A 288,358-nucleotide genomic window follows, 5' to 3' on the forward strand; every position below is an offset into this window, starting at 1 on the left:
TTGAAGGTCCCTCTCAAAGATTCAGCTAAATGCTACTCAGTGCATGCTTAATGAGGAGATTCCTCAAAGCCAGTGGAAGAGCCATCCAAAAAGACCAGAAGGAACACGTGCAAAGCTCACACAGGGTCTGTTCACCAATTAGAGAAGAGGAACACCTATCATATCATATCATGTGCATCATGAATGAACTAGTATAGAAAGACTGTCTTAGAACTGCAGGGAAAATTAGCCCTAGACTAAATACCTTCCTGATCCCACCAAACAATGCTTTAAAAGGGTAAAACTGTTTCCAAGTAACTTACTCACATTCCAGGACAATACTTATAGAAACACAAAAATATCCAGCATGCAACAAGGTAAAATTTAAACTGTCTGGAATCCAGGGCGCCTGGGTGGCTCAGTCGGTTGAGCGTCCGACTTTGGCTCAGGTCATGATCTCATGGTCTGTGAGTTGGAGCCCTGTGTTGGGCTCTGTGCTGACAGCTCAGAACCTGGACCCTGCTTTGGATTCTGTGTCTCCCTCTTTCTCTTGCTCATGCTCTGTCTCTCTGTCTGTCAAAAATAAATAAATATTAAAAATACATACATACATACATACATACATACATACATACACACATAGTCTGGAATCCAGTAAAAAATTCCCAGACATGCAAAGGGACAGCAAAATGCTACACATAATAAATAACAAGAGCAATTAATGAAAACAGACCTAAAATTGGCAGAGATGACAATATTAAAAGACGGAGATGTTAGAACAGCTTTTACACCAGGATAATGTACACAAAAGTAGAAGGTTAAGTATGTTAAGGAAATAAATGAAAGATATAAAATGACAACATTGAACTTCAAGAAATAAAAATTATAATGTCTGAGATGAATAATACACTAAATAGGACTAACATTAGTTGATGAGACAATGCAGAAAAAAAGATTAGAAAAGTTTAAAATATAGCAAAGAAACTCTACAAAATGAAATACAGAAAGGAAAAGATTGAAAACAGAAGAGAATGAAGCATCAATAAATTGTGGGACAAATTCAAGGAGCCCCCCTAAAAAAGCGCATAGAAATATTTGAAGATAATGGCTAAAAATTTTTCCAGATGTGGAAAAAAGAAGCCAATAAAGTCACAGATCCAAGAGTATCAAAAACACACAAACAATCAATCAAAAGAAACATGAAGAAAACGATATCAAGTCATATCATGATCAAATTTCTTAAAACAAATGAGAAGGGGGAGAAAAATCCCAAAGAAAAAAGATCTACATTTCACCTTTAATAAACTAGAAAAGAAGAGAAATTATACCCAAAGTAAGCAGAAGAAGGGGAATAATTAAGATTAAAGCAAAGTAGGGGTGCCTGGGTGGCTCATCAGTTAGGCATCTGACTTCAGCTCAGGTCATGATCTCCCTGCTCCTGAGTTCGAGCCCTGCACCAGGCTCTGTGCTGACAACTCAGAATCTGGAGCCTGCTTCAGATTCTGTGTCTTCCTCTCTTTTACTGCCCCTACCCATCTTGCGTGCACACGTGTGGTATTCTCTCTCCCCCCCGCCTCAGATAAATAAACATCAAGAAAAATTTTTTTGAAAAATTAAAAAAAAAAAAGATTAGAGCAAAAGTCAATGCAATAGAAAACAGAAAATAGTAAAGAAAACCAGTAAAAACCTCTCTGGGCCTCAGTTTCTTCATGTGTACAATGGGAATAAAAATGTCACTCTAATAAATCTTACTGATTCTATTTCCCAACACTAAGGATGAATTGTGGGCGTCATTTATCATCACAATTGCATTACTGTTTTTCTAGTGACAAAGAAAAAGAGGAATGATACTCAGATATAATTTCCAGTGTCAAAGATTTTTATACCCCGAAACATCGTTATTCATTCCTATTACATGCTTGATTCCTGAGCCCTAGAAGTTGGCAGTGCTTGGCTTGCACCTTAACATGGCATTAAAATATTTTCCCAAGTTTACCTTAACATGCTGGTCCTTCTACATCTGTCATCCCCCATTTCTTGTATGTCTGTTACAGCCAGATTAACCATCTCACTGCCCCTGCTGTATATACCATGGTCATTCTTGGTGTTGAACTTTGGACATGCCCTACCTCCAAGGTGGAATGAGGAATCCTTCCACCTCGCTGAATTCTACTAACCCAGTCCTTTTGAAAGCCAATGTTTTCTGTCAAATGTTGTGATACCTCTTAACCAACTCTCCTTACATAATCTAGATCTCCAAGAAATATATAATCGAGCGGGGAAGAATAACACATGGGCAAACAAGTGGAATAAAATCCAATGGGTACTATGTATGTAGCACAGGCATGTACAAAAACCTAGGAAATCAGAAAGGGGGAATTAATTTCATCCGGCAGATATGAAGAGGATACACAAAGTTCACATTTCACATAGGTCTCTAAGAATGAATGGAAGTTCAATCACAGAGTGAAGCGGGGGCAGAGAAAGCAGCCTGTGCAAAGCCAAGGAAATAGAGAGCTGCATGTTTAGGGAACAGTGAGTAGTATGGAGTGTCTGGGCAGAGAAGAGGACCCAAATCCTTATCCTCCCCCAATTCTTTCAGTTGGCTGTTAGAACGTAGGCTCCCGAGAAAGCAGACTGAATAAGATATTAACATGTGGGCCACTTATTAGGGAGTACTCTTGGGATTGATAGCTGTAGAAGAGAGGAAAAGGAAACAGGATTGAAAAGAAGTTGAATTTACACACGATCCCAGTGACTGGATCAGATCACCCCACAGTTAGCTCCAGAACTGGAATGACCTCTCATACTTTCAGGCCCCTGACTCTATCAGCCCACTAGATGTGGGCTGTCCTTGGAAAGAGATATGACATTGAAGAAGGGAATTTTCTTCAACCTGTGACAATCCTCAAGCAGGGCTGACAGATGTGGGTCATCTTCCAGTAACACTCCCAATAGGTGAATTAACAAGTGCTTCATTCCTGGGGGGCAATGATCTGTGTGTCACATCAGTGTCCAGTCTGCTATTTTGGCCATCACATTTCATCATTTTCCCTCTCCCCCTCCAAAACACGATACTGGACTTGAAATATAGCGACATTGACCTGCAAAGTTGCAAAGCAAACCTGAGAAATTTGCAACTCAAGATGGGATGGATTTTATTGTTTCAGGTATCTGACAAAACACTAAGCATCAATACGAGTAAATCTTCAAAAAACAACTCAGGAAGTAGAACTGTCTTTCACCAAGCAATTTGGCTAGACCAATCTTAGTCATATTTGTTCTTTCAAGGACTAATTACCCTATTGATATGAAAATTAATTATCTTAATTTTAACTACCTAGAGATATCATGGAAATTGCAGTGGGCATGAATAGCCAAAATGTAGTAAAATAACATAGCTGGAACTATGCTCAGAACTCAAGGGGAATGCTCTGTATGCAACTTCAGTAGTGAATTCATTTATTTGCTACCAGCTAAGACTTCCCTGTATTAAAGTCAAACCTGTCCATCTCCTATACAGCAGGGAGAATTCTGAGATGGTCTTCAGTGATCCACACCTTTGTGTAATCCCCTCTCTTTGAGTGTGGGTGAAACCTGTGACTTACTTCTACCCAGTAGAATGTAGCAAAGATGATGGGATTTCACTCCCATGACTGTGTTTTGCAGTATGATAAAGATGAAGGGATTTTGCAGATGTAATTAAGGTCCCTAATCAATTGATTTGAAATTAATCTAAAGGGAGATTATCAGGAATGGGCCTTTACTAATCACTAATCACATGGGCCCTTTAAAAGAAGGTCTGGAGATTAGAAATGGAAAAAGTATGGGAGGGGCGCCTGGGTGGCTCAGTGGGTTGTGTCTGGCTCTTGGTTTCAGCTCAGATCATGATCTCATGGTTCATGAGTTCAAGCCCTGCATCAGGCTCTGCGCTGACAGCATGGAGCCTGCTTGGGATTCTCTCTCTCTCTCTCTCTCTCTCTCTCTCTCTCTCAAAATAAAGAAATAAACTTAAAAAAAAGAAGTAAGAGAGATTTTTCCTTATGGCCTTAAAAAACAAACTACCAGATTCTAGGGAAGATGGCGGCATAGGAGGACGCTGGGCTCACCCCACGTCCTGCTGATCACTTAGATTCCACCTACACCTGCCTAAATAACCCAGAAAACCACCAGAAGGCTAGCAGAATGGAGTCTCCAGAGCCAAGCGCAGACAAGAGGTCCACGGAAGAGGGTAGGAAGGGCGGGGAAGCGGTGTGCGCTCCACGGACTGGCGGGAGGGAGCCGGGGCGGAGGGGCAGCCCGCCGGCCAAGCAGAGTCCCCAAGTCTGGCAAAAGCAGAGGGGCCGGATGGAGTGTGTTCTGACAGCAAGTGGGACTTAGCATCTGGGAGGTCATAAGTTAACAGCTCTGCCTGGAAAGTGGGAAGGCTGGAGGACAACGGGAGGGAGAGTTGTTGAGCCCCGGAACAGAGCTCAGCTTGGCGGGGAACAAAGGCGCTCGCCAGCGGCATCTCCCTTGCCCATCCCCCAGCCAAAAACCCAAAGGGAACCAGTTCCTGACAGGGAACTTGCTCACTCCTCGCAAACAACCAACGCTGTGCTTCTGTGGATCTATCCCTCCGGCGGGTCTGACTCCCTCCCGCTGCCACAGGGCCCCTCCTGAAGTGGATCACCGAAGGAGAAGCGAGCTAAGCCTGCCCCTCCTGCCCCCGTGCACCTTGCCTACCCACCCCAGTTAATACGCCAGATCCCCAGCACCACAAGCCTGGCGGTGTGCAAGTAGCCCAGATGGGCCACGCCACCCCACAGTGAATCCCGCCCCTAGGAGAGGGGAAGAGAAGGCACACGCCAGTCTGACTGTGGCCCCAGCGGTGGGCTGGGGGCAGACATCAGGTCGGACTGCGGCCCCACCCACCAACTCCAGTTATACACCACAGCACAGGGGAAGTGCCCTGCAGGTCCGCACCACACCAGGGACTATCCAAAATGACCAAACGGAAGAATTCCCCTCAAAAGAATCTCCAGGAAATAACAACAGCTAATGAACTGATCAAAAAGGATTTAAATGATATGACAGAAAGTGTATTTAGAATAATAGTCATAAAATTAATCTCTGGGCTTGAAAACAGTATAGAGGACAGCAGAGAATCTCTTGCTACAGAGATCAAGGGACTGAGGAATAGTCAGGAGGAGCTGAAAAACACTATAAATGAGATGCAAAATAAAATGGAAATGACCACGGCTCGGATTGAAGAGGCAGAGGAGAGAATAGGTGAACTAGAAGATAAAATTATGGAAAAAGAGGAAGCTGAGAAAAAGAGAGATAAAAAAATCCAGGAGTATGAGGGGAAAATTAGAGAACTAAGTGATACACTAAAAAGAAATAATATACACATAATTGGTATCCCAGAGGAGGAAGAGAGAGGGAAAGGTGCTGAAGGGGTACTTGAAGAAATTATAGCTGAGAACTTCCCTGAACTGGGGAAGGAAAAAGGCATTGAAATCCAAGAGGCACAGAGAACTCCCTTCAGACGTAACTTGAATCGATCTTCTGCACGACATATCATAGTGAGACTGGCAAAATACAAGGATAAAGAGAAAATTCTGAAAGCAGCAAGGGATAAACGTGCCCTAACATATAAAGGGAGACCTATAAGACTCGTGACTGATCTCTCTTCTGAAACTTGGCAGGCCAGAAAGGATTGGCAGGAGATCTTCAATGTGATGAACAGAAAAAATATGCAGCCGAGAATCCTTTATCCAGCAAGTCTGTCATTTAGAATAGAAGGAGAGATAAAGGTCTTCCCAAACAAACAAAAACTGAAGGAATTCGTCACCACTAAACCAGCCTTACAAGAGATCCTAAGGGGGATTCTGTGAGACAAAGTACCAGAGACATTGCCACAAGCATAAAACATACAGACATCACAATGACTCTAAACCCATATCTTTCTATAATAACACTGAATGTAAATGGACTAAATGTGCCAACCAAAAGACATAGGGTATCAGAATGGATAAAAAAACAACCCATCTATTTGCTGTCTACAAGAGACTCATTTTAGACCTGAGGACACCTTCAGATTGAGAGTGAGGGGATGGAGAACTATTTATCATGCTACTGGAAGCCAAAAGAAAGCTGGAGTAGCCATACTTATATCAGACAAACTAGACTTTAAATTAAAGGCTGTAACAAGAGATGAAGAAGGGCATTATATAATAATTACAGGGTCTATCCATCAGGAAGAGCTAATAATTATAAATGTCTATGCGCCGAATACGGGAGCCCCCAAATATATAAAACAATTACTCATAAACATAAGCAACCTTATTGATAAGAATGTGGTCATTGCAGGGGACTTTAACACTCCACTTACAGAAATGGATAGATCATCTAGACACACGGTCAATAAAGAAACAAGGGCCCTGAATGATACATTGGATCCGATGGACTTGACAGATATATTTAGAACTCTGCATCCCAAAGAAACAGAATATACTTTCTTCTCGAGTGCACATGGAACATTTTCCAAGATAGATCATATACTGGGTCACAAAACAGCCCTTCATAAGTATACAAGAATTGAAATCATACCATGCATACTTTCAGACCACAATGCTATGAAGCTTGAAATCAACCACAGGAAAAAGTCTGGAAAACCTCCAAAAGCATGGAGGTTAAAGAACACCCTACTAAAGAATGAGTGGGTCAACCAGACAATTAGAGAAGAAATTAAAAAATATATGGAAACAAACAAAAATGAAAATACAACAATCCAAACGCTTTGGGATGCAGCGAAGGCAGTCCTGAGAGGGAAATACATTGCAATCTAGGCCTATCTCAAGAAACAAGAAAAATCCCAAATACAAAATCTAACAGCACACCTAAAGGAAATAGAAGTAGAACAGCAAAGGCAGCCTAAACCCAGCAGAAGAAGAGAAATAATAAAGATCAGAGCAGAAATAAACAATATAGAATCTAAAAAAACTGTAGAGCAGATCAACGAAACCAAGAGTTGGTTTTTTGAAAAAATAAACAAAATTGACAAACCTCTAGCCAGGCTTCTCAAAAAGAAAAGGGAGAGGACCCAAATAGATAAAATCATGAATGAAAATGGAATTATTACAACCAATCCCTCAGAGATACAAACAATTATCAGGGAATACTATGAAAAATTATATGCCAACAAATTGGACAACCTGGAAAAAATGGACAAATTCCTAAACACCCACACTCTTCCAAAACTCAATCAGGAGGAAATAGAAAGCTTGAACAGACCCATAACCAGCGAAGAAATTGAATCGGTTATCAAAAATCTCCCAACAAATAAGAGTCCAGGACCAGATGGCTTCCCAGGGGAGTTCTACCAGATGTTTAAAGCAGAGATAATACCTATCCTTCTCAAGCTATTCCAAGAAATAGAAAGGGAAGGAAAACTTCCAGACTCACTCTATGAAGCCAGTATTACTTTGATTCCTAAACCAGACAGAGACCCAGTAAAAAAAGAGAACTACAGGCCAATATCCCTGATGAATATGGATGCAAAAATTCTCAATAAGATACTAGCAAATCGAATTCAACAACATATAAAAAGAATTATTCACCCTGATCAAGTGGGATTCATTCCTGGGATGCAGGGCTGGTTCAACATTCGCAAATCAATCAACGTGATACATCACATTAATAAAAGAAAAGATAAGAACCATATGATCTTGTCAATCGATGCAGAAAAGGCCTTTGACAAAATTCAGCACCCTTTCTTAATAAAAACCCTTGAGAAAGTCGGGATAGAAGGAACATACTTAAACATCATAAAAGCCATTTATGAAAAGCCCACAGCTAACATCATCCTCAATGGGGAAAAACTGAGAGCTTTTTCCCTGAGATCAGGAACATGACAGGGATGCCCACTCTCACCGCTGTTGTTTTACATAGTGCTGGAAGTTCTAGCATCAGCAATCAGACAACAAAAGGAAATCAAAGGCATCAAAATTGGCAAAGATGAAGTCAAGCTTTCGATTTTTGCAGATGACATGATATTATACATGGAAAATCCGATAGACTCCACCAAAAGTCTGCTAGAACTGATACATGAATTCAGCAAAGTTGCAGGATACAAAATCAATGTACAGAAATCAGTTGCATTCTTATACACTAACAATGAAGCAACAGAAAGACAAATAAAGAAACTGATCCCATTCACAATTGCACCAAGAAGCATAAAATACCTAGGAATAAATCTAACCACAGATGTAAAAGATCTGTATGCTGAAAACTATAGAAAGCTTATGAAGGTCATTGAAGAAGATATAAAGAAATGAAAAGACATTCCCTGCTCATGGATTGGAAGAATAAATATTGTCAAAATGTCAATACTACCCAAAGCTATCTACACATTCAATGCAATCCCAATCAAAATTGCACCAGCATTCTTCTCGAAACTAGAACAAGCAATCCTAAAATTCATATGAAACTACAAAAGGCCCCGAATAGCCAAAGTAATTTTGAAGAAGAAGACCAAAGCAGGAGGCATCACAATCCCAGACTTTAGCCTCTACTACAAAGCTGTAATCATCAAGACAGCTTGGTATCGGCACAAAAACAGACACATAGACCAATGGAATAGAATAGAAACCCCAGAGCTAAACCCACAAACGTATGGCCAACTAATCTTTGACAAAGCAGGAAAGAACACCCAATGGAAAAAAGACAGTCTCTTTAACAAATGGTGCTGGGAGAACTGGACAGCAACATGCAGAAGGTTGAAACTAGACCACTTTCTCACACCATTCACAAAAATAAACTCAAAATGGATAAAGGACCTGAATGTGAGACAGGAAACCATCAAAACCCTAGAGGAGAAAGCAGGAAAAGACCTCTCTGACCTCAGCCGTAGCAATCTCTTACTCGACACATCCCCAAAGGCAAGGGAATTAAAAGCAAAAATGAATTACTGGGACCTTATGAAGATAAAAAGCTTCTGCACAGCAAAGGAAACAACCAACAAAACTAAAAGGCAACCAACGGAATGGAATAAGATATTTGCAAATGACATATCAGACAAACGGCTAGTATCCAAAATCTATAAAGAGCTCACCAAACTCCACACCTGAAAAACAAATAACCCAGTGAAGAAATGGGCAGAAAACATGAATAGACACTTCTCTAAAGAAGACATCTGGATGGCCAACAGGCACATGAAAACATGCTCAACATCGTTCCTTATCAGGGAAATACAAATCAAAACCACACTCAGATATTACCTCACGCCAGTCAGAGTGGCCAAAATGAACAAATCAGGAGACTATAGATGCTGGAGAGGATGTGGAGAAACGGGAACCCTCTTGCACTGTTGGTGGGAATGCAAATTGGTGCAGCCACTCTGGAAAACAGTGTGGAGGTTCCTCAGAAAATTAAAAATAGACCTACCCTATGACCCAGCAATAGCACTGCTAGGAATTTACCCAAGGGATACAGGAGTACTGATGCAGAGGGGCACTTGTACCCCAATGTTTATAGCAGCACTCTCAACAATAGCCAAATTATGGAAAGAGCCTAAATGTCCATCAACTGATGAATGGATAAAGAAATTGTGGTTTATATACACAATGGAGTACTACGTGGCAATGAGAAAGAACGAAATATGGCCCTTTGTAGCAACGTGGATGGAACTGGAGAGTGTTATGCTAAGTGAAATAAGCCATACAGAGAAAGACAGATACCATATGTTTTTACTCTTATGTGGATCCTGAGAAACTTAACAGAAACCCATGGGGGAGGGGAAGGAAAAAAAAAAAAAAAAGAGGTTAGAGTGGGAGAGAGCCAAAGCATAGGAGACTCTTAAAAACTGAGAAGAAACTGAGGGTTGATGGGGGGGTGGGAGGGAGGGGAGGGTGGGTGATGGGTATTGAGGAGGGCACCTTTTGGGATGAGCACTGGGTGTTGTATGGAAACCAATTTGACAATAAATTTCATATATTGAAAAAAAAAGAAAAAGAAAAAAAAACTACCATGAGTTCCACAGGTTCAGTATAAGGACATGTCATATGTGAATATGTGTCTCCATCTATACATCTATCTACATGTATTCAGCTGACCTCTAAACAACTGGGGGCTTAGCGGCAGTGAGTGACCTCCTGCACAGTCAAAAATCCAGTGTAACTTTTGATTCCCCAAAGACTACTAATAGCCCGCTGTTGACTAGAAGCCTTGCTGATAATGTGTCAGTTAATACATGTATTATATGTTATATGTATTATATACTGTATTCTTACAATAAAGTAAGCTAAAGAAAGGAAAATGTTGAGAAAACCATAAGAGAAAATGCATTTGTAGTACTGTACTGTATTTACCAAACTTCTCCTGTAAGTGGACCCACACAGTTGAAAACTGTGCTGTCCCAAGGGTCAGCTGTGTATGTACAAATTTTCTGTGTTCCAATATGTGTACTCTTCTACACATCCACCGCTACATACATATTTATACATTCACACCTGTGCAAGTGTGCACATGCATGTGGTCTACGAAAAAGCATGGTTAGGTTCAGTGCAGCTCAGTGTATATTTTGATATGTACAAATGCATATTTATACATATGTTCTGCTCATCATTTCCTAACTTTTGTACATTTAACTATATGGTATGGTGTGCATGTGAGATGCAGCCTATGAGCCACTAATACCTGTGGCCTCACTTTTGCCTAAGTATCAAGAAAGAGCCATGATATTTAAGTGACTTTGGTTTCCCTTGGACATCCTGCAGTTCTCCATTTGATGTTAATGTAAATGAACTGAAATGGAGCATGAGATCAGGGCAGGATGACTGCCGATTCCCATCTCCGCTCCCAGCTGGGCCACAAATGGAGCCTGGTAATTCATCCGTCCTGCTCCCCAGGCCAGGAGTTTGGGTCTCTTCCCATTACCCTTTACTAGGACTCTGCCTGTTTTCTGGGCCCCAGCTTTTTTTCCTGACAAAGAATTCAGTAAAACCATTTGGCAAGTGCAATCTTTCGGTCTCCTGGTATAATACTCAACGTCCAGAGAAGCACGTTCCTCTCTCTTCTCTCCCTAAGAGGTCTTCTTTATTTCCTTCTAATGGACCCTCTTAAGTGACAAATTTCCAGCTGTTGTCAAGATTTCTCCATTAATGTGGTCTGAAACTCTTGGGAAGCCTTCAGGCGAGGCTGTGTTATCCTAAAGTCCAGACATACCTGTACTGGCCTTAACTCCATGGTCAATACCTGTGTTGACAACACTCTTAAAGCACACAGCCACTGGGGACCCTCTCAGGATGCAGTAAATATGCATTAAAACCAGAGTCTCAGGGGCACCTGGGTGGCTAAGTCGGTTAAGCGTCCAACTTCAGCTCAAGTGATGATCTCGAAGTTCATGAGTTCAAGCCCCATGTTGGGCTCTGTGCTGACAGCTCAGAGCCTTGGAGCCTGCTTTGGATTCTGTGTCTGTCTCCCTCTCTCTCTCTGCCCCCCTGCCACTCACACTCTGTCTCTCTCTCTCAAAAATAAATAAACATTTTTTTTAAAAAATGTTTAAAAACCCACAGTTTCAGATTTGAGAACTTTTTCTCTCTTTTGCTTGCAGGATTTGGGCTTAGATTTTCTTGCTGAATCTACTACTACTACTACCAGAGAAAAGTGAGTCAGAGAGTTGAAAAATCACACCACCTTCCTTCTAGACTCCTTTTCTCTTTCTCCAATAGAAAGGGTTAGGGCTTGTTATCGCTATGACTGTATTAAATGACTCAGCCATTTTATGAAACATGTCATGCTCTGACGTTTATAGCCACTGAGGGTCATTAAAGGAGCAAGTTTCCAGGGTGCGTCACAAGTACAATTTCTGGTTCCCCACACACTGTAGCCAGAGTGGTCTTTTACAATGCAAATCAGACCCTGTCACGCTGTTTAAAATTATCCAAAGCGTTCCCATTACTTAGAATAAAGCCCCCAAATTTTCATGGCTTAAAAGGCCCTGTGTACTGTTCTCCCTCATCTCCCCAGCCTCATCTCAGGATCCACTCCTCCTTGACTTTCTTATATAGAATAGAGCTCTTTCAGTTTCCCTAATTCCCGGTGCTCCTTTCTGTGAATGCTCCTCTAGCTCGTATGTTTTCTCTCTCCGATATTTTCTTTCCCTCCTGTCCCTTCACCGGCCAAATTTGTTCACGATTGGACCTCAGGTCCAGTGTCACCTTCTTTCGTACTCCTCCCCCCACACATACACCAAGTCAATCTCCTAGTCAGACCCCTTGACAGTACCTTCATTGGACCCGTCAGAGTCTATAATTGAATGGGTCCTTCATTGGACCCATTACAATTAGTAAGCATACATCTGCTTGCATGATTCTCTGCTAAGTGTCTGTCTCCTACTAGACACAGGATAAGAATCACGTAAGTTTGGCTCAGCAGTATATTCTTCATACCAATTACCGCCAGTTGGTACCCAGCAGGGTGCTCAACCAATATCCCTGAGTAAATGAGTATGTAGGTTAGGCTTTACCCTGATTATAGCAAAGCCTGAACTCTGGTGGGCAAGCCGTCTCCTACATCTCTCAGCGTCCAGTTCCAATACCGTGCACCAGAATAACTTCCTTCTAAAAATATATTTATGATATTTGGTGGAGCTGTTTTGCTGGTGAGTGTGAAAATTTTACTTCACAGCATTCAAACTGTCTTTCTGAAATAAGAGAACATTGCTTGTGAATCCTTTGCACAGTTTGGCAATTTTCAATTTAAATATTTACCGTGGGTTCACTTGTCGTATTTACCATGAATACATAATGCAAGGCAGATGGTAATAAATATTATAATAGACCTCGAAGGTGCTATGAGAACCAAACAGAAGGAATTAATCTCCACTGGGGAGATCTGGGAAGGCCCCAAGTATAAGTTAACATATGAATAAGGCCTTGAAGTCTGGGTAGGTTGGTAAAGACACTTTCAACCCTGTTTACCCGGCAAACCCTTAGCTAACCCTAACTATCTTTATAGTTCAGCTTAATAATCACTTCCTCCTGGAAGTTTTCTCTGATCCCATCCTCCAACCAGGTTACATGCTCCCATTGTCCTTTCTCCATTATCACATCACTTATTTGTCTATCTTGCTAAATTCTAAGCTCACAGGAAAAGGAACTGAAGGTGACTTATCCACCATTGCATCTGCCATGGTTTAGTACAGTGCCTGGCAAAAGGCAGACATTCAATAAATACCCACTGCATGAATGAATGAGTGACAGAAAAATAAGAAGTAAAAGTGGGAATAGCAATTCAGGTATGGAGAAACACCATCAAGACATAAAAGGAAAGAAAGCCTGGTGTGGTCAACACAGATACATTGTTCCATAAGAGAAAGAAAACATCTAGGCAGTTAAGTGCATATTGTATATGGGAAACATAGGAAAAGGAAGGTTTGAAAGCTGGAGTCAGATTTTCAAAGGACTTGAATCATAATGAAGAATTTGTAGTTTCTACCACCAAGAAGAGCTACATGTTACTTAAATAGGAGGGTAGTGATATTAGATGTGTACTTTACAAAAACCACTTCGGTGGACCAGAAGACTGGAGAAAGAAAAGAGAATAAAGGTACAGAGAACGTTTAAGAAGCTACTATAATTATCTAGTTCATGATTTCTCAACCTCGGCACCATTAGCATTTGGGGCTGGTAATTCTTTATTGCGGGTGGCTATTTAGTGCATTGTGGGATGTGTAGCAGCACTCTTGGGCTCTACCCACTAGATTCCAGTAGCATCTATCTCCTAAGGTGTGACAGTCAAGAATTTCTCTAGACATTGCCTACTATCTCCTGCAGGACAAAATCACCCTCAGTTATTTTGAGTGTGACGGATCCAGGTGATAGATAATATGATATAATCGTAGGTGATGGTTTTTAGGATGAATGGATCAGATACCAAGGACACTAACAAAAGTGATTTACCACAGGGAACAACCATTTGTTATTGTGCAGCATGACTGGTACACAATATGGAAGTAGGTCTCCTCAAAAGAAGACAGGTAGATTCTTCTTAAAATGATCACATTTCTCCTAGAAAACATACAGATAGCCGAGTTCTAGACATTTCCATCTATTCTGTTGGATTTAGTAGTCAAGAGGCCATCATTCTTCCTTGATAGTGAAACTCTGATTCTCTCTTGGGCATCAGTCCATGGACTTTAAGCCCCTACCTCTGACTCCAAGGATGAAACAGCTAACACAGAGCCCTGAGCTAAGGAGACACAGGGGATGCCATCATGACACCTCAAAAGAACAGTATATCTGAAGAAGTCAAAGGGAGAAAAGAAGCCAAGAGAAGAAGGGAAAGAAACCAGAGCCATGATGAGGTTATCTGTGCTCTGGAATCTTACCATGCCTGAGGGTAGGTCATCCTTGGATTCCTCAATTTAGTGAGTCAACAAATTTATATTTTTGGTTTGGGTTATCTGAAGAACTGAGGGTGAGCCATATTGTTCAAGGAGAGTAACAGTCATCTAACAGTATCCAAGTATCATTATAGAGTGTAGAGTGAGCACTGGACATAGAATCAAACCTCAGAGTTGAATCTAAGCCCAATCATGCACTCATCTATTAGTCATGCATCAAACTTTTATTGAGTACTTGTGTCCTGTGCAGTGAACTACACTGAGGCCATAACGCCAGAGAAAAAGACGGTCTTACCTGCCAAGAACTTATATTCTAATGCTCAGTTGATGGGTGTCAACCCTGACTACATATTTGAATCAGTTCAGGATGTTTTATTTTTATTTTTTTAAGGTTTATTTATTTTTTAGAGACAGGGAGACAGAGCACGAGCAGGGGAGGAGGGGCAGAGAGGGAGACACAGAATCCAAAGCAGGCTCCAGACTCTGAGCTGACAGCACAGAGCCCAACAAGGGGCTCGAACTCACAAACTGAACTGTGAGATCATGACCTGAGTTGAAGTTGGACACTCAACTGACTGACTGAGCCACCCAGGCCACCCCCAGGATGTTTTTAAATATGGCAATGCCTGGGTTCCATGCCAGAGGAGTCAAATAAGAATTTCTTAGACATGAGGTAGGCAATGTTTATTGAGGTAATAATAATGATGGTTAGGGTTCTATTCCCATCTTGTGAAAAGGAAGGTGGGGTTAAATAACATGTTCAATGGGGCGCCTGGGTGGCTCAGTGGGTTAAGTGTCCGACTTCAGCTCAGGTCATAATCTCACAGTTCGTTGGTTCAAGCCCCGCATCAGGCTCTGTGCTGACAGCTCAGAGCCCGCAGCCTGCTTCAAATTCTGTGTCTCCCTCTCTTTCTGCCCCTCCCCTGCTCATGCTCTGTCTCTCTCTCTCAAAAAATAAATAAACATTAAAAAATTAAAAAAAAAATAACATGTTCAAGAATACACCGCTGATGAGAGGCAAAGCTAGGATTTGAACCCAGACAAAGTCCCACGGGGTTTCAGAGCCTCCTCTTAATCACTAAGTTATGCTGTCATTTGAAAGGCATAGAAACACCATGGTATATTCAATCCAATATTATTATATACAAGCCAAGTTCATTTTCAGAATTCTCAGCTCTTCCTTTGCCTTCCCTTGTTCTTGCACTCACCAGCCCCAGCCTCATACGTACCTTTCACATGTACAGGGATAACAACTTTTCTTCTCTGTCCTATTCAATATATTTTTTCCAGTGGTGCCTGGGTGGCTCAGATGGTTGAACGTCTGACTTCGGCTCAGGTCATGATCTCACAGTTCATGAGTTCTAGCCCTGTGTCAGGCCCTGTGCTGACAGCTCAGAGCCTGGAGCCTGCCTCACATTCTGTGTTTCCCTTTCTCTCTGCCCCTTCCCCACTCATGCTGTATCTCTCTCAAAAATAAATAAACATTAATTTTTTTTTAATTACAAATAAAATAAAATATTTTTTTCCAGAAGTTATCTGCTACTCTTCACTTACAATAGAGTATGTGTAAGCCATGGTGCTTCCTTATCCAGAGTCACACTTACATCTTTTTTTAAAGTTTATTTATGTATTTTGAGAGAGAGAGAGAGAGAGAGAGAGAGCAAGCAGGAGAAGGGCAGAGAGAAAGGGAGAAAGAGAGTCCCGAGGGGGCTCTACACAGAGCCCGACTTGGGGCTCCAACCCATGAACCATGAGATCAAGAACTGAACTGAAATCAAGAGTCAGAGGCTTAACCGACTAAGCCACCCAGACGCCCCCACACTATGTCTTGATATAGCACTTTCTGCCATGGTATAAAGAACACTGGCTCTGGAATTAGAAATCTCAACTATATCACTTTAACTTACCCAGCCCCATAGCTTCAGATAAATTACATAACTACTCTGAGCCCCAGTTTCCTTTCATGTAAAGTGGGAATAACACCTCTCTTGTTGTGTGGTGGTAAAGATTAAATTGAAATATATTTACAGTGTTTAACGGGGTCAAACACGGCAGACACTAAATTAAAGGCAACTACTAGTCATATCGATTTTCCTATGGCTGAGGCCGTCAAAAATATGTAAAAGTAATTAAAACACCCAATATTGTCAATGATTTACTGTGTTCCTGACAGCTATCATTTCTTTACATGTATTTTCTCAGCTATTTCCAAAAATAATTGCATAAAATAGGTGTTTCCACTTTCCACGTTTTGTAGATAATGAAACAAAAACAGAAGGATACCACATAGCTTTCCTAGGAAAGTGTTAAGGATTTATGTCATCTTAGTGCAGATTCTCTTAGGGTTTCCAGACTCAATTTCCAAAGGTGAAGGCAAGGGTGGTTCCCAAACACCACACCGAGCAATTCTCTCAAACACCAGCAGGCTGAGGATTCGACTCAATTCTGACACCACCTACTTCAAGAAAGCATCAGATTCCACAAGTTAAGGGTTCAATCCTATAAGACAGTCTCCAACCCCTGACTTCGGAGGCCAGTTGCAAGCCCCGGCATGTTACTACCTATACTTCCGACTGACGGCCTACAGAGTGGAGGTTCCAACAACCTCCTCCTTACATTCAATTGATTTGCTAGAGCGGCTCACAGACTCAAGGAAACAGTTATTTACCTTGACCAGTTTATTAAAGGAAACAAATCAACAGCCAGATGAAGAGATACATAGGGTGAGGTATTGTTGCAGGATTTTTTACCTCAACACCCAGGGTTCATTGCCTCGCCGCTTTGAAGAATCAAGAGGTGGACACGGAACAAAATGAGCAGCAGGCCAAAGTTTGTCAGGGTGTAAGATCAGAAAATGAGAATAGTATGAAAGCTGTCTTTACAGAGAGGGGGCGTTCGAAAGTGAATACCTGTGGACTATAGGCAAGGGGCTTTGCTTTATAGGGTTTGGGGTGACCCCTTCCCTTCCCCCATGTTCCTTCTCACCTTCTACCCTTATTGGCTTGACAACTCTAGTCATCCCCTTTGGATCGGGTCGGTTCCACTGTATGATGGGTGGTCTGTAGCCATACTGTTCCTTGTGGGTCATAGTTTTATGGTCTGCTTATTTTTACTCAGGTCTTTGGTCAAATTCCTGAGGGAAACCTGAGGGAAAGCAAGTGGTGTCTATTACATTCTTAAGAGGAACCTTATGCCTGAGGGAGTTTGCTTAGGGTCAGATGCTCCCAGCATCGTTTTCAAATCTGTGTTTTCCCCACCCAGGGACCTTGAGTCCTGGCCTTTCCCTCTCTATTTTATTCCTGTATTTCCCTATCATAGTACAGGGAAAGAGTGTGGAGAAGATGTGCCATTTTCTCCACATCTCCACTTGCTGATCACCCCAGAAACACTCTGAACTTAGTAGTTTCGGTTTTTATGGGGGCTTCATTGCATAGTCATGATTGACTAAGATATTGGCCTTGGCCGGTTCAATCTCCAGTCCCTCTCTCTTCCCCAGAAATGGGGTAGGGGGTGGGACTCCAACCACCAAGGCACTTCAGGCAACCAGCCCCTATCCTTGGGTGGAGTCCAAAAACCACTGTCATTAACATAACAAAAGACGTCTTTATTGCTCTGATTACAGGAAATTCCAAGGGTTTTAGGAGCCAGGAACCCTGGAGGAAGACCAAATACGTAAGAGGACTATAGTTTGGTAGTCTAAATAACAAAATATGTATTTCTTGTAAATTATAATACCACACAGATCATAGAAGTTTCCTGTTTGGGAACAAATATCAGCATTGTTATGACCATGTACGAGGCATTTGTCGTGACAGATGTTTGTGTACATGATCTCATTTAAGCTTTACAACAACCCCAGTTTACAAACAAGCAAACAGAGGCTCAGTGAAATTATGTTAGTTGCCTGGATGCGGGTAGAACCCTGGTCTGTGTCACTCAAAACTTGTGTGTGCCTTTTTCCCTCTTAGATATAAATAAAAGCCTAATTAAAAGTTTTGATTAATTAATATTATGTGTACACAGAAAAAAAAAAAAAAAAGGGCTTCATTTGTAGATCAACAAACCCCAACCCACCAGAGAAGGGATCTAATGAATTTTAATTTCCTTCTACTGCATTTACTGACCTCTCAACACTCTTCTCATCTTTGGTTGTCCAGACATCGATACCTCTTCAGTCCAGAGTTCCATCCAGAAAAACTCCCCCTCTTGGGAGGACTCACACAGCATCTCCTTTATGAATCTAATCCCCTTCGCAAGCACAAACTTCCCTGGTCTAGTTTGAATTGGAAAGAGGTCCTCTATTTCAGAATACAGAACTCTCCCGGCATTAAAAAAGAAATTCCGGCAATATGTTCAAATAGGGTGATCAGCCCAAGTCTATCACATTGAAATAGAGGCAAAGATAGCTCCTATGACTTAATTAATTCTTCTATTATCAGCATTCATGCTCTTCAACTGAATCTCATTTGCATATTCCCGTAGAGCATCATTATTTAAGTTTAAAGGCACTTAAAATCAAGTCACACAACGGTTATATGTACTCAAATCAATGCAGGCTATTCAAAGAAAAGCACTGAATGGATATAAAGACTGGCTGATAGATGTGCCATTTTCACGCTTGCTCTCTTTATGCCCACATCCCAATAATGCCACTGAGTACCTACTATATGCAAGATATTAAGCAATGAGTTTCACTTCTTATGGGTGTGGTGCAGAGGAAACTATGCATTTAAGACAATGCTATCCTATCAGGTTATTGATCTACATTGTATATATTTCCTGGTCATAGGCAGCTTCCACACAGAAACATCTGGATGCAAATTGAAGAATTCAATTACTCAGATCCAAGTGGGTATATCTGTTTCCTGGTAGGTGGATAATTGACTTATAGCTGGCTTCGTACAGATATAGCCCAAAGCTATTTTGACAAAGACAGAATGAAGTAATGTTTTTTTTAATGCTGCTGAGAAGAAGATCTTTGCAGACATGCTTGACATTATGCAGGTAGCCACCAAAACAACCAAATTAGGATTACTATTGGGTCACCTCGAGATGCTACGTGAACCCTCTGATTAATACAACAGTGTAAAAAATATGTCAAGATATTGCCATAATATTGTCTGATATATTGCCTCTGGTAAATTTTCTGAGGCATTTCCTTGCCCATGTATAAAACAATGATGGAAAAGTAGTAATTTCAGGAATGAGGGGAAGCCAAGAAAAGGTTTAGATGTTAAATAATGTTTTGAACGTTAAAATGTTAAAATGTTAAAACAATGCTTTGAAATCATTGTTACTCTAAAAATGCAACGTTAGAACTTTTATTGTGGTAGCCAGCCTAGTCTAGTCTAGTCTCTGAAACGAGAGCACAAAGTTATACATTTGAAGTTAAATGAAATGACAATTCAATCTGGATTCCTTTTTCTTTTAATATACTTTCATTAATTTCATCTGAGCCTTGGCCTCTCCAGATCCCTGGAATGCCAGGAGTCATCTCCATGCATTTGATGAGGAAAGAAGGAGGACTGGGCCAGGGGGTGGGGGAAGGGGGGAGGATGGGGGGTGGGGAGGACAACATAGAAGAGGGAGGACTTCATGAGAATAGACACACCTCTCCCTACACTCAAAAGACACTCTGCTGTGCTGCTCCATTCCCTTCTGTCAAACAGCTTCCCACACAAAAGCCATCTGTAAAGGGAGGTGACAAAGCAAGTTGTTGACAGTATGCAGTCAAGTTCATCTCTGGCCTTATTAGGAAGAGAAATGGAAAGCAGATCTTAGGGCTGTCAGGAATTTCAAAGGTGCTGTTTGCCCAGATGATGGAGAAGACCTTGTTTACTCTGTCTCAGCTCATCCCGCTTCCAAAATCTGCAGGGACTCCCTAGTGCATCTCAAAAGTTAATGTGATTTGGCAGATTGGAGCCACCTGGGAATCTTGTTACAAGGCAGATTCTGTTTGGGTGGGTCTGAATTCTGCATTTCTCACAAACTCCTAGGTGATGCTCTTTCCTAACCCCTTGCTCTTTCCTACCAGATGTTGTGCTCTGCTTCTTCCGACCCCCACCCCTAAAAGGTCCCTATGATTCCCAATGTGTAGCAGTAAAAAGAAAAAAATGTTTTCTATTCTGCCATGCTGCCAACCTCATTTCAAGGGTATGTCTGCAATTCCTTCTTCCCCTAATGGTACTTGCTGATACTTTTGCAGGCTCTTGGAACACTTTAAGTCTGTCTCCTTCTTCTCCTTCTCCTTCTCCTTCTCCTTCTCCTTCTCCTCCTCCTTCTCCTTCTTCTCCTTCTTCTTCTCCTTCACTCTTTCTTTCTTTTGAATATTTAGTGAAGCATACTAAATGCCTGTGCTGAAGGCGAGGATTCTGGGATGAACACAGCTCCTGCCTTCCTGACTTTCACAGGCTGGCTGGGAGCATTTGGAGAGAGTAGGGTGCAACACAGCCAGTCAGTACAATATGGAGGTGCTCCTACAGAGAAAGCATGCGCTGCTGCGGAAAGGCTGGGAAGCTGAGTTTTAAAGGAGGATTTTACGTGGCCGAGAAGGGAATGAATATTCTTCAGACAGGAGAAAAAAAAAATCACCAGCAGCAACACAGCAAGTAAGGAAGAAATAGCACTGCAGGTGATACAAAGGGCAAGGCGAAGAGTGTCAGAGTGGAAGCTGAAGTTGCTTTGACTTTCACTGTTGAGATTCTCTGACATCTATCAAGGGCTCCAAGCCAGGACACACTCCTTCAATCCCTTCACTTGACAGAGCCTCCTTTGGAATTCTGGACAATCTCGTCTTGCCTCCTGGGGCAAACCCTGAGCTCATGAAGTACATGAGGTTACCTGTTGGTCCCTGAGCATCGCCTAACCTATAACTCGCATACTCACGTCTTCAGTAGCGGCCATTTCCATCTTCAATCTTTGCGTTTCTCCAAGAGCAGACCCTGGAGCAAGGGCTTGAGAGCAAGTATTTATCTGGGATGTGAAGACCAGCAGGGGAGTGGAGAAGTGAGAAGGGGAAGGGAGGACAGACAACACAGGGAGGATTATCAAGCCAGTTGCTGCTATGGGTGCCTGGAACTTCACCCCACGGAGGAAACCTGGGGAGCCAGTGTGAAATATATGTCCCTACGGTACTACACAGAGGGCAAGGAAGCTGGCGGTGCTCCGATGTCCATTTCCCTCATCACTGGTGAGGGCTGCGGGTGGCACAGGAGTTATCCCTCTGGCATGGGATGCTTCTGCTCTGCCATGCATGGAAGTGAGTCTCCTGCAGCGAAAGAAAGAAAGCCCTCAGGCAAAGACACGCAGGACCTGGCAGCTGGATGCACACTGAGCTGGTGAGGTAGGGGGGGCTGTGAGGTGTCTGCCACATGCCCCACGGAACCCAGGGCCAAACCTCCTTCCTCTTTGCCGGCTCCCAATGCCACCCTCAGCCCGATCTTCCTAGCATCCGACCTTGCTGATTCAGTCTCCTGTTTTGGGTTCTCCTGCAACTGAAGCTTCCCTCCCCACCTGCCACTGGGTAGAGCTCACACCGGAGTACTCGTGGAACGTTTGTGGCATTTCTACCTGATGACTCAAATCCAATGGGCCACCTGGTGAATTTATTTTTAACATGATCCTGAGATGAAACTGAGATGACTTTACATCAGATGCATATTTTATCTGTAGGTCAACATTTATATTACATCCTAGCTCTCTGGTGACTGATGAAACGTGACAGCAATTTATTTTTGTCTCGAAGTCTGATTCAATTACATCACCATGCCACTGTTAGGAGGTTACATTACATTGCCTCTTCTGTGCCCCAACTGTGCACAAGCCTGCAATATTAGGGAGATTTTGCTACAAGTCTTAAGCCTCAAGCACAGTTCCCCAGTGGTCTGTTTTTGTGTGCTCTTTTTGGATGGCATTAATGGCATCAGGTTTAGGAGGCTGAAGTGTCAGTGGCAGGTTTTTCTTTTTAGTCATTCACTCATCTTCTGTTAGCAGAAGGAAGAAACAAGCCCCTCCATCGTCAGATCATGAGCCTCAGGTGGTATATTACCACCCGCGGCTCTAGCAGCAGGCAGAGACTGTTTGCCTTCTTTCTTCTGAACTTGAACTTGAGAGGATGTTGGCCAGGAACTGCTGTCAGCCTCTTATTGTCAAACCTGAGCCTGAGAACAAAGGTGACAGGGAAGAGAGAACTGGGAGAGGGAGGGGGGCTGAGACTAGATGACCAACGTAGCCGACCTTGAAGCCATGGATCTTTCTGGCCTCAATGGCAATGTAAGATAACAAATCTCTTTTGGTTTACGATAGCTTGGTTGGATTTTCTGTCACGTGCACCCAAAAGATCTCGAGAGGATGCAGTCCCTGAGAAACCTGGATTCAAATCCCAATTCTGCTTTTTGTTAGCTCTGTTCTTAAAGTTCAGTTTCTTCAACTTTCAAAGATGAAATATCCCCCTGACAGGCATATTGTAAAGATGAAATGAGATGATGGACTCAAGCTTCTCTGCCCAGTGTCTGCCCCCAAGGCAGGGATCGATGTATGGCCCCACTGTCCTTCGCTAAGGAAGCATGTCCCAGCCCAACCAGGGTAAAGTTCTGCACACTGGCTGCTTTCCCAGAATTGATAAAATCAGGAAAAAATGCACCCATGAAAAGCCTGATGTTGAAGTATCCCATGACCACTATCAGACTCCATGCTGAGGAAGGCAGGAGCTCCCAGCTAGCCCAAGAAGACTTGTGTCATCTTTGTGACTTGAATAATTTATGTGTCTGTGCTGGGTCTCAGTTGTTGTCATTTTCCAACGAGAAAAATAGCATAGAGATGGTATCTAAGGTTTCTTTCAGCTCAGAAATACTCTATGCCTCATTTCCGGAAATGCCCCCTCTTGGTACTTGGTAAAGTCTAAAGTCCCTGCAATTGTATTCAAAGCAGAGTCAAGACCCGGATGAGGCAAGTGGAAAGCCTAAGACAGAGTGCACAAGGAGTCAGTGGCTCCTTGTGCCAAGCCACACAGCACAACTCCAAGAGCAAGTTCCTCCTTAAATTTTGCTCCCTAAGCACCAACCTTGATCACTGTAGTCTCAACCCTAATATGTTCCTTGTATAGCAGACCTTGTCTAGAATAGATGGAAACCAAATGCTGTGTTCACCACAGCTGGCACTAACCAGCTAGCGCTGCTAAATAATTTTGAATTTTGAATTAGAATCAGGAAACCAAACCCTTCCTGGACCCAAATGAAGACATTTCCTGACCTATGAATTATAAGACTCATTTCGAGCAACCATGGAGAGACTTATGAATCATACTGTCCTATCTAGAGTTTAAGTTTTCAGTTTTGAATTAGCACAAACACCATGAACCTCCCCCAACCCTCACTCTGGCTTTTCTAGCACATCACAAGTGCCACCATCACCTTCACTCATTGAAGAACTATTTGGGGAGCTTCGTCATTGATGTCAGTCTTTATCTGGCAAGTATATTGACTGAGCTCCTTAAAACAAATGAAAACAAACAAAACCGCCTCTGGTTTTGTTTTATTCTTTGGCAATATATGTACGATGTAGCTTTGGGAGAAAGAGTTGATCCCACTTCATTTATAATGAGGTGCATATGACTGAGAAAAGAGGCGTGTAGGGAAGGAATATTCAAACACTGAGAACAGTGTAGAAATAATTAGACACAGGAAGGAGAGGCAAGGATTGGATAGAAAGGGAGTCATTGTCAGACTCCATCTTTGATGTAGATATTCACATGTAAATGAGTACACAAATGTACTTTGAGCATTTGCCAAATACTGGGCACTTTACACGTGATGTCTTATTGAATGCTCACAATAAATGAGAAGACATTGCTATCTCCATTTTACAAATAAGTAAACAAAGACTGAGCCCAGGTCGGTTTCTCAAGGTCACAAGACCCAAGTGTGGTTGAAGTCTTTACTGAAAATGAGGTTTCTCTGACTTTAAAGACAGTTTGACACCATTTACAATTCTGTAAAAACTCAGTGTGATTTTAATTGACTATTTGCCTTTTATACCCATCAAAGTTTTAGTGTTCTTGGTCATCAGCTTAGTTGTTTTTTTAAATGTTTCTGTTAATGTTTATTTATTTTTGAGAGAGAGAGACAGACAGACAGAACATGAATGGGGAGGGGCAAAGAGAGAGGGAGACACAGAATCCCAAGCAGGCTCCAGGCTCTGAGCTGTCAGCACAGAACGTGATGAGGGGCTTGAACTCACGAACTGCAAGATCATGACCTGAGCTGAAGTCAGACGCTTGACCAACTGAGCCACCTGGGGAACCCCAGTCATCAGCTAAGTTATAAGAGGAAGAAGTCTCTGGCCACTGAAGGAGCTAGTTTTAATAGCCTGCTTCAGTGAATGGAGTTACACTAGAACTCTTTTTGGAGAATTAGGTATCTGACTTCATGCCTGCTTTTCCAGCAAAGTCTCACAGCTTTTGGCTGTGGCCATGTTTGTAACAGATCTCTCAGCATTAGAGGGTCCACAGCAGCACCTGTAAGATCCCAGAGGAGCAGCAAGGCTCCCTCTCTCTCTCTCTCTCTCTCTCTCTCCCCCATCTCCCACACCTAATGTGCCAGTAACATATACCTTACTGATAAGCCCGAATTTTGACAGCTCTAGAAGAGAACGTTTTCCCAGTTATTGTCTCTTTAAGGAGCAGTTTCAAGAGTGGATTCTGATGCAATTTGCCTGGTTGCATTACTAATCCAAACTCAGAACTGATCCAAACTCAGAACTGATCCAAACTCAGAATGGCCATCTGAAGGAATCGCTCCAATGATGCTGCACCTGCTGTTTTATGGTCCTCTGAAAAGGCATTTGTTTGTGAGAAACACAATTAATGTCATTTAGTTCTTTTCAAACACCCCATAGTGGATGAAGAATCATCAGAGGAGAAAATGAACAGTTCTTGGAAGAGGTAATGGTAGGAAACAATTACAGCAAAGTGACTGGACCAGTACTGGCTCCTTCAGAGGGACAGAGGGATGACTCTGGCATCTGCCCAGGGCAGACACTGATGTTTCCTAGCCTTTAGTTAAAGCCATATTTGCAGAGTGAAATAGAATATCTAAAGTAATATGGACCATTCTGGAGTTAAATTTGCTTAATGTTTAAATATAGAGAATGTTCTTCATTTCAGACTCCTTGTGTAGTGCAGATATTCGCATGCAAATGAGTCCCTGGTAGGTAATGTAATAAAGAAAATATCTATAGAATATCTTTTGAAATTGATGCGATCAGTTAGGTATTATCAGTGGTCTTTTATAGCTTGAAAAATCTCAACAGTCAGTTCTGATTACTGCTGTTAGCCTATTTGTTTCATCCATTAAGTATATTTTCTAATTTCACTCTCTCTCCTCAAGTCCACCCCAAACTATGAGCCCCTTGAATACTCCATCACATCGTCAGCTCAGTGAACCCCTGTGAAGTTTTAGTCCTATTTGGCACATAACAGATCCTCAATAAATGCTTGTTGGATGCATTGATTTCCCAAACTGATCTCCAGCAATCTTCGTGTATGATTTCTAATAATTTTGTAATAATTTCTCTTACAAAAACTGGGGAACTCAGTCAATAAACAGAATAAATATATATACATACTCATACATATACATACATACATATATATATACACACAATATGAAATATATAATCTGTGTATATGCATGTGTATATAATGTATATATGTATATAATATGTATACATTTATACATATATATAATCTGTATACATATACATATATATTTATATGTACACACACACAATTCCAGGATGGCCAACTCATAAACTAGGAATAAGAAAAGTCAGTCAGTTAACCTTTTCATTGTTTTTTTTTACCTAGCTTTTTATTTTTTTTCCATTTCTATGTTAACTCTGCCATTGGCAAGTTATTTATCCATTAGTGTATAGCTTTCCCTTTCTGCCATAAGTTTGCTTGTGGTCTATATTTGTTTCTAGGGATTCTTTCTACTCTGAATTTTCACCTAATGGGAGACAGACACAGAACAGCCAAGTTTTCAGGGGAAAGGTAGAGAAAGAGGGTAAAATATCCACTAAAACATAAGAGACAGGTTAGTGGATCTCTGCTAAGCTGATTTAGCACTGGTGTGTGAGCCTCTGTAGAAAACAGAATTCAGAGTTGGGTGTGGGATGGTAAGACAGAAGTGGAGAAGTGACCTCTTTATAGGCTGTTTCAAAAGGGGTTACTAGGGGTGAAGCAAAGTCATGTGTCAATCTGAACCTCATAGTATTGACCAGTGTCTGGGAGTTTCTCTTCTCTCTAATAAAAACTGGCCTTGGCTGAGTTCTTTGCTAACAATATCCCCCAACACTTGCCTTGGTTTCTGCCCATATGCTAAGCCTGGTTGTGCAGCCTTCCAATTGATTAAGAGAGCCAAGCAATAGCTTTCCAATAAAGTCTTTGTATGCCTAAACTGGCTAGAGTCTTGCAACCAAGAACATTCACAGATGAAAAAAACTAAGAGATAGAGATGTTTGAAAAACTTGGCAAAAGTCACAGTTGCAGGCAGCACTGTTGTGATCCAAGCAAATCTATAGGGCTCCCAGAGTCCATGCTCTTAACCAGTACTCAACACTGCTAGTTTTGCAATAAGGTATATAGCCCCTTTTGGAAAAAGTTTCTGAAAAATCTAGTAAAGTTGAACATATGTATATTCTACAACCCAGAAATTGCAGTCTTTTATTTTTATTTTTTTTAAATAAGCTCCACCCCCAATATGGGGCTTGAACTCACAATCCCAAGATCAAGAGTCACATGCTCTACCGATTAGCTGGCCAGGAACCCCCAGAAATTGTACTCTTAGGTGTGATAGATTACAAAAATCAGTGCAATATTTTTCATATCCTCTATCAAGAAGTAGAGTTTATTCTCCCACTCTGTGATTCTAGCCTGGTCTTGAGATTTGTTTTGTCCAAGAAAGTAAGTTAAAAGTGATGTTGGGCCAGTTCTGAGCCTGGGCTTCAAGAGACCTTACAATTTTTGTTCTTGCTACTCTTAAAACTTTGACAGCCTAGGCTGAACCAGACTGCTGGAGGAGGAGAGAAAGACCATGTAGAGCAGAGACGAACAATCCCAGCTTAACCATTTGAGACCACCAGCCAATAGACATCTTACAAGCTGATCATAAAAACATAAAAAGCCCACCTCAAAACAAGAGCCTGAGCACAACGTAAAATGCCAGCCCACAGAATTGTGAGCTAAATAAATGACTGTTGTGTTGTCACTAACTTCTGAAGTGATTTCGTGCAGCAAAAGCCAATTCATTAAGTGTCTTAGGGGTATCTACCTATCTATCTTTACTAGCTGTGTGTATGTACACACACACACACACACACACACACACACACACACGCACACATATAAAGAAGTAGGTATAAGAATGTTCATAGCAAAATTGTTTATAACAGCAAGAAATATGAGGCACCTGGGTGGCTCAGTTGGTTAAGCATCCAACTTCAGCTCAGGTCGTGATCTCAGGGTCCATGGAGTTCAAGAACCACGTTGGGCTCTGTGCTGACAGTTCAGAGTCTGGAGGCTACTTCACATAATGTGTCTCCCTCTCTCTCTGCTCCTCCCCCACTCACACTTTGTCTCTCTCTCTCTCTCTCTCTCAAAAATAAATACACATTAAAAAATATTTATAATAGCAAGAAATATGAGACTATTTAAATAGCCAGCAATAGGGATATAGACACACAAATGATGCAATGGAGAAATTTACAGCAGTGAAAATAAACTGAGAGAACAGTACCTTACCTGTAGCATGGGAGGATCTCACAAGCAATGGTGAGTAAAAAAACAAGATGCTGAAGAAACACACGCGATTTAGTTCCATTTTTGTAAGTTGGAAAACATGCAAATTATGTGCTGATTGGGGATTCCTCTTCAGGGGGTAAAAGTTTATATAACTTCATGGAAATGACTAGTCTATTGGTGAGAGGAGGCTAACTCAAAACAAGTCCACTCTTCATTCATGTTTCAGTCCAGTGAGGTTGGTAGTGAAAAACTGCTTCATGCAGTCACTCAGAGACCCAGTTCTGTTCCTTGTTGTCCCCCATCTCCCTTTGGGAACTTCGGAAACTTCTCTATGCAGCCAGTTAAGGAAAGAGCTTGGAGAATACTCAGGATTACGAGCTAGATTTGGAAGTGGTGTACTTCCATTCCATTCACATTCTTTTGGCCAGAATTCTATCACATGCTCTGACCTACAGCAAGGGAAGTTGGCACATATAGTAATACCTACATGTCAAAGAAGAAAAAAAAGGGGGAGCGGAATTTTTGAGTAGGTTTCATTGTGATCGCCACTGGATTGAATATGAAGTGTATTCAGGAGAGAAGAAATGAAAGGCTTCATCTACACTGTTGTGTTTTATTTCTTAAGCTGGGATGCATATATAAATTTTTATTATATTTTATAACATTTTTCTTCAAAAATTTATGGGCTTTTTTTTTTCTGAAGTATGTCATAAGACAGTAAGAAGCTTAGGAAAGTAATTAGACAGAATGCAGGGGCTCTCTGATCAAGGGGACTGGGATAAAAACAGTTCTTCTGTATTGAATATTCAAGAGCAATGAATCAGAATTCTAGTCTGTGATCCTGGAAAAGGAGAAGGGATTTTGCAATTTAGAACTATGTAAGTGCACAGGGCAGATCCCTATTTACGCTGGGTTGATCTTTGAATCAAGATTGATTCTGGAAAGGAGTGAAGATAAGCACTAATATTTCTACTGGAGAGAGGCAGGATAGTCCAAACACCTAATTCTTTCATGCTTCTCTTTGGCTAACCAGAGTTCCCCACTACTATGGGTCCTAACATACACCTTATTATAAAAGAACCATGAAATTTCTGAATGGGAAGCATCTGCAAGGTCATGCACTCTTACCAGCTTTTTACCAAGGACAGAAATCTGCCCCAGTATCTTTGACAGGTGATCATCCAGCCCCTGTTAGAATATTTTCAGTGAAGAGTATTCTGGGCCTTCTCTATGGCCTGACTGTCCATCATGTACTCCCTCAGACCCTACTTTCTGCCAGGACAGGGCTGAACAATCCAAGGTAATCTGTACTATGTTGTCAGCTGGACTGCTTTTCTGGGAATAGGTAATGGCCTTTCAAAGTCTTAACCCAATGGATGGTCATGCCACAAGCCTGATAGGGAATGTCTTGGAACATATGGAACTTTCATCAAAACTTGCGGGTGCTCACTTATTATCTGTTTATTTTCAAACAAATTTCTTTGCTATTGTGGGACACATATCTGAGATCAAGATTTTTAAAAAAAATGATCATCTAAAGGTGATATTCAGTTTATGGGAGGCCAATCCCATAGTCATAAAGGTGATATTCCCTTAGTCTGTGCTCCTGGGGAACTTTGTTTATACGTCTTTTTTGAAACTTCATATAATCTGCCATCAGTGAGAGAGTGCTACTTGAATATATTCTCTCTAGTATTTGAAAAATTCCTCATAGATCTTTTTTTTTAATTTTTTAAATGTTTATTCATTTTTGAGAGAGACGGAGAAACAGAGCATGAGCAGAGGAAGGGCAGAGAGAGAGGGAGACACAGAATCTGAAGCAGGCTCAAGGTTCCAAGCTGTCAGCACAGAGCCCGATGTGAGGCTTGAACTCACGAACCGTGAGATCGTGACCTGAGCCAAAGATGGACGCTTAACCGACTGAGCCGCCCTCATAGATCTTATTAATCAGCTAAAGTCTTTGGTCTATAGAAGATGGCCAATAAGAAGAAAAAAAATATGGACATAAACATTAGAAAATTAATGAGGAAAACAATTTTAAGGTATTGATGAAATGTGAAACTACTCCTATTTAATATGAGTTATTAATGACTATCCAGCTACATAATAAAAAATTATAGTGGGGATCATTCCAAGATTTCAATAAGAAGCTAGTTGAGTGAACCCTTAAATTACATGTAAATTGGGAGGCTTTCAGAATACATGTATAATGACCATGCTAAAAGCTGTGGCCAGCAGGAGTATGACATTTACCCCTTTTCTTAGACACCCAAGAGTCAGCTATGTTCATATGCTGAAATTCAAGAAGATGCACATTTTTATAAAACAAGAGAGATAAGATCAAAAGTGTTTTCTTCTCCACCCCTAGGCGGGAGTGCTCAGTTCCAAAAATGTCAACCTCTTCCTTCCCACTTGAGTATAGATCCAGTTGAAAGATAAGCACAAAAGTCAGATAAAAATGATGACTTAAGTGCTGGGACAAATTGGCTTGCTACTACTTTCCTGAATTGAAAATTTCCCCCAGAGTGCAGTTCATCTCCACAAGGACCGAACCAGCTCTGTTGTGCCTGTGGCATGGTGAAGGCATGATGAGAAGGAGCTGAAACACGATCAAGGAGCATCCTCCGAAATTACCAATCAGAAAAGACCCTCTTCGCAAGGGAGCAGCGACAGGGTGAGAAAGACCAAGAGAGCTACGCCAATGGAAACTTCTCACCCAGAAACGGGAGAAATAGTGCATAAGCATTGCCCACCAACAAAGCGGGATTCCCCCATTCTGTTTGCAGTCTGATACCCCATTCCCCATAAAACAATGCAAAGTGTGCTCGCCCCCTGAATCTTTTTCATGACCCAGTACAAGGCTCGGTTTGACAAGTTCCATGGAAGCCACACACTCCAACACCGTGTTCCCCCGCTCCTGGTGGCCCCGGTGAATGCTGATAGAAATGCAAAGACAGTCGTCGTTAATAAATACATAAGTAGGTCTGAGCTTGCTTAGCAAGGCACAAAAAGAATCCGGGAGCATGAAATAAAGCTGCTTAGGATTCTGCTGACTGGTCTGAGGGAGAAGTGGTGCAGGCGGGTTGTACACTCTTTCTGTCAGAGCCTGAGCGGCTCAAAGGGATTGTTCTGGAAAGTCCCGAAGCAGTTATAAATTTATAGTTGCAAGTATTCTGTTGTTAATGTGCAATTCTAGCAGGGGTTTTAGAATTGAGTATTTCAATTCAATTTGAAAAAAAAGACTATGAAGCCAAAAGCACATCAATCCTTTATAGTATAATTATATAGTCTTCCGTGGCTTTGTTCTAGGACTCTAAAGTGGATACATACACACATATATATTTGTTCTGTGAATTTATATATTTATATAAGCATATCACACAACGTCAGCTACCAGAGGTTTCTGACTCATAAATCGTCCTATGTAAAGTGTCCCTCTTTAAATATCAAAACGTCTTAAATATCAAAGCTTTTACATTTAAAAAACTTTCTAAGCAGATTCTCTGAATTATTAAAAGAAGATTCTGAAGAAAAAATTAACCATTCCTGAATTTTATCATCATAAACATAGATGACTCTGGGATGAATGTGGGTTATTGAAATATTTATAGACACCTGCCCTTACATGTAATGGCATGTCCATGCTTATAATCTCTTTGTCACTGTCAGCTATGTGATGCTTTAAAGATAAAATTTACAGGGCACCTGGGTGGCTCAGTTGGTTGAGCGACTGACTCTTGATTTTGGCTTGGGTCATGATTCTAGGGTCATGGGATCAAGTTCCATGTCCATGCTGAATGTGGAGCCTGCTTGAGATTCTCCCTCTCTTTTTCCCTCTGCCCCCTCACACTCTCTTTCTCTCTCTCTCTGTCTCTAAAAAAAATTGGAAAAAGGTAAAATTTACACACAATGAAATACACAGACCTTAAGTGCGAAATTCAATGAGTTCGGATAAGTGTTACACCTGTGTTAGCACCCCAATCAAGACATAGGATGTTTCTATCTGCACAGAGTCCCCGCATGTTCACTTCTAGTGAAGCCTCACTTCCTCCATCGGCAACCACTGTGCTGATTTTCAATCCACACATTAACTTTGCCTACTCTTGAATTTCATATAAATAGAATCAACAGTATGTAGCCCTTTATGTCTGGCTTCTTTCACTCAATATAACATTTTCAGGATCATCCATGCTGTTGCATATATCTATAGTAACTTTCTGTATTGCTGATTAGTATGCCATTGTTAGAATAATTGCAATATGTTCTTCCATTTCTCTTATTGATGGATATTTGGATTATTTCCCTTTTTCCCTATTATGAACAAGGCTGTACTAGACATTTTTTATAAAATCTGGATATACATATGGAAAACAAACTTGGGACCTTACATCAAATCACATGTGAAAATTAGTCTGTGATTGATTATAAAATTAAATGTAAAAGCTAAAACCATAAAGATTCTAGGGTTTAAAAAAAGAAACATAGAATATCTTCATGACCTTGAAGCAGGGAAAAATTTCTTAGGTATAACTTAAAAAGCACTCAACATAAAATAAAAGTTGATAAATTATACCTCATGAAAATAAAAGCTCATCAAAACAAGCCATTTAAAAACTGGGAAATTATTGTCAATGTATTAGAGGCATTGAAATGTATTGGCAATATATTTGACAGAGGAATTGTGTCCAGAATAAATAAAGAGGTCTACATATCAAGAATAAGAAGACACACTAGTAAAAACTCGGCAGATGATTGGAAAAGACACCTGACAATAGAAGGCATGTGAATGACCAATAAATACAGGAAAAATCCTCAACATCATTAGTCACGAGGGAAGACAAATCAAAGAACAATGATATACCATTTTATACTCACATGAATGCTAAAATTAAAAATACTGGCAATATTAAATGCTGGAGAATGTGGAAGGGATGGAGGTGTGAAACGATACTGTCACTTTGGCAAATTGTGCGACAATTTCTTGAAAACCAATCATGTATAACTACTGAGAAATTCCATCCCTAGGTATTTACACAAGAAAAAGGAAAACCCAAGTTCCACTATTGTTTTTAGATGACTTTATACAGGATGCCTTGAAGAACTTTCCTTTAGGGTAGAACAGAAGCAACATAGTCAAGGGGCAGCCGGGTGGCTCAGCTGAGCCATGATTTCTGGGATCAAGCCTGTGCATTGGGCTCTGCAATGACAGCTCTGAGCCTGCTTAGTATTCTCTCTGACCCTCCCCCAATGTGCTCCCTCTCTCTCTCAAAATAAATTTAAAAACTTAAAAAAAAAAAAAAAAGCAAGCACAGTCAAGAGAAGCTGACATTATCTGAGCACTTGCTATATGCCAGCCGTTGTGCAAAGCAAGTTATGCATATTACAGGAAATATATGATTTTCCCAAAGGCAAGACAGGTTAATAGATAACAGATGAGGCTTTTAAAACTCATTGTGGGCTCCTGGGTGGCTCAGTTGTTAAGTATCCAACCTCAGCTCAGGTCATGATCTCAGGGTTCACGAGTTAAAGCCTTGCATCTGGCTCTGTGGTGACAGCTCAGAGCCTGGAGCCTGCTTCAGATTCTGTGTCTCCCTCTCTCTCTGCCCCTCCCCCACTCTCTCTCTCTCTCTTTCAGAAATAAATAAAAGACATTAAAAAATCATTGTATGGATTCATCAAATATTTAGGAAGTTTGTGTTGATGCTGGGCACTGCTCTGAGTGCTGAATATACTGCCTGAAAAAAAAAAAATTAAAGGCTTAGAGTTTTGTCCTAATGGTACCTCAGTTTTAGCGGGGATTGAAGAACCATCGACTATCAAATCGTTAACATATTAACATAACATTAATATTAGCATATTAATAAAAAGCTAATTCCCCATAGAGAGGACATTGAAACAAGGTAACAGAACAGAGTGACAGCAGGGTGGAGGCACATTAGACAGGGTAGCCACGGAAGGTGGATCTGAGGAGATGATGTGTGTGGGATGATATCCTGATGATGAGAAAGAATCAGGCACATGAAGATCTGGAGATGAATAATCTACGTGGAAGGAACAGTAAGAGCAAAGGTCCTGAGGTGAGAACTAGCCTGATGGGTCAGAATAAATAGAGCCTATGTGACTGAAAAGGGAGGATGCCAAGAAATCTTGCTGAAAAAGAAGGAAGGGGCCAGATCATCCAGCACCTTAGATGCTACGGTAAAAAGTTCAGATTTTTACTCAACTCAATAGGACTCCATTAGGAGGTTTTAAGAGCCACTCCAGAAACATTGTTAGGACCCGCTTGATGGTAACTATAATTATTACAGCAGGATCTGACTTGAGGGTTGATTCTATCACTTCTTTAATAAAGTCAAGTACACATTCATTTATCAATTTATCTGCTCAATAAATATTACTTGAGCCCTACTGTCAGCTGGATACTTTTGTCCACACAAACAATGCAATCACAAATTGCACGATCAAAATTCCTGCCCTTCCGGAGTTTATAATCTATTTCTGTGCTTCTCTAACGTGGTTGCACAAGGAGAATCACCTGGGGAGGAAAGAAGCAAGAAACACGCAAGCAAGAAACTAACAGAGCCTGGTAATTTTTCATCTCTCCAGACTATTTTAATGTGCAAACTGGGGTCAGCACTCTGCTCTTTCCATAGACACATGGGGGCAGCATGAGGTCGTCTTATAGGTTTACAAAAAAAATTTTTTAGCCTTGTTTTCGAACAAATACTGTGATGAAGCCGAAGCACAAATCAACTTAAAAGTGCAGACCCTGCATTGTCCAGCAAGTAGCACAGCTGAGATTTGAACCCATATCCTTCTGATTGCATAGCAATTCTTTTTCCACACAGCAACTACAAAATGTTTTTTTTTTAAATAAATAGTATTTTTGTAATGACTCCTTAAGTTTTCTATTTAGTATCTCAATTCTTTTGGCTCTTACAAAAAGTTACAAGAAAAGATAATATATAATTAGGAGTAGAATTTTAGTCTTCTATTTCAACTCTGGAGTTGATTATAGCACTGTCATGATTTAAAGAAACAGGTGATGAAACCTTGAATAACATTCATAGCTGCATAGAGTCTGAACATTGAATTTGCTTGAGATTTGGCCCCCTCCTTCAACTAGCGTCATAGCGGGAGTAAGATAGGATGTTGCTTCTGTGGACAGAAGTCTGTTCCTGACATGATCTATGACTTTGTGGGGGCATATTTCCATTTGCAAGATGAAGTTGGCCTTATTTTAAATAAAGAACAGAATTTAAAAAGAAGAGATATTCATGATCACTAAATCTTCCTTTTTGCTTGACGTCAATTTGCATAACACAGGTAACTTATGTCTAACATGCTTTCAGAAACAAATAGAGAAAATAGAAGTTTTCTTTCAACTCCAATAGTAATTTTATATTTTGCCAAATACCAGCTAATGTGGAACTTCAAGGAATAAGGAACAGCTAGGATTTAACCAGAGACTCCGGTGACCATTTATCAAAATTCAGTGTTAATATAAAATGTGACCTCTAGTAGATCTAGTTTGTCAGTGCCTATAAATAATTCACTTGCATTGGCACAAGTGTTTTGCACGTGTATGAAAAGGTTGATAAACCTTCACTAGCCACCAACACCCCTTACCATCAAGAGATTTACAGTACGTTACAGAAGTTAGATCAACATAAGGGCTGCCTATTGTTGTGTCCTTGAATGAACATTCATTTTGCTGAATGAAATAGATCCGAAAAATATCCAATATCTGGTCATTGTGTTTCTAGATAGTCTTGCCGCCCACTCCAGCCAAGTGGGCAACCTCTCATCTTGGCTCAAGTGCACTTAGCATTAAGACTCAATACTTCATTGCATCCGTGTACCCTGGTCCCCTCATCCAAATTCATAACTATTAATAGGTAGCATTTACATCATTTACCATGTGAAAAATTAGTAATAATGAAAAGCAAAAAAAATGACACCTGATTCTTCACCCACAATGGCCCTTTCTGGTGACTAGCTGTCTCAAGAGGCTTCTTCACTTTCCCTTCTCCATCACAGGAAGGATGCCATTGTTCTCAGCACCCACGCCCTGACTCCAAGCTGCTAGCACCAGTGCAAATTAGACAAGATACCACCTCTAGAGGACATAGATCCTGATCTAGCAGGAAAGCAGCTGGGCTAGGATGGATTTCAGGACCTATTTGCACCCAGTGACTAGGCACCCAGTGGCTCTGTGCATATCTCCTGGGATTAACCAAACCTACCCTCCTTAGGATGAGGTCTAGTAACCTATCCTTAGTGAGTATGTTTTTTAGGGTTCTCTACCATACGTTTCTAATTAAAGAAGTCACAAAACAAAACCAATTTTTCGGTGGGGAAGGAGGGGAGGTTTCTCTAATGTTAAAACAGCAGTAGCAGCAGCAACGACAAAAACATTTTCTCCATATCTCAACTATTAAAATATGCCCATATCCAAGGAAGATCCACATAGGAAGGGTTGAATCTCACCAGGCTGTCACCTGAAGAAGCCAGAAGAAGGCTTTATCCAACCTTAAAGGGAGACGATGAGTTTAGTGTTCAAAGTGGAAGGGAGGATGCCAACTGTTAAACCTCCTGGCTTTTTTCTGAAGACTTTGAAACACAGCCCTGACATTAGTTGGCTAGTTTCTTTCTAAGTCAATTTTATCGTTAGAAACAACATGCCAGTAGTGATTAGGAAAATTGTGACTATACCCGTCAACAATATTATTAAAAGCTATAAGGAGTAAAACAGGTTGTGTGGACTAGCCAGAGGATCGTACCATTTCTCTAAAAAAGCGTCTCAAATTTGGATGTATTCTATACATCGCATTAAGGAAAGAAGGGATAGAAGAATGACAGATGGAATTGCCATTTCTTGAGTCCTAGAAATGTGGAGTTACTTTACACACATTCTTTCTACGTTGCCGAGGCAAATATTACCAAGGGCTCCCTTGGTTCTGTCTGGTTTGGGGACCAAAGAATCGGCCTCTGCCTTCAAAGGGGCAAAGGTATTTGGAAATGGAAAACAGATGGCATAGCCAGTGATTTATTACCTATTGAGTTGCCTGACGTCCTTTTCTTTAGTGTTGATCTAATCCACTAATTTAACCAAAATTACCAAGTGGACATTGGGAATCCATCTTGAAATATCTAACTATATGTGCCCATAACAGGAAGTAAAACCAGGTATATATAGGCCTCTATTTGTTTTTGGATAAAGTGAAAGAGTAGGTCTAACTTACAACCCACCCAAAGTCACAAGTCCCTGTATTAGTCAGAGTTCTCCAGGGAAACAGAACCAACAAGAGATATTTATATCTCTATATCTGTATCTGTGTTTGTATCTGTATCTATCCATATCAATTTATTTTTTATTTAGTTTTTAAAGTTTATTTATTTATTTATTTAGAGAGATAACAAGAGAGAGTGCAAGCAGGGAAGGGACAGAGAGAGAGAGGGAGAAAGAGGATCCCAAGCAGGTTCCACGCTGCCAGCACAGAGCCCGATGTGGGGCTCAAACTGCGAGACCATGACCTGAGCCAAAACCAAGAATCAAAAGCTTGACCAATGGAGCCACCCAAGCATCCCAATCTATATCAATTTATGATGAAGAACTGGCTTATGCCATTATGGATGCTGAGAAGTCCCACAATCTGCCATCTACAGGCTAGAGACCCAGAAAAGCCAGAGGTATTATTCAGCCTTGAGTCTAAAAGGTCTAAGAACCAAGAGAGCTGATGGGATAAATCCCAGTCCGAGGGCACAAGAAAATTAAATGATATGAGATGATGTGTCCCAGCTCATACAGTGAAGCAGGAAAAAATGGCAACTGGCCAAGGCAGAGGCCTTTTGCTATTCAGGCCCTCAACAGACTGCCCACCCACATGGGGGAGGGTAATCTACGGAGTCTACTGATTCAAATGCTAACCTCATCCAGAAACACCCTCACCGTCACACCCAGAAATAATCTTTAATCTGGGCACCCCCAAGCCCACTCACGTTGACACCCAAAATTAAACACTGAATTTCCCCCTTGGGTGTCAAAGGAGGCTGAGTGGAGAATCTGGACTTCTAGCCCCAGCTGGCAGTCACAGGACAATGCCCCTGCCTTTCCTTTGCCAGCGTGGTATCAGAGGGCCTAGCCAAAACAGATGGTTTAAATAAGGCCCGGAGTCTCGTAGCGCAATATAAAAGTGTCCAGGTTTCAACTGCACATCACACAACATCCCGAGAACTAGGAAAATCTCCAGCTGAACGAAAAAGACAATTAACAGATGCCAATCCCAAGGTGACAGAAATACTGAAATAACCTGACAAAGATTTAAAGCACTCCTCCTAGAGATACAATGAGAGCTACAAACAAACAAGACAAATCAAGAAATAGAGTCTCCACAAAGAAACAGAAAGTCTCAGCAAACAAATTGGTATTTTAGAACTGAACAAAAACACAATAGCTACAATTTAAAAACCTCACTGGATGGGTCCCAGAGCGAAGTGCAGAGGCAGGGAGACAGAGGAAAGAACCAGTGGATTTGAAGACAGAAAAATAGAAATCACTAAAGCTGAACAGAGAGAGAACAAAACAGAACAAAAAAAGGAACAGAACCTCAGGGACCTGTGGACTGTCATAACAGACCCAATACTTCTGTCATCAACATCACCGAGGAGAAAAGGAAGAGAGTACGGCTGAGAAACTTCCCAAACTTCCCCAAAGACAGAAGCCTATGGATTTAAGAAGCTGAGTGAACCCTGTACTGAATAACCTGCTCCCCAAATCCACAAGCCACATTACGGTGTAACTTCGAAATCTAAAGACAAAGAAAAAAATCTTGAAAGCAATGAGACAGAAATGGTATTTCATCTCCAGGGAAAAACCCAATTCAAATGACGCCAGGACTCTCATCATAAACTATGGAGCCAGAGAAAGTGGTACAATTGAGCGCCCCAGACAGCGTATGGAAAATAAGCATCTTAATACTCTGAAAAGTGGAAGGAACAAGGCAGGCCGGCTAGAAACTATAAAACTTACAGAAAACAAAATAGAGGAAATCTTCAGGATCCAGAGCCAGACAAAGAGTTCACAGTTTTGAGCGTAAGTTTGATTCATACAAGGAAAATTGGTCAATAAAACTTGATCAAAATTAGAAGTGTTTTTCTCTATGAAGGACTCTGTCAAGAAGAGGGACAGACAAGCTACAGAGTGATAGAAATTTTTTGCAAGCCACGCATCTGACAAAAGACTAGTATCTAGACTCTATAAAGAGCTTTCAAAATTCAATAGCCAAGAAATAATAAAATAAGATAAAAGACCTGAAGAAATATTTCACCAAAGACATACAGATGACAAAAAAGCACCTAAGAGATATTTAACATCATTAGCCCTTAGGGAACTGCAAATTAAAACCATGATGAAATATGACCACACACCTATCAGAATGTCTAAAATAAAATGTGTGACAACATCAAATATTGGTGAGGATGCCAGACTGAATCATTAATACATTCCTGGTCCAAATGCAAAATGGTACGATCCCTCTGGAAAACAGTTGGGAACTTTCCTTAGAAACGAAACACACGGGGCGCCTGGGTGGCTCAGTCGGTTGAGCCTCCGACTTCAGCTCAGGTCATGATCTCACAGTTTGTGGGTTCAAGCCCCGCATCAGGCTCTGTGCTGACTGCTTGCTCAGAGCCTGGAGCCTGCTTCAGATTCTGTCTCCTTCTCTCTCTGCCCCTCCCCCGCTCATGCTTTGTCTCACTCTGTTTCTCAAAAATAAATAAAATGTAAAAAAAAAAATAAATAAAAAAAAAAAAAAAAAAAAAAAAAAGAAAGAAACAAAACACACAACTACCATAAATCCAACAATTACATTGTTGGCCCTTTATCCCAGAGACATGATGACTCTTGTTCAAACACAAACCCCTACATACATGTAGAGCAGCTTTATTTGTAATAGCCCAAACCTGGAAATGACCCAGATGTCCTTGAATGGCTGAATGGTTTAACAAGCTGGGGTACATCCACACCACAAAATCTTATTCCGCAATAAAAATGAACACACTCGTTTTATACTCAACAACCTGGGTCAATCTCCAGAGAAATATGCTCACTGGGAAAAACTAACCCCATAAAGTTGCACACCATCTAACCCACTTATATATTATTAAAGTGATACTTGATAGGGTGGAAAACCTAAATGGAGAAAACTATGGGTAGTACACTGTCAACTATCTAAGAAAGGAGGAGGGGAGGCATACATATATATTTTTTCCTTTTTTTGTTTTTAAGAAAAAAGAAAAAGCAGAACAAAAACTTGAAAAGAAACAGTTGCAGGGCGTGTGGGTGACTCAGTTGAGTGTCTGACTCTTGATTTCAGCTCCAGTCATGATCTTGAGGTTTGTGGGTTCGAGCCCTGCATCTGGCTCTCTGCTGTCATCACGGAGCCTGCTTCAGATCCTCTGTGTCCCTCTCTCTCCTCCCCTTCTCATGATCTGTCTCTCTCTCAAAATAAATAAATAGACTTAAAAAAAAAAAAAGAAACAGTTCCTCAAAGAACCCAAATAAGTGGTTCAAATGGAGGAAACAGGAGAGGGGAATGAGGTTAGAAGTTAAATTTCTCTGAATATACTCTATCATGTGATATGATTTTGGAATACGCTAATATTTTGCATAATTATATAAATACATAAGTAATCTCTGTAAATAAAAAATAAAGTAAAATGACTTAATAGAATACTGAGTTGGTGTCATAACCACATGAGAGAAAATATTTCAGATGACTTTATGACATAATAATTTACTAAACATCTTTAGTGGGATGCATTTTAAGGCCAAAAATATAAAAAAAGTACAAAAAATCTTAAATTGATTTTAATAATCCTATCGCTAATGGTAGCATTTATATTGTTTTTCTGAGTCTGTCGTGTGTGAACTATGTGAGAAAGAAAATGAGTAATTACATCAGTGTTGAGAAATGCAATGCTTGGCATAACAGAAAAGGATATGTACACTTAAACATTTTAGGTAAAAACTATGTAGTCCTAATTTGATTGATAAGTATCCACATCAACTCATGACAATTTGTCTTTATTTCCCGGCTCTGTCCATTGAAAGGGCTTAGAAATAATAGCCAAGGAGTACCTTTAGTACCCAGACCACGGTCTTCCACTTTTAGAAGAACTCAGGAGACTCTGAAATATTTATGGATGAGATGATATGATGATATGATGCCAGAAAACAAAGAAGCTATAATGTCTACAAACGTCATATTGAAAGGTTTTAGGACCTCGGGAGTCCATTAAAAGACTCCTACCGGTCAAAAACAGGATAATTTGGGCATCACAAGAATAGTCACAATGGATTAAAACATTGCAGACATGGTTGTATCCATGAACTCGGTTACTAAAAGAAAAATGTCCTCATTCTTCTCTGGAGCTTGTGATAAAATAATCTCATATAGTTTGAAAAATAATAGAGGAAAAGCATCAAACATTTATTCTTTCTTTCCTATAAGAACTTATCTCAGGGAAATCAAGTAGTTGACAATGAAAAGTTTGTCTCTAGAAGCATTTTAGCTAACAAATGAAGGAATGTTGCCATCTCCAACCCATGAAGATAGGCTGTCGTGACAGATGCCGACATCTCAGATCATCTGCTGACGGAAGCACGAAACACGACCTATGGGGACTTCGCGCCAAAAATAACACTAAATCCGGAACAAAGCTCTATGGCCAACCACCAATTTAAAGAAAACAAAGGTGACAGAGAACATGTTAAATAACAGAAAATTCCTAACTGTGAGGAACTCTAGAGATGAATAATCTGGTTTCTTTAAGAAATAAATAAACTGTGGGGTGCCTGGGTGGCTCAGTCGGTTAAGCGGCCGACTTCAGCTCAGGTCATGATCTCGCGGTCCGTGAGTTCGAGCCCCGCGTCGGGCTCTGTGCTGACCGCTCAGAGCCTGGAGCCTGTTTCAGATTCTGTGTCTCCCTCTCTCTGACCCTCCCCCGTTCATGCTCTGTCTCTCTCTGTCTCAAAAATAAATAAACGTTTAAAAAAAAATTTTTTTTTAAAAAAAGAAATAAATAAACTGTAAGGATAAGGAGAGATCAAAATCATGAAATAGTGATTGAGAGAGAGGGAGAGGGAGAGAGAGAAAGAGGGAGGTAACCTGTACAAATGACCAAGCAGAATGAGGGCTCTATAGTTTGAAGCATTTTAAGAGAAATACAAACTATTGTGTTGTAATTTATAAATCTTATTTTAATTCTGACCCAAAAAATATTAAAAATTTTTTAAATAATAAAATTTGAACATCAGCTTGTTTTTTATATTAAGAAAATTCCACTGGTCTTAAAGTATGTATGTATGATAATGATATAGGATTATATTTTTAAAAAAAAAGAGTCTTTAACTTTTGCGGAAAAAATTGAAGTATTTACGAGGAAAATAATATGATAATTGGGATTCATCTCAAAATAAGGGGAGGGAACTACATGGGGATACAGGTACCACAGGTTGGGTTGTAAATGAATGGTTGGTGGAATTAGATGCTAGGTATAAGGGGGCTGATTAAACTGCTCTCCCAAATTTGTGTATGTTTGAAAGTTTTCATAATAAAAGAGTTTGTAGGGGGGAGGAGCCAAGATGGTGGAACAGCATGGAAGTTTTTTGTGTCTCACGTCCATGAAATACAGCCAGATCAACACTAAACCATCCTGCACACCTAGAAAACTGATCTGAGGATTAACACAACAATCTGCACAACCTGAACCACAGAATTCAGCAGGTACATGGCACGGAGAGGTGAACTTGGGGAGCGAGAAGGGAGGAGCTTTTGCGGGTGGAGAGAGGACAGAGACAGGTGGGGGTGAGGGTGGAGAACGGGAAAAGCACCTCCCCCCCCCACCAAAGCAGCTGGAGAGAAAGTGGAAAAGTGGAAACAGCCGCAGGGACTGAACTAAAAAAGGAGAAAGGACAGGGTTTAAATCCCATTAAGACTCTCTACAGGGGGAGCACAGAGTTTGAAACTCAGCAGCTGATACCTGGCGGTGCTCTGGTTGGAAGGGCGAATCCCCAGGAGCAGAGGGAAGTCCAGGGGTCTTGGGGCCACACGGGAGAGGCGGTTCCTCTGCTGGGAGGCCATCTGGTAGAGGCTGTGTGGCCCCCCACACAGGCAAAGGCCCCAATGGAGCCGGGAGAACAACCACGTTCGCTGGTGCTGGAACAAGGTCGTTGGGGGTGAAGCCCGGTGCCAGATGCGTGTTGTGATTTTCCATAATCCCTGAAACGCTGCCGCTACACGATTGCATGAACGTTTTCTGGGGTGGGCTGGCACCCGGCCGCAGTCTCTGGGCATCGGCAGCAGCACAGTCCCGTGAATGCTCCTGGGTGCTGCAGGCACCCAGCAGGTGCTGGTGAGACCCTCCTGCAGAGCGGCGGAGCGGGTCAAAGCCTCAGTCTCTCGGAAGTCAGGGGTCAGGAAACACAGCCGCACCCGAGATAAAACTCAGGAGGGAGGTGCTGCCTGGGACTTGATCACAGACAGTGTAAAAGCGGGGAGTGGACGGAAGCTGAAGACAAAGGACGGGTGCGCGATTGCTGATCGGGAAGAACAGAATTCTGACACTAGAGGCCGGGTAGCCGGGTGATGCCATTTTTTACCGCTCCCACGCATGCGCATACGCACCCACGAGTGCCCCGGCACTCCACCCCAGTAGGCTAGCAGCGCCATCTAGCGGAGAATGGAGCCATTACACTAAGCCCCGCCCAAATAGGCTAACCTTGCTCTTCAGGAACACACATCTCTCCGCCCGCTTAGTTTACGGACTATAAAGCGGTTCATAGTTTGACTTCTAGGGGAAAACGGAGTAATTTCCATCGTATTTCAGTCTGCTCGCTGTTCCATCTATTTAATTTTCTTTTTTTCCCCTTTTTCATTTCCTTTCTTTTTCTTGATACAGAAAGAGAACAAAATGATTTTTATTTTCAATTTTTATTAAAACTATTTTTCTTTAATTTTTTTCTACTATATTTTTTAATTTTGTGTGAATTTTTTCAAATTCTATTTTACTTCCATTTATTTCATTTTATTCTATTTCAATGTATTCATTTTTTCAAATTTTCAAATGATTTCTTTTTTTTCCTCTTTCTTTCCCCTTTTTTCTCTATCTATCAAGCCCCTTTCAACACCCAGACCAAAACACACCTAGGATCTAGCATCGTTTATTTGACTTCTGTGTGGGTGTGTGTTGTTTTAAATTTTTTAATTTTAATTTTTTAATTTTTTAATTTTAATTTTTTTAACTTTAATTTCTTTTTACCTCATTAACTCCTTTTCTCCCTTCAAAATGATGAAAGAAAGGAATTCACCCCAAAAGAAAGGGCAGGAAGAAATGGCAGCCAGGAACTTAAGCAACACAAATACAAGCAAGATGTCTGAACCAGAATTTAGAATCATTATAATAAGAATACTTATTATCGAAAATACTTATTATGGAGTCAAAAATAGATTAGAATCCCTTTCTGCAGAGATAAAGGAAGTAAAAACTAGTGAGGATGAGATAAAAAATGCTATAACTGAGCTGCAATCTCAAATGGATGCCATGGCATCACGGATGGATGAGGCAGTGCAGGAAGAGCAATACAGAGGACAAACTTCTGGAGAATAATGAAGCAGAAAAGAAGAGAGAGACTAAGGCAAAAGAGCACTATTTAAGAATTCAAGAAATCAGTGATTCATTAAAAAGGAACAACATCAGAATCAAGGGTCCCAGAAGATGAAGGGAGACACAAAGGGATGGAAGATTATGTGAGCAAATCATAGCAGAAAACTTTCCTAACCTGGGGAGAGACTCAGACATCAAAATCCAGGAAGCATGGAGGACTCCCATTAGATTCAACAAAAACTGACCATCGACAAGGCACATCATAGTCAAATTCACAAAACACCCAAGCAAGGAAAGAATCATGAAAGGAACAAGGGGAAAAAAAGTCCTTAACCTACAAGGGAAGACAGATCAGGTTTGCAGCAGACCTATCCACAGAAACTTGGCAGGCCAGAAAGGAGTGGCAGAATATATTCAGTGGGCTGAATCAGAAAAATATGCAGCCAAGAATTCTTTATCCAGCAAGGCTATCATTCAGAATAGAAGGAGAGATTAAAAGTTTCCCAGACAAACAAAAATTAAAGGAGTTCATGATCATTAAACCAGTCCTGCAAGAAACTTTAAGGGGGACTCTCTGAGGGGAGAAAAGATGAAAATACATGCATACATACATACATACATACCAAAAGCAACAAAGACTAGAAAGGACCAGAGAACACCACCAGAAACTCCAACTCTACAAGCAACATAATGGCAATAAATTCATATCTTTCAATACTCATTCTAAATGTCAATGGACTAAATGCTCCAATCAAAAGACATAGGGTAACAGATTGGATAAGAAAACAAGATCCATCTATATCCTGTTTACAAAAGACCCACTTTAGACCTAAAGACACCTTCAGATTGAAAGTAAGGGGATGGAGAACCATCTATCATGCTAATGGTCACCAAAAGAAAGACAGAGTAGCCATACTTATATCAGACAATCTAGACTTTAAAATAAAGACTGTAACAAGAGATGAAGAAAGGCATTATATCATAATTAGGGGGTCTATCCACCAAGAAGACCTAACAGTTGTAAATATTTATGCTCCATATGTGGAAGAACCCAAATATATAAATCAATTAATCACAAACATAAAAGAAACTCATTGATAATAATACCGTAATAGTAAGGGACTTCAACACCCCACTTACAACAATAAACAGATCATCTAATCAGAAAATCAATAAGGAAACAATGACTTTGAGTGACACACTGGACCAGATGAACTTAACAGATATATTCAGAACATTTCAATAAAGCAGTGAAATATACATTCTTCTTCATTGCACATGGAACATTCTCCAGAATAGACCACATCCTGGGACACAAATCAGCCTTCAACAAGTATAAAAAGATCGAGATCATACTGTGCATATTTTCAGACCACAATGCTATGAAACTCTAAAGAAACCACAAGAAAAAATTTGGAAAAGTACCAAATACTTGGAGACTAAAGAACATCCTACTGAAGAATGAATGGGCTAACCAAGAAGTTAAAGAGTAAATTTAAAAGTACATGGAAGCCAATGAAAATGATAACACCACAGCCCAATCCTCGAAGAAAAAGCAGGCAAAACCCTTTTTGTCTTGGCCACAGCAACTTCTTACTCAACACGTCTCCAGAGGCAAGGGAAACAAAAGCAAAAATGAACTATGGGACCTCATCAAAACAAAACAAAACAAAACTTCTGCACAGCGAAGGAAACAAGCAGCAAAACTAAAAGGCAACCAACAGAATGGGAGAAGATATTTGCAAATAACATATCAGATAAAGGGTTAGTATCCAAAATCTATAAAGAACTTATCAAACTCAACACCCAAAAAACAAAGAATCCAGTGAAGAAATGGGCAAAAGACATGAATAGACACTTCTCCAAAGAAGACATCCAGATTTCCAACCGACACATGAAAAAATGTCAACATCTCTCATCATCAGGGAAATACAAATCAAAACCACAATGAGATACCACCTCACACCTGTCAGAATGGCTAACATTAACAACTCAGGCAACAACGGATGTTGGCAAGGGTGCCGAGAAAAAGGATCTCTTTTGCACTGCTGGTGGGAATGCAAACTGGTGCAGCCACTCTGGAAAACAGTATGGAAGTTCCTCAAAAATTAAAAATAGAACTACCTTATGACCCAGAAGTTGCACTACTAGGTATTTACCCAAAGGGATACAGGGATGCTCTTTTGATGGGGCATATGCACCCCAATGTTTATAGCAGCACTAGCAACAATAGCCAAAGTATGGAAAGAGCCCAAATGCCCATCAATGGATGAATGGATAAAGAAGATGTGGTACATATATACAATGGAGTCTTGCATGGCAATCAAAAAGAATGAAATCTTGCCATTTGCAATTATGTGGATGGAACTAGAGGGTGTTATGCTAAGTGAAATTAGTTAGAGAAAGACAAATATCATATGACTTTACTCATATGAGGACTTTAAGACACAGAATAGATGAACACAAGGGAAGGGAAGCAAAAATAATATAAAAACAGGGAGGGGGGACAAAACATAGAGACTCTTAAATATGGAGAACAAACAGAGGGTTACTGTGGAGGGGTTGTGGGAGAGAGGATGGGCTAAATGGGTAAGGGACATTAAGGAATCTACTCCTGGGATCATTGTTACACTATATGCTAACTAATTTGGATGTAAAATAAATAAATAAATAAATAAATAAATAAATAAATAAATAAATATAAATAAATAAAAATTAAAACAAATAAAAAATAGGGACACCTGGGTGGCTCAGTTGGTTAAGTGTCTGACTTGGGCTCAGGTCAAGATCTCGTGGTCTGTGAGTTCAAGCCCCACGTCAAGGCTCTGTGCTGACAGCTCAAAGCCTAGAGCCTGCTTCAGATTCCGTGTTTCCCTCTCTCTGCCTTTCCCCTACCCACACACTGTCTCTCTCTCTCTCTCTCAAAAATAAATAAACATTAAAAATTTTTTTAAATAATTTAAAAAATAAAAAATAAAAGAGTTTTTAAAGTATCATCCAGGATGAGGGTAGTGTCTGTACTATGTTTGAGGACTATGAGACAAGCTACTCAAAATCATTGGGCTCAAAGCAGGAGGGTAGATTTTCAAAACAGTTGAAAAGTAATGGTGATTCAACACAGTAATACAAATGAATAACAGTGAATGAAAAAATAAAAATTAATTCATTAATCACAATGAATCAAAAAATAAAAAGTAACTAATCACTGAATCAATGAATCAAAATAAAAATGAGCAAACTATAGAAACAGGTAACAGCATAAATGACCCTCCCATACAGGATATTGAGCCAGACACCAAATGAGACATACAATGTGATTTCATTTATGTAGAGCTCAAAAAAGGCAGAATTAGTCTATATTCTTTTGGAATGCATATAAAAATGGTAAAATGATTTTTTTGATTTATTTAGTTTTGATAAAATGAGTTGTTTTTTTTTAAGCAAGGGATAGGAGTATACCAAATGTCAGAATCCTAGGTTCTCTCCATAAGGGGGGGTGGGGTCCATGAGCGTGAGCGGTTGGAGGGACAGAGGTCTTCTTGGGTTCTGGCAACCATCTCATTCTTGGCCTATGTGGTATTTCCTGTGTATTCACTGTATAGTAATTATTTAAACTGTATGTCTATCTTCTGCACCTTTTAAACCATAGCATATATAAAAAGAGGTTTAAGGGAGAAAAAGCACAATGATCTGTGAGCAGCATCGTGGAAGGAGGAAGACTCAGTCTCCCCTGGGATTAGGCTCAAGCTAGTCATCAGATTCTGGGCAGACAGAGGCAAAGGAGGAGGGCAGCCTCTCTTGCAGAGGGCCACAGAGTGATGGTGTTAGCAGCATCCCACAGAAGAGCAGGTGGGGACATTCTGTGAAATAAGGCACGTGAATCCAGAGGAAGTGACCCTAGTCCAGAAGGACCGAAGGTGTTTTCGTCTAGGGCATTAGGAAGGATGGGACAGAGGGAGTTGAGTCTAAGCAACAGACCTCAAACTTCTGAATGGAACTCAGGAACAGTTATTCAATGTCCAAACTGACACAGCACACAGGTTCTGCTGGGTCCCATTTCTACCAGCAACTCCATCCTGGTCAGGGGGGGTGAGCTACCAGCCCACGCGGAAGCCACAGTATCTGTGGGACCTGACAGGCACCAGTCCCGCCCCCCATCCATTTTCATCTTTTTCTTCTGTTTGCTGTAAGACCGTATCTGCCGTGAGCACTGTATCTCCAGAGCCCAGCACGGTGCCTGGGAGACTGATGCTGGTTCAGCCCTTGTGGAATGAACTAAAGAATGAATGAAGAATTCCTATTTCATATTTGTAGAAGCTAACTAAACCTAGAAGAGCTGCAGACGGGAATGGAGCCAGCAGAGGGACAGATCGCTTAATACGCACCATTTAATCCTCAAAACCGTTTTCCGTGACCAGCCTGATCTCTGGTTCCACAAGCTCCCCTACATTTTTTGCAGAGCCCAGACTTGGGCAGCTGGGGATAAGATACACCGAGGAAAGGAGCGAAAAGCAGGCTCTTGTTCCTTTAGTAAATGGACTTGCTACACTTTTTTTTTTAAGTACAGAGCTGTTTTGAGATCATTCCTAAGTGAGAGCTCTGTGGGGAAGAAGAGTGAATGGTTGTTTAAGGCAGTTGCAAGGCTGCAGAGACGGCTGGAGGAATGGCCACAGATCGAACCAGGTCGGAAGGAGGCAGAAACAGATCAATGAAGGAGACTGGGCTGCCTCACATCTCAGACACCTGGGGTGGGACAGAAAGACGAAGCAAGCTTGCAGGCAGGGAAGATTAGAAAGGGAGCGGGGGAGGGGAGGCATGAGAGGGCCAGCAGGCACAGTAACAGGAGTTTGTTCTCCTGACTAGCGGGGAGCATCGCAGCCCCCACAGGGGGGTGGGCATGCCTGCTGCAGGGGCCTCCTAACCAGTGTCCGTGCCTCTGGCTTCTCGTGGATCCAGCCAGCACTCCCCACGCTGCTCTGGGTTAGCATGAATGGCAAGAGGCCTGTGTTCTACTCCAAGCTTTAGAAGAATGCCGTCGGGTAAAAACATAATGCAAGCCACGTCTGTTATGTTATAGTTTCTAACAGCCACGAGAACAAGGCAAAAGAAGACACAGGTGATCTTATTTTTGATAATACATTTAATTTAGCCAAAAGTTTCCAAAATGTCATCATTTCAACATATAATCAATGTAAAAAATATCAATGAGATACTTACGTTCCTACGGAATCAATGAAATCCTGTGTGTATTTACACTGAAAGCACACTCCGGTCAGACTGGCCCCATTTCAAGGGCTTCGTGGGCACAGGAGGGGAGTGGCTACTGCATAGGACAAGGCAGGGCTGCTGGGTGACCCTGAGCGTGACACTCCACGTCTCTGAGCCTCAGTTATTTTCCTCCATAAAATGAAGTTTGGGCTCACAGCATTTCTAAGTTACCTTCAATACACTACGGACACACGTTACCAGCAAAGTAAAGCTCTGTTTCATAGCAAGGGACTCCACCTCCCACTCCAGCCAGCTGGTTGCAAGATGTGCAACAGAGGCTGATATTTCCAAACAGCAATACAGATCCACTCAGATGACCAGGGAGTAGGCACAGGGGACAGTCCCTGCAGCACAGCCATTGCCTGTGCAGATCTGGAGCTAGAAATGTCAAGTTTGTGGCTGTACGCCCCGCAGCGTTCTTTTGTGGTGTCCTCAATCTGCAGAGATGAGAAAAGGGACATTAACTTCCACAAACCATGCAGCCGCTACCAGCAATGAGGGCATCAAAGACAGAACCTTTATAAGCAGGAAACCCAAAGACCTTAAGGGTCCGATTGGTTGCCTAAGTTCCTTAAGAGAATTTAACTAGTACTTTCTTCTGGAAGGTACACTGCTGGAGGTCACACGTTTGCTGTACTGGTGGCAAAGAAGGTGGGGGGAAGGGAGGGGTCTCCCTTCCAGGAGAACTATTCCCCAGAAGATTTTTCTCCACTGCCAAACTCTGCAAAGACAAGTGCACATTCCGGCCATGCAGCTGGCTTATTATAGAATTCTCTGGAAGCTGTCCAAGTTGGATAGAATCGTGCCTCACCTATACTCTGACTCTAACTTGCCTGAGCACATCATCCCCCATCCTCTTACCTGCCTGACTTAGAACCTGTTCCCTGTGTGCTGCTGCATAGTCTCGCTTCTTCCTACCCATGCTCTGCCTTTTGCAAATGCAGCGCTGACTTGAATGCCCCCCGGCCCTTCTCCACATTGCAGAACGCATCTCAATATTCAGCTCACAAAACTTGCAGTATTTCCTCTGTGAAGGCTGTCGTCATTCTACCAGGCTGAATAAGCGGTGACTTCTGTGTTTCCATGGCTCTTTGCACGGTATCAGTGCCACAGTGCTTCTCAATGACGTGCACCAAACTCCCCGCGGTGTGGAAATGGACAGACCAGAGTTCAGATCCCGACTCTGCCATTAACAAGCTTTGTGCCTCTTGAGCAAGTTACTTAACTTCTTGCAGATTCCTCCTAAATAAAATGGGGACCAAAATAACTACCCGCTGACGCTGCCAGGTTGTTTTAGCTAATCTTCACAAGATGCCACTCAATGGTGTTTATTAAAGCCGATAGCATTGAAAGCACCAGATGCTTGTGCCTTAGTCCATTCAAAAGACATTTACTGAGCAGCTCTTAAGGGCTGGCACTATTGTCAAGGAAAAGGAGAAAGTCTGGTAAATAAGTGAGTCAGTCCCTGCCTGGGAGCAGCTCGTTACCTCAATGCACAAGCCTCAGTCTTTGATGCTGGAACACGAGCTCCTCTGGAAGGCGCACAAGCAGTCGGTGACTGCCTTTGGTAACTGGGCTCTGTCGGGACACCTGTCGCCAGGCTGGAGAAAAGGAGACTGCTGGAAAGGAAACAAGACAAGGCTGTGTTCAGTAAGACGGGCCTCCCTAGGAGTCCACGTGGAACCGACAACAGCTTAACGCCATCTAGAACATGCCCTGCCCCTACCTCCCTTATATTGACTTCCCATTTCAGAGAAGGCTCTGCCCCGCCTGAGAACTGGGAGCCACAGCTGAAAGTCAGCAGGGCCAGCACATGGTTTCAGGAGGATCGTGACAAAACACATCTCCCCCACCCCCGATAGGCCCAGTTTTCATGTAACGAACGGAGAGAGGGTGCATGAGTTCATGCTGACTTAGCCATGCCTCCCTCAGGTAGACTAAGATTTGGGAAGACAAAAGGAATGTGTTTCTTCTCTAAGAAAGGAGGTATCCTGGAGGGGAGAGTGGCTATCACTCTTGTGAGGGGTCGGCCGGTGGGGGGGGGTTTCCAGAGACACCCAGGGGGCTGTGATGGAGGAGGGGTCAGCAGGGGCAGGGGCAAGGGGCGGGGGGGGGGGGTGCGGTGTGAGCAGAGAAGTCAGAGAGGAGCCGGTCTGGCAGTGAGGTAGAACACATAACCCCAGGCAGACTCCTCTGGAAATAGTAAGTTCCTCCCAGACGTTAGACTCAGGTAAGCAGAAGTCTTCCAGACCCCCTCTTGCTGTAGAGAGGGGACTCAACGGCTGCCCAATCCTGACACCTTCGGTTGACAGGACTAGATGGCATGGACAGCCCGGAGAGCAGGTGGCTAATACCACAAAGTAGGCCTCAAGCTTGCAAAGCAGAGCCCTGGGTGGTGGGACAGAGGAGGTGCTTTCCAACCTCCACCCCAGGAATTGGGATCCCCTAGGGCTCTCTCCTCCCAGGAGACTCCATCTGCCCCCAGGGAACTGGGTGGCAGCTGCTTCTGGTACTCAGCAAGCTGCAAATTTGCACTCACAGTGCAATACGGTGGGCTTGCTTCCTAAGCATGTTACAGATGGAGAGAGCTCAGTGGTCCTCGCTACCTTCCTTACTGCTAACCATTTTTCCCTTAGTAGGAAAGATACCCGGGTGTACACATGGGCATTAAAGTCAGAGAAGATGGGAGAGACAGAGAGAAGATATCTCTGGAAGCTCTGATTCAAAACAAAACAATAGCATGGAATATTACTCAGCCATCAAAAAGAATGAAATCTTGCCATTTGCAATGACGTGGATGGAGCTAGAGTGTATCATGCTAAGCAAAATAAGTCAATCAGAGAAAAACAAGTACCATATGATTTCACTCTATGTGGACTTTAAGAAACAAAACAGATGAACATATGGGAAGGGGTGGAGGAGGAAAGAGAAGAAAGAGAAACAAACCATGAGAGGCTTTTAAAGACAGAAAACACGCCGAGGGTTGATGGAGGGAGGTGGGTGGGGAATGGTCCAGATGGGTGATGGGTACTAAGGAGGACTCCTGTTGTGATGAGCACTGGGTGTTGTACATAAGTGATGAATCACTGAATTCTACCTCTGAAACCAATATTACACTGTATGTTAGCTAACTGGAATAAAAAAAAAAAAAAAAAAAAGAAGACAAAAACCAACCAAACAAACAAACAAACACAAAATAGGAAATGAGAAGGAGGATGGGTGAATGAGAGTGGCCTATCACACCTCCAGTTCCCTCTACCAGGGTCACCCTGAGAACTCAGGGAGCTGCCACTCAAATGCACCTCTGGAGAGAAAGGAAAGAGAAGTGACCGTGAATCAGAAGTTTAGTGGGCAAGTCTCGGACCTGCCCCTCGGGAGTGGTCTCAGAAAGTCTCCCAACACCTTGTTTGCCAGATTGTGAAGCATCCTCTCTCTTCGGGGCCTGGGTAATATGGCTCCACCTTCACATTCTGCTTTGTATATACGATTCCTTCTTCCAAACCCTGAGATTCTCCTTAGGTAAGAACTTTGTTTTACTCAGTCTCAATTTCTTACCCCCAGAGCCTACTTGGTATAGATTGGATGGAAGAAAGGAAGGGAGGGGAGAAGGGAGGGAAAAAGGAAGAGGGAAGGAAAAGTCTGCTGCACGAGGCAGCATGGGATACTGCACACATCTCTTTCTTTAAGTCAAATCTGGTGGGATCAGGTATTCTGGGTTCTCGATTCAGACCGCACAGTGTCAATTCCTGGCCAAGCTAGCTAGCTGTATGACCTTTGGCAAGTTTCTCATACTCTCTGTGCCTCGGTCTTCTTGGGGATAAATGAGGAATTGTGATAGCATCCCTTTCTTAGGGCCATCACGAGCACTGAATGACACAGTGTATAGAAATAGCTAATTACAGTGGCTGGCACTTACAGGTACACGCGAAATATTAGCAATCGTTGCTACGTAAAAAGAAGAAGTAATTAAAATAAGGCCGGTGTGGTTGCATCAAGTTGGGGGATACACAGCCCCATCTGTTCTACCTCCCCGCCTCGTCCCATGGTGCTGGAGAGAGCCCCTGTGCTCCCTTTGGGTATTAGAAATCTGCGGAAAGCAGTGAGAATCACCGTAGAAAGGACTCAAGTGTGGAAATCAGACCTGGGTTCCAATCGCAGATTCATGACTTAGAAAAAAGCAAAGTTCCTGAACTTCTCTGAGTTTCAGTCCTCATCTGCAATTTAGGGATGAACGAATCCTTCCTGACAGACGTGAGGAAGAAATAAGGGAAAGTATGCAGAGCATTTAGAACAGTTCACTTGGGGGCTCGATGAATTCACTTCCCTCCCTGCTAAACACCCCCCCTTACACGTGCACGGTAGTTCATTATGATTTTCCAAGCGCGTAAAGAAAGCGTCTTACTTACACAGCCGCGAGGAATTTGACAACATCCAGCCCCGTTTGGACATGTGAGGTGGTCCTTTCCCTTGCTTGATGGACAGCAGTGAGTACTCAGGGTCTCCTGCAGCCAGACCTGTCAGGCTTCTGCCAACATCGGGGACAGACTGCCGTCTGACAGAACTGCCCCTTCCAGAGGCCACATCTTTAGCAGACAGCAAAAAAAAAAAAAAAAAAATGCAAATCAGGAAATGTGTGGCTTTTGAAATCACTTTATCAATTGTCAGGTTAGGGTTGCTCCAAGACAGCTAGTAACTGAGCAAATATGAAAAAAGGAAAAACTCACAAATTCCCAAGAAAAGTTTCATAAATGACTCAAGAACGACAGCTACCTCATTTCAAGTAAGATAGCAACCTGTTGCCTAAAAAAAGAAAATTCCCAAACGTGTGTGGCAGTCCAAGTGGCTCCAAGACAGAGGGAAGGAAAGAACATTCCCTACACGGAAAAGAGAAGATTCCTGACTACTCTTTCCCTCCGCTTTCCTCCTCCCTTCTAAAATCAGAGCTTGAAGCTAGATTTTAAAAAGGAAGGACAGAAGTAGAGGAATCAAAACAACAGAGAGTATTATCTTTAATTCCCTAATTCCTTCAACAGACTGTTTTCCTCCTTTTTGCTAATTAATTTTGTAATCTGGAACATTGCTAACGTGTGTAAAAATAGGATAACCCAATGAGGGGCCCCTAATTGGCTCAGTTGGTTGAGCTACCGACTCTTGATTTTGGCTCAGGTCATGGTCTTACGGTTCACGGGATGGAGCCCCCGTGTCAGACTCTGTGCTGACAGTGTGGAGACTGCTTGGGATTCTCTCTCCCTCTCTCTCTTCCCCTCCCCTGCTCTCTGTGTCTCTTTCTCTCTCTGTGTCTTTCAAAATAAATAAATACACATTAAAAAAAAAAAAAAAAGGAATAACCCAGTGAGTCTATCAACCATTTTCAACAATTATTCAATCTTGTTCTGCCTCTACCTACACTCACTTTCCCTCCTCCTGTACTATTTTTGAGGAAGATCTCAGACATCATATCATTTACTCCATAATATTTCATCCCAGCTGTACACTGAGCACCTTCTAGATAGGCTTACCCTGGCCAGGCAAAAACAGATGGGGAAGACTCTGGCCCTCACAAAGCTTGGAGAGAAACATGGGTCTGCTGAAACATGCAAAGTTGAGGCATTTATTTATGCAACAAATGTTGTAGCGTGTGATTAATGCCAGGCACAGTTCTCAGGGCTTTACAATATTAATTTATTTACACGTAGTCCTCCAAAGTCCCCAGGGAGGTAGGTAAGATGATCTTCCCCATTTTACGAATGAGAATGCTGAGGCACAGAGAGGCTAAGTGTTTTTGCCCAAGGTGACACAGCTAGTAAATGGTGGAGCTGAGGTGCACAAATTGCTACGAAGACACAGCAAAGGAAGCGGATCATTCTATCTGGGGCCACTGAGGAGTGAGTGGAAGTTCCCCATGTAGACAAGCAAAGTTCCCCGTGTAGACAAGGGCGTGAACAACGGTCCAGAAAAAGAAAGAGCTCAACACGCAGGAAGCAAGAGTTTTGGAACGGCTGGACCTGGAACTGGAAAGGCAGGTGAGACAGGACTATGAAGGGCTTTCATGTGCCGAGTGGAGCAGTGTGGACGTGCCATGGCCTCGGGACAGCCCGCGGAGCCTCAGCAGGTGAATGACAAGATCACATCATATTAGAAAGACAACTCTGAAAACTGCATGGAAGACAGACTGCAAGTGGGAGAAATAGAAGGGCTGTGCGTGTCCGGGTAAAGCTGGGAGGTGATCACGTCTGGACAAGAACCATGGAAGTAGGAATAGAATGAAAGATACAGAAATAGGAATCAAGGGACATGACGATGATCGGAACTTCCATTTCTCAGAGTGTTGGCAGAAGCCCAAAGCTCTGAACAATAAAAAGCAAGTACTACGAGTTCTGAGACCCGTGCTGGACACGCTGATAAAGAAGCTGAGAAGTGACCGGACCCCGTTCTGAACCCTTCAGCCCACCCCCCACCACCTCCACTCCCCAGATAAGAGCTGCCTAGAGATTTCCCCGGGAGACATTTCTTCGCAGAACATTGTTGGCAATATAAGGGAGGAATGCTCTCCCCTCTCAAGCCAAGAGAGGGAACTCAGTGGCCCCCAGGATCAACGGGACACCAGAGTAGTGGGGAAATTCTTGGGAGCACATGACAGTCTTCTCAAGAGTTGGGTGGGACAGAATGAGGTGACTGACTGTTACTCTGGGGGAGGGCTGGTGGGACCCGCCAGCAGAGCCAGAATACCGCAGCAGGAGACACGAGGAGCTTCTGAGTTCATAGCAAAGGCATCAGATGGTTAAGAGACGGCCTGCCTGGGTTGCTGCTTCCCCGCAGGAAGAGGCTGCATTGTGCTGCTGGCAGCTGCTGAGAGGCGGTTGGAGAGGGCTGCTTAGAGGTGCAGGATGAGAGCGCTTTGGAAGGGGTGATGAGTCACCATGGCAGGCCTGACCGCTCTCTGATGAAAGCCTTGCTTACAAGGGTGGCCCTTAACTGGTGTCGACTGGTGACTGGGAAATCAGACCCTTCCCAGCATCCCCAGGACTGACCGCCGTTATGGCTGTCTAGGCATAAACTGATCGCACAAACGGCATGGTTTATGCCAAACACGTGCTTCCCTTCCAGGAGTCTGGAATTGGGGGCTGTGCCGGGAAGAGGGACGTCCGTACTGGCCTCCAGTGAAGACTCTGGTGAATGGTCTCTAATGAGCTTGTTGTCACAACTCACCGCTGGAGAGTTAAGCGTTTCCCGGGTGACCCCACCAGGGAGGACCTTTGGAAGCTTGCATCCGGTTTCCCCGACTGAGGCCCCACGTGTCTTTTCCCTTTGCTGGTCTTGGTCCTCATCCTTGCCCTGTAATGAATTATAGCTGTGAGGGCTACTCTGTGCTGAGTCTCTGCGTCTTCCTCGTGATTCCCCAAATCTGACGGTGTTGCCAAAGAACTCACATAGCCCCCAAGAGAAGCAATGCCAGCATTTGGGTGTCGGCCAGATACAGGGGCACAGATGTCAGATGCGATAACATCGATCATGGAAAACCATTTTTAGATTTTAATTGCTCGGTTTTCTCCTTGAGCAGATCCTGGGGAGAGCAGAGGCCACGGGGGGCGTGTGGGAGGAGGGGAGAAAGAGCAAATGAAAAAAAAAAAAAAAAAAAACAACCAGACGCAGACGAGGGAGCCAGATGAAAAGTGCACACCCCCTCCGTCTGACCTGAGCTGGGGCGGGAAGGAGAGTTGGCAGGAGGCTGGCGGGGGACGGGGGCAGGCAAGGGGGAGTTTGGGAGGAAAAACTGAACTAGAAATTAAGTTTTGCTATTTCTAATATCAAAAATAACCGTAAATAACTAGGAAGAGGTTAGAAAAGCCATGTGATCTTGAAATGTTGTCAAGGATGGGAATGAAGGTCCAGAGTGTATATCTGAGGACAATATGGGAGCAGAATAAACCTATTTCCCGGTTGGATTTTACCAAGTCCAGACGATCCAATAGTACCAAAACCCACTTTCTAAACGCGAGCCAAGTGCTCCCTAAAACCACACAAGGCCTACAGGTAAGCACGTTCATCTGTAGTTCGAAGACCAGTGGCTTTGAATTCCAGCTCTGCTTTTTTAGCCATGCAGTTTTGGCAGAGGGTTCTTAATCTCTGAGCCTTGATTTCTGTTGTCCTAAAATGTGGTCTTGAATGTCAAACCTCACACACGGCTCATTGTGGGAAAGAATGAGAGAAGACACATTAAAGGGCCTACTCGCTTTGGAGAGCTCAGCAATAGAACCCTTCTCCTATTGGTCACCCACCCTCTTTCACCCTCTTTGGAGTTTTGTGAAATATTTGGAGGAGGAGGGAGTCTGTGGGGTTGCGTGTTTTTATGGTCTTTCCTCTGTTGGTGGGAGTGAACGTTTGTGCAAGTTTGCCGAACGTGTAGTTGGGGAAGCTGCGATTTGGGCCCAGGAGACCTGGTTCCTCAACTGCCTCTCACAGGTGAGTCCAGCGGCCACCAGCACTGGCTCTGGGATGCTGTGTCCATTCCCAGTATGAACCTTGCTCGCTGTCTCTCCCATCACGCATCCCTGGGCTATCGTGTTGCTCAAAGGGAATTTGGCTGTGTTTCCTTCCCTATTAACGTCACTCTGATGACAGATTGAAGTGTATGTTTTTCCATGAGGATAGACATATCCACATCCTTTCAAAGTACATCTCCATCCACGCCTTGGACAATACAGGTATGCCTGAAATTCAACGCGTGGAAAATACTGGATTTAAATAAAGCAAGTAGATGAAGGTATTCCTCAAGTGAAGGTAGCATTGCAAGCCACCCTTCAAGTCCATAGGATGTTTCTGGGAACCGGAGGACCCATAGGCTACCCACCCAGCTGTGAAACTCAAGAGAGCCTGTTTCCATCAGGAACTGCCAGCTGGTCCTTCTGCCAACAAGAGCTTAAAACACTCCTAACGCACAGTTCTTGGGTTTCCTTCTTATCTTTACCACTGCATATTTAGACCTGATGGGAGCGAGAATGCAAAACAGTAGAAACATGCATATTTAGCAAATATATTTTAAGCAAACTTTATGCCTCTCTGACCTTCATTTTCCTCTTCTGAGAATGAGGAAGACAGACTAGATCAGTGGTGTCTTAACCTTGCTGCATCTAGGATCATCTGGGAGCTTTTAAAAAATACAGATGCCCAGGCCCTCTGCTCACCAATTAAACTGGAATGTCTGAAGTGTGGGGGGGCGGGCAGGGTATGGGTGTTTTCCACAAGCTACCAAGGTCATTCTGATAGGAAGCTCCCACTGGGCTACATGACGCTTGTTATTTCCACCTCTAATATTCCTTTTATGATCTTTTGTTTCAAGGGTGGCCATAAAACAGTGGGATGGCTTCCCATACCTCTCATGAAAAGCCACCTGAATACCAATCTTTCTCTTTGTATAGTTGAAGGAATCCAGGCCAGCCTGTGGATTTGGGACTGACCAAATCATAGCATGGTTTTAGGAACTTTTCTACTGCTACACATCTGACAGGTAATGATGAAATCTAAGACCCAAGGAGTGAAGAAATCAAATGGGGGGCTTTTCGGGTCAGGCAAGGAACATAAATGTGTGGCTGAGACCAGGCATAACAATAGACAGGGGTGGGGTTTGGGGAACTAAAAAACATGTGCCTTGCCTATAGGCATTTAAACAAACTCCTTTTCTCCTTCCCACTCTCCCCTCCTTCCCTCTTTCCCTTCCTTCCCTCTGTCCCTTCCCTCCTTTCTTCCTACCTTCCTTCCTTCTTTCCTTCTTTCCTTCCTTCCTTCCCTACTTTTCTACTTTCTTCCCTTCCTTCCTTTCTTTCTTAAATATCACGTTGGCAGAATGAGAGACTAATCTGTGTGCTCACCTCATCTATGGGTCACCTGTTTAAGACCCCTGTTCAAGACATTCTGATACATTAGGGAAAAAAATAATGAAAATATTACAAAGGCATCTGCCTCATTATTAGGCCTCCCCAAAGACATCAAGTCTTCTACATTCCACACTGCAGCAGACAATAAAATTGAGACATAGACAATAGGACCTACTGCCAAATGCTGCCCCAAACCTACTCAACCTCCTTTTCCTTCGTGCATTTCCATGGTTCTACAGATCTGGTTCCATAATCTTCAGTCCAATATCTGCTTACTGTTCTCTGGGTTCTGTACCATTCTGGTTTCCCTCCTGGGCTTACCATACTGCCTTCCCACATGGAATTTTGAGCAGAAGCTCACAATTTCATTCTCTCTCATGAAAGCATACAGCTTCAGGGAGGAGAGCCTTTCCAATCCCCCAACCCTGGAGAGTCTCCCAACCAGCCATCTCCTAACTCAGGGTTTCTCAGCCTCAGCATTAGTGACATTTGGGGCCAGATCATTCTTTTGTGGGGGAGCTGTCCTAGGCATGGTAGGATGGTTAGCAGCATTTCTGACTCCTACCCGCTAGATGCCAGCAGCAATCCCTCCCACATTTCCCAGCATCCCGTGTGGAATGGAGACCCACTGCTTTAAGTACACACAGCATCCCAGTGCCTGTGAGGAAAATGGTACAGTAAAGCTCCATCAGTTTGGGACATAGCCAGCATAATATCCAAGCTTCCAAAAGAGAGGCCCCAGCTGAAAAGGAAACAAGCTTCGGTATGATCAGCTGTGTCAGTTCTATTTAATTGTAAATTTGGACAGGCTCTGCTGAGTGAAGTACAGAATGTTTTTCGCCTTGGGCACTGATATTATATTAGAATAAAAGCAACCTGAGAGGCATTTGTTTTTGTGGAAAGTGCGTGCATGGGCAAATCTCTGCTCATCAGATTGTTTTGAATTAATGTGGAAACTATAAATAAAGTGCTCTCTCTTTTGGGGGCTGGCTTTGACCTATTGTTATCCCTCCCTTTTTCGAATTCTTTAAAGGCAATTTTCATTCAGATCCTTCATCAGTGAAGCAAGCGGACTTCAGTAATTCTGCTGAAAAGCCTCTGCCGCTTTCTGCACACAAGCTCCATGTCAATCAGCCAGCTAGCCTGCTCCCCTCCATGGCTGTCCCCCTAATGCCCTGGAGAATGGAGGGTGGATAGGCAGCTAGGCTGAGGTAACTCGGACAGGCGTGTAATGGTGAAGAGAACAAGTCTGACTGACATTTTCTTCTTGTGTTAAGGTTATTGAATAATTATGGTAGAATTACTGTAGTCAGAATCCTCACGTGCCCTGGAGAAAGGGGCACAAAAGAGTTGACTGGGCGAGGGGCATGATTCAGAATCCTTGGGACCAGTTGAGTCATTAACGACTGAATCCTCTGAAGCAGCCCACATTTCCGCAATTGTTGGAACCCGCGTGTGAGAGGTGACATGAGCTTCCGTTGCCGCAGGCACTTACAAGTCCAGAGTAATGGACCATTAGTGTGCCAAATGGGTATGGGAGGAGTGTGGAAGAAGGAAGAGAGTGACCCCCTCCTCTGAAGTAGTCCCAGCCCTGCCTCTTACTTGCGTTGTAATGTGACCTCCTCTGAGACTCAGTTTCTTTGCATGTAAAATGAGGGCCATCATATTTTTTTCATAAAGACATCAAAAACTTTAGAAATTTCTGTGGTAAGTGCTTGGCATAATGCCTGGTTCATGGGAAGTCCTGCCTATCATCATCATCATTCTCTTCCTCTTCGTCCTCATCACTGTCATCACCATCACCATCATGACTGCCACCGTCATTCTTCGTAGGGCGATGAACGGCTTTGGTGGATATGTGCTAAACTCGTCTTCGTTTGTGGCAAAGAGGATTCTAGGTTATTCTTTCCGTGGGATGCTTTGGCAGGAGGAGAGAACTTTTCTCAGTCTCTTATTTCTAGAGAAAAGTGAGAAGTTCCCCAGAGGTTTGGGTCCTCATAGACTTTCCAAGACTGAGTGGATAATAGCAGCATTCACAAAGACTTAGTTCAAAGATCTAGAAGCCTATGGAGGGGGTTGTGCAAATCGAAAATATGCTTCCCTGCCTGTCTTTCCCTTAAAGAGCATGGGCTGTGATTTTATAGAAATCGAAGACTCACGTGTCAACAAATATCCTCTCCACTCCAACTGGCCTGCCAGAGTGAGTTAGGAAAACCACGTGGATTAAGGCATAGGCCAGGGACAGAGAAGGCAAGTGCACGTGGAATCAAATGCTGACTCCTCCCTGTAGCAGATGGGGGACCCTTACCATCTCTAAGCCTCATTGTTTTATTCTAAAAAGATGCGTAGAGTAATTCTTACTTCACAGGGGATTCGTTTCTGGTGCAGTTTCGCTAGGATGTACGACGAACTAGGGAGGAGGATTGTATTCAGTGCAAGCAGTTCACTAAGTAAAAGCGTTCTTATAACGAAGGGCTGTAAGATGCTGAGGCCGAGGCAACTGTTTTGCTCCAAGTCAGAGTTGAATACCAATGAGAGAGGAGACTTTCCTCCTCCTCGCAAGGTGGTGGCCACACTGTGTGAGGCTGGAGGGAGGGGAGAGGGGGAACTCTTTCATAGATAGGATCTGAGATGCAGCTGCTCCCAGACACAAAGGATCAGAGAGTCACAAGGCAAAATGACGGAAGCATCGGAAAGGCTTCCTCAGCAGGGTCAAAGCCATCTGCGGGTCCACAAAAGACAACCCAAGAGATCCATGGACCGTAACGGGAAGATTAGGAAGGAGCGAGGGCCCATAAATTTCGTTATTTAGGATGAAGTCAGAAACCGCGGCTTGTTAGTCGTGACCCTTTGATGCTTCCAGCTGGTGTGCCGCGGGAAACAGCGGCTACACATGGATTGACAAACTGCTCATCCTTGCAGCAAACAAGAAAGTATGCAAGGTTCGATCTGTGGGAAGGGCAGAATTCTGTCACGGAGTGCCTTGCTGGGAATCAGGAGTCCAGTTCCTAGACCCAGCTCTGCCCTCCATGTGATGCCGTGGATCTCAAACCAGGCTTTGCCGGTTGGACGTTCATCTATAAAATCAGTGGTGGACTTCGTTGGAGAATCCGCATCCAGGAGGCCAAGTAGTTGAATTTGGTAGTAACTTTGGTTGTCCTATCCGAGGCATTGGGAATCTGAGTCCAAGGTTCTTGGGATGTACCTGAGTGTCCAGGGGAAAGCTGCACCCCCTCCCACCCCCAGTCATCTTATATCTAGAACAGAGGAAAATCTCCCTACACCAAACCTAGCAATTAGCCCAAAGCACTCAAGGAATCAATTTTTTTTCTGTCACACAATTTGGCACTCTGTCTTCTCAGCAAAATGTGGCTAAACACATAGGTCTTCCCTAAGGGAAAAAAATACCCTGGAGAGAAATCCAGTTTTAACCGAAAGATGACCTACACACCTCAGAGTGGCATCCTCCCCCTGCAACGAGGTGGTTTACCTGCCCTGTCATACAGACCTGAATTGCTCACCAAAGGCTCTCGATGGTCCACTGGGAAATAAAAGCAAAGACAACCTCACTTTTCAGAGACTTTAGGGACTTATCCTCATTTGGAGTGTGTGTGGAAATGAATTTTAAGCACAAATCTGTACTTACTGAGCTTGAAGCAAATTGGAATCTTGACCGCAAGGAATGAAGGTGGCTAATCTAATTTGAAGACCTGCATGCAGGCAAATGAGTGACTGTGAGCTTCTTGGGACCCAGGTCCTTCTATTGCCAAATACTCGAGAGAGAGAGGAATAATGCATTCATCTTCAGGGCAGGATAGGTCTTCAAGAAATCCGAGAGCTTGCTTCCAGCTCTAAAATGGTGTGACTATGGGTCTATGACCCTGTGATCCCTAAAAATTACCGCATGAAAGTAGAAATTCGCCCCAATAGGTTCACAAACACTAGTAATGGAAGTTACTCAAGCTATTTGTTATAAGCACCTACCATATGCCAAGAAATATTAAACAGAGCTCTCTTTTTCTGTCTCTGTTCTCCCTACCTCTCTCGACATAGATAGATATAGATCTAATTTCACACCAAGAGCCCTGGGGTTAGCATTATTATAACCATTTTAAGATGAAGTGATTGAAGTTCAAAGAGATTACATAACTTGACCTTGATAACCAGCTGAAAAATGGAAGAGTCAGCGCTTAAACTCTGATCAGCCTGACTCTAAAGAATTTTCCAGCGTTTCATCCTTCTTGGGCATGTATTGGATATGGGCATATTTGCAGAAACATAAAGTGATAAACAGTCGTGGTCATAGTGGTTTAATATCCCCCAAACAAAATAAAAGTGGTGGCCGTTTCCTGTGATGATTCAATATAAGCGAATAGCACTATACCTCAGAGTATGAGGTATGAAGTTTGGCAGGGCATTTCCTTCCAGGGGTCATTTAGGGTCTTGCTACTCAAAGTAGGGCCCATAGACCCCTGGCATTGACATTCACCTGAGAGCTTCTAAGAGTTTCAAGCTTTGCCCTAGGGCTACTGGATCAGACTCTTCATTTGCATTAAAAGTCTGAGAAGTGTTGGTTCAGGGCACCAAGGCATAATATGGATTGTTCCCAAAGCCATGGACACCCACAAATCGAGGCTTCTGGAGTGTTGTGATTTATAAAGATTTTAAAGTCTTTTACAAGGAACACGGTACATAATAACATAACATGTATTGAACACCAACTCTATCCCAGGCACAGTATTCAGCACTTTGCATTTATTATTTTATTTAATTCTTCTAACAGTTCTAACAGGCGCCCAGTCATTATCCTCATTTCGGAGAGTAGGAACTGACGTTCGTAGGGCTCAATGAACATGTTCAAAGTCACTTAGCTGGTAAGGGGTGGTTCTGGGATTGGAACACAGACAAGACAGTGTGATACTAACGCTTCCAACTTTGAATTGATTAGTGCACTACGCTGCCTGTCCGGCCCCAACAAGGAAACACTCAGAAAAGTTTGATGGAGCATTGTGCTTCATGGAGGTTAGCTAGCATTATAGTTTTCAACAAGGGCCTCACTCTGCCCAAGTGCAACCTCCCATCAGTTACCAGTTCTGCAGAAGGCGATTATTACTAATTAAACAGTAATTAAACTAAATGTATTACTGAGTAATTAAATGTCTCTGGATTAATGAAGAAGTAAATTAAGCACAGTGATCTGGCTGTGTCAATAAGAATAGTCCCAATGGACATCGCTTGGCCTCCTGCTATGACACACGGACATAGTACATGCTTGCCAAACAGGGTTTAACGTGGATCACATCAGATGAGTGACAAACCCAGAGAAATTGTTACGGATTACAGGAGACTAAGCAGACGTGCCAGCCCAATAGCCTGTGTAACCCCTGACTGAATCTTGAAAGGGGTGAATGGTGATGGAGATATCTATGAAAGTGGTTGTGGACACAGCTGAGGATCTCTGAGTAGGGACTGTCTGTATCGTTAAGTAATAGAACTGTATTGATGTTCAATTAATTGAGTGCGACCATTGTATTGTAACTGTGTAGAATAAGTCCTTGTTCTTAGGATACGCATGCTGAAGGGTTTTGGGTTTGAGAATCATTTATATATGCTCCTTCTTTTTACACGGTCCAAAAATAGAGGCGCAAGATAAATCAGATGTGGCACAATGTTAATTTGTGACTCTCGATGAAATAAAGACGGGTGCAGGTTGTACTGTTCTTTCAACTTCCTATAGGTTTAAAACTTCAAATTTACTATTTGGGGAAAAGCGAATTGGTGCCGATTCAATGTTAGTTCAGTAAAATGACGCCCACTCAAGTAAGAGACACGGGAGAGTGTATGGTGGAGGAGAGATGTAGGGATGAGGGGCTGGGGAGAGAATTTATTGGAAGACCAGAAATTACCAAGAACCTAGGTGAGCCAAAGGTAGGTGGCCTGCTCGTGAATGTCACCTGCATGCATTTTGAAGTGTAAAATTGAATTTACACCTTGTTGACTTTGGTGTGGTTTTTCAGCCCTGCCCCGCTAGATCCAGTCCCAGGCTTCCCCCAACACTCATCATTTTGAACCAATCCCCCCAAGCAACCTTTGCCTCAGTCCAGATATATTCTGGGGAATTCTTACGGGGCCCCCACCCCACTTTCTTTGCTGAAGAGTTGGTCCTGGGCAGTCACTTTTGTCCTACCTTACTCTCTCTCCTAGCCACGGGGACAGTATGATTAGACACCTAAACTGAGCTGGTCAGTCAGATTTCTCCCCCAGGAATCTCAAAAACCGAGAAAATGAATCTGCTCTGGGAATCTGGGATGAAAAACCATAGTTGTTAAAGTTAGCTGAGCCAACTATAGCCAAAAGCATGCTGAAGTTATAAAGAAGCAGAAACCATAAATGCACAGAGGAAGGTAGTCATCCACAGAGAGGAGAATGAGAAGGTGTGTGGAGAAATATAGATGAGAGACCTAAGTCCCCAGAGAGTGAGAAACAACTAAGAGCTGATTCATCCCAAGGATTAACTCCTAGCTCTGCTGCCTCTTAAGCCTGATTTCCTCCCCACCCTACCCCCAGGGAATCCTCTCTTCCTCCTTTCTCTGAACTAATAATTAAGTAAGTTTCAATTCCTCCAGCAGGCAACATCCCCAAGCTATTCATTCCACCCTCCCCTCCTTTCATCCAACGCCTGTCTCTGAGCCAGCCCTGCACCTGAGCTCACTTGAATGGTGACATGATTTATTTTACTGTTTCTTTTGTTAATGTACGGATTGGTGGGATATTTGTTCTATTTCTAGTATACTGATTGCCTTAGGGATTCCAGAGGGCCAGGGACAGGAACTGCACTACTTATGTTTTTATTATAAAAGTAATACATGTTGATCATAGAATTCTTGGGGAAAAATAGAAAAGGTAAAAGAAGAAAAAGAAAAATCATTTGTAATTCTATCATCCAGAGATGGGTCCTGTTAATAATGTTTGGGCTTGTTTCCTTCAAGTCCTTTCAGATTTAGCAATATAATTCAGATTACGTGGCACATACAACTTTGAATCCTCATTTCCATTACATGGAAAGCATTTACCTATATTTTTAAAGTTCTGTTAAAGTACTCTAATATCAGCATGATGTTCTATTTTATATAAAATATATAAAACATATAAATATACAAATATATGAGACATAAGCATAAATAATATATAACATATATGAATAATAACATACAAATATATGAAATAATCTGTACACACTCTTATTATTGTATATGTTGGTGGTTTTCATTGCTTGCTAATATAAATAACCCTGGGATAAACATCTGTGTGTTTTAGATTCTTAATGCAAATGGACAAGTCAGTTTCACAAAAGGTCACAGTTTGCTCTTTCTCCTCTGCTATCAAACTTTTCTTGCACAGCCTCCCTCCTCGTATTGCTGCAAGATTTTTTACCTCAATACCTCAAGGTTCTTTGTCTCGCCACTGGTCGGAGGCTCCTACCCCCAGTCCCTCACCCCTCACCCCATTCCTTCCCCCTTGCTCTTCTCAGGTTTTACCCTTATTAGCTGGGTAACTCTACATGCTTAGTCATTCCTTTGTAATTGGCTTGTTTTCCATTGTATGAGGTGTGGTCTATGGCCATACTGTTCCTTCTGGGTCATACATTTTATGGTCCACTACTTATTTTTAGTCAGGTCTTTTGTCAAATTCCCAAGGAAAACCTGAGGGGGGAGTGGATGGTGTCTGTTACATTCTTGGGAGAAACCTCATGCCTTGAGGGCCTTTGCTTAGATGCTCCCAGCATTGTTTTCAAATCCGCGTTATCCCCACCCAGGACCTCAAGCGCTCACCTTTGCCTCTGTGCTTATTTCACCCTGTCTTTCCCCACCATGGCATGGCTGTCACTGTTTCAATGTTTACCAATCTAATCATTAAAAAAAAAAAAAAATAGTAGTTCATATTTGTTTGCATTTTTTAAAGTTTTTACTTAAACTCCAGGTAGCATACAGTGTAATATTAGTTTCAGGTATACGGTGTAGTGATTCAACTTCCATACAACACTCGGTGTTCATCACCACACGTGCCCTCCTTAATCCCCATCACCTATTAAAACCGCCTCCCCGCACCTCCACTCTGGTAACCATCAGTCTGTTTTCTATAGTTAAGAGTGTATTTCTTGGTTGCCTCTCTTTTTCCTTTGCTCATTTTTGTTTCATAAATTCCACATATGAATGAAATCATACGGTATTTGTTTTTCTCGGATGTATTTTGCTTAGCAGAATACTCTCTAGGTCCACCACATCATTGCAAATGGCAAGATTTTTCTTTTTTATGGCTGTGTAATATTCCATTATATATGTGTATATGTGTAATATTTGTTTATGTATGTATAAATTATACACATATAATAATAAACTGTTTATATAAAATGTTTAAATATGTCTGCATAAATATATATGTATAAATATATATATATTACATATGTATGTATATGTATAATGGAAAGATATAAAATATCTTCTTTATCCATTCACCAATGAACGGATACTTGGACTTTTCCCATACTTTGGCTATTGTAGATAATACTGCTATAAACATTGGTGTGCGTGTATCCCTTTGAATTAGTATTTTCATATTCTTTCCATAAAGACCAGTAGTAAAATTGCTGGATCGTAAAGTAGTCCTATTTTTAACTTTTTTGAGGAACCTTCATAGTGTTTTCCAGAGCAACTACACCAGTTTGCATTCCCTCCAACAGTGCAAGTGGGTTCCCCTTTCTCCACATCCTGGCCAATACCTATTGTTTCTTGTCTTGCCAATCAATGGTTGATTTTAGCCATTCTGACAGATATGAGATGATATCTCATTGTAGTTTTGATTTGTGTTTCCCTGAGGATCAGTGATGTTTGCATTTTTGAAAGCTAGTAAGGTTGAACTTCTTTCATTTGTCATTTGACTAAAATCAGAGTGACTTACGTTTTGTTTCACTTGATGAAAGTCATGGGTATTTTTTAACATAAAGTAATGTTTCCTGCTATCTACTGTCTTGGAATTTCCAAAACAAAACAAACAAACAAACAAAACTCACCATGTAAGTAAGTCAGTGATTAGTGCTCTGGAGATAGTATCACAACGTTTTGACAATTCCCCCCAAACTGAGACCCAAACTTTAGTGGTTACATATCTAAATGGAGAAAAATAAAGGAATGATACTTAAGTGAAAATTACATCTGAAGAAAAAAATATTGCAGTATTTTATTGTAAATGATTTCTCATTTCCTTGTTAATGCCTGGTTTCAATTAGGCACTATTATAATATGGTGAATTTGAGGCGTTTACGGGTAAAAAGGTTTGGTAATGTGGTTTGAAAAGATGGAAATTTCCATTTCTTAGAACTCCAGGTAGAATTCTAATGGGGGAAAAAAGAGGGTCTAGCCTAAAAAGATTAGGTTTTCTCCTCGTTTTGAAAGTATAAGACAGGAAATGCAATGGTACCATCTATTCATATTCATGGTTACCTAAGAACTTGGACTCACTGAACCCCTCCAATGTCTGGCCAGCTCCTTTTGAGCTGGAAAGTCTCATTTTCCTCCCAACTCTACATTGGAATCACTATTCCTGAGTTCCCAAGAAAGGAGATGGAGACAAGGAAAAGTCCAGGGACTTAAGGTTGTGTTAAAATTTAGAGGGAAAGGGGGAATAGGATGGGTGGTCCAAAGGTACAAACTTCCAATTATAAGATAAAGAACCACCAGAGACATAACATACAACATAATAGCTATGGTTAACATGTCTGTGTGGTGTATTTGAAAGTTGTTGAGAGAGTAGATCCTAAGAGTTCTCATCACAGGGGAAAAAGAAAGCATTTTTTTTCTCTTCTTCCTTTTCTGTATCTATATGATGTGATGGATGCTAACTGAACTCATTGTGGTAATCATTTCACAATATATGTAAGTCACATTATTATGTTGTACACCTTAAAGTTATACAGTGCTGTATGTCAGTTATATCTCAAAAAAAAAAAAAAAAAAAAAAAAAAAGAGAGAGACAGAGCTTTAGAGACTTTTTCAAACCCTCTTAAAAATACCAAAGAATCCCATTGTTGAACTGACCCTAAACTCGTTTTATATGGGCAGAAGCTATTGAAAATGTAACTCGGTCTTCTTTTGTTCCTAATCTCCAGACTTGTCAGAGAATATTCACATTTCATTTTGTAATTGTAATAGCAGAAGTCATTTTACATGTCTGCAATTTTCCCTCCCATGGAAGCTGGAGATGGCTTGTACCAGCTCAGGAAAGCTGATTGCTAAACCTTCAGTAATTTTGTGAGCCGACTGATAAATACAGCCATTTTGAATTACATAAGCCTAAAATTTAATCAATTATATAAAACATAAAGGTTTAATAAATTTTCCAAACATCACTTCCTAATTATTGTACTATATTTGGTTACTCTCTGTGTTCTTGGGTTTATTTGCATCGACTGCCTCTGTGTGACGGAGAACCTGCATCTCTCCCCAGCTTTGCGTTTAGTGACATGACATTTGTAGCTTGGAATTGGCCATGGTAGTATTTCTTTCCACAAAATTGGAAACTACCACAGATCAGGGCTTCCCCCCCCCCCCCACCCACCCCACGTGTACAGTCTACTCTGCTAAAGCGACAGCCATTGTTGAACATTTGCCAGCCCTCCAAGGCAAGCAGGACATCTCCTCATTTGGTGGAGAGGATAGGGATTTAGGGCAAAGGCTTGAATTTCAAAGTCAGAGAAACTTAAGTTCTCTTCCGGCTCTGTCATTTACCAATTCTGTGGCTTTGGGCACATCATACAACTTCTCTGAAACTCACATTTCCCATCTATAAAATGGGAGAGTATCTGTCAAGATTATTTTATTGTGATATGGTGACAATCTAAATATCCTAGGTATTCTTCAAGGTGTACTGTCATATCAAAAAGGCTCAATAGATGCTATTATTATTTTTTTTCCACTATCATTAATGCTAATTTGACATATAAACGCTAAGAGTTATCATGTCGGATAAGGCAGGAAAAACACTCTCTCCTTTCCATAGCAGAAATAACTACAATAGGGCTGAGAATAATCCAGTGCTACATAAATAAAGAGGAAAGGAAAGATGGGGGGTGCGGGTGGGTAGAGGAACAGAGGGAGGAGACGAGGTTACAGAGGGGGACAGCAACAAAGTGTGGAAAACCTGTGTGCCCCACTAAAAACTGCACCCAGATTCTCAGGCCAGTTAGCATCTACTCAGTGTGTTCGAGCAAGAGACTGTTACAATCAGATTTGTGCTCTGGATAGATCATTCTGGCATCGGTATGAAAATGAAAAGTAGAGGCCAAAGCTGATGAGTGAAATGGGAAGCTACTGTATGGTCTAAGTGAGAGAAGGCGACGGTTTAAACGAAGGTACCACAGGGGTGCCTGGGTGGCTCGGTCGGTTAAGTGTCCGACTCTAGACTTCGGCTCAGGTCATGATCTCATGGTTCCTGAGTTCCAGCTCTGTACTGGGCTCTGTGCTGACAGTGAGGAGGCTGCTTGGGATTCTCTCTCTCTCTCTGCCCCTCCATCTCTCTCTCTTTCTCTCTCTCTCTAAAATTAATAAATAAACTTTAAAAAAATAAGCTACAACAGTGAAATGGAGAGAAAGACATGGTAAGAAAGGCACTAAGAGCTCTCTGCTTACAGAAAGGCCTTGCCATCCTGGATAGTTCCTGCAGAGATAAGCGGTACTAGACTAAATTCTTGTAATATTCTAATCTATCATGAGCTGGAAAGATAAATTCTTGCCTCCCTTTCACCGCATTCTTGGTTAGAATAATTATCACGGAGCAGCACTAAAAAGATAACAGTATTAAACACTTTTTATTGAAAAAAATTAACAACCAGGGGTGCCTGAGTGGCTCTGTCAGTTTAGCGTCGGACATCAGCTCAGGTCATGATCTCGTGGTCCGTGAGTTAGAGCCCTGCGTCGGGCCCTGTGCTGACAGCTCAGAACCTGGAGCCTGCTCCGGATTCTGTGTCTCCCTCTCTCTCTGTCCCTCCCCCGTTCAGGCTCTGTCTCTTTCTGTCTCAAATATAAATAAACGTTAAAAAAAAATTAAAAAAAAAAAAAGACAAATTGATATGCTACCTGGAACTCTCTAGCACAGGAGTCAGGAAAACTTTTCTGCAAGGGCTCAGACAGCAAATACTTTAGGCTTCAAGAGCCATACGGTATCTGTTGCACTGACTCAGTTTGGGGCTTAGAGTGTGAACGTAGACATAGACAACACTTGAGTGGATGAGAACGGCTGTGTTTTAACACTCTAGACTCAATAGGCCCTCAAAAATACACATTGGGAGGATAGTCTCTGTCATTTTCAAATCCTAACATTTTATTTTTCAGTGCTCAAAGGAAAGTCAAAAGAAAGGGCTTGATCCAGACAAAATCCCACACCCTGAGGATGATCTTTCACAAGTGTTTTTGCTTCTCTCTGTGTCCCCTCATGTGCAGTGGACACCCCATAACCCTATTTCTCCCAGCTTGGCCTGGTAACGTTACTTACCAGTAGCCTGGCATGCTGATGCCTACAGGCAGACTGCCAACGACCCCTCTTCGTTAAGATCCTGAAGTCTTCTGGACTTCTGAGGTAAGCACTGGCCTTGGAATGAGAAGACTAGGACCCGAGGACCATCTCTACCATTAAGCAATCTCTCTCCTCATCATTCAAGTGACACTTCATGGCCGGAGGTTGTAAGAATCAAGTGAAACGCTGAGCTGTGTTGACTGAAATTTTGAGAGATTGTATCTTTTTCATATTTTTCCTAAAGTAGACTCTAGTGAAACCCTTTATGTCTGGTTCTATGGCCTTCGTAAGCTCCATAGAAATTTGTGTATCTATCCACACATCACAATGGTCTCTCCAACAACTTTCCTTAGTGCTTGTTGTGAACACACTTAAGAAACAGGGGAAGGGGAGGAGGAAAGTATAACAGAAAGAGCCGAAGGCTAAAGGTCTGCTCCTCACTCCCTCATCTTTGTGGCTTTGGGAAAATAATGCCCCATCTTAAGACCTCACATCTACATAATGATGGGGTTTCAATAAGTAACTGCAGAAATGCTCAGACTAAACTTCATTTCTAGGTAAGCCTTGGGGCTACGTTCTCCTTTGTTTTTCTTTCCCCAACTTCCATTTTACAAAAAGTCTTCCCCTCTGTATCAGTATTTTTAAGCATGTGATCCTGGACCACCCAATCACAATCAGCTGGGAAGCTTGTTAGAAATGCAGATGCCCAGGTTTATAAGATGAGAAAAAAAAAATTTAGAGGAGAGGCGTGAGACTTTGGTATCTTTATTTTAACAAACTCTCCAAGTGATTTATACCCACTAAAATCTGCGGTTTTCACCCTAAGCTTCTTGCCTATAATCCTAGAGGAGTGGGACCATATTTGTTTTGATTACAAACATATTCCAAGCCCTTCCTACAGTGTTTGGCACTCAGATGACACTCAGCGAGCTTTTAAATGAGTCATTTAATGAATCAATGGTTCAAATGAACTCTGAGTTCTAGGGCTTTGGACCCTCCCTTCATTGGAAATGGCCACCCTACTGGCTGCTGAGAGCCTAATCAATAACGCCAGTGGTCATGAGGGTAGCTGTTAAAAGCACCAAAATGTGAAACTGTTTCTCCCACATGAGAGAGACTCCGTGGGCATTTTCCTCCTGCAAGTGCTGAGTGGGGAAGGATTTTTGAACAGGAGCAGACTCCGGTGTCCCTCCGTCAGATCACCTAAGAAATCTGTCCGCATACCCAGCATGAAACCTCCAACTGTCTATGCCTAGAGCCTGGTAGCTCCAGAGCTCTGGTGAGTGAGAAGGTCAAGAAACCCCCAGTAGTGCTCACTGGTCCTGCCGAGGCTTGCTTGGGGGTTACTCTGCACCTCATTTCCAGTTCTTTGGGTATGCTGAGGAGAGATAGGAATTTTGGAGAACTTCCGGTTTCTTAGACTGATCTAATCCCTTATCACTGAGATCTGGCATCCTCATACTACACCTAATTGCTCAAATATTATTCATTCATTCGTTCACAATTGACCCAACATCTGTTGAACATCTGCCGGATGCTGACGCTGTGCCAAGTGCTGTGAGAAATAACCCCCCTGACCCAAACAAAGGAGGGACGCGGAGACTGGGAGCACAGTGAAATGAGGCTTAAATCAACGTTCCTGCAAGAGAGGGTGTCTGATGGACAGGCACACTCAGGGCAGTTACAGCAGGCAATTTATCTCCTAGCGTGCAAGCCCCTCCCCTGATTCCTCATTGGCTGAGTACTTACAGGGGTTACAGCCTTCCCCAGTGGTAGCCTATGCCCATGTAAGGCAAACAGTAGTCTGATTGGAACAAATGTATGCTCTTTGAGGTGAGGCAGAGACTTCAGGTCTTTGGGGGCACGCTCCTTGCAAAGCTTGCGAAAAATAAGTCTGTGAAATGGAGAGGGGAGGAACCAGGAAGTGAAGTGTCTGAGGGTTTGGGACTCCATTGCGGGGCGGGGGCTGGTGCATATTTCCAGTAGGTCATAAACCTATTGTTAACCAGACAGCCCAGCTCTTATTTGGTATTTCTGAAACTGAATCATCTCCCTTACTTCTCACAATGCTCAGACAAAAAAATAAATAAATAAACAAAAATAAACAAAACAGAATTTTTACATTTAAGGAATTCACATGATAAAGGATTGTTTTATCATAATAAAGGAGGGTGAGATATACAAAAGTGAATCAATGCGAAGTGATAATCTTAACCTTAGGGTGGTGCTGCGGAGAGTTGGCAAAAGTAAGACAAACAAGGAATGTTTGCTTCGTGCGTTCATTCTTTCAGCAGGCTTTTATCGAGCACCTACCGAGCACCAACCACAGTCTGGACTTTCTGGGAATATGGCTTTGAATATTCTAGAGCTTGAGTGAATTCACTAAGTGATCAAGAGGGAAGCAATTCAAAGGCAATGGTAGTGGCCACCATAAAGGAATGGAGTCAAATGTCCTCAGGGCTCTCCATAGTATTTATCTTCCTTCTTTTTAACCCTTTCATTTATCTTCAAAACTTGCCAGTTCCTCTTCCAGTGGTACACCACAGAAAAGGACAAGTGCTTTATTTGGCAACTTGCTAATATAGACTCTCACCCAGACAATCGTGTCTCTAAAGCTTTACATAATTCCATAAATGAAACTAAGGGCATTTAAGGCAGCTCAGGAGGAAGCATAGATGTGTGTGAAGAGACTGGATGCTGACGACCACCAGTTCCCACTTCTAGACCTTCTTTTATGAGTGGTAAGGCCGCCTCCACAGAGAGCTGTGGGCTTACTTCACAAAGAACTGATGATGGAAAGCTCCAAGGTTATAGAGAGGGCATCCTGTCTCCCGAGATCCTAGCAGAGCTCCTGGAACAGGCCAAGTAATTGTGGCCAAACAGGGTTCACTTTTTCAGATACTCAAAATCAGTGGACTTGCTCACACTCCGAAGTAGTCCCCGCTGTTCGAAGCTTCCAGAACAGAGGGGTTGGGCGCTGGGGGAAAACTGTTAGTAGCAGAACAGATTGGCCAAGCTTTAAACAACAACAACAACAACCACAACAACAACAACAAATTTCCAGCTTCATGTGAATGATTTAGACACGGCAGAGCCACTGTGTCACATTAGTATATGGACTCTTCACCCCTCCTGTCTAGAGCACAACTCTTTTCCTATTTCTTCAACCCCTTCTGACAATTTGTAGTTGGCACTGAACATTTTACATGTGTCATTTTGATGTGGATGATGACAAGGTATTTCTTGAAATTGATTTACTTTACGCCGAATATGAAATTGGATATGTGATGGTTGGAGCACATGGAAAGTCCATGAAAAAAGTACCAAAGCCACCACACTGCAGGCCCAGGGGCTGTGAATCAGGCTGCTGTTCCCATGGGGGGCAGGTGATGCCCTAGGGCTATCGCTCAGGACAAAATGGAAGGAAAATCAACTCCCTTTGAACTGGCTTGAGTATAAGTTTCTTAGGGACTGTCCTGACTGGTCTGAGTAGACAAACCCAATCGACATGAGTTCCCTCACATAGACCCTCCCTCTTGACTTCTTCCCAGGTCTCCTCTGTCCTCTGGTTGCATGAATCCACCTGATTTCTGGCACGCAGCCCTTCTCTCCCTCCACTCTCCCTCCACCTCTGACCCTCCATCTATCGCCCTCACTCCCACTGCTTCTTCCCTTCATCCTTCTCCAGCCCCCACCCACCTTTTTCTCCCTTCCTCCTCTCATTCTGCCTCTTTGATGTGCTCCAGCTGCTGGGACTCTGTTCAACTCATTTTTCTGTTACTAACAAGGAACAAACGGACAACGATTATCAGAAACAGAATGGGAAACTCTCTTTCCACTCCCTCTGTAAGCACAGGACATGCACTTAACACAGTGGTTTGGTGGGAAAGAGGAGCTTTGAGTACAAAACCCACAGACCTCACCGTGGGGATTGTGCAGACCCCTCAAATGGGGGGCTCTGTTCCTCCACACCTCAAAAGAACCCCCTCGGGATCATCAGATTCGACAGTAATCTCTGGCTCCTGCTTCTCTCCACTTGGACAGTTCCTGCTTTGGATCAAGGGCTCCAGGGACACTATCAAGGGAAGATGAAGGCTACTGGTAGCCCAGGGCAAACATTCTCTTGAAACTCGATACAATTTCACAACCTTTTCCTGCTCCCATTTTACAGTCTTTATTCGGCATCAAACAAAACTGCTAAAAGTAAACTTCCTGCAAAACCTGTGAATGACTCCTGGTCTTCTCTCCTTTTGGACAAAGCTCCTTGCTGGGGTTCACAGGACACTCCATCTTCTGCTAATTTTCTCCTCTGAGGCCAGCTTCCCATCTCTTTCTAATCTAGTCATGATAATGTATGCATCTATCCCTGGCCATTGGTGGGGTCCCAGTTCTCTTGGTGGGCTCACCCTCTCCACTCTTTCTACCAGTGTGCCTGGCTAACTCCGTTTGTCCTTTCACTTCAAGTATCGACGTCAACTCTTCCAGGAAGCCCTCCTTGATTCTCCTACCACATACACCTCTACCCTACCATTCACATGCACACCCTCTTCCCCGCACAGGTTAGATATGCATTCCATCCGTACAACCCACACTCCCAGCACGTGCCCACTCCTCCACACAGAAATCCACATACCCACACTTATACTGCCTACACGTGTCCAACCTTACACATCAGATTGAGCCATATGAAATTGCCCATATTACGTGGGGTTTTTTTTTAACCTCCAAAAAAGTAATTTGATATCATGTATTTTCAACCTATGTATTCTCCCACTTCTGCCCCAAAATACACACCTAGTCCCAAATGCATGCTCTCTTGGCCAACACAAAACCTCCCAACTGCCCCTTCTATGAAGTATTATGTAGATGAATTGCATGGTGTTTTCATCTCCCTCATGCTCAACATTTCTGGTGACAGTACACATTTCTAGTAGCCAGTTGCACATTAATGTCTCAGCATATACTTTGGAAAGGTGACCTTCCTCCTCCAGTGCCTCAGAAGCCTATGGCTGCTGATGAAAAGATACCTGGAATGAAGACGCCTCAGTATTTCAATAATTCCATTGTACTATAGAGCAGAAGAAACCCTTAAATCAATCTGTAGAGATTTCTGAATGACAGCAAAGTGTTTAAAAATGGTACAGAAGGTGGAACAAGGAAGAGGCTGAAAAGAATGCAATCCAGCTCCACGATTATTGAGAACCCCCTACGTGCCAGTGTTATGGGCTGAATTGTTTCTTCCCCCCAAATTCGGATACTGAAGCCCTAACCTTCAGTGTGACTCTATTTGGAAATAGGGCGTATAATGAGGTAATCAAGGTTAAGTGAGATCGTAAGGGTGGAGTCTTAATCCACTAGGGCTGGTGTCTTTCCAAGAAGAGGAGACACCAGAGATCTCCCAATCTCTTCCTCTGTCCGTGGAGACAGGTGAGGACATATCCAAAAAGCGATGTCTACAAATCAGAAAGAGCGGCTCTACCAGACATCAACCCTGAACTGCCAGCCCCTTGGTCTTGGACGTCTAGCCTACAGAACTGTGAGAAAATAAATTTCTATTGTTTAAGCCACCCGGTCGGTGATATTTTGCTGTGGACGCTCTAGCAGACTCTACAGGCAGGCACACTATTCCAAGCATGAGCAAGAGGGCAGCGAGCAAACAGATGAGGTCTCCACACTCATAGAACATACACGCTGATGGGAAGGAGATGGACAATAAACAAATACATGAGTATCATAGCCTAATTAGCGTGAAGACGAGAAAAACAGCAAGGAAAAGAAACAGAGAAGGGATTGGATTAACAAGGTAGTGAGATGTCAGACCCTGTAAGGATTTGAAAACCATGATCAAACTTTGAATTTAATTCTGTGAAACGGGGAGCCATGGCAGGGTTTTGAGCAGAGCAGTAACCTTAATACAGGTTAATGAGGCAGTTTAATAATAAGCCTTAACACCCAGGCTAGGTCACTGGGGGGGAGGACAAATTAGGCTGAAGCCCGGGGCAGTGAGGATGACCCTGGCTGCACTGTCTTCCACGTGATGTTTACAGATGAGGACACCATGGGAGGGGCCACAGCTCAGGCAGATAGTGGGGGACAGATTCACCCTAGCACACATGGAATAAGTCCATGCTGTAGTTAGTGGCTCAAGCTCGACTGCTCACTCCCTTGCTGAAATTTAAGATATTATTTGATCTCTCCACCCTTCACTAATTCTCTCTGTCAAACAGCGTTTAAAATAGTATTTCCTTCTGAGGTTGTGATTAAGGAATAAAGGCGATTACTCCAGAGGACACAGAAGAATTATAATTACTGCCACTTATGGATTCTTATGTTTTCCTAGCACCGTTCTCTGTGCTTTTTATCTATTTATGCAACCAATGCTCATAACAACCCTCGAGTTAGGTACTCGGGGTTGCTCCTTGCCTCTCTGGAGCTTATGTATAAAGCAGTAAAAGCCCCCTTTACTTTACTTCCATCTTTTGGAAAATTGTCATAGTAAACGATTCTGTCAGAATAGGACATTCTTTTGGCATCTGCTGGGAAACTCCAGCAAGAAATATACCAGCCTTTCATGTTGATGAGGTGACTGGGGTTCCCTTAGATCTGGTGCCTTTGTGCACCGCACAGCTTGCATATCTGCATGAAGCAAGCCTGCAGATATGATTGCTATCCCCATTGGACAGATGAGAAAACTGAGGCTCACAGAGATTAAGTAACTTGGTTGAGATTGTACCAAAAGAACGTCACTATACTTTGAGCTAAGGCGCCCAGCACAGTGCCAGGTACAAAGGAGGGTCTCATTAACGACCAGGGGCAGTTTTTGTCATTGTGAGAATTGACTCAAATAGGCAAAGTGGAGTCCATTATAGGCTTTTGCCTTAAAAGGGAAATGATTCTAATGACAGCAAAATGGACAAATTGGGGGGGGGGGGGGAGGGGGGGGATAATTGCATCACCTGTCAGAATTGGTCCAGTGTTGTTAACTGGTCGTGCAGCACAGTTTAGTTTTTGATGTTGTGAAACAGAGTTTTTATGTGTGTTTAAAGCTTTGTTCTTTGTTAAAATGCCTTGTGTCTGACATTCTTTATCATCTTCACAAGGTTTCGGCATCTAGTCCTGGTGATAGCCCTGCATTGGCAAGAGGGCAAGGTATCCTCCAGATTTCACAGATGTAAAACGGGAGACTCTGTGTCCAGCATAGTCCCTTGTTTGTAGGTTCAAGGACTGGATGGAGAAGCCTTAAAGTACACGTAAGCATGGACTCATTGACTCGTAGCCCCGGACAAATGGCGTGCGCATGCGCACACAGGTTCCTGTGCTCCCAGAGGCGAAAGTGATCAGGGACCATCGGGAATGAGAGGTTTCAGCGAGTGGGCAACTGTCCTGCATGTTTTCCTCCAAAGATTTAAGAAATTCCTTGAGGGGCGTCTGAGTGGCTCCGTCTGTTGAGCAGCGCGTCGGACTTCAGCTCAGGTCATGATCTCACAGTTGGTGAGTTCGAGCCCCGCGCCAGGCTCTGTGCTGACAGCTCAGAACCTGGAGCCTGCTTCGCATTCTGTGTCTCCCTCTCTCTCTGCCCCTAGCCCACTCACATTCTGTCTCTGTCTCTCTCAAAAATAAATAAACATTAAAAAAAAAGAGAGAGAAATTCCTTGAAAGAAGAAACCAATGATGTACACACCATGATTTAACTCCTAGTCAGCAGTTTTTAAGTGTGGGGAGGTATCCATAAATAAATGAAAACTGTCCCAGGTTACAGACAGACCTATCTGTTGGAAATGCTAATTTTGAGGATATTTTTCAAAAACAGAAGCATTCTCCCTGTACGGGCCACCAAAACAAAACAAAACAAAACAAACAAACACAAAAAAAAACCAGAAGCATTCTTCCTTTAGGTTTTAAACCGAGAATACAAAACATAAGGTAACCTTTTCTTGATGCCTCAAGATCAGCCTTTTGCTGTTGGTGATCTTTTCTCAGGGCACCTAGGAGTCATTCCTAAATCTATACAGAACAGGCCAGGGAAGGGTCCGAGAGGGACATCTCATCTTTGGTACACGAAACAGCCAGGCGGTGGCCTGGCACTTTGCCTCTTGCCGGGTTGTGATATCAACTTCCATTCCCACAGCTCTGTTAGCCGCAGGAATGTGACTTGCGGAGAGGTGGGTATTCCAGATGTTTCCTTCACTTTCCCTACAGGACCTGGGTATACGCCGGACTGAACCTGCACTGTAAGATACACCATTAGTTTTTGCCAGTAAAAAAAGAAGGTGCTACCAAACGATGCCCTAAATACCAAGGATGTGAAGATGCTTCATCAGCAATGAAACAGCGTTAGTTGCAAAACACAACACTGTTCAGAGACTCAAGCAGTTAGTTAGGGGGAGGGGGAGGGGGCCAGACAAGGGCCGTGCTCTGTTAGTAAAGAGTCGGGTGGGAGTGAATTTGGGATAACAGCACTACTATGCATTGGTTGCTATGGTCAAAAATGTATTTGTAGGTGGGAAGCATGTTAAGATAAAATTCCCAGGTGGGGGGAAGGGCTGAAGGAGTGAGGGGCATTAAGGAGGACACTCGCTGGGATGTGCACTGGGTGTTTTGCATAAGTGATGAATCACTAAATTCTATTCCTGAAATTATTATTTTAAAAAAGAATACCCAATTCGTATTTTTGACTACATTATAATGTCTGCTTTCTAACATTATTGACATGGAAAATTTCTCTCTCTTTTTTAATTTTTAAAATTATGGTTCAGTATTTAAATAAATTCTTTTGACAAAGAAAAAGAAAGAACAAAATTTCCCACTGGCTGATAAAATCTGGGTTCTGGAACCTGGAAAAGTGGGCACTTAGCATCAGATACACACAGCAGCTCACCTCATGGACACATTCCAGACTTCCGGATCAAAGTACTTCCTTTTTTAAGTACTCAGAGCCATTCTGAGAATGTTAGGTCCACTTCTTTCCCATCTATGGGAATGAATGCAGAGAAGCCTTCTTATCAGGAGTGCCTATCAGGACAGTCTCTCTCTCTCTCTCCTTCCTCTTTGCTGCCTTTGACTTGGGCTTCTGACTTTTCTGAATAAAAGATATCACCCCTCCTCCACAGGTCCTGCTATTTAAAAGATGTTTAAAAAATTTTTGTGCTAGGGGTTGCATGGGTGGCTCAGTCAGCTAAGTGTCTGACTCTGGATCTCAGCTCAGGTCATCATCTCAGTTTGTGACTTCGAGCCCCGCACCAGGCTCTGCGCTGATGGCACAGCCTGCTGGGGATCCTGTCTCTCCTTTCTGCCCCTCACCCGCTTGTGCTCGCTCTCTCTCTCTCTCAAAATAAATAAATAAACTTGAAAAAAATTGTGCTAGAACCAACAAAGTTTACAGTGACTAATTCTGAAAACAGTAGACGCTTATTACATAGTAGGTGCTCATTAGTTAAATGCTCAGTAAACACATGACCAAGTCAGGGGCAGAGTCTTGAACCCGAGTGCCCGCCTCCCGCTGCTTTGCTGGGAGCTTTGAGGGGAGTTAGTCTCTCTCAGTTTTCCTCTCCTCATATCAGGAGGCCGAATGGGATTATGAGCATAAATTGTCAGGCAGGGTGCCTGGCACGTAGTAAGACCTCAGTTAATGGAAGCTGAGAAACAGTCATTCACTTTTGCATCAGATTTGCCGAAACTTATGGGCATCGAGATGAAGGGAACAGACTCTGCTCTGGAAAAGCTCAAGGCTCAGTGTGGGAGGCCAGTGTAGACACCGCCAATGATACTCTGGAGCAGTGGGGCTTCGCCCGAGGGGGCCGACATGGTCTGCAATGGCCCCACCGCATCTAAGCAGGTGATGCTAGAGCTGAACGGGCATTTGCCAGATGGACACATGGGAAAAGAGAAAGGCGGGCAGAATATGAATCCTGCAACGGGGGAGGAGACTGAGAAAATAGTACTATTTCTGGGGGCAAGAGGCAGGGGAGGAGGTAAGACAAACAAATGGGCAGGGAGCCTGACATAAGGTTTTGTGTGCGGGCATAAGGACTTTACTTTCTCCCCATAGGAAGTAGGGGGACAGTAGGAACTACTCACACAGAGCTATACCTTCACATCTACTATGGTGTGGCAGACGGGCTGCTTGCTGTGTGTGCGTGTGTTGGGGGGTTGGGGGAGGCCAGGTAGGGAGGTGATTTCATTCGTGCTCCCCCAACTCCAATCCCATAGACACACTCCTCTGTTCACGGCTCGTTCACTGTAATGAGTTTACAAATTCCCACCCACTCTAGAGTTGAACATCTAAGCAAGAAGTCCAGATTTAGAAAACCAGATATCTTTTTTCTTTGTCATTATTTTGCTCCATCCCGACCCTTAAATCATCCTCTGCCATCCCGCACACTAGCCTGGGGCTAGCACATAAAACCCACAGACAGCACCTCCAGCTTGGAGTAGCTGTCCCTCTGTTTACTCTCCCCCTTAGTAACAGCTGTCACTTAGTCATCCGAAAATAGAAGCAGAATGCCTACCACATATCTACTCCGAAGTGTAAGGTGAGAATAAAAGGGTGAATAATATAACTATAGTGCCTACCCTCAAGGAATTTTTAGACTGACAGAGAACTTTCTATAGACTGGTTGCATTTCTCCTGTGCGTTGCTCCCAACAATGCTATGAGATGCAGGGTATCGTTATCCCCATTCTAGAGATTAGGAAATGGGTTTTGGGAGCTGAGGTGACTTGTCCAAGCACACAAATAGGATTCCTCTTTTGTTCTCAACATCTTTTCTCTTATTCTTTAATCATCACCTTGTCAGGACGGGAACCTCTTTCCCATTCCTTATATATCATCCTTCCTGTGTAGGGAACTCAAGGAACAAAACATGACCAACCTCTCTACTCCTTCTAGACACAGAAGAGTGACTCGAGGTGACTAGCAGTTTGAAAGGAGAAACTGCACACCTAGTCCTTTTCTTTCCCTGCCTCCTGAGACTTGACCTAGTCTCAAAGCACACCTGCTGTCCTCCTCCATGGCCTCCCTTGCCCACACATCACCACTGAAAGCATTGCCACCACATGGCTAAGTAATGCGTCCATGGTTACCTATAGGTTTGAAGCCAGGTGGCTTCACCCCAGAGTCTCTGTCCTTGACCACTGCGTTAGTTTGTGAGGGGTGCCATAATGAAACACCAAAGGCTGGTTGGCTTAAAGAATAGAAATATATTTCCTCACAGTTCTAGAAGCTGTAAGTCTGAGATCAAGATGTCAGCAGGGTTGGTTTCTTCTAAGGCCTCTCTCCTTGGCCTATAGATGACCATCTTCTCCCTGTGTCCTCACATGGTTTTCCCTCTGTGCGTGTCTGTGTCCTAATCTCTTCTTATAAGGACATCAGAGATATTGGACTAAGGCCCATCTGAATGACCTCATTTTACCTTAACGATCTCTTTAAAGACCTTACCTTTTAATACCTTCACATTCTGAGGTAATGGGGATTAGGACTTCAACATGTGAAGTTTTGGAGAAGACAATTCAGCCCCTCCACATCCAGTAGCTAAGACTGTCTCTTTCATGGCTAGACAAGATTGATACAAAAATAATGGGAATGTGAGGGAAGAAGCTATGTAAGCTCTCAGGAATGGATAAACAAATTAATGTGGGAGTTGAAAAGAGGAAGGAATTACCTCCAGCTCCTGGAATGGGGCAGGGCTGTGAAGAAGATAAAGGAATGCCCCTCAGGGCTCTTGGCCGTGGCCAACAGAGACCAACTCTGGCTTCCATAAGCAGATTAATAAAATATATATAGTGGGAAGAATAGAAGATTTACAGAATGCAAGAAAAGGATGAAGTTGGTGTGAGAAAAGCATAAAAAATAAAATAAAAATAAAATAAATAATAAAATAAAATAAATAAATAAAAAATAAAATAAAATAAAATAAAATAAAATAAAATAAAATAAAAACATTCCAAGGGGTCTGGGTGGCAGAAACCCATGGAGAGCCCCTTCCAAATGTCCCTTCCAAAATGAATTCACTCTAGTCACTTCTTCCCTTATAGCACTCCCTTTGAGACTCAGATTTCCAAGATGGAATACAATGAAGCTGGCTTGAGGCACGCATCTATTCCTTAGAGCTTAAGGGGTCCAGGATGCCTGGAATAAGGCTGCATCAAGTAGGGGTGGGTGGGTAGTGCCTTGGAGACAGATCAAGATGCTGTCACCAGGGGAGGGGGAGTAAATGATGAATAGGCAGAAACAGCACCACAATGGAAGGCCTCATTGTCATGTTATAGTTGGGGAAACTGAGTCTTAGCTTTAGGTGCAGCTGGTGATTTAAGAGATGCGGGATTTATAAGAAGTTCTGCTAATTCTAAATGATGTGCTCTTTCTAGCTACCCCATAGTGCATCAGGTTGCCCAGTTCCAGGGTCAGCAAATGAATATACGAGTAAATCCATAAATAAATAAGTAAGCAAACAGGTACATGACAAAGCAAGAATTCTGGAATTTTAATCCACTAATAAATATAAACTCTCTCTTCACTACTAAATTGAAGTGAAGGCTGAGGTATGCTTAATAAGAGAGCTTTTTTTGTTTGGTTATCATTAATATTCAAGAGAGGGTCTGAATCCACACAATCTACCTTTTGCAAGAGGAGAACGAGTTCTCGTGTTCTCTCCTATCAATTCATCTGGGCCACGACAAGCTAAGGAATCTTTGTTCACAGCTCAACTCTTGTAGGTGACCTCTGCTTTCCTGCCATTTGGATTATTAAGGCTACCAGGCAGGGGTCATGCCCACCTCCGTGTTTGCAGTAGCACTTGATACGTTGGTGGATCGCAAAAAAGCAGAAATTAACATTAAGCAATGTGGATAGGTTTGTCAGGTATATGTGAGCAGGAATGCTGAGTTCCATATTTGGGGAAAGGTACTTGAGAAGGGGTGGGGGTGGGGGAACAGCAGATCCTGCATCAGTCAATTGATTGGGTACTTAACGAGCCCCCAGTTATAAGTCCAGTGCTATGCAAGCCCCTCAAAAGAGAGGCCAGAGAGTAAGCCAACAGCAGATTCTCAGGAATGTTTTGTCTTTCTAGTTACAGGTTTTGTAACACAAACTTCATCTCTGGAATGAATTTAAGGGCTGACTCACAAGGGCATGTCATGTCCATGGTATTCTTCTCCACAACCATCATGCTAATTATGAGAAAAAGATCAGACAAACCCAGACATTCTGCAGGATACCTGGACAGTACTCCTCAAGAAGACTGTCAAGGTCATGAAAAACAAGGAAAGACAGAAACTGCAAGAGACCAGAAGAGGATGAGGGGACATAACAGCTAACTGCGATGTGGTACCCTAATTGGATGCTGAAATAGAAAGAGAACAATACTGGATTGAATAGTGCACCCATTTCCTCCAAAGTTTATGTTTACCCAGTACCTGAGAACTGGACCTCATGTGGGAATAGGTTTTTTGCAGATGTAATCAAGTTAAGAGGAGGTCATACTTGATTAGGATGGCCATAAAGTCAGTATGATTGGTGTCCTTGGGAAAGGAGGAAAGGTTGTACACAGAGACATAGACCGAAGGGGAGAAGGCCATGCGAAAACAGAGGCAGAGACTGAAGCGATATGTCTACAAGCCAAGTGTCTTGGTCTATTTCGGCTGCTATAACAAAATACAACAGACCGAGTGGCTTTTAAGCAAAAGAAGTTTATTTTTCACAGTTCTGGAAGCTGGGAGTCAAGATCAGGGTGCCAGCCCTGGCAGATGAGGGCCCCCTTCTGGATCACAGATTTCTTTCTTTCTCTCTTTCTTTCTTTTTTAATGTAAATCCATTCGTTAACGTATAGTATAATAATGATTTCAGGAATCGAATTTAGTGACTCATCACTTACATATAACACCCAATGCTCATCCCAACAAGTGACCTCCTTAATTGGGTCACAGACTTCTTGCCATAGTCTCGCATGACAGAAGGGGCAGGAGAAGTCTCATGGACCTCTTTTGATAAGGACATTCATTTCCTTGCCTAGGACCCCACTTCCGAATACCATCACATTCCACATTAACATTTTGACTTACCAACTTCGTGGAGATACAAACATTCAGACCACAGCACCAGGGAGCTCAGGATTGCCCGCAACCATCAGATGCTAGAAGGTTTCCTCTCTAGAGTCTTTAGAGAGACCATCATACTCTAGACACAATGCTTTTGAACTTCTAGTTTCCAGAACTGTGAGAGAATACATTTCTATTGTGTAAGCCACCTAGGTCCTATGTTATGGTAGCCCCAGAACACTAATGTAAGAACATTATTGGAAAAAATAATGGCGGGATCCAGATATAGGCTGGATTTTAGTTTAATAATAAAGTGCTGACATAGGTTTCTTAATCTGGCAAGTGCACTACCATAAGATATCGACAATAAGGTATATACCAGAATTCTCTGCACTATCTTTGCACATTTTCCATAAATATAGAATTATTCCAAAATAGAAAGTTTAGTTTGGGGAAAAAAGTCGACTCGCGGGCTGTATCATCTTTGGACTAGCAACGCCCTAAGCTTGGGTCTCCTCGTCAATAAAATGGAGATAAGAACAGCCCTATTGAGGGTTTATTTATTTTTGAGCCCGCGTCGGGCTCTGTGCTGACAGCTTGGAGCCTGGAGCCTGCCTCAGATTCTGTGTCTCCCTCTCTCTCTGCCCCTTTCCCGCTCATACTCTGTCTCTCTCTGTCTCTCAAAAATGAATAGATGTTAAAAATTTTTTTTAATTAAAATAATAATAATAAACAAACACGATAATGCGTATAACGTTTAGCAAGGCACATCATTTCTCATTATGAATCTGTCACTTAGTTGATTTGCCAGTCCTTCCAAATGTATGTCACAGTGAATTTGCCCAGCTCATGCCCTCATCCATACCACTATTTAAAATCTTAACAAAGAAAAGGACTGAGCCTGGGTGGCTCAGTCGGTTAAGGGTGTGATTTCGGTTCAGGTCATGATCTCACAGTTCTTGAGTTCGAGACGTGTGTCGGGCTCTGTGCTGGCAGCTCAGAGCCTGGACCCTGCTTAGGATTCTGTGTCTCCCTCTCTCTCTCTGCCCCTCCCCGGCTTGAGCTCTGTCTCTGTCTCTGTCTCTCTCAAAAATAAATACACATAAAAAATTTTTTTTTAAAAAGAAAGAAAAGGACAGAACCCTTCAGGCTTCTGTTGGATTCAGAGACAGTATCCCCACTGAACAGGAGTTCTCTTTGTCTATGAATCCAGCTAAGTCATGTGTTATAGCTCAGTTGAAAACCTAGGCACCCGATGAATCAACATCCCCACATGCCCACTAGTTGACTAATCTTACTAAAAAGTAAATGAGGTTAGTCCAGGGAAGATATGATGTTCTCCTTATCTTTTACAGGTGACCATGTAACATCATGATTAGGTGGAGTTATACTCACAGGGTTCAAATGTTAGCTTGTACCACTCACTAGCAGTGTGCCGTTGGGTAAGTTGGTTACTCCTAGATTCAGTTCACCCACCCGTAAAATGAGGACAAGAATACCTTCCTCATAGATTTGCTACAAAGTTTACAGTAAATAATGCACGTGAATCACTAAACCATAATTCCTTACACACAATAAGCACTGACACTTATTAGCACGTGTATATACCTGTGTGAGTGTGTACATGTGCATTTTCATTGCCTGGTGCAGTGACTGACATGAGAAGCACAAAAATTGTATGTTTCAAGAAAAAAGCCTGGAAGTGAGGACACTACAGACTGAAGAGAGACCGCAACTTGACCAATGTCGCTGTGCAAGTGAATGACAGCAGTAACAAGTAGAACATAGGATGTGTGGCTCCAACGGCGTTTCCTCCGCAAGGGTCTCGGGAATAATCTAATTGCTTTTGTTTTATAGATATGGAATCTGAATGCAAACAATCCCACGGGCTTGTCCAGGGCCCCACGGTTTGTTAGGGGTAAATATTACACCTCCACCTCATGTGTTCCAACTCCTAGTGTAAGCTTTTTTTCCTCCCTCTTCTGGATTCTCGATAGCTCCTAGCACAATCTATGCGTAGGGCATCCAGTGTGCACTTAAAGAGTTGGCTGTTGATATGTGGTGTCTCAGAAATCAAGGGCAGCTCTGAGAGTTACCAGACCTTTGAGCAAGGGCACTAAGGATGAACACAGCAGAGCCAGGACAGATTTGATTAAAACATGGTGCTTTGCTGAAAGACCTGTGGCTATATCTTAGAGTAAATACTAGAAAGGCACAGTAATCCCAGAGGCTTCAGCAGCATGCATCACAGCTCAGCAGTATTTTGGCAATTCAGGGAAGCACCAGGAACGTTCCGGCCCAGCTCTGTCTGCCTCACTCATACTGTGGAATTTTGAGCAAATCATTTCTTCTAGCTGTGTTGCAGTTAATATTGGAAATAATGGGGCCAGAGAGTTTCAAAATACTTCATGGTTTTTCAAAAAGACGTTTTGGCTCTTGGCCATTGTCTCACTTGTCCCTCTCGAGAACCTTCAAATTATTATTGTTATTACTAGATTACAGTCCCTATAATATAGATAAGAAAGCAGTTTCAGTGAGATAGAGTGGTATTGTTTTTATTGACACATATATATTGTCAGCAATGAAAATAAGGAAAGTGGTAGCTGTTCATATTTGCTGAGCATCTATCACAGTCCCAAGCATTTTAAGAATATTTGTCATTCAATTTTCACACAACTCTGTGAAGTTGTTGATAGTTGTTACCTAGTTGTATTCTAAGCCACAGAGACATTAAGCAATTTGCCCGAGGCAGCACAGCTAGGAAGTGGAGGAGTCAGGATGTGAACGCAAGCAGTCTGGCTCCAGAGCCCCATGTTCTTACTAGTAAGCTCTAATAAACACAACCTCCTGCTAAAGAATGAGCTTGTGAGACACACACGCCCCCTTCTCCTTAAAGAGCTCTCAGGCTAGTTTGAGGAAACTGACATGTAAATTAGATCATTAACATTTAGGAAGATAAAAAGTATGAGGTGCACTTGATCAGAGCGATGGCATCGGGTGACTAAAAATCAATATGGTGGAGATTGGATTAAAATCTGACCTCCTGACCGTATAATCAATAATTATACGGCCTCCTGACTGTATAATCAATATTCATTCTTTTCTTTATTCAATAAACACTTAACATTAAGTGTTAGAGATTGGAAATAATAACGATAATAATACAAAGACGTTGTTCTCCTCAAGAACCAGTTACAGTCCAGAGAAAACACCTTCCAACCTGCTTCAAGCCCCCAGCCTTTGTTCCAATATGAACGCACCAAGAGCCCTCCAGGTACCAGCTGAATCGAGGACTCTTTCGCTCTCCAGGGCCCCTCCCACCTCCTCTGCCCCCCACCCGTGAAGAGGGCCATTCCATTCCAGTCCCACTGGTAGTCGTCCCGGATTGATTGATTTACATTACAGCCTTTTCTTTTTTACTTTATGTATTTAAACGCAAGTTAGTTAACGTACCCTGTAGCATTGGTTTCAAGAGCAGAACCCAGTGATTCACGTCTTACACGTAACACCCAGGGCTCATCCCAACAAGGGCCCCCCCTTAATGCCCATCACCCATTTAGCCCATCCCCGCACCCACCCCCACCTCTGGCAACCCTGAGTTTGTTCTCCGTGTTCAAGGGTCTCTTACGGTTTGCTTCCCTCTCTGTTTTTATCGTATTTTTCCTTCCCTTTCCTGCAGTTCATCTATTTTGGTGGCCTGATTTAATATAACCTCAAACCCCCCTGCTTCCACTAAATGTAGGGTCAAGTGGGACCCCTTAGAGGTTTCTTCTCAGTAGACCGGGTGGTGCCTCTGCCATGAGAACTGTGCTCTCTGATGCCAGGTCTCCAGCAGGAGTCTCTCAGCCTTCTCGGAGCCCAGCAGCGGTCAGCACGCTCTTCAGTATCGGCTAGAGGTTTTCAGCCAGTCCTCACGGTAACGTTGATGAAGGAGGGATGTAGTCAAACTTTCCACACCTACTCCCTCTGGGGCCAGACTCATCTCAGAAGACCCGTTCTCCAATGTTTGGAGGATAGAACCCATGAGATTACAATTAGAAAATGCTAACGATGGCGTTTTATTCTTAAAATAACTCTTAAAATTCAGCTATAAATTCCACTATGTAGCTCAGAGTGTGCGAGGTAAAACTATAAAATATGCCTGCTTCAACAACGTGACTTCCAAATATGGTCATAGTTCTTTCATGTTTCCAAGTAATCACCAGAATACCCATCCCGCCTATTAGCAGAAAGGCCAAACCTTGAGCCTTCCCTAGCAGTTGCTGGAGGAGTCCATCGCCATATTCACCCCATCTAAAGGGTAAGGAAGGGGTGGGGGTTGATTCTGTTTCTAAATAGCGAGAGCAGAGAGAACACATATCCAGTCTGCCAACTATCACTTCTTGCTGCCACACTGTGCCACTATCAGACTGGCCCATGACCTTGTTGACCCAGGTCATCGACCAGAGAACAGAGAATCCCCAGGTTGGACCACAAGACTGGCCACTTGACCCCAGGGCTTAACCAGGGTGCCCGGGTCCGGTTTCAGCCACTACTTGGCCAAACCCAGCTGCCCCTTATCCCTCTCCACGCGGAGTGCTTCCATGAACCTGGGCCACCTACCTAGGCTACCTCTGTTGGAGACGTTTTTGATCGTCTCCTTCATTGGGCTTCAGTTGGACCACCCTGGTCCCTCGTGGCCCATCTTCCTAGCTTCACATTTTCCTGGCTTCTTTCTGTCCTTGGACAATTAATGCAAGCTGGTCCCCCTCTTCCTCCTCGGGGATCAGTTTTGCATACCAGGGGTCTCAGCGATGGACACCTTCATCAAGGGCGTGCCTTCGGTTACCCCTCCTCCTCACGGACGCCTATTCATTCCGAGTCTGTGCCACCCAAAGAGTCATCAAAGCCTCTCCTTTGAACGGAGATCTCCTTCAGGACTTTCACCACTGCATCCAGTTCAAGAAGAGTCTGGCCTCTTTTTCAGGATCTCCCTCATCATCTCCACCCTGGAGGCAGCACGTACACGTGCCAGAGGGCATGTGTGGGGTGGCAGCTGTTTGCCTTTCACCAGAACACAGCGAAACCCAAGGGGCATGGACTCCACTTTGGACAAACTGGTCGGGGCAGGGAGGCAAAGCCACAACAGCAGAGCGATTGTACATGGCCTCGTCCACTTTTTCTCCTCTGGCCTGGAAGCCCGGCAGTTAGAGCACAGCTTGCTTGTGTGAGCGGCTGACCCGCAGAGGGTGACCCCAGGGAGGAGACGACAGCCAGCCAAAGAAAGGCTCCAGGATGGAGTTTCTACGTCAGTGTGACTCATGGCCTGATCGAGCCCGTGGTCCTCAAATGTGAACCCTTGAGGTTCGCCAGGGCTGGCGAGCCTGCTGCTGTGAATTCAGAGGACAAGTTCGCGTAGGCAAAGTGTGTTGTTGTGCCGGGAGCCGTTTGCCTTCCCTGTCTTTGTTCCAGAGGCCCGGGCGGCGGCCTTCACCTGCTTGCCTTCTTCCGGGGTCCTCCTGCTCAGATAAATCAATTAAAAGCATCATCTACTGGAGGAACACAAACGCAGGCAGCAGGAGAGGGCCCGGAGGGCCAGGTTCTGTTCAGTTACTCTGGGTTTCTGGGTTTCTAAGCATGTTCCAAAAATATAACCCCCACCGCCGTGGCAAACCTGCCTTTGATGAAACACAATGTACGATCTCTAATGTTGACACAGAACAGATGGGACTTTGATTTTTTTTTAATCTGTTCTCGATAGAAGAGAAATAAGCACAATGGATTTTTTTTCTTGATTCGGAGGGTTTTTCTTTCCTTTTTCTTTTTTCTTCCTCACATGCATATCTGAGACTGAGAGTCCTTTGGTTCTTTCTCCTTGTTTGTCATTGATCCCTTCTATAACAGGGAGTCTCTGGTGGACCGGGCCTTTCTTTTCTCATCAACCAGCCAAGATGAAGGTTACTGGCCCCCGTGTCCCTTCCATCTGGCTCAACAGAGAAGTTGTGGGAGCTGCACACCCAGAGCGTCCTCAGACTTACAGGCAGTGAGATAGTGGCTTGTCATTAATGATCTACAAAGTGATGGCTGAACAGGGGACATGAGGGGCAGTTAGCCTCACCTACCCCAGATATTGCTCCAATCCAAGCAAACCTGTGGGCAAGCCATGAGAAATTGGCTTCAAGACAAGTCTCCACAGACTGCAGCCCATTAGCCCGTCCTAAACAGGTCTTCCAGAGCCAACCCTGGTTGCAGAATGTCTTCTTCAAGCCCTCCCAATGACTGCCAACAGATCCTTTGAGCATGATCTAAGCATGGAATGCTCTTTGGTGCGGGGATGTCCACTCCCCCATGATTCCATTCCCATAACAACAGCTGTTACAGGGGCAGATTGCAGTAGATACTGTGAGACAGGTTAGGCCCCACTATATTAACTCCAAACTGTTTGATTAGATGATAACAGGTACAACTGGATAGCTGCTTAAGCCACATTTCAAACCTAATTTGCTCTTGGGCTTTAATTTCTTCCCACCCAAACACATCGTTCAGGAAAGAAAAACGTTACAAGAGACAGGGAAGAACACACAAGAGACTGCCACTTGGGGTCGTCTGGGGTCGTGGATGTTCTGCCCAAAGCCGAGAGCAGTCTGGCCGTTAGTCTCAATTAGACAGCTCCCCGGGGTTGTTGGATTGATTCAAAGAAACAAAGGCGTCTTGCGTGCGAGTGGGTGTGCAGGTTTCGTTGACTTTCCCAAGCCCTGCTCACTGTCCCACCGTTCTCAAGGGGCTGTTGGGGTGGCAGGAGGGCTGGGAAGGTTTACGTTTATGGAACTGGTAGGATGGCAGCCTGGAGTCCCATCTTACAGCCTGGAGTCGGTCTCTCCAGTCAGTCTTAACACCCAGAGGCCAGTCTCCCCAGCACAAATTAAATTGCCCTAACCATTTTTCTGAAAGAAAAATATGGAAATAGGAACATCTCTCCAAAAACCATTTTTGCAGAGGAAAAAAAAAACAAGATCATACAGCAATATTTTGTTAACAACAGCAACAGTAAAAACCCAAAATCATGATCTTCAAGAGATATCTGCACCCTCATGTTCACTGCATCATTATCCACAACAGCCAAGACTCGGAAACAACATAAGCATCCACTGGTGGATGAAAAGATAAAGAAAAATGTAATATACGTATTGTGGCATACATTATTCAGCCATAGAGAAGGAAATCCTGCCGTTTGGGACAACATAGATGGACCTTCAGAGTATCATGCTTAGAGAAGTCAGAGAATGACAAACACTGTATGATCTCTCTTATATGCAGAGTCTAAAAACCAAACCAAACCAAAACAAACAAACCCACACACACACACACACACACACACACACACACACACACAAACCAAACTCAGAAACAGAGAACAGGTTGGTGATTGCCAGATGGGGACTGGAGGAAATAGGTGAAGGTGATGAAAATATACAAACTTCCAGTTATGAAACTAATACATTCTGGGGTCGAATGTAGAGCATGTTGACTATAGATCACAATACTGCATTGCATATTAGAAAGTTCCTAAGATCTCAAAAGTTCTCATCACAAGAAAAAAAAAATTACTGTTATAATTCTCATCACAAAATGTTACAGTTTCTCATCATAAAAAATCATAATCTCTCATCACAAGAAAAAATTTGAACTATGCCGCAATTGTTATATATATGCTATGAATGTTAACCAAACTTATTGTGGCAATCGTTTCCCAATAGATCCATATCCAATCATTATTTTGTACACCTTAAGCTAATGCAGTTTTACATGTCAATGATAGCTCAATAAAACTGGACAAAATTTTACAGAGGGGCAGAAACTATTCCTGGGTTTATTTATTTTGTGAGCTAGCTCTAGAAAAAGAAGTCTGTTTCTACCTTTTAGATATTTCACACACAACGGAAGCATGTCCTCTTGGTGACTCTATTTCCCATACTCAATACCATGTATATAAACAAGAGGACATTGGGGCGCCTGGGTGGCTCAGTCGGTTGAGCGTCCGACTTTGGCTCAGGTCACGATCTCGTGGTCCGTGAGTTCGAGCCCCGCGTTGGGCTCTGGGCTGACGGCTCGGAGCCTGGATCCTGCTTCCGATTCTGTGTCTCCCTCTCTCTCTGCCCCTCCCCCGTTCATGCTCTGTCTCTCTCTGTCTCAAAAATAAATAAACGTAAAAAAAAAATTTTTTTTTAAACAAGAGGACACTTGTCATTTCGTTTGCCATGCTAGACAGGAAGTGACATGATACATAAAAGATACTCAATAAATGTTTTGGCTTTAAAAAAAAAAATGTTTTAGCAGTCATTATTTAGTTAATGAGCATTGAGTGAACAAGCAGCAGGAGGAGGAGAATGACAGCAATGATGCTGACCGTGGAGTAAAGAAGAGAAAAACAAGATGGGCCAATAACCTATGTGGGGTAACCTACCAATTATCTGATGAGTAAGCATAAGGAAGATGGGAGCACTAGGGACTCAAAGCCCGCTCTTACCACTTAGGATGATTAGTTGGCCAGTCCCATCATGTCCCATGTCACTTTCTTCACCTTTAACATGGAGGTGATGATTCATCGCAAACTGTGAAAAATCAAGAGAGAAAACTATATGTGAAAGCATTCTGGAAAAGGGTTTGTACAAACATAAGGAGGTAATCTGATTTACAATCATAAAGATCTACATAAGTCACTCAGCATCTGCTCAAGTGTTAAAACATCATAACTACAGTCTATCTATAAAAAATGCAGAATAACCAGGAATGATATATTCTTTTTTGTTGTTGTTGCTGTGCAATGAATGAGCACAAACTTAGCTACTTAACACAGCACCCATGTATAATATTACAGTACTGGAGGTCTGAAGTCCAGGCAGGCTCACCTGGGTTTTTGCTTGGGGCCTCACAAATCTGAAGTCAAAGGTGACAACTGGATTGGGTTCTTATCTGGTAACTCTTAGGAAGAACAGCTCTAGAGCTCATTCATATGGTTGCTCAAATTCAATTCCCAGGTTATAGGACTGAGGTCCCTATTTTCTTGCTTACTCTCAGTAAGATACCACAGTCAGCATCTTGAGACTGCTCTTAGGACCTTGCCCTGTGGCCTCCTCCATCTCAACAGCCTTCCTTGCATCATAATCTCTCCCTCTGACTTCCTGTTCTACAGCCAGCAAGATAAAACTCTTTTTTTAAAATGTTTTTTATTGTTTTTAATTTTTTTTAATGTTTACTCATTTTTGAGAGATAGAGAGAGACAGAGCATGAGCGGGGAAGGGGCAGAGAGAGGGAAACACAGCATCTGATGCAGGCTCCAGGCTCTGAGCTGTCAGCACAGAACCCGACGTGGGGCTTGAACTCACGAACTGTGAGATCATGACCTGAGCCTAAGTTGGACGCTTAACCGACTAGGCCACCCAGGTGTCCCATAAAAACTCTTTTTTTTTTTAATGTTTATTTATTTATTTTGAGAGAGAAAGAGATAGAGCTTAAGTGGGGAAGGGGCAGAGAGAGAGGGAAAGAGAGAATCCCAAACAGGCTCCGTGCTGTCAGTGCAGTGCCTGACACAGGGCTGGAACCCACGAACCATGAGATCATGACCTGAGCTGAGACCAAGAGTCTGACACTTAACTGACTGAGCCACCCATGTGCCCCAAAGAAAACTCTGCTTTAAAAATATTTTTTAAATGTTTATTTTATTTTTGAGGGAGAGATAGAGACAGAGCACAAGCCGGGGGGCGGGGGGGGGGGGCGGTGGGCAGAGAGAAAGGGAGACACAGGATCCAGAGTAGGCTACAGGATGTGAGCTGCCAGCACACAGCCTGACGTGGGGCTTGAACTCATGACCCATGAGATCATGACCTGAGCTGAAGTGGTTGCTTAACCGGCTGAGCCACCCAAGTGCCCCAGAAAACTCTGCTTCTACAGTGATTAGATTAGGTCTGCCAGAAACAGTCATTATTTTGATTAACTTAAAGTCAACTGATTAGAAACCTTAACTACACCTAAAAAATCCCTTTTGCCAGGAAATGTAATGTAATCATGAGTACAATATCTCATCGCATTTACACTCCTGGGGATTAGGGTTGGATATCTGGGTAAGGGGATATCTTAAAATTCTGCCCACCACAGATTAGGAACCCCTTGGAGCATAGCTTTGAATCTGTACAAGATCCCATTCATATACTCTTGGTGCCTGTATACTTACTTATACACGGCAAGTATTTAGTGTGAGTTTATTTTTTTATTTTTGTTCACTTAAAAAAATTTTTTTTATGCTTATTTATTTTTGAGAGAGAGAGAGAGAGAGCATGAGTAGGGGAGAGTCAGAGAGAGAGAGACCCAGAATACAATGCAGGCTCCAGGCTCCGGCTGTCAGCACAGAGCCCGATGCAGGGCCCGAACCCACGGACTGTGAGATCATGACCTGAGCCAAAGTCGGTGGCTTAACTGAGCCACCTCAGTGCCCCTAATGTGAGTTTATTAAACAGAGACATGAGGCTTCTTTAGGGACATCTTCCTTGAAATCTCTGCTTCATAAAGAAAATAAGGAAAGAAAGTGCTAATAATTGCTAATTATTGTACATCTTGCTAATAATTGTACTGTACCCACCTCACCCCTCTGCCACCTAGCAAAACACCCAACATATAGTGAGCCCAAATAAATCATGCTGAATGAATAAGTGAATGAATGAATGGAAGAATTTTCCACTTAGGCTCAACTGATGATCTCTTGTGATATCATATTTTGATATGATAAGTTTTTTAGTCTTGTTTTTATTTTTTTAAATTTTTTTGGAAAAGAAGAGATTGGGGAAACCTCAACAGTAAGATTTTATCTTGCCTTTTTAAATTTTTTATACATGTTTATTTATTGACTTATTTATTCTGAGAGAGAGAGAGGCTGAGACAGAGGGAGAGAGAGAACTGCAAGCCAGAGCCCGACACGGGGCTCAAACCCACAAACCGTGAGATCATGACCCGAGCGGAGATCAAGAGTTGCATGGTTAACCCACTGAGCCACACAGGTGCCCCGATTTTGTTTTGACTTTTTAGACACTTTTTATAAAAGTTTCTTCAGGGATTTGTTCCACTATGATCTACTTGCACAGAATAATACTGTTCCCCGTCCGCACAGAGAACAGTATTTCCAGACAAGAAGGAGATTTACATAGATCAAAGGAGAGTTCTGCCTGAGGCATCGGACAGCACCTGAACAAGGACCAACTCCAAGAGCCTTCTCAGAAAGAATTTGAGAGCCTTACCATTTTGCTAAGGAATTTGACTTCACGGAGCATCATAACAAACTAGATTCTAGCTCAGCTAAAGAGTGAATGGCTCCTACCAAACGAGGCACAAAAATACTTCCATTACCCATCCACGAAAATAACAAAGCCTCCACACTGTGCAAAGCTTCCTCTTTGAAAGCTGGATTGACAGATATTGGATTGAAGCAACGCAGCTTAATATCAAGAAACGACAGCTGGCAGTGTAGCGGGGAAACACAACCCACTTCGCTGTGGATAAATCAATGTTCTGCTCTGAGCCATTACTGCATTAGTGGCTGGTTATTACTTAAAAATAAAAACTCGCAAATGTATTGGCTACACCTTCATCAGACTGTCTCTCTGGAGGATTCTTTTATGATTCTTCTGTTTTCCAAGTTGCACAAAACAATTTTCCACTAAACCGTATCCCAGCATATTCTGCTTCCTAAACCAAACCATTTACATAATAGGTAATTTAACACACACACACACACACACATACACACACGGAGGCACACAAATTAGCCAAATATATGTGTAAACAAATACCTTGCTAAGGTTTGGATACACTTGGAAAATGCAAAATATTTACACTATGGTGGAGGGGGAAGATGGGAGTAAAGTATATATATGTCACAAGTTCAAGAACAAAATACATTACTATTATCTAATATTTATGATAGCACTTGCTACACTATTCTAAGCACTGTATTTGTATTAATTCATTTCATCCTCACAGAAACTCTATGATGTGGGTGTATTACTAGTATCAACTCCCATTTACAGATGGACCTCTGAGCCAGGAGGGCAGACAGAAGAGCTGGGTATCAAATTCAAGAAGACTTAATTATTAGACTCTGCTACCGCTAGTATACTCAGCGGTGGGCTGTCCGGGCTTCACAACCACTTTGTTACCATGTGACCAGGTGCTGCCTCCTGCTGCTGGTTGGCTCCCAGTTCTTGGCTCCATTTCTCTAAGCCCCAGTTCCCACATCTGTAAAATAAGGATAAAAATAGAGGCAACCTCCAAGGGATAATTAATGTGAGGATTATTCATTTCTCCATTCGAAAGATATTCAGCGAGCATCTGCTCTGTGCCAGGCACTGTCCTGAACAATAAGAGGAATGGACAAGCTCCTGCCCTCAGAAAACTTGCCTTCTAAAGTGAGGACTAGACAATAAACAAAAATGCGGCAGAACTATACAGATTCTATAGGTGCTAAAGCAGTGGAGAGTGGACCTCCTCACTGGGCTGATCAGATACAAACCTGACCCTTGGGGTGAAGAAGCCACTGGGACATCTAGACATATCATAGAGAAAATGGTCTCACATTATTTAGCCAACACAGACTCAGAAAAGTTAAGTTTTGGCCTCAGGATACTGTGTCTAGTGAGTGATGGCGGCTGTGTTTTTCAGGTCTGTGGGACCCCCAAATCAGCAGTTATTCTAATGGAGATGTTCAATAAATGATCATTTTCTAAGCTGCTTGCAGCTGAAGAATCTTCCTCTTCTTCTAGGCTTTACAGTATGGCTGGCTTTAGCACAACTGATAAAAGAAAAAGTGGGCAGAGATAGCAACTTGACTTTCAGGTACCAACTGCATAAAAGACTCTATCTCAAGACATGACTTCTTCCTGAGCTGGTCAAGGTCGTCCATAGAAATGGGGATCAGAACGTGCCATCTCAGGAGAAGGGCTGATGAACTCTTAGCAAGATGTCACTTTCTGTTGTCAGAATCCTCCTGGGGTGATTTTAGACAAGTTAAATAATGTCTTTCTTCCCTGTTCCTCATCTGCAAAATGGGGCTAAGAGGAGTCCTATTTCACAGAGTTGTTACAAGTGTTGAGACAGCACCATTTGAATGTTTGAATGAGATACATCCAAACATACCCAAATTAAATATGATGATTCTGATTTTCATCCCCAAACTACTCCTACCCAGCCTTCTCCATTTCAATAAATGGCAGTTCTGTTTTTCAAGGGTCTCAGTCTAAAAACAAGCCAACAAAAAATAAATTTTCTGGATTCTCTCCCCCACAACCCCTGCCATATGCATTAACAGAAGTCTGTCATGCCAACCTTGAAAATTACCCAGAATCCAACCACCTCTCACATATTTACCTGCTAGAACCCTTGTTCAATCACTATAATCTGTCACTGGATTGTTGCCATGACTACTTAATGGTCTCCTTATTTCCATCCTTGGCCCTCAATAGTCAATTCTCAAAGCAGTGACCAGAAGAATCCTTTAAAAATAGAAATCAGCTTATGACACTCAGCCCAGAACCCTGCAATGGCTTTTTCTCACACACAGAATAAATTCAAACCCTACACACTGTCCCTCCCCCATTTCCCTCTAAGTTTGTGTCCCCTCTCACATTCTCTCTCCTTAGGTCACAATGGTCTTCTTGCTATATTCCTTGAAAAACTCTTGCTATTCATGCTTTTCTCTGGGGCCTTTCCTTTTGCTTTTCCCTCTGGCTGGAAGTAACTCTTCCCCTTGGTATCCACATACATGCCCCCCACTCCTTTAAGGCTTTCTTCCAAAGTCACCTCTTCAGCTAGGTCTTTCTTGAACATTCTGTTTAAATTTCCAACCACCAACCCTCCAGCCAAGCACACAAATGTACTCCTTATCCTTCCTCCCTAGTTTTATTTTTCCCTTCACAGTATAAAACTTTTATTGCCTTACAATATAATTGACAAATATTTATTTTTTAAGTAGTTTGTCTCTCCTCCCTAAAATACAAATTTCAGGAGGGCAGAAATTTTGTCTGTTTTGTTCACTGTTGTATCTCTGTTGCCCAGAATAGGGTTTCTCAACCTCAGCACTACTGACATTTTGGGCAGGATAATCCTTTATAGCAGAGGGCTATCTTGTGTATTGAAGGCTATTTAGCAGTGTCCCTGGCCTCTGCCCATCAGATGCTTTTCCCCAGTTACAACTAGTCTCCAAATATTGCCAAACACCCCCTGGAAAGCAAAATATCTTCCAGTTGAGTATCACTGATCTAAAGCAATGCCTAATGCAAAGCAAATGCTCAATACATGTTTATTGAAAGAATAAATCAATGTTAAATGAGTTAATGTCTTAAGTACATAGAACACTGTTTGGCACGTAGTAAGAACTCAAAAAATGTTACATTTGATGAATGTGTTATTTTTATTATTATTATTGCCTTGCTGTCTACATCTAGAATAAACTATGGAGGCAACCAAACTGTGTTATGTGGAGCCCTAGGACTTGGTACAGACTTCATTTTTTAAATATATGTGAATTATTTTAAAAACTGCAGCACAAAGCCTCACACTGAGAAGCGTTAACACATTGGTTACCACCAATTCATTAACTTGTGTTGCCACGTTAAATTGTTTTGTGCAGACCTCAGAATACATCATCTTCTGCCATCTCTGCATATATTTTAACTTCTTATAAATGTGTTACTGATTCGGAAGGCTATAGTTTGGCACTGGTGTTTATTTTTATTCTTGTCTATTCCTGTCGGCTCATGTAAAACTGTTCAAGCAAGTATTCCATGGTAGAGTTGTATCAAACATACATTGATTTAATCTGCCCAAATTCAACTCTACAAGCTTGGCCAAAAAAATAAAGAGAAAAAGCATAATTTTCATTCAACATGGGCCCCTAAATGCAAGCCAATTACTTCATCTGGTGCTCAACTAAGCAACAGCAATCTGTTCCACCCTGGAGGAACAATTGGCTGTATTAGACTTAGCGGAAAAATGGGACACTCTACACAAAACTGATATACCATCTTTTATGGGAGATTTAGGGTATTTTTCATGGCCAAATTTGACCATGTATGTTTATAGTTCTTTTTTTATCTACAGTCTCAAAATGCAAAAAGTCTTTGAAAAATAGCATTTGGGAATAACTCATATGGCAGCAAATTCTGTGAGGTTATTCATGGTCATTGGTTTCCCCGTGTGTGTGATTATGAGATGCTGCCCCAGACCCTGCTGAAGGTGTTACAAAGGAGAAGACATGTGCCTTATTGCCTTATGAAAATTCTGATTTTCAAAACACATGTGACCACACAGTTTCAGAAGATGGATTGTGGACCAGTAACTGGTTTTCTGCTCACTTGTTATTTTTTTGAGGCCTCAGTAGGATGTTACCTAGGGGTACAGCAATACCACTGTTATGCACCCCACCCAATCTGTGCTCCCTGCTTGTACCTCACATGTCAAAAGAATGAGAGTGAGTAAAAGCATATACAACATTTAGGTAGCTTTTGTACTTAGTGTAAGTTTGGGGTACTTCTTGTCTCATTTTTATATTTACAATATCAAATTAAAGTAGTTGTTACATAACCCATGAAGCCACTAATCACAGGGACTAACTATACTACACACAAAGTCTTATTTATTTTTATAATAATAATAAGCATCATCATTGTCATGGCTGGTGGTTCATCTTTGAAGTCAAATTTCTTACCAGTGTTTTTTCACACTTCAGTAACAGTTCAGTTGAAGAGCATCCTGGGATTAGGAGGTAAACTGTTAAAAATGGTCATGTCTGCTCCCACATGTAATATCTTATTTGTTCAGTGCAGACTTTATCAACAAAACTGGTAAACCACTAACCAGACAGATCAAGTTAAAAAAAGAGAAGACATAAATGATCCATAATAGAAATGAAAGAGGGAGTATCATTACAGTGCCAACAAGCGTGCAAAGGATAGTAAGGAAATATTTTAAACAACTTTATGCCAATAAATTTGATGATACATGGACACATTCTTTGAAAGACACAAACTACCAAAGCTGACTAAAGAAGAATTAGATAATTTGAATAGTCTTATATCTGTCTAAAAAGTTGAATTTCAAGTTACATCCTTACAAATTGATTCTAATGCTCTCATTTTTGAGCTCTAGATTTAACATGTAAGAAAGAATGCAAAGGAGTAGTAGAGATCTTTGGGGGCTTGAGCAGAAATAATCTGTAATCTTAGTTACGGTACAAGTTCCATAATGTGTACATCTTTTAAAACTCTTCAAACTATACACCTAAAATAAAGGGTGAATTTTACCACATGTAAATTATATCTTTAAAAACCTGAATAAAAAGGGGGTGCCTCAGTGGCTCAGTCATTTGAATGTCTGACTTTGGCTCAGATCATGATCTCCCAGTCCATGAGTTCGAGTCCTGCTTCATGCTCTGTGCTGACAGCTGGAGCCTGGAGCCTGCTTTGGATTCTGTGTCTCCCTCTCTCTCTGGCCCTCCCCTGCTCATGCTCTGTCTCTCTGTCTCTCTGTCTCTCTCTCGCTCTCAAGAATAAATTAACATTAAAAAAAAAACCTGAAGAAAGAAAGATGAAGAAAAAATGAAAAGTGGCCACTATTTGGGAACCAAAAATCCAGGCAGAGTCTGAAACAGCAAAATTCAACATAGAGAGTGCTCAGATGACAAGCCCAAAGAAGGTTCTCAGGCAATGAAGTCTAGACAGAGTTATGGGTTTTACATCAAGTTGGGTAGAGGCCCTAATGAAAGCACAAGCCACATCTAAAACCACCACGAAGTCCTGTCCTCACTCTCCATCCGGCAGGCTCTAGAAGAACACAGAATCAATCTGACCTCTAGTAGCTTTCCCTTTGATGAAGAAACATTTCTCCTCCTTCTCCATGGCTCCTGTGGGAAAGTACACGTACAAGTTCATGGGGTGGTTATAGCTGCTTTCCTTGGGAAATAACCTGCTCTTCTCGAAGCAAAAGAGACATTTTTTTGGTGAACGACAGAGGCCTAAAAAGGAATTAAAATAAATTTCTTCGCACAAAGTAAAAAATACACAAAACTAAAGAATTGTGTCTCCCTTTTACTTCTAGGACCTAAGATTTTATTAAAGCTCAGAAGTGTCACTTGTAGACCCAACTGTCATCATTTTTGTTTCATTTTTTACTACTTTGTTACGGGCTGAACTGTATCCCCTACAAATGTGTATGTTGAAGTCCTGACCCCTGCTACCTCAGGATGGGACTATTATCGGAGATAGGGTCTTTGAAGAGATGACTAGGGTTGAATGAGGTCATTAGTGTGGACCCTATTCAAATCTGACCCATGTCCTTATTAGTAGAGGAGATTTGGGCACAGACACACACGGAGATAAAACTTTGTGAAGGCACAAAGAGAAAATGGCCACCTGCAAGCCAATAAGAAAGGTGTTTAAGAAAAAAAACAACATGGGGCACCAGGGTGGCTTAGTCGGTTAAGCGTTCAACTTCGGCTCAGGTCATGATCTCATGATTCATGGGTTTGAGGCCGGCATCCAGCTCTGTGCTGACAGATGGAACCTGGAGCCTGCTTTGGATTCTGTGTCTCCTTCTCTCTCTCTGTCCCTCTCTTACTTGCTCTCTGTCTCTCTCTGTCTCCGAAGAGTAAAGAAAAAAAAACACATTAAAAAAAAAGATAGAAAAAAGAAAAAAATACCCTACAGAATGCAGACGCTTTCACCTTGGTCTAAAATCATGAGAAAATAAACTTCTGGCCTTCAGCCTGTGGCCCTTCATTATGGAAGCCCTTACAAGACTCAAATAGTGACTTTCTGGGCAGTGGGTACATAATAAATACAGGGAAAACTCTCCATTAGGAAGCTATGATCTCTGCCTTGCTTGAGCCAAGTCACAGCCCTCACAGAAAGGGCAAGAAACTCCAAATGAGCTTGTCCCAAATGGAGTCAGACATGAGTCAACCATGCTGGACACTGGTCTCAGCCTTCAGGTTCATTTTAGCAGCCCTGGAGCGATTGTAGTGTGAGCCTTTTCCGTATGACTTCCTAATGGCATTTGTGCCTTGTTCGTGCCCATATTTGAAAATGAACAAAACAGGCATTTGGTTAATTACATATTTTTAAATCTGAACAAATTTTATTCCTGAATCCAGCCCAGCTTGTTTTTCGCTACTCCAAATGCGACAGTGAGCTATGCGGGGTGACAGAGTAATTTTCTACCCAAAAAAATCACAACAATAATTTAAGAGCCCCAAAAAGAAACAGGAAGAGGAGGACAAGAGAGGATATTTATTTTCAACGAACACAGACGGAGCATGTTCTCTGTTCTCTGTACCAGCCTCTTCATCAAGGAGCACACAGCCTTGGAGCTCATCTCACGTTCTCTGAAAAGCCTGCTTTACAACATACTGCTTCACAGCAAGGACTTTAAAACAAGAATGCCTTGGGTTTCAATTCTGGCTTCATCACTTACTGCTCTGTTTCATTTATCTAGCTTTTAATCTCTCTGGGGCCTGCGTTCCCTCATCTTCTAAGTTTTATTACTGTTTGGAAGGCACTTATTAATTACTATCCTTCAAATTCAATAGAAACTGTCATCGTTTGTATAAGAGTTTGAGACATTGTAAAGCACTTTTACACACACTATTGTTTTTATCCCTAAAATGCCTCTGCGAAGCCAAGGGAGGGTATTGTTACACCTGTTTGATTTGTAAGGAAATTGAGTCTAAAGAGATTTGATGACAAGCAGGGAGACAGTTTTATACTTAATTCCACATCTTCAAACCCCTAATGCTAGGCTCTTTCCCATCAGTACACTGCCTTCTCCCTCCCTAAAGGTGACCTGGAAGGTTGCTTTAGGCCAGGATTTATTTCAAATACCTGCCTTCCCTCTTGCAAGTTGTAATCAACAATCCATAAACCAGGCAGACTGCAACCACGCCAGACAAACGCAAGTCTGCTAAATGCCTTTTGCTGAGACAACTGATATCAACAATGATGATCTACACACACACGCACACACACACACACACACACACACACGCATCACATACATCCCCTGGGGCTCCCTGCCTGGAATCAGGTCATTTTAAGAACTCATTTAATACAACTATGCCTTGAAAGGCAACTGCTATTGGCTCAGAATGGCACTGTCCGAAGGCAGCCCACTCCTGGAGCCCTAGCTGCTGACGGCAAGGGCCATTAACTAGCCTCCCGGCTCTTCATCACAGAATTTCCCCAGCGTGGGATCTGAGTGATCTCAAGTCAAAGGCCATTTGCCTGGGGTATGCTCTCTGATGCAGAATGTCTGGGCCTGGGCCTTGGCTTGTAAAGCAGGATTGCTCAGACTTTTTAAAATGCAATCTTCAGTAAAAAAGATATTTATGTCGTGACCCAGCCACAAGTGTGTTTGGAAACAGTGGGTAGAGAAATCAGTTTAGTGAGTACAACCAAAATTTTTAGAAATTAATTAGAATAGAAGGGGATGAAATGGAATGAAATAATTATAGAATAGAATAGAAAGCGTATTGCATGTGGTCAGGATGATCTATCTATCTATCATCTATCAATCAGTCAATCATGTGTCAATCTATCTATGAACTGAGACTTCACGTTTAATCTACTTCTGACTGTGAGTCATAGTCAAAAAGGTTTGAAAGACCACAGTGCAGACCATGTCAACAGAAGGGTGTTGCAGTGGTTGGGGATTTGAAGAAAGAGCTGTAATAAGGTTTGAGAAGATGAGTGAATCCTACTTCTTCCCTAACTGGGTTCTTTCAAAGGCTCCTCCTCGTCATTTCCCAGCAACCCCCTTCCTTGCTGAGCACACACAGTCACGTGAGATAGAGCCTGTGACATCCCCAGCCTCATGGCTGACCACTCCATCGAAGTAATGAAACAAGGAGGCCATGAGGCTGGGGTGACTCTAATGCCTTGATAGCCTGTGAGCAAAGCAAAACCCAAGCCAGGCTCAATGCATTGAAATTTGAGAAAATGAAACCGGAAAACAATTATCCGAGACAGCCAACCAGACTTCCCCAAATAAGTCAACTGCTTACGGCTATAGCCAACCAAAAAATTTCCTTGCTTTGCTTCCACATCTCTATAAGGACTTAACCCTAAGCTCCTGTTTATGGAGGTGGGGGGGTGGTTCCCAACCACCTTTGGTTTAGCAGCACCTAACTCAAATCAATGTATGCTCAAATAAACTCTTGAAAGTTTTCATGTGCCTCAGTTTATCTTTTAACAACTCCTGTTGCCATCCTGCCTAAGCTTCAGCCACACCAGTGTAGTTGCTGTTTGGGGAAAAATCCAAGCTCCCCCGTCCTTACAGGGTTCTGCTCGTCTATTTCTTCTACCTAGCATTCTTGTTCTTACTGTGCTTCTGCCTTGGTTACTCCTGTTCAATGCTTTCAATTGTACAATGGAATTAACCACCTATCTCCTCCAGGAAGCTTTCAGATCTCACTGAGTATTCATTCATTACCAGATTAGTTCCCTCTACATATTTAAATGTGTGAAGAAAGAAATCAATAAGCAACTAAGGAAATGATTGACAGAATGAATAAATGAGGAAAGCTTTTCCTGTCTTAGGATCCTCCAGAGTGAAGCAGGTACCTATACCTAGAAGGAACAATGGGCAGGATATAGTCCATCCTTGACTATACGGATAAGGAAGTGGATACAGAAGAGGAGTCACTTCCAAGGGTCTCACTGGAAATTAGTGGGAGTAAGGGCCAAATTCCCGGTTTCTTGAGAGATCCAGATCTAGAGACTCATCTTTCCATTAGACCTGTAGTTACATCCCAAAGAGAAGGGAGAAGCAGGGGAGACCTTGTTGTCTGTGGTCTTCATCCAGGCAACAGGGGGACTCCAAGAAATGTACACTTTGAAAGGGAAACTCTGGAAAGGAAAAAAAGAAACAAACTTTCCCTAGAACTAGCCCAGCTGATATAAGCAAAACCAAAAGAAGAGGTGAGTAGATTGCTTAATTCTGTGAAAAATGTGCCCCATTAGGCTGAACCATCCAGACTCATTAGTTTGGAAACTAAATTGCCTTTCAAAATATAGTTGTGTTACATCAGTGTTTAGAAATTCCTCTTGGCTCTGCAAATATTCAGTCTTGTGAAAAGAGATGCCATGCCCCTGAAAATATTTTCAACTGTCTACAATACGGTTCTCTAAAATATTAGAGGTAGAAGAAAAAGAGAAACTGCCCCAAAGTCCTCATCTGATCATATAGAGAAGGAGGCAGGGTACTGCTTGCCCAGGCTGTGCCCAGAACCTGTCCTGTCCCTTTCATGTTGGGGCACTTGCCTCCCACCATACTGCCTTATCTTTTGCTCGTTGCAGATTAGTTTTCGTCTTTAATTTTGTGAGAGAACATTCCGCCCAATTATAGGATTGAGATTTATGGAGATAACTGGAAAGCGTGAAATTCTATTGGCCTTCTCCCAGATTCCAAGATATCAGAGGAAAGATTGCAACACTGTCACATCAAATTAAGTGTCAGATGAAAAGAGCTCCAGGGAATCTTCAATCCAAGAGCTCCTTTCCATCTCACTCTCTTTCTCTTTGAACTCCTGCACTTTAAATAAAGCTTAATGGGAGCTGATCTCAGAAATAGCCACTTTTTCTCAGCACAGATTATATTGGGAAGAGATTTAGAATGGTAAGGTTGTGAAGTGTGCTCGGGGATAGTAATATGACTTGGATAGTTCTTTGCATTTTACATTTCTTAACCAATAGTCAAAGGGATGCAATATTGAATATTATTTAAGTATTTATTTTAGAATATTTTGGGGCTTAATTTTGGTTGCAAAGATAATACAGAAAGCTCCCACATATCCCTCACCCAGTATCCTCTATCACCTACACCTTACAATACCGTGGGACATTTGTCACCGCTAAGGAACCAAGGCTGGTCATTATAACCAACTGAACTCTACACTTCATTTGGATTTCACTAATTTTGCCCTAATGCCCTTTTTCTGTTCCAGAGTCCCATGCAGGAAACCATGTTCCATTAAGTCATCCCGTCTCCTATACTTCTTTGACCTATAACGATTCCTTCGGATTGCTTTTGTTTTTGATGACCTTGACAGTTTTGAGGACTCCTGGTCGGAGAGTCCATACATTGGCCTTCACTCTGCGCTTGTCTCTTATCTTTTTCACAGTTAGACTGGGGTCATGGGTTTTGGAGAGGAAGCCTGCAGAGCTAACATGCCATTCCCGTCATATTTCGAAGGTTCTTGTGATCAACATGACTTATTGCTGATGATAACCCTGATCGCCTGGCTGAGACATGGACTAAATCAAAATGGCAAAACTTTTTAACCATGTGTAAATCACTTCCGTTGCCAAAACTTCTCTCACTACACTTCCCGGGGGTACAGAAGACAGGCAATTTGCAAAGCGTATCGCATTCTTCATCCTGCTAGTTCTTTGTTCATGCTGCTGTGTCTGCCTAGAACTCACTCTCCTTCTGCCTTGGCTAATCCCTGCTCATCCGTCCATATTCAGTCTTGCCGATACTTACTTTTTCTGGGACCCTCATTGCCTAGAGAGGCAGGGCAGGGTATCCCTACGTTTGTTCCCACAGTGCCCAGTTTGCACCATTTGGCATGCTGATTTATATGTGCTTACTTTCTACCACCTCCCTCTCATCTGTGAGCTTCTTGAATAACATGGCCATGTATTATATATTCTCATCCTTAGGGTATAAGAGTGCATAGAGGAAAGTTGAGAAATGTTCACTGAATAGGTGAGAGAATGAATAAACCAGAGCCTTACAACATTGTCCAGTAGATATTATTTTCATTTTTCAGATGGGGAAACTGAGGCTTGGAGATATTAGATAACTTCCTCGAAGTTAGGAAGTAAGGACTGTGTCCTTCATGTCAACTTCAGTGCTAATATCTCAAGAATTTGAAATGACCTGGTGATGTGTGCAAATTCCTTAGTAGCTAGAGGTGGTTTTTGTGCTGTCTTGCCTCTTCTTCTAGGTTCAGCGGCTACTATTTGGGTCTTGATTACAGTGTTTTAATGTAATGTAGTTGAACCTTAATTGTAAGAGCTTCATGTTCTCTCCTAAAATTTGATGCAGGGTGCCCAAGGGACTTCCAGGTTTGTCTCTTTGAAAGTGAATTTAAGAGTGTACCTAATGTTGGAGGCCCAAATGTGATCATTCACATTATTTGCACTCTCAGTTTGTGATATATATATATATATATATATATATATATATATATATGTATATATTTGGAAGCAATTGCTAGTCCTAATTTGGATTACAATCAAGGATGTCTGTTCATAAAGATCACTACATTTGGAGCTCATCCTTTGCTTCATACGGGATGATGCAGAGATCCAGAGAAGTGATTTATGTGCTGAAGGCCAACCAGCCAGAAGGGGATGAGACCATGTCCTGAAGCTCCTCACCATGCCCTTCCTCTCCATCACTTGGGCTCCACTAGAATTGGCTGACTTCCAGAACACGAGGTAGTACATACATTCTCTATGGAGTATGATAAAATATTGGAGTTGCTGAAGACAGAATGAAGAAAACCTGGGCCATATGTACAGCCCTTCTCTCACCCCTTCTTTGTCCTCCTTTGCTCTTTCCTCTTCCCTCCCCCTCCTTCTGCTTGACAAGTGGGTTACAGTAAGAGAGAGGGAAGTGGGCACAGTGCCAAACTAATTATAACATCTAAACTTAACCTACAGCTAAACAAACATATGCTAGATTTTCTAGATGAGTTCCAATTTCAACGATTCTGTTCACTCTCCCTGAAGAATTTCTCACAATGCTACACTCAAAATGGGAACCTCACCACTCCTAGGAAAGGTGGGCAGTCCTTGTAGCTGTGCCAGAGAAGCTCCAGCTGACTGACAACATGGGTAGAGTCTTCTTTCCTGGCATTCTGCATCATTGTTGTTTTCCAGCACAAACTCTCAGATCACCGATTCCCCCTAACTGTTGGTTAAATATCCTGTCCATTCCCATCCACAGCTGCCAACCCAAGGACATCCCAGCTGCAACAGTGGCCATCAGACCACTGCAGCCCCTACTCAGATTTTTTTGTATGGCCTCCAAGCTGAGAATGGTTTCTGCATTCTTGAATAGTTGAAAATAAATCAAAAGGATAATAGTATCTCTTGACATATGAAAAGCACATGCACATGAAATTCAAATTTCAACATGCATAAAGTTTTGAATTTCATTGATTAAAAATTTGTAAAAATTAGTTTTTGCTTTTTTTATATAAGTACCTATATAATCATCTCAATTTTGCCTCTTGGCCTACAAAGCCTAAAATATTTACTACCTAGCTCTTTACATTAAAGATTTGTTTTCCCCTGTTATGGAGAAAAACTGTAATGTCATAGTTAGAAACTCATGTCTTAGCAAGCTGACTTGGATGGAATCCCCATCTGTGGGGCTTCAAAGCTGGGTGATTTGGGGGCAAGTTACATACCCCTCGCAAATTTGCTTGTCAATTAAATGGGAGAAAATAGCACTTGCCCTGTAAGAATATCAATGAGGATTAAAAGGGAAGATACACGTAAGGCACTCAAGCGTGTGCCTGGCACATAACAAGCACTCAGTAAGTGTTGGTTTTTATCAGTGTCTACATCATCATCCCTGTTATCTTTGTCATTTATTATTAAAGTGATTCTTCTGAAGTTCAGTTCAGAAACTCGAAATCTCTCTAAAGTGGGTCCTCTACTGAAACGGTGATTACGGGGAGAAGCTGATAACAGGAAAGCATGTAAAACTCCCTTTCAGGCTCCTCAGTCTGAAGTTCCGATAACAGGGAACCTGTATACTGGGCTCTCACTGAGATGCTGATCTAATTAAGTTTATGCACATTAGAGAGTCTACAAGGCTTAACCCTCACAGAGGAGGCATTTTTGTATTAACAGAGTTACTTATTTCACCAAATAAATCTTTAGTTGTTGAAATAAGTATATGATGGAGAAGGGAAATTTGTCAATGATGGTAGAAAAAGAATACTTACCTAATTTTTGTGCACAGGAACCAGTCCGCCCTTAGTCCCTTGTCAATGTCACCTTACATACTTCTCACCAGTCCCATTTAGGATGATTCAATAACCCTCCCTCTGCCTCCTCCAGCCCAATACACATTTGCATCACCTACACACACACTTTAATTTGTCTTTACGAAAGCCTGATATATATAAAAATAGCATTGTATTGTTTTGTTTTTAAATATTTATTTTCATTATAAATGCCATATTACCGTATTATTGAAATTTGGGGAAACAAGGAAATAAAAGAGAAAAAAGCCAATATCCCACTTCAGACCTTACTTTTCCTGAGCATATGCTTTTTCAGAATTGTACTCATTTTTTAGGTATATTCGTATCATTCAACAAAGTCACACAGCGCAGTTTTCACCTGCTTGGTGAAAACATTTTTCTGTGTTATTTTATAGCCTTCGTACCCATCGGTTAGTTGCAGGCCGGACACAGCTAACCCGAATGGTAACTTTGAGGGAATTAAACTGTCCTTTTCCCAAGCCAAGGCAGTCCCACTGTTGGATAAGCAGAGCACAGACTAGATTTCAGTCTTTACTGGTCTCTACTTGCCCTTGGTTGGATGGCCTTGTACAGTGAACAGTCTAAAGCACTATGCATGGCAGCTTTGGCCAGCTGCATATCTGTTCACATCTCTATCCTGGAGTCTTAGACTATGAATCACAAGATGCCAGTTGTGACCCTTTGGGGCTTTTACTTCACCTGTGTTTTTACACTACTGAGTTCTGAATCTTTAAAGGTATGATAGATGTAACGCCAACGATAGGTAGGGGAAATAATAATAAAGTAACAAGCCATAAAAATAAAAGAACAACACTAAGAAGGACTCAGGAATCAGATAACTAGGTTAAAATCCAACTCCTCTACTACCCGTTGTACAGCAAAGTACAATAAAACATTTATTTGGTCTTTGTCCCCAGTTCCTGGCACAGGGCTCCTAAAAACCCTGGGGTTTCCTGAGTGATAGGTGTGTCTTTTATTACTCATAACAAGGCCCCTTTTGATTATATTTGAGTTTATGCTAATGAAGTGTTACAGGGTAAAGGTCCCAGATAGCATCAGGATGGGAAAAACCCAACCTGTGATCAGTAGGTAAGAACTTTCAGCCCCTCCAGCCATCCACCCCACCCTAATGTCAAGGGAGGGAAGGGGGGGGGGCTGTAGATTCACTTATAAATACTCTTGAACAACGAAATTTAGAGAGCTTCTGAGTTGAAGAACACATCAATGTGCTTGGAGAGTGGTGCACCCCAACGGGCTCCTCACATTCCCCCACTCCATGCACCATATACCTTGCCTTATACATCTCTTCCATTTGTCTGTTTCTGAGTTCTAGTCTTTATGCAAAACTGGTACAGGAAAACCTTGGTTTGCGAGCATAAGTCATTCTGGAAGCATACTTGTAATCCAAAGCACTTACATATCAAAGCAAATTTCCCCATAAGAAATAATGGAAACTCAGATGATTTGTTCCACGATCTAAAAATATTCATTTAAAAAAGGATGACGACACTGTAATACTCTACAAAATAATAAAGAAAAATGTAAAGAAAATGGAAAGAAAAGTAAACAAATTAACTTGCACTTACCTTTGAAAACCTTTGTGCGGGTGTGAAGGAGACAAGAGAGAGGAGGGTTATTGTGTAGGACAATTTTCACTATCACTAACGGAATCACTGCTATCTATTGGCTCGATGGAATCCTTTTCTCTTCGTTCAACTTTAACAAGGAAACTGTCCAGTGACACTTGCTTTTGCCTCCTTTTGAGGACTTTGTAGAAATGTGACATCACGTTATCGTTAAACAGATTCATCGCTTGCCCTGCTACAGCCTTATTCAGGTGGTGCTTTTCCACAAAATTTTGCAGGTTCCCAAATTTTACACATCTCCCTAATCTCATTTGAAGTGAGGGATTCCTCCACCTTTCTCTCCTCCTCCTCTGCGGATGAGAGGTAGATGTAGACTTCTTGTGAAATCTTGCAATTTCGACGGCTCGCATACCTCGTTCATACTTCTCGATGATTTCCTTCTTAACTTCCACTGTAATCATCTCCTTTTTCTTACTGCATTTCTTTTCAATCTTTTTCTGCATGGGAGCCATTTTATGTGCTCGCACGGATGTTGACTATAGTACAATATTAATAAACTCTTGTCATCTACTGTATTTAATGCAACTAGCGATAAGGCAGCAGAGGAAAGGGTCTATATCTACAGGCAGCCTGACCTAGAGTGAAGCAAAGCATTCCTAAGCTTACTCGTGTCTGGAAAAGCAAAGGACTGTTCATAGGCACTTTGAAGAGACAAAATACACTACTGCCAGCTGTAGGCACCTTCCGACATTCTGAAAAATCACTGATTTCTGCCAAACACCGCCGTCTGAGACGGAGCATCCAAGCATGGGAGATGATCACCCACAATCTTGGAGACAGAGAGAGAGAGAAAAAACCATTGGCTCAGTTGTGATCGTGTGACATTCAGTGTCACGTACTACTCATATTGCAAGACGTCACTCATTTATCAAATTAAAATTTATTAGAAATGTTTGCTCATCTTGCAGAACACTCGCAGATCAAGTTACTCATAACTCGGGGTTTTACCATAAATGTAAATAGGTGTTTTTCCGAGTTCTGTGAGTCATTTTAGTAGATTATAGAACCTGATGAAGGGAGTCATGGGAGCCTCCAAATCTGGAGTGAGCTGGCCAGGAGTGTGGGTGGCCTGGCCATTCCATCCGTAGCTGGCCTCTGAGGTAGGGGCAGTCTTCTGGGGTCTGTGTTACCTCCGGGTGGGTAGTGTCAGAATTGCATTGCATTGCTGGATACCCAGTTGGGATTGGGGAATTAGAGAGCTGGGATGGGAGAATGACACACATTTGATATCCGAAGTGGGGTCAGAAAACACCACACAACACCCTTCATGACTGCCGGTGACAGTTCATAGAACAGGGGAAGAGATTTCCCCAGCATGGTCCAAGCATTCCCGGGTTCTCCAGTTCTCATTCCTTCCCAACCACCCACTAATGGGAGTGCAGACACACTTGTTAGGCAAAACACTCCCAAGGTACAACCTCCCCAGGACAACTCTGGGGAAAGAATCTTCTCAACCACAAGAACGAAAGAACTAATTTTGGAAGTGCTTCATAATTTGAAAAGTTCATCTCTACCCATAGCATCTGTAAATCACATTATCCTGCAGAGTAGAGTGAAGCCCTTTTTACTTAACCTTCCCCCCTTCTAAATTGGGCCACTTGGAGCTTGCAGGGAAAAAGAACAGACCCCATGGCAAGAGCCGCTTCCTTCATTACTGGAAGAAAATCAGTGCAATCGCTGTCCTAGCAAGGATTCAATTAAATTCTTAGCCAAAGGCCCTTGTTCTCTGTAGTTTCTATCTAAGGAAAGAAGGCGAGAGAAAGCTCTTGATCTCTCAATGACTCCAGGTTTTGCTCTTAGCTTCATCAACATTTTATTCATATCTCTGTAGTGGTACTCAACATTGCAGGATTTATCTTTTTGCTGCTTTCTCCCCCTGGCCTTCTCCTACCCTATTAAACTGGATGCACCTCAAAGGCAGGTTCGACTCACCTTGCACAACAGAACCCGGTAGAGTGTCTGGCCTGTAGCAGGCATCCAGTGAGTAAGTGGATGAGTTTGTGGGAGTCTATATGTATAAATAAGGCATGAATGAATACACAAATAAATAGCTAGTTAGGCTAATAAGGCCGACCTTTCAGGATTCTTGCAAATAAGGAAGGAAACTGGAGGGAAGAGGGAGCACAGTTCCTAGTCTGGGTCCCTGTTGAGTAAACGCTAAGTTTCCTCCATTCATTTGCTAAATACAAAGGCTCCCATTTTGCCTCTGGGGTTTATGACGTCATTATCATTTATATGTTGCTTTACTGTAGTAATTGGACACTTTTAAGAAGTCCTCAGCTCAGTTTTTGTCTGTGCTTTTAGCTGTTATGTGTCTTATTTTATTGCGGTATTGCAATGTATTCCAGGGAGCAAATCTCTATTCTCATGTTATAAGCAAAGAGCCTCCTTGCCAAGGATGGTTGAGTGTTAAGTGTAGCATCTATTTGGGATGACAAGTGGGGTCCTTGAAAAAATACAGGGTATATATAAAAGAAGATAGTCTTTAACCTAGAAGGGGGAAACATCAGCATATTGCAATAATTTAGGGAGAAAGTGGGTAAGAATATCTCAATTTTAAATGATATATGAAACCCACTCAGCCATTAAAGGAAGAAAATTTTTTAACCTTTAAAAGGGGGGAGAGGGGATATCTCTCTAGTATGCAGATAAAATAGTTTGCAGAAAAAAAATTGCTAGGAATATCATAATTCAAAAGCAGATACTAAAACTACCCAGCCACAAGCAGTGTATAAACACAAAGCCTTTCCAGATATTATATTTGCTCATTAAAAGAGAAAGCACTTTCCAGGTTTGATTTTCTTTTTTATTCTGTTTAGCTGTGTGTGTATAGTACTTCCTTTTATCTTTACTTAATGAGAAGAAGCAAAAGAAAATAGAGTAGGAATTGCTAAGTCAAGTTATGTTCATTTTAGCCCATCAGAGGTTTGTTTTGTTTTTTGTTTTTCAGAGAATCGGGGTACCTCCAGAATATTCAAAATAAACTAAAATGGGATTTTGTTTTTCTTACTCATGCCCAACCTCCTTAAAAACAAAAACAAAAACAAAACCACTCTGCCCACTGACCTGTATGAAACTGAAATTTGGCATCCATGAAGAAAGCCATGGTTCTTTTAAAAACCTTCAGAGTCATAGCCATTCTCTCCCTTGGATAGAACCACAGGATACCTAAATATAATTACCATTTAATTTGTTTTCTCCCTCTTGGTGATGATAAACTTTGTTGCAACAAAGTTCCAATTAAGGAAGAATGAAGAGAAACCACGCCTCTCTGGATCTAAGCAGAATTCAAGGGGGCTCCTGGCTTGGGTCTTCTAAATGGGAGAGGAGCCAGATTATTTGCGTAGCTTAATTTATATCCATTACAATTACAATATGGTGAGTCTGATGCCGGTAATGATGGCTTGGAAGCCAGCCAAGGTTTCCCTTTCCCTCCGTCAGGCTCTGGCCGGGTGTGCCTTTCAGAGCCCCTCCTGCCCAGGCTTCTTTCTATTGGCCATAACCAAAAGGCTTTCCCATTCAGGCCACAACAAGCCCCACTCAGTACCCATGGTCAAAGAAAAAAAGGATCAGCACATAAATTTAACTGACGGAGTCACCAGGGATTAGAAAACAGAATCTGGCAATAAATATGGTAATTAGGTAATTTGAGACTTTAGCGCAAGGTCTTTTGAAAATGCAATCTCAGAACTGGAGTCTGGAGCTGATTTTTGCACCATTAAGGAGAATTACGAAGAGTCGAAACTTTTTAATGATATTTAAGTATTTTTCATTGGCCAGTTAGTAACTGCTCTGTCCACACTAGGGAAATTTTAATGATGCGGCTAGGAAAAAGACCCCTAGCCTACTCCAAGCTGCCCAGTCTAAAGCAAACTCCCATTCCTCTGGAAGGCAAAGCAGAGTTTGGCTTGAGTATGTAATGAGCACTTAGTGGATGCTTAAGAATTCAATTCAGCTGCTATTTAGAAGAAAGAGAAAGAGGTGGGGGGAGGGAGGGAGGGAGGAAGGAACGAAGGAGGGAAGGAAGGAAGGGGAAGAAGAATGAAGCAGCCGTCTTTTTTCCCCCCTCTAATTTAATAGCGTGGACGTTTTAATTGTTTTGCCATTTCACAGAGGAGAGTTTGGGACATTTAATCAATCTGTAGGTTGTGCCTCAGCATGCTGTGTTGGCTGTGAAGAAGCCTTGATTCATCAAGGAAGGCTTCCCTTTGTGTTTGGAAAAGGAAGAGAGAAGGCAGCTCAATGTGACTTCCTTCAGAAGGTCACTTCTAAACACCCAGGACTGAGTCTTGAGCTCCTCCTGGGGCCATTGCCTCCCGTCTCCCTGTACCCTCACAGGGGCGGTTGTATTGAGATCCCTGGTTTTCTGGTCTCTCCTCCTCCCCCAGCTTCTGAGCTCCTCCAAAGAAAGGACGATGTGCTGTTCCCTATGGGACTCCAAGTCTTTCCACAGCTCCTGGTACATAACGGCTCAGTTATTTATTGAATAAATGAGGGGGTAGGGCCCATAGGAATAAAAAATGCTCTCATCATATAAAAAGTCTGTGTATTGGAAAGATTCCAGGTTCTATTTTCCTGCAAAGGCTATTTGTGTAATTCCTTGTACTGTCCTAAACTATAATCTTTGAGGCCTCAAGATAAAAGAGCCTTGGAATAGTAGCTCTCAACCTGATTAGTGATCAAAATCACACTCAAAAGTTAAAATATCGATTTCCTTGTGAAATTCTAGGATGGGGGTCCGAAATACTACTGTTTTGTCGTAGTGGAATCGGTAGCTAGATCTCCACTTAATCCTGAAACACTGGAACCCCTGCTTTTGAAATTAGATCGTCTAATCCTTGCAATTGACAGATTAGGTCATTGGCTAGAAAGAATAAGGGACCTTGGGCAACCAAGGTCAAAGGCAAGTCAGTGGCAGAGGTAAGACTTGGACCTACGTTTCCTGATTCTCAGCTCTTATAGTTCTTTCTTGCACTTCAAGTGCTTAAGAGTTTACTGAGCACCTATTATGTGCCAGCACTCTGCTGGGTGTTGGAAATAAAAGACAAATAGTAATAAAGCTCCTTTATCAAACACTTAGTATGTATGCGATACGGAGTGAAGTGCTTTATATAACACAACCCTGGAACGTATTATTATAACTGACTCAGAGAATTTCAGCCTAAAGAGGTTAACTTTCTCAACAGTAAAAAAAATAAAAATAAAAATAAATAAATCACTGGGTTTTAAATAGTGGGTCCTGCTCGGGGCGGGTGGGGGGGGGGTGGAATTCAGTCTAACAACAGAGCTCAGAAACACCTCTATGCGGTTTGATCCAGTTTTCTCCCCCAACACTCCTCCCACCCCTATCTTTCCTGGAGCTGGTGACTTTGACAACATCACTCAAACTGGGGAAGGAGACAGACCCTCTTCAGCATAAGATACAGGATATAATATGGTATAGAAGATGTGTCTATAGGAGCTGGGTTTTGTGGAATAAGACCTTTGTGGATTTTTTTTCTTCATATAATCACCCTCTGGCAGACCAGTGAACTGTGAAACCCACTGCTTCTCTTTCCCACTTCTATCCCCAAACCCCAAACCCCTGCTAGGCCTCTAGTAGCTGCAGAAACAAACATAAAAGGATACTTAACGTGGAAGAGTGGACTTTGAAGGTAGGACAGAGTGGGTGACAGGGTTAAAGGGCTCAGGGTGTTGATTTGGGAGGAAAGAAGGTACGTGGGAAGGGTCCCAAGGGTCACACCCTGCAGGTGACGAAGGTGGCCCAGGAACCTGCTTGGAAATCCAAGGACAAAACCCCAAACCCATGATGATATGGAGCTCAGGGAAAGGCAGATGATCTAAAAAGGCCATTCCCAAATGCCCGTTATTTTATAGATTCTCACTCAACAGAAAAGCGAAATATCTTATCCAGGATTTCATGTGCTCTTTATGTGTTTTCTGCTGATCTTAACATTTTCTGACAGACTGTTCTATCCTTGTCTTCCATGGTGGGGTGGGACAGAGAACAGAACAATGAGCACATTCCAGAAGTGCTATGGAGCCCAGATAAAAGAGAAAGGAAATCTGCCTGAGGATAGGGTGTAGAATGAAGACAATTATCAGGGAAAATGTGGCAATGTTGGGGCAAGCCCTGCAAGCAGAAGGAGCCTTGAAAGTATAGCTGTTTGGAACACAATGCTCAGGCAGAGGGTCTCCTGTTCTGGAAACTTGCTGAAATGCGGATTCTTAGACCTTCTCTCTGAGACTTGACTCTCTGAGGTTTAGAGGAGGGTTGTTGTTTTTTTAAAACTTGGTGTACCTAACTCAAATTCAGGAGGTCCCTGACCTTGGATGGAAAACATTTCACATCTTTATTTTCACTAACCCTTATTTTTCGTAACATGATTTTTAATGTTTATTTATTTTTGATAGAGAGAGAGAGGGCGTGCAAGTTGGGGAGGGACAGAGAGAGGGGGACAGAAGATCTGAAGCAGGCTCTGTGCTGACAGCAGTGAGCCAGGTACGGGGCTCAAACTCACAAACTGAGTTAGCGACCTGAGCCGAAGTTGGACGCTTAACCGACTGAGCCACCCAGGTGCCTCTTTTCACTAACCTTTAAGTGAAGTTTAGCATTTTGAAAGTAGGCCACAAACTCGGGAAGTATCAGTATCTGTGATGCCACCAACAGACACCCCAAATATTTTGAAGTCATGTTATTATTGTTGTAGATACCGCAAATTAATGTTTATGCTGAAACAACAGAAGCTATTAAACTTGATGTTAAATCTTATTTCATGTGTTAATAAATAAACATATATATTACCACATCAGAAAATTGATATATAGTTATAGAGATAGAAAACTATATAATTATTTCCCCTTGTAGGTCCCACGTATTTAATTGTGTGCATTGTGAGAAGGGAGTCCAAGGGAGGGGTCTGAGCACAAAAAAGTGCCATTACTTCTTACAGAGTAAGTTCCAAAAATCTCCATTTTTAATATGTAAACCTGGTATTTCTGATGCTAACGGTCTAGAGACCAAACTTTGAGAGATGCTGGTGTAGGTTATGTGTGTATGTGTATATGTGTTTGTGTGGTTGTGGGGGAGGGGGTAGGAGGTCGGTGTGAGTGTGTGTATGAATATGTGTGTATGTGTGTGTACGTGTATATGTGAACACATGTGTATATGTGGGTATGCACGTGTGTGTATGTGAATGCGTATGTGTATGTTTGTGTACGTGTATATGTGAATGCGTGTGTATATGTGGATATCTATGTGTGTGTGTATGTGAATGCATGTATATATGTGTGTGTATGTGTGTGTGTTTGTGTATGTGTATGTGTGAATGCGTGTGTATATGTGAGTGGGTGTGTACGTGTGTATGTGAATGCGTGTGTGTATGTGTGTATGTGTGTACGTGAATGTGTGTGTATATGTGGGTGTGCTTGTGTGTGTATGTGTATATATGAATGCGTGTGTATATGTGGGTGTGAATGTGTGTATGTGTTTGTGTGAATGTGGAGGGGTAGAAGGTGGGTGTGAATGTGTGTATGTGTGTGTGTATATGTGAACGTGTGTGTATATGTGGGTGTGTGCATATGTGTGTACGTGTGTATGTGAATGTGTATGTATACGTGGGTGTGCATGTGTGTGTATGTGTATATATGAATCCGTATGTATATGTGTGTGTATGTGTGTATGTGTTTGTGTGAATGTGGAGGGGTAGAAGGTGGGTGTGAATGTGTGTATGTGTGTGTGTGTTTGTGTATGTGTATATATGAACGTGTGTGTATATGTGGGTGTGTGCGTATGTGTGTACGTATGTACGTGAATGTGTGTGTATACGTGGGTGTGCTTGTGTGTGTATGTGTATATATGAACGCGTGTGTATATGTGGGTGTGAATGTGTGTATGTGTTTGTGTGAATGTGGAGGGGTAGAAGGTGGGTGTGAATGTGTGTGTGTGTGTGTGTATATGTGAACGTGTGTGTATATGTGGGTGTGTGCATATGTGTGTACGTGTGTACGTGAATGTGTGTGTGTACATGGGTGTGCATGTGTGTGTATGTGTATCTATGAATGCGTGTGTATATGTGTGTGTGAATGTGTGTGCGTACGTGTGTATCCCTAATGTGGAGGAATTGGGGGTGCAACGTAGTGTTACAGAGCAACAGCGCATAAAAATGAGACGGCAAAGTCAGCTGGGCCTAATACGCAAGTCTTCTTGAGAAAGTTTGTTAAGCACAGCACAAGGAATGTCACACTCTCAAACTTAAATGTAAAGTCATAAACGAGTAATGCATACCACTTAGCCACCCAGCTGTAATTTATTCCTCACTTCCTACAGTCACTGTTAAATCACAGAAGCAAAGCTACCAGGGTTTATGACAATAGTGGATTTATGTGTGTGCTATGGCTCTTATTAGCCTGAAATCCAGGCCAAGAATAGGAATGAAAACAAATGAGCTTCGAGAGACAAAAGGAAGCAGGAAATGCCAAGAAACCAGGGCTCCACTGGTAACAAAGGTGGGGACCTGGGGCTCCGGGATCATTCTGGCAGGCTGATCTCCCCTTGGCTGGTGTCCAAAGAAAGAAGAGACGACAGCCACAAAGGGAGATAATATGCATGCCACCCACAGTCTTACTTCAAGTGTTTTATTTGACCTCTTCACGTTTAATTATAAACCACATTCCTTTGTGGGTTCAAAGGGAACCAAGAGCTAAATTTCATATATATATCCTGCAATCCAGATACCGTATATACCTGATCTCATTGAACTTTGAGGGAGCTACTCTGGTCCCCATTTGACAGTTACATGAAACCCACATGGCTAAAGATTGTGCTTAGCGGCTAAAAGGGCTACTGCCATGATCAACCCTCGCTACTTTTCCAATTCCACGCTGCTTCTCTAATTTGTGCTGAGGAATTTCTGCAATTAGATGGGGAGAAAAATTACATACTGTTTGTCCTGAAAAACAAAATAAAGTTAAAGACGGAAACACGCACTCATTTTTCTCTTCAGCTACCCAAACGCAGTCGAAAGAGAGTGAAAGGATAATTCTAAGTACAAACCCTCAAGGACAAAGAAAACAGGAGAGGACATAATAGCGGCATAATCTGAGAAGCTACAAAGCAGATGGATGATTGATATGACAGTGACTGCAAAGGGCTGATCCAAAGCCTTCAGTGGGAAAGCCAGTTGTACAAGCTGGTTTATGCTGGGTCCCCAGAGAACCAGAAATTGGTGGCACTGTGTATCTCTGGAGAGGGGGACCTTGGAGGCTAACAACAAAAGGATTCCTTTAAAATAGGCTTAAGAAGCAGTGAAACCCCACATTGATTTCTCTATGAATCACAGTCAGGAGTCAGTTGCTTTACTGCAGCAAAAATCCTGGAGGTTTATTCTTTGGAAGAGCACAACCAACTCGGTGGCCACCCATATTAAGGTGAATTCGGGTTGGCTTCCCACATCCTCTCCTTCCTTGGCTGTGTACTGGGTTCCCAGTCTCCTTAAAACCTGCTGAATCTGGAAGACAGTGATAAATGACCCAGACTCTTGCAGTGAAACGATGGTCTCAAAAAAACAAAAACAAAAAAACCGAGAAGATGCGCTGGGGATTGAGAAGGCACAGTAGCCAGAGAGAAGCATAAATTTCCCACCACCAGCTTCACAGAAATGCTGACACCAAAGACTGTGGGTGAGATTTCTGACTTCTGCAGCGAGTGTCAGCATGATGCCAGATACCACAGACAGTTGTAAAAGTGCCCAAGTTTCCCGTGAAATTTCCTGGCAAGACAACTGGGTTCCATCCTCAGAAACGCACTAGGTTTGGTAAATGTCATGATTGGACAGAGCCTTAGCACCAGGGCTGTCTGATTCTGCCTTCCCCTTGTTTTCAGGGAGAAGAAGAAGGGTAAAGAGGAGGCCATGGGGAGGACCAATGTTTATTGACTCACTGCAATCATCTACTATGTGCTTTCCCTGAAATAGCAAGAAAAAAAAAAAAAAAAGAAAGCTAAAAGCCCCATAGCCACTAGAAGTTTCTCTGGACAACAGTGAAGACATTCTTTCATGGCCTCTCTCTCCTTCCACCAGCAGATGCTGCTAAAAGGGAGAGAGTATCTTGGACTTTCTTTAAGAACGGGGGTGAGAGGGGCGCCTGGATGGTTCAGTCAGTTAAGTATGACTTCAGCTCAGGTCATGATCTCATGGTTCATAGGTTCAAGCCCTGTGTCGGGCTCTGTACCGACAGCTCAGAGCCTGGAGCCTGCTTCGGATTCTGTGTCTCCCTCTCTCTCTGCCTCTCCCCCACTCACACTCTTCTCTGTCCCTCTCAAAAAAAATAAATAAAACGTTAAAAAAAGAAAGAACAGGGGATAGGAGAATTAAAAAAAAAGTTTTTTTTCAAAGTTTCTGCCTTGCTAAGATTAACGATATGTGATAAATAGCTCACTAACTTAGGAAAACATTCTTATGTCCTTTGGGGTTAGGAAAGACAAGACGCAACTGTGATTTATAAGGAGAAGGTTGAAACCAAAGGGGGGATAAAGTACCCTGGAAAATAAAGGGAGTTTTCAATCCACCCCAGTCCCCCAACCCACACCCCAGGAGGCTGCAGGGTGGAAGACATAGGAGGGCAGGGCTGAAGGGAGGACCAATGCCCAGAGGTGATGCCAGGCTGAGACCTAAGGAGAACTAGGCCGACAATGTTCGTCCTTGGGGCTGGCCAAGGAAGTGTTGGGAGAGTGATAGCCGATACTCGCTTTAAGGGGTGCCTTTTGTTCTTCATGGTAGTCAGGCTGGCCCTGACAACCGAGTCGGAAGATGAGAAGATACGTGACGTTGGCAGGTCTGTAAGGTCACAGATGCTGGGGTCAGTGCCTCCCGAATCTGGCTTATACTTGAGAACAGCTTTTTTTTTTCTGGGCCTGAGCTGAACAAACCAGTAATGAAGCAATCATGCCTGAGGTTTGAGCCCATTGGGGTGTGGGGTCCCTGTCACAGAGTATAACCCTGGGAAGTGGACCCAGGAATCACTGTCCTTGGTGTAAGAACGATCTTCTCTGGGAGCCAGGGACTCTGACCCAGCTCTGCATTTTGGACTTGACCTGGCCCCAGACCATCTTCTATTTAGCAACCAACATTTTCCTCCCTTTCTGTTCTTTGCCATCCCAGACATCATGCTCAGATAGAGACTGAAGTGCTGACTCTGGGTTCTCTTCCAACTTTGTCTGTCACATACTATGAACAACTACAATATTAACAGCTACCATATTAAGAAAACTTACTACATGCCAAGCATTGTTCAAAGTGCTTTCTGTGTATTAACTCATTTAATCTTCATAAACCCCTTTGAGATAGCGGCTGGTGACATGCCCACCTTTCAGTGAGAGATGAAAGGCTGTTGGCCTGAACTCCCGCAGGCCCATCCTGCTGTGCAGATAATAAAGGGAGGTATAGCCATCTGAGCCTCGGTTTCTACCACCCCTGCTCAGTGTTTGCAAAGTCCCCCACCAGCCAGCCAGGGGGCCTGGAGTGGGGCGGGAGAAGCACTGTGGATCCCCATGCATTTAGTTTGTCATTTACAATGACTGCATCCAAGTTGGCAGAGGGCACAGTGGTCTGCCGTACCCAAGATTTTCCTCTTGGCCAAACTGTGCCAAACGCACTTCTCCCCAGACCTTCCTCCAGGGAGCTCTTGCTAGGTCACAGGTATAAGGTATTTTTTTTGTTTTTTTTTTTCTCATTATAACATCCTGATCCCCAAGAAGGAGTTACCAAGGTAACCAGGAATGATGCATACACACAGTCTTTATGGACACTCCATCTCTACTTAATCGGATTACGTGTTCTTGGCTTACTCTGTTTCTGTGATAACAAGAACATGAAATTTTCTTCTTATGTAGTTTCCTCCTCCTTCTTCTACATTTCGCTCGCCCTTTCTCACTGACCTTCAAACTTTTTCCAGAAGTTACTACCAACTCAAGAATTTACCAGATGTGAAAACTCCCTAACCTTCCGTGAAATAGATAACCTTTTTGAGCCAAGCTTCCCCTCCACATGAGGCACGTGGAGATTCCTTAGAAGGAGAAGGACCAGATGTTTGGACTCCCTTCTATACCACTGTATGCTCTGAGAAGTGATTTGAAGACATCCTCTACAACTCAGGTAGCAAAGACGGACACTGCAGTTAAACACACACACACACACACACACACACACACACACACATACACACACACACATCACTTCCTATCTTCTTGATGATTAGAAGAGACAATGTTTTAATGTCCCTGAGTTCCCCTGCCTTCTCTCATGTCACTCTTTCCTTGAATACCTAAATAGATCATCTCAAGTCCCCATTCTACAAGACTGAGAGAAGTCCGAAATGTTCCCAAGATGTCTGAAGATTCTCACGATTCTGCAAAGTACCACATAATAAAGCCATTCTTGTCTTTAATGAGTTAGTTTTTAAAAATAATGTCAGGGCACCTGGGTGGCTCAGTCAGTTAAGTGTCCAACTCTTGCTTTTGGCTCAGGTCATGATCTCAGTGTTCATGAGATCGAGCCCTGCATCGGGTTCCATGCGGACAACACAGAGCCTGCTTGGGATTCTGTCTTTCCCTCCCTCTCTGCCCCTGCTCTGCTGTCTTTCTTTTTCTCTCTCTCTCAAAATAAATGAATAAATAAACATTTTAAAAACTTTTAAAAATTACTTAATTAAAATAATGTCAAGTGACTACCATGAAGAACAAAGGCACCCCTTAAAGCGAGTATCGGCTATCACTCTCCCAACACTTCCTTGGCCAGCCCCAAGGAAGAACATTGTCGGCCTAGTTCTCCTCAGGTCTCAGCCTGGCATCACCTCTGGGCGTTGGTCCTCCCTTCAGCCCTGCTCTCCTATGTCTTCCACCCTGCAGCCTCCTGGGGTGTGGGTTGGGGGATTGGGGTGGGTTGAAAACTCCCTTTATTTTCCAGGGTAACAGCGGCCCTGGGAAAATAATACCAACATGAACTTGGTGGCTCCTCTGCCTTTGTCCACCTCTGAGCAGGTCACGTTCCCATTGTCCTCTGAGTAGCTCTTTCCACTTGGAGTCTTTGGTACCAGTCTTTTCTTCCTCAGAATATCATCTGGGTCCCTTGAACAAAATGGCCCACCACTCCCCAGAGCTCTGCAGGCCACAAGGAGCAGAGGTAAGGAGGTCATGGACTGTTGGCTGCTGTCTAAAGGGAATGGAATTAAGCAGAAATACAATTTTGGATTCACCCTCTCCTTGGGTGGGACCATCTTATGATAGGAAAAGATAGGATTCAGTCGGCAGGGAGGGAAAAATTAGGACTGAGGTCCCTGGGTGGGAGGGGGGGGCGGGGGGGGGGAGGAACACAGATTTTGGAACAATGCTGGGAGTGTCTGACCACAGCAAACCCCCTTAGGCTTAAGGTTCCTCTTAGGAAAGTAACAGATACCACTTGCTCCCCCTCAGGTTTCCCTCAGGAATTTGACAAAAGACCTAACTAAAAACAAATAGTGGACCATAAAATGTATGACCCACTAGGAATGATATGGCCTTAGGCCACCCCTCATACAATGGAACTGAGCCAATCAGGAATGGACAACCCAGCACCTAGAACTATCAAGCCTGTAAGGGTAGGACCTGAGAAGGAACGTGGGGGGAGAGAACAGGGGAGAGTCAATCAGAACCTTATAAAACAAAGTCCCTTGCCTATTGTAGTGGGCATTCGCTTTCGAACACCCCCTCTCTGTAAAGAGAGTTTTTCTACTCTTCTTCCTTTCTGATCTTACACTCTAATAAACTTCTGCCTTCTGCTCATTTTGTGTCCACCTCTTCGTTCTTCAAAGCGGTGAGACGACGAACCCCAGGTGTTGAGGTAAAAAATCCCGCGACAATCTGACATCCGCCCGCATGCCTAACATAACGCCCTAAAGATCAGCATGAAGGTGACATTGTATCTCTGCCTACCCTGAAAGTACCAGGTAACTGTGTGGGGGCAGCATCATTTGAAAGAGAGAAGAAAATCAATCGATCTTCAGTGAGTCTTTCCAACTTATTCCCAACATAAGGCTTAAAGAACTGAGGCTCAGAAAGGTAAGCCTTTCTGAGAAATTAATAGGAGAAAATAAATTTTAATGCATGTGTATCTGGTTCTAAGCATGTCTCCTTGCCGTAATCAGAATAAATGCCCTATGTAATATAAGCAAAATAGAAAGAGGTGCGGAGTAGAATCAAAAGACCAGGGCCATGCCCTTCTTCGCATTCAATTTTTGTTGTTTCTGTGTGTGTATCACAAGGGAGGGTGTGACCTGCACGGAAGAACGGCAGCGGTTAACCAAAGTTGGTGCTCAGAAAACACTAGAGCATGGGAGAGACAGATCTGAAGGAGCTGCGGAAGGAAAGGAGAGGAAGAAGAAAAGAACGGCGTTAAAGGAAGGAAGGAAAAAGAAACAGGACAGAACAAAGTCCCTCACAAACTCAGAGGCTCTAGCTCTCAGTTGAGGCACCAACTGAGAAGAGGAGGAAAAAGCAAGTCCAAAATGGAAAACCCCCCAACAATGCATGGGGCTGAGCCAAGCTCAAATGCCATGGCTTACATTTCTGGCTGTTAGATACACATTGACTTAATAACAGACTTCCGGAAGGGGTGGGGAGCAGGGAACCAACCCTTCATTAGCTGGGCACATAGATGTTGTGGTTTCTCGGAGGTAACAATTACAAGCCTTCATCTTCTGAGTTGGGAGCCCATTGACGATAGATACCGGTGTCCAGAAATAAAAATCTCAACTTCGTCGTGGACGAAACTGGATTGGACAACTACAGCTTGGATATGCTGCCAAGAGGAAGGGTTGTACATTTTCCTGGGTGGAGTCTGCAAAGCCGTAGGGCCCACAGGGGAGCTTTCAGATGAGACAGAAAAAGGGGCCCTTTCTGGCGACAGCAGCCCCATGGGCGCACGGCCTGGCACACAGAGCGAGGGCTGCCTCTTAGCCCCCGCTGGTCCTCATGGCTGGCCATGCTTTTGTTCGTACCCTCACCACTCCATTCCTTGCAGCTGTTCTGCCAAGGAAGGACGTGCTCCTCAGTCCGCAGCACCGAGAAACTCAGCCTGGCTCTAACTTCCTGACCCTAACCGACCACCACTGAAACCGTGGGCCTCTAAACCTGCCTCCAGAAGAGGCCCTGGATCCAGATGTCCTTACTACATTGGACATGAAGCAAACAAAGGAAACATCGTGCTCATGAAGCAGGCCAAGTGACCTGAGGAAGTGAAGACAGGCAGACCCTGCGGGAGTAATGGCCTGTGATGAGCCATCTCAGTCCAGGGACACCAACTAGTAAGGAAGCATAAAAGGTTTTGACCAAGACCTACAAGAAGAGATATGTTTTCGCTGGTGGGAGTGCCAACCGGTGCAGCCACTGTGGAATCAGTGTGGATGTTCCTCAAAAAGTTAAAAACAGGGGCACCTGGGTAGCTCAGTCAGTTAAGCATGCAACTCATGATTCCAGCTCAAGTCATGATCTCACGGTTTGTGAGATCGAACCCCACATCAGGCTCTGCACTGTCAACGTGGGATTCTCTCTCTCTCTCTGCCCCTTCCCTGCTCATGTGCTCTCTCTCTCTCTCTCTCAAAATAAATAAATAAATTAAAAAATTAAAAATAGAATTACGATACAATCAAGTAATTTTACTACTGGCTATTTACCCAAAGAATATGAACATACTAATTCAAAAAGATATATGCACCCCTCTGTGGGTTTTTTGTTGTTGTTTTTTGTTGTTGTTGTTTTAAAAGAAAGGCAGGCTGCGTCATGCAGCACCTCCTTTGGATGTGTCCGGAGTCTTGGAAACTTGACTACCCTGTGTTCTCCTGAGAAAGGACCTTGAGAGCTTATTTGGAGACTCTAGAGGCAAGTGCAACTACTCCTACAGCCTCGCCTGAAGAATGATCCTCCTCGATCGGGGAAGGTCATCCTCTTCGACAGACCGATCGTGCAGTTTCGGGAGGGATGTACAAGGAGCAGTGATGGAGGAAGGGGACCTCAGCCCAGCCAGCCAGATCGGCCAACTCAACGCTAGTGATCAATGGGGTGACGGGTGTCACAGCCAGATCACCCTCACATCCTGTGTACCCTTATGTTTGTGCACCCAGTGTTATTTACAATAGCCAAATTATGGAAGCAGGCCAAGTGTCCATCAATAGATAAATGGATAAAGAAGATATAGTATATATACACAATGGGACAGTACTCGGCCATAAAAAAAGAATGAAACCTGGCCATTTACAACAACACGGAGGGAGCTAGAAAGTACAATGCTAAGCAGAATAAGTCAGAGGAAGACAAATACCATATGATTTCACTCGTGTGTAGTTTAAGAAACAAAACAAATGATCAAAGCAAAACAAAAATAAAAAGAGAGACAGACAGACAGACAGACAAACCAAGAAACAGACTCTTAACTATAGAAAACAAACTGATGGTTACCAGAGGGGAGGTGGGCAGGGGGGTGGGTGAAATTGTGGATGGGAATTAAGGAATGCACTTGTCATGAGCACCGGGTGATGTAAGGAAGTGTTGAATCACTAAATTGTACACCAGAAACTAACCTCACACTGTATGTTAACTAACTGGAATTAAAATACAATACAATAATACATACATACATAAATACATAAATAAAGATATGTTTTATGTTATGATCCCACACATGTGTGTGCGCACACCCAACCCGAAATAAATCTTGTGGAAACTATATTTACAACATCCTCCATATTTATGTGATGTAAATCTCAACCTTTTATTGATTTCAACCTTTAATCAGTCACCACTCCAGTCTGAAAATATTCTGAACTAGTGGAAGAAATCTTCTCCCATCGATCAGAAAAATGACTCTTCCTTCCTTATGGAGGATTTGGTGATGGGGCTGGAGAGAAAAACCAGTCTCACCTTTCTGATACCTTGTACAGGGATAAAATGCCCATTCTAGGACCCTTGCCCTGGCAACGCAGACACGGTAGTTTGAACGATGGATGACAATTTCAGAAATGCCAAAATGGTTTCAGTGCTTCTTTTAATTAAAGAAACATGTTTTGTTTTGTTTTGTTGTCTTGAACTGTGACTTGAATGAAAAGTACTTTTTTGTTTGTTTTTTCTACAAATATGCCTACTGGATGGGTTCAAAGTGTGACCAAATCAATGCATTATCTGGTGATTCAACTGGAACAAACCAAAACAACAAAAACATCCTTCATGCTGAACCAATATTTTGTTCCTTTCAAGCCTCGATGGATCCTGAGACTTAAGGCTTCTGAAGTGTTGATCCCAGAAGCAAAAGGACCCTGGATTTAATGCCACTCTGTCCCCCTAACTTGGAGCCTGTAACCCTGTTGTCCTCAGCTACTCTCAGTTCCCATACAGATCCCCAAAGGCTCCATGTCTCCAAGCCTCTGCTCACATAGCTCCTTCTATTTAAGCTGTCCTTCTTTCTACCTCTTGCCTCCCTGTCTGCTTACCTCTCTACTCATCTTTCAAAAGTCAACTTCATAATCACTTCACTCATTCATTCATTCATTTATTCATTCACTTTTTCAACAAGTGTTAGTTGGAGATTCATCATATGCTAGGACCCATCCTAGCTAGGACCCATCATCTGCTAGGACCCATCCTGGTTTATTGGGGAATCCAAAGATGAACAACACATGGTATTTCATGGTACAGCACATGGTACTAGTCAAGTGCAGTAGGCATTTATAAAATAATGTGGTGGGGGTAGTCATCCAAGAAAGCATATAGGATAGTATCAGAGGACAGAGCGGGGTCCTTAACTCAATGTAACGGGCCACATAAAGCTCCCTGGAGGAGCTAAGGCTTGACTCAGCTGAGAATGTGGAAAGAGTGGGGATTCTAGGGGTCAGCAATAATCGAATTAACTATCATTATCCCCAGTTTAGAGATGAGGAAACAAAGGCACAGAACGGTTAAATACATCTCCCAAAGTGCAAAGTTATCAATTAACAGAGCTGATATTTGGTTGTAATGCACACTGACTCCAAGGCAGGTCTCTTTAATCATTAACTTGAATCATCTCTCATTTGCCATAGGAATCCAGAAAAGGCGGCAATACTAGTGGACAAATAGAAGAAAGAAAGGAAATGGGATAGATCCGTGGTGAAGGCAAGTGCTAAGCCCAGAGAGATTTATTGAGGGGGGTGGCATCTGGGTGGGGGAGGGGGACAAAGCCCCATACACAGGACCTGTAGTAAAGTGTTAGGTCCTTGTAGAGAATCTATCAATACTACATGTTGGTTGAACACTTGTTATTTCAAAGCCAAACCAAAAGAGGTTTTTGGTAAATCCTCTGATAATTACTAGAAAAGTGTCCTTGGACAATGCATGTATCCTTTGTGAGCCTCCCTTTCTGTGCCTGTACAATGGAGATAGCAATGTGTCTACCTTATGGGGCTGTGATGAGGATTATATTGAGCGAATAAAGCATCAAGCATAGATCCTGGGACACAGTGCTGATTCACGTTCTGTCTGCTTCCCTTTTGCATCCCTTAGGTTTTCCCTCCTTTGCTGAGAACTTATGCCTGGTGTCCATCCACTTCCTCTGCCACAGAGTGAGCAGCAGCCTGGGACTCAACCTCATCCTGGTACAGGTGGGTCCTTGGTAACAACTTTGCCAGGGAGTGGCTGGGAACAGAGTCCCAGGGCACTCAGCAGTGTTTATTAGGGTGAAAATGAGGAGAACAGGGTCCATCTTTAAGAGCTGTCCAAGGGACACCGGAGCCACCCAGCCCCTGTAGGAAGGAACTGTTAATTATGCCATTAATAATGTTTAGCATTCTCCCCATGCTTTTCCAAGCTAATTAATTCTGCTTCAAATCCTGGAAAACAAATGACTGGGTGTGTTGGGGACAGGCTTCTGTTTCTGAGATTGAAGGGTGGAGAAGCTTGCCCTCTGCAATGACTGGGGGAAGGGAAAAGCAGTGTTACCTCTTCCTCGGGTCAAGTTTCTCGGAATGTGCAGAGGGCTTTGATCCCTGGTGGGGACTTCCCCTTTACCCTCAAGACCTTCTTCAAACAGGGATAATCACCCAAAGGTACAAAGATACAAGGCTCACCCAGCCATAGGACACTGTCCAGAAGTGGTAGATGTTAAGCTGACACCGTGGTCTGGAGGGAAACTTTCTCTTTCTCTTTCCCCAGAACCCAGGGTAGAGCTCGTGTGCCAGAGGCTAGGATGTGTAGTTAGCTCATCAACTCTGCTGTCCTTTAACTCAGTGGAGACTAACCTTACAGACCAGAATCTAGGGGTCCCAAGAATCTGACCCAATTCCCTCCCTTCACAGAAGTGCACGGTCAAGCATGAGAGACAGAAGTGTCAGGTAAACAAAGAGAAAGCTACAATAATAAAAAGAATGACTCCGATAAGGGGAGCACCAAGAACCTGTGGCAATCTGAGAAGTATGGAATGGGTTCCTGGGGGAGAACATGTTTGAGCTGTTCGGGTGGTTGATTAAGAGACAACAAAACAAAGAAATGGAGATGATGGTCAAGTGAGGACTAGCTGTGCAGATGCTTAAGGTCAAGAGGAAGCAAAGTACATCCGGGAACTTGAACCTAGTCCCATGCATTGTGGGGAGTTGGGGGATTGCAATTAGACAGTGACTTTTGTCATCACAGAGCAAAGAAAGGCTAGTGGGAAGGCACACAGATGTAGAGGCATGCATAATACATGAGGAGGGCTCTGGTGAAAGAGAAGCGATTGAATGAAGTAGACACTACTTTTGCCTTTCAGGAAAGGAGCAAGTCAGTGACAGATGAACAGGGCAGGGTCCTGGCTTGAGGCCAGAGGAAGCATTTCTCAGGCATGAACTTTTGCCAGAAGCTCCTAGCCCACAAGATTCTGATTCAGCAGGTCTGGTTGGGACCCAAGAACCTACACTTCTAACGAATATTCTAGGTTACACAGATATGGGACATCATCTCCCAGGTCTTCCTTGGGAGGTGTGGTAGAGATGTCTCGGTACCCAGGCTGGCCTCACAGGTGCTCTGACTCTGGTCTGTGCTATTTGCAAAGAAATCCCAGGGGGGGCAGCACCCACTGCGAGATGGGTATGGTGCGCAGGGTAAGTTTTCATATTCTTTTCCAGTGTTCTACCTTTCTAAATCCAGAAAAGCTCCTGCAACATAATTTTTCAGATTCTATCCCTTGTCGCAAGACCCTTGAGAGAAGGGATGCATCCTATTTGAAGGTATACCCCAGCTCCTAACACAGAAACAGCCTGGGCAGATTACATATGCTTGTTTAAATAAATGGAACTGATCTCCATTTTTTTCCTGAAGAGTGTCCAAATGTCAGCAGCCATCATGGTTATTTGTGTGGATATAGGTTGCCTATCCTAATTTCTCTCTTAAAAGTAGGAATCTGGTCTCTAGTTATTCTAGAACCACAGTTGGCACAGGGACCAGTGGTTTCATGTGCTTGTGGTGTTATGTCCCCTGTGTGGTCACTGCAAAGGGCAATGGACATAAGAAAACTCACAATTGTGACTTAGCTAGTTACTAGTTACAGAACTCTGGGAAAGTGAACTACTGTCTCCATATTTCAATTTCATCTTTAATAAAGTGAAGGCATTAAGTAATTTACTCATTGGTTCATTCACTCAATAAATAATAATCAGGCACAAACACAAAGACTACTGTGCGCTCTCCTTGTTGCAACGAGTTATTGATCAATAAGACACACTCCAGGGGCGCCCGGGTGGCTCCGTTGGTTGAGTGTGACTTTGGCTGAGATCACGATCTCACAGTTCATGAGTCTGCGCCCAGCATCTGGCTCGCTGCTGTCAGTGCAGAGCCTGCTTTGGATTCTCAGTCCTCCTCTCTCTGCCCCTTCCCCACTCGTTCTCTCTCTCTCTCTCTCTCTCTCTCTCTCTCTCTCAAAAATAAATAAATAAAGACTTAAAAAATAAGACACACTCCACCCTCGTCTGGATGACATAATGATGGGTAATGAGACCATCCCCTCTCCACACAGTCATTCATACCCAAAGTTTGGAACCATCTTGGAACAGGATCCTTCTACATCCTCCTACCAATCACTGTGTCTGGATAATTCTATTGCCTCAATAACCCTATAATCAATTCCCTCTTTTCCATCCCCATTATTGCACAGATATTCCAACCCGCTCCTAAGTGGTCCCTGCGTTTCATGTGACCCATTAATGTTCTTCCTTTTCCATGGCCCCCAGCTGCACTTTCTCAGATGTAAATCTGCTTCTGTTACCACTCTGTTTACACACCCTCCCTGACTCCCTGAGTCACTAGATAATAGTGATAATTCTTAAAAGCAACCGCTTACTAACACCAGGTATTGTTTTAAAGGGCCTTGCATACTTTAACTCATTAACTCACAGCAAGCAGACAAGGTCCTTGTCCCCATTTGTGCTGGTTGCCTGTCAACTGCCAGCTCCATTCCTGCCCTCTGCTGTTCTCCTTTACACCGCGTGGGAGCCTGCACACTACAGTTCCCAGGCCCCCTGGTCAGCTGCCTCCTGGTTGGGCTTTGCCAGTGGGAGGCACTGGGAGAGACTGGAACGCTGGAGGAAGGGAGAAGTTTGCCTTTGTCTTGTTTTGCTTGCTCCCTGCTGCCGCGGGTGTTTCCCCCGCCCCAGTGGTAGCGGTGTTAGTGGGGGTGCCCCTTCTGGTCCTCACAGCTGCGGGGACTGCCTGAGAGCAGTGGCAGCGACCATGCCTCTAGCGGATGAACAGCACGCGCAGGCTGCGCTCCCGCCAAGTCTGGTAAGCAAGCGCCTACTCCCCTCTTGGTCGTTCTCTTCTCCCCTTTATTCTTCGATCTCTTCCCAAGGCTTATAACTAATCACCTGCACTGAAGCCTTCTCTGCTGGAAATATCTGCAGTGCATTCTATTTTCTTGACTGCATACTGATGGGTACACCACTTAATGTATGAGAAACTGAGGCACAGAGAGGTTAAGTAACTTGTCTCAAGTTCAACAGCCAGGGAGTACAGCAGAGCATGGATAAAGCAGGGGAAAACAACAACAACAACAACAACAACAACAACAACAACAGATACTAAATTAAGTCGAAGTTCTTTAAATATGTCATTCAAAGCCCTTCAAAACGGTTTTCCTGATATCTCACAGTCTAGTTGGGGAGTGACACCTGGTAGGGGATTGTATTTTGTTCTTGCTTTTGCTGCTGAATAAATGAACGGACGAATGGCAAATGCACCATACTCGTGCAAAAACCCCAGCAGGATGGGTGACTGTAGCAGATGTTTGATGGATGAGTAGGAAACACGTAATAAACAAATGAATAGACTCCAAGCATACAACAAATTGACCCAAGAAGCAATTCCCTACCTCTGTTCCTTCCAGCCTCAGTATCAGAGCCCGCTGTATTTGAAACACTGAACATGCACATTCCTTATATGGAGTCAGTGTACAATAAATACACATTTGTTAAATGGATGGATGAATCAATCAAGCAAAAATGTGATCAATCAGGCCGTGGCTCAATGATGTTTGAAATTCTAGTTTATCAAAATATGAAATTTTCCAGGAGAATGGCACACACAAAAAAAGCATTACATTTTCCTAAAAACAAAAACCTTGCACACAGCAGCCCACAAATAATTAGATGTTAATGTTTCTAACTTGACAGGAAAAAAAAAAAAGCCACAGTTAATCTCAAGGGACATCCTGTATGAACAAGGAAAAAACAAAACAAAACAAAACAAAACAATGAGTCATGGATTCTAACCTCCTATTTATAACCTGGATCCACAAATGATCTGTTGCTAAAGGAGAAGAAAGCCATTAATCTCCCAACTCTGGGAGTAATTTTATATTTTGAATAAAAACAAAATAAACAGCATTAAGGAGGAAAATAAATCAGATATGCAGTAATTAGTTTGAAAGAGCCGGATTTTCCTGCCTAACACTCTCTTTGGAACTTAAGCCTCATCCATCAAAGCGAAAGTGTATCCGATGACACGGAGATTTTCCATTCTCTTTTCAGACAGAATTAGTCAGTTGATCTGAATAGTAAATTGACAGGAGCCAGAAGAGAGGGCAGGAGTGATGGGGCTTTAGCAGAGGTGGGATCCGAGGCTTAATAACATTTGGTGAAGCCCTGACTTTGCACTTTTAACCTCCTAGCCTCTTTACTCATTAAGTTGTTAGTTTTCTATCTGTGCAATCTTAAAAGACTAAGGATTTTTAAAAATAGTATCTAAAAGGGACCTTATTCATTTTCTAACCCAGTGTCCTTAGTTTACAGATTGAGAAAGCTGGGCCCAGCGATAGTAACTGACTTGCTTAAGTCTGCACGACACAATGAGCTTCAACTCCAGAACCCACATCCTCCCAGCACTTTCTCACAAAATTCCATAAAGACAAAAGCCCCAGCAATCATAAAGGGGTACCTTACTTCAGGCGAGATCTTTGATTTTTTGCACCACTTTCTGGGCGGGATTCCCCCTTTGTGCTACGTTATGGACAAGGGCTACTTCCTTTCCAGGCTCCACTTTCTGTATGTTCCCTCAGCCATTTTTCTTCCCAATCAAAACCCTTTCTCCAGATTCCTCTATGACTCATTAGTACCTTCTTCTGAATTCTAATTATTATATCCTCTCTCCCTACTATTTTCAAATGTCCTGCTGGAAGAGGTTTTTTTTTTTTTTTCAGCAGCAGTTTGATAACTAATTTATTTGAAGCACGAGCATAATAAGTCTCTCCAGATATATTTACAAATCCTTGTGTCAGATTTTTAAAACTCTTGTGAATAGAGCTCTGTGTATAACATGTCCTTTTCATCTTCCACAACCCCAGCTATTCGGTTTGGGTCTATATATGCGAAGATTAATGATCATCCCAGTGGAAAGAGCAAGGAGATGTAGAAAGATTAAGGATCTCATCAAAGCATTGGTCAATAATAATACTACTAATAATAATACTGGATAATATTAGCTATATACAAGGTCTAAAAATGATATTCATTATCAGAATAATTCAAAATTTGCCAAAAGTTATATGCCCATCAACTTTTGGTTCACCGATATAACAAAAAGCTATTTAGCCATTGAAAATGATTTAGGGAAGGACATGCATTAACATAGAACAATGTTCAAGGGGTGTTGTTAACACAGGGAATGTGAAGATTTATCAAACGACACTTATTATACGGTCTTATTTTTTACCAAAAACAAATAAACAGATTTTTATGAAAAAGTATGTAATGATATTTTCAACTTTTCTATTGCATTTCATAACCATACATAGATCCCATTTGCTATTTTTTTTATGTTTATTTACTTTTGAGAGAGAGAGAGAGAGAGCCCGAGGATGAGCAGGGGAGGGACAGAGAGAGAGACGGAGACACAGAATCCAAAGGAGGCTCCAGGCTCTGAGCTGTCAGCACAGAGCCCAACGTAGGGCTTGAACTCACAAGCTGTGAGATCGTGACCTGTCTGAAGTCGGACGCTTAACCAACTGAGCCACCCAGGTGTCCCTTGTTATTTTTAAATATAAAGTAAAACTACCCAAGCCATTGCCCTGCACACCTCGAAAAACAAGGAAGAAATTACTCCTGAGTGTTCTCAGGGAATATGTAAATATTGGGGAGAAGAAGGATCCTTGGTGGTTGGTCCCATCCTTCCCACTACCGTGCTTTATTTTATATATTGGTTTTGTTTGTTTTTATATATGACATTCTCTTTGAATGAAAGCTCCCAAGGGCAGATATGTAGATGTATTTTGCTCAGTTTCCTTTAATAATGATCAGAGTAAGTACTTACGTATGGGTATTTTCTTGGTGTGGACAAAAGTAGGAACATAAACAGGTACTGAAAAGGTCTGATGTATCAGGTGTTGTCCTAGAACTTTTTATGGATGCTATCCTGTTTGTCATCACAGCTCTGAGAAGCAGGTGTGATTTCGTCTAATTTGAAAACACAGGAGTAGAAGCTTAGAAAGAAGCGGTGACCTATTCATGTTCTCTCAGGCAGACGATGGTGAGACTGAGAAAGGAACTCAGAGCCGGGAGAAACAAGTCCTATCTTCTGGCCAGCTCACAGCCACGTGGTCTACCAGTGCAGTTGGCATTAAGGGTTGAATCGTATCCCTGGCTCAAATTCACGTGTTGAAATCCTAACCTCTTAGTACCTCAGAATATAGCTTGATTTGGAGACTGGGTGTTTACAGAGGCAACCAAGATAAAGCAAGGTCATTCTGGTGGGCTCTAATCAAATATGACTGTTGTGCTTATTCTAAGAAGGGGTAAGTGGGACACAGACATGTACTGACAGAAGACGATGTGACCAGGTGAAGATACTGGGAGAATGCCATTGAACATGAAGATAACCAAGCCAAGGGGAGAGGCCTGGAACAGAGCCCTCCCTCAGAGCCCTCAGAAAGAACCAGCCGTCCCAACCAACACCTTGATCTGGGACTTCCAGCCTCCAGGAGATGAGACAAGAAATTTCTGTTGGTTAAGCCACCCAGGCTGTGATACTTGGTTACAGTAGCCCTAGCAAACTAATACAGCTGGCCGCCTGGTGAACATAAGAAATGTCAATTGTGATGCGGGAAGGGGTACCCCTAAGAACACAGGGAAGTTTGAGGCCACTATATGGCCTCAAACCATATAGGAAGGGAATAGGGAAGAGGGGGCAATGCCCAGGAGGAAAGACGTCCCACAAAGCCCTGCTGCCTTCCTGCCCCTGGGGCCTTTGCCCGCCCTACTACTAGGAATAAATCTACAAGGTAAATTATTCACAATTGTGTGTATTAGCGCCCAAAGTGCATTATTTAATATTTTTTTTGCAGCAGATGTACCTTTTTAATTTGGTTTTATTTTAGGCTAAAATTGCAATATTAAATTTTAAAATCCAAACACTAGCATGACTTTGCATTCCCTGAACATCCACTGCCTCCTTCTTCCAGCAGACGCAGAATAGCAATGGGGCAGAGCTGGAAAGAAGACCAGGCTTTGGCTGCTGGTCCTGTCCCTGCACCAGAGTGGTTGTGTGACCTTGAATACGTGGCTTCACTCTTCTGGGGCTTGGTGACCTCTGCTGTCAATGGTAGAGACGACCCGGTGTTCCCAAGATTCCTCCTGCTCAGAGTATCAGCAGGTCTGAGTATCTATAGAGACCAGGGGGAGCCAGGTTGAGATCAGCTACGGCTGGCAGTGCAGGAAGTGAGTCTTAATCTGTATCTTTGCCATTGCCAGAGAAGGGCAGGCAGCCATGGAAGGTGAGCATCTCCAAGTGTTGATAGGTGTATGTACCCTAAGGAGGGTCTTTATAGATCTTCAAGGACAAAAGTTCATAGTGCCTGTTCCTTATTCTCGTTAGTAAATGATAAAATACAAAAGTTACACGTATGCTGAAAATAAAAGATTTTCTGGGGGCGCCGGGGTGGCTCAGTTGGTTAAGCAACCAACTTCGGCTCGGGTCACGATCTCACAGTTCGTGGGTTCGAGCCGAACGTCGGGCCCTGTGCTGACAGCTCAGACCCTGGAGCCTGCTTCAGATTCTGTGTCTCCCTCTCTCTCTGCCCCTCCCCTGCTCGAGCTCTGTCTCTCTGTCTCTCTCTCAAAAATAAATAAACAAACAACAAAAACAAAAAACAAACAAACAAACAAAAAAAGATCTTCTGGGCTCCTGGGCGGTTCAGTCGGTTGAACAGCTGAATACAGCTCAAGTCATGATCTCGCGGTTCATCAGTTCGAGCCCCACATCAGGCTCGCTGCTGTCATTTGGGAGCCTGCTTCAGACCCTCTATCCGCCTCGCTCTCTGTCCCTCCCCTGCTTACATTCTCTCCCTCAGAAGTAAATAAACCATTAAAAAAAATAAAAGATTTTCTGACTGCAAATCTTGGATTATTTGTTCAAGCTTCTATGATTATGGAGGGGTGTGTGTGTGTGTGTGTGTGTGCACATGCACGCACCTACATCACACAGGAGGTGCCCCAGCCTCAGTTTCCCTGGACTCTCAAGCAGGTTCTCAGTCTTTTTGGGGGTGGTCATTAAGCTTTGAAAAGCAGGTGCTTCAGTAATCCTTCCTATTCTCTCCAGGCTGCCTTTTAATTTCTACTATTGTGGAGAGTATGACTTGGGGCCACTTTACTTAGTACTTGGAGCTTCTCCACAGCCCCACGGCTTGGGAGTCTCTGTGCTATGACTGATATCCTCACTCTAGAGAAATTTTGTGCCAAAACTTGGAATGAAATTGGATAGAGAAATTGGTCTCTTCTGGCCCCCTTCCTGATCGGCCCCATCAGTCAAATGCAGCAGACTGCAACAATACAACAAGTTTTTCACTGAAGAGTCAGGTAATGCCAGAAAATTATTGTGACATAGTAAGAGCAGATAATGACTTTCCAGCTAACTTAGAAGTTTCCTAGAAAATGCTTCTATGCTTACGTCTTAGACAGCAGGGATGCTCTGCCATATAGCGGAAACGAATCGAGGGACTGACATCCTTTGCCATATTCTGTTGGTTAGAAGCTAGTCACAGGTCCTGTCCACACTGCAGAGGAGGGGATTATACAAGGGAGACCTCACTGGGAGTTAGTTTAGGGTGTTTCTATGATGCTTGTAATAATTTTGAACCCCTTCCCAGCCTTGTTCTTCTGCTTCCTCCCACCAGAGCACAGTAGCAAAAGTGGATGACCAACCTGGAAGAAACTAACAGATGCAAGAGCACTGCCTGGCTTTTCTTTCCTTACTTCAGTAAATATTTCATAGAACATCACTGAGCCCGGAATTTCCTAGGTAAAGTGAGCAACTAAATGAACAATAAAAATGATTATCACATGCATCTACTACTCACTGTGTTTTATGAGCTGTATACTAAATATTTCAGTTATTTTGTTAAATATAGTAAGTTTTCATTATTAATCCCATTGTGGCGACCTGAAGGTAAGGATTCAGAACTTGAACAAGATCTGTCTGACCCAAGCACAATATAATAATAAACAAAAAAAATTTATGGAATGCTTAATAGGTTTCAGGCAGCATTCTGTGGATTCCACACATAACAATGAACTCATTTGATTTTCATAGCATTCCTATGACGTAGGTACCACTATTAACCCCATTTTTTTTAACGTTTATTTATTTTTGAGACAGAGAGAGACAGAGCTTGAACAGGGGAGGGGCAGAGAGAGAGGGAGACACAGAATCAGAAGCAGGCTCCAGGTTCTGAGCCATCAGCCCAGAGCCCGACGCGGGGCTCGAACTCACGGACCATGAGATCGTGACCTGAGCTGAAGTCGGACACTTAACCGACTGAGCCATCCAGGCGCCCCATCCCCATTTTATCTGTGAAGAAACCGATGATCAGAGAAAGTAGTTAACTTGCTTTAGATCATGCAGCTGGCCGGTGGCAGAACTGAAATTAACCAGAAAGTATGGTCCCAGAAGTTATGTTTTTAATCTCTGTGCTATCCTTGCTGCCACAGCCTTGAAGGAGAAAGAGTGGGTCATAGTATATCTACCCTCCCAAGGGTTAGCAAAATAGATAACTCATAGTAGAAGAAGAATGAAAAAAAATGAGTAACATAAAATAAAATATTCTTCATCAAGAATTATCTTTCATTTTAGAAGCAACATACTTCATTTGGATTCTCTGGTCAAAAATAGACTTAAAGCCTTCTGAAATATTTTTATGAGAGCAATATTTTAGACATTTAGTCCAAACAGAGAAGTACAATGGCCAGAATTCTCAGCTATGAGTTCAAACACTGAGCTAAACTGACTGAATATTTGATGATATTAAGTAATTATTGTTATATTCGTTTCCTACGGCCCTATAACAAATTACTACAAATTTAGGGGTTTTCACGCCACACAAAGTTATTATCTTATAGTTCTGGAATCTGAAATGGGTCTCACTGAGTTAATAAAAGGTATCCACATGATTTCATTCTTTCTAGAGGCTTTGAGGGAAAAACTGTTTCCTTACCTTTTCCAACTTCTATAGGTCACACCATTCCTTGGCCCCCTTCCTCTACCTTCAAGGCTAGCAGTACCAAACTATGTCCTTCTTCGGGTGCCCGGGTGGCTCAGTCAGTTAAGTGTCCAACTTCGACTCAGGTCATGATCTCATAGTTTGTGAGTTCAAGCCCCGCATCAGGTTCTGTGCTGACAGCTCAGAGCCTGAGCCTGCATCAGATTCTGTGTCTCCCTCTCTCTCTGTCCCTCCCCTGCTCATACTCTGTCTCTCAAAAATAAATAAACATTAAAAAATTAAAAAAAAAAAACAACTATGTTCTTCCTCTGCTGCCATCTCTATGGTTCTCCCTCCCTGCTTTCCTCTTCCCTTTAAGGACTCTTACGATTTCCTTGGGCCCACCTGGATAATCCAGGATAATCTCCCTATTTTAAGGTCAGCCAATTAGCAATCGTAAACCCATATGTAACCTTAATTCTCCTCTGCCATATAACTTATTCACAGGTTCAGGGATCAGGACATGAACATCTCTGGGGAGTTACTATTCAGTCTGCTACGACTATTGGTTTTCTTTGGTTTTGTGTTTTTCAGGGCCAAGTGATAACTGTACTGTAGTTATGACTATTTTTTTAAGTTTATGTATTTATTTTGAGAGAGAGAGAGTGCAAGTGTGAGCAGGGGAGGGGCAGAGAGAGAGAAAAACAGAGAGAATCCCAAGCAGGCTCCGCACTGTCAGCACAGAGCTCCATGCAGGGCTCAAACCCACGAACGGTGAGATTGTGACCTGAGCTGAAATCAAGAGTCGGATGCTTAACCAACTGAGCCACCCAGGTGCCCCATGGTTATTACTACTTTTTAATCTTTATCTTTCAAGGGTACATGTTGCATAACTTACAGAGGAAAGGATAGGATGCTTGACATCTCCTTCAAAGTAATAACGGGGAAAAGAAGGTGGTACCGGGGGTCAAACTGGTCATGAGCTGAGCCCTGTAGATGCTGTGTGTCTGGTATGGGGTGGTCACTGTGCAACTCTGCCTACACTCGAATACATTTAAAATTTCGTGTAAGGTAAAGATAATGACTGCAAATAGAGACCCAGGGACCAAGAGACAATAGCATAAACTAAGCAATTCTGTGTGCCAGGCAGTATGCTAAATACCGCATCTGACTCTCACAACAGCCCTATGAGGAAAACATTCACAGTCCCACTTACACGTAAGAACCCGCTGCTCTGCTAGGGTTAGGTTTCACCCAAATATGCCGAGAACCAGGTTCTGAATCCAGGTTAGCCTCTGTTTCAAAGCTCATGTGCTGAATCACTATTTTAAGTTAAATCTCAAATCGAGGTTAAGTGGCTATTTAAAGCACTGGTAAGGTGCCAATATTTTAAGAGATGTGATGGTTGGTCTCAAGGAGGTGAAGCCTTAGAAAACACTTGTTGAATCGAAATTCTGATCCTGGCTCAACCACCTACAAATGATGAGAGGCAAAATATCTCAATTCTCTAGACCTCAGGCCTACACGATGAGATCACAGAATCCATTTTGCACATTGTAGAGGAGAGTAGGGAAGATCAAATTTAAGTAAAACCATTATCATCAGTAAAGGGCTGTATAAGTAAAAAGGACAAAATGCAGCAACGGTGATGATATTGTGGTTGAAGATGAAAAGGCTCACGACCCACACACAAAGAAGAGTTTTAAGGTACTGTGTCACGTTCTCCCACGCCACACGGTTTTTTCTTCACGGAAGCTCCTCAGCAAATTCACACAGAGTGAGGCTGACCCTAAGATCACCCAAGACAGTGACATTTCAGAGCGACTGTGGAAAAGCTCGGTCATTGCACTGATATCTCTCCCACCTCAGGGACTGTGCTTAGCACACAGGGGCAGCCATGTATGGGGAACAGGGATTATTCTCGATGTGGTGACTGGGGAATCATGACATGGTATATTAATAAGGAGACAAGAACAGATGGTGTCAAATGCACATTAACCTTCAATGTGATGTCCTTCAGGATCCGGTCCCAGCTGGGATCTCCAGGTTTATCATCCAAACCCAAGTCATCTATACCTTTCATTCTGGCCTGATGTAAAATGAAGTTTCTGGGGAAGTCATGCCATCTCACTGCCGTCCTGTTTATAATTCTCATGTGAGCTCGCCCTTCCTTCACCCTTTGCTTGGTTCTTACTCATTCTTTAAGATTCAAGTCAGGTCCTTCCTTAGGAAGACTTGCCTGACTTAGGTCCACTTTGTTTTTGTGTTTGTTTTGTGTTGTTTTAAAAAAATTTTTTTGAGAGAGAGAGAGAAAGAGAGAGGGAGAGATGCAAGCAGGGGAGGGGCAGAGACAGGGGGACACGGAGGTTACAAAGAGGGCTCTGTGTGGACAGCAGAAAGCCCGATGTGGGGCTTCAGTTCACAAACCAGGAGCTCATGATCTGGGTCAAAGGCAGACACCCAACCGACTGAGTCACCTAGGCACCCCAGGTCCACTTTGAATTAGTTATCCCTGCTTTGACTTCCATAAGGCTCTCTGACTTCCAAACTATATTGTATTATCCATTTTAGAACACTGAAGGCAGCTGTTGACTTTCCTTGCTCTATCTCGTTTCTAGAGAATGGGAGAGAACATAGTGTATTGTGATTATATGTTGAATGTAAGGTAGTATATCACCAAAAATAAATATTATTGAATGTACTCTTCCTTTGTAATTGAAGGCTTCTTTGCTGAGCACTGCACGGATTGTGAGGGTGCCAGCATGGAAACAGCTGCCTGAGATCTACATAATCAAGAAAAGAGAGACTTGGAGAAGAACAAATATTGTTAAAATGTCCATACTACCCAAAGCAATCGATAGACCTAATCTCTGTCAAAATACCAACAGCATTTTTCACAGAACTAGAATAAACAATCCTAAAAAGATTGTACAGAACCACGAAAGACTTCATATAGCCAAAGCAATCTTGAAAAATAAAAACAAAACTGGAGGTTTTCAAGATACATTACAGAGTTCAAGTTATATTACAATGTGGTAGCTTTTAAAACAGTGTGGTGCTGGCATAAAAATGGACACATAGATATGAGAATAGAATAGGAGACTCATAAATAAGCCACAGTTATATGGTCAGTTAACTTTGACAAAGGAGGAATGAATATACAATGGGAAAAATACAGTCTATTCAACAAATAGTGTTGGAAAAACTGAACGGCCACATGCAACAGAATGAAACTGGACCACTTTTTCTCACCATACACAAAAATAAACTCAAAATAGATTAAAGCCCTAAATGTGAGACCTGAAACCATAAAAATTCTTGAAAAGAGTGCAGGCAGTAATCTCTCTGACATCAACTGTAGCAACATTTTTCTAGATAGGTCTCCTGAATCAATAGAAATAAAAGCAAAACTAAACCTTTGGGACTATATCAAAATGAAAACTTTCTGTGCAGTGAAGGAACCAATCAACAAAACTAAAAGGTAACCTATTGAGTGGGAGAAGATATTTGCAAATGATATATCTGATAAAGGGTTAGTATCCAAAATATATAAAGAACAGATACAACGCAATACCTAAAAAACAAATAACACAATTAAAAAATAGGCAGAAGACATGAAGAGACATTCCTCCAAAGAAGACAAGCAGATGGCCAACAGACACATGAAAAGATGTTCAACATCACTCTTCATCAGGGAAACACAAATCAAAACTACAGTGAGATGTCACTTTACTCCTGTCAGAATCAGAATGGCTACACACACACACACACACACACACACACACACACACACACACACAAGAAACAACAGGTGTTGGTGAGGATGTGGAGAGAAAGGAACCCTCTTGCAATGTTAGTAGGAATGCAGATTGGTGCAGCCATTGTGGGAAATCGTATGGAGGTTTCTCAAAAAATTAAAACTACTCTGATCAAAAAATATGAAAACACTAATTCAAAGGGATACATATACCCCTATGTTTATAGCAGCATTATTTATAATAGCCAGGCTATGGAATTAGCTCAAGTGCCCACTGATAGGTAAATGGATAAAGAAGATGTGGTGTGTATATATATACATATGTACATACTGGAGTATTATTCAGCCATAAAACAGAATGAAATCTTGCCATTTGCAAGGACATGGACAGAGCTAGAGAAGACGATCCCAAGCAAAATAAGTCAGTCAGAGAAGGACAAATACCACATGATTTCACTCATATATGGAATTTAAGAAACAAAACAAACAAGCAAAGGAAAACAAAACAGAGAGAGACAAACGAAGAGACAGACTCTTAACTATAGAGAACAGATTGATGGTTGCCAGAGCGGAGGTGGGTGAGGGGATGGGAAAATAGGGAATGGGGGTTAAAGAGTATACTTAACCATGAAGAAAAAAGTGAAATAAAATAAAACGATTTAAAAAAAGAAAGAAGGAGGTGGGTGAGAGGATGGGTTAAATAGGTGATGAGGATTAAGGAGTGCACTTGTGATGAGCACTGGGTGATGTATGGAAGTGTTGAATCCCTGTATTGCACACCTGAAACTAATATTACACTGTATGTTAACTAAATGGAATTTAAATAAAACTTTAAAAAAAAGAAAAGAAGAAGAAGAGAAACGTTCTTCCAGCAGGTAGCTAGAGGATCTGAGGCCATACATGCACATCCACTGAACACATTTTTAAAATAATTTTAGAGAGAAAGAGAAGGGGAGGAGGCAGAGAGAGAGAGAGAGAGGGAGAGAAAGAGAGAATGTTAAGCAGGTTCCACCCTCAGCACAAAGCCAGATGTGAGGCTCCATCCCATGACCCTGGGTTCATGACCTGAGCTAAAATCAAGAATCAGACACTCAACTGACTGAGCCACTCAGGCACCCCCACTGAACACATTTTTATTGAACACCTACTCTGTGCCAGGCAGTAAAGATGAAAGAGAGAGCAAAAGTGCTGTGGTCCCGGGTCTCCGGGAGGTTAGCTCATAAAGTGTCACTAAAGCAAAGCAATAGTGTTGTCCCTTCCATTTTTGTCCCCGCCCCCCCAACCTCCAAGAGATTGAATTTTGCCCTTTGTGGCTTTTTTTCCTGTGTAACAGCCCTTTTCATATTGCTGTAATATCCACTTCCTAATAAAATTGACCAATGGCAAAAAGAGAAAGAGAGTGACTTGGAAAAGCACAAGATCCGAAACAGTGGGAAAGGAGTCTTCTCGGGCTATTTAGACATAAAGTTTAATTTTCATTTACAAGAACTTTCTCACTCACGTAAGCCCCCAAGAGATGATTGTGATGGCAAGGGGTAGAGGTGTAGACCAGAGTTAGAAGTAGTTCAGCCCCACATGTAGACAGGTTGCTGGAGGCTTCAACACCATCAACAGTCCCTGGATTTCAACACTGAGCCGGTAGTGCTGGGAAGAGAGAGTGGACCGTCCATGCGAGGTTTTTACGGGCCAGGTCATCAGGAAGCGGTGCTCCCCATTTTTACTCATATGTCAGTGGATCAGCTCCGTCACATGGCTACACCTCACTGCAAAGGACCCTGGGAAATGCACTCTCACCATGGGTCCAAGCGCAAGAGAAAACCACCTTTGAGGAACACAGGGTAGTCTCTACTGCGAGGGCTGAGAGACGGAGAGGATCAAGAATGAGGAAGTGTTCTGGCAAGACAGAAGGCAGAGAAAGGGCAGATGGGGGCAATGAAGAAGGAAAAAGGAAAAAGAAAGGAGAGAAGAAGGAAACGGCAAAGGAGAACTAGAAGGAGATCGTGGTGAATTGTGTTATAGTTACAGTTACAGCCTCAACTCCACCGTCCCTTAAAAAAGAATCATCAGTGTATGACACTGCTTAGTCATGATTGTGCCTGAGTGGATATATCTGGAAAGGGACGAGAACTGAAGAACGAGGACAAAGGTAACATGTGGGTTATAGCATGAATAATTACAGAGATTACATGCTTCTTCCAATGATGATTCCCTCTATCAAAGCATGACTGACACTCTTTTTGGGTAACTGCCTCCACAGCCAATTTCCAGGCTTTCAAGAAAAGCAGAGCATTTTGTTTGTTTGCTTTAAGGAAAAGTCACTAAATGAACACTTTAGTCATGGCATAGCCAAGACTAAGACCCAGTCTACAAATCCTGCTGTCTCTCTACTCCACTAACGGAGCTAAAAATGAGACAAGAGGACGTGAGCCTTGGACCACTTGGACCTCCTCGGGAGGAGAAAGCAGCCTCCACGATCTATACGAGGACTGTGCGTTTGCTTTGTCACTAAATCCACCTGATCCCTCGTCAGGTGGTCTCATTTTCTCCATTTACAGATGGGGAAGCTGCGATCACCAGGGCCATGGGACTGGTAACCGGCAGAGCTAGGAATAAAAATCCAGACCGCTAATGGTACCAACAGCAATAATAAAAGGTGATATTTGGCCAGCACGTTGTATACGCGAAGCGGAATTTTAAGAACTTTACCTGAGTTATTGAATTTCAATCTCAAGGCAAACATATGAGGGAGGTACTAAATACTATTCCCACTTTGCAGATGAAGAAGCTGGAGTAGCACAGACGAATCACGTATACAAGTGTCCTCAGCTGTTTTGCAATAGGGCTGGTACCTGCACCCAGGTGTTCTGACTGTGACTCTGCCAGACCAGCTTCGTACCGCCCCACGACCAGCCCAAATCCATCTCTGTCAATGACACCCATTGTTTCCTGACAGCACATCTACCGTGTACAGACCCCTTTGAATATTTATCTAGTCAGAACCCCCAGAGGAGAGAATATATTTTGGAGCCTTATGTCTGAGAAGATTGCTTTATGGTCCCTTCCATCTGGATGATCAACCATCCCAGCTTGCCTGGAACTGTCCCAATTTCACTCTGAAAGTCTTACATGCCTGGAAACTCCTCCGTCATGGACAAACCAGGAATGTCAGTCACCCTACTTTCAACTCTGAAATCTGTGTATTTATAAACTTTACGCAAGACCCTCTGTCCTACCCCAAAAAGAAGAGGGTCAACTGGGCGCATGCTTAGAATCCTAACTCTTCTCTCAATTGGAGCCAAGTCACCCACACTATTTTCTCTTTTTAACCCACCTCCTATAGCTGGTTAAGGAAAACATGTGAAAAATGAGACACCATTGGAAGGAATGAGGAGCCATAATATTCTCAGTGGATCATGCAGTTTTATCATCTGCGAAGACTTTAATGGGGAGAACATTCTTCATTTTTAGTAAGCCATCCAAATGGTACATTTGAGATCAGGCACCATTAGAAATTAGCAAGTCTCTCTTTGGTCTGTGCTGTTTGCAAACCTGGAGAATTAATGAAGCCATGGACAGAAGCTGAGATATGGAGCACTGGTGAAGGGGGGGGGGGTGCTGGGACAACTTCTAGAGGGGCGGCACATGTTTCAACACCGTTTGGGGTCCAACCCTGGATTGGTGACTCAAACGTGGCACAGAAGAAAGTGAGCTTTAGCGACATCCTAGTCTGCACTGCGAACAACCATAGAAGAAAGGTTTGCCTGGGTGGAATGTGAGGTACGAGTCAAAATCAACCATTACCAATTCCCCCACGTTACTGCAATTTCATTTTAAAGTATCGTTTCTTTAGCTTGCCACCCTGAACAAAGGATGTCATCCTCTGTCTTGGTCTTTCCCGGGCCGCTATAACAACATACCACAGACTGCGTAGCTTGAACAACAAACACTGATTTCTTACAGGTCCAGAGGCTGTGAAGTCCAAGATCAAGGTGCCAGTGGATTCGGTTCTTGGTGAGAGCTCTCTTCCTAGCTTGCAGATGGCTGCCTTTTCTCTGTGTCCTCACATGCTGGCGGGCAAGTGAGCTCTGGATCTCTTCCTCTTTTTATCGGGACACTAATCTCATCACAGGGGCCTCATCCTCATGACCTTGTCTAAACCTAATTACCTCCCCAAAGCACCACCTCCAGATACCAGCACATTGAGGAATAAGTCTTCAACATATGGATCTGGGGGTGGATACAACATTCAGTCTATATCACCTTGTGTCAGGAGCTCCCCCCGCCCCACTACAGGTTTGCCCCAGGCTCTACAATTGATCATGTGTTTACTCAGGGGAAAATGAACACACACACACACACACACACACACACACACACACACAATTTTGTTTTAACAAACACTTAATTTTGGAATAACTTTAAATTCACAGAATAACTGTAAAGATAGTGCGAAGAGCACCTGTATGTCCTTCACCCAGCGTCCGTTATCATTAACATCTTACATTATCATGGTAATATTTGTCAAAGCTAAGAAACCGACATGGGTACATTATTTTTAGTGAAACTCCAGACTTTATTTGGATTTCACCAATTTTTCCATTAATGTCTTTTTCTTTTTCTGTTCCAAGACTCAATCCGGGATTGAATTTAGCTGCCATGCCTCTTTAATCTCCATTGGTCTGTGACAGCATCTCAGCCTTTCCTTGTTTTTGATGACCTTGACCAGCTTTGAGGAATATGGATCAGATATTTTGTAGAATGTCCCTCAATTTGGGTTTAAGTGATGAAAAACGGTTTTTATTCTATGATGTATCTGCCATGAGTTTGATTTTGCTTTGGCCAGATGACCTATAACATTAATAGGTTATAATAATAATAATATATATATATATATATATATATATATATATATATATATATAATAGGTTATAATAGGTCTGCCTCATTTTGGGGAAGAAGCATCTCTTTTACATGCAGAATTTCTGTAGCTAAGTATTATCCCTCTGTCCTCAGTCCCTCTGGCACTGAAAGATGTCTGACCCAGAGGAAAGAGCATAGGCATTAGGATCATAAAAACTTGGATTCAAATCTTGACTTCACATTTACTAACTTTGATCTTGGGCAAGTCACTTAACTTCTGTGAGCCTCAGTTTAGTCTTTAAAAACCAAAGAGAAAGAGAGAGAATCAAAGGCTGAGTTTCTGGTAGTGTTGCTTAAGATTAAACGAGCTACAATGTAGCATTTGGAATATTACGTAGTACATGTGGGTATTTAATTAACTTCCGTTATCTCCCCCTTACATTTGTTCTTTTTAGTCAAAAGAGCCTGCCTCTAAGTATCATCTGTTGTCATTTGTTTCTTAATAAGAATATATGGAAAATGAGCTTATCACAAGGAAAAAAATTCTAGCTTTGAATGGGGACAGATGACAACTAGACATTGGTGATCATTTTGCATTGTACACAAATATCAAATCATCGTGTCATACACTTGAAACTAATATAATGTTATATGTCGATTACACCTGAAAGAGAGAGAAAGGATGAAAGGAAGAAAGCAAGGAAGAAAGGAAAAGAAAGAAAGAAAGAAAGAAAGAAAGAAAGAAAGAAAGAAAGAAAGAGAGAAAGAAGAAAATAGAGAATAAAAAAGAGAAAAAAGAAAAAAGAAAAGAAAAAAAAAGAAGGAAGGAGGAAAATGGAGACTGGAGTGACAATCCAGCTCACAATCCCCCTCGTAGTGCCATTATCTGTGTGATTCATTCCTTTCTTACAGTAATGGACCTGCCTTACTGGTCATAGAAGGGACATGTGATCCAAGTCACCCAATGGTAGGGCTCCCCTTCCCTGGCCATAGTGATTGGTCCAAGCTCAGCCAATCAGAGTTTTTCCCTGGAATTTTTTCCACTAAAGTTAAGAAGAGAAAGTTCTCTTTCCTCTCTGTTCATGCAGTTAGCCGTAAGGATAAGCTGCTTGTAGCTTTGCTTCTGCCATGTGGAGACAGCCAGCCTGACAGCAGGAAACCAGCATGCATGAAGAAGCTGAGCTGAGAGATGGAGAGAGCATTCAATGGAACTCTAGTACTTGGGGACTGTCCTGGGGACAGCCTATCTCTGGCCTTTCCATAGTTTGGTGACCTGATTAAATCAAAGATCCTTTTTTCTTAAGTTATTTTTGGATTGTGATTTTATAAAGTGCAATTAAAAGCATCTGAATAGATTGCTTTTCTGAACTTCGCTGCCTATGCCACCTGTTCTAAGCACCTTGCCCTATAACCTGTTATCTTTCCTTTCCTCCTCCTGTGGACTGCTTGGTACCGAAGTGGCCTCCCTCTTTGGCCCTTTGCCCAACACTGGCTCTAACGTTAAAAGTCTAAATTACTCTGACACAGACCATCCACTCAAGGGACAAGAATCGAAATCTCTAGGAGCAAGTCTGTGAGAATGCACTGGAAAGAAATAAAACTACAGATGATGTCACCTAATTGTTCAGAACATAGACTCCAGAGTCCATCAGACCTTACTCCATACCCTGCCTCTGTCACTCACTAGTTGTATGACTTCAGGCAACCCACTTAACCTCTGAGCCTGTTTCGCTTCGTTAATAAACGAGCATGAGGAGACCTTTTTATGCAGTTTTTGTGTGGGTTCAAGAAGATAACATACACGTGATGCCAAGCTGAGTGCCTGCTACCTTGCTGATACTTAACTTTACAATACCGGTCATTGATGATGATAATTAAAACTGTAAATCACCCGAATCCACCAATTCATCTGAGCCGCAGGAGAGGTGGAGTAGTCAGACTTTGTGTCTAGCTTGATGTGCTTAGTATGAGACACACACGAAGCGCCCTCATGAAGTATTCTTGCCAAAAACAAAACAAAACAAAAATCTGATTCTGAATCTGAATCAAATCAATCCTCAAGGGCTCATCTATAGGAAAGGGGCACGAGAAAGGATAACAAGTTAAATAAAACTCTAAGGAAACAAACACACATTCAGAATGGGGGACATCGTAAAAGACAGATAACTTGATTTCTTCAAGGAGTCAATGGCAGGAGGAAAAAAAAAAGAAAGACAAACATACAGACAGACAGAGACAGAGACTGAGAACAAACGATGATTATGCTGTTATCTCACCATGTTATACTCATTTGGGAGGTACTGGAAAGAGTGCTGATTTTATGAGGTGACCTGAGCACGTATCCCTATCAGCTATAGTCATTACACAAATAAGCTTGTGTGATTCTTCGAGGGATGATAATCCAAGAGCTGAGGTGAGCTTCAAAAGAGACAATGTCTATGAACTAAGTAATGTGAAATCGTATGTATACATAACTTTGTTTACACTGTCTCACATAAATACCTATACACTAAGTTCCTGCAATGCTTATCATTTCTCTCCGTTTGCTCATACTGTCCTCCTGTGTTTCAAGCTTATCTGTAACCTGCCCCTCCACCCATTAATGCTGTCAAAAAACTCTTACTGAATATCTGTGTGTGCTCAGGATGGCAGCAATTATAAACACAGTAAGAGAAAGTCCCTGCCCCGAGAGGATTTCCACTGCAGTCAAACTGTCACAGGTGCATCATGAAATAAAGGCAGAGGCAACCAAATGTGACATAGGGGTTGGGGTAGGCAGACACGGTTTCAAACCTCAGCTCCGCCATTACTGGCTGAGTGGGTCAGATCCACTCTCCACCCCAAATCCCCTTGCTCATGGCTCTGGGAGACCCATATATAGGGACAGCTTTAACAGGCACAGGTAGTGCCTGCTGGCTCCTTACTGGGTTTGACTCCCAGAGGAGCTTGGAGACAGAGAGTAGAGGCAGGCAGGCTGGCTTCCTTCCTGAGCCATGACTTAGGACCTGCTGGCTCCTACAACCTGAGCTCTCTGCTCCTCTCAAAGTGGCCCTCAAGACCGTTTTCTCCTTCCCTCCTCCTTTTCGCCCTGGGGGTAACAGCCCTGCTGCTAACTAGTCCCGAAAAACTGCACTATCCCCTGTGTCTTCCTAATGCTGCCCACATCTTTCTAAATGATTCTCTATTAAACTGTTTTCGAGCTGCTTCCTTTGTGTGAGCCACCTGTTTCCTGCTGGAACTTGGACTCAAACACAAGATGGACTTTGACTAGTCTATAAGGTGGACTCTTAAACTTCTGGAGACTTTGTTTGCTCATCTGTAAAATAGGATTAAGTGTAATCTCTTCTTCTTGGTCCTAGGCAACTTCGGTTAGGAGAAGGCTTTGGAGTACAGGGAAGACTGAGCAGGGAGAAGGACAGATCAGGGTTCAGATCTGATTTCTGCTCTCACAAGTTGAGTGACTACTGGCATTTGGCAACAAATTTCTTTGCAGTTCAGTTCCTTGTGGGTAAAAGGATAATAGCCAATGTTTACTAAGACGAAGTTTTGGCTGAAACCTCAAAGATGGGGACAAAGCTAAGTAGCCGTGTGTCCTAAAGACAGGACCTCGACCCCTCTCCACAAGAATGCCTGGTCTGTATCCAAATCAACATTCCCAATAGCTTGTTTATAGGAAGGCTAGAAGCTTCCTTAGAGAAAAGGAATTCTTCCAAGGAGCCTCGTAGTATTGGGTATGGCATTGCTTCCATTCACCCACAACAAGATGAGGACATCTAGGATAATTGATCTTAGAGAGAGGATTCATTGGAAGAGGGCAGGCTGGATGCTTGTAGGATGTGGAGATGCAGGGACTGGTCCCAAGCTGTCCAGTCTTGGAGCATAGTGGAATTCTTGGGAGATCTTCAAATATGTTCTGTTGGCATTGGTTGCTAAGAGACTGGTGCCTAGCGCTTGCTTGGAGAAGGCTGGGGCTGGGGCTCGTGAAAGCTGCCCACGATGGCAAAGCAGGTATGTGAGCATTTTACTAGGGCCAGGTGAATGCCATGGAAAGCAGCCAGCTTAACTTATCTGCTCAAATGGACTGGGGTACCACGAGGTACAGACACTGAGAGAAGTCACAAGAGGTTAGTAGAGTGCCTTGCCAAGTCAGGGTCTCGAATGAAAGCCACCATTTGGATCCCACTATTTGTAGGGCCTTCAACAGCTAAAAGGACACCAAGAACAGCATCCGCCACGAGATCTCTCATCCTTCTCACCACTCTAACCTTGGAATATCCATCGGCAATTAGGCGAGTCAGGTAAGAGGTGGAGCAAAGATTGTTGAAGAACAGATCAAAGGCGCTATGTCTTTTCTGGTACCTGAGCATCTGAATACACCTGAGCCGGGAAGAAGGGAGAAGCTCTGAACTGGATATGAGATTAAATTTTGATTTCAATTGGACTGGACATTTTAATACTTACAAGTGACCAGGAAGCTATAGACTGTCCCCAGTATGCCATCAGGGGAAGGAAGAGGCAAATGAGTGTGAAGGCCATAGGGAGAAAAAGAAAGCTATTTCCTGACACTATCAACCAGGTCCAACCTATTTCCAACAAACCTATTGTATTTACCGTGCAGAGTATTTGTCAAAAATAAGTGAAATGACATGAAGTCGTGCCTGGAACAGTGCATACTTGTGAAAAGCAACAGTATTAAGATTCCAGTGTATATGTTACAGTGCGAGTGAACAACACACGAAGTAGTCACATCCCAACAGTCGACGTAGAAGACTGGTTGCCCACAGTGAGCTTTGCTCCAGGGATCTGTTTTTAGGGGATCCCAGTTTCCTCCTGGAAGCAGCCTGTCCTGCTTTTTGGACCTGGTTGCCCTTTCAGAACAATCAAATTCTTTCTGTTAAGAATAGAATACCTAGGTGTCTATGTTCTTTTCGGCTTCTTTTTCACCTCCCTTTAGTAATTCACTAAATCTATCATTTAACTATTACATCCTTTAAAGGCGAGTTAGGTGAGCAGGCTTGCCTGGATTGAACAGGTGACGAAACGCAGGCTGGGGCATTAAGAAATTCGTCAAAATTCACATGTAGGACACAGACCTTGAGACTTTGAGAAGACTCACTCCCTGGTTTCGTACACTCAGCGAATGTCGAGTGGCTGTTCTCGTAAGAGCACATTTGTGGCAATACACAAAAGCCATCAAAGCTTCTGTGTAATCAACATATCCCTTCCTGGCTGTACCCGTGTGGCAGGCACGGAGGGTGAGTGCCCATCTTTAACCATGGCTAGTATTTATTCATGGCTAGTATTTTGGAGACCACACAGATTCAGAAAGCCAGCTGGTATCCGAGTGGGGGCTACAACTGAGCTTCAACTCCCACTACTCCTTCGCCATGCCCACCACCATCCCTGTGCGTGGGTCTTGCGACGAGAGTAAGACTGCTGTAAGCCAAGGAAAAAGGGAGTTTCTTCCCCTCTCTTTTTTGCCTAAAATATACTTTGTACGGTTTACAGAATGTTTCAACTAACCCTCCACGTTAGTGGTTCTTAATGTTTTGGAGGATGTGCACAACCATGGGATTCTCCTGAAAGACTTGGAAATTTTTCTCAGAAAGAGAAGCCCATGGAAGACAGAGACACAAAATTGGTCTAAGTATCAGAAGGTTCATGAACACTATGTATAGATCTTTGCACATCAGTAAACTCCAGGCTGAGATTCCTGCACTCATACAAGTGGAAGAGAACCAGAGGATCGATGAATCCAACATGGTTCCCCTTCCAAGTAGGGCAGGAGAAGAGAGGACAAGGTCTCTTGGATCAACGCTACTGAAATGTGCCCTACGGGAAGTCCTCGACTGAGCCTTCCCCAGGCACTTTCACTCAGCAAACAGCAATGTTTACCAGTGCTACACAGTTCAGGGAAGTTTGCTTCAAGTCCAGCTTGCATTCCTGACTGTGATTCATGTTATATGGATCGCCATCATGCACAGGAACCAAGTACCATCCTTGGCTGCTGGATTTAATGAGCACATTTTGTTTTAATGTTTAGCTAATAACGCCTTGAAAGAAAGCTGCCAAATGCCTCATATTTTGTGGCCCCTGATTCCTGCATCCTCTCTCCTCCTCCACCACCCGGGATTCAGAGGAGACTGATGAGCTCATGTTAGAAACACAGTGAACACGGAGCAGGGACAGTCCCTGTAGAGAGAGTCCCTCCTTGTCAGACCATAGGTGGGTGTCAGCGAGGGAGCTGATACAGAGAGCCAGGGGGAGTATGTCCGCCATTTTGTCTGTTAAATGCTGTCTTCACCGACTTTACCACTAAACACACTGCTTTTGGTGGAATGAGGGGTGGGAAGCATGGGAACGAGAGCAAGGTATGAGACTCTCGTGGTGAGAATGATGAAGGCAAGAAGACTCGAACTTTTACAGGCTGAGAAAGCTGACCGGAAAAACAAAACAAAACAAAAAAGATAAAGAAAAAAAAATCACAACTAACCCAGAGATGAACTACTTAAGCACCATCTCATGACCTGGTGTCACCCCGGGCTTAGGAAGGCTCAGCAAACCCCTGCAGCAAGAGCTTTTACCTCAGAGAGGACGAGGAGGGGTGGCTTTTAAACCTTCCTTCGTAACCCTTACACGTGGGGTGAGAAGCCTGCTCTGTTGTGTTGATTTAATAACAGAGGTCACCTTGCTACCTGCACAGCTTTCTTCGTCGGCTTTTTTCTCAAGTGGGAAGCTTAAGACCTGTTTGTTGTTTAGACGGGACTGTCTGGAAGCAAATGCGTTCAAATAATGGAGGTAGCGAAACGTTTCCCCAAGGGAGGTTGCGTCCTCGTTATCATGGTCACTGTCATCATATCATCATGGTTACCTTGCCAGATGCAAAAACAGTATTGAGTGTGCGCGCGTGTGTGTGTGTGTGTGTGTGTGTACAACTTCCCAGAAATCCTGCAAATGTAGGGACGTTTAGTTGTCCTTTCATGTGTGAGCACACTCAGGCTCCCAAAGACTCGATGGCCTCCCCGGGGACTCTCACTTCACTCAAAGATCAATTGCACCAGAATGATGTTCCTGATGTCATTGGCTACCAAAACCCTCAGGGTTCCATTATTTGCTCTGTTTCCAAAGACTGATTTAACCAATGGATTTGCAGATGGTAGCTACTAAGTGTCAGACGTCTTGCTGGGTTGTAGGGACACCAAAGTGACAAGCCACCATCCTCAGGAAGCCCACAGTCTAGTAAAGGAAACTATCGGCTGCTGAAATATTTGGGAATCTGTCTTAACCACTAAAGCACTATACATATAGTGGCTGACGTGGTTGCACTAAAGCAATGTGTCACTCTCCTCTTTCACCCATTTCTTGAGGAGCTGTGCCAACCTCACGTATAACCTTTATGTTCCTTATTGCTTTTCCTCTGGGCCCGACCTCCAGGCTGCAGGTGAAAGTCTGCATCTGGTCTCTATGTTCCTTTCTGCTGGTTCCCTGGTCACTGTTCTGTGGCCCTGTCTGTCCACCACGAGCTGCTCGACCGCGGGCCTTCACCGGGTCCGGTCTTGCCTGTTAGCGCCTGGACCCGATTTCTGAATCCTGTGACCAGTGACTCAGACAACTTTTGGAGAGGAGGGGGAAGTCAAAGAACCAGGTCATAAAGGCCCCTTAGGGTGCTGAAGAAGCGTCTGGCTCTGAGGAAGTGCCCAAGGAGAGGGTAGAATAAGTTTGTAGAGTGTAGCGGTTATAAGCAAGGACTGAACAGGGGCGTCTCACAAACTTTTTCTCAGAAGTCTTTCTAGCTATATTGGAGCAGTAATTAATCGCTGTCTGCCTTGGTTTCTGGGGAGTTAATAATAATAAATCCCTTACAGGGTGACTCAAAGTAGTGACTGAATTATCAGAGCAAAGTAATTATCGTTGTACGGTACTTTGCCATTTAATTGAAAAAGTCTTAGATTGCCGTATGAACACTCGATGACATGTGGTCCCCGTGGCCTTTGTGCTGGGCGTGTGCAAGTGACTGGCCCAGATCCACTCTCCATTCTTCTCTGTGCCCCAGGAGGCCGCCTGGAGGAACCCATCAATGGGTTCTCTTGCCATTCGGCTTCTTGTAGGCTTTGGCTAATTATCAACACCAGCAGAAGAGGGAGGAGTGTGAGGTGGGGTGTTTATTGTGAGTCACACCTGGAGACGGCCACCTCCTTCCTCTTTGGGTCTGTCTCATGTCAGGCAGCTTTCTCCATACTGGTCAGGCCCTCTCTGTTTCTGTTCGATATGCCACTCTGTCCCTCTTTCCCTTGGACCTGGGGATGCAAAGGAACCTTGTTCTTATCAGCCCTGGTACTGGCCCTCAGGGTTTCCTTATACCCACACGTGACATCAGGAGTCTCTCCATGAAACTCGCCTTGACTGTGACTAACCTGAAGGGCATGTCTTCTCCCAGGAACAAGACTGAAGCCACTCCCTTCACTTTGCCTGAGATGCTGCTGCTTGCTCCAAAAGAGGGCCGGAGTCCAGCTTTGAAGTTCTTGTCTTCTGGTTGGCATTTCTGTTGGCAGTATAATTGAGAACGAAGTACTGGTTAAAATAAATTACCCTGGGGACGATAGGTCCTGAAGGAATAAAGGGAAATGTTGCAAGGAGATTTTAGCCCTAGAGATGAACAAATCCTAAGGGAAGAGCTGACAAATGGAATCAGGAACTGAAAGGGCGGGCCTATGCCGGCCGACTCCATCTTGTTCTGTGTTCTCCACCTTGAGTGACTATGTCCCCGACATGACCCCTTTTCCGGGAAATTCACAGAAACCTCAGACTGCGCCTCCTCCCCTTGAGTAACCTCCCACTCACCCGTTCAAACTTTCTGATCAAAACACGCCCAGCGACCTGCGTAACAGGACTCCGACCCTTCCCCAACCAATCGGCTGAGGCCACGACCCTTCCCCAGCCAATCGGCTGAGGCCACAGCCATTACCTCACCAACTGCCCCTAGACCCCTATAAAACCTTTGTGCTTTTGAAACTCGCGCTCTCTCCCTGGTATCTCACCGCTGCGTCGGTGCAGGTAGGGGATTGAGCTCGAGCTAGCTCGAATAAAGGTTCTTTTGCTTTTGCATCGGACTCGGCTCCCTAGTGGTCTTTGGGGATCACGAATTCTGGGCATAACATTTGGGGGCTCGGCCCGGGATCCCCAAGACCCCTGAGGGACCCCCGACCCGGAGAGCCTGACTGGCCACGATTAGTGTCTGTTTGTTTGTTCTGTCTTTTCTGTGTGAGCTCACTTCTGGAGTTCTGGTAGTGCCCGACGCGGTCTAAGTGGACGCACTGGAGGACCACGGGCCGGGAGTTTCGGAAGACGTTCCGATTCTCCCTTCTGGAGGGACGTGGAATCCCCTCAAAGGTCTGAGACGAGGCGGGTCGCTCCCGCTGGTCGGCGTGAGGCCGTCGTCTTTGGAGGGACGTGGAATCCCCTCATCGGTTTTGGAGGGACGTGGAATCCCCTCAAATGTCTAAGCTAGCTTTCAGTTTTGCTTCCATGGAGTTGGAAGATTTTCTAGGGGCCCTCTGTTTGTCTGTTTTTGTGTTTCTCTGTTTTGTTCTGTGGACTTACTGGACGGACGTTATGGGACAGACTCAGACTACTCCTCTAAGTATTATGATTGATCACTTTAAGGATGTGAGGGGAAGAGCTAACAACCTCAGTGTGGAAGTCCGAAAGGGTCGGTGGCAGTTTTTTTGTTCTAGCGAGTGGCCAACTTTCAATGTCGGATGGCCACCAGAGGGGACCTTCGACCTCCCTACCATCCACCGAGTCAGGAGTATCATCTCTCAGCCTAAGACGGGCCATCTTGATCAGCTCCCTTACATTATCACTTGGCAGGACCTTGTGGAAGACCCACCCTCTTGGCTTAAACCCTTCCTAGCCCCGCTCCCTCCGGAGCCAAAACCCATTCTTGCTTTGCAGGGGACAAAGAAGAAGAAAAGTCTTATCCAGCCTTCAGCACCCCTCTACCCTGTCTTACAGGGGGGTACTGAAGAAGAATTAATTTTTCCTCCCTCGTATAACCCCTCTAGGATGCTGGAAGAACACCATCCTCCCCCTCCGGGGGAGGCAGACGCTGTTCCGAGAGCGGGAGGCGGAAACGCTCCAGTGGGAAGCCCGCCCTTCACCAGACAAAGGGCTCAGAGGGAGCAATCCGCCTCCGCTGCTGACTCCACTATTCTGCCCCTGCGAGCCACCGGACCCCCAGACGCGGAGGGGAACCAGCCCCATCACTATTGGCCTTTCGCCACTAGTGACCTCTACAATTGGAAAGCTCAGAATCCTAAGTTTTCCGAGAAACCGGCAGGGCTTATTGATTTATTAGACTCTGTTCTTTTTACCCATCAGCCCACGTGGGACGATTGCCAGCAGCTTTTGCAGGTCCTGTTCACGACTGAAGAAAGAGAAAGAATCGTCAACGAGGCCCGAAAACTAGTTCCGGGCACAGATGGGAATCCCACCACCAACCAGGCTCAGATAGATGCCTCCTTCCCCTTAACTCGGCCCCAGTGGGATTTCAACACGGCAGAAGGTAAGGAGAGGCTCCGGGTCTACCGCCAGACTCTAATGGGGGGTCTCCGAATGGCTGCTAGAAAGCCAACCAATTTGGCCAAGGTAGGAAATGTACAACAGGGAAAAGATGAATCTCCGGCTGCCTTTTTAGAACGGATCATGGAGGCATTCCGTACCTATACCCCCATGGATCCAGAGGCTCCGGAAAGCAAGGCTGCTGTTATCATGGCCTTTGTAAACCAATCGGCCATAGACATTAGGAGAAAATTACAGAAAATAGATAGACTAGGAGAAAAAAGTCTGCAGGACTTACTGGTGGTAGCCGAAAAGGTATATAATAACCGGGAGCTTCCTGAGGACAAGCAGGCTCGCGCCATGGCGGCTGCCAGCAGTAAGCAGACTCGAGACCTGGCGAGAATACTACTAGCTACCACTGCTGACTCCCCTGAGGAACGAGACCGCCGTCTCTGGCAGCTGGCAGACGACGCAAGAAAAGGTAAAAGAACCACCAAGGGGGGGAAGCAGAGGCTGCAGAAGGATCAGTGCGCATACTGCAAGGAGATAGGGCATTGGGCCCGAGATTGTCTGAAAAGGGCCGGCGGGAAAGGAAGCAAGACTGATCGAGTAAAAGTCCTAGAGCTAGATGAACTAAGTGATTAGGGGAGTCGGGGTTCGGACCCTCTCCCCGAACCCAGGGTAACTCTTAAAGTGGAGGGGACCCCTGTTGACTTCCTTGTCGACACCGGAGCACAACATTTGGTCCTCCGCACCCCACAAGGAAAACTAGCCAGCAAGAAGTCCTGGGTACAAGGGGCAACTGGTATGAGCCAGTATTCATGGACTACCCGAAGAACAGTAGATTTGGGAACGGGCCGGGTATCCCACTCCTTTATGGTAATACCAGAATGCCCCTACCCGCTGTTAGGACGGGACTTACTGACCAAGATTGGAGCTCAGATAACTTTCAGACAAGGGGGCCTCAGGTCACCGATCGCAAGGGCCACCCCATCCAGGTCCTGACCATGAAACTGGAGGATGAATACCTCCTCCACCAGGAGGCGCTCCCGAGAGAGGATAATATAGACAGATGGCTACAAGAATTCCCCTCGGTTTGGGCAGAGACTGGGGGGGGGATGGGACTAGCCACTCATAGGACCCCAGTCCTGGTAGAGCTCAAGCCAGGAGAGAGTCCGGTAAGGATCAAACAATACCCCATGTCACAGGAGGCCCGGAAGGGGATCCAGCCACACATCCGGAGACTACGAAGCCTAGGGGTACTAGTTCCTTGCCAGTCTGCCTGGAACACCCCCTTACTGCCGGTCAAAAAGCCTCACACAAATGACTACCGACCGGTACAAGACCTCCGGGAAGTAAATAAGAGGGTCGCGGACATACACCCAACTGTTCCCAACCCATATACTCTCTTGAGCTCCTTGGCGCCCTCCAGGGTCTGGTATACTGTACTAGATTTAAAGGACGCCTTCTTCAGTCTGCCGCTGGCACCCCAGAGCCAACCCCTGTTCGCCTTCGAGTGGCATGATCCGGAGGAGGGCTACAGTGGGCAACTCACCTGGACACGGCTACCTCAGGGATTCAAAAATTCACCCACCATCTTCGACGAGGCACTACACGAGGACCTGGGTGAGTACAGAAGGGAGCACCCTGGCCTCACCCTCCTACAGTACGTAGATGACATCCTGATTGCTGCTGACACGGCCAAAGACTGTGAGCGAGGGACCCAGGACCTGCTGGCTACCCTGGGGGCTTTAGGGTACCGGGCATCCGCGAAGAAGGCTCAGATATGCAGGGAGAGGGTAAGTTACCTGGGATATATCCTGGAGGGCGGACAGCGGCGGTTATCAGATGCCAGAAAAGAAACTGTCCTAAAGATCCCTACTCCCACCTCCCGAAGAGAAGTGAGGGAATTCCTAGGATCAGCCGGCTACTGCCGCCTCTGGGTTCCAGGTTTTGCTGAGATCGCCAGGCCCCTATATGAAGCTACCAAAGAGGGGAAAACATTTAAATGGACTGAAAAAGAAGAAATTGCCTTTAATCAGTTAAAAAAGGTCCTCCTAAGTGCCCCAGCCCTGGGCCTACCAGACATTATGAAACCCTTCCACCTCTTTGTAGACGAACATAAGGGAATAGCAAAAGGGGTTCTAACTCAAGCCTTAGGCCCCTGGAACCGCCCAGTGGCTTACCTGTCTAAGAAACTAGACCCAGTGGCTGCCGGCTGGCCGCCATGCCTAAGAATTATTGCGGCGACAGCACTCCTAGTCAAGGATGCAGACAAACTGACCCTAGGACAGGAGATCTGGATCACAACCCCACACGCCATTGAAGGGGTCCTGAAACAGCCTCCTGATAGATGGATGAGCAATACACGTGTGACTCATTACCAGAGCCTCCTACTCAACCCTCCACGAGTGCGGTTCCACCCCAGTGCAGCCCTCAATCCTGCAACCCTGCTGCCCGACCCTGACCTAGGTGCTCCACTACATGACTGTGCGGGAATCCTGGAACAAGTACATGGATTCCGGATGGACCTGACCGACCAGCCCCTCCCCGATGCCGAGGCTACTTGGTTCACTGATGGCAGCAGCTTTGTGCGAGATGGACACAGGTATGCGGGTGCAGCGGTGGTCACCGAAATGGACACCGTATGGGCGGAGGCTCTACCCTCCGGAACGTCAGCCCAGCGAGCGGAGCTCATAGCCCTCACCAAGGCGCTGATGCTGGGAGCTGGAAAACGGCTTAACATCTACACAGACAGCCGTTATGCATTTGCCACAGCTCATATTCATGGGGCAATTTATCAAGAGAGGGGGTTACTGACGGCAGAAGGACGGACTATAAAAAATAAGCAGGAGATACTTAACCTGCTTACGGCCTTATGGCTTCCTGCCAAGCTAGCCATTATCCACTGCCAAGGGCACCAAAAAGCTGATAACCCAGTAGCTAGAGGTAATCGAAAGGCTGACCAGGCAGCCAAGGCAGTAGCCCTTACTCCAGTCCCCACCATGACCATACAACTACCAGACCCGGGAGACCCAGTTTTACCAGACCAGCCCAAATACTCCCAGGAGGAGTTACAGCGGATCAAGAAACTCCCCATGGCCCAGGAGATAAAGGGATGGTGGTATACACCTAACAAGGAGCTCGTGCTGCCAGACCGGCTCGGAGTCTCAATATTAGAGCACATGCATCGGTCTACTCACATGGGGGCCCGAAAATTAAAAGACTTAATCCGACATGCCGGAATCAAGATTCACCAACAGGACACCAAAATAGAGCAAGTTGTATCTGCCTGCAAGACCTGCCAACTCACCAACGCGAAAGCCACATCAAATAAAAAAGGAACCAGGCTCAGAGGCACCAGACCGGGAGCCCAATGGGAAGTCGACTTCACTGAAGTCAAACCAGGAAAGTATGGTTATAAATATCTTTTAGTATTTACAGACACCTTCTCTGGCTGGGTGGAGGCATACCCAACCAAGCATGAAACGGCTCAGACGGTGGCTAAGAAGCTACTAGAAGACATCTTACCCAGGTATGGTTTTCCTGCCATGGTAGGATCAGACAATGGACCAGCTTTTATCTCTCAGGTAACACAGGCAGTAGCCAAGGCGGTGGGGGCAAACTGGAAATTACATTGTGCTTATAGGCCCCAGAGCTCAGGACAGGTAGAAAGAATGAATAGAACCCTAAAAGAGACCCTTACCAAATTAACCATGGAGACTGGCGGGGACTGGGTGACTCTCCTACCGTACGCCCTTTACCGGGTTAGAAACACTCCTTACACTCTGGGTTTTACTCCCTACGAGATCATGTTTGGCAGGCCACCCCCTGTTATTCCCAGCCTTCGAGCTGAACTTCTTGCAGAGTTTAAAGATCAAGAACTTTTTCTTTCCTTGAGAGGGCTCCAGAGGGCGCATGAGGATATTTGGCCGCGCCTCCGTGCCATCTACGAGGCTGGCCCGACCCCGACACCTCATCAGTACAAGCCGGGAGACTGGGTCTATGTCAAGAGGCACCACCGAGAGACTCTCGAGCCGCGCTGGAAGGGACCCTACATTGTAGTGCTGACAACCCCCACCGCTCTCAAAGTAGACGGCATCGCGACCTGGGTCCATCACACCCACGTTCGGCCAGCGGACCCCTCCTCGATCCGGAAGGACTTCGTCACGCGATGGGCCATCAGTCGGGACCAACACAACCCACTCAAGCTCAAGCTCAAGCTACAGCACATTCGACCCACCTAATATTGGTAACTCTGTTAACTCTGCTTGTCATTGCTCATGCTACCGGGAGTCCCCACACCCCCCAAAACATCACCTGGCAGATCATAGATACCAGCTCAGGGACAATACTTAATTAGACCTCCCAGAGCCACCCCAGGGACACATGCTTCCCAGAACTTGGCGTAAACTTCCAAACTCTGTTCCCCTTGTCACCATAAATGCAGCCGGTCCCATGATTGGGTCCGTAAGTTACATGACAAGGGGGGAATGAAAGGGCGGGCCTATGCCGGCTGACTCCATCTTGTTCTGTGTTCTCCACCTTGAGTGACTATGTCCCCGACAAGACCCCTTTTCCGGGAAATTCACAGAAACCTCAGACTGCGCCTCCTCCCCTTGAGTAACCTCCCACTCACCCGTTCAAACTTTCTGATCAAAACACGCCCAGCGACCTGCGTAACAGGACTCCGACCCTTCCCCAACCAATCGGCTGAGGCCACGACCCTTCCCCAGCCAATCGGCTGAGGCCACAGCCATTACCTCACCAACTGCCCCTAGACCCCTATAAAACCTTTGTGCTTTTGAAACTCGCGCTCTCTCCCTGGTATCTCACCGCTGCGTCGGTGCAGGTAGGGGATTGAGCTCGAGCTAGCTCGAATAAAGGTTCTTTTGCTTTTGCATCGGACTCGGCTCCCTAGTGGTCTTTGGGGATCACGAATTCTGGGCATAACAGAACCACCTACCTCAGTTCTCATACCTCCCCAAATCCCCCTACCACATCTTCCTCCCTGTCTAGCACCTCCAGGCTCCCTGCCACCTGCCACCCCCCAGGACTCCTGAGAGCAGATCTGGGACCACACTGGCTCTGGGGCAGGGCGGGGCTGGGAATGACTGACGAAGAGCAGAACAGATGTTCAACTTCACTGGTAACCGAAGAAAGGAAATTAAAAAGCAATAATGGTTGTAAGAAATGAGGAATGCTTTCTAAGCCAGGACACATTTTTAGATTCACAGGTTAAATGAAAAGACTTCTGGTGTCAGCTCAGAGATGTAGAGAACCGGAAAGGACAAAGGGGGAGAAGCGGGGAGGGCACAGGGCTGTCCTGGAATCTGGGAGAAGCAGGCATTTGTAAAGGAGACACAGGATCCAAGAATTTGCTCATTTACTACCCCGGGGCCGATGCCAGGTAAGAAGATTCAGTTAAACTCATGTGTGGTTATATGTGTTATGTGAAAAATACATAGAGATAAACACACACATGTATATAAATTCACTGATGCAAACATATGGTGGGTAAGCATTAATTTGAGTTTAGGGTACTATAAATTATACCATGCCTGGTTCATTTCACAACGTGGGTTTAATCATTCTCATTCAGCCCGTTGTTACCTGTACTCTTATTTTACATTTTATTCATCTAATTTTTTAAATGTGTATTTATTTATTTTTGAGAAAGAAAGAGCACAAGCAGGGGAGGGGCAGAGAGAGAGACACAGAATCCGAAGCAGGCTCCAGGCTCTGAGCTGTCAGCACAGAGCCCGACGTGGGACTCGAACTCACGAACCACGAGATCATGACCTGAGCCGAAGTCGGACGCTCAACCGACTGAGCCACCCAGGTGCCCCAATTTTACATTTTATTTTTAAATATTTCAAACTTACGTAAGAGGACAGAGAGTATAGACATCGACAGAGCTCTCGCTCCCCAGGTTTAACCAAAGAGGATGTATGTCACCTTCCACGCTGGCCACCCCTCCTGTGTTTAAACACGGCTGCCCCAGCTCCTTGGGTTCAGCCGACTTCCGGGACAATGCCTACCCCATCTTACTGCCCACGCCCGCCGCACCATGCCTGGACAACTGTAGCCCGTGTTCTCCTCCGGTTCTAGCAATCCACCCCCTTCCTCTCCGAATGGAACTCAGTGTGGTGAGGCAGAACATCAAAGTTCATTTTTGTTTCTCTTGGAGCTGGTGAGTTTTTGTTTTCATGTGTAAGCAAAAGGATCTTCTCTGAGCCTCAGCTTTGAAACAGAAGTTGGCTTGTACCCGGCCTAAAATAGCATGCTTCCTGTCACACAAAGACCTTAATGTTAAAAAAAACAAAAACAAAAACAAAAAAAAAACAAACTCTTGGTTTTTGAAGCTCTGATTTGTACTAACTCATTTAACGAATTGTTCCATTTGTCTTTCCAGCAACACTGTGAGATGGATGGGGTGAGCCCTGCATGACAGACGGGACTCAGAGAACGGGAAAGGTCACCAGCTTACCCAGGTATACAAATGTATATCTGTTAGGCATCAAAGCCTGCACTTTCTTTCTTTCTTTCTTAATGTTTATTTATTTTGAGAGAAAGAGAGAGCACCAGCAGGGGAGGGGCAAAGGGAGGGGGGTAAAAAGGACCCAGAAGCGGGCTTCGAAATGACAACAGAGAGCCCGAAGTGGGGCTCGAACTCACCAACCATGAGATCGTGACCTGAGCAGAAGTAGGACACTCAACCGACTGAGCCATCCAGGCGCCCCAACACCTGCACTTTGTTTTTAATGACGAAGGTACAGGTTGCCTTTTATCTTACAATATCTAGATCCGTTACTCATAAGCCTTTTCTAGGTCTGTGGCTACATTCAAGGTAATTGACGCTGAAAGGTAAATGACCTCCACGTTCGTAAGGACAAGGGGGACTAGCCAATGGTTTTTTATAGCAAGACCTTTAATTCCTGGCTATGATATTATTTTGGACTTAGAGGAAAGATCCAGCAGAATTTCGTTACTATCTGCCTTAGGTCAGTGACATCAAAGCAGCCTTTGCAACAGTGATTTGGGTGAATGTAGATTCAATGCCTGCAGAAGGCCCTGGAGAGAGAAGAAATGCAGGGAGCAGGATGGGCAGAGGAGGATTCTAAGCAAGGATGTGGTCTCTGGTCTCGGCAGGATCCAGCCTTCGCCTGATCAAAAAGGGAGCTCTGGAGCATGAAACACACCTGCTTAGTCATTGCCGCTTTGAGGCAGTGTGGAAAGACGAGAGATACCTTCTCACAGCAGTAGGGGAATTTGTGTGGGGACCAAGCAAAGGGAATCTGGAAAGGGAACCAACATCCCAGCTCCACTGTCCTCGAACATTTGAAGGACTGATTGATGAGGGCCACAAGTGTCCATTTGCATTACAATGGAAAGCCGCAGCATCATTAAAAAGATCGAATTGGAACTAAAGAAAACCTGCTACCTTTTAGATGCTTGGACACGCTGAATAAGGAGATTAAGTAGAGGGAGGTGGGAAAGTTGGTCCTAAATGGTTAATTTCCTCTACCACTTGCAAAACCATTCAACTGAAGTGAAGTGAGAATGAGTTTGGTCCATGGCTGACTACCTTCAGAACCTTCTGCTATTCTTTGTGATGAAGCCTTCAAGGAAGGCCCCGTTGCCAGCCTTGAGATTGCTGATTTCAAGGCACTTCTAAGACAAAAATAAAAATTCCATTACTTTCTGCGGGAGATGACTGTCTGCTCCTTTAGAGCTGGGCCGGAGGGAGCATTCAGAATACATTGCTGGGAGTAAATGGAATTTCTCAGCTATTTAAATTGCAATTCACCCCTGAAAACTCCCATTTTATCAAAACTCCTGGTTAATACTATTTTCCATGCTCAAGTATTCTCCCCAGATACACAGGCAGGAGATGCAGGAGCCCGTGGGAGACTGTGCCGGGAACAAAGTTCCTTTAACGGGCCTCAGATACTAACATCCTTACTGCCGTGTAACAAACAAAACTTAGAAAGGCCTGAGCTTTAACATGGCAGACAGGTGTGCAGAAGGACAGCGGGTGTTCTACAGGAATCAGAGGATTTAATCTGCCTCTCATTAGTCGTACGCCCATGAGAAAGTCATATGGTCTCTCTGAGCCTTTAAGTTCCCATCTCTGAAATGTGTTTTGGAACACCTTCTTTGCTATCTCAAAGAACTGTCGTGATGATTACATTAGGTTAATTTATAGGTATGATTTATATACAACAGTGCTACACAAAACCCTACAATTAAGACTATGGTAGGCAAAATTCTAAGACAGCCCCCAAGAATCCCATCCCCTGGTGTATGTACCTTATATTATCCCTCCTCCTTGAGTGTGAGTATGTCCTGTGAATATGATAGGCTAGTCACTCCCATGATTAGACTATGTAGCTTAAGTCTCTATCTTAACAGACAGAGGAGAGGCTTTTCCTGCTGGCTTCAAAGAAAGTAAGTTTCTAGGCCATGTTAGGACCTGAGGGTGGCCTTGAGGAGACGAATGGACTGTCAGCCAGCGAAGAAACAGGGACCTCAGTACCGCAACCAAAACTCAAAATCTACCAACAACCTCAAGGAGGATGAAAGGAGAGCCCAGGCTCAGAAAGAACTCGGTCCAGCCAACACGTTGATTTTAGCCTCATAAGACCCTGAGCGGAAAATCCAGTTGTTCTGTGCCAAAACTTCTGACCTATGAAAACCATGACATAATAAATGGGTGTTGGTTTAGCCTCCAAGTTTGTGCTAATTTGTTACGTAACTATAGAAAGTGGATATACAACTGGTTGTTCTGAAATGGTTGATTGAGGACCTCTGAAACCCGCTTCTCCATAACGGCAATGAGAACCCTAGTGAAAATTGTCAAAATTAACTGTTTCGTAACTGAAAAATCACCAGTGGCTTGCAACAACCCCAGCAGCATTTACTCAAGAAAAATGGCCGAATCTCAACAAGGACAGGGAGTATCGTGGCATTTTAACGGGACTTAAGCCCATCACCCTCTCCCCAGCACTTCAGTAGCATCGAAAGCCAATAGCCTCACAATTACAGTAGCTGTGAAAAATAGCAGATTAGCAGCTACTGAAGAAAGCAAAATGGCTTTGGAGCTTCTAGGAAGTCCCATTCCTAGAAACTGTCGCCATGTGATCTGTCTGGCAGTTCACGGAAAAGCTCCACTTTCAAGAATGCCTTTATCTGATCTAATCAGAGCGTGCTTTCTGAGGAGCCCCACCCACAGAGTATTTGTCAAATATAATCAGTGGCAATTGTTTAATATCACAGCTGCCTGAGGATGTGTTAAACAGTTGGAGCTAACAAGTGGCAAACCAAAAGTATTAAAAAGAAAAGCAAAACTGGGTAATGAGATACCATAGGCATCTTTGAAAAGCTCCAGCATATTCCCGGGAGTCTAGAAGCCCATGTGCATTTTCAGGACTGTTGGGTATGCCCAGGAAAGCCTTGAGAATGTCCTACTCTCACCTCTGGTTATCTTGAGTCTCTGTGTGAGCAAGGAGTTGAGCACAGACTAGAGTTGTAAATTGCCTGCCAGAGCACTGAAAACATAACTCTACACACACACACACACACACACACACACACACACACACACACACACCTTAACAAGGCTGGATATTATTAGTTTGAGTAATTTTATGGAAACCTCTTGTCCAGTCATCAGTTAACCACTAGGCTAAATGAATAGAAACTTCAGTAAGTTACACATGACATAGAATACATATTTTACACAAAGAGTCCAGGAATGTCACTAAATTAGCAAACAGTGGCAACAATAACAAAGCTCAGAGAAGAGAAGGAATCTGAGTTTCAGAACTGACACGCCATATTATTTTAAATGTCCAGTTTTCAGTAACAATAGCAACAAATACAAGACATGAAATGAAATAGGAAAGTATGGCCCATACACAGGAAAAAAAATAGTTTACAGAAACTGTCCCTGAGAAAGCCCAAAATACTGGACTCACTAGGCAAAGACTTAAATCAGTTATCACTGATATATTCCATTCCACTTGGTCATGATGTGTTATCCTTTTTTATATATGCCTGCATTTGGTTTGCTTATGTTTTGTGAAGAATTTTTGCATTTATCTTGATGAGGGATATTAGTCTAAAAGTTTTTGCTATTTGGGAGGCATTTCAAAGTAAAGCAAACCCACAGTTTTCCCCGAGTGTCTATTCTGTCCACGAAGCATAAGCGCATGTTTAATTGCTATGTGACTTTGGACAAGTTATGTGACCTCTCTGAGCCTCAATGTCCTCATCTATAAAATGGGAATAATGTTAATATCTGCTTCATTGGGTTGTTATGAAGATTGAATGAGAAAATATGTATTACGATAGGTTGAACTGTTGTCTCCAAAAAAGATATGCTGAAGTCCTAACCCTCAATATCCCAGAATGGGACTTTATTTGGAAATGGAGACATCGTAGATGTGATTAGTTAAGATGACAGTAAGACGTGAGTAAGGTAGGCTCTTCCCCCAATATGACCAGTGTCCTTATAAAAAGGTAACTAAGTGACGACACAGACACGTGGGGGAGAACGCCATGTCACAACAGAGATGGAGATTGGAGTTATGCTACCGTAAGCCAAGGGATGCCTGTGGCTACCAGAAACTAGGAAAAGGCAAGGAAGAACATCTCTCAGAGACTTTCAAAGGGAGTTTGGTCCTGTCAACATCTTGACTTTGGACCTTCTAGCCTTCAAAACTGTGAAACAATGCATTTCCATTGTTTTAATCCACTGAGTTTGTGGCATTTTGTTATGGAAGCCCTAGGAAACTAACGTACGTGCGACGCTCTGAGAACAATGCCAGGCATAGGATAACTCCATAGTTGTTTGTATTAATTTTAAAACAATTTCATAAGTTAGGTAATTAGTCTATTCTGGCTACCATATCAAAATACCGCAGACTGGGTGGCTTAAACAACAGAAACTTCTTACAGTTCTGAAAGCTGGAAGTCCAAGGTCAGGGTGCCAGTGTGGTCGGGTCTCTGCAAGGACTCTACCTTCTTGCTGTATGCTCACGTGGTGGAGACAGGAAGCAGGGTCTCTGGTGTCTCTTTTTATAAGGACACTCATCTCATCATGACCTCATCTAAACTTAATTGCCTCTTTTTTGTAATGTTTATTTTGAGAGAGAGAGAGAGAGAGCACAGCAGGGAGGGGCAGAGAAAGAGAGAGGGAGAGACAGAGAATCCCAAGCAGGCTCCATGCTGTCAGCACAGAGCCCAACGTGGGGCTTGAACTCACAAACTGTGAGACCATGACCTGAGCAGAAATCAAGAGTCAGACGCTTAATCGACGGAGCCACCTGGGCGCCCCATAAACCTAATTACCTCTTAAATGCCCAACCTCCAGACACCATCACACTGGGGGTTAGGGCTTCAACATATGAATTTTGGGGAGCACAATTCAGTCCATAGCAGTAGGTATTATTAACTCCATGAAAATGGAGTCTCAGTGAAATTAGTACATGAAAAACTATAAAAGGACAATGGTATTAAGAGGAGAATATTCTTGTAGACATGTGAATTCCTCATGGGCATTTTCATACACAGCCATCCATACATATACATCCATGTATATTCCATAGTAACAGTCATGTTATAGGTCCTGAACTCAGAGCCTGAGTTCAATTCCACTTTCTGCCAATCATGAACTTGGGGCCTTGGGGAAGTTACTTAACTGTTCGGAGTCTCAATGTCCGTTACCTGCAAAGGGGAGAATTCCTAATTTCATGGAGTAGTTGTGGGCACTAAATGACAAATACATATAAAGAGTGTCCTAGAGTGCATGGCACAAAGCAGACATCGATTAAGAGTTCGGACATCAAAGATACATATACAAACTTGTTTAATGCCCGTGTGATTGTTAGAACAGATTTGGACGACTTCCATATCCAACAATAAGTCACACAAACTACGGTTCATTCCCATAGATACTATTCAGGCACAAAACAGAATAAGATAGATTTTTTTTAACCTCCTGGGTTCTCTTCCCATCCCTAAGTGTTGTGTGACTTTAGGCAAGTGATTTAACCCCTCTGGGCCTGTTTTCCTATCTAAAATATGAAAATAAAAGCAGGACCTTTTTCACAGAGTTGTCATGAGGGTTACATGGCATATAGTCCATACAAGATGCTTAAAATCTTCCCAGGCACATAGCAAGTATGTGATAAATATTATCCATTATTATATTATAATTCCATTTGTGTGGAAGGAAGGAAGAAGGCTAATTGATTCATTTCTGGGAAAAGATATAAGAATCTGCTATTAGCTGTTGTTTCTGGGGAGTGAGAGTGGGAAGTAAGAGTGGGAAGTGAAAGAGAGAAGGGCTTCAACCTTCCCTTTACCCCTCGGGTGCCATTGGGAAAAACCACCCCCGAATCATTAGCTCTACCCCTTCCCTCTTTCTCACATAATGAAGGCTAGACTGAGTGGTAGGTGAGCACTTTCTTTTACTGCCAGCCAAGGCTGTTGTTCAGTCAGGACACATGAGTACAGTAGCTAAAAGATCTCCGTTCTACTTGGTACATGGCCTCCTTGCCCCCATTATCCAGTAAGGAAGCATTAACTCCTTGCCTGCTGGGGGGGCTCTGAGAGCCTCTGGGATGCTGATTCACCATGACTGGTTTCTTTAGGCGCCTGTAATCCAAGTTAGTAAATATTTTGACTCACTCTTGGTGCTAGGCATTGAGCTCAGGGCTTTGCACCCATTGTATTCGACTCTAAATAAGTCTTCAAGGGACTTATTCTTATTTTCCCAGTGATGAAATACAGATTACTTATTATATAACTGGCCCAATAGCACACCACTAATAAGAGTCTCTCTGGCTCCCAAGGACATGCTCCTCTCATTGTGTCTTTGCTTTCATTGGCTCACATTCTGTCTCTAAAAATATTCCTATGTTCTGCCTCAACGAGTTATTTTTAAAAAGTTAGTTTTACCAGCTTTGTAGTTCTGGCTTGTTCCAACTGGTTCAACAGTTTCCAGAGAAGAGCAGAATTATCATCAACTCTGTGAATAATTAACAAGTTGAGTTTGATCTCTGGACTAAAACTGACCACTGAACTTAATATTTGCCATGAACAAAAAGACAAGGAAAATTTCCCTAAATCAGCACTTTTTCCATGCCTGGAGAAGTAAGGAAGCCAGAGAATCATTCTCACTCTGTTGCCCCTCTAGGAGATGAAGTCCCCTGCTCAAGGTCACAGGTGCTGAACCCAGCCTGGAGGCTGGGACTCTACTCTGTGGGGACTGGACAAGGTTTTGGAAATTAAATAGTCTCAGGCTGAAGTCATTATCAGTTGTGTGACATTGGGCAAAGTTACTCCCTCCTTCCCTCCACTTCCTTCGTCATTTGTAAATGGGGGTGGTAGTATTTATAGGTACTTAAGCTAATATTCTGCAGTGATATTAACATTTTTCAGCAGTCATCAACCAATCAAAGTGGTGCACATAGAACTTCAGCCGAGTGCTGGAGGCCCCAACTCTGCAGGCGTGTACCTGTTAGTTTTGGGGGATGTTGTGGCGGGGGGGGGGGGGGTCCCAGGGCAGAGGCAAGGTAGCCAGGAAAGTGGGAGTGCTGAGGGGGTGAGGGGCAGGTTTTGGGGAAGCAGATATTTATTAACTGCTATGGAAGTGTTTTAAGATTTTAACATTCCTTGGCGAGAATGACATTAAAAACATGTATCCCACTCCCATTTTGCAAATGGAACAAAATGCTGACAACAGATGAATCTGCATCAAGGGTAGATAAGAGTTTCTTTTGCATTATGCTTATCGAAGCAACTTTGAAATTCTGCCCAAATAATAAGTTCAAGTAAAAAAAAAAAAATCATAGCCCTTTGTACAGAGGGCTTTGTCTTCTCTCAGCTCTTGGTCATCTGTCAGTTGGATTGTTCAGTTTCTTGCCTTCATTGACTCAGTTTTCAGAGTACCAGGGGCCACTGAAGAAGGTATAGGTGGAATGTTCCACCTCGCCAACTTTCAGCAGCACCGAGGAAATCTGAAGACAAGCTTTTGTGATTGTGTGACCTGGAAATGCTTGCATTTCCACTCTGATAACTGTGGGCTGAATCTTGTTTGGCCTATTTCACAGGTCAGCCATCTTGGACAAATCATGACTTCATATTAAAATAAGAATCACCGTGGCAACCTCCCAGGTTATACTGGAGATTAAATGAAATACCACTTGTAAGGCTGCAACCATGGGGTCTGGAGTATAGTATGTGCTCAGTGAACATTTTATTTCCTTTTCTCAGAAGCTCAATTTCTACACCTATTCAAGGAGAATGGTAATCGTATCTTAAAGAGAGGGTGCAGAGATCTAATTCAATAACCTGTGAAACATGCTTTAGCAATGCATAACATTACCAACACGTTAAATTAGTGTTTTCATTGCTAGAGGGAGATGATGAAGGTGGCTCAAATGTCCTCTTGTCCCTAGCTACATCTCACAGTTGAATGTCCCATTTTATCCTTATTACTTTCAAGTGTCTTTCAACTCTTTAACCTGATTCTTCCAACATGACTATTGAAGCATTATATATGCCTCATGACACAATTCACATCTCCCTATCATGCCTCGCCCAGGTCTTTAAGCTCCAAATGTGTGGTGAACATGTGCATTTCTGAAGGAAAGGCTAAGGAAGTGACAGGCATTCAAATGAAACGTTTGTCTAAAGTTATCTGTAAAGAGGTGAAACTATGAGGCTCTGGATATTTTTTCCCCTTACGAGTGAATCTTCAATTTCAGGATTTCAACGAGTCAGAAAACATTAGGGTGCAGACAGCTTTGGGGAGCCATGATTCTGCATCATCTTGTGACATGGTATCACAGTGCAGTTAGGAATTGTTTGGTCAAATTTAGTTTCAGATATGTACATACACACACATATATATACACACACAGGCACACACATACATATATGTAGGCATTTAGTTATGACACAGTTCATTTCTTATTGCAGGTCGATAGAGTGTCTGAAAATACTGTTCTAAAGCAAGTTAGAAAGACCTTGGTGTGTTTAGGGAAAAAAATATAGGACTGTGAGGCTGGAATACAGCTGCAAGAAGGAGTGATAAGAAGTGAAGTTGGCAGCTAAGCAGAGGCCGGATTGTGCAGGCCAACAGGTCACGGTAAAGAACTTAGATTTTATTCTAAGCACCACTGGAAGCCACTAAAGGGTGTAAAGCAGCATGTTGCACACTCCGATTAACATTTTTAAAAGCACAGTTTTGGTTTGCTCAAGTTCACATATTAGACTCTGGAATTCGTCAGGCCCACTCAATAACCAAGTGCTTTGGAGAGAATTAGAATGTTTGTAATGGAATAACACTGTAAACCGCTGATTTGAATTCTTGGAGATACCAATGAGATTAGCTCGGGCGGTAAAAAATAAAACTCCCATAGAAACTCAAACAACAATGTACTATTTTTCACCTGTAAGTAAGCGAATATTTTCAAACAGCTTTACTGTAATTGGCACAATCTTTTTTAGAGGGTCACGTGGTCATTCCTATCAAAACTTACATTTTGCATAACCTTTAATCCAGAAATTTCACTTCGATGATTATGTCCTTCAGAAACACTCCCATACAGGGGTGCCTGGGTGGCTCAGTCAGTTAAGCGTCTGACTTTGGCTCAGGTCATGAGCTCATAGCTTGTGGGTTCAAGCCCCACATCAGGCTCTGTGCTGACAGCTCAGAGCCTGAAGCCTGCTTCGGATTCTGTGTCGCTCTCTGCCCCTACCCTGCTCACACTCTGTCTCTCTCTCTCTCTCTCTCTCTCTCAAAAAATAAACATTTAAAAAAATTTCCTTAAAGAAACACTCCCATACATGCCAAGAACATGTATAGCAAAAATGTTTGTATCATTTATAATTAAGAAAAAATGGATATAGTTGAAATGCACATTAAGGAAAAAACGCATAAATAAGAAACAGAAACTTTTTACTATGAAATATTAAAGAGCTATTTAAAAAGAACGTTCTAGAAACTTTATGTACTAATATGAAGAAGGTTTGGATTTATTAACGAGTGAAAAATAGAACTATCACAGTAATATGGGTAGCATGAGCTAATTAAAACAACTGGGCAGCTAAGCATATCTGAATATTCATAGAAAAAATTCTAGAAGGAATACACAACACATGTAATATTGATAACCCCTGGTCACATGTGGAACAAGGTGAAAAAAGGCAATGGAAGATGTCCTTTCTTTTACTTTATAGACTTTGCTATTTGAACTTCTTTTAAGCACACATTATTTTTGAACTGTAAAAAAAAAAGTAATAAAATTATATTAATAAAAAAATATTCATAGGCTTAAAGGGCAGGCAGAGAGAAGCACTAACCCGGGAGGTAATAAAACAGTTACAGCTTTATGAGGATATGATGATGTCAAAGCCTGAGCTTCACCTCCTACGTTGTCAGGTTGGTGAGAAACTAAAGATTCCGATGAAATGATGCACTTGGCTTGTTGGGGTGTGTGTGCATGTGAGCATACATGTATGTGCACATCTATTTATGATTTTCTTCAAACACCTGGAGCCAGAGAGTTTTAACCATTACAAAACTAAATGTCACATCATCTCCGACCATCTTAACTCTGGTTAAGTTTCTTTGGCTCAACTTGCTCCAATCCTAAATTCATCTGTGGGTTTTGGGTGAGTCGTGCACACAGGGCAAAAGGGAAAAGGGGAAAATGGATAATGACAGCAACCAATCCCTGAGCATCAAGCTTCCTCCCAGGACTATTTCCCAGTGATTTCTGTCTACTACCAGGTACTCCATAACCCCGCGTGGTGGGTAACACATCATTCCCCCTTTACAAATGAATACACCCCGGTCTTCCAAGCCAGGCGAGGCCATCTGCCCAAGTGGCACAGAAAGGGATGGTGCTGGGCTGACAACCCAGGCCTGACTCCAGCGCCGGGCAGTGCTTTCCACTCCCTTTCCAATGAGAGCCTCTCAGCTCCCTCGAAACACAGAGAAAGCAGCCTCAACCTCACCTGTGTTGGAACTGCTTGGTTATGCCTAAAGGTAGCTGGAGGATGGGGCTAAAGAGAACAGAACACTTTAAACGCAGTGCAATTATGCTTTCAGAGCTTTCAATAATGTGCTCTGGTTGGCTGAAATCTGTATGCGCGCTACAAAAAAGAAAAGAAGGAATTACTAAGCAATTTATAGTATTTGTTCTCATGTCCCCCCACTCCCCCAACCTCGTACAGAGACAGATGTGTGTTTTGCTCCCAAAATAAAGGGTTGATGAGATGGGAGCAGGATTATGCCAGAACCTTCCTCTGATAAGACTTCCTCCTATCTACTTAACTTTGCCTAGGAAGCTCATTCTGGCCCCCCTTCCCTAATCCCACCACATGGGGTTAGCTGCTAACACCCCCACCCCTTGCCAGTGCTGCTATAACGCCTGGAGCCTGCCCGTTCTCCGTCCTATTTACTATGTGCCTGTCTTGCTCAGCGGAATGCGGGTAGGCACCTGGACACGGGGACCACGTGGTATTCCTCTTTCTAGCCCCAGTGGGTAGCAGGTTGCCTGGTCAGCCTCAATACGTAAAGAATGAATGAACACAATGCTAGCCAGACGCATCATTCGGAATGGCAAAGAAAACAGAAGGGTCCTGCAGAGAAGTGTCCCTTAAGGTTTGATTAAAGAGCTGAAAATAGTCCAATTCTTAGCTTGGGAGAGAAAGAAAGGAAGGAGACATGTCTTGCGAAAAACTATTCCCAGATACTAGAATGGTGGATATACTTTTCAAAACCATAGAATGCACAACACAAAGAGTGAGACCTAATGTAACTATGGTTGCTAATGATGTGTCAATGTTGGCTCATCCAGTGGAACAATGTGCGAAACTGATAGTCATGCTGACCCTGGGGGAGGCTTTGTGGTTGGGAGAGGGGGGATATGGGAACTCTGTGCTTTCCACCCAATTTTGCTGTGAACCTAAAAAATAAATTTTGCTCTAAAAAATAAAGTCTATTAAGTTTTTTTTAAAGTACTAAAAGAGATGTCAGCACAAAGAACTGCCACCGTTTGATGCTTTATGGCTTTATGAACAACCTTGCTCTTACTGAAATATAAAAAGAAATAGACCCCATTAGAATAAAGTAGAATAAATCATGTGTATCCATTGAGATACAAGAGAATTCTCTCTCCATGGGCTTTGATGTATCCACCAACAGTAGAGCCAGATAGCAAAGTGTACCCTAGCGTGCAAAAAAAAAAAAGAAAGAAAAAAAAAATCAGTGTTCAAAGAGCAAAATTAAAAAAAATTAAAAATGGAACAGCAACAAAAAACTTATTCTAGGAAATACTATTTCTAAAGGAGATACAGATTTACTCTTATCATTACCTTTTACTTCATCAATGGCCCAGATTTGGTTTCTAACATTAAATATTGTAACAAAATTTGCCAGTTCATAAAAACATTATATAGTCTCTACTTTTCATAATAAAAGTACTCCCTGAAGTTCAGTCATCCTAGTATTACTTTTTTTACATTTACATAGTAATTTTTTTGCATATTAATTTTTTACATGAATGAGGTTTAGGGCTATAGCCAAGGAATAAGTATTAATTAATTACAATCAATTAAAGCAACTAGCAACCTCTAGAACCATCTCAAAGGATAAGGTTGTACTTGGAATCTTGTCATGGACTGCTGTTGGGAGTCCTAAGTTCAGGGTCCTAGTGTGGTAAAGGGACTTGTTCAAGGTCATATATCATACTTGTAGCCACACCATTTGTGGCAGAGCCAATATGGCCACCACTCCATACCTACATGCTCCATGATGCACTTGATTTACGTTATCTCATGTAAGCCGGTAAACAGACCTCTGGAGTACACCATCCTACTAGCTCCAATTTTTAGGTCAGTCAAACTGGCTTCAAGAAGTTATTCATTTGCCCACTGGCCACATAGCAGACCAGGGGCTGGAGCCATGATATGAAGTCGGCCTGTGTGACCTGACTTTAGCCTTAAGGGGGAAAGGGAGTCACAGAAGCACAGAGAGGGACAGTTTCAGTAGGACTGTCACAATGCTCAGCCACAGGGAGGGTGGAGGTAGTTAGGGGATGGTCAACATTCACCCAGGGCTGGTGATCGTTACTCATTATAAGGATGTAAAATCTCTCTTGGGAGAGCTGCTTCTCCTCTTCCTGACTCTTCTGGCTTCCAGGGTCACACTGCCCTCAGAGTTGCTGCAACAGGATGAAAATCTACCTGCTACTCAGATAACGCAACAAGCCAAATGTCGGAGCAGAAGAACGTTCTATGTATTCTTTTTGGGTAAGGAGGGAGGGGCAGCCAAAAGTGGGGAGTGACCAGATGATCTTCTAGTGGGGGAATCCTAGCCTGGGGCTTTGGAGACCAGCATTCCTGTTCCAGGCCAGAAGCTGTAGCTTATTAGCTACGTGACCACGGACAAATCGCTTCATTTCCCTAAACCTGTTTCCTCAACTATAAAATGGAGATCTGAGCATCTGTCCAGAAAGGCTGTTGTGATGATTCAAACTGGACATTGTGGACAAGGTGACCTCATCAGTGTTAATATTCTCACCATACAATCACTTCTAATTCCTCCTCAGCTCTCCAACACCTTAGTACCTTAAAAGTTCTTTGGAAATATTTGTTGAATTAATGAGTAAACGTAATAAAACGTATTAACAAGTTAAACGGTTCATCTACTAAAAATCAAAGCTCAAGGAAACATTTCAAATGCTATAGCAGTAGTGAGACAACTAAAGTATTAATTAGTTCTCTTTACCTTACCAATTTCTTGTATCTAGCTGAGAAATTCTCCAGAACTAAAGGGAAGATCTCTCTCCCAGAGAGTCACTTCATTCTGAATAAGGTTTTCAACACATACAATATCCTAGATTTTCTCTAGTCAATCATAATAGCTATTGATCTGCGCTTTATGTGCATGTTTCATTTTGTGCTTACAGCCACTTGAAGTAGATACTATTATTTTAGTCCGATTATATTATTATACACACTATATATTTATTTTCCAAGAATGACTGAAATGAATTGACCACCATCGTAAGCCACACTGTACAGAAGATAAACTAAAGCTTCCAAGCAAGTATTTAACTTCTCCCACGAAGCTTAAGATTACGAGCTTCATAGTAAGCAGAGCGCAGAGGAGAGAAACCCAGGTAGTTTGACAGTCAGGCCTTAACCACTATTCAGTTCTTTGTTACCTAGGTCAGACTCTCTACCTCCAGTTTAGCCCAACTACTGAGAATCCTCAGTTATGAGGTTTAAAAAAAAAAAAAATGCACCTATCAAGACAATCAAATCTTGGGGGTTAATTACATTATTGTACAAGTTTCTCCCCAAAAGTAGCAGAGCTCATCTTCTGAGTCATTTATGGCCACACTTCACAAGCAAGGCATCAAAGACTTATCATAGCATCAGGGAAAAGACCGAAATTCACTCTACTTCATAACCTGGCTGGCATTTGAGTTCTGGGAGAGGGAAAGACAGTATCACTCACTTGCTCCCACTTTTCATTCCATCCTAAACCCACTGCTGCCTGACCCTATTCAAACCAGAGCTATGACAGTAACTTTAGATGATAGGAAGGCTTTCTACTCTAGCAAACCCAATCCCCAAATTCATTCACTCACTCAAACTCTGCTTTGTCCTACTGGAGTATGAAGCAAAGCCATTCTGAGAGCACTCAACATTCTTTTGTTCACTCCCCAGACTTCCCCGCCCCCCACCGAATTAATGTAACCTGTGCACACTCTGAAGCCCCTGGCCCTCTCCTGCACCTCTTCCAGAGTTCAGCATAAATGCTTCTTCATGGAAGCCTCCACTGACTCATTGATGGAGAGATCCTCTTTTGTATACCCTGTACATTCCCATTGACTGAAATGAAATTCCTTACTGTGAATTCCTTTTTGGCAAGTAGTTACCTGTCTTACCTGTCAGAATGTAAGTTACATTGAGGACAGAAACCATGGATCTGGCTTATCTTTGTAGGTTAGGCACTGGGAATTTAGAAGCCTCCTGGTTAAGTACTTTGAGAGTATTTTATTAGCTACCTCCTTTTTGCCATCATTTGTACAATTTTGGTCTGAATTCTCCGAAGGGAGTACTTCAACTAAACCTACACCCAGGGGAATGCCAGCTGGTGTAGCCACTCTGGAAAACAGTAGGTTGGTTCCTCAAAAACTAAAAATAGAACTACCCTAGGACCCAGCAATTGCACTACTAGGCATTTATCCAAGGGATACAGGTGTGCTGTTTCGAAGAGACACATGCACCCCCATGTTTATAGCAGCACTATCAACAATAGCCAAAGTATGGAAAGAGCCCAAATGTCCATCGATGGATGAATGGATAAAGAAGATGTGGTATATATATACAATGGAGTATTACTCGGCAACCAAAAAGAATGAAATCTTGCCATTTGTAACTACGTGGATGGAACTGGAGGGTATTATGCTAAGTGAAATTACTCAGAGAAAGACAAAAATCATGACTTCACTCATATGAGGACTTTAAGAGACAAAACAGATGAACATAAGGGAAGGGAAACAAAAATAATACAAAAACAGGGAGGGGGACAAAACAGAAGAGACTCATAAACATGAAGAACAAACTGAGGGTTACTGGAGGGGTTGTGGGAGGGGGGATGGGCTAAATGGGTAAGGGGCCCTAAGGAATCTACTCCTGAAATCATTGTTGCACTAAATGCTAACTAATTTGGATGTAAATTTTAAAATATAAAAAAATAAAATTAAAAAAAAAAACAAAAAACCCTACACCCATCTGCTTTCTTTGAAGACCTACCATCAGCACTTTCCAGGGCTATCTTTGATTAGAATCTGTCCTAAACATAGGTGTGAAATTGATTTGCCCTGAGAAACAAACTCCAGGGCAGGGACTATCTCTCAAGGTGTTGCTTGTAACCTGTGTTCTAGTACCTAGACTAGAGCTCAACATCCTCCAGCCCTTCATAAATAGCTAGTAGTATCTTGTTGTGCTCGCAAATATACCCTAACCACTCTTGGATCTACTCTGCAGATAAAATTGCTACATTCGTTCAATAAGCAGTTTTCCCAGTTAATTCAGTAAAAGGAAATAAAAGCCCTTCTGCACATATTCTGGGCCTGTTCATTTTGGAGGTCCTTTTAAATGCCTCCAAACATGTCATTTTCCTACATTAGGCAGGCTCAGTCCACTTAGAGGAAATGGGAACAGCAGCCTACACCAAGATCACCCAAGTATAAATGCACATTCCGTATTAGGGTCCCCTCCCTTTACTTTGTGCAGTGAGAACCATGATAAATTGAGGACTCCCACTCTGGGGATAAATGGGCTCCCCGCCATGGAGCTTCCTACTCCCTTCTGCATTCACCTTTCTTCCTATTTACATTCTTCATAGGAGCCTGTTGACAAAGCCCAGGCTTTTGAATCTCACAGGTCTGTGGCAATGGTTTCAGGTGCTGGCCACCTCCCACACACCAGTCCCAGATGCCACATCTGCTCCTCTACCAACTGCTGGCACCTGCCTCCTTACTATGCCAACAGGGCCATATGGTCACATTTGCCCATTTTCTGTAATTCAGCTACCCAAGGAGCACACTCCCTTTGTCTGAGACTCTGAAACTACTTAAGATGCAACTGATCTTAATACCAAAATGCCCCAGTGTAGACTCCAACAGGGGAGCGGAGTGATCAGCAATGTTCCCATTGATTCTGAAAATCAATGCGCTCAGAAAATTTATGTTTATGAGACATTTTTCATGAACACTGATAACCTAGAAGCGACGGGTGATGAAATTCTCACACCGCAAACATAGGGCGGGCTTTGTCACTAAATGAATTCATCAAAATGTTTACTGAACAACGTAACGATGAAACACACTAACATTCTCAGAAAAATTGCAGCTTGATTTTGGACCGCATATGGCAGAAAAAGGTATACAAGTGGGAAAAAAATATAAATCCGGTTAACACTAATGGATGGTTTATTGGAAACCCTCAGAGCGCTTTTCAAAAGGACTTGACAGATTTTATTTTAATAAGATAGTGAAGAGGAAGTAGTTCAAAAGAGGTCATCAGTCTTTTATTTAACTAAACACTGCCCTTCATTTTGAAGGAAATGATACAATTTCAAATCGGAACCTCCTTCTCAAGAAGTGGTATGGGAACGTAACATTGATTTAACGTACAATCTTCAACAAAAATACAGTTTACACAATTCACCAGGAAATAAAACACACAGAGAATTTGCCGTATTAGTCAAAGGAATTCCCCATGGGTCACGGGAATTAGAGCTAAGAAGAGAACATGGTGAAAATCTGAATAAACCAGTCAAGTTCATAGCTACCACGATTTGAAAAAAAAATTCACAAATAAAACATAACTTTTCAAACAAAACCGTTCAAGGACCATGATCACAAGAGATTTTATTCTCATTTATATTTTAAAAAATGGTTAGACAATCACATAATATCAAGAGTCTTTGACACAGTGAATTCCATCTTAAGAAAAAAAAAAAATAGAAAACAAGTAGCATTAAATTTTCTTCACTCTCCATAGCATATGTCATATAAAATTAAAGTTTTGCTTCCAAAAATATGTTTCCATGTGGTTGTCGTGTTGTCTAGTGGTGCTCTTAGGGCCAGAAGCACCAAACACACGAGAAGTGTTAACCACCGAAGTGTCATTTTTTTCATAAAAACTAAAAACTTTCTTAAAGGTCTGGTGTAAAGTCTTCTGCTAGGCATTTTAGTGCTATAAAGTCATTTGAAATCACATGTGGAATAAAAGCTACAAAAAGTAGTTCTTTCAATACAAAAAGTCGTGTAGCTGAAGTTGTGGGCTTCTCTGACATACATAAGCAGTCTCAATAAAATATTTGCTCAAATAAGAAAATAGAATTTGTTTCATTACTTTTTTAGTATTCGGTCCGGTCCGCGGCCCTGTTCATCCCTGCCACAGCTTCTCAAGAACGTCAGAATCAATATTTCTTTCTTTCAGAGAACATACATACTTCACAGCGCAAAATAGTTCTGAAGTCTTATTACAAGGGAGAAACAGAAATTATTAAATATATCTTTTTTTTTTTTTTTTAAAGTGCCGGATGTAGCCATAGCCTGGACATGAAGAACTCACTTATCCACAACACTGCCACCTTGAGGAAAGAGCGGAGTTGATGGAGTTCCCCCCCCCCCCCCCCCCCCCCCTTTCTTGGAGCCTTCATTGGTTGGTTGCTCCTTTAAAGCATTAGAACTCTAACAAAACTTCCAGTGAAATCCTTCTTTGTATCTACACACTTCACTTCTCGGGTAGCCAGTAAAGACACATGCGTTACATGGGAAAGCCGTATCCGGAGTAGATAGATTTTCTCGTCCGGTTCATTTTCACAAAAACCTCTTCTCTGGAGGCAGAATGATACAACGGGCGCGGATTTCACAAGTTCTTCCTTCAAGGTGAGACTTCTCACAGAAAGCAGTTCCTCTGGGGCGCCCGGGTGGCTCTTGGTTTCACTTCAGGTCATGATTTCATGGCTTCGAGGGTTCAAGCCCCGTGTCAGGCTCCGCGCTGACAGTGCGGAGCCTGCTTGGGATTCTTTCTCCCTCACTTTCGGCCCCTCCCCACTCGTGCTCGCTCTCTCAAAATAAATAAGTAAAAACTTAAAAACAAACACAAAAGCAGTTCCTTTTTAACAGACTGTCACTGCTGTTACCTCCATGTGACCAATGACATTCACTTTCCAACTGAGGGCAAAGGAGGGACACAGAGATGGGGGAGTGAAAGCTGGCTAGCCAGCCCAAAACTGCTAGAAAGTGCCGTTCTGTTCTTCTCCTTCTGGCTGTCCGCACATTGGTCTTTCGACTACTGCGTTAAGCATAAAAGAAAATCCAGATCTGTTAGGTATGTTAGGCTCTCCTAAAGGTCTCTTACCTGGCTCTGCTTTTCCATGAGCAAAAGAATGTAGACGTGAAACTGTGACATTATTAAGCATGGAAAACTAGATCTACATTTCCACAGGTGACTGGTAGCTCTCCAAAGTTCCAGACTAGGGCTGAGTGTGGTTCATCTTTAGCAAAGTGACAGGACCTGTTTGGTGATCCTTGTGAGAACAGGGAACACAGCTAATGTCCCTGAAATTAAATTATTTCACATTGAGGTGCTACGACGGTCTAGGCTTTTAAAAATTATGGCCTCAGCTTCCAAGTTTGAAAAAAGTATACCAGGACGTCCTTCAAGTCTTGTTGCCATGAGTTAGAAATCCCCGGGGGAGAAGGCCCAAGGACCACAATAGGATGTTCACACAGAATTCCAACCCAACTGTGAGTCATTCACAAAAGGACTTGTTTAGTGTTCATCTATAAGGATTCCCAAGAGAAAGAAAAACTTCACTCAACTTTTGAGACGGCATTAGCAATGCCAATCTGCAGCAGAGAAGAACTGTGAAATCAAGGGCATACACTATCAAAGAGCTCACAGGAATACAAGAGATGGGTTGTAAAAATGCTCTAAAAGTCCCACAGTAAAGCACACAGGATCAGCAGCAGATCCAAACGGTATAGGCCAGCCTGTGGCTGACAGATCTCACAACCCTAACCCGTGCCTTAGGACTGTCACCAGATTTGGTGCTGACTACACCAGGTGGCATTTAATTTGTGATGGCTGTCACCCCTCTGAATTGCAAAAGCGCTCTGAAGGGGTGTTCTCCAAGGATCAAAGACACTGCTGCAACAGAACAAGACTTTGCATCTTGAATTAAATTGCATCAGGTGTGGCTAGCGAAACAAACACCTTATGGTTGAGCCCACTTCAAGCCTAAGATTTTATCCGGGGCAGAATAAAAGCGAAAGTGAGGGGGAGGAACAGTGAGGAGGAAAAAAAAAAAAAAATTACAGGCCCACCACCAAAGCCTTACATTTTAAAAAAGGTTACCTTCACTGTTCAGGAAGGGGGTTAGGGTGATGGGTGGGAGATTAACTAATCCCTGCCAGGGCAACCCCATTTGGCTGCTTCTGTAGTGGATACTTTATGGGGTGGCACCAGCCAAGCCCCTGGGTGACCTGCCGAGGAACACAGCCAAGCAGGTTTAATTAGATCTGAGACACAAAGGGCTATTCCCTCCTTTGATAACAACGAGGCTGCAAGTGCCCACGATAGCAGGTGAGAAACAAAGGCGGCAAAACAGAACCATAATTGAATCCTTCCCCTAGCTGGTCGGTGACAATGATTTACTTGGAACCTGGGAAGTGGTGGCTGGAGCAGGAAGGAGCAGGAGACTCTGCTAGAAGCCAGCGCCAGATGATGAATTACTTGCGGGCGGGGGGTGTGAGGGGGGAGGTAGCAAAGTCTTTGTTTTGTAGCCCAAGTTTACCCAACTATTTATCACCCTTCCCGGGGCGGGGGCTGCCCTGCTGTAGTCTGCTGCTCCTGCACCTGGGCCTGGTCTCCGGCCTTACACCCCAGGAATCCCCAGCTTCCCAGGTACCACACACACCCCTGGGGAGTGGCGGTAGCAGATCTGTGGCTCTCCGAGCTGGCGGGGCACCGCCGCCCAGGCCGCAGTACAGGGCACCCTTCAGGCCTTCAGAGGAGGGGAGGAAGTGGGGCGGGGCGGGGGGGGGGTGGTTAGGCAACGGCCGGCCCTAGTACTCCGAACTTCCCTCCACCCCCAAGGGCGAGTGCTTAAGGGTCGATTTTGGAGCCAGGGCCAGCAGGGATGAAGTGTCAGGCAAGTCCACCTTTTGGCCCACCTCAGAAAGAAAGAGCCAGCGGGCAGGCAGGACGTGCCCCCCCCACCCCCGCCCCGGCCAAAGTGCTCCTACCTGCTCCCTCTTCCTCCTCCGTCCAAGATAAAAGCTCAAGCCACAGCTGGCTGCGCAATTCGCCACCTCTCCTTTTCCCAAAGGGCCCAGGAGCCCAGATGGGGCTCCGAAGGTGCTGGAGGAGGGAGTGAGAGGAGGGAGGGGGTGGCGGCCGCGGCGAACGGCTCCCTCTCAAGGCTCAGCACTCGGCTCGCGCCTCAGTGCACCGCCGCCTCTCGGGCCTCTTCCTCCCGTCCGGGCGCAGGGGGGCGCCCGGGAGGCGGCGTAGTCCGCGCCGCATCGCTGTCGCCCTCGTCCGGCTCGGCCGGATGTAGGTGCATGGCGAGCTCCTGCAGCACCGCCGCGCGCCCGATCTGGTCGTTGCGCCGTTTCTCCATGATCAGGTCCTCCAGGCTCTGGAACTCGAGCGTGTGGCTGCGCTGCGCCGAGAGCTGGATCTGCAGCCGGTAGGGCTGCTTGCCGATGCGCAGCTCGCCGCCAATCTTGAACTCGCGCTTGCCGTAGCGGCACCAGGCGGCGAAGCTCTCGGAGTTGCGCCAGCTCAGCTCGCGCTCCTTGGCGCCCACGTGTGCCAGCGCGTTGCGCACCACGGCGCCCGGGCTTAGTGGCTTGTAGCGGTACAGGTCGTTCACCACGCGGCCGCGCCGGCCCTGGCTCGCGTCGGTCAGGAAGCTGTTGCTCACTTCCAGCCGGTGCAAGTGCACCACTTGGAAGTTGCCCACGTATACAGCCCAGTGCGGGTACTGCGCCTGCGACACGAACTCCACCAGGTCGCCAGGCCTGCACTTGTTGAGCAGGTTCTCGGGCGTGTAGGTGCTCAGCGCCGCGGAGCCCGGCGAGAAGCTCTTCTGGTAGATGCACTCGTCGCGGTAGAACACGGAACACTCCACTTCGTGCAGCCGCGGGTCGTACGGCTGCGGCGGCGGCAGTGGCGGTCCGTCGCCGCCGTCGGGCAAGCCGTCGCCGCCGCCGCCATCCGGCCCCTGGGGCGGCGGCTGCGGCTCCACGTCCTCATCGTCGTTGGAGAAAATGTAGGAGACCCCGATGCGAGGCCCGTCGTCACGGTCCACGCCAGTCGGGTCGGCCGTGGGAACTTCCTTATAACTTAGGTGGGTTAGTTTCTCCACCTGGTTGCCCATCACGCTGCGGATACACGTTCACACAGCCGAGAGGGGAGAAAGCGAAACCACCACTAGGGTCATTGGCACGGGTCCCCGGACAGGGGCTGAGGCCACCTGTTGGAAGAGGAAAGCAAGGAAGCCATGTAGGACCCTCCGTGAAAGGGACGATTTCTTAAGAGAAGGAAGAATGGCTGGGGGCCCAGCAGCTGGAGCCATTTTACGGGGAGGCTCGGTTGCGGCGAGCCTTCCCTCATTTCTCCACCTCTAGGGTCACGGTCACGCGAGGCCGGGCAACTCTAGCTCTACCCCGCCCCCAGCACTTCACCTCGCCCGGGCAAAAGCCCATTGCATCAGCAGCTCCAACAGCTTCCGCCGGCGCCCTACCTGCCGAGCCCAGGCAGGAGGGAGTAAAGACGAGAAACTTTACTCCAATCCCCCTTTTCTTCATCCTCTTTTCACCCCTGGGCCCTAACTTAGCCCCTGAGACGCCCCCCAGGCCTCCATCCTCGGGGAAACCGGCGAGGATCCCGCAGATCGTCCGGGGCAGGTGAACCACCCTACCTGGCTCACCTGCGGCGCTCTCTCCACCCGTCTCGCCCGCCCCTCCCCCGCGCGCCTGCCCTAGGGCTTCGGGTTACCTGCGAAAACTCACCCGCAGAGAGGTGGAGGCCTTGGGGAGTTTACCCCTCCCTCCCCCCCAACCGCACCTTGAGACTTCTAGGGTGAGTTTGCAGGTGTGGGATCCGCAATCCCTCCTCTCCAGGCGCGGGTGGCAGCGAGGCTGGGCAGCGGGAAGCGACGCATGTCTTGCCCCCGCGGGTACGTAGCGCCCCAAGATATGAAGGTGGGGGGCAATACCTGTTTACACCGACCCCCTCCCTCCTGCAGGGACTCCTGTTCCCCCTCAACCTGCTCTCGGGGGCAGATGGGACGCGAGAAGGCGGAGAAGGAAGCAGCCAGGCTGCCCGGCGGCGGCAGCTCCGGCTCGGACCCGGCGAGCAACAAGCGCCGGAGCGGGAGGGACGGGATTGTAGATCCGGCTCCGGGCTCCCCGGGCGGGAGCGCAGCCCCTGGCATTTAAAGAGACAGACGCTTGCTCCCGGAGCCCAGGTCTTTCCCACACGGCGCAGAGCCTCCGGGATCCCCGCCCCCGCCCCGCCCACCCGGGCCGCGAGGCTCCGCCCAGACCACGCCCCCACGTCGGAGCGGGTTTAAATCCAACTGGTAAGTAATCAACCGGCGGGCGGGCGGGCTGGTTGACACTGGTCGCCGCCGTCTGCGCTGGCCACTGGGAACCCTACTTGCCTTCTTAGAGCAAAGGCTTGCAGTGGGGGGTCTTTGCTGCTTGCTCAGTTTGTATTTTTCCCAGCTGATGGCTTTAAGAAGAAATTGGAAGGCATACGCCACCTGCCTTTGCAGAGATGAGAGAGAAAATAAGAGTTTGGTGTTTGTTGTGTTTCTTCTCCTCTTTCCTAGAGTACCTGGAGAGGGAGGAATAGTCATTAGGTAGTAAACAGACGTTTGCTTCTTTTCTTTTCTTTTCTTTTCTCTCTTCTCTTCTCTTCTCTTCTCTTCTCTTCTCTTCTCTTCTCTAGATTGTATTTCTTGCCAGAGGTCACAGAAAAGAATGTTTTGCTAGGACAGCTCAGTTTAGAGGTGTTCCTAGAACGGGAAAAAAAAGTTCACAGAAAGGAAACAGAATAAAACAGAACAAAGACTAAGTTGCTGGCTTGCTTTCAAGCCCTGCGCTCCATTTATTAGATGTCCCTGGAAGTTAGCACAAAGTTGATTTCATAATCTCTTTGTTTCGAATGTTACCAGGTCATCCGGTAGTGAGAGAAAGCATTCAGCTCTCCTTGTTTTTCTTGGGGCTAGGGGACATAGGGATTGTCTAATTGTCCTTAAATTAAAAACAAATTAGCAGAGGCCCCTCCTAGAAGTATTTCCTATTTGCTGGTTTACAGAAGGAAGTGACAGGAGAGGAGCATTGCCTATTAACCTTCACTACCAGGGGACACTTCCTCCATGCTGATTTTGCTTTTTGTTTCTTTGTGTATGTGTGTTTTGTGTTTTGTTTTGTTTGTACCTAAGATGCAGGTTACCAAAATGTTCTTTGTCTTTTAAAAAAGAATAGGTCTAGATTGGAGTGGGGGTGGGGCATTGTTAATAGACAAGCTTAGGCAGTCACTGGAACACCAGACTAATGCGTGGTGGAATTAAGAATGCAATTTAAGACCTCTTCTTCTACCCTGTTTTCCATCACTGTTTCTTTTAACTAAATTTTTCCAGGTAACGCTATTATTTATTCAGTGTGCATACCAACCAGTGGAAACAGGCATATACTAACGCTACTGCGATCCTTTTTAGTTTGAGAGAGAGAAAAAAAAAAAAAAATCAATCTACTTAGGTCCTTTTGAGCCCGAACGATCAATATTGGTGGGGCTGTGATGGAAGTTAGTCCTTCAGCAAGTCTAAAATCACAGTACAAGTTAGACCAAAAAGAGACTTCTGTGTGCCTGCTGTGAAGATTAAATTTAAATATTTTCTGAACAGCCTGAGGCACATGTTCTGAGGTGCTGCTGTTACCTGAAAGCTTTGTGTCAATGTAGGTACCCATTTTATAGGGAGGGGTTAGGCTTCTAGAGGCAATGGTGACTCATCCCATGTCTATTAGACTGGGAGACTTGTCTTATACACCACACGTTCATTGTACAAGTTCAACAGGCACCAGCAGTGATAAGGCCACTTTGCTCTTAGCTGCTACTGGGTAGGTAGGTTGGCTAGGGATGGGAGAATCCATAGAAGGATGCGGTGGTATGACAGTTTGCTGCCAGCACTTTGGGACAAAGATCTAATAATTAGGAAACCACACCTCGTTGTCTAGATGTCTGTCCCCTTGTCTTGAGGAGCTCTGTTCAGGTATGTGATAGTGGCTCAGCAATGTTTCTTCAACTGACCAACTATAAAGTCTCAGAGAAAACTTGTGCTGAGTCATTTTTATATCCCAATGCTTGCTTGGTACTTAGTAAGTGCTCAATAAATGCTTGATGGATGCATTGCTGGAACCTTGGCCATCACCTGCCTCCTGGGTAGCTTCTGTTAATTCCTGTTTGGGGGTCCCAACTGCCATCTGATCATCTTGGTCAGAGGTTGTATAGGGCTCCCAAACATACTTTGCTCATCTCCAATAATCATTTAATTAATTACACTTGGGAAATCTCATGTTTCGATTTCCAACTTCACTTGAAAAAACTATATGAGCCCATCAGGCCCACGTTCCACGATAACATCAAAGAGCTAGAACTAAGTGATGGTTGCCTTGGAGACAAGATGTAGACTCCAGTTGGCCCCAGTCCTGTCTTACCACCTCACCTACCTGGTTCCTTGATCGACCCGGAGAATCTCTGTGTTGGCCATCTCTGCCATTCAAATTCTACCACTATCCCTTTTATCACTTCATTATATATAATTCAGCAGTGGATCATATACCACCTGGTATTATTCTTTGATTCATGTACTTAAAATGTCTTTTCTAGGGAGAGCTTGATTGAAAACATGTTTCTTGAAGACCTACTAGGTACCTCCTTGTCTTACCCATCACATATTCATTCTACAAGTTCAACAGGCACCAAACCAGGTTTTATACATATTCATGTCCCCATGGAACTCAGTGTAGTGGAGGAGACAGAGAAATAAGTAGACTTCTTAGGACAGTATGACATGTCCTGAAGGAAGAGGAAGTAGAGGGTGCTGAGAAGTTTCAAGGCATGTGGGTATAAAAATGAGTGTCAAAATGCCTGCCATCAAGGGTGTTGGACTCATGGGGGTGACACAACCCTAGATTAATAATGACAATGACCAGTGAGCTCTTGACTCTATTATTCTATTAAATTTAGATAGGCTAGATGACTTCTCCCAGCAAGCGGGACAGTTTCACAGGTCCCATTGACTTCGAGGCTTGTGCTCATAACCACTTTGTTTTAAGATTTGACAAATTCTTGAGTTTTGCTGATTTTACTGGGCACCAGAGACAAAACGCAGTAGAAAAAGTCCTTTCTCTGATGGCATTTATACACTGACAGGGGGAGGGGTGGCAAGTAAGTCAATGAATTAGGATTTCTGAGAGATAAGGGCCATGAAGAAACTAAAATAGGCTAATGGGATTAACTGTGGCTACAGAGAGGCTGTTGGGGTGGTGACCTACTTTGGATAAGATGGTCAGAGATGGACTCCTGCGGAAGGGGAACTTGAGCTGGCCTTGGCATTCCCTTCACATTCCTAACCAAGGTGGGAAGGAATTGGGATGTTCAGGAGAAAGAAAGGAGCCAGTGAGCAAGGGGCTGTGTTGGGAGGTACAGTCAGAGAGGTGGGAGGCTTTCAAGTTTGAGGGCCCTTGGAAAATGGACCAGAAAAGTATGGGAGAGGATGCACGTCCAGTAGAGGGGCCAGGCTGCGTGAGAAAAGGCACTCCATGTGAATGGAGCCTGGCAGGCAAAGGATGAAGCCCTGTGAAGGCATCTTCCCAAAGAGCAGCCACTCACTGAAGACATGTTCATTGCATTTGGATTCTCAGCCACACCATAGCTTCATCCCCCCAGCCCGGCAGTGACCCAAAATGTCACATCCCACACACCTTCTTGGAGGAGGCGCTCAATAAAAACAAGCTGTGTTGAATGCCAGTTAGTCACTCTCACAGTATCCCTGTCCAGAGCAGCAGGGAATAATCGAGAGCTGACATTTCTACCTGACAAGGCATGGGCACAGACTCTGCAGGTGTAGTGGTTTGAATGGCTCACTCCAAGAATGTAGAAAACAGGAGCACGAGGGCAGAATTATCTGATTAGGCAGTCTGGAACTCTGCCTGTTCCCCCGGGCTGGGCCCCAGGCTTACAGTGGCAGCAGATAGCTGAGAGAATTTGCTGGAAAACAGGTTCCTCCACACCTTCTTATTTGGGGAAACTCCCAGACTTACCTGCACCTGTTACCCACTGCTGAGGTTTTGTTGAGATCATAAGAAGTGAGCGGTAGCAGAATGGAAACAGGTGACCTGGGCTGGCGTCCTGTTTGCCAGGTATATGACCTTGGAGCCTCTGTTCTCCATTTGGCCTCCTTTCCCAGTCTCTAAAATGGGGCTGATGCTACTCCTTGTCTTATGAATCCTCCAGTGAGACCGTTTATGTGGAAGTACCTTGTAAACCCTAAAGACTGTGGAGATGCCAGGCATTATTCACACATCATGTAAGAGCCAGATGATGATTTTAACATGGGGAGGAAAAGGATAACCATTTGTCGTGGGAATGGTCTTCCTAAATTTCCATACCAATCCTGTGTTTTCACATTTCCCAGATGAGCACTCAAAGGCCCAGGGATCTGAATCTTGTGAGAGAAGCTGGATTCAAATCCAAATCCGGCTGGTTCCAAGTCTACTTTCCATGCTGCATCAAGCTGCCTGAGGAACACCAGCATATATGTTCCTTCAGACATTGGCCAGGGTGTGGGCTGGTATGTCCTCTGGATGTAGAGTGACCACCTCGTCCTGGTGTGCCTGAGACGATCCCTATGTTAGCACGGGAAGTCCCGTATCCTAGGCAAACTGGGACAGTTGGCTGCCCTACATGGATGTCATTGCCCTCCCTGAATCAAGGGCGTTCGTGGGGTGTTGCCGGGGGTGGAGCAGGGATGGGACAGGAGCAAGGTGAGTCAGGTGTTTTAGTCCAGACCTACCTCACAGAGGTGAGGTTGTATACACACAGCAGCAACTGCAAGAGCAGGGCCAGCCCATGAAAAAGACAACACAGATAACCTGCTTTGGCATTCATTCTTTTTTCTCTTTTTGTAATGGGCTCCTCCGCAGGAGGCAAGGGCTGGGTCTCTCTTCCCCTGTGAGCTGCTCTTCCCACCCTCCTAGGCTGGCTCTCTTGGGCTTTAAAACCTGCAGGAGTTTTGCACTTTAACTGAATTATTCCTTGACCTTCAGATTAAGGAAGGAATCACAGAGGCCACCTAGTGGGAGTGGCATCCTTTTCCTCGGCTCCCATATTTTGTTTGCGTCCCCTCCCCCCACCCCGCCCCCAGACAATCAGAGCGGGGTCTCCCCAGCAGGCTGGGCCACAGCTAGTCTGCCCTGTGGGTAGGTATGAAGACCAGATGCCCCGAGAAGGACTCTGGGGTGGCTACCCACCCCACCCACCCCAAACCATCAGCTCTCCGTGCATTCATTCACCCTGTGGCCAAACTGCGAGGAAGCTTTGAATCCTTTTTCCAGAAGAGGGCTCACCAGTGGGAAAACACGGAGGCCTGTCCCCCCCAGATCCTTGCTGTTTTGGGAGGCCCCTGACAACATACTGTTGATGTTGAACCGGAGAGTTTGATTTGTGCTCGGGAGTCTGAGCTTGTAGCTGGGCTCCTGCAGAAGCCTCATGAAAGATGCATTTCACCAGGCGGTTCCAGGGGAGAGACTGGCTTAAATTACAGCTCCATAAATCCAAATATTGGCATCTCTGCAAATCCAAATGTAGAGATTTCAAAAAAAGTCTAAATTCTAAGAATCTTATTTTGCACTTCTTGTGCAAAATGGGGAGGATGAGATATTTAGAGAGGAGACAAGGCTGTCAATAATGAGAAAAGCTTTAGCACAGCGAACCCAACCCCCTTTTCTTTCCTTGGGCATTCTTCATGCTTCCAGGGAAAAGGGATGACATGAGAGAGGAAGGCAGCATTTGTTCAGCTTGGCTTTTTTCAGGACAGATTAGGGGGACCACCCACCCAGGATTTGGGGCACAGGGCTCAACAAATCTGGATGGTCAATTTCTGTCTGCTTTCCCCAAGCCACTTCTAGGCCTGGGACCAAGGGAACCCCATGGGGAACTCACCCCACTATAATCTGTTCACAACCCAGCAGCTCCCAGCAATCCCATGAGACTATGAGCCAAACCAGATCACTCCTTTGCTCAAAACCCTCCTGTGGCTCCCTATCTCCCCTGGAGAAGGGCCAAAGTCCCTAAAATAGTCCCGAAAGCCCTGGCCCGCCTTCCCCATTACCTCTCTGGCACCTCTTCACGCACACCTCCAGACACACGGGCACCTTACTATTCCTCTCCTGTGATGGGCATGCTCCTCTCTCACAGCCTTAACATTTGCTGTTCCTTCTACCTGGAACATTTCCCCCCAGATATCTTCATGGTGTGCTAGGTCTTAACTCAGGTGATAGCTTCTTCGTATGCCTTCCCTGACAACTCTATTTAAAATTCCAGATGGCTTCCCATACATACCCCTTATTCTTTCCTGATCAATTTCTTGATCACTCAACTCATTTGTCACCTTTTAGGATTCTACTTTAATTTCTCTATTAATTATTTTTGTTTATTATCTCTCCTAATTAGAGCATAAGCTCTATGAAGTCAGGGATCCTTGTTTTGTTCACTGAGGTATCCCCAGCTTCCAGAACTGTGTTTGACACATGGAAAAGATTGTTCTTAATTTAGAGATAAGAAATTACTTATAAAATTTACTAAACACCTATGTGTGCCAGGCACTCTACGAGACAGTTGAATTTCAGAGGGATTAAGAAGTTAAGCACAGGTAATGCAGCTAATTGCACCAAGAAATTATAGCTCTGTCCTGTTCAACATGGTAGCCACCTGTCCTATGTGGCTATTGAGCACCTGAAATGTAACTGGTCTGAACTGAAATGGGTTGTAAATGTAAAATGCACACCAATCTTACACTATGACAAAAAATTTAAATATCTTACTTTTTTTTTTTTTTCTGAGTGATTACATGTTGGAATTGTGATATCTTAGATCTCCTGGGTTAAACAAAAGATATTTTTTACAGAGCCCGGACACCAGCCATTAACATTACTGAGCATGTGCTACTCCCTGCCAGCTAAGCAACCTTCTGAGAGGCATCTGGGGACTCACATAAGACATGCTTACAAAGAATACAAATTGACTTAATAATTATATTTCCTTTTGTCAATCAGTAAGCTGAGAGGTGAGGGGCTGGCTTTATGCCTCTGACTCTGTGGGCTAAGTCCCTCCACTGTCCATGAGTTGTCAGAGTTGGTTTCTGAGCCTTTGAGCTTGATGATTACATACACCTCAAACGATGGAGAATTCACAGAGGTGGTAGTAAACAACCAAATAAATAAGATCCTAGCAGCTAACGTCTGTGAGATGCTTACTATGCATAGCACCATTCTAAGACCTTCACCTACGAGGTAGGCATTGTTATCATTATCCTCAAGGATCTTGCCCATGGCAACACAGCTAGTGCCTTGCGGAGTCAAGAGTCAGACATAAAACAGTGCCACAGAGTAGGGGTAACCTCGAGCTAGCTGCCCAGCAGGCCCAGATAGTAACCAGTATGGCAGAGTTCCTTTGTCTTCATACTCCACGTTCCCCCTGGTCCCACCCGTGGGTGATGAGGCCCTCACCTGTTACCTTTGCATTCATTCATGAATCTGACTCTTCGTCACCCTTCCGACATCATGTCCTCTCAGTTTCCCACTTACCCACTACGTATGTCCCAGCCACGTCAGTCCTTGGTTTCCTGTCAACACCAGGCTTGTGATTACCTCAGGCCTTGACAGATCCATTCCCTGGGCCTGGAATGTTCTAGAATTCCACTCTAAACAAAGCTAAATCCTTTGTCTTCTTTATGCCTCCAATTAAGTCAAGTCCTTAGAGGGGGGTTTGCTAACTAGCTTGTTACACACCTCACCCTTCCTCAGCTTGTTTGTTTCCTACATAACACTTATTACAGTAGTGATTATATTTGCTTATTTCATCATTGCCTGTGTCTCAAGGAATCTAGACTGATGTGTCACTATTGAACCCTCGTCGTCCAGTATAGTGTCCTACACACAGTAGATGCTTAACAAATATGTGCTGAGTAAATACACCCTTCTTTGGATTAGCCTGATATTCTCATTTGGTGTGACTCAGGAGAAGCATTTCTTCCAAAAAATGATTTTGAGTTTCAAGTGTGTGTTCAGTTCGTAAAAGCCAGGTGTGAAGGGGAACCAGGAAGAAGTAGATGGAGTAAAATGGGTGAAGTAGGAGAAATAGAAAAGAAAAGAAAAACAAAGAAAGGAATACAATAAGGACCTATTAAGGAGAACAAATATCAAGAAAGGGTTTTGCTAAAGTTCACGGCATTGGGGTTGATTGCCAGTTTGGTGGCTGAGTTCTCGAACTAGACTACGGGAGCGAAAGATGGGATGGAGTTCTCCCTCTACATGGTGAGGACCCGCCTGCGGGCTAGCCCTGCCCTGGGCCCTGTGGCAGGGGCTGAATGTGCACTGCTCCACATGGCGGTGAGCCCCTGTGCCTGGCAGCGCAGCTCCAGGAATCCATATTGAATGCCTACTTTATGCCATCCGTTGTTCTCCCTTGCTATGCAGAGGGAGCAAAACCTAATACTTGCCCTTCGGATGCTCACGGCTCCATCACACCAACTAGCATCTACTGAACAGCTCAGGAGGTATTTAGTAAACTTTTTTTTTTTTTAAGTAACGGATTAATGAATGCATAGAATTAAGCCTTTGTCTTCAGAGTCCTAAACGCAGTTGGGGATGCCAGACGAAGTATATTTAGAGACTGAGCCCAAAGGATAAGTTATATAAGCTTATATAGCTATGTTTACCTAGCGTTTGCAAACTGGAGAAGCCATAATCACTCCGTACATAGCTATTGTAGGGGAGGAAGCAACTGATTTTGCTCTACCTGTCTTAGGTTCATTGGCTGGGGTCCTCAAATTAGACTGGCAAATGACAGATTAACAAGAGAAAAACAAATAAAAGCTTATTAACGTGTGCTTCACGCATCTACACAGGAGTGCTCTGTGATGAGTAGATCAAAAGGGTGGTTGGAACCTGGGCTTGTATAACATCTTAGCAAAGTATAGTAATTTTGTAGAGAAGTGACGTGACAAAGGAAAAGGACTTTGAGCTTCTAGGGAAAGCAAATTGTGGGAAGGCAAATATATGGGGAAACTAATGGAAATTTCCTCAGTGCCATCTTAACTCCAGTGGTACAGGAAGTGGGGAAAGGGGACACCTTAACGAGGGAGATTTATGTTCTGTTTTCAGGCAGAGAGGTAGAGGGCAGAGAACTTTTCTTATATCTGCTTCTTCTCAGTTGCTTTCAACTCAATCCTTGTGCCAAAGTGACATCTTTTGGGACGGTGTGTTATACTACTCTTTACTATGAACTAGCAAAACGATGAGATCCTATCTCTGAGGTAGCAGGAGAATTCATTCTGTGCCAGGGACTGTGGTAATTTTGTAATCATTATCTTGTTAACCCTTCTCACAACCTCACAGGGCAGGTTCTATCAGGAGTCTAATACTCACTTTATAGCTGAGGAAAGTGCACCATCTAAAGGGACCCGTCCCTATCACAGAGCTGGCAAAGCAGCCAACCAACAGAATATGGACCGAGACAGGTCTGAATACAAGTCTCACTGGACCCGGAACCCCGGTGCTCCAACCACTATTTGCCCCACTGATGTGACAACAACAGGAAGGAGCTTCTTGGTAAGGCAAAATGCACCCCTTAAGTGTTTCTTTCTCCTCTTCCTCCTCCTCTAAGTGGGGCATGCTTTACCCAGAGCAGCTAGCTCAAGGTTTTCAGACTGGTTTCTTAGGATTTAGCACACCCATACTGATTTCAGTAGCAGCCTGATCGAAGTTGGCCCCACTGGGAAAAGGAACCTGAACTTTCTATATCAGGATAGCCCAGGGAGAGGCAAAAAGAAACAACCTGGGGACCCTGACTAATTTGACAAATGAACGTATTACTGTGGGAGGGTCTGAGTCATTAGAGCTTTGGGGACATGCCAACTATGATAAATAAATTGGATTTCAGCGTGCTGTACCGAATCGCTACATCCCCGTAGGCACTTCAACACGACACCAAACCTGAGCGTGAAGAAGTCTGCCATTTTGGCAAGGTCGAAAAGATTCCCATTCCCAGCTGGCAAATTTCCCTCACCTCGTGATTTACAAATTCCTGCCCAAGTGGTCAGGGACTGGATCAACATTTACCAATACTGTACTCAGCCTCTTTCCTTCCATTGTCCACAAGCCCCAGGGGCTCTTCCCTCCTGGGTCATTATGTAAATGAGTTACTGGCAGAATATGACAGCCTTTAACTAGGAACACTCCACCTTGACCATCTCTAGTTAGCTGGATTTCTGCTTAACCGAAGGTTAAATAAAATCTGCTTTGTTTCCTTCCTTGTTATTGAAAATCTTCCTAAACTGTGTTAGTTCACCTACCTGCCTAAGTTTCTGGAGTAGAATACAAATAATTGCATTTTTGCTTGGTGATCGCACATCTTGCGGTGCCTCGGGGCACTCTTCTTGCCTCGTGGTTAGGATTAAAATCTCCATGTAGTTGTAGACTTTTGTGAGAAATTGGGTGCCAACTCTCCTTAGTTGAAAAGAAATTAATTTAGTTTTATTAAGAGAAACACAGCATCTTGCCTTCCCGGTGCCTAGCAGAGTGTCAGGGGTATTTTTCTCAAAAATGCTGGTGGAGTCATTGACTACCTGCTATGAATTTATTTCTTGCAGATTCCCCCCCCACCCCCCAATAATAATTGTATCTGGTCTTTATTGATTGCTAATGGTAGTTCCAGGTGTTGCACTAAGCCCTGTGCATGCTTTACAGCATTTCACCGCATTTTGCCACACGGTGGGTGGGCTTTCTTCTACAGATGAGGAAAAGGAGCCTCAGAGAGGTTGAGTGACTGGGCATATGTTCTAAAACTAGTAGGAAGGCACAAAACAGAATTCACATTACTTGAGGGGTTTTATTTATGGATGGCAGTTTTCCTCTGCATGAGAGGCTAGATATGCCAGAACTGCTCCAAAAACCACAAGAAAATGGAACCTATGAGAAGCAAAATTGAAGTGGGGAAGACACCTCATTTATCCCATGGTCCTAGACTTCCCATCGATTGGGGAGTCAGTACAGTTTTGTAATTGCGAGAAGGAATTTTCCCATTATCTGTGGGGAAGGACCAGGCTGTTTGTTTTGTTGGCTTGCTTTGTTTATAATTTCTAACTTTTTGTGCATGGTACCTTTGCAAAAGAACATAGATACCAATTACCAGAAGAATGAAGTAAAAATAATAACAGGAGTACAAGCCCTAATTTTTAAAAAGTGATTATTAGATTTACAGATATGCAATAGTTGTCAAATAGTTATAGAATTTCGAGTGGTTCACTCCCAGTTTTTGTTCTTTCCCTGTGGACAGGTAACAGTTGGTGGACCCACTCCCATTCCACTTTAGAGTGCTGATGGGGTTTTGGAGTGATGGGTGTCCGGACCTGATGGCCAAGAAAGAATTCTTGAGACGTCTTTGGTGCAAAAAAGGTGATTTTATTAGAGCAGGGGACAGGACCTGTGGGCAGGAAGGGCTGCACTGTTTATATCTTATGGAGTTGGGGGAGGTGAGGTCAAAAGGGAGGCCTCCAGAGGGACTTTTTTTTTTAATGTTTATTTATTTTTGAGAGAGATGGGGACAGAGTACGAACGGGTTAGGGGCAGAGGGAGAGGGAGACACAGAATCTGAAGGAGGCTCCAGGCTCTGAGCTGTCAGCACAGAGCCCAACGTGGGGCTCGAACTCACAAACCTTGAGATCATGACCTGAGCCAAAGTCGAAGCTCAACCGACTGAGCCACCAGGGAGCCCGTAGGGGGACTTTCTTATGCTACAGGAGACTCATAAGACATCAGAGGCCTAGCTATTGTGAAGCTAAGTGTGTTTTTCCTCTACTAAGGCTTTAACATTATGATGGCAGGGAGTTCCCTGAGAAATGTTATACTCTGTATTTGCCTCAAGTATTTGTCAATGGGCTGCAGTTATAAGGAAATTTAATTTTACCTGACCCTTCCTTCTTGCCTTTTTCCCCATATCACTAGGGAGGGGAATGTGGTGTTGGGGCTCCAGAAACTGAGTCTACAGGTGTCTAGAGATTAGGCTAGTGATAAGATTGTCTTTTTCTTGTAATTCACTAAGATATTTATAAACTGATGGAGACTCCTGTCTTGCAAGACTGTGATCTCGATCAGTTAATCATTTGGGTTTTTTCCCCTTTCCTTTGTTCTTGGGCAGCGGGAGTGCCAGAGGAATATCACATATACCACACCTGGGTGTGGGGGTGTTATTAGCTTGTGCTTTGCCCCTAGCTTGCCTCTGCTCCCTCATCAGTGCTGGGTCAGACTGCCCCTCCTCCCAGTGTGTGGTCTTTCACCTGGCAGCATGGTCCTCACCTGGGAGCTGAGCTCATTGGAAATGCAGGCTCTCAGGCCCCCAGGCCCCCACTTCCTAGTCAACCTACTGAATTAGAACCTGCAGTTTAGCAAGGTCACCAGGTGATTCTTGTGCACGTTAGCATGTAGGAAGCACTGTCTCAGAACATAGGCTCTGAAGTCTGACCACCTGCTTTCATCAAGCTCTTATCTCTTACTTCTGTGTGACCCTGGGCATCTCACTTAACCTCTCTGTGCTTCAGTTCCCTAGTGTGAACAGTGTACCCCTCTCTGGGCTACTGTGAGCCCTGCCAGGTAATACACGTGGAGAGTTAAAGCCAGATGAGCTGAGCCCTACTGAGCCCTGCATTGTAAGGTAATGGCTCTGGAGCTATTGTTATTGTTAATGATTAAAAAAAAATTTTTTTTTCTAAGCCAGCCTATTGTCTTTGAGGCCTAAGCATCCAGGCCAAGGACGTTTACTTTGATGGTTGATAAGGGAGCATATGGCAAGCAGAGGGCAAAGCACAAGCCAGCACTGCTGCCTACCCGCCTCCCCCGCCACCCCCCCAAGGGTGAAATATATGTGATATTCCTCAGGCACTCCCGCTGCCTAAGAACAAAGGAAAGGACAGAAAATAAATGGTTAAACTGATAGGAGTCTCTTTCAGTTTACAGATAATTGAGTAAAGGGCAAGAAAAAGGCAATCTTATCCATAGCCTAATCTCCAGCAACCTGTAGAATCCGTTTCCTGGAGCCCTAATAACACTCTCATCAAGATGTAAGGGGGTTTGAGTGCTGGCCATGGTGATGCGGAAACAAAGGCAAATGAAAAATGAAATTTCCTTACTGCCTACAGCCCATTGACAAGTCCTTGAAACAGGCAGAGTGACCTTCCTCTAGGAGCTCAGCTGCCTCGATGATGACACTTTGCTAGGGGCAAAAGGGAATTTTAGCTTAACATTATCCTGACCCCCCTAGGATCCTGTGAGTCTCCTCAAACACATAAAAATTCCTTTGCAAATCTCCTTTATCTTTAACTCCCAAGTATATGCTGGCAATTATACTCCATGCATATGGCCCCTGATATACATCTGAAGGGTCTCATGACTGAGGTTTTACTAAACAGTAATAAATGACATTTTCCTACCAACAGCTAGCTTCTCAAGGTCCTAGAAACCTTGCTTCCAAAATTCCTTACAGACTTACACTGTCCCTAACCCCCACTGAACCTGAAGCTATATAGAAGAAAGAAAGCAGCTCTTTCTGTCCACAGGTCCTGTCCCCATGCTTTAATAAAGTCACCTTTTGCACCAAAGACATCTTCAAGCATTCTTTCTTGACCATCGGCTCTGAATCCCACCATCACCCCAAAACCCCGTCAACGGTCACATTTTTTTTTAGCTGTATGGCCCCCTTCCCCTGTTTGATCCATGTTATTTAAATGGCCGCTGAGGCCATTTAAAACCCACTTGGACAGGTTCTTCACCCCACTCAGGACCATCTGTTCATACTAGCCCCCATCCTGAACAAGTAAGACTACAAGGGGCCCTGCAAACTGGGAAATTCTGGTTTCCCAGAAGGTTGAGGGCAGATCTCACTGGGGCTTGGTGGCACTCTCTGGGTCAGGGACCCATGGCAGTTCAGCTGGGAGAGAGGACACATGCTCTGCTCTGCCTGGTGGGGTTTCTGTCAGGTTTCAGAGTCACGGCTGGATTGCCTTCTTTTCTTCTGTTATCTCTACAGATGAAAACCAGCGTGTCCACTGGTGAGGCTAACGTTCCTGTGAGCTGGGGCCAGGAAAAGGCAGCAGACAAAGGGAACAGTCAGCCAAGTAGAGTTTGCTGGAGATTTACGTGGAAACCTCCTCACAGAGGCAGTGCTGCTGGATTTATAACGAGGGTGAGATAATTTGTTCTTGTGTGCTAAGATAAGGGTAAACAAATTTCATGCTGTGATGTAAGCCCCTATCTGCAGAAGTCAGGAAAGATTCCCTGCCCTGCCGCCGAATCGCGTGCTTGACAAATTATCCTCAGAGGCTTATTTCTCTGGAGACTTCATCTAGCGGTCATGCCCGGGCCTGAGTATGAAAGGTGGAAGGACTGGCCTGGGTGCAGAGGAGGGGGACTCTTGTGTTCCTGTGCATCTGGAAGCCCAGAAATGAAAGTGACCACAGCGCTGCGGTGGCATTGAGTAGCTCCGTGGGATCCCTGGGCGTGATTGAGGAGACATGCCTGGAAATGTGAGTTTCTGTTTCACCTCGTGCTTGGCCTTGGTGCAGCAGTCACGTACGCCCTGGCTCTCCCTTTACAACGTCAACGGCAAGTAGGTAAGTGTCCGGTGTTCCTAGTTGCTCATCACACCTCCAGGGAAGGAAGCCTTCACTGGGCTCCAGGAACTAGTTGGCTATTTCTCCCATACCTTCCACTTCTTTTTTTTTTTTTTTTTAAGTTTATTTTTGAGAGACAGAGCATGAGCGGGGGAGTGGCAGAGAGAGAGGGAGACACAGAATCTGAAGCAGGCTCCAGGCTCTGAACTGTCAGGACAGAGTCCGACGCGGGGCTCGAACTCATGGACCGCGAGATCATGACCTGAGCTGAAGTCGGATGCTCAACCGACTGAGCCACTCAGATGCCCCTTTGTTTATTTTTTACAGAGAGAGAGAGAGAGAGAGAGTGTACATGCATGAGTTGGGGAGAGGGAGAAAGAGAATCTTAAGCAGCTTCCATGCCCGGCATGGAGCCCAACACGGGGCTCCATCTCACGACCGGGAGATCATGACCTGAGCCAAAATCAAGAGTCTGATGCTTAACTGATTGATTGAGCCACCCAAGCACCCCATTTTTTCTGTTTGTTTTTGAACCTCTTTAAAAAACATTGGGGTGCAACTTAAAATTTGGAAAGCTTATTATTCTATAGTGTACATTATTTAGTGTTTTGCATATATATTTTTTATAATCTTAATTATTCTGTATGTAATTATTATCATCCCCTTCCCAGATACTCAGACTGAGGCCCCAGAACCAAGAAAACACAGCTCTTGTGTAGCAAAGCCCAAGCTGATCCCAGTGTCCTGACCCAGGGTATATTGCTATCCGTGTGCCTTTGGGCATTTCCCTGGGCCTGGACCTGCCTCTCATTTTCCCCAACTGTAAAACATGGGGAGAGACAGATTAAGATCCCATCAGCTGCTCGTCAGTGGCGTCAGAGGTGCAGGAGGAGGAGGTGTGCAGTCAGGCAGACTGGGCTTCAAGGCTTGAGCAACGTCACGTGTGAGTCCCCGGTACACAGCCTTGGGTGTGAGAAAAGTGAATAGGGAGCCAGTCAGTAGCACAGGGCCTTCAAGAGGCAACTCATCCCGGAGCCTAGAAGTCTAACCTGCAACGGATGAGTGACCAGGCCGGCGTTGGTCTGATTTTAAAGATGGCGTGGTCTTAAAGATGGCGTGGTCGTGTTTGTGGGTTTGCAGAGTAAGGCACACACACGTGCACACTCATGCACACACAGATACAATCATCAAGAGAGTGTGTGTAGCCAGAGACACAAGAGACGTAGGATAAGATTCTTTTACGTTGCAGATGATATCATCCAAACTCGCCGGCATCCCCATAGAGGACTTTGAAGATTACGAATGTCTTCTGTTACTCAGTCTTCCTCTGCCCATGCTTTCCATATTCTTGGTGCAGACGGTATGTATAATATATTACTTTTTTGGAAAACAGAGTAATGTATATGTGTGTGTATATATACGTATATATATGTGCACATATATATATATATGCGCATATATATATATCACTATATATTTTTTCCCCATGATTTTTCCTTACGTAGACTATTCTGAAAGTTCATTCACAAAGCTGGGAAGCATAGTTGCCTCTGGGTAGGGATCTGAGTGCCAGAGGTACGAAAGAGAATAATTTTGCATAATATCCTCTTTTATATTTTTTGAATCTTTTAATCATGGATACGGATTCCTTATTCAAAACAGTAAACTTAAAGAAAAAATAAATTAAAAAAATAAACTGTGGTCAAGTGTCTGTCTTACACTCCGCTGTTCCTGAATTGGTTCCTCCGAGCAGATGATTGTTTCTGAATGTGATTAACTCGCAAAGTATTTATAATACAGTTAAAGGCTGTTTAGGGTTCATCAGAAAGAAGTAGACTGAAGGAAGGCCCCTGAGGTGCGGAGGATGGAAATGCCCTAGAGGGGGGCTGTTTCTCCCACCTCAGCCAGGAAAGACCAGACCACTGGGGCGTGATGAGTGCCGGTAATTCCAGAAAATCAGTTAAGAAATGAGGTGGACTCTTCGTCTTGGCACGTGGCTGGAAGGGGAGTATTTAGTAGGAGCATTGGGAGATTTGAACTGGACTTATGGAACTTCTTTTTTAGTTTTGAAAGTAATTTGGCTGCAGGTACCAAACATTTGTTGCTGGACTGACCTGTGGCCACAGAACCAAGGTGCAGGCTTTAAAGGCAGAGTTACCTGGCTGTATTTAATACCTGCCCTGGGCCGGATGGTGGGTAGGCATTTTGCCGGTCTTAAACAATCCTAACAAGTAGTGAATTTTACCTGCGAATGAACTTAAGACCATAACGAAGTTAGGGGTTAATCAGCTGGCCCCGGATGTCACAGCTAATATAGCAGACTCACAATGTGACACCAGATTCTCTTTGATTCCAAACCCTAGGCTTTCCCCGATACTGTCTAAAGAAAAGGAGCTTGGGGTGGGGGTGGGGGGGCGCCTGGGTGGCTCAGTCGGTTGAGCGTCTGACTTCCTTTCAGGTCATGATGTTGTATGGGTTCAGGCCCCACATTAGGATCTGTGCTGACAGCTCAGAGCCTGGAGCCTGCTTCGGATTCTGTCTCCCTCTCCTTCTGTCCCTCCCCCATCTGTGCCCCCCCTCTCTCTCTCTCAAAAAGTAAATAAACATTGAAAAAATTTAAAAAAGAGAAAAAAAAGGAGCTCGGGCTATTGTCTTATTATATTGGCAAATATTTATCATGAGGTCGTGGTTCTCAACCCTGGCTACATCACAATCACCTGCAAGCGTTGTTCGAACACTTGTTGCTAGCCCCCATCCCCAGAGCTTTGGGTTCCATAGGTTTGGGGTAGGGCCTGGGAATCTGCATCTCTAACAAGTTCTCAGGTGATGCTGATGCTTCTAGTTTGGTGACTCCTCTTTGAGAACCACTGCCATAAAGAGACTAGAGTAGGGGGCTCATAAAGCTTAACTGTTGAGTTGAGGATCAGATGTGATAGGAACAGGGCAATTTCATGCTGTTTATATTTCTTGCAATTATTTGTGTTTTTCTTTGGGTTTTAATGAAGTACTTTCTGAAAATATTTACCTATTTTTCCTGTTTTAAGGTGAAAGAGGGAAATGACTGTGTTGGCACATGAGCCAGAGAGAAGGGAGAGCAATGTACCTTAAAGGTACCTGGAGAGCCGACCACAGGACTCCGTAGGGGAAAGACCAGATCACTGATCAGGACTGGTCAGGTCACAAGTGACAGAAATCTAACTCCTTTCTCTTACAATCAGATTTGGCTGTGTGAAACAGCAGCTCACTTTAAACAGTGTCTTGAAACCAATTTTCTGTTTTTCTCGGACAACAATTCTGGAGGTAGATGGTCACTGTCATTGCCTTAGCGGCTCAACAATATCAGGTCCGGTATCTTTGGGATTTTTTTTCCTTTTTGTAAAAACACCTGGTCTTAAAAGAGCTGCTGTGGCTCCAGTCATCACATCTATATTCTAGTAAGGAAGGCGGAAAGTGGAAGGGATGTGGTCTACCTCCTCAATTGGTATATCCCTCTTAAAGGCTTCAACTGTGTGTCATATAACTACTTCTAGCTGCAAGGGAAATGGACAGAGTATTTAGAGGTGATACATTGCCTCCCCTACACAAAACCAATTTTTCAGACAAAGGAGGAGGAGTGATTGGATATAAGAATGCACTGAACAGTCTTGCACAGCAGATTGGGCAAAATGGAGAAGACAGTAGCTTTAGGAGAAAGGCAAAAATGGGTGGCTTTGAGAAAGTTATACGAGTTAGCTTTTGCTGAAAAACAAGCCACTCCAAAATTTGCTGTCCTATAAAGTTTAAGTAAGCATCTATTTGTTTATGAATCTGTAGATTGGCAACTCATCTGAGAGACTCACCTGTGCTCCATATGGTGTCAGCTGGGCTTAGTGTTGCATCTGTGACCTTAGCCAGATGGCTGGCATAGCTGAGATCTTTGAGATACCTGCGATCTTTTGTCTACATGGTTTCTGGTCCTACTGTCACCTTCTTCACATGGTGGCAGGAAGGTCGCAGAGAGTCACAAGTTATTTATTGTTGAGCAACACAACCACTCTAAAACACGGAGAAATACACAACCACCCTTACATTTGCTCGTAGCTCCGTGAACCATCATTTTGGTCTGGGCTCAACTTGATACTTCTTCTGCTGATCTCTGGTATCGCTCATGTGACAAAACTGGGGCCAGATGATCCACGAGGGTCTTCCTTTTATGCCCAGCAAATGGTGCTGTCTATTGGCTGAGCCGCTTGTTTCCTTAGGCTAGCCTGGGCTTCTTCACATGCTGACCAAGTTCTAAAAGCAGCAAGGGAGAGAGTAAGTCCCAACATGTAAATGCATTCCAAGCCTCTATCGTATCACATTTGCTGGTGTCCCACCAGCCTCAGCGAGTCCTGTGGCCAAGATGCGAATCAGCATGGGAGGGGACTGTGCAGGTTGCGTATACGAGGAGACAGGATTTAAGTCTCCCACGTGTACCTTAAGCCGAAGACTTGGATATCCACAGTGTTCTCTCTATCACGTTTTTGCTTTTCTTTACTTGTCTTCCTCATTCCTTTAGGCAAAAGCCTTCCCCTGAGCCTGGAGCCACACCTGCCCTCAGCTCCAGGAATCACTTTTCTCAATTTCCCAGCAAAGGGAAAAGGGTCTTTCCCCTTTCAGCGCCATTCTGAATGCCACTGGGAAGAACTCTGATTGATGTACTTTCGGCGAAATGCCCTTCCTGTGGCTAAGCAATAAGGGTACCATTTCTGGCAGTTGCCTCTAAATGGCATATTTGGACAGGGGGTGCCGATAGAGCAATTTTGGAGACGCTACCCTAGAAACAAAGTGGTGTCTCTTCCGGAATAATAGAGGTCTGCTGTCCAGAAAAGACCACTATAGTTGCACAGATGATTTTAGGGGCCATTTGAACAGAAAGCCTCACGGACTCTTCTGTGGATATTTTTTGTTTGTTTTGTTAGCTGGTCAGGAGGGGGGGGGATTGGTTTTAATAAATGCAGTTGCTATCGTTTTCCAAAAACACTAAACCAATCTACACATTTCCCCTATTTTCTTTGAAAAAATGCAGACCAACATCCGCTGCTGGCCCCAGTGGGAAGGTTTCTTTCTAACTGGGTGTTCTTTGTGGCAAATATACAATAGCAAATACATTGTCTTGTCACTCACCTGCCCCTGAGATTGTGTTGGGATAACAGAACCCAGAAGAGCAAAAGAAGAAAGACCTGAGTCCTTAAGTGGCCCATTGGCCATATCAGTGAGGGTCTATTTTTTTCCCCCTCCATTCCCGTTAGGAATTCGAGAGTATGCTAATGACGTTCCACATTATGATCTGTGAGTATATGGGCATGAAAATTGCTGGGATTGCCTCTGCTTTGCATGGCTTTCCAGGTGAGTGTCACTGAGGGGCCCCAGCAGGAGCGGAGTGTCAGGGCCCACTCTGGCCTTTTTAATTGGAGGGAGGGACAATCAAGAGAAGCAACCACTGAGGGCACATGCAGCGTAGGAATGCTGGCCTTTGGGGGATGCGATCCAGTTTCCAGAAATAGCGGAGATTCCTGAAAGGCTTTGTGGCAGGCTCTGCTGGGTAGCCATAGCGATGCTGTGTCGCCTGCTTCCCTGCTGCAGAACGGCGTGAGCTTGGTCTCCTCTTTCCAGGGGCCTTACTTAGCCGGTGCAGCCGGGGGCTCATCTCAGAGACTCTCCCAGACACCACCACTACTCAGAAGCACTCCATTCACCGGTGGAACCGGGCCCTAACGGTCTCAGTGCCCTGCGGCATCTCACGGCCCCCCCTTCTGCCCAGCAAACAATTGCCAGTAATTGTGGTGTCACCGCTTCTAGTTAAGAGGCTCCGGTTTGCCTTCAAGGGGTTGTTGAGTTCAAACCTTTTGGACTCTTTGTTAGCAGTTAGAGTGTGTTTATAAGTAGGACTGCTGAGGAGTCTTGGCAGTGACTTTGGAACATGAAAACCGTCTGGCTTCACGCACACCCAGTTTGCAATCCACGTATCCTCTCTCCACCCTCCTCCGTGGTCTCCCATACCCACGGGTCCTGGATAGACCTTTCTGGGAGATGGCTGGGCCCAAACTGGGATTTCTCAGCCAATGCGATGGAAGAGCCAAAATGAGAAGAAGAGAGTTCAAACAGGCAAATTGTGCTATGGCCTGTGAGAACCCACAGGAGAACCACATTGTGCCTTTCTAAAACAGCACCGTGGGCCTGAGGTGGGTTTCCAGGCTGGGCTACGGAGCAAGGAGCCAGTTCAGACTATTTGGGGCACACTTGTGGTGCTGGGGATGGGGATGGCAGCCGGGGGGTAGGCAAAGCCAGGGAAGAGTTCACATAACTGCCTAGTACAATGGGGAGTTTTCCACAGTGGTATCTCAGGGACCCACAAGGAGGAGAGTAAGATCTGAGGTGTGCCTGTGGATAGAAAGTAGGCAGGACTGCACTCCTACCTCAGCCAGGATCTGCCTGTTCTTATATTTTATATATTGACTGACCAGCCAGGATGCAGATTTTTAAAAATTAGTAGACTTTTTTAGAGCAGTTTTAGATTTACGCAGACACTGAGCAGAAATCGGAGTTCCCATAATCCCTTTCCTCTCCACTCCCCAGTTTCCTCTATTATTAACATCTGGCACTAGTGTGGTGCATTGGTTACAACTGATGAACTAATACTGATACATTATTATTAAAGCCCATGGTTTAAATTAGGGTTCACTCATTATTGTACATTCTATGAGTGTTGACAAACTCATAATGTCATGTATCCACATTATAGTGTCATAGAGAATAGTTTCACCGTCCTACAAGTGCCCTGTGTTCCATCTAGTCAGCCCTCCCTGAACTCCTGGAAACCCCGCCTTTTTTACTGTCCCCATAGCGCTCCCTGTGTCATACCGTTGCAATCATACAACATGTAGACTTTTCCGATCGGCTTCTTTTACTGAGCACTATGCACTTAAGTTTTTTGCCATGTCTTTTTGTGGCTTGATAGCTCATTTCTTGTTATCACTGGATACTATTCCATTGAATGGATATAGTACAGTTTGTTGGGTGCAGACTTTAAAAGAGGTCTTCTAGGGAAAGTGTGTTTAAAAACCACTGCTTTAGAAAACAACAACACTAGTTTAGAGTTTATGCCTTTTCCCCCCCATTTATTTATTTATTTTCCCTAAAGGATAAGAATTTTTATTTCTTTATTGTTATTTTGTAATTTTTTTCTTTTCTTCTTTTTATTTCTTTTTATATAATTTATTGTCAAATTGTTTTCCATACAACAGCCAGTGCTCATCCCCAACAGGTGCCCTCCTCAATGCCCATCACCCACTTTCCCCTCCCTCCCACCCCCCATCAACCCTCAGTTTGTTCTCAGTGTTTAAGAGTCTCTTACTAAGGTTTGCCTCCTTCCCTCTCTGTAACATTTTTTCCCCCTTTCCCCTCCCCCATGGTCTTCTGTTAAGTTTCTCAGGATCCGCATAGGAGTGAAAACATATGGTATCTGTCTTTCTCTGTATGACTTATTTCACTTAGCATAACACTCTCAAGTTCCATCCACGTTGCTACAAAAGGCCATATTTCATTCTTTCTCATTGCCAAGTAGTATTCCAGTGTATCTATAAACCACAACTTCTTTATCCATTCATCAGTTAATGGACATTTAGGTTCTTTCCATAATTTGGCTATTGTTGAGAGTGCTGCTATAAACATTGGGGTACAAGTGCCCCTGTGCATTAGCACTCCTGTATCCCTTGGGCAAATTCCTAGCAGGGCTATTGCTGGGTCATAGGGTAGATCTATTTTTAACTTTTTGAGGAACCTCCGCAGTTTTCCAGAGCGGCTGCACCAGTTTGCATTCCCACCAACAGTGCAAGAGGGTTCCCATTTCTCCACATCCTTGCCAGCATCTGTAGTCTCCTGATTTGTTGATTTTTATGGTTTTATGAGGCGGCCAAGATGTTGGGGAGGCCACCCATGTAAACAGATGTGAGGGTGGGGAAGAATGATTGGTTCACAGAAAACCTCAATTCCTACATACACATAAAAGACAATATTTGAAATGGCTGGTATTAAGAGGAAGAACATTGGACAGGAATGAGAAAATGTGGTCCAATAGGAGTTGAGCACAGAGTGACAATTTGTTCATTCATTCATTCATTCATTCATTCATATATTCATCCATTCAGCACTTATTTACTAGACACCTTGTTGGAAGATGTCACGCTTCATACTGGGAATAGAATAATGAACAAAACAGCTGCAACTGATGGAACTTTCAGGAGAGTCAGGCACTCACCAAACAGGTCATGCCAGGGAATATACAGTTACCTACAGAACGACGTGTTCTGCAGGAGGGCAGCACGACTGCTATTGGAGAGCCAGGGATAGTTTCCTATAGGAAGGGGCACTTGACCCGAGATCTCAGGAATAAGTCGGAGTAGACTTGGGTGAGGGAAAAAACTGCTACTCTTGTGACCAGCTCCACTCGAATCCTGCTTATCAGACTCTTCTTTTCCACTGTCCTCCCTATAAGGCAACTCCGTGATGGAAATGTAGCCCTTTTTGGAACGATGGGGGCATACGGTGGATATGACTCTCTGACATCAACCCCAAGGGCTGTCTACGTATCTCCACGCAATGCAAGAGGGTCAAAGACAACGAAGCTTTATTTCTTGCGTGCTGCGTCTTCCGTCTCCATTCTTCCTGCAAATGTATCTTGAGCAGTCATGGTATTCCAAACAGGGAAGTTATAAAAATAAATAGAATATGGTGTCTCCCTTCATCGATGAGGCTGATGAGTCAACGTATAATCGCAGAACGCACTCCAACGGCAGCTCTCGCAGGGTGTTCTGAGGCATCCGTGTGTGTTCCTCCTGTAATATGTATTGAGTGCCTGCTGTATGCCAGGCGTTGTGCTGGGCGAGGGATGGAGAGAGGAAGGAGGTACATGATCTGTACCTCACTTTCTAGTGCAGGAGATGACCTATCAATGTAATTGAGGGCAGCGGCTGCCAAGATAGGTGTCAGAGGTAACAGAACTACTTGGAAGAAGGCACTGTTGAGAATCCTCGCTTAAAATCTTTTTGGCTTTAGTCAGAGGAAGTAGACTTCTTCCTAAGTTATGGTAAAGTAATTTATGGAAATGCATATATGTAACTATTTTGGCTAAAACATTCTTTGCACTTAATCTGAGGCCTGAGATGATAAATTCCTCACTCTGCAGAGGGAGGCTCAATGTTGCAGAATTAAATGAAGATCATTCGGCTTCCTGGGGTGGAAGACAGAAACCAGCACGCTGAGGTCAGACCTGCTCAGATGCAAGCAGCATCTTCAGTTAGTTCTGGCTATGAATTCTCCCAGGGACTAGTGAATGAATTAGATGTTGGGGATCAAATGTAGCCCCTGATTTGCCTTTTGGAATAAAGAATCAACCATAGCCTGTCCTCGTCCAAGGGCCCCAGTGGGAGCCTCTCTTGGTTCAGCCAGGACCCTTAGAGAAAGGCTGATGGGGGTCTGGAATACGATTCCCAACCAGGATTTAAATGTGTCTGCTGTCCCCTCGTAGCCTCTCTGCACCAGCAGATGTGGTCTGTCCCGGCATCGTAGAGTGAGTCCGGGATTCCGGGGGCAGCAGGCCCAGTGAGGATGTCTGTCTCTTGCCCACTTTCGTTTTCTCCCTGCCTGGTAAGGAGGCTGGCGCGTACGCACTGTCTGCACTGTGCCGTTCTGCCCACCGCACTTTCCCATGAGGAGGTGCTCGAGGCCACATCCCCCAGGGTTCCCAGCTTTTGCCTGCGTTGTCCAGAACCACGTATTGCTTTTCCACTAGAGCAGTTAAGAACGTGGGCTCTGGACTTAGGCAGATCTGGTTTTGATACCCAGTTCTGTGAGGTCTCGGACAAGTTGCTTTACTTCTCTGAGACCTGTCTGTAAAATGGGTATAATAATAGTACCTTTATCAGGATCCTGATGGGAAATAGGCGCCACCCTCAACTTAGGGTCATTCAAACAGGGCTTATTTACAAAAAGAGAAGCTATAAATACGTGCAAGCCACACAAGCTAGTGAGGTAACTCAGGTTAGTTGCATAAAGCTGTGGCTACACATAAGCTAGTAGGAAAGAGGGAAGAGACAAGTGACAGGAACCAGAAGGAGGAAGAGGTGCTTAGAAAATGTCTCTTTGAGAAAAGCCAAGACCTTAGTCTACCAGAAATGGCCTCACAGGAAGAGAATCTGACCTTTCTTACCTTCCTTTCTCTAAAACCCTGTTCTCCCGAGGCTGCCTATTGGCCAAACCCAAGGAGAAGCTGGAGGGCATTGAGGGCAGGTGATACCAGCTGCACCCACCAGCCTCCCCGGGGCAGAGAGCAAAGTGGAGGCGGGGGGTGGGGGGCGGTGGCCGTGGTGGGTGAAGGGAAGATGTCCAGCACAAAGCAATTCACAGCATGGCTGAGCTGATTACATCATGCAATGACCTTCAGGCCTTCAGCACCGTTCCTGGCACTGAGTATTTACGGACAGGTAACCATGACTGTTAGTATTTCTGTTTTCTCTATCAAAGGTTACATTGTTGGTGACGTTTTAGGGCTAAGTGCACAAAGCAGGGCCTAACTGGAATAATTGGGGTTAGGCATGTGGTCCCTCCCCAAGCCCAAGGAATGATGAGTTTGTGCTTCTGTAGGTCTACAAGGAAAATTTAAGTGTTGTGTCTCCTGTGCTGAGGGATGCTCAAACACTTCTTTGAACCCACCCCACTTTCTGGGCTTCTCTCATCTTTTTCTTTGCCGTTTCAGGTTGTGTGGAAACGTGCTGTTACAGAGAAAATGTGATTTAAGCTACTAATCACTAAAGCAATGGTTCTCAAGAGAATAAGGGTTTTTTGGGTTATTGGAGGGGCAGAACATGGGGACTTCACTTGCCAAGGTGCAGAATGTGTGGAATGTAATGTATGAAGATGATACGAGCTCTTATCATCAAAGAGGCTGACTCATAGAGATACATCCATCTCCGGTCTTGGTATTCACAGACCTTCCACATGGTCTTTTTTTTTTTTTTTTTTTGAGTGTTTATTTATTTTTGAGAGAGATGGAGAGAGAACACAAGCAGGGGAAGGACAGAGAGAGAGAGGGCAGAGGATCCTAAGCAGGCTCTGTGCTGACTGCAGAGAGCCTGATGTGGGGATCAGACCCACAAGCCATGATATCATGACCTCAACCGATGTTGGACGCTCAATGACTGAGCCACCCAGGCATCCTACATATGGTCCTTCTTCTGCCTTAACTTTCCGTGCGAGCATGAACAAGTCGTGGTACCTAAGATTTCTGTGAATTCTGTGTCTTACCTCCCAGGAATATTCTATAGATTAACAAACATACAGAAAACAGGTGAGTCTTTTTTTGCATGGAGAAGGTTGCCCGCCCTGCTTCTGCCTACAGCCAAAGTTCATTAGTCAAGGTAGTTTGGCACCCCAGTTCCACCTCTCACTGATGGTGTGAACTTGGGTGAGCTGTGTCACCTCTCTGAGCCTCAGTTTCCTCATTTGTTAAGGTGAGATAACAATATTTTTCTCATGCATTATTTGGAGTGAATGAAAGGAAATCATGTATGCAAAAGACCCGTGGGTACTCAATATATGACTCTCTGTCTTGAAATCTATTTTATTTTATGTTTTATTTATTTTTATTAATTAATTATATATTTTATTATAAACATCCATAAATGCTCCAGTCACAGGGAGCAAGAGATACTCCACGAAGGTTCTCTAACACCAACAGGAAATAGAAATATTTCCCAATTCTCCTATATCCAAGTGTCACGGATTGACACGACTTCTCTGAACATAGCCTTCAGGTTCCCAGCTCCTTCCGCTTGTTCCTGCCGGTCCTTTCTTTGGAAGGCTGCCCTTCTGCCCCACACCAGCATCTCTCTCTTTAGTTTCCCTGTGTCTGTCCTTCCCTAGAACTGCAGTCATGCTCTATTCAAGACTCGCACCCTGAGATGCTCCGATCTGCCCCAAAGGCCCCCTGTTAGGCTGTGCCCTCTGTGCAGGTAGCACCTGGGATTTAATACCAGCAAACATGCAGAAAGTCTCTTCGGTTCCAGACATGCTCTCTCGTTGAATCCTCCTATCTGCCTTCTGGGGCATTGTGAACACACTTTATGGGTGAAGAAACTTTAGACACCAAAAGTTTCAGCATTTTTACCTCAGGTCTCCAAGATCCAAGTAGCAGAGCCCGAATGTGAATCAGGTCCGACTTGAGAGTCTCCTCTCTTCTCCGCACCAGATATGCTCGCACTCCTGGCTCTGAATGTAATCCCTGCCTCATCCTAGGTATTCGGGAAGTGCTTGTTGAATTAACTGGAACAAACATCCAAAGCTATACTTAGAAAGTTTTAACTTCATGGACTCTATACCCTTATTTGAAGGAAATGCCGATGTAATGAATTTGCACCCATGAGGCAAAGGAGAAAGGCAGGTTTAACACGTGAAAGTCACTCTGCCGGTCTGTATAACACAATCTGTGTAGAATCTTTTTCCACGAAGACACTTACCCAGCATGATATAAACATACACATCACTCACGAACTACGTATGCCGCACACTTCCCTTTCCTAGGTAGGGACGCTTGGGGATGGCTGGGGGGGAGTAAGACTGCAACACATCTCTCTGTGTCCTTGTAAGGAAATTCCAACAGCTCACACGGAGAGTGTGGCCTTTGGTGGGAAGCCGCTCACGCTGCACAGAGTGAGATAAGTGTTATCATGGCCATTGGACTTGACTGGAGTTTAACCCCAAGGTCACTGGGAGGCCAGAGAAGAACAAGGGAAGGAATGTGGGCCTCTGAGCCAGCTGAACCTCTGGCACTCTCACTCCCCCTGTTGGCTTTTCCACCGAGTGCTGTGACAGTCTGTACCAGCCCTTCCTGGGGCCGCCATGCTTCTCCTCACAGGAAGGGAACAGACCCAGCAGCCAGGAAAGCTTGGGGACCTCCCTGCATAGCCCTCACTCCTCCTTCCCCACGCAGCCTGTCTCCAATTCGTACAAAAGACTCTTTCAGAAACTAGTTACCTAGATTTGAACTTTTCAACAAGGCTTTTTTTTTTTCTTTAAGCTCTGCAGCTCAAATACCAGATCCTGCTGTTGCTAAGATTAAGGATTTTTTCCCCCAGCTCAGTTTCCGTTGACTAGGAAAGACCAAGAGATGGATTACTGTTCTCTTGCCAAAAGCAGAGAGGGTGCTTGAGCTTCTGGGGCTTACACCGGGATCCTACATTCTTCAGGCCTGTGCTAATAGTCCTTAGTTACTCCTTGAGCTCTCACAAAAGTCACACGCATTTGTGTCAGTAACTAAGGCCTACGGAAACCACTCAGCCCTAAGTGCACACAGGAGAACCATGGTGTCGGAGTAAAAGGTAATTTAACATGAATATTTATACACTGTACAAACTGCACGCCATGATTCACCCAGCTTATTTTCAGTTCATGCATTTGCTTCCCATTTGCAGTCTTTATTTATTACGGAGTTAAGGCCGTTAGCAAACTAACACATCAGAGTGGGTTTTCTCCCCCGCCCACCCCCGTTTTTAAAATTTTCCCTGCTTTCTAATCTATTTCTGGGAAAGTGTGCCAATATAGCAACAAAGCTGGTCACTGCTGCAAAACCCTGAAGAGACGGACGGAGTATTACGTAGTGCATCCTTTGCCAGGCCTTCAGCACTGGGTGTGGCGCAAAGCTGCCGTGGGAGCCCCGTGGTCACGGAGCCGTGGCAGCTCCTCTCCGTCACCGTCACTGGCAGGAATCACCCATGGCTCTGACTTTCAAGGTGGGGATGCAGGTGCGAAGGCTGCTAGAGTATTCCATGGCTGCAGGGGATCTGGAGCTGGAGAAGCGGGGGATTACGGCCCAGGACTGCCCCTTACGAGCTCTGCGGAGTCTAGCAAATGACTTTCTACGAACATTCTGAGTCTCCATTTCCTCTTCTATGAATCGAGCATAATACTGGAGCCTTCTTCCTAGAGTGGGGTACATGTTAAAATGCATAAAATGCATGAGTGTACTCAGCGTGACCCTTGACGAGCTCTAAATATGCGCGCGGTCCTAACAATTATGGGGGTTGATGAGGAAAGGCATAGCCTTAGGAAATTTCAGTCCCTTCCTTAATGCACACACCTACTGCATTTTGGACCTAGTTGTCCGATCCCCTGTTTGCTTCATTCCAAAGCTTACAATCTGTTCATAATGAAATGTACCTCAATATCCCTTGCCACTTTCTACCAGAAACACGTATTCGAAATCTGGCAAGTTTGAGTTTTGGGGCGGGGGGGGCTTGACCTGGATACAAATGGTAAGAACGCATGAAAAAAGGGGGAAAAAAAAAGACTCAGGTTGTCCTCATGCCGGTGCCAGATAAAACCGTGCTTTTTAGAAATGTCATCCTAATATTTTGATTTGCGCCTGAGTTCCGTTTCTATGGGAGCTGCGATTCCCAGCACTCCTAGACTTCGCTGCTGCCATCACGGTCTTGATGACTGGTTCACAGAGAGATGCATCTCTCAATCCCCCGGGGAAGATCTTGACCAGCCCTGGATGTCACTTTCCAAGAGAAGCAGAGACACTTTGGGCATGTCCAGAAGGGGGCCGGCAGGACGGTGAGGGCTGTAAGAATGGGCTAAGAGCAACAGTTGCTAGATCTCGGATGAAGAGGCCTGATGTGTGGGAGATGGATTAATCTTTACCTTTGAGGCTTCAGACAGAAGCCTCATCTTTACCATGAGGCTCCTCTCGTGCAACAGGCAGGAGGCACTAGATTTGGGTTCAACCCGAAAGAGGATGTTTTAAGCCTGAAAGCAGCTCAGCAATAGAATGAGCTCTGATGAACAGGAGACTTTCTCCTCCCTATGGCTGTGCCAGATGGACTGAGGAGCAGTTTTTAACCATGTTGTGCCAAGGATTTATGCAGAGACAAGAAGGTAACTAAGGTCCCCTCCAACTCAAAGATTCTATCCTCATGATACGTCTGGTGCTTACAGATGTGCAAAAGGCTTTCCTGTATCTGTTTTTCTTCTGCTCATTCGTATGCAGTTAGTCAGTAGACCAATGAATAGCTACTATGCTCCTACTATCTGGTACTAGGCATCAAGTATGCAACAGTAAACAAACCTTGCTGTCAAGTCCCTTACCGTCTTGTGGGAGGAAGGGACAAGAAAACAGACGTTTGTAACAGAGCCTTGTAAGGGTTGGAAGAGGAAGCACACAGAATGCCAAAAAAGAAGACCTACTCTTATCTAGAGATGAGAGAAGGCGTCCTGGAGGAAGGGACATCTGGGATGGGGCCCAGCTGGACTAAGCTAGGTGAATAATGCAGGAGCATAGTAGGCAAGGCATTAGCCTGAACCATAGCCTGGAAGCCTAGAAGAACAAGGCAGGATGGGGAGCTATAAGCCAGTCAGCTTGGCTGGAGCAGTCTGTGGAGATGAAAAAAGGGACCCAAAGAGAGGAGACTAGAAAAGGAAGTTGGGGCGCCTGCGTGGCTCAGTCAGTTAAGCGTCAGACTTCGGCTCAGGTCATGATCTCGCGGCTCGTGAGTTCGAGCCCCACGTTGGGCTCTGTGCTGCCAGCTCAGAGCCTGGAACCTGCTTCGGATTTTGTGTCTCCTTCTCTCTCTTCCCCTCCCCTGCTCATACTCTGTCTCTCAATGATAAATAAACGTTAAAAAAAAATTAAAAAAAAAAGAAAGAAAGAAAAGGAAGTCGTGGTAGATGGCAAAATGGCCACATGTTCTTTTCCTCTTATCAACAACTTTCCCATCTCATCGCTTGAATCTGAATCACCTATGGGACTTGCTTCGGCCAATGAGAAATTAATAAATATGATGCAAAGAAGAGGCTTGAAAAATGCCTGCATATAAGCTTCCTACAGTTGCCAAAAGATGCACGAGTGAGTCCAGCAAAGCTCATGAGAAGAACTGCCCAGCTGAACCCAGCCCAAGTGGCTGCCTCATAAAATCATGAGCTAAATAAATGGCTAGTATTTTAACCAGCTAAATTTTGAGTGTTTTTTTTTTCTTCAGTAAAAACTAATTGATACAGCAGTCATAGAGATTTATAAATCATGTTAAGGAATTTGGACTTGAATCCGAGAGTGCCATGGTTAGTTCAAAGTGTGTGAGCCACGGAAGTGGTAGTTATCAGATTTGTGTCTCAGAAAAGTCACTGTTGGAGCCAGCCAATGAGATCATGTGTGGTTAAGTATTTGCAAATTGTAGAGAAGTATACAAATATAGTTGATGCAGGGGCGGGGGGTTGGGGCAGCTGGGTGGCTCAGTTGGTTAAGCGCCAACTTCAGCTCAGGTCACGATCTCACGGTTTGTGGGTTCGAGCCCCGCATCGGGCTCTGTGCTGACAGTTCGAAGCCTGGAGCCTGCTGCAGATTCTGTCTCCTTCTCTCTCTGCCCGTCCCCCATTCACCCAATGTCTCTCTCTGTCTCTCAAAAATAAATAAATGTTAAACAAAATCAAATAGAGTTGATGAGTAAAAGAACACACACCAACGGCCTAGACGTGCCTGGCACACAATTTCAAAGCAAGTCCTTCACATCAGACTCCTTCAACACATTCAGCAATGGCACCTCCAGCTACAAACAAATTATCTCCCAAGTACCTTGGTGCTCCTAACCAGCTCTGGGCCTAGAAGAACTGGCCAAAGCTAGGCGGCATGGGGGAGGTGCGAGGTGTACCAAGAACGTGGAAGATTCACTTCTCTCAGAACTTGGATCAGCAGTTTTTCAGGCTAATTTGGTCCCTGTAACAAACACTTGGGTCGTGGGGCCTCAAGGAAGCCTTTTAGAAGCTCATCCTAAGGAGATGATCAAACAATTGCACAAAGATTAGTGAATTTGGGGGTGCCTGGGTGGCTCAGTTGGTTAAGTGTCCGGCTTTGGCTCAGGCCGTGATCTCCCAGTTTGTGGGTTCAAGCCCTGTGTCAGGCTCTGAGCAGTCAGCACTGCTGACACAGCACAGCCTTCTTGGGATTCTATGTCTCCCTCTCTCTCTGCCCATCCCCCACTTGCACTCAGTCTCTCTCTCTCTCAAAAATAAATAAACATTAAAAAAAATTTTTAAAAAGATAAGTGAGTTTGTTCTTTCCGACAGCATTTATACTGTGAAAAAGTTAACATTATAAATGTTCGACAAGAAGGAAATAATGATGTAAATTTTTATACGACTATGTAACAGTGGTCGAAACTATGCAAATATTAAAATAATATTTTTATTTTTTTAATTTTTAAACTTTTTATTTTATTTTATTTTATTTTATTTTTTTATTTTTTATTTTTTCAGGTTTTCCCATGAAATTTCTTTTTTTTTTAATTTATTTTTCAATATATGAAATTTATTGTCAAATTGGTTTCCATACAACACCCAGTGCTCATCCCAAAAGGTGGCCTCCTCAATACCCATCACCCACCCTCCCCTCCCTCCCACCCCCCATCAACCCTCAGTTTGTTCTCAATTTTTAAGAGTCTCTTATGCTTTGGCTCTCTCCCACTCTAACCTCTTTTTTTTTTTTTTTCCTTCCCCTCCTCCATGGGTTTCTGTTAACTCTCTCAGGATCCACATAAGAGTGAAAACATATGGTATCTGTCTTTCTCTGTATGGCTTATTTCACTTAGCATCACACTCTCCAGTTCCATCCACATTGCTACAAAGGGCCATATTTCGTTCTTTCTCATTGCCATGTAGTACTCCATTGTGTATATAAACCACAATTTCTTTATCCATTCATCAGTTGATGGACATTTAGGCTCTTTCCATAATTTGGCTATTGTTGAGAGTGCTGCTATAAACATTGGGGTACAAGTGCCCCTCTGCATCAGTACTCCTGTATCCCTTGGGTAAATTCCTAGCAGTGCTACTGCTGGGTCATAGGGTAGGTCTATTTTTAATTTTTTGAGGAACCTCCACACTGTTTTCCAGAGTGGCTGCACCAGTTTGCATTCCCACCAACAGTGCAAGAGGGTTCCCGTTTCTCCACATCCTCTCCAGCATCTATAGTCTCCTGATTTGTTCATTTTGGCCACTCTGACTGGCGTGAGGTGATATCTGAGTGTGGTTTTGATTTGTATTTCCCTGATGAGGAGTGACGTTGAGCATCTTTTCATGTGCCTGTTGGCCATCCGGATGTCTTCTTTAGAGAAGTGTCTATTTTTTTTAATTAAAAAAAATTTTTTTTTAATGTTTATTTATTTTTGGGACAGAGAGAGACAGAGCATGAACAGGGGAGGGGCAGAGAGAGAGGGAGACACAGAATCCGAAGCAGGCTCCAGGCTCTGAGCCATCAGCCCAGAGCCCGACGTGGGGCTCGAACTCACAGACCGTGAGATCGTGACCTGAGCCGAAGTCGGACGCCCAACTGACTGAGCCACCCAGGCGCCCCTAAAATAATATTTTTAAAGATCACGACACAGAAAATGTTCACAATATAAAAAATATATGTAAAGTATGTGACAATTTTCCACTAATATCCATTCGGCCTTTTTACTTTGAATAATAAACTTCTGATTTTTATTCTTATTATTAAAAAATTTTATTTTGGAGCTTATTTATTTATTTTGAGAGACAGAGAGAGAGAGAGAGCATGTGAGCAAGAATGGGGGATCGGAAGACAGTGCGGGAAAGAAAGAGAATCCCAAGCGGGCTCCACACTGTCAACACAGAGCCTTATGTAAAGGCTCCCATGAACCATGAAATCATGAACCATGAAATCATGACCTGAACCAAAATTAAGAGTCAGATGCTTAACTGACCTAGCCATTCAGGTGCCCCCAAACTCTTGATTTTTAGCTGAATACATGGCCACCCAGCTAGAAACCTTATTTCTCAGCCTTCCTGGTTTCCAAGTGTGATCACATAGCTGGGGTCTGGACAATGGGATGTCCCCAGGAGGGGTGTGTGCCATTTCTAGATTGTCCTGTAACTATTTGTGGGTGGATGCTCCCTTTGCCCGTTCTTTTCTGTAAGGTTGAGTGGCAGATGCCATGATGGGAGCTAAGAGATACATCTTGGAACCAGCACCTGTTTAAGGAGTAGGTGTCTCCCATGTTGAAATTCCTGCCCAGTGTGAATGCCTCACCAAAGCTCAAGTGACCCATGAGCTGCTTCGTGTTTGGGGGACACTCACTTGAAGGTCACTGATCAGGTGGGCAGCTTGGAAAAGTCACACACTCAGTCAGCAGCGGAGTCATGCTGAGCCAAATCTTCTCATTCGATGTCTGGCACCTTATCTCGCAGATTAACTGTGATATTGTGGGGACTGCAAGTGATGTAAAGAGACAGAGGAAGGACTGTCACAGGAGTGCAGGTGGGTACATATAAGGTGTGAGTCAACTTGGGCTATTCATTTGGGGTCATTTCTCCGTTGGTCTATTTTCATTGACTCTGGATTCTGCTCCCTTTCTGTCATGGGTTGAATGCTTCCCCCCAGCCAATTCTTATATTGAAATCCTAACCCACAACGCCTCAGAATGCGACCTTTACTATGCACAAAGATCTCTGCAGATGTAATCTCTGCAGGTGAGGTCACTAGGGTGGTCTCAAATCTAACACGATTGACGTCCTAATAAGATGACACAGAGACACACATGGAGAAGATGGGCATGTGATAATGGAGGCTGAAGGACTATAACTGCAAGCCAGTATTTCCAGCGGACCACCAGAAGCTAGGGAGAGTCAAGGAAGGATCCCCCCACGAGCCTTCAGAGACAGCATGGCCCTGATCACCCCTTGATCTCGGATGTCAGGGCTCCAGAACTAAGATAATAAATTTCTGTTCTTTTAAGCCATTCAGTTTGTGGTAGTTGGCAAGGCAGCCCTAGGAAATTAATACATTCTTCGTGGGCAGCCTAATTCTCTGTAGAAATGGCCAAAGCAGGCAGGGCACCTACAGGATTCTGACCCCTTACACGGGGCCCTGGGAGTGACTGGCTGGCCAGCCTGGGGCCTTGAGTTCTAGGATTTCCCTCAGCATTAACGCCAGAATGGATCAAGCATGGACAACTGCAAAATTTATTACTTAACCCTGATTCCTTACCAGGGTTATGGGGGAAACAATCAGATCCGTGGCTTATGGAGACCTTCCCGGGAGGCCCTTGTCATATTCTCCACGTTCCCTTTTTTGGTTTCATTCTTTTTCTGGGACAAAACTCTCAAGATTCCTACTCCTGTCTCTGGATAAGGTGGAGCTAACTTGAGGAATGTGAACATTAGCACCAATAAAATAACAAGTTACTTCGTTTGTATATACTTTTCTCATTTAAATGCCATTACTACAGGGGGGAGGTCCTATTGCCAGGGGTGACAGAAAATGAGTAACAGAAAATAAGCAGGCTAGCTTTGCCAGAGCCTCTTTCTCCACTTTGGTTCCTGCTGTGGTCTCTGCTGTCCCCTCATTTGCCATTAAAAGAAAACAAACCATTCCCTTGTTCTCCTTTTTCTCCTCTTGCTGTGCTTTTCTCTTTGCCTGAGATCTTACTCCTCACCCTACTGGATTTGCTCATTTAGCACTTCCATTTCTCCCAGCTGAGCTCGATGACCCTTCTCCTCCTGTTCCATACCCTCTTTCTCCGATCGACGCCCCACTTACCTGTTTTCGTGTCTGTGTTTCTGTCCAGTGCCTGGCACTCAGTCGTATGACCTGTACGGTACGCCTTGAGTGTGAAATCCAGCGTGGCTGTAAATTAGCTCCACGACCATGTGATAAGTTCTTCAATAATTCCAGGCAGCAGGTTGCTGATCTGTAAAATGAGATGTTGCGCTTTAAGAGAAATAAGGTAGCATATATGCAGGCTGATGCAGACAGGCTCTGGTTATCTAATGCTGTGTAACTTACGAACTAAAAGCAGCAATACTCATTTATTATCCCTCACCATTTCTGTGGCTCAGAAATTCAGGAGCAGCTTGGCTGGGCTGTTGTGGCCTGTTGTGGCTGGGGGTTTCTTTTTTGTTGTTGTTTTTCCTTTGTTTTTTTAAAAAGGTTTATTTACCTTGGTGGGGAGGGGCAGAGAGAGGGGGAGAGACAGAATCCTAAGCAGGCTCCACACTGTCAGCACAGACCCCAACGCGGGGCTCGAACCCGTGAACTGTAAGATCGTGACCTGAGCCGAAATCAGGAGTCAGATGATTAACTGAGCCACCCAGGTGCCCCACTGGCTTGGGGTTTCTCATGAGGGTGCAATAAGATATTAGCTGGACCTGTGGTCATTTGAAGGCTTGGCTGTAGCTGGAGAATCCACTTGGAGAGTGGCCCTTCCACGTTGTCCACTCCACTCACAGTGGCGCTGGTTATTGATGGAAAGCCTCGATGCGTGTCTGTGTAAGCCTCTCTGTAGGGCTTTTGAAAAGCCTTATGGCAGGGTGGTTGTCTCCCCCCAGAACAATGTGGGGGGAGCAGAGAGAGGCACAGGGGTGTATGTTTTTTCTGACCTAGGATCTCAAGTCATATACCATCACCTACACCACATCTATTTGTTGAAAAGGAGTCACGAAGTTACTAACTTCAGCTCACATTCAAGACTAAGGGATTTATTATTATTATTTTTTTCAGTTTATTTATTTTTGAGAGAGAGATGGGGGGGCGGGGAGGGACAGAGACAGAGAGAGAGAGAGAATCCCCAAAAGGCTCTGTGCTATCAGCGTGCAGCCCAACACAGGGTTTGAACATACAAACTGTGAGATCATGACCTGAGCCAAAACCAAGAGTCAGAGGCTTAACCGACTGGGCCACTCAGTGCCCCCAGATGAAGGGATTTAAACTCTACTATTTCAATGGAGGAGTGTCCAGGCCACTTACAGAATCAAATGTGTCCACGGGGTCTGCAGAAACTCACCCTGGTCCATGGGTGTCTGCACTGAGTCAAACAGTCTGGACAGAGTCCCGGTCTGGGCAGCAGCTCCTCTGCCGGGGCCAGGCCTGGGCTCTCCCTGGCCCCTCTGCCCTCAGCACCTGCTGCTGCTGGAGGAAAACAGTTCACAGGCAGGTGCCTTGTTGGGCCGCTTGGTCCCCACCTGCTCCTGGCCAAAGTACCAGGACACCACAGCAGGCCAAACACCTCTTCTAAATTTTTTTTTAATGTTTATTTATTTTTGAAGGAGAGAGAGACAGAGCGTGAGCGGGGGGAGCAGCGGAGAGAGAGGGAGACACAGAATCCGAAGCAGGCTACAGGCTCTGAGCTATCCGCACAGAGCCCAGCTGGGGGTTCAAACCCACAAGCCGTGAGATCATGACCTGAGCTGAAGTTGGACGCTTAACTGACTGAGCCAGCCAGGCGCCCCAGGCCAAACATCTCTTCTAATGTGTGTTGATTTTGGGGTGGTTTGGAACTTCAGGAGATCTCCAGGTAAAATTCGAAACCAGCCTCTGCGCGGGGAGGGGAGGAGGAAGGAAGAAAGAGGCAGGCCACTCCAGATCAGTAGGTGACGGGTTTAAATAGCAGGGGAACTTAGGAGGCAGGCAGGGGACCATCCTGGGCGCCAAGAGCCGTAGATCTCCGCACCTGCCAGCCAGAATCTTAGCGGTTTACACGGAGGCCTTAACGGGGTTCAGTCATGGTACCCGCCAGCACCTCCCTCCCTCCAGCTGCATCCTTGAGTGGCTCCTAGTGTGGCAATGGTGGGCTGAGTGTATATTTCAAGGACAGAAGAGGGGGTGAGAACCTCTGATTGCTCGAGGGTCAACCGGAAGTCGTGTCCTCCGGATGACCTCTTCCGACAACGCCTGCGTGGGAAGCCGGCAGCCTGCAGGATTAGCTTCATTTCCTCCAGGGCTTTCCCTCTGGCCTCCAGCTCTGGCTCCAGGCTGCTCTCTCGTGGACAGGGCTAACCCCGGCACAAAGTGCAGTCTTTTGGCAGAATCTGCCCTCAGGCCCTCCAGGACCTCCGGGTTCAGGCGCTGGACAAAGCCAACCTCCGCGCCCGGCCCCCACGCGGAAACTTCTTGCCAGGAAAGATCAGCTGGTTTTCCCAAGCCTGGCTCTGACCTTGTGGACAGGAAGCACCTTGAAACAGTCTCCACAGAAAGATCACCACAACAGGTAGGCTGCCCTTGTCCTTGACACCTTCTGCTCATAGCCAAGCCTCAGTGGTAGCAGCTGCTTGGGTACTTCCCTGGAGTCCTCATCCACTGGGCACACATACTGTGTCAGTATTTGGGGTAAAAAGAAAAATAAAAAGATGTTACACCTGGAATTTACTGCATCTTGCTCTGGTAAGCCCTTAACTACTGAGTGGTGGTGCAATGGACTGAATGCTTATGTTGTCCCCCAAATTCCTGTGTTGGTATCCTAACCCTCAATGTGATGGTAGGAGGAGGTGGGGCTTTGGGGAGGTGATTCGGTCATGAGGGTAGTACCATCAGGAATGGATTAGTGCCCTTATAAAACAGACCCCAGAGAGCCCCCTCGCCCCGTCTGCCATGTGAAGTCCAGGCAAGAAGATGCCGTCCATGAACCAGGAAGTGGTTCTCACCAGACACGGGATCTGCTGGGGCCTTGATCTTGGACCTCCCAGCCTCCAGAACTATGAGAAATGGGTTTCCATCGTTTCTAAGTCCCCCAGTCTGTGGTGGTCTGTTAAGACAGCCCCAGCAGAGGGAGACAGCTGGCCTAGAGTAGCCATACTAACATTTGGTGACTGAAAATATCAATCTCTTTCTTTTTGAAACAGTTTCTTCAGACTCTTTAAGGTAAATAAGCCACTGATTAAGAGCTCAACCTCCCTGCAGGCCCGATGTTTTCCCTCTTAGGACATCTGTCCTTTCCTGTCTCCCTGAGGACCCACCCCCCACTCACTGGCGCTGAATGTGTTTTCTGCCCACAGCTTTCTTTTCGGCCCCACCCCGCCATGTTAGTCTTAATTTGGCTTTGACTTTGACTTTCTTTGACTTTGAATTGAAGTCGTCCTTCTTTGTCAAGTAAAGGTGGAAACCCAAAATGTATTGTTATTATTATTATTATTTTTTTTTTGCTGAAAATATTGTGGTAAGTTGTATTTACATTTCCAGGCCAGTTGCCAAAGGCTCATTTCTCCAACACTGTAAGTGATATCTGACAATGGACATTTTTGGAAAAGTGGTGATGTTACCAAATGAATAACTACATAAAACAGAAGAATATATTTTTTCATTTATTAATTTTATTTCTTAAATTATCACAGAGGAAAATGGACTGTTTTGGGGTACATAGTTCTTTGAATTTGAACACATGTATGATTGATGTAGCCATCTCCACAGTCACGTTACCGAACAGTTATGGTGCCCCCAAAACTATCTTGTGCCCTCCTTTCAAATAGCTTCCCCCACCCCTCATCCTGGCAAAGCACCAATCACTGCATTACCATCATTTTGTCACCTCAAGAATATTGTGTAAATGGAATCTTTTGAGGTTGGAATCAAAATGGATTCCAAAAATGGAATCTTTTTCCGTTCAGCATAATCCTACTGAGGTCTATCCGTGTTATTAAATATCTCAACGGTTTATTCCTTTTTTTTTTTTTAACGTTTATTTATTTTTGAGACAGAGAGAGACAGAACATGAATGGGGGAGGGTCAGAGAGAGGGAGACACAGAATCTGAAACAGGCTCCAGTCTCCGAGCTGTCAGCACAGAGCCTGACGCGGGGCTCGAACTCACGGACTGCGAGATCATGACCTGAGCTGAAGTCGGCCGCTTAACCGACTGAGCCACCCAGGCGCCCCCAGTTTATTCCTTTTGAATGTTGCATCATATCCCGTTATATGAACATACAACAGTCTGTTTATCTGCATGACCACTGAAGGACATTTGGTTTCTTCCCAGTTTTTAACAATTTGAAATAGAGCTGATGTAAACATTCAGGTACAGGGTTTTTGCCTGAATTATAAGGTCTCATTTCTCAAGGGAAAATGCCCAGGAGTGAAATTGCTGTTGAGTCATATGACGCACATATGTGTGTAAGAAACTGCCAAACTGTCTTCCGGAGTGGCTGTACCATTTTAACACTTCCACAAGCACCAAACGAGCATTTCAGTTATTCCACGTAATTAAAATTAATTCAAAATAATTCAAAATAATTACCATTGTTTTTTAAGCCATTCTTTTTTTTTTTTATTTAAATTTTTTTTTTTTTTTACGTTTATTTATTTTTGAGACAGAGAGAGACAGAGCATGAACGGGGGAGGGTCAGAGAGAGAGGGAGACACAGAATCGGAAGCAGGCTCCAGGCTCCGAGCCATCAGCCCAGAGCCCGACGCGGGGCTCGAACTCACGGACCGCGAGATCGTGACCTGAGCTGAAGTCGGACGCTCAACCGACTGAGCCACCCAGGCGCCCCAAGCCATTCTAATAGACATGTAGTGGCATCTTTCTGATGCTGTTAATTTATATTTCTCTGCTGGCTAGTTATGTGGAACATCTTTTTATATGCGTATCTGCCATCCCGCTATCCTCTGTCCTTTGCCCATTTTTAAAATTGGGTTTCTGTTTTCTTTCTGTTGTGTTGAGAGAGTTCTTTCTATACCTATGTATACATGTCCCTTGTCAGATGTCTAATTAGTTTCTTCTAGTCTGTAGCTTGTCTCTTCAATCACTTAACAATGTCTTTTGTGGAACAGAAGTTTTTAATTTTAATGAAGTTTGGTTTATAATTTTTTTTATGAGCTGTGCTTTGGGTCTCGTTTCTGAGAGCTCCACTTCTTCTCTCTTCTTTGGTTTCTGATGAGAAATCTGTCACTCAAATTGTTCCCCCCGTAGGTAAGGCATTATTTCTCTCTGGCTGCTTTAAATATTTTTTTTCTTTATGTTAGTTTCTCAAAGTTCGATGATGATGTGCCTGGATTTTTTTTATAGTTTTTTTTTTTTTAATTTTTATTTATTTTTGAGAGAGAGAGACAGAAAGAGAGAGAGAACAGTTGGGGGAGGGGCAGAGATTGAGGGACAGAGGATCTGAAGAAGGCTCTGTGCTGACAGCAGAGGGCCTGACTCAGGGCTCGAACTCCCGAAACCACGAGATCATGACCTGAGCCGGCCGAAGTGGAATGCTCAACCGCTGAGCCACTCAGGTCCCCCACGGAGTACCTGGATTTTTGAGGGCTTATCCTGTATGGGTTTTGCTTAGTTTTCTTAAATCTGTAGGTTTCAGTCTCTTGCCAGATTGAGGAAATAGTCATTATTTCCTGAAATATTTTTTCGGCACCATGCTGTCTTGGGACTCCAGTGACCTGTTTTTTATGGCCCTGCAGGTCCCTATGACTCTGTTTTGCTCAGTCTCCTTTCTCTTTGTTGTTCAGATTGGGTGATTTTTATGGATCTGTCATCAGGTTCACCGAATATTTTGTCTGCCATCTCAGAGCCCATCCAGTGAGCTTATTGATACAGTTTTTGGCTATTGTACTTTTTATTCCTAAAATTTCCATTTGTTTCTTGTGATATTTTATTTCTTGGCTGAGATTTTCTAGTTTTCAATTGTTTCAAGAATGTTTGCTATTGCTTTTATTTATTTTTTTTATTTATTGCATTTATTTATTGCATTTATTTTTTTATTTATTGCATTTATTTATTTTTTTTTAATTTTTTTTTTAACGTTTATTTTTGAGACAGAGAGAGACAGAACATGAATGGGGGAGGGTCAGGGAGAGGGAGACACAGAATCCGAAACAGGCTCCAGGCTCTGAGCTGTCAGCACAGAGCCCGACGCGGGGCTCGAACTCACGGACCGTGAGATCATGACCTGAGCCGAAGTCGGTCGCTCAGCTGACTGAGCCATGTAGGTGCCTCTAGTCAGAAAATTATACTATCTGTGTGTATTAATCTACCAAGGCTGCCATAACAATTACCACGGACTAGGGGCTTGGACAGCGCACATTTATTTTGTCACAGTTTTGGAAGCTGGAAGTCCAAGACTAAGGTGCCGGCAGGTTTAGGATCTTCCAAGGCCTCTCTCCCTGGCTTGCATGTGGCTGTGTTCTTATGGTGGCTCAGGCACTCTTTCTTCTGTGCACATGGATCCCTGTGTCTCTGTGTGTCGTTTCTTCTTCCTATAAGGACCAGTCAGATTGGATCAGAGCCCACCCTAAGGGCCTCATTGTAATTTAATCACATGTAAAAGGCCCTATCTCCAAATACAGTCACATTCTGAGATACTAGGGGTCAAGGCTTCCATATAAGAATTTTGTGGGGACACAGTTCATCCCATAACACTGTGTCATCTTGAGGTTGCTGTCTGTTGATTATGTTCTCCTATGTGGATTGAGAGTTGTTTTTTTTGTTTGTTTGTTTTTTAAATCAGGTAATTGTCCGGTTAGGTTCAGGCTACAGGTTCCAACCTTTATTCTGTGGGCTATCTTTCCAGTGTCAGTTTAGTTTTTAAAGTTTTTTCAGGTCCGGGGCCCCTGGGGGGCTCAGTCAGTTGAGCATCCGACTTCAGCTCAGGTCATGATCTCACGGTTTGTGGTCTTGAGTCCCGCGTCGGGCTCTGTGCTGATGGCTCAGAGCCTGGAACCAGCTTCGGACTCTGTGTCTCCCTCTCTCTCTGCCCCTCCTCTCTCCCTCTCTCAAAAATAAATTAAAGAAACATTTTAAAAAATTAAAAAAAAAAAAAAAAAAGAAAAGCTTTTGCAGGTCTAATTAGATCAGTCCCATGTGTGTGGCATTCAGGGATCAGGCTGAGATGTGGGTGGAGTCCTGTGTGTTCAGTTCTCAAATTCTTGATACGCAGGTCAGGATCACCTCCATGCATGTGCAGGTCGAGGGAATGCGTAGGAGTTTATAAGTAACTTCATGGGGGTGATTTTCTTCATGTGTTTCCTTTTTGCAATCTACTGGTGTTTATTTGTTCCCTTTGCTCTTTTAGCTGGAAAGTGAGGTTTTGGTTAATCCCCACCCCCCCCCCTCCACCACCACACATTTCTGTGACTATGCCCGTGGCCTGGGCCAACTTTTGCGAGGACAGAGAGAGAGAAGGAGAATGGAATTGTTGGCATTCCAACCTTGTTGGAACTTCTTGGAATTCCACCTCCACCAGAGGAGTAGGGCACCCCAAGGCCCTCCCCATTCAGTGGGCTCCCGTGGAGGGTCTCTGCCACCACTACCATGGTGTGTTGCTTGGGGACCGGGATGCAAAACAGAAGGGGAAAGAAATGTGAGAGCTTTTTATACGCTCTTATTCCGGCACTAGAGTTCTCTTTTCGCGTCTCGACACCAAATTGAGGGCTTCTTCTGGAGCTCTCTGTACTGACACTCACTTCCTGGTTTCAGGCTCCACCGTACCCAGGTGGAGGGATACCTAAGGGAAAACAAATGAAAAAACTCAACATGGATGGGTGGTAGTTCAAATTCTGACCTTGTTTCCCAGTCGTCCTGCTACTATTCACTTCTTAGAGCCTCCGAGTAGCTCTTTTGTGTATTCTGCCCATTTGTAGCTGTGCTCAGGGAAAGAGAAAGAGTGGATTGTGGTCACTCATCTTACTAGGAACTGGAAACTCCTGAAACAGAACAATATTAAACTTGAGTAAGAAAAAGACAGGATGCGAATGCTTAAGGCAAACAGATGTAATTAGGGGAAGATGAAGAGATGGGTAGTGTAAGTGAAGACTAGGAGTTCTGAAGGAGATGTCTAAAAATCTGTGAAGCCTTTTGAAATTGAGAATACTGGAACTTACTGTTTCATTTTAGATAAAAATGGATGGTTTCTATTTTCTTGAATGTTGACATACAGCTAATACTATCTTTATGCTTATAAGTGATGATAAATTTTCAGCTCACAGGAAAAAAAGAGTGAGAAGAGGGAACATTTACGGGGAATATATATGAAACAAGAGAGAGATGTCGTTTAAAATGATATGTTTGTCTTAATTTGAGTTTCCCAGTAAAGACGGGGAAGGACAGAAGAAGGGGTGAGTGCTTGACTCCCTTTAATGGGAATAGAGGTAGGAGGAAAAGCAGGCATCTTGGTTTTCTTTGGTGACCACGTGGTGGCGCTGTTGGCATGAGACAGCTTAGTGCTGTCCTCTCCAAAGAGGGGTGTATACATTCTAGGGATGTGCAAGAATATCCCTGAAGAAAATAGTACAACTTCAATTTCTGTCTAGATTTTCTCTTCAGAAAATGGAAATATACTAAACTTTACTAATGTTTGATGTATGGACTTGTACTGGTTCCATTACCGAATCAGTAAGTCAGATGATTCTGTGTCACACAGTCTGCAAGGACACTCCAAGAACGGGGACTCTGTAAGTTAGAGGTTGGTGGTGGCCAGCCACCATTCATTAATTTGCTCTGAATGTATGGTGACATATTACAGTTTGTATATTCTTGATGAAATGTGTTTATACGCTGTATTACCGATTTTTAAAAAAATTTTTTTAACGTTTATTTATTTTTGAGAAAGAGAGAGACAGAACATGAACAGGGGAGGGGCAGAGAGAGAGGGAGACACAGAATCGGAAGCAGGCTCCAGGCTCTGAGCCATCAGCCCAGAGCCCGACGCGGGGCTCGAACGCACGGACCGCGAGATCATGACCTGAGCCGAAGTCGGATGCCCAACCGACTGAGCCACCCAGGCGTCCCTGTATTACTGATTTTAATATACTAACCCTCTTAAAACATACAGGTGACTTAAACTATTTCCTGCAAAGAAACTGCAGGTCGAAATGACACTAACAGGGGCACCTGGCTGGCTCAGTCAGGGTAGCACAGGACTCTTGATCTCAGGGTTATGAGTTCAAGCCCCACATTGGGCATAGAGCTGTACTTAAAAAAAAATGATACCAACAATTCAAGCCCAAGATAACAACAAGAAAATGAAGGAATAGCAAGCCTCGTTCTTCTATTTTGGACTCTTTTCCAGACATACCATGGGATTGAAAACAATGGCTATTGGTGATAGATAATCTGACAATGACCTTATGACAAAATAATGTCAACTTAATTGATCCCTTCGAGGTAAAAGTAATTTTTTGACAATAAATGAGGAAATGACAGCTTTTTGAAAGAAATTCATGCTTTGGAGAAAGAGTTTTGAAAATATATGTTTAAAAATATTTCCATCATTATGTGATTTTTGTTCATCCATGAGATGAACATGGATGTATTTTACCTGTAAAACTCTTGTATTTTGATATTAATAAGGCTTTCAAGCTGAATTTTCTAGTCTGTTCAAAAATCTTCCAGGGGCACCTCGGTGGCTTAGTCGGTTGAGTGTCAGGCTCTTGGTTTTGGCTCAGGTCATGATCTCATGGTTTGTGGGTTCAAGTCCCGCATGAGGATCTGCAACTGACAGTGTGGAGCCTGTTTGGGACTTTTTCTCTCCCGCTCTGTCTGCCCCTTCCCCTGCTCATGCTCGCTCTCTCTCTCTCTCTCTCTCTCAAAATAAATAAGCTTTAAAAGAAAATCTTCCAAATGAAGACTCTAGGTAGGTTTTAAGACCAATTGTAAAAATATAAATGTTAAATACTTTCCATTAATTTTCAACCAAAGAGACTGACATTGTATAAGATGGAAATTTATTGATCACATATCCACATTAAACTTAGAATTATTAATAAATGGGACCAAAAGTAGGGACCAAGACTTAATAATTTGAGCTGATATGATCACTTGTATATGAATATGCTTTTTCCATGAGGACTTGTGTGGTTTCTTTGTGAAGTGTATTTTTGCAACCAGGCAGTTAGTAATTTCAGGAAACAAAATACATTTTGAACCAGGCCATGAAATTGCTGCACCACGAAATGTGGTGTCCAGACACTCAAAAGCAACTAAGCATATTTAATCATATTTCTCTTGGTAAAATTAATATTAGTAATATTTTTCAGTAATATTGTCAGTAATAATTTTCAGTAATATTTTCAGTAATTAGTAATATCAGTAATATTTTCAATAATTAGTAATATTTTCAGTAATATTTCAGTAATATATTTCAGTAAAATAAATATCAGTAGTATTTCAGCACAGAAGATTATGTCGTTAGTAAACTAAACTAAAATTTATTATTTTTGATTTTCCTTACATTTCATTTTTTTGTATTTTACAATAGATACAATCATAATAATTATTATATCTGGCATTTTATACATTCTACTGTGTACCAGGCACTGTTTTTTGTTTTTTATTTTTTTTAATGTTTATTTATTTTTGAGAGAGAGAGAGAGACAGAGACAGAGCCTGAGTGGGGGGAGGGGAAGAGAGAGAGGGAGATGCAGAATCTGAAGCAGGCTCCAGGCTCTGAGCTGTCAGCACAGACCCCAACACGGGGCTCAAACCCACAAACCATAAGATCATGGCCTGAGCTGAAGTCAGACGCTCAACTGACTAAACCACCCAGGCGCCCTACCAGGTATTGTTTTAAATGCGTTACATATATTAATTTAAAAAAAATTTAGTGTTTATTTAGTTTTGTTGGAGAGAGAGCTAGGGCATGAGTGTGGGAGGGGCAGAGAGAGAGGGAGGATACTAAGATATATTTCGGTGTTGTAAGGATCCTTTATTTAAAGGATCAGGAACCTGAGGCATAGATACGAAACTAGCATAAGACTGATTAACTAATAAGAGATAGAATCAAGATTTATTAGTATAGTAATACATATATTAAACTTATGCATAAATGACTACAACTCTAAACCAATAAAAAGGCCAACAGAAGTGTGGGATTAAAGTTCAGAGACTATCTAAAACTAATTGGCATGGTGGCTCCATAAGAATGTGCTCACAGGGAACTCAACCCAACATTCAGTGTGGTTTATTGGCATTTGTAAAGCACATTCATGATCCTGTTTAATTCCCATAATAACCTTTGAAGTAGTGATGTTAATCTCAAGAACACAAAAAATAATATTTAATGGAGTCTGACAGACTTGGATATAGAGTCTAGCATTATCAACTCACCACATCTTAGAGTATTTCCTAACTTTCTTGAATTTAGTTTTTTTCATTTTCAAAGTGGGCAAACTAATACATGTCTTGTAGGGTAACTGTAGGATTAAATGGCATGTTCTAATGTACTGTAGGGTAGTGGTTAAGAATACAGATTTGGGAGCTGGGCTCTCTGGGTTTGAATCCTTGCTCTGCCACTTAGTAGAAGCAACTTTCTCTGTTAAGTTATAAAGTTTCTCTCTGCCTTAGTTTCTTCATCTGAAAAATGGGGCTAATAATACTACCTATCTTATAGAGCTTTTTATGTGGAGCGATTTATGTAATGTTATTTAGGATCTGGTACCCAATGAGTACTCAGTAAATAATGGCTGTTCTAATAAATATAAAGTGCTTGACATACAGTAGGTGGTCAACAAATAACAAATGTTTGTAATCATACCCATTGAGAATTCCTTCAAGGTTATACAATTGGGAAGTACCCAGGTCTCCTACTTCTGGATTCTATGCTGTAAACAGCTACAGTTTACCTGCTTGGCTAATTCTCTTCTGAAAGATGTAGGCAGAATGTGTTCTTGGGGAGAAAACACTTAGCCTGAGCTTATCAGGACAGAGCACTGGGATCTGAGTAGGCTTTGGAGAGGCAGGAGACTCAGAAGAGGGAATTCGAGGGAGAAGGGGTGATGCACATGGCAAGAAACAGGAAGAGAAAGATGTGTTCAAGGGAGAGTGAGTAAAATGTTTCGATTAGATCAGAGCTACCTTTTTGAAAGATTAACCTGGGCGTGCTATTTAGGTAGAACTAGAATAGGAAAAGACCCAAGAAGAGAGAAGACAAAAGAGAAGTGTATTGTGGTCATCCAAACATGAGCACTAAGGACCAGAGAACTAGGGAACCACTGAGGGAATGGAAGAGAGGACGGGGACAGATGCCCTCGCAAAGAAAAGTCAGCAAGGTTTGGAAACTGATTAAATGATGATGAGTAGATGGACGTAAGTAGACAGACTTACACTGGTGTTCTCATTTCACTTGGTTGGGTGTATATAATGACATTGCGAAATAGGAAAGTGATATTTAGAGGGGCAATGATAGCTTTGACTTTCTACTTTGAATTTGAATTAATGGAGAGACACTTTAAGTAAAAATGTCCTGGGGCATTTGGAAAACTTAGATTGCTCAGGTCCACGGATAGAGTGGGGAGTCATCTGCGCAGAGGACATAACTGAAGGAGGTCTCTGTTATCCAACGAAGATTTATATTGCAAAAAGATCATTTAAATGAATCCATACAGGACAAGACTGATATTTAACAATAAATAGTGAAAAACTGGTTAAATTGGGACCTCAAAAGAAACAGATAATTACAAATAATTGTTTGTATCTTATATTTAAAATGATTTATAATTCCAACTGGTTACTAATTCTTAGAATGAACAAATAATTAATTGCTTATTTGTTGTTGTTATTACCATACATCCAGTAAACTTGTGAACTTGCCAGTTAGGAGAATCTTCACTCTGTTTTACTTTAAAAAGCATATAAATGCATGTTTATTTTTACTTTTATTTTTATTTATTTTTAATTTTATTTTTTATTTTTTAAAATTTACATCCAAATTAGTTAGCATATAGTGCAACAATGATTTCAGGAGTAGATTCCTTAGGGCCCCTTACCCATTTAGCCCCTCCCCTCTCCCACAACCCCTCCGGTAACCCTTAGTTTGTTCTCCATATTTATGAGTCTCTTCTGTTTTGCCCCCTCCCTGTTTGTACATTATTTTTGTTTCCCTTCCCTTCTGTTCATCTGTTTTGTCTCTCATCCTCATATGAGTGAAGTCATATGATTTTTGTCTTTCTCTAATTTCACTTAGCATAATACCCTCCAGTTGCATCCACGTAGTTGCTAATGGCGAAATTTCATTCTTTTTGATTGCCGGGTAATACTCCATTGTATATATATATATATATATATATATATACCACATCTTCTTTATCCATTCATCCATCGATGGACATTTGGGCTCTTTCCATACTTTGGCTATTGTCGATAGTGCTGCTATAAACAAGGGGGTGTCCCTTCGAAATGGCACACCTGTATCCCTTGGATAAATGCCTAGTAGCGCAATTGCTGGGTGGTAGGGTAGTTCTATTTTTAGTTTTTTGAGGAACCTCCATATTGTTTTCCAGAGTGGCTGCACCAGCTTGCATTCCCACCAGCAAATGCATTTTTATTTTTAAATCTTTTTTTAAAAATAAATCATTGGCATATTGGTTAGAGTTTTGACTGGTCTCTCATGCACAGATCTCACACATAGTAAAGAAGCCAATCTTGCTTCCTCAACATGGAGTGAAAATTTAAACTCTTTTGGGAAGCAATCTGAATGCAGTATCCTTTTAGATTTTTATAATGGTTTCCCCTAAACTTTTAAAATAGTTTTTTTTAATTGTGGTAAAATATATATAACATAAAATTTGTTATCTTATCCATTTTTTAAAAATGTTTATTCATTTTTGAGAGACAGAGAGACAGAGTGGGGGCAGAGGAGGGGCAGAAAGAAAGGGAGACACAGAATCCAAAGCAGGCTCCAGGATCTGACCTGTCAACACGGAGCCCGACACAGAGCTCACACCCACAAACCACGCGATCATGACCTGAGCCGAAGTTGAACGCTTAACCGACTGAACCACCCAGATGCCCTTATCTTATCCATTTTCAAGTGTACAGTTCAGCAGTGTTAGCTATATTCACATTGTTGTGCAACCAAATCTCCAGAACTTTTTCATCTTGCCAAGTTGAAACTGTATACCCATTGAACAACAACTCCCCATGTCCCTTTTCCCCCTGAGCTCCTGGAAACTTCTTTTTATACCCAGATGTAGAATTGGTAGAACATACAGAAATTCAGTTTTCAGTTTTTTGAGGAAATTGTAGCTGTTTCAGTTGTTGTGAAGGGATATCTCATTGTGGTTTTGATTTGCATTTCCCAATGAACACCTTTAATGTGCTCATTGGTCATCCATATATCTTGGAGAAATGTCCATTTCATCTATACTGAGGGAAATGTCTATTCAAGTGTTTTGCCCATTTTTGAATTGGGTTGTTTGGTTTTTGTTGCTGTTGATTCTTCAGGGTTCTCTACATAATCTGGATGTTAACATTTTATCAGATATGTGGTCTGCAAATATTTTCTCCCATTTCATAGTGTGCTTTTGCCTTTTTACTCTGTCAGTTGTGTCCTTTCCTGCACAGAATTTCAATTTCTGTGTGTCCCAACTTATATGCATTTCCCTTTTTTGACTATGCTTTTCATGTCACATCTGATGTAGATCAGAGGACGCTCCCCCAAAGTATGGCACCTTGGCATATTCAGTATTTTAAGCTGAAGGAGTTTGAGAAAATGGCAGTTATAAAACCCTGTGTGAGAAGTCCTCTCACACTGGAGGAACTGGAGGAAAGGAGATTCTTACCTCCGAAGAGAAAAGAATGCAAGAAGAATTCCTACAAACAGGCCTTGCTAAATTTCCCCCAGTTTGTTACACTTACCCTGCACTCTTTGCCCTGTCATATTTCTCCACAACTGTCCATTCTTCATCGGACCCAGCATAATGATACTCAGGTTTAGCCATTTCTTGTTAAATCTGTCTTTATCAGTTTAATTTTCAACCTCAGCCAGGGATCCCAAGAGGGTCGAGGCAATTTTTTTTTCTTGTCATACATGTCCAAGAAATTACTGACAAATCCAGTGTCATGAAGCTTTTCCCCTGTGGTTTTTTTTTTTTTTTTTTCTGGGAACTTTACAATTTTAGATCTTACATTTAGGTCTTTGATCCATTTTGAGTTTATTTTTGTATATGATAGAAGATAAGGGTACAACCTCATTCTTTTGCATGTGAATATCCAATTTTCCCAAAATTATTTACTGAAAAGACTGTCCTTTCACCGTTGAATAGTCTTGACATCCTTATCAAAAATTACTTGACGGGACGCCTGGGTGGCTCAGTCAGTTGGGCGGCCTGACTTCAGCTCAGGTCTTGATCTTATGGTTCATGGGTTCAAGCCCCATATCAGGCTTTTTTCTGACAGCAGGGAGCCTGCTTCAGGTTCTCTGTTTCCCTCTCTGTCTCTTCCCCTTCACTGCTTGTACTCTCTCTCTCTCAAAAATAAATAAGCTTAAAAAAAATTACCTGACTGTATATGTGAGGGTTTATTTTTGGACTACTATATTCCACTGGTCTCTGTGTCTGTCTTTATACCAGTAACATACTGTTTTGAGTATAGTAGCTCTGTAATAAGCTTGAAATTATGACGTGTGAGACCTTCAACTTTGTTCTTTTTCAAGATTGTTTTAGCTCTTCAAGTACTCTGGTTTACAGTTATGGCATCATTATAAAGAGGACAAGATTGCAAAAATATTTGAGGGTTCACCAGTTTTTTTCTAAGAAACTCTCTTAATGTTTTGATATTCAGATAATTTTCTGTGAAGACTTTAAAGTCACTATTCTGTCATCATCCTTACAAATTGATTTTCATTTATTAACTGAAGTACCTCTCCCAAGTTCTCTTATATGAGTGCCTTTGGAAGTGTTTCAGCTATACTCTGACCTCATGAAATCCTGCATCTTTTTTTTTTTTAATTTTTAAGTTTATTTATTCACTTAGAGAGAGAGAGAGCGTGCACAGGTGGAGGAGGGGTGGAGAGAGAGAGGGAGAGAGAATCCCAAGCAGGCTTTGCACTGTCAGCACAGAGCCCATTGTGGGGCTTGAACTCAAGAACAGTGAAATTGTGACCTGAGCTAAAGTCGGACGCCTAACTGACTGTGCCACCCAGGTGCCCTGAAATCCTGCGTCTTTTACAAGATGTGCAATTTTACTGTGAAATAGAATTGCTCTTGTATTTCATGGTGCTAGTAGATGTTTACATGTGATAATCAGTGAATGACTGCCTTACTTGTCTTGATGGACTAGGAGACTTTTGCTTTAAATAGGGAAGGATGCTTGAGTGGAGACGAATTTTTTTTAAAAAAATTTAAGTTTATTCATTTGTGAGAGAGAGAGACAGAGTGTGAACAGGGGGAGGGGCAGAGAGAGAGAGAGGGAGACACAGAATCCGAAGCAGGCTCCAGGCTCTGAGCTGTCAGCACAGACCCCGATGTGGGGCTGGAACCTACGAACCACGAGATCATGAGCTGAGCTAAAGTTGGATGCTAAACTGACTGACCAACCCAGGCGCCCTGAGACGAATTTTTATAAATTGCCAGTTCTTGGGTAAATATTTTTATATTGACCAAATATAAAAAAAAACCTCAGTGATTCTGAGGTTATATATTCAAGTAAAGATAATGTGTTGTTAAAGCCACAAGAATGGATATCTTCTTCAGAGGAAGCACTTTGAGCTGGAAAGAAAACCAAGGTGGTCATGAAAACAGTAACTTATAGAGGATTGAGGAGAAAAATAGTTGCTGGGCCAGGAGCTTTCAGGGAAGTATGAAAATCGTTTGGCTAATTAAAAAAGAATAAACAGGAGAGAAGAGAATTCAGATTCGTTATCTCAGGCAGACTGGTTATTGAGGAAAGAGGCATATGGGGTATAGATGCTCCTAAGAAAGAAAGAGGACATTGGGTATATTTGAAGATTCCAGGCACAGCTCTAGACATAGGAAGTGGAGAGTGAGATGTAGTCGAAGCCCCTGTGCCTTCTCTCTTAAATGCCACCGCTGTTTACCCAGAGCTGACCTATGGATGAGAAGAGCTTCAGCTCCCAGGAGCTCTGAGTTTGACCAGTCACTGGCCCCCGAGCATCCTGTGCTCATCACACATCTAAGAACAAGTCCAGCATCAGAGAGGGAGGCTCCATGCCACGTTCTGGACATGACCTGGACTCAAAGTGAAGAGAACCGAGTAGGGGAGTCACTCATGACCTACATGTCACAGTGTTCTCATTTGCCAGTGCGTTTAGTCCCTTGTTTCTTTCCACAGGGTGTTGAACCCCATTTGGGGATCCTGGAGGAAAGCATACATTTAAAATTGGAAAATAGGGGCTACTGGGTGGCTCAGTCGGTTAAGCATCTGACTTCAGCTCAGGTCATGATCTCACGGTTCGTGGGTTCCAGCCCCACATCGGGCTCTGGGCTGATGGCTCAGAGCCTGGAGCCTGCTTCGGATTCTGTGTCTCCCTCTCTCTCTGCCCCTCCCCCATTCACATTTTGTCTTTCTCTGTCTCTCAAAAATAAATAAATGTAATAAAAAATTTTTTTAATTAGAAAATAATAGTTGAAAACAAGACTGAAAGAAAAAGGCAATATGAATATACCAGCCATAACCTAGATGTTTGGTCCTGGTAATGAGAAAATACAGTCAGGAATATTATATTCTTTATCTGTGTTGTTCAACTGACTGAGGTCCTTGAAATTTTAGAAGATAAAGGATAAAGTAAAAACAATGTTAAAATAATTTGTAATCCCAACACAAAGAGATTTATAATTGTTAATATTTTGGTATATTTGCCCCCGAGTTTTTCTCTCTTTTTCTCTTTCTGTGCATTTAGATTATATCATGAGCATTCTCCCATGTCATTAACTACCTCATGCAAACATGATTTGTAATGGTCTTAAAATATTACTTCATATGGACATACCATAATGATTCCAAAATCCTTATTATTGGATATTTTGATTACTTCTTTAAAAAAAAAAAAGGAGAAAAATGATGGTAAATGACAAAGGACCTTTGGTTTCAATTTCTTTAACAATACAGGGGGAGGTGGGTAAGAGATGTATCTGCCAGGGAGCCCCCATTACATATACTTTCTTATGTTTATGCACAGACCCATGCAGAGGCATCATTAGAGATCATACAAAGCTTTCCATTTTGACCATGTACTTGAACACCAGTCCATCTCCTTTCTGTTCTGTAAACTACTCCTGTAGGGCTTTTGTCACAGCTGGCATTCAGCCACCTTGATGTTAGTTAATAACTGCTGAAAGTACTTTCCCTCGGAACGATTTGCAATTTAATGAGGGATTCTAGAAACCTAATAGAATCATGTACAACAAAAGGTATAAATATATAATAGTGGCATGTGAAGCGTATTTACAAAGTCATACTGTTTTATTCATTCACCTTCATTCATTTCTTTTAGGAGTGTTTATTGAGCTGTCTATGTGCTAGGCACAGTGTTGGATAGAGAACACAAAAATAAACAAGTCCTCAAGGAGTTCACTGCCTAAGTCGTTCTTAACCAGGAGGCAACAACACTTCTGTCTCCACGTTTGAACATGTTGGGGGCAGTTTGGTTATCCCATTGACTTGAAGGACATTATTAGTATTTAGGGGTCGGAGTTGCTAAATGTTCTGGAGAGGTCTGCACAAAGAAGAATTGTCTGGCCCCAACCAGTGGGGTCTCCCTTGATTAACCAATGTTAGAATGTGAATAAAGCTAGTACTAACAAGGTATTATAGACCTGCGTTGTGTTAGGCACTTTACCTGCATTGTCTAGTTTAACTTCACCTTGGCACTTTGTAGTAAATACTGTAGTAAATACTGTCCATTTTTCTGCACAGCTTAAAGAGCATAAAGAACTCTCTCAAGGTCACATTGCTACTAAGTGGCAGAACCAGATTTTAAACAGTATCCTAGATCTGACCTCTGAACCCACACTCTTAAATAACTATACCATTCAGCTTTTTAAGCTAAAGATAAAATAGAACCCAGAGATCATGTTTGAGCAACCTGAGGAGACAAACTATGATTTATTCATCTTTCTTCTTTATATCTAGTGCAAAGACTGCAATAGGGCCTGTCCTTTAAATGTTGTTTTATTTAGTCTAAACCTTCTGAGTTTTTACAGATAAAGAAAACTAAAGTTCAGGGAGGTTAAGTTCTTTTAGTATGGGGCAGAGCTGAGGTTAGAATCCATGGAAATGGAAAACAGTATGGAGGTTACTGAAGCTACTATGGAAAAACAGTATGGAGGTTACTGGAAAAAAAAACTAAACTAAAAATAGGACTACCATATGATCCAGCATTTCTATTTCTGGGTAAATGTCCAAAGGAAATTAGATCGCTATCTTTTTTTTTTTTTTTCAACGTTTTTTATTTATTTTTGGGACAGAGAGAGAGAGACAGAGCATGAACGGGGGAGGGGCAGAGAGAGAGGGAGACACAGAATGGGAAACAGGCTCCAGGCTCTGAGCCATCAGCCCAGAGCCTGACGCGGGGCTCGAACTCACGGACCGCGAGATTGTGACCTGGCTGAAGTCGGACGCTCAACCGACTGCGCCACCCAGGCGCCCCTAGATCGCTATCTTCAAGGGCTAGCTGCACCCCCATGTGCTTTGTAGCATTATTCACAGTAGCTAAGAATGGATGACTGTGTTAGAAACGTAGGCTCCTGAGCCTCACCCCTAGAGATTCTGATAAAAAATGTCTGATGAAGAGCCACCATATATATATTTATGATGGAATCTTATTTGGCCACGAGAAAGAAGGAAATCTTGCTATTTGCAACAACATGGATGACACTTAAGGGTGTTGTGCTCATTTCATCTGAAATGAGTCAGATAGAGAAAGACAAATATTGTTTGATCTCATTTATATGTGGAATCCTACTTCACATATGGAAAAAAGCCAAACTCCTAGAAGCAGGAATAGTGTGTGCCAGCGGCTGGGGTGAGGGGGAAATGGAGAGATGTTGGTCAAAGGGCACAAGCTTATAAGATGAAAAAGTTCTCGGATCCAATATACAGCCGGGTGACTAAGTTAACAGTACTGTATTATATACTTATATAGTTGAAAGTTGCTAAAAGAGTAGACGTTAAGTGTTTTCAACACACACACACACACACACACACACACACACACACACACACACATCAATTATGTATCAGTAAAGCTGGAAAAAATAGAGTTCACCCACCCTGGATCACTTAGAAAAAAGTCCAGGGAAGGGAGAGGACAATTTGCTAGAAGCCAGCTAATCTACCAGCCTCTCTTAGCATACCCACGTTCTTCGTCTCTCAGTCCCTTGAGACCCCCAATAGTCCCCATCTATTGACACCAGAAGTTGGCAAACTTTTTCTATAAAGGGCCAGGTAGTAAATATTTTAGGCTTTGCAGGCCATATGGTCTTTGTCACAACTGCTCTCTCTGCCATTTTAGCAAGAAAGTTGGCATAGATAATTTGTAAACAAATGGGTGCGGCTGTGTTCCAATAAAACTTTATATACAAAAACAAGTGTTGGGCCAGATTTAGCCCAGGGGCCATAGTTTGCTGATCCTTGGTCTATCTCCAGTGGTGGATTTGGTCCTTTTAGATCAATCTGTACTTGAATCGTTACTGATAACTTGGAATAAGACTGGTAAACATTTGGAACCAGTATTCTTCAAAGTGATTATTCGCTGGAATACTTGGGAGCTGTGTTAGAAATACAGGTTCTTGAGTTTCACTCTTAGAGGTTCTAATGCAGAATGTCTGGGGAAGAGCCTCAGCCTCAGGATTTCTAGGCCCTGGCTCTGATGCATGCAGCAAAGTTGGGAAACCATAAGTTCATGCTTCCAGTAGATAACTTTGCAAAGAACTGATGTTAAACAAATGTCTGTGTCATTTCAGTCTCACCCACAGTCCCAGCTCCATGCCAAAAACTCTAGTTTACTGAACAGAATATCCATTTCATCTCAAAACCTCATATCATTCCACCCTTTCCCCATTTATTCACAGGCAGACACATTTAAGCAAAAATAATCACCATCAGAATACTAATGGGCCATAAGCTAATGCAAGGATATTTATTCAGCTGAATGCAATTACCAGTAAAACCTTGTTTTCTAAATGGTGTGACTGTAATCCAATTTAGGTCTTTTAACCCCTGGTGATTTTTGTTTCATTTTGCTTTGTGATGGGTGGAAACCAGGCATGGTTGCTGGGGGCTGGCAAAGCTAGAATAAAAGGGAAATATCACCACCAACCACTACAGGCAATTTTCGATTGCAATGAGTCACTAAATCTCCATAACCACGGGTGGCTCTACATGATTCTGTTGCTAATTGAATTTTTTTTCCCAAGTAGAATGAGGGCTTATTTTTACATCAACATGATTCTATTTTGTGATGATTGTTGATAAAGTCAGCTAAATTAATGGTATTTCAGCTTCTGTACCCATAGGTATCACTGCTTTAAGGAGGATGAATGTCTAAGTAGGTTTAAAAAAAAAAAAAAAGACAATGTACAGAAAAGATGGTCCCAAACTCGCTGCACTGATGCGGATTAAATGGTTGGGATGGGCTCTCACATAAGTGATATTATGCCCTTCTCAGTTCATCTATCAGAAGGTACATGATGTCAATACATTTTATTACTGGTGAGGTAATCTTTGATCATTTGGTTAAGGTGGTATCTATCAGGTTTTCCCACCGTAAAGTTTTAAGCTTTCCCTTTGCAATTAGGAAGCATCTTGTAGGGAGATACTCTGATGCCATGAAAATTCATGAGTTGAATTGGTAGTGGAAAATGGATTCAGTTATGTGCATATGAGTGGTATGTATCAGGAAACTGATGGCTAAAAGCGATTTTACCATTAACTAATCCAAACGTCCCTCATTTGAGACAAAGAAAATGGCTCACCTTTAAGAGAATTCAGTCTTAAAACTGGGATGACCACCAGCCGAGCCCATTTTCTCACCTCAGATTGTTTTCTCCTTCCTGACCACCCTTAGAATTTATCATCTGTCCATAGTTTGTTGGCTTTTGATTATGTTTGTGTTATAGAGACAGAATTCATTCAGGTTTCCCCCTTATTCCACTCATTGGTCAGCCAACTTTTCTCTTCTTCTCACTGTGTAATTAAAGCTCTGTTTTCACTCTCTTGGCTCGTGGATTTTCTGGGATACAGAATGTTGCTAATTGTATTTGCTTCAGTCCTTGGATCTGCTGGAAGAGGGGCTCCAGTTTGCTAAAGGCAGAGATAGCTTGTGCCCCACACTGGTGGGACAGCCCTGGGCCTCTCCCAAAGCTTTTATTTCTTCCCTCATGTGCAAGGCCATGCTTGGTTCCCCAGGCCAGGCCAACTGTACCCAAAACCTCAGCCCTGTTTTGTACACTGCCTTAACGGGAGCTCATCGGTGCCTCTTTAACATGAAGTGTTGGAGTTATTTTAGTCTTGTTAGTCTTAGTTTATTTCGGGTAGTCAGCCGAACACTGATCCATGTGTCTTACACCAGTGGTTCTCAATTTTTTTTTTCTGGTGCCTCATCCTAGACTGCATTTGAGAAGTTGTCAGAACAGAGCCTGGAGGAATAAAAAAGAGGTCAGAAGTCTCTAGAGACCATCAACAAGGCCCCCTGTCTCCCTCTCAGTCCATAAACTTACTCATTAGCAGGAATGAGATCATTAGGACTGCCTTTGAGAAAGCCTTCTTCTACCCCTCGCCCCACACGGAAGTATGGTTTTATATTGAAGACCAAGGATTTAGACATCATCACAGGGCACATATTAGGATTGCGTAGATAAGTGCTTTGGAAAATGTGTTATCCGAGGAGGATGGTGATGTTAACTCAGCGAAGAGAAGACTTATGGCCACATAACTTTTATCTTCTAACATCTGACTTGTGAAATTGGTAGCAAATGTGTTCTGGGCATGTCTAGAAGGGGAAAGTAAGTCCCATGAATGGGTGAAACAGAGGAAGATTTTGGCTCCGACCAAGGGGAAGAGTATGTGTCTACCAAGCTTGGCTATAGTGGGTGAGAGGTTCCATTCTATGTTGCTGCATCTTCATACGTGAAAGGTTATTATTCCTATGCCACCTATAAGGAAACCGTGGCGCAGAGAATAGTCTGTCCCAGGTTGCTCCACTTCGTAAGGGCCAAGGGGGATTTGCGTCCGGGCCTGTGTGGTCTTTCCCCTGTGCCTTCCTACCTCCTGGGCCCATGGACCTGAGCTGTCCACTCACGCCCTGGTCATTCTGTGTCCCAGTGACCCTCCCATCGCGGGCAACATTGGGGCAGAGTGTGTAACCCCAGAAACTCCTGCACTGGGTGCAAACTTGCCCCAGATGACCCTTAAGGCCCACTTGCAAATATCAGACCCTGATTCCAGTTCAAACCAAGGAATAAATGAACAGGTCACAGTTTAAGAGCGTCAGGCCGTCTTCATGGTGTCCTCCCTTCCTGTACCCGTTCACACCTCTGTTCTTCCTTGTGCTGCAGAATAACCTTCTTGAAAACACAGCTCAGACCCACCACTGCTCCAAAATCTTAAGCAGCTCCCATCTGCCTATAGAATCAATCAATCAATCAGTCTAAAGCACATTTCTATTTTCAAAGCCTGTCTTCCTTTCATTTTTAGCTCGCTTAGTCCCTCTCGCAGAGGCTGCCCCCCCGGGACATCATTCTTCTTACATGCGGATCCTCTACCTTCTGTAACCAGGCTGTTCCCTCTTGCTGAAATGTGCTTCTTCCTGACAGCTCTCCTCGAATCCCTTCCCTCCTTGAAGGGTCACCTCTGATGGCCCCACTTTCTGTGAAGCTTCTCCTCAGTGCTCGGCCAGAAGTGAAATCTGTTGTTTGAACTAGGGAATGGGTAGCCTGTATCCACCTTATAGAATGAGCAGTTTCAGGATCCTGTGTACCCTGGTCCTGTCTCCTCACGAAATCGGTGGCTTCTCGAGGGCAGGGCTTGGATTAGAGTTATTCCTTGAATTAGAGTTATTCCCGTTTCTCCCTTTCTCCCCTCCAGGGCCCAGGGAACTGCCCAACACACACCAGGTAATCAGTGTTCTTTGGGATCTGTGGAGCTGGTGACAGGATTGAGTCACCGAGTTAACTCCCAGAGCAACCTACTTAACACGTCGTAGTGTCTGAAGAGTTGGGGGTTACCGACTGGAGAGGAAGAGAAGGAGGAGGAATAGATTTTACCTGTTAATTCTTGCCTGGTATTTTTAGTCTTCTTATGAAAGATAAAAAAGGAGAAAAAAAGTAAAAGCTCTGTTGACAGTAAAAAGCAGACATCTATTATCTCCAAGTGTGTGCTCACTCTTCTCAGAAGGAACTTAATTCATCTTCCAAATGGCTTTTTTTTTAACATCGCTATAATTATTTTCTTTTTAAAAATAGCCATTTTGAAAAGAAAATTCAGTTTCAGGGAGGTTAATTAATTTGCCCAAATAAATGGCGGAGATGTCGATACCCAAAGATTTCGCTTCTCCTCGTGGTCCATTCTGCCTCCTGGACCCGCAGAAAGATGGAAGGCGAGTGGTTTGGGGATAGTCTGCGGCGGCTTCAGGAGGCGCTCGAGCTGAGGTCGTCTTGCTTCGAGTTTGGAAAATACCAAAATTAATAATGCAACGTCTACTTGAAGTTAGCAGACTTGACTTTCAACTTCCATATTTGTTTCAGGTCACTCTTTAAAGTGGAGGGGGAGGGAGAGAGGGAGAGGGCATGTGAGCTGGCCCTTAATTTTTCACTCTTCAACCGTCAACCCATCTTTAGGGAAATGAGTGATAGGAAGCAATGTCTCATCAGTCTGTGGGAAACTAAAGAAAAAAAAATACTTAAGCATACACACGTATGCCACATTTGCCTTGTTTATATATACCGAGCTATGCACGTATTTTTTTCAGTACAAATATCAAGGAATCGTGCTATAATCTAAGGCTGTCTTTTTAGCCTGAGCCTTTTGGCCTAAGAAACCACACGTGTGCCCTGCAGAGAACTGTGTGATCTCTGGAGTATTTATGAAGGAGGAAAGGATGCCGGGCTGGGAGTCAGGCCCTAGGTCTGACTTTGCTGCCACTCAGATGCACAAGATTGGGCAAGAAATGTCACCCCTTCAGTCCCCAGGGGTTTTGTTGCTTGTTTGGTTTGGTGTGGTTTTGGTTTGTTGTTTTTTTTTTCATGTATCAAATGACGATGTTGGGTTCGAACGGGGTTTCTAACCTCGGTGGTGTTGATACTTTGGCTCAGGTGACTCGTCACTAAGGAGACTGCCCTGCACATTGCATGGAGTTTAGCAGCCTCCCTGGCCTCTACCCAATAGATGCCAGCAGCATACTCCCCCTGCTCCCCACCCCTTGGAATTGTGACAGCCAAAAAAATGTCTCCGGCCATTGGCAAATGTCCCCATGTCCCCTGGGTGGGGGTGTCATTCTCAGCTGAGAACGACTGGCTAGAAGCATATTTTACATTCACCCAATATGTATGGAGAACACCTGGTTGGGAAGGCTGTGTGCTGTGCACCAGGGACACAGAGGTGGACCATCTTCACGGAGCTTCAGGCCAGTGGGGAACACATATCTTCAGGCTGGAGGGAACCTCTAGGACAGGTGCTGTCACTGGGCACACACAGGAGTCAGGGACCCTCCAGACCTGTTATTCTGGGAACGTATAAACCCTGGACAGACACAGCCACTTCTTAATACATGATACATTTTGGACTAAGGCCCCACAGAGAAGTGGGGAAAATGAAGAGTCCCATTTGGGAAGTCTTGCCTCTGCCGCCTAGGCTCCCAAATAGATGGGCCAATGAAGAGTGGGTATAAAATGGGCACCAGAGCCGAAGGAAATGATTCTCTGGGCTTACTTCTCATCTGTCTTTCCGGTGATGGTTTGGGCATACTTCCTCCTCTCAACTGCCATAGTCACCAGAAGAATGCAGCAGGGATGAGCCAGACCTTGTGCCAGGTTTAGCTTTTTTTTAGCCTTCGATTCTCATCCTCCTCTGGGGTGTTTCTATTGTAATGGGATTACAGGACATTTTGTATAAGGTTTCCTTGGGGGGGGAGGGGAAGCACTTTTAGAAAGTCATTTCTTCCCTAAACAGAATATACCAATAGGATATTAAATTAATAGGTGCGGTAGCATACAGACGAAAAGTCCAGGCTCAGCAGGTAGGGTATTTGGGTTCATAATTCTGACTCAGACACTTACTTGCTGTGCAATTGCAAGCAAGTTACTTGACCTCTCTGTGCTTCATTTTTTTTTTTTTTTACTAGTAAAATGGAAACTCTGATCCTACTTATACCTCACAAGGTTGTTGTGAGGATTAAAAGACTTTGAACAGAACTTGACACATGGAAATCACTCACTAATGTTTGAAAGATATTCTGATGATTCTGGGAATCACTGGGTCACTTGGATCAGGTCCTTACTTATTTAAGGTTATGAGTAGATTTTCACAAAGCACGGTTTAGTGGACCAAGTTATGTTCTTCTGAGTCCCTTCACATCCTTCTAACAGAAGCACAGTCCCACTGCCAGCTTGTGTTACCTATAAAATCGGGGGGGGGGGGGGGACGGGGGATTAAACATTATTTATCCACAGTCAGGCATTTGAGCCAGAAGATTTCTGGAAAAATCCATCCCAGGTCTAAAACTTCTGGTTTTGATTTATTCTGGGTTCTCACAAATTCTCTCACTTCTTTGGTGCTATAAAATAAGAACAATTGATCTCAACCCACTGTGGTGATGAAATATTAGGTGAGGGTTTAAGAAAGACATTTTCGCTTATTGAAAAGAGTGTTTTATAAGTCAGGATGAAAAGATACTTCGATTGGTTAAACACTCTTGGACTCACTTTTCTTCCTCCCTTAAGATTTTTCTCTCCTTTTGTCCTTTTGCCTCCATTTCCCTTCCTTCTCTGATTCCTCAAGCCCTAGTCAGTATCCTGCAGGATGCACGCTTTGTTCGGATGCTTCTTCTGGGCCGGAAGCAGGCCATTCAGTTTGTACTGTGCACCTGCCTGCAACGTCTCCAATGTGGTACTTCCCAGAGGAACAGAACAGGGGACTTTTAAACTTGCCCATCACCCTTTTTCCTTAACTAGTACAGACAGCCCATCTCTGTTGATTGTTGGTTTATGGCTTAAACTTGTCAAGCTAACTATCTGCAGCTTTCTCAGCTGCTTTATGCATCTTTTGGTTACTTTATCCTCTTAGAAGGCAGCCAGGGGAGCCCAGAATTCCCATGATTGATGGGAGCAATGAATATTCGTCAATCGACTGATTCTGAAAGAAAATGTTCCTAGAGGGCAGGAAACCAACTTCCTTGTGCAAACATAACCAGACCATTCCCTTGTGTTACTGAGTGAGAATTCGCTGAACACTTTCTGTGTGTCAGGTTCTGTGCTAGGTGCTGTCATCATAATGTCATAGTCCCTGGGGCGAAGGGGGGTGAGGTGGGGGGGACTTATTAGGTAAGCCAGACCCTATCCACTTGACAGCCTTGTCTCCTGGTTCTGGAATCCTTGCCCAGGAGGAGGTTCAGATCACGGGACCCAGATGAAATGGGGCTTGGGGTTCCAACAAGGAAAGAATGTGGAAATCAGTGGAGTAGAATCTTTCCCTGTTAGCAGTTGCCTCTGAGTGACTGTCTTAGCTTCTGGGGATTAGCCTCTGAGGGAAACTCCAAGGGTAGAGAGTAATTGACTGGTAGACTCATCAGATTCAAACATGGACCCTGAGAAAACCTTTGAAGTTTGGGAAGGGGATCATAGCAAATGCATACTCTTGCCTGAATTGCTGACATCTGGCTACGATGGTTATCCTCTCGTACCTGGCTCACAGCTGGACATCTAAAGACAGCCGAAGAAGTAAGGTGTACCTCTCCAGATTGCTGAGTCAGGCACCTCAAGATCTGTGGGGTAACTGACGTTGCGGGCTTCTTACCTGGCCGAGTCTCAGAACATTAGGAATAGAAAGATGCATGAGTTGATTCAAGAGAGTGGTTCTCATAACTGGAACTGGAGTCACCTGGAGGCTTGTAAAACCAGAGAAACCCGGGCCAGAGATGCACTAACAGAATTAGGACAATCTCAATATACAGGGATTGGCAATCTGTATGTTTTTTTTTTTTTTTTAATTTTTTTTTTTTAACGTTTATTTATTTTTGAGACAGAGCGAGACAGAGCATGAATGGGGGAGGGTCAGAGAGAGAGAGGGAGACACAGAATCTGAAACAGGCTCCAGGCTCTGAGCTGTCAGCACAGAGCCCGACGCGGGGCTTGAACTCACAAACCGCGAGATCGTGACCTGAGCCGAAGTTGGCCGCTTAACCGACTGAGCCACCCAGGCACCCCAGCAATCTGTATGTTTTTAAACCTCTAGTCTAAGCCCCACGTAAAGGGAGTCACTACACAAAATGTGCCAGTCAGGCCTCTTGTGGATGCCGTCATTCTGTTCGTTATTTTAAATATAGTTATCACTTCTGGAATATTCTCTCTAAAAGTCACGGTTTCAATATTTTAATTTATGTGAATTTATGATTCCTGGAACCAGGTCAGAATACGTTTAAGACTGTGCCTCTTTGGGAAATTAAATGTCTGTTCCTGATCCTAGGATGAGTGGTTAAGTAAGGTGACCACTATTTCTGTGAGGAAAGTATGTGTGTTTGTGTGTGTGTGTGCGCGTGCATGTGTGTGTGTGTGTGTGTGTGTGCGTGTGTAAGCACGCTCACACAGTGTTTCTGACAGTTTTTTCCAAACTGTTGACATATGATCTCAGATGTCATTTGATAATGGCCCAATGTGGGGGGCCCAGGGTGATCCCATTTAAATGATAGGGAGATAGAACACCATATAAGGTGGGGTGCTTTCTTCAATGTTGAAGGCTGTTATCGTTGACCTAAAAAGGACACTATCTGCCACCATGACTTTTGTGGGACTGTTGTAAAAGGTATTCATTCATCCCCTCAATATTCCATATTTAGTTAGCCCCTGCTGTGTGGCAGGTACGTACTAAGTTCCTACTAGGGATTCAGGGATGACTAAAGCCCTACATGGGACCACTGAGGCTTTAAATGTAGTTGGGGAAATGCATCCAGGTTAAGAGGTTGTTGCTCTGCTGACACGTGGTTAGGAGTTTGTGTTCTGTTCTCTAGCCACATCACTTACAAAATGTTCATGAAATGCGAAGGGTGCCCTGGGAGTAGAGTGGACCTAGCTAGCTCCCGCATCCTATACCTCTTCCAGGTTTCTTCCTCCCCATGGATACTTTAATCCAGTCTCCATTCCTCACGTAAGGTGGGGCTGGGAGCTTCTGATACAACCACACATACACTGTTTTCATGGTTATGTGATTCAGGGTGACTAATTCATCAAAAGTAAGTTTCTAAATCCTAATGGAATAATGTCTCTAAATTGATACACGCTTCCCTTAAAACTAGTGCATTTTTAAATGTCTTCTATAAAACACAAAAATGATCTGGAAGGTCTTTTAAAAGTTATTCAATTTGTAACTATTTATTACATTTCTGCGCACAAGGAATATACTAAGTTTTACATAAGTGATTTTAATTTTTTTTATTTGAAAATTTTTTTGAGGTGGGGGGAAGGTCAGAGAGAGGAAGAGAGAGAATCTTAAGCAGGTTCCATGCCCAGCATAAAGCCCGATGCAGGGCTTGATCTCATGACTATGAGATCATAACCTGAGCTGAAATCGAGAGTTGGATGCTTAACTGACTGAGCCACCCAAGTGCCCCAAGCGATTTTAATTTTACAACAATTCTGTGAGGTCTTCGTTATCCCCGTTTTACAAATGGGGAAACAGAGGTATGAATAATAGCTGAACTAATTTGCCAAGAAAGCAAATAGAAAATAATGGAATCGGGATTCAAATTCGAGTTTGTCTAATTCCAAAGCTCACAATTAAAAAAAAAAAATCTCTACCCTGTCTCTTTTGAGTATATATATATTATCTATGTATTTATGGATCTATCTGTGGCATTGGAAGTTATCATTCATTACCTGGATTTCAGGACCACTTAGAGATTATCTGATTTTGAACCTATAATATAAATTCTCTCTGTAAAGATTTTGATTTGTTTTCAGATGCACCAAAGTATCTACTGAGTATGTGTTTGACTTTGTGGCAAAGACTGGAAACCTAAAATTGAGAATACAGGTGCAATAAAACAGACACTTGTAAGATCAAATCGAATAATTGCAGTTCTGTGATTGCTGTAAAAGAGAAGTCCTAACTTCTGTTAATCCTAGGAGACCAATATGAGCTATTAAATCCTATTTTAATCCCTTACGGGGATCACTCAGCATCGGACACATAAAAATATCACATATAAAGGGAAATGAAAAATGTTGCAGCAACCACGTCCATCTTTTTCTCTTTCAGCACATGCTCCACGTTGAGTGAACAAGTCACATGAACTTGAAAAGGAAGCATGGGTTTTAGAGGGAAAAATGAGTTTGTCTCTGTAGGCAAAGGCCTCCATTGTTTCCTGGGATCAATGCCATCGATTTTGCACTATGGTTCCTAAGAGCAGTAGCTTTGAGATGCAGACGTTGACCAGCAGCAAAAGGCCAAGGATAAAGCTGTGGTAATGAGAGAAAGTGACTTGACGTTTCTCGGTCCACCAATAGGAAGACTTTGATTTATCTCTGTTCCTCCAGTCTCCGAGTTCAGAGCAGTGGTACATGTGAAACCTAAAACAGTGAGCCTCACAGAAGTGGCAAAGTTATACCTGGAGTGCCAGGATCTGTTGCTGGCATTCGAGGTAAGAGAGGGAAAAAGTGGGTAAGGACCAGAAAAGTGTGCTCTCAACTTGCCTGATCATAAATCCTACTTGGGCCCCATGTCAGTTAAATAGCCATGGCTTTTGTCACATAACGGCTGCATGTTGGTGGAATTTATTCAGCTCCCATGTCTTCTGTGTCTTGGATGGGGGTCGGTTGATCTAGACTGAACTTGGCTCATAGGGTCACTGGTCTCCTCCCTCAGCCGAGCTGGCTCATTGATCTGTTCTGGCTTGGGTCCAACCCTTCCACATGACCCTCATCCTTCTCCTGGGCCAGTGGTACAGCTGGGGTGACTTTTCCACATGGCAGCATCAGAAGTGCAAGAATAATGCTAAGTGTACAAGTGCTTCCAGACTTGAATCCTGCAATGCCCACTGATGTTCCAGGGCATACCACACAGACCCAGGAAAGGGCGGACAACTGGGACCATTGTGCACGCCACCTTGGTTTTCTGTTAAATATGTTAAACAGGACATTCTGAATCAGGATGTCTATGGGAGCTGCCTCTGACTCTTACCATGGAGCTAATTTAGATCCAAAATACAAACTTTTGGAGTATTATTTTTATGTAATTAAATAAGTACAGATACGTATACGAATACCCATTGGGTCATCTTGGAAAAGTCAGGTTAACTGAAACTTCTTTCCAGTGGAACTCTGAATCTTCCCTCGGTAGTTTCTTTCTCTTTCTCTTTCCCTTTCTCTTTCTCTTTCTCTCTCTTTCTCTTTCTCTTTCTCTTTCCCTTTCTCTTTCTCTTTCTCTTTCTCTTTCTCTTTCTCTCTCTTCCTTTCTTTCTTTCTTTCTTTCTTTCTTTCTTTCTTTCTTTCTTTCTTTCTTTCTTTCTTTCTTTCTTTCTTTTCTTTCTTTCTCTTGCTCATAGCTGTATTGAAATGTAATTCACCCATACCATACAATTCACACATTCAAATAGTTCAATGGCTTTTACTATATTCAGAGAATAGTGCAACTATCACCATAATTAATTTTAAAAAATTTTTATCAGCTCAAAAAGAAACTTGTATCTGTTAGCTGTGTCTCCCCAAACCCCCTTTTTGGGGTTTTGAGGTAAGGTTTTTGATAATTTTCAAAGGCATTTCTATTTGTGTGCTGGGTTTTGGAAATAACTGCATTATAGCACTTAATCACATACCAAGGCTATTATTTCTTTTTCTGTCTCTCCTATGAACCTGTAACTTCCTTGAGGACAAAATGCTGTGCCTTATTGAACTTTGTATTTTTTAGCCTAATGCCTGGTATATCTTGGGGTTCAAAGAAGGAAGGAAGGCAGAAAGGAAGGAAGGGAGGGAAGAAGGAAGGAAGGAAAGAAGGAAGGAAGGAAGGATAGAAGGAAGGGAGGGAGGAAGGAAGTTAATTGTCAATAGAACTTTTGGGTTAGTCTGTAGAATATGCTCCAGAAAAAATATCCTTGTGACCTATTTTGACAAATACGCATGAGACAAAGAATAGTATTTTTTCAAGGAAGAGAAACATCTTGAATTTTGAATAGAAACCATTTTTTTGAGCTAGCTTCATCCCAGAAGTTCTGCAGAGCCGTCACAGGATTATATGATCATTCTTTGTTTGTATTAGTTAAGATATGCATTTGTTTACTATCACAGAGTCACAATAAAACAAGTCAGAATTTTATTTTTCAGTGTCACAGCGACAGCTGAGTAGATGGTTCACTGCTGATGGTGGCCTTGTATCACAAGACCATCTAAGAAACCGTTCTTGGACTTCATCTTTTCCAGGGTATCAGTCTTCAGTTGGCTCCCCAGTATTTCTATGTTCCAGCCAGTTGAGGAGGACCATAGAACTTTAAGAGCATAACCTAGAGGTTAAGTTAAATCACTTCCGCGTACCTGCTGGCAGAATGAATCCTATGGCCAAACCTAGCTGCGCAGGGAATCATGGGATATGCTCTTTCTTCTGCTTGGACTTGTATCCAGATAAAAGCTAAGCGTTTCTTTCTCTAAAGGAAGAGGAAGAGACTGGGTGTTAGGAAACAGCTAGTTGTGTGTCCCGCTTTTATAAGTCTTAGCAGGCAACCTAACACCGAGCTCTTCATTTTCCTTTAAGTTCTGTATCTTCAACTTTGAGGCCTGAAAAATTATTGTGAGTTTTAAATGTGTTTTGCTCGCTTCTCCATGTTTAGGCGTGTTGCATGGCATTAAAAGAAAACATCCCCTTTAGAGCACTGTCTTCTACTTTTGCAAATGAAAACGTGTGTCAGCTAAATTATAAAATAAATGGGTTTCAGTTGAGCGAGCCTAGAAAACTTAGAACCACTTACAATATCGTTTCTGTGGGAAAATGGCTTTGAATTCTGCAATGGATCTGACAAAGAAGTGTACTTTTGGACTGAAACACATTTGGAAGTTGGGAGCTGCTAAATGTAGGTTTACACCCAGGAAGTAACAGGTGAGATTTATTGGAGCGCTTCCTCAGCAGTGGCTTACACAGCACCCCAGCCGCTTTGGTGCCCGGCCAGGACCAGGCAAGTCGCGATCCAGCTTCTTCCTTCCTGCAGGTGTTTGTTGGGCGCACAGGTCCTGGTTTCTCTTTCACTTTAAACATTTTGCTTGTCATCATGAAGGTGTTCAGTTGCGAAGTTGTAACTATAGTACAAATAAAAGGCTAAGTAAGGCTATCTGGAGATGTTTCAGTTATGAGCTCGATCAACACTTCAGAGACCATTAACTTGATTTTAATAAATGCAATGGTGGCTTTCTTAGGCTAGAAGATTGCTACAAATAGAATTTTACTATTTTTGAAACAATATGTGGTATTGATGGTATCCTAACATGAAAATAGCTACTTATGGGATGGGTGGAGCCCAATGTTCTGGATATTTGGTTAAAGGAGTTATTAAAATGCTTTTTAACTGTTCTGACCCCCAATTCCATCCCCCTCACCTCCCCGTCCACCACCTCGCCCTGTGCCCTAAGCACGTGCTTAGCCTGAGAATTGGATAATCCAGTGCTGATAATAGAATTTAACTCCCAGTTCAGTCTCAACCAGAAAGTTCTCTTCATGCATTCAACAAATATTTACTACATTTACTATGTGCCTATTAAGAAAGTACTTGAATTATGTTCTGGTCACTGGGAAGGTGATTTTGGGCATGAGTCACGAATCATACTCCTTTTAAAAAAATTTTTTTCATGTTTCTTTATTTATTAAAAATTTTTTTTTTAACATTTATTTATTTTTGAGGCAGAGAGAGAGCATGAACAGGGGAGGGTCAGAGAAAGAGGGAGACACAGAATCTGAAACAGGCTCCAGGCTCTGAGCTGTCAGCACAGAGCCCGACACGGGGCTCAAACCCACGGACCGCGAGATCATGACCTGAGCCGAAGTCAGACGCTCAACCGACTGAGCCACCCAGGCGCCCCGATGTTTATTTATTTTTGAGAGAGACAGAGTGCAAGTGGGGGAGGGGCAGAGAGAGAGGGAGACCTAGAATTCGAAGCAGACTCCAGGCTCCAAACTGTCAGCACAGAGCTCGATGCGGAGCTCGAACTCACGAACAGCGAGATCATGACCTGAGCTGAAGTCAGACGCGTAACCAACTGACCACCCAGGTGCCCCACAAGTCACACTCCTAGTGAAGTGGATTCTCTACTGGGGAAGAGAGACTGTAAGTAGGTAGTTACAAGGTTTGAGGGGGGTTTTGTTTGGGGGAATAAGTGTGCAGTGGGGACAGATTGCAGGGGTGGATGTCTTAGACTAAAGGTCCCAGAAAGCCTCCCCGGGGGAGAACGAGTTGGAGTAAAACATACTCTCCAGGCAGGGTGAAGGTGATGGCATATCTCACTGAGCGATTACATCACCAGGAAGTAGGCTGTGGGAGGAAGGGAAGAGGTTTATCTTAGCACCTGCGACTTACCGGTGGGAAGACAGCTAGCATAGGATTTGACACACTAATGTCTAAGGAAATTGAATCAATGAATGTTGGAATTTCAGGCAATATTGCTGATGACAAGAAAAAAGTTTTCTGCGCATCCCAGGGCGCAATGACCTTACGTATCGCTTCCTTCCAGATAAGGCTAATACTTCCAAAGATGGCTTAGAGAAAGCTCAGCTGGTCAGAGGGCCAGGCATTTATTATAAGTAAAAACAAAACAAAACAAAACAAAACTCTGATAAAGAGATTGGAATGCAGCAACTCTAGGAGGTCATAAAATCAGAGTGTCTGAGCAGGAGCCCCAGAGGTGGTCAGGCCGTGTCTTCCATCTGATGTGTGTGAAATCAAGTCCCCGACTGTGTGTGCATATGTGTTCAATGAGCTTATAGAATTCAGAGAGGAGAGCTCTGCAAAGATCTTCTATAAACCAAAGGGGGATTTCTCAACTTAAGAAATAAAACAAAAATGGTGAGTTAGAGTTTTGGCCAGAGAGACGTGTACCTAAAGCTGCACTGGGTAGTGATTCTGGGTTAAACACAAAGATGAATAAAGGGAATGGATTCCTTTCTCTCTTAAAAGGCATCCAAGGAATCAGACCTTGAAACAGTACAGAAAACCGTTGAGATTTCATTCATTCATTCATATAGTCCCTAATTGACTCACTCCTTCAAAGATATTTCCTGAGCAATTAATATGTGTTTAGTGTTGGAGATACAGTGGTTGGTTACCCTTTATTGGAAAAGATGGGATTCGTACTCACATGGAACATTTAGCCTAGTGGAAGATGATAGGCAATTAAAATACAGTGTTAAATTCTTGGCTGAGAGAGAGAGAGAGAAAGAGACAAAGGATATTTAATGCAATATGATGGTATGTGTAAGGGGTTTCCAGTGAAGGCTTCTTGGAGGAATCACATATAATCAGATATCTGAGAAATAAGTAGGACATCATCAGGTGACAGCAGGCACAGTACAATGAGAGCTCAAAGTTCAAGGAAGAGCTTATGTAAAAGCACGGAGGTCAGAGCATAAGTTGGAGGCCAATAAGGCATATAGACAGTCCCTGCCAGGCACAGTGCAAGGTCCCAGTTCTAAGACAAATAAGGCATGATTTGTGTTTCTCTGTAACGGGCCATCTGCCACTTCTGCACAGCAGGATTTCAGAGTGAACCATTCAACGGTTATTCTGGATCATTTGAGCTAATTTTTAAACATTCTCTACTCTGCTTTCTAGGATCAGGAGTGAAACTCCTGGTTCATTGTGGTTCGGTGGGGGCTGTATGATTGATTATTTCCTGCCAGTGAGTTGTGAGTGGAAGGCAGCCGTGTCACTTCTAAGTTAGTATTTACCTGCCAGTATAAGGTTCTCCAGAGTTTTCTTTGGCAGCAACAACCTAGCGGTGCCTATGCCATCATCCTGGGGCTCACAGTGAGGTTGATATGGAACAGAGGCCCCGACTGGCATGCGATTGACATGTGGTACAAATGATAAAGAAATGGTTTTTGTTTGTTTGTGTTTTAGTGAATGTTTTTGATTTAAGGTAATTTTTTTAGGGGCACCTGGGTGGCTCAGCCAGTGAAGCATCCGACGCCGGCTCAGTCATGATCTCACGGTCCATGTATTTGAGCCCCGCGTCGGGCTCTGTGCTGACAGCTCAGCACCCGGAGCCTGCTTCAGATTCTGCGTCTCCCTCACTCTCTGCCCCTCTCCCCGCTCTTGCTGTATCTCTCGCCATCTCTCAGAAAATAAATAAATGTTAGAAAAAATACTTGTTTAAAAAAAGATAATTTTTTAAAACCTTCCCAGACTTCTCATGACCAGTTTATTTATTTATTTTTAAATGTTTATTTTTGAGAGACAGTGGGTGGGGGAGGGGGAGAGAGAGAGGGAGAGAGAGAGAATCCCAAGCAGGCGCCACACTGACTCAGGGCTCGAACCCACGAACTGTGAGATCATGACCTGAGCCAAAATCAAGAGTCAGACCCTTAACCGTCTGAGCCACCCAGGCGCCCGGATTTAAGATAATTTTTTGTTCTTCACTGGGTTGCAGGGTTTGTTTGTAGCATAACCCAGCTCGCTGTGACAGATACAGAAGAGGAAACAAAATTTTAAATAAATTAAATTAATAGTCATTTAAAATTTGCCTACTCTGTTAGGTGCTATGAACATAAAGGCTAGAAAGGCAGATGTTCTGCCCACCAAGAGCTTAATCAGGGGTAGACAGACTCATGATCAAATCAACTGGATGCCAGGAGGTCAGTGAACATGAGAAGCAAGCACAAAGTCTGGTGGGAACACACAGAAGGCCATGCATGTCATCTGAGGGGCGTGTAGAAGGTGAACGAGGCCCAAACCGATTCTGGAAAGATGCCTAGGGGAAAGCCAGGTTGAAATGATGGGAGAGGATATTCCAGGGAATGAAAAGAGGGGGGAGAACAACAGAAGGAGATTAAGCCCTGCCTTAAGCAAGCAGCAGGTGTTCTCCTTGTGAGGACTGTGAAGTCTGACATGTTCTAGTCCCAAGACCTAAAGCACAAGGTCTACGTTTTAGAGCTCCTTGTTGCGGTAGACTTCATGTTTGTGGCCCTCCTCCACCAAATTCAGATGTTGAAACCTAATCCTCAGTGTGATGGCCTTTGGAGGTGGGGAAGGAGCCTTCAGGTATGAGGTCAGTGCCTTCATAAGATGGACCATGAGAGATCCCTCGCCCCTTTCACCATGAGAGGTTACCATGAGCGGGTGGCTGTCTGTGAACCAGGAAATGAGTTCTCAGCAGACACTGAATGTGTTGGTACCTTGATCTTGGACTTCCCAGCCTACAGAACTGTGAGAAATCAACCTCTATTGCTTAGAAGCCACCCAGTCTATGAACTTCTATTTTGGCAGCCTGAATGGACTAAGACAGCTGTCCTGGTGGATTTCCTGTTAATACATATTAGGGCTCAAAAAGGGGGCGGTGGATAGAAATAAGTCAGAAACAACCAACAAGTAACCAAGTATAGCTGGTAGAAGGAAAGATCTGTTATTTCTTGGCAATCCTGCCTGGTGAGGGCCAAGCAGAGCAACAGACTTCTGCTTGAACTTCGTGTTCAGACCCTAAACATCTAACGGCCTCTCTTAGTCTCTGGAAGGGAAGCAGGAGACAGTGTCACACCCACATGACACTCCTGTGCACACTTCTAGACTCCAGAATCCTCTTAAAGCCCTGGTGTGGCCAGATGTGCTTCCCCAGTGGCTCTTTAATGAGAAGAGTAACCTGATAGAAAAAGAGTTTCAACTTACCACATGGTCGTTCCAGTTGGAAGGTCCGTGGTTGCTTGGGGGTGGGGTAGCGTGTGCATTTAGATGTCGTCCCAGTTTTCCTGAAACCCACTCCTCTTCACCTCTCTACCAACTGGTAGCCATGCATCCAAATGCTCATTTTTCTTAATTAAATATGTGACAGTTTTTAAAAAAAAATGATTTCTCTCCATTTTAATTAGACGTTAGTGATTCTGCTTTCTCTGCTAATTACCACATATCTTCCTTCTGAAGACTATATTTATATATATATATAAAACTATATGTGTATTTATATGCACACATGCATATATGTGTGAACATATGCATGTGCATATATATATACACACACACACACACACACACATATATATATATACACACACACACATACATAAAATTGAAATTTTAATAACCTGCCTTTGGGAGAATGCATCATTGATAAAAATACCACTGCCTTGAGTTGGTGGTTTTCTGAGATTTCAATTTCAATAGCTTCTTCCATATTAGGCTGCTTTCATCTCAGAGGAAATAATTATATCCAGGTTTGGCTTTGTTCAATGGGGCATGACTACACCAGAATGGGTCTCTTCCTGAACAGAAAAAGAAAATTGAAAGGAAAAAAAAAAAAAAAATATATATATATATAAAGGCCTGACACGCCAAACCCCAAATTATCTAAATCCGTTTTCAATAAAAAGCTTGGTGGCTTGGTAAAGACGTGATGACTTTTGAAGGCAAAATCCATTGAAAAATCCCATTTCCCATGCTGTAAGGTTAGGAGAATAAATTGCACTCGGGGAGGAGGGGGAAACTCCTTTCGACGCGTAATAAAGCAGGTGTCCTCATTTGAATTTTCCCATTAGGGCTCCTGGAGCGATCTCAGAAATATGTTGGCCTTGCAAACTGTAACTCAGCCTTGGCTCTCTGACTCCAGGACTCACACAGTTTTTCATGCAGCAGAATTAGAGTCTGGGTTACTTGAAATGTCCAGCAGGAAGTTATTTGTTACCGTGTTGGGTTTCCTATTTGCCATGGAATATTAAACAGGTGTCTTATTTTCCGTGGAATATTAATAATCTGACTTGCCAGTGGGCAAGTGCCTTCCCTCCCAACCAGTCTCTCCTTTTGTTCCTTTCTTTCTGTTTTCACACCCTGGGGTCAACAGAGATGCTGCCATCCAGCGTGCAGGGAGGGGCTTCCTAGATGCAGCATCTGGTATGGATGGGCTTCCGATAGTCGTCAGCGGTAACCAGCCCAAACGTAGGCATCGCCAGGAGAAGCTTGATGAAGCAGGCCATGGAGAGTCTGCTACATCTTTTTGTTCACTCAACAAATGCTATTGAAGGGCCCTGAAACAACATAACAAACACGGCCTCTGTCCTCATGTGCTATATGATCAGAAGAGACAGTACAGAAATAATTAGCAAAACATTAACTCATTGTCATTTTGAAAAGGGCTATGAAAGGGGCGCCTGGGTGGCTCAGTCGGTGAAGCGTCCGACTTCAGCCCGGGTCACAATCTCGCGGTCCGTGAGTTTGAGCCCCGCGTCAGGCTCTGGGCTGATGGCTTGGAGCCTGGAGCCTGCTTCCGATTCTGTGTCTCCCTCTCTCTCTGCCCCTCCCCCATTCATGCTCTGTCTCTCTCTGTCTCAAAAATAAATAAACGTTAAAAAAAAAATTAAAAAAAAAAAAGAAAAGGGCTATGAAAGAGATGTATAAGAAGAAATGAGAAGGCGTGTCAGAGAAATTCAAAAATATACACGCCCCACACAGACTAATAAGTTGGTATGTTTTCAAATGGATTAAAAAAATACTTGTTTACCTTTTATTTAATGGAAGCAGGACAAAAATGGCTTTAAATGAGAATTCACTCCCCCCCCCCTTTTTTTTTTTAAAGAAACAGCAAACAGGCTCTCTGAAGGGTATGCACAAGAGAGAATACGTGTTGATGCGGGCAGGTATGCTTTTACAGATGTGCCCTTTTGGAGGGTGGGGGGAGAGCGTGTCTCAGCAGCCTGTGCAGAATGACCCATGCACTAGGTCAAGAGTCTACACCTGCCTTTCACCTAAGTTTAGAGCAATGACGTCGTCCTAACATTTGGGTTCTGGGTATGAGATTTCTCCCTGTGCCATAGCTAGGGAGTTTGTGGAGTGCTTCAGGCATCTCACATAACCTCACGGCTTCCCTCTTTTATTTCTTGCTACGCCCATGGGGACTGTATGGCCATGTGGCCCCCCTATGACGTTGCTAGGGACTCCTAGCAATTACTGAGTGAGATATTTGGGGTTCGTCAGAGACCATCCCAAAGCAGGTGTGGGAGAGAAGAGGAAAGATTAAAGAAATGCGGTCTGTTGCTGGCTCCGTCAGCCCATCCATTACTCCTGTGTTGGCAGGGTTGTCTGTTCTCAGCTAACAGACGTGATGGGCATTTGTGCGAGAATCATGGGGGGCCCGAACTCATGAAAAAGGTCCCCTTCTTTTGCTCTGGTTGCCCATGTTCTCTAGCAACACAATTGCTTTTACCTTCGATGCCTTCTAATGCCCCAACCTAACCTCAACCTGGATCCAGGCGGCCCAGTCCTCTGGCAGCAAGATGACCACAAAGAGGTGTATGGCTAAGGGTCACACCGTGCGAGCGGCTGTCGTGCCCATATGTGGATGCATTTAGTGCCGCGTGTCATTTTCATTCCTTTGAATTATATTCCACGTATGAGTATTACTTACACACTCGCCTGATCAAGGAGCTCTTTGAATGGAGGGTCCGTATTTCACTCACTTGTGTCCCCTGACCCATCATAGGTGTCCAATCAATGGTCAGATTCCTCTGGCTGGCTCTCGCTGGGCTCCACCAGGCCCTGGAAGATGGTGGGAAGTCTTTTTATTGAAACACTGATAGCAGTATAGCCTGTGGGCTGGGCTGGGCTGGGGTCCGGTACATGCTACAAACAGAGGACACAGCCGTAGGGTATGCGGCCTGCCTGTAGCCAGACTTCTGAGAAACTTATTTGAACTGATCACAGTTATATACCAAAATAGTTCTTCCCGTGAATTCACTTCACTGACTAAAGCAGCATTGGTATTCTGAACACTGCTGGCAAAATGTTGTCTGCGTACCCGCGGTTCTTATTCTCACTTACGTTTTCTTTTGCAATTTCCCGAGCCAGAAAGCATCTTGGGAGGCCTGTTAAAGGATCCAAGATATGGATATTAAAATAAATAATTTGCTCTCATTTCCCCGCATGGATTATTGGGATTCTGAATCGCAGCTGACTGCTGATAATAGGCATCTCTTAAAAGAAAACAAAAAAAACAACGCACCACAGGCGGGCTCAGCCCAGTAAGAAATATTTGCTTCAATTTACATTCAAGGGTGTGATTGACTTTTCTGGAATCAAGAGCAATTTACATTTTGCCAGTGTTGTAAGTTTACTGTGCCAGCCTGAGTTAACTGCTTCGGGATTATAGTGATGTCCCAGAGCAAAGGTCAGCACGCTATGGCCCACAAGCCAAATCCAGCCCACCACCTGTTTTCATAAGGTTGTATTGGGCATAGCCACACCCATGCACTTAGACTTGGCCGTCATCTCTGACGGCTTTCGCACTCCAACCACAGGATCGAGCAGATGTGACAGAAACTGGATGGGCCGCAGAGCTGAAAATATTTACTATCCGGCCCTTTACAGGAAATACGTTGCTCACTGTCGGTGTGCCCTGTATAAATTAACTCTCCGGTGTCTCCCCTGTCCAGTGAACTCACCTAATCTGACATGGCAGGAACAGCGGAGCCCAAAAGAGAAGTGGGAATAAACAAGTAAATACAAGGCAGAGGGAGGAGCCCTGAGCCTGGGAAAGCCTCCATCAGGGAGGAATCTGAGGTATGTGCAGAAGGGGAAGGAGGCCGCTCCGGTCACGGCTAAGGGGAAGTCGGAGACTTATTCACGGTCTGGCTGCAAAAGCCCTCCAGAGCCAGATCACGCAAAGCCTTGTATGCCACGACCAAGGAAGTTTCTAGACGTTCTGACCATATCAGACTTTCGGTGTCCAGGGAATGCATTACAAATTGAAAACAAAACAAAACACAGCCAGCGGGGATGCTCTCTGTGCCAAGGCCACATCTCGTTATCCCTACAAACTCGCAACAGTGTGGCCTCTCCCCTCTCCGACGTGACCTCTGACCCTCTGGGATTCACCCCAGGTCAGTCTGGCACCTCTCCCCTTGCTCTTCCCCACCTGCAGCGGCACTCTGGCCCCCCAGTGGGCTGGCCGTGGGCTTCTGGCCTCACTCTGTCTCCTGCCAGAGCTTCTGGGAGCCTCAGAGGTGGTGCCAAGCTTGACCGCGATGTGCCTGAGTGAGGAGAAGGCAGGCCCACAGAGACGGGGTCCCACCGTGCCAGGTCTCATGCTCTGATGCTGCCAGGGCCCGCTGATGGAACACAAAAGAAGCCTTTCTTCCTGTCTCCATTTTCTGGGAATTCAGCCTGAATAGAGGCTCCAGGGCAGGAAACAGTTGATGGCGAAGGTTTGCAATCTGGGTTTTGGAATCCGTGAGGGCATGTGATTTGTCTTTTTCAAACTTACAAGCTGTGTGACATTGGGCAAGTGGCTGACTTTCTCTGAGCCTGAGCCTCTAAGTCTATAAAACGGGGACACCGGTACTAACTTGCGAGAATTGTGATGTTGTCTGTGATAGTGGGTTGCATGCAAAATGAGTGCGGCGCCTGGCTTCAGAACCAGTGATTATTAATTAGGGATGATTTCACTGGGCTTTTGTTGGAACGTCTGCATCTCTCTCTCCTCTTCCTTGTCCAAAAGGACACGTATTGCAAAGAACGATCGGTTTGACTGGGCTGGCAGGGGAGCGGCGTCACATGCTTGCACTGCATGGCCCGGGATTACATCAGAGACATCATCCGTGCCCGCGCTTCCCCGAGCGCCTCCCCACACCTTCAAACAAGGCCTCCGTCTGGCACAAAGACCAAGAAAAGGTTCCGGTCCCTTGAGGTTGGAGAAGAAAGCAAGTGCGAAGAAACAAGCTATTAATATTAATGTTCCAGGAAGAGGAGAAGAGAGAAAGGACACGGGCGCCCAGAAAGAATGACTCCATATGGCTTTGATGTTTTCGTTTGCACAGGACGGGGCGACGCAGGGAATACAGAACAGCGAGGAGGAGGGAAATGAGGAGGTAGAGGTGGCCTGGCAGCATCGGAGAAATTATGGGAGCCGTGGGGAGTAGATTTGTCTAGACAAAAAGTCAGCCAGCCACGCTGCCATCTGCAGCCATCAGAGAACAAGCCAGCAAGGGAAAGGGAAGCCCCCTGGCACCCTGGTTGTTCCCATCGGTGGAGGCAGGGGAGTTTCTGTAAGGGGCTGTTGCTGTGCCAAACTTAGGGGGCGCCTGGGATTACTGAGACCCCTCCCAAGGGCCTCCCTTTCTGTGGACCTCCAGGCAAAGTTTCTTGAGCCTCTCCTTTGAGCTCCTATTGCACATTTTGCTTTTTTAGAACTTTACTTCGATTCTTTTTTTTTTTAATTCTTTAATGTTCATTCATTTTTGAGAGAGAGAAACAGAGCGTGAGTGGGGCTGGGGCAGAGAGAGGGAGACACAGAGTCCGAAGCAGGCTCCAGACTCTGAGCTGTCAGCACAGAGCCCAACGCGGGGCTCGAACTCATGAACCACAAGATCATGACCTGAGCCCAAGTCGGACGCTGAACCGACTGAGCCACCCAGGCGCCCCCCCCCCCCCCACCTTGTACATTTTAATGTCTCACATGGATATATCGTCTGATGCGTAAGAATTCAGGCTTTGCAGTCTGACCTAGATTTAAGTTCTGTCTGTATCTCTGTCTGCCTGGTGCCGTGTTGGGCATATTACCCCACTTCTGGGAGCCTCTCTTCTCTCTTTTTATAAATAATTTAAGTAGCAGTCAGTGAGGAAGTGGTGTGTGTGCAGGACCTCCCGACAGCGGCTGGTCTCGCGAATGTTAGAGCCCGTTCCCTTTCCCTTCCCCATACCACGGACAGCAGAGAGCTGGTGGTGGCGAAGAAACCACAGCAAACTGTAATAATATCTTGGGAACAACACGTTCCTACGATGCAGATGTTGCAGACTTCGCAGAAGGGAAGAAAGTTCCTTGGAATACTGCAGGTAAAGCCTCTATACGTTGAGTCCACTGTGATCCTTTTGCACAAGTGGAGGTTGAGGATCTGTTCCCCAAAAGTAAAGGAGATCTCTGATCCACTTGAAGATCAGGCATAGCATCAAATGAAAGGAACTTAGTAGAGGCAGAAAGATGAAAAGTTACATGAAAACTTCGATTACATCTGACTACATGTTTTCATCATTTCCCCCATGATGGGGAATTGTGGGCAAGTAGCAGAACTTGCTACTTCCTGTCAAATAACGCCTGTGGTCTCCTGTACATAATAAAACTTTAGTTATTTGTCCAGTAAACTCTATTTGCCATACTATATGGCAGTTTAGTCTTGTTCAGGTATTTCTTTTGATCATGTTTCTAGTTTCACATTAAAGAATCCTTTAGGTATTAAACCCAACATGGATGGAATCTGCCTGAATATTATTATTAACATTCTGTTGTACAGAGAGGAGCAAAATCTTATTAGGCAAATCTCCGTAAGAATGCTGCCTTAGAGGGGTGCCTGGGTGGCTCGGTCGGTTCAGCGTCTGACTTCGGCTCAGGTCATGATCTCACGGTTTGTGAGTTCGAGCCCCACGTCGGGCTCTGTGCTGACAGCTCAGAGTCTGGAGCCTGCTTCCAATTCTGTGTCTCCCTCTCTCTCTGCCCCTCCCCTGCTCACACTCTGTCTCTATCTGTCTCAAAAATAAACAAAAAAAAACATTTAAAAAATTTAAAAAAAAATGCTGCATTAGAGAAAATATCGCAAGTTATTTTGGTATGGAGAAGGCCCTTCTAAACAAGACGAAACCCCCAAAAGGTGTGAGAAAAAAAATAACGTATTTGGCTACATAAAAATGGAACATCTCTGCCCAGGAGAAAAAGCATAACAAATGACAAATGAAGAACTGATTTGTTCAATAGATAAAGAGCTCTTACAGAGCAATAGGAGACCATCTGGGCAATAGGAACATGAAGAAGGAAAAACACGAACACGGTAATTGATGAAACAGAAGTAAAGTTGGCTTATGAGCAAATGAAAAAAATGCTCAGCATCACTTATAATGAAAGAAAGGAACTTTACAACACAAACACAAAGTTCATCCAGACTGGATTCAAAAATATCAGTCTGCTGATCATCATATCGACAAGGTGTGAAAAGTAAGTGTTTCATCAAGGATTGGTGCAAAACTTTGGAGGGCAATTTGGCATTAACTATCAAAGCTTTAATAAAAATGCTTGGTTAGGGACTAATATGCTAAAGAGATTTTAAATAATGTATCTTACTGATACACATGTACATACGAGCAAAGATGTGTGTACGTAGATGGTTATTTCAGTATATAATGTAATATCAAAGATTAGAACAAACTCAATTAGGAAAACACCGTTGAATACACTACTGTGCATTTGTCAAATGGAATACTACACAGCTATGACAAAGAATGACAAAGAATGCAGTGGTTTGTGTGTGTGTGTGTGTGTGAGAGAGAGAGAGAGAGAGAGAGAGAGAGAGAGAGAGAGAGGGAGAGAGGGAGAGGAGGAGGCGGAGGAGGAGGAGGAGGGGAGAGAGGGAGAGATCATTAATCACACATGCATTTGGGTCTATTCCTATTAAATTAATCATGTGCTTTTTTTATCCATCTTCAACCTCTTTTACTGGAAGGGAAACGTATGTTTAAAAGTGCGTAAAACAGATATACAGTTCAGTGAATCATGACAAAATGAATACTGTGGGAGTACTAATCCGATCAAGAAATAGAACAATGTCCATACCCTTTCTTTTTACTTACAAGTTGATGGATGCTTTCTGTCATTTAGAGCCTTTGTTTCCTTACCTATAAATTGGGGACACTGACAGTCATTCTGCCATTGCACTGCCCCCATCTCACAATGTACTTTGTGAGGAAGCATTGTGCTTATAAATGGCAGGGAGCTTTTCAAATGGGGAAGATAATGTCCATTCAGTTTTATTGATGTGTGAGGTCTGCAGAGGCATCTTGCTTGAGGTCATCCCTATGGCCCTCACTGTCTTGGGAAGACTGGATGTTGGGAAAACAATAGCGGTCTGGATAGAATGAACCCTTGGTCAGCATTCTTCCAGGAATTTTGAGATAAAGCCACCCAGTTCAATCTGCTCTGAGAATAAAGAAGCTTCCTCACTTCTCTGAATCTGTAAGTTCTGCAGAGAGGGAGCCATGCAAGGTTCTGGGAGACCCTATCAGAGCTGTCCCCTTGCTGGAGTGGTCTGCAGTAACTAGGGAAGGGGTCCCTTTTCAATAGCCATGAGGAATGTGAGGCAATACGCCTGCCTTGCTAGGGTGTCTTTTGCTGGCCCTCTGGCTGTGTGACTTTGGACAAGTCAACCTCGCCAAGCCCGAGTTACCTATCTCCTTTGAGAATACACTTAGTCCCCACCTCACAGCGTGCTGTGAGGGCCACTGCACAACAATCCATGCAGAGTTTCAGCAAAGCGTCTAGCTTGGTGAGTGCTCGGAAATGTTTGCTGTGTTAATCTCTTGGAAGACCTAACTGGATCATCATGGTGGATGAGATTGATCGCAGAATGTGGGCCTATGTGTTTTCTAGAGCTGAAGGCAGGTTGGCTAACACAGACCTAGAGACTTAGAACGGTGGCTTTACGATTAGTGCAGCGCTCAGACAACTCTTCGTTTCTTCTAAGTAGGTTTTTCTTGCACTAAGTGACAGAGTCCCTGTATACCGTATAGTGACACATGGGGTTTGAAGTAGGAAGACAGGGATAGGTCAGACTTACATAGGGGACTTGAGAGTAAAAAACCCTTATTCGTGTGGGGAGGGACATGGAGGGCAAAGGGGAGAGAGAGAGAGAATTACAGAAGTCTAAGTGTGTAAGACATTACTTAGAACCAGAAAGACTAGACTAGGGTGGAATGTTCTCTAAGATAAAAATGTATATTTGTATATATTTTATATTTATATATTTATATTTATTTACTTTAATTTTTTACTGCTTATTTATTTATTTATTTTGAGAGAGAGAGAGAGAGAGAGCGAGCAAGAGAGGGCGAGAGAGAGCAAGCCGGGGAGGGGCAGGGAGAGAGGGAGAGAGAAACCCTAGGTAAGCTCTGCAGTTTCAGTGCAGAGCCCAATGTGGGTCTCAAACTCATGAATTGTGGGATCATGACCTAGGCTGAAACCAAGAGTCAGATGCTTAATGAATGACCAAGCCACCAGGGCGACCTGAGAAATATGTTTTTTAAAATTTATTTTAGAGAGAGGGAGAGATAGAGAGCACGAGCAGGGGAGAGGGGCAGATGGGAGGAGAGAGAGAGAGAAGGAGAGAGAGAGAGAGAGAGAGAGAGAGAGAGAGAAAATCTTAAGCAGATTCCGCACTCAACATGTAGCTGGATGTGGGGCTCGATCCCATGACCCTGGGATCATGACCGGCCCTGAAATCAAGAGTTGGACACCCACTAAGCCACCCAAGGGACCCTCTTTAATTAAAGAGAAATATTAGATGCTAAGGCAAAACATATAGTTTGGGGGGGGGGCAGTGCCCCTGGGTGGCTCAGTGGTCTGAGCGTCCGACTCTTGATTTCAGCCTAGGGCATGACCTCAAGGTTTGTGGGCTTAAGCCCCACATCAGGGTCTGTGCTGACAGCATGGAGCCTGCTTGGGATATTCTCTCTCCCTCTGTCTCTGCTCCTCCCCCTCTCATGAGTGGGCTCTCTCTCTCTCGCAGAATAAATAAGTAAACTTAAAAAAAAAAAGAGTATAGTTTGATGTTTTAACTGGAAGACTTTGATGCCAGCTTAGTCATTTAGAATTGATTTTGTAAGTAGTGGAGAGCCATTGAAGGTTCTTAGAGTAGTGATAGGTCTCAAGCATGGAGGAGAATACTGAATTAGCAAATTAGTTAGGAAACAGGATAGTCATTATCTACAACTAAAGCATTATTATGTTCAACTCAAGAATAATCCCCTGGCACAGAGCCTCATGTTCTCAACATATGCCTGCTGAATTTTTATTTTGAATATAAAATTGCTATAGCCCAGATGTCATCGGGCCTCCCCAGCTTTTTAAAAAAATTTTTTCACGTTTATTTATTATTGAGAGACAGAGAGAGACAGAGCACGAGCATGGAAGAGGCAGAGAGAGGGGGAGACACAGAATCCGAAGCAGGATCCAGGCTCCGAGCTGTCAGCACAGAGCCCGACACGGGGCTCGAACTCCCAAACCCGAGATCATGACCTGAGCCGAAGTCGGACACTTAACCGACTGAGCCACCCAGGTGCCCCAGCTTTTTTTTTTTTTTTTTTAAGAAAATGACTTTGCATTTTATTGAAACCTGCAGTAAGTGAGTCTAAGTCATTCCCTTGCACACACCCAGCCCAAGGGCTGAGATGAGGTTAGACATAATGGCATCCCTCTACCCCCCCCAACCCCCCCGCCCCCGCTTGCTCCTCCTGCCCTTAAATCTGCAACCAGGTCCTGGGTTGAGCACGGCTGTTGATTGTTCTGGTTCTTTCCTAACATTACCTACCACGAAGCCCCATTTCTTTAGGGTTCCCGGCATTCCACGGTAAGTAGGGTGCAAAATACTGATGGAGAATGGATAAAGCTGGACAAAACAGCAGGAAGCCATTATTAGGCAACTGTATCAGTGGAGAGAGCCCCAACTTATCACAGGCTTCTGCCTTTACAAACTATCTATGAGCTTCCCTCATAGTGGGCACAGCCTTGTCAAAGGAACTGATGACTAAGAGAAAAGGGTGGATAACAGAAAACTCAGTTTATCTCGAATCTTTGACATTTTATTCATGGCATCCTAATTGCCTTTCATACATTCCTTGCCCTTTAAGCTTTTTTGTATCATAAAGAAAAAATGAATTGTGTCATTTGCCCTGTGTCATTTGTAGAGAACTGTGAAAGTTAATTAAAAACAAAACCAAAAGCCACAGATGTAATTATTACATAATGAGGTAAGGATAACATTATGTGATGCTATTCCATAGACCAAGAGTGAATTTTAATTAGAACCCCAGGTGGTTACCGAGAAATCAGGTATAAAGAAATTTTACCTTTACTGCCTATTTGCAAAATAATTATGCATCACAGTTATGGTTTGGTTATAAATCAGATTCTTTGGAAATACTCCATAAAAGGAAGGCTGTTCTCCAGTCCTGGCCTGTGCAAAACAAATAAATAAATACACATGCCTTATCAAGTCCAGTTTCTTCAATCTGATAGGGCAGGCATGTAAGATTTAGGACCATTTGAAACATGTAATCATCTAGTACCAAAAGATTAGATTCATTCTTTCTAGTTTCTGTAAAGTATAAATATGAGCTGTATCTGTAATGGCAATGAAATAAATATTTTAAGGCATCTACTCCTGTCCTTACACATAATTTATAATACTATTTTATGGCTGTGTGTATACGTGTGTATGTGTATAAAATACACAGTTCATTCCAGTGTAATGTATCAAAATAACAGTAATGTATTTGTACATACCGTGAGGTGGTGTTGAGCAACTGGTAAAGCTTTCTAGTGAGTAGTCCCTAAAAGACCCTTTCTAGAACGTAAGGCATGCGTTGTCTCCACCTTGTGGAACCGGGGCAGAAGAGGGCAAAGGAATCAATAGGATGGAGGGAGGAAAGCATGTTAATCTCTCTTAACACCCACTGCTCAATGGGGGCTGCCTGGAACGCTGTGTTTGAAGAGAACTCTGGAGCCGTGCCCCGGCCCAGGGAGAGCTGTGCCACAAGTTGCCGGTGGATGATAATGTTTTCTGTGGACCTAGGTGCTGTGGCAGGTGGTGGTAAGGTGCATGTAGTCACTTTCCTGTTTCGTGCCTATTGAAAACATGCAGTAGATTAGAATCTAGAGTTCTGTGTTCTCACCTCAGCTCCCTATTCCCTCAGTGACTAAATTGCTGTGTTACCTGGGGCACATGTTTAACTTCTCTGAACCATAGCTTCCTTATCTTTCAAATAGGTACAGTCACAGCAGCCCAGCCCTCCTAGTGTGGCATAAGACAATCAGTTTAAAATTACTCTATAAAACCTCAGGATCTGGCTTCTTTGCTTCATTCAGGGTAACATTTAGACAGCCCAAGCCAAGGGACCCAAGACAAGCAGGGGAGACAGCACAGATCTAATCAGTTTTGTCATTTGCTTGTAACTCTCAAAAACAAGTCAGCCACTGACACAAGCCTCCAGGCAAGTGTGAGGGTACATTTTTGCCCATAAAAATATTTACTCGCCTTTACAACGTGCCCAGCTCTGTTGCGGGTGTGTGAGATGCTTCAGTGAACAGACAGCTCCTGTTCTCGTGCAGTTTCCATTCTAGTGTGGAGAGCCAGGCAATGCACAGAAACATACCGTGATAAATACATGAATAAATAGAACAATCAATAACTGCGTGCATAGATACAATTACAGTAATCCAAAGTGCCAGCTGCTGTTAAAGCTGCGAAGGACAAACAGAGCAGGATTGGACACACAGTGAGTACAGGTGGGAGGTTGCCGTTTCAAGCAAGGTGACGGAGGGGGGTCTCGGGCTCATCATGTGATCAAGGCATCGAGTGAGGTGAGGCAGTGGGCCAGGTGGCTTTCGGGGTCGGGGAGGGGAAACCGTTCCGGGTGGAGAAACAGCAAGTCCCAAAATGAGGTGCCAGGGGTTCAAGGACCAGGAACAAAGCTAGTCCAGCTTTTCCATTTCTGCCGGCATTTCTGTCGGAGTTCATTTTTGAGGTGCAACCTTGCCCAATAGCCACGTATCTCAGGGGCCAGGAAAAGTCACGTGCTGGTGATTACTGACATGGCCCTGGGCACAAGGTCCTAACTCTCTTGTGACCACCGCCAGTTGATTTTCCATCTTTGCCATGATAAATGTCTATTTAAACCATGGTGGTGTTACTCTTGCCCTGTAAGCAAATAGGATTTTTTTTCCTCGCAGGAAATACATTTTTTTTTTTTTTTTTACTGGTACACCGCCTGATTTATCGCTGCAGTAGAAACAAACAGGAACGTTGTTTAAAAGGTACAATCTGTCAAGCGACCGACGGCACCCCAGACTCCAGCAGGACACCCAGCTTCTCCTGCAGCAGGGTGGCAACGTAGGGGCCCCTCTGCTGCTTCCCTTTCCTCTGTCTGCTGCTCTTCTTGGGTCGTGCTTCTCACGCAGCCTCTTGGGTTATAAATAAGACCGGCCACTCTGTGTTGCCTTCCCCCTGTGTGCTAATAATGCTCTGTAGAGGTTACACTCATTTGCTCGGTTTTCTTACTCCTTATGGCGGTTTAATATTAAACATATTATGTAGGACTGAGACAACGAAATGAAGTCAGGTGCATCGAGTGTTAGCACAGTGCCTGGTCCTAATTCCCCGGAAAGGTGCCTACTGTTAGCACAACAATACTTTGTTTAGTCTTCCTAAACAAAGTGCCTGTGAAAGAGGCACTACAATCCTCAGTTTAGGGGCTCAGATAACCCAAGGAACTTCGCTGCGTCACACTGCCTGCTGGTTTCAGTCCAAATTAGGGTTTAAATCTCAATCTGCCTCATGCCGAAGCCTGTGTTCTTTTTCTTTATGTGCCACTGCTCTGCGTTTCATTTTCCTCATATCTGTAAAATGGGAATAATACACATATGTAAGTGCATGTGTTCTGTATGCATATACATAATATGCACATACATATACATATTTCACAAATGCGTTTTGGAGGTTAAGTAATTTAAATATGTATTTTTGTAAAATATATAAAATTAATGTTCAAGACACTTATTTTGTAAAATACTTATTTTCAAAAGTACACGCATAGGTAATTGAAATGGCATTATTCCAAGAAAGCTAAGGCATTATTATTAATGTAAATAATTCAGACAGTCTCCATCGTATCTGTTCAGTTCTGCCACTGTAGTGTGAAAACAGCCATGGACAATATGTAAGATAATGTCTCTGGTTATGTGCTAATAAAACTTTATTGACAAAAACCAGGCAGAGGGGCAGATTTTGCCTACAGACTGCAGTTTGCCTGCCCCTGCTTTATCCCTTTAGTATTCTCCTGGCATTTATTTACCTTCATATGCTTCTTCCTTTTGCCTTCCCCTTTCTGTTCTGCCCATCCTTCTCATGCATTTGTTAGTTTCCTGCTTACAATAGAAGGTGCAACCCAGAGTTTCTTGCTCTGGAAATTCTTCCTTGACCCTGGAGGCTGGGTTAGAGGCTTCTCACCCATGCTCCCCCAGCACTCAGCACTTACTTCTGTCCCAGTACTTACACCCAGACTAATTATTTTTACATGTGCATATTATTTAGTGAGGGGCTTTCAGTTGTGGCAGAAACCCGTCAATGTCGCTTCAGTGCAAAACATTGTTTTTAAGCGGACGTTAACTGGCTTCATAATTCAAATTCAAAAAAAACCTGAAGCACTATTATTTTTCCAAAATCTGTTAACATCTGCTCTACAAAAGCCCCTTTCTTTATGGACTCAGTGACATATGCCCTTGTTTGCTTGGGATTATTCTGCTGTACATTTCTTGTTCTTTAGCATTTATAAATAGTGTCCCCTTTGACTCTCATTAGTGCCCTGTAATCTGCAATAAATTGTATAGTCACCTACTTAATGACACCCTAGTCAGATTTTATAACATCCTGGTCACTTTCAAGGACTACGGTGTAGTTCTCTTCATTCTAAAACTCTTGTCTCTTATTTTACCCCAGCTTCCCAAGCGTAAATGAGGCTGTGACCCCACTGGCAGGAGCAAGACAGGTGATGAGATGCACTAACTGTTCTTCTGTATGCTTTCCTCTGCCCTGTTATTGCTTCTTTGGTCTTAGGAGTGGGAAGGAAAGAGGCAGAAAGCAGTGTTTCCTTTAAATGGTTGCTGATGGTTGTTTTTTTCATGGTCCTTTTCTTCTTGGTGACTGCTATTATTCTGACCTGAAGTCTCCTCTACGTCACAGGAGTCCAAACACTGGCTCTTCTGTGGATGTACACTTAGATTCCACTTTGGGGAAGATTCCAGGAGGCCTCCACCTTACGTAGTTGGCATCCCTTTTCTTCTTTTTAAGTTTATTTATTAGAGAGAGAGCGCGCGAGCGGACATGAGCACACATGCATGAGGTGGGGAGGGGCAGAGAGAGGAGAGAGAGAGAGAGAGAGAGAGAGAATGCCAAGCAGGCTCCACACTGTCAGTGAAGAGCCAGATGAGGGGATCAAACTCATGGACCATGAGCTCATGACCTGAGCCAAAATCAAGAGTCGGACACTCAACCGAATGAGCCACCCAGGCACCCCATATAGTCAGCATCCTTGAGAGAGGCCTGATAGAGGTTCAGCCTCTTCCCACCTCAACTACTTTGTGGGCGATCAACCCCACAGCCCCTGCTGCCAAATCTCTCTAGCCTTGTGTACAGTTCTCTCAGGGTTTACTAGCAAGATGGGGTGAGCTCCAGACAACTTCTACGGTCTCGGATCCACCCATGGAAATGTCATCCTTTCCCCCCAGATGGAGGCAGTGTGGGGTCACTTGGCTTTCCTGTCATGGCTTTACGGGTCTTCTTTCTTCACAGTCCAGTAACCTCGGTCTCTTTGCCAACTCATGGCTCAGAAATGTTCATGCGACAGGTAGTCACGGGCTCGTGAGTCATGGTGGTGACGCTGTTGGAGGTGGGAGCCTCATGTGCTGTGCAACCCCATCTTCTAGGCAGAAGGTTAGGGGCTGAGACGAATTGACGATTCTCCCCCATTGAGCGGTAGGTAGAAATAAGAAATGGCCGATTTTCCACAAACTCTTTTTTTCAAGAGACGAGCTTCCTTTCCTGTCACTAGCGCCTCTCTGACATGTTAAGAAAGTGTGAGCATGGTGCTCACTGGGATATGATACCCAGCCCTTCTGGGTGCTTGTGGTGGAACTTACCATTCTCTTGTTCTGGTTCTTCAGCTGTTGCTTCTATCCCAATTCGTGGGAAATGGGAAAATCTCACTTAGGTCTCCATGTGGCCATGTTACAAACCCTAAGCACAGACAGGCCACCATAGGGCTGGCCTTCTGCAAGAATGTGACAAGTGACTGCATCTACTACACATATTTGTAGATATAGTCTCATATATAAAAATATAATAAAAGAAAAATATGTGAGACATACATATCTGTATAGAGAGTGAGAAGTGAGATAGATACAAAATATATAAACATCAATCTCCCTGTTTCATTCTGTCTATAGATATAAATGTGTCTCTCTTATCTTACTATCTCTATATATTTCTCTATCTAGAGAAAATAGGACAACTTTATGATTTATCTTGCTTATGTCATGTATCTATGCTGTGGACCAAACAATATGGCCAGGAGATGAGGTACTTGACTAGCTGGACCAAGGCCATGAGTCCAGTTCTGTGCTGGGATTGGGGAGGATACTTCTGTGATTGGAAGGCCTCCTCCCCCACCAAGAACCATATGGATTTTCTAATTAGGGAGTAGCAGTGTCCCCAAATGAAAGAATGGGAGGGACAGGTGCCTGAGGAAGAAGTTCAGAGAGAAAGACAAATCACCCCAGTCTAGTTCATCCCAGACCAGCTAATCCTTTGTTGATCTACCAACTGATTATGGATTTGTAAGTGAACCTAGATGAGATCAGGCAAGATCAGAAGAACTGCCCAGCCCAGCACAGCTTGATTTTTCTCAATCTGTAGAATTGGGAGCTAAAATAGCTGACTGTAGTTTTGGAATGGTTTGTTACTCAGCAATAGCTTACTAGTATATGTACTAGTATTTTTATCACAATTTTATCAAAATGTAATAGTATTTTTATCATGATTATTTCACAGATGTGCTGCAAAATCTTTTTTTTTTATTTGAGAGAGAGAGTGTGTGAGCAGGGCAGAGGGACAGAGGGATGGAGAGAGGGAGACAGAGAGAGAGACAGAGAAAATCCCAAGCATGGGGCTTGATTCCATGACCTTGGGATCATGACCTGAGCCAAAATCAAGGGTCACCACTTACTGAGCCACCCAGGTGCCCCAAATCTTGATCAATGTATAACATTTATTTTTGCTACTACTGAACACACACACACACACACACACACACACACACACACACACACTTATACACCACATATTGTTACAGCAAGATCTGCTCCTTAGTGTTAAGCTCTGTAGGTTGTGGCATAAGGTATAGAGGGGGTTCCAAGTTGAGACATGAGATAAGAGGCATAAGTTAGTGAAATGTCGGCACCAGAGAAAGAGGGCAGACTTTCTAGAACCGGTATGGGATTTTGCTCCGAAGCAGAAAAGAGCATGGCCAGAGCAGCAGAATGCTGCTAAATGCTGAATTTCTACTAAAATAATGAAGTGGTCCTGGGGGTTACCAAGTGCATAACACAGACATTGTGGAGCTTTTCATTGGTACATAGAGATCCCAAAGATGGTTGAGCTCTGGTCCACACCTTGATTGCAGCCTTGTGAGAGCCTGAATGGAGAATCCAGCTAAGCTGTTCCCTGACCCATGGAAACTGTGAAATTCAAACGTGTATCGTTTTAAGCTGCCAATTTTGTGGTAGTTTGTTACACAGCCATAGAAAACTAATGCAGGAAGAAAGGTTAGCGCTGGGGTCAGCTAGTGCTATTTCTGGATTAAACTATAAACTCTGTCTGTCTAGCCTGATGGTTAACTGCTTGAGCTCTAGGACCATGTACAGGTTCTGTTACTTATTAGCTGCCTGTCTTTGTGGACGGCAGATCTTGGCTTTCTAACCTGGAAAATGGGAATAATAATATCATGGGACTTGGGGGCATCAAAGGTAAGAGTCCTCGCACAATGCCCAGTATGGTGCTTGTGCCGTAAGCACTCAGTGAGCATTAGCTGTCCTGTTGAGCTAAAATTACTGTTGTGTTTGTGGCACTTAGTATAGTGCACACCTTTATAAGCACTCAGAAAATATTTATAGGAGGCCAGTGATGGATGAGTGAGTGAGTCATTTAAAGAATGGCTGGATCGCTTCGCAGCCTGTTGACTAAGATCAGGTATAAAGAATGGCTGGCGAAATACATAGATGGTGGCTTGCTGTCTGAGAGACTCAATTCACATTTTTTTTTTTAAAGCCACTGCTCTTTTCATTTAAGCCTGTCAGCACCCGTGGGATAAATAGCCAAAGGGCAGCAGGGCTTCCCTAACACACTTCTGGCTCTTCGGCAGCCAAGACTACAGATGACTCGGGTGCGAGGCAGCAATGCTGGGGCCACATCGGTGAACCGCTGGGCTAGGGGTCACGTAGGATTCACCCTTCCCTCATCTTTGTTTGCACTTACTTCGTTCTCTTGCCGCGCTGCTAACTCCCTGGTTACCTGGAAACTCACGGTTGCCTTCTTTCTCCTCCCCCACCCCAGGCCCCCTTCCTCCAGGCCACATGGAAAGAGTAAGCTCGCTGAGCAGTAGCAGGTACAAATTAACCACGTGATATATAATTATTTTCACCCAGCGTGGCAGAGGAGGGGCAAGCACAAGGAATGTTTGCAGTACTGAGTTAAAGAACAATTTTTTTTTTAACATTTATTTATTTTTTTGAGCGGTAGAGTGAGACAGAGCGTGAACGGGGGAGGGGCAGAGAGAGTAGGACACACGGAATCTGAAGCGGGGTCCAGGCTCTGGGCAAGCCTGCAGCACAGAGCCTGACGCGGGACTGGAACCCAGGAACCATGAGATCATGGCCTCAGCCGAAATCGGATGCTCAACTGACTGAGCTACCCAGGTGCCCCTGCCGTACTGAGTTTAAACCCTGAGAACGTGACCCGGAATAGAAACCAGTGAAGGGATGCCTGCTTAATACATACGAAGACCTGATAGGCCCTGGAGGCTGGGTTCTCAGAACACACAAAACAGGTCTGGGTCTTTGTGAACTTTTGCTTTAAGGCAAAAGGCATACCTTTCACTTCCTTATGAGAGGCCCGCGATGCAGCTCTGGGATGGTAGGGAGGTTAGAGTCAGAGCCCCTGAGTCAGATTCTGAGCTCCAATTCTTTTTTATTTTTTTTAATGTTTATTTATTTTTGAGAGAGAGAGAGAGCGAGCGAGCAGGGGAGGGGCAGAGAAAGAGAGAGACACAGAATCCAAAGCAGGCTGAGCTCTATTTCTTACTCTCTGGATAAAGCTGGGAAAACCACAGACCATTTCCTCATAATATGATGTTATCATGGACACATGACAGGGTTATATGAAAGAATAAAGGTCAGAGGACTCTGAACGCTTTTAAAAAGTAGTCCTTTGCTGGGTCCCTTCCTCTATTTAGGACTCAGTTTCCTCAATTGGTCTGAATCAGTCATTTCAAACTGTGCTCCAAGCATTGGGTTATTTCAGGCTGTAGTGAGGAAGAGTCAAGGGGCTGCTGAGAAGGTCAGAAGGCATCTAAAAATTTGTAATTAAGGAAGCTCAGTCCTACTTTAATCTATTTTATATATGATAGGATCATCAATGAAATTTATTTTGTAGATAATAATCTAAATAATAAAAAATCTAGATAATAGTCTAGATAGTAATAAAACCTAATAATACAATAATAAAAACACTGGGTCATTGCTGAGTTTCTATGGAGACTTAGCCACACTCTTCTGCAGTCCCCAGAATGTTTGTGATTGAATCAGGGAAACATACAAGTATTTATATTGAAAACGAAGACAGCCACATCGTGGAATCAAGGTTGTAGAAGTTGGGTCCAGAAGACATAGGCTCTCCCTTGCTTTTGACCATCAATCTCATTGTTGGTTCTTTACCTACCCTCTTGGTTTCAGTTTCCCCTGTGTCTAAGATGGGACTGTAATAGAAAATTTCCATGGGTGCTCTGAAGGTCAGGGAGTGGAAGTTCATGAAAATGCCTTGCACCCGGTCAACTCTGGAAATGGGTGGGATTTTTCTGCGATACTGTACCTCTTGCTAGCTGTCTTATTAAATACCAACTCCTGCTGGTCTGTATGGTACAAGCTGGTATTAAAAGCACTCGGTGAGATGCTTAGATACACGATACTTCAAATGTATATATCCCTGCTGTTGCTATGCTGACTTATGAAACACATCAAATAGTACTCCAACTTCAGTGCCTGTTGAAAAAGATGAACAGGTAAGTTCCCCTGACATCAGAGAGAGGGGCTTAATAGCTCATGTTTTTGCTACTGTCTAGTTGGTTTCTGCATTTGACATTTAGCCTCGCCTCTTTACATAGTATTTATCGCTGTAGTTTAGTAAGGGGCAGAAACATTTGAAATGGCTTTGGCCGAGGAGTCGCCTGAGCCTTGTTTTTATGTTGCAGGAATTGAACACAAGCATTGTGTCTTCCTGTTGGTCTTGTGTAGGGCAAGACTTGCCATTTAGATGGTAGGAGGGAGGGAACAAGAATACCCCTAAAGTTTGAGCTAAAGTCCTCGCAATGTCTTTTCCTTACTCGGTGTCCCCTGAACTCTTTATGGGAGTTGTCCATAAATCTCTCACTGAAGGCCTTCTATGTGTTGGGCACTCACCATATCTTCTTAATTCTTTTAACATTCCTATGTAATAGGAAATCGCATTATTCCCATTTTATTTAAATGAGATAAAGGCATCTAAAATAGTCTAAGATTGTATATGGCTCAAGGGGTTCAGTAAAGACTTAAGATGTGCTGACAAAGGGCTGGATTTTGTAGGACAACTAGAATTTTTTTTTTTAAATAGAATTTATTGTCAGATTGGCTTCCATACTATAACCAGTGCTCATCCCAACAAGCGCCCTCCTCCATGCCCATCACCCACTTTCCCCTCTCCCCCACCCCCCCTTCCACCCTCAGTTTGTTCTCTGTATTTCAGAGTCTCTTATGGTTTGCCTCCCTCCCTCTCTGTTTATGACTATTTTCCCCCCTTATCTTCCCCCTTGGTTTTCTGTTAAGTTTCTCAAGATCCGCATATGAGTGAAAACATATATATCTGTCTTTCTCTGACTGACTTATTTCACTCAGCATAATACCTTCCAGTTCCATCCATGTTGGTGCAATTGCCAAGTAGTATTCCATTGTATATATAAACCACAATTTCTTTACCCATTTGTCAGTTGATGGATATTTAGGCTCTTTCCATAATTGGGCTATTGTTGAAAGTGCTGCTATAAACATTGGGGTACAAGTGCCCCTATGCATCAGCACTCCTGTATCCCTTGGGTAAATTCCTAGCAGTGCTATTGCTGGGTCATAGGATAGTTCAATTTTTAATTTTTTGAGGAACCTCCACACTGGTTTCCAGGGCGCCTGCACCAGTTTGCATTCCCACCAACAGTGCAAGAGGGTTTCCGTTTCTCCACATCCTCTCCAGCATCTCCAGTCTCCTGATTTGTTCATTTTAGCCACTCTGACTGGTGTGAGGTGGTATCTCAGTGTGGCTTTGATTTGTATTTCCCTGATGATGAGTGATGTTGAGCATCTTTTCTTGTGTCTGTTGGCTGTCTGGATGTCTTCTTTGAAAAAGTGTCTATTCATGTCTTCTGCCCATTTCTTCACTGGATTATTTGGTTTTCAGGTGTGGAGTTTGGCGAGTTCTTTATAGATTTTGGATACCAGCCCTTTATCTGATATGTCGTTTGCAAATATCTTTTACCATTCCATCAGTTGCCTTTTAGTTTTGTTGATTGTTTCCTTTGCAGTATAGAAGCTTTTTATCATGATGAGGTCCCAATAGTTCATTTTTGCTTTTAACTCCCTTGCCTTTGGAGATGTGTCAAGTAAGAAATTGTTGTGGCTGAGGTCAAAGAGGTTGTTGCCTCCTTTCTCTCCTCTAGCCCCTCTAGGGCTTTAATGGTTTCCTGTCTCACATTCAGGTCTTTTATCCATTTTGAGTTTATTTTTGTGTATGGTATAAGAAAGTGGTCTAGTTTCATTCTTATGCATGTTGCTGTCCAGTTCTCCCAGCACCATTTGCTAAAGAGACTGGCTTTTGTCCACTGGATACTCTTTCCTGCTTTGTCGAAGATTAGTTGGCCATACATTTTTGGGTCCAATTCTGGGTTCTGTATTCTTTTCCATTGGTCTATGTGTCTGTTTTTGGGCCAATACCATACTGTCTTGATGATTATAGCTTTGTAGTAGAGGCTAAAGCCTGTGATTGTGATGCCTCTCCCTTTGGTTTTCTTCTTCAGTATTACCTTGGCTATTCAGGGTCTTTTGAGGTTCCATACAAATTTTAAGATTGTTTGTTCTAGCTTTAAGAAGAATGCTGGTGCAATTTTGATTGGGATTGCATTAAATGTGTAGATTGCTTTGGGTAGTATTGACATTTTAACAATATTTATTCTTCTAATCTATGAGCACAGAATGTTTTTTCCGTTTCTTTATATCTTCTTCAATTTCCTTCATAAGCTTTCTATAGTTTTCAGCATACAGATCTTTTACATCTTTGGTTAGGTTTATTCCTAGGTATTTTATGATTCTTGGTGCAATTGTAAATGGGATCAATTTCTTTATTTCTCTTTCTGTTGCTTCATTATTGGTGTATAAAAATGCAACCAATTTCTGTACATTGGTTTTGTATCCTGTGACTTGGCTGAATTCATGTATCAGTTCTAGCAGACTTTTGGTGGAGTCTGTTGGGTTTTCCATGTAGAATATCATGTCATCTGCGAAAAGTGAAAGTTTGACTTCTTCTTTGCCACTTTTGATGACTTTTATTTCCTTTTGTTGTCTGATTGCTGATGCTAAGACTTCCAACACTATGTTAAACAACAGCGGTGAGAGTAGACATTCCTGTCGCGTTCCTGATCTCGGGGAAAACTCTCAGTTTTTCCCCATTGAGGATGATATTAGCTGTGGGTTTTTCATATATGGCTTTTATGATGTTTAAGTATGTTCCTTCTATCCCGACTTTCTTGAGGGTTTTATTAAGAAAGGATGCTGTATTTTGTCAAACGCTTTTTCTGTGTCTATTGACAGGATTGTATGGTTCTTATCCTTTCTTTTATTAATGTGATGTATCACATTGATTGATTTGCAAATATTGAACCAGCCCTGCAGCCCAGGAATGAATCCCCCTTGATCATGGTGAATAATTCTTTTTATATGCTGTTGAATTCGATTTGCTAGTATCTTGTTGAGAATTTTTCCATCCATGTTCATCATGTTCATATTGGCTTGTAGTTCTCCTAGGACAACTAGAGTTGACATGTTACAGAGGAATGGAGAAACTTCAAGTAAAGTGAGTGACCCATACTCTATAAATGTAAAGGGCCATGCAGATTAAAGGCATCACTAAATAGCAGTGTCCCATGGAGACAGCAAAAGGTTCTAGAATAATCCCCCAAGATTCTAGAGTCCTGGTATCTTGTCCTAGCTCTAGCGATAGCAAGTCTGTCAATTTCTTTTTTAATCCCACCCCCTTCAACCTGCCCAATGGAGAGACGGCACCTGTTCCTCCCTTCATCAGGGTGTGTTGTGCTGCGTTCACCTGCTCGCATGACATAGGAAAAGCAGAGTGCTTTCATCTAATGTGTCAGCAGGGCACGTTATAAACCGAGACCCACGATTTCACTGTTCACATATCTATGGAACAAGGACCGCTTTGGTAGAGAGTCCTACAATCTTCAAGGGTGAGACAGTTGGATAGAGACTATTTGGGGGCACCTGGGTGGCTCAGTCAGTTGAGCATCTGACTTCGGCTCAGGTCATCATCTTGCAGCTCGTGAGTTCGAGCCCCGCGTCGGGCTCTGGGCTGACGGCTCGGAGCCTGGAGCCTGCTCCGGATTCTGTGTCTCCCTCTCTCTCTGCCCCGAACCCACTCGCCTTCTGTCTCTGTCTCACTCAAAAATAAATAAACATTAAAAAAATTTTTTAAAAAAAGATACTATTTGCAGGACTGCTCTGTCAGTTCTGTTCACAAGTTTTCTGTCAGTAGCCCGCCAGATGTCCCAAGATTGCATTAAATATGCATATGGGTAGGGCGGTGTGTGAGGATACAGGAAAAACAGGGTAGCATTTAAAGAAAGAAAAAGGCATCCACTTCCCTGACACCGCCACTTCATGGCTCCCCTCCTACTCTCCTTATACTTCTTTCCTAGTGTCTCATCCTCACCTGTGCTGGCCACACCTAAGACGGCACAGCTCGAGGAGACTCCTTTCTTAGACCTCTTCTATTTTCAGTCTAAACTCATAGAGCCATTACCTGGAAAGACCTCCAGGGAGTACGGGAGAAGAGAACTGGATTTCTCACCGCACCGTCCTTTCCCATCTGCCTTGCAGAGCTGTTCTTCCCTGTCCTCGGATGGAATCGAGGGCCAGCCCGTGACTCTGCTGACGACTCTGGTCGTTTTTAGTCACAAAATGGTCTCATTTGAGTCATTAACATAGCCAGTCCCGTTTTATGATTAGAATTCCATAGATCATTGGAAACTCGTATTGTCCGTTCCCTCGACAAGCTCCTCCTTCTGAGTGGAAGTCTACACTGGCAAGTGCACACCTCTTCTCTGACTGCTTACTTAGCGCTTTGCTCTTTATCACCCTCTCACCCAGAGCACTCTTGCTTACTCATGTGTTCTCTCTCTCTCTCTCTCTCTCTCTCTCATCCAGAGCTGTTGGAGAAAGAAGTAAAGAGCTAAGAAAGGT

The 288,358-nt window shown here is 43.7% G+C and overlaps 1 protein-coding gene and 3 long non-coding RNA genes across 22 annotated transcripts; 3 read left to right on the plus strand and 1 right to left on the minus strand.

The window, feature by feature from the left end:
- Positions 1 to 14,967: 14,967 nt before the first annotated feature.
- LOC122211010 lies at positions 14,968 to 27,563 on the plus strand. Its single transcript, XR_006198417.1, has 4 exons — positions 14,968 to 15,041; positions 17,991 to 18,040; positions 19,158 to 19,236; positions 27,420 to 27,563. It is a non-coding gene; the product is annotated as an uncharacterized LOC122211010 (long non-coding RNA).
- Positions 27,564 to 49,992: 22,429 nt separating this feature from the next.
- Positions 49,993 to 190,539, minus strand: LRATD2 (LRAT domain containing 2). Of its 14 annotated transcripts, none has more exons than XR_006198601.1 (7): positions 190,159 to 190,539; positions 188,331 to 189,565; positions 159,324 to 159,451; positions 95,084 to 95,168; positions 54,509 to 54,685; positions 51,590 to 51,721; positions 49,993 to 50,539 (listed from the first exon to the last, which is right to left on the minus strand). XR_006198601.1 is itself a non-coding variant. In XM_042924425.1 (2 exons), the coding sequence occupies exon 2, from the start codon at positions 189,467 to 189,469 to the stop codon at positions 188,528 to 188,530; it is 942 nt and encodes a 313-aa protein (XP_042780359.1). In that variant the 5' UTR covers positions 189,470 to 189,565; positions 190,159 to 190,539; the 3' UTR covers positions 186,119 to 188,527. The 14 variants fall into 14 exon arrangements, 1 of the variants encoding a protein (XP_042780359.1); XR_006198595.1 differs by having other exon boundaries at positions 49,993 to 51,344; XR_006198599.1 differs by having other exon boundaries at positions 51,111 to 51,721.
- LOC122211294 lies at positions 138,992 to 141,161 on the plus strand. Of its 2 annotated transcripts, none has more exons than XR_006198607.1 (4): positions 138,992 to 139,100; positions 139,281 to 139,592; positions 140,417 to 140,673; positions 140,991 to 141,161. It is a non-coding gene; the product is annotated as an uncharacterized LOC122211294 (long non-coding RNA). The 2 variants fall into 2 exon arrangements; XR_006198608.1 differs by having other exon boundaries at positions 139,284 to 139,592.
- On the plus strand, positions 153,269 to 185,708 carry LOC122211295. 5 transcript variants are annotated; one of them, XR_006198613.1, is made up of 3 exons: positions 153,269 to 157,707; positions 167,885 to 167,963; positions 185,612 to 185,708. It is a non-coding gene; the product is annotated as an uncharacterized LOC122211295 (long non-coding RNA). The 5 variants fall into 5 exon arrangements; XR_006198612.1 differs by lacking the exon at positions 185,612 to 185,708 and adding an exon at positions 169,885 to 171,759; XR_006198609.1 differs by lacking the exon at positions 185,612 to 185,708 and adding an exon at positions 168,474 to 169,174.
- Positions 190,540 to 288,358: the final 97,819 nt, after the last annotated feature.

This window comes from Panthera leo, chromosome F2, assembly GCF_018350215.1.
Source record: "Panthera leo isolate Ple1 chromosome F2, P.leo_Ple1_pat1.1, whole genome shotgun sequence".
In the NCBI taxonomy this organism is placed as follows: domain Eukaryota; kingdom Metazoa; phylum Chordata; class Mammalia; order Carnivora; family Felidae; genus Panthera; species Panthera leo.

Coding starts and splice junctions, on each gene's coding strand:
- LRATD2 (XM_042924425.1), bottom strand. CDS start 189,469: ATGGGCAACCAGGTGGAGAAACTAACCCACCTAAGTTATAAGGAAGTT.